This window comes from Scyliorhinus canicula, chromosome 17 (genome assembly GCF_902713615.1).
Source record: "Scyliorhinus canicula chromosome 17, sScyCan1.1, whole genome shotgun sequence".
Lineage (NCBI taxonomy): Eukaryota > Metazoa > Chordata > Chondrichthyes > Carcharhiniformes > Scyliorhinidae > Scyliorhinus > Scyliorhinus canicula.
Window position 1 is genome coordinate 61,784,779 of NC_052162.1, and position 288,358 is coordinate 62,073,136.

The following is a 288,358-nucleotide window of genomic DNA, read 5'->3' on the forward strand; positions in this document are numbered from 1 at the left end:
CATCTGCAAATTTGGAGATTTTGCCCTCAACACCCATCTCTAAATCATTTATATAAATCAGAAAAAACAAGGGGCGCAATTCTCCTAAGGGAGACAAACAGCTGACGCCGGAGTGAAACACTCCGGCGTCGGAGCCGCTCCTCGCCCTCTATTCTCCCCCCCAGGGGGCTAAGTGACGTCAGCCACGCATGCGCAGGTTGGTCGGTGCCAACCCGCGCATGCGCGGTTGCCGTCTTCCCCTCCGCCACCCCGCAATACATGGCAGCTTGATCTTGCGGGGCGGCGGAGGGAAAAGAGTGCGTCTTTTAGAGGCGCCGGCCCGACGATCGGTGGGCACCGATCGCGGGCCAGACACCTCCTGAGCATGCCCGTGGTGCTCGATCCTCCCTCCGCCTCCCACAGGCCCCACATGCAGCTGTCACGCGATGTTCACGCCGGCAGCGACCAGGTGTGGTTGGTGCCGGCGTGAACTGGTCGGGTTCAACAGGCCGCTCGGCCCATCCGGGCCGGAGAATCGCCGGTCGCCGTTAGAAACGGCGAGCAGAGATTCTCCAAGCGGCCTGTTGCAAAACGCGACACGCCATTTTGGGGGGGTGGGAGAATCGCGTGGGGGTGACAGTGCGGCGTGGCGTGATTCGCCTGGCCCACGATTCTCCCACCTGACGTGGGGGTCAGAGAATCGCGCCCAAGGGTCCCAACATTGAGTCCTGGGGAACACCACTTTCAGCTTGTCTCCAGTTTGAGAAATACCCATCTATACCTACCCTCCGTTTCCTATCTCTTATACAACTTCTAATCCGTGCTGTCAAGGACTCATCAATCCCAAGCATTTTTAATTTGATAACCAACCTGCCATGTGGAGGAATGAAGCTGGGGGTTCCCTTTGCATTCCGATCTAAGTTGAGAACAATACAAGGACATGATCAGAGATGGCCTTATCTTTGATTGGCACAGTAGTAGTGTATTTTGTTTTAGCAGTTTGGTGCAACTGAGTGCTTACAAGGCCATTTCAGAGTCAACCAAAAGTGCTGTGGGTCTGGAATCACATGAGCAGGTAGGGGTGGCAGATTTCCAAAAGGACATCTGTGAACCATAGGGATTTTAAAGGCAATCGATTCATGGCCATCATTAGACAAGGTGGGATTGAAACCCAGGTCCTTAGAACATTGCCCTGAGTCTCTGGATTACAGGTCCAGTGACAATACCATTACATCACAGGGTAGCCATATAAAAATAGTTTGGATACAAGAGCATATCAGAGGCTATGAATCCTACAGTGAATAAATCACCTCCTGGCTCCGCAGCACCTGTCCACTATCTACAAGTCAGGAGTGCAATGGAACAATCCCCACTTGCCTGAATGAGTACAGCTTCAGCAACACTCAAGAAAATCAATACCATCCAGGACAAAGCAGCTCGCTTGTTTGACACCCCTTCCACAAAGATTCACTCCCTCCACCATCAGCGCACTGTAGCAGCAGTATGTACCATCTACACGATGCACTGCAGGAACTCACCAACGCTCCTCAGGCAACACCTTCCAAATCCATATGATCACTTACCATCTCGAAGGACAAGGACAGCACATACATGGGAACACCACCATCTGGAAATTTCCTCCAAGACACTCACCACCCTGACTTGGAAATATATCGGCATTCCTTCATTGTTTACTTGGGGTAAAACCCTGGAACTTCCTCCCTAACATCACTGTACACCACATAGACTGCTGCGGTTCAAGATGGCAGCTCACCACCACCTTCTCAAGGCAATTAGGAATGGGCATTGAATGCTGGCCCAGTCAGTGAAGTCCATCCCATAAAAATGAATTGAAAAACAGGAGAGCTGAAGGGTTGGCTTGGGGACTTGGGAGGGCAGAGTACCTGAGAGAGGAGAAATGGAAGCAGGCATGATGACAGGTGAAAGGGATCCAAAAGGCATAAGAAGAACCGAAGTAAAAGCGAGGAGGGAACAATTGGAAATGTAAGTGATGGGTCCCTATCTAGAAGCAGGAACATAAATTAAGTAGGACACATGAAAAGGAACGATTTTTCACAGGATTAGCTGTGTGAAAGTTGCAGAGTTCCATGGCAAATAGCAAGTGAAGGTAAATTCAATGTCAGCTTGTAACTTATATAAACGATTTGAAGTGGAGAAATAGAAAGAAGGCTTGTTAAGGATGGCAGTTGTAGCTGAAATGTTACAACTGGCATCGGTCACAAACCAGATTGACTGGTCTTCGCATCGCTACCTACCCCTGCCTGGGGGAGACTGCCTCTGCAAGCTCTACACTGGCAAGAAGGGAGTTGCAGATTTTTCCACTCACTTCAAGGACACCTACAACACAGGCAGGGCACTGTCAGTGGTGGGCAAGCTCATCATTATCCTCAACTGTTCAGCTTCCAGCTCATTTCAGGCTAATGCGACTCCTATCAGCTAATGTGCTGATTATGTATGCATCAAACAGATGACTGATGCATCTGTCAGCCTGGTCAGCACTTTCATCTTTCTGATTCAAGAGCAACAAGGAGACAACTTCTTCACAATATTGCTGCAGTTGAGAAACTACAGGAAGCTATGCAGCCAATAGGTTCCTGATTCTCCTCCATAACCACTTGCCCGGTCTCGTCTGTTCTCCATGGTTCACCCAGTGCTACATCCCCAAAGTCACTGATGTAAGGGCCCTTCCTGTTGATTCTCTTACTTCCTTTTTCTTTTATTTTGTCTTTGTCATTTTTAGTCCATGGATCTTAATGGAGACATTCCTTTAAGTCGATCAGAGGAAGTAAGGAACTCACAATATCAAAATAGTACACTGCATTATGAAGTTTCGTGTTTTGGGCAGAAGAACCCAGACTTTACGGCACCCAAGAGATTGAAGAGGTTTGTCCCGATTGGTTTGCTGGATTAGCGAGGGACAGTATTCTGCCCAGCAGTCGACAGTGAATCGTTCCTGTCAGGTGAGGTTTTTCGGAAAAAACCCAAGAGAAGCACCTGGTCCCTCAAGGTGGAAGCATCTCTCTCCCTCAGGTGAATGAAGAGGTGGTTTCAATAGCACATATGTAGATAACGTCAATGATGCAAGATGATTCTTTGAATGCGAGTCGTTGCAGGTAATTAAGTATTTACAGGTCCAGACAGTGCAATTGGATTCAAAACAAACCTGTGGGACTTTAACCTGGTGTTGTAAGACTTCTGACTGTGCCCACCCCAGTCCAACATCGACATCTCCACATCATTACTTATTTACCACATGGTTTGTATTTTATGGCTAATTCAGTCTAAATGCGCCATTGTTTTTCAGAACCTGCTGCACAGCTACATTTATTACCTTTGTAACTTCTCACACATTCATGCGTTATCATTGCTTATCACAGTATTCATGCTATGCTTAAACATATCTTTTTAATTTCCAGGTTCATACAGTTCCTGATTTTTTTTCAGACAGTTTGGTTCATACACAGACAGACACACACACATATACATTTCCTGTTCCACCCACATCTTTACTTTTCAGAGGTGTGTATTTCACTTTGCTACTTTCACACATAAGTGTGTGTGTAATCACGATTGCTTTCCATCTTTGTGTATACAGTGTACTGTGATGTGGAATTGCTTTAAACAGGAGACAGAGAAGTGTGCGAATAGCCAATGAATTTGCAAAGTGACTGCAATTAAGGGTATGTAATCCCTAATCCTGACCTGTCTCCAACATTCTAAACATCCCCAGTCCTGAGGGCTACAATAAGGTAGTAGAAACAAAGTAGTTGATCATTATTTATAGAAAGTCTCTGCTCACCTTTTTAAAACTCTGCTTGTCTGTCATATTTTTGAGGGTTAAATGTACAAACATGATGAGTCTGTGAGAGCTGATATGGGAGGACTTTGTACTTTGAAGAGTTCACATATTGAAAAGCAGAACAAAGGCAATATGTGTCATAAATCCTGTGCCCAATTAGTCTGTATCAATATTTAATTGGCATTTTCTGTGCAGCCTTCCTCCCTGCTCAGTTCAGAATATTAAGTTTCACCTCTCAGATATATTGTTATGACATGTAATGACTACATAATGATATTGGTAATTAATTATTCAAACGCGGCTGAGCTAAAAGAAGGCTTGTTTCTCAGAGAGATGGGACTGTTTTAAACCCAACTTCCCTCCTGTCAGAGTGATGAGATTAATTTGGTTTCGGCACCTTGTTTTGTCTGACATGGCTAACGCTCCCACGAGGGTTTCAGAAAAACGGAATTCACGCTGATAATAATGACATCAATGCAGTGCCTCCAACAGCTAGGAGAATGCATCAGCTGTAAAGAGAAAATTCCTATAGGATCAGATCAACAATCTTCAAAGAGGGAAGGAAAAGTTTGCACGGATAGAATAATTGTGTACCTCTGACAGTACCTTATAATTATGTATTATAACTCATGAATATATTAGAGCTCGTTGAAACATATTAGTGAGAAACGCAAATTAGGTCGCACCGTATTCAAGGTGTGATGATATAAATGAAACTATAAACTCTGCCAGGCAGTTCATTCTGTTTAGCTGCACAATCTCCCCATTAAAATAAAAATTAGCAATTCCCTCCTCCAGTCAGGGATCCCCTTCCTGATATCACTGACTGGTACAGAAATGAGCATGTAATGATCAATTGCATTTGGTCCCCTGTTTCTAAGTACAACAGTTTGCAGTAGAGTTTAGATTTGAGCGCAGTTACTTTGGGCTAGTGACTATTAAACACATTAGGGAAATCCAGTAGCATAGCCTTCACATTCAAATGGTCACTGTGCACAGTCACCCAAACCAGCCTGGGAATTTGATATCCATGCATCATACAGGAGTGTCAAACCAATAACCAGGAAAAGACAGGCTGCTCCATCAAGCCTCTCCATGCAGTCATAATACAGTTAATCCCAGTGCCCCATACCCACTAGCAGCCAAGTAAGTCTTCTGGGGGAAGCGGATTCCGGAGAAAGCACACAAGACGATCAAGACAAATCCCAGGTGCCCACACTGACCATACCCCACTTGCTCATGTGATAGTAAAGATTTATAGGTGCTGTGGATCAGAATCTACATTAATAACAAGGGGGGAGTTTTAACTGACATTCCCATTCCCCTCCTCCAACCCCTGGAGGAACTAATTTATCTATTAGAGTCCTTGACTATACACCAGCCAGTTGACTGAGATGCTTAACAATGATCAAGAAATTCAATGTGTAATCCACTGCATTGATACTTGTCGATAACTGACTCACTCTTCCTCTTACCCTCTCAGAGAGTCCCACAGGCACGTGCCAGAGAATAATGTCTCCTGACATTGCTTAAGCAGCAAATGTCATTAGGACGCTGGGAGACTTTCTTCTTTGAATAGTTCCTTGAGATCTTTAGCATGGAGCCTTGGTTTAATGTCTCACCTGAATGACCACTCCTCTGAAAATGCACTGCCCCCTCAATTCTGCACTGAACAATCAACGTAGATTTTGGCACTAAAGTCCTGGGGTCTGACTTAAACTCACAATCTCCTGACCTAGAGGCAAGAATTCTGTCAGCTGACTAAGGATGACATGTCAGTGATGGTACTGTTCGCGGGTAATTGGGCTAATGATGAATTGTGTAAACGAATGGTCTGCCTATGAATATTCTGTCACTGAATGGTCATGGATGAATAATGCAGAGTGCAAGGCTAGATTAATATATTTTTTGCTTTATTGCCTTTGGGGTTGAGGAAGAAATCTGAAATCATTAACTTTGGTAGTTTTGTCATGGATTAAGAAAATCTACAAATTTTATGTTGGGAGGACATGTACTTGATGGATCAAATGGTGCTATCCACTTAATTCAGGTGTGATTTTGGCAACATTTGGCAAATGCAGTTTCGAATTTGGATGTATTTCTGATATACCTTAGAAAAATAATTGCAGTACAATGTATGCAAGATACGATTTGGATTAAGTCATTATTTGAAGCGATGAAGATGTAAAATTGAACCACAATTCAACTTGGTTATAATTTACAAAAAGATGTATGGTTTTCAGAACAACTTGCATAGTGAATATAGTTTGAGAATAATACATGCAATTTGGATACAATTCTTATTGATTAGACCATAAGGGCAGCACGGTGGTGCAGTGGTTAGCACTGCTACCTCACGATGCCGAAGTCCCAGGTTCGATCCCGGCTCTGGGTCACTGTCATGTGGACTTTGCACATTCTCCCCCTGTTTGCGTGGGTTTCGTCCCCACAACCCAAAGATGTGCAGGGTAGGTGGATTGGCCTCGCTAAATTGCCCCTTAATTGGAAAAACAAATGAATTGGGTACTCTAAAAATTTTTATTTAATTGATTAGGCCATATTTGGAGTTCTGTGAACAGTTCTGGCCCCTATTTTATAAAAATAATTATAGGTGCTGGAGAAGGTGAAAAAATGATTTATTAAAATTATAACAGAACTGAAAGCTTACATCTATCATAAAAAATTAAATAGGCTTCTCCAGAAAAGAGAGGACTGAGGAGTGACAGGATTGAGATCTTTAAGATTAGGAAAAGGTTAGATAGGGTAGACATAAAGAAGATGTTTCCATTTGCAGGTTAGAGGAGAACCAGGAGCCAAAAGTATATGATAATCACTAATAAATCCAACAGGCAATTAAAAGAAACTTCACAATGCAGAGATTGTTTAGAATGTGGAATTTGCGACGGCAAGGAGCAGTTGAGGTAACTAGCACAGATATGTTCCAGGAGACATCAAATAAACACATAAGGGTGAAAGGAATAGAAAGATATTTTGATGGAATAGATGAAGTAAGGAGGGAGGAGGCTCGTGTGGAGCATTACCACCATTGGGTCAACTGGCCTGTTTGTGTGGTGGAATTGCCATGTAATACGTATGTTAGACACTCCACGTTCCAGCTGCAATGTTTGAGTGTTTTTTTTCAGATCTTCCAATATTTGATTCAGAATGTTAGAAACCTTAAAATTCTAGGGGTGCCCAATGGTTCTCACAGAATTGAATGGCATAAAAGGAGGCCATTTGGCCCATTGTGTCTGTACCAACTCTCCAAAATGAGCATCATGACTTAGTGTCACTCCCCTGTCTTTACCCCTTACTCCTGCACCTTGTTTCTATTCAAGTAATCATCCAATGCCCTCTTGAATACCTTGATTGACCCTACACTTCCAGACAGTGCATTGTGGACACAAAGTACTCATTATGTGATTTTTTTTTCCCATAGAATAGAAATCATAGAATCCCTACAGTGCAGAAGGAGGCCATTTGGCCCATCGACCCGGCACCACCCTTGCTCCAATGGAGCAGCCTACCTAGGCCCAATACACCTGCCCCTATCCCCACAACCCCACCTAACCTTTCCGCAATATTATCAGGGTCAATTCACCTAACCTCACATCACATTTGCTTCTTTTGCCTTAAATGTGTGCCCTCTCATTCTTGATCCTTTTACGAATGGGAATAGTTTCGCCATATCTATTATGTCCAGTCCATTCATGATTTTGAAAATCTGTATCAAATCGCCTCTAAGTCTTCTTCTCTCCAAGGAGATCAGTCCCAACCTCTGCAATCTATCCTCATAACTGAAGTTTCTCATCCCTGGAGCCATTCTTGTAAACCTGCTCTGAACTCTCTCCAATGCATTCATATCCTTCCCATAGTGCAGCAACAAATAGTTTCTATTTAACCCATTTGCATCAAATTGTATTTGAAGTTTAATCCAAACTAGTTCAGCCCTTGTATTAACAGTCTGTGGGAGATCTTTAACTTTCGCACAATCAACCCATCTGCATTCATGTCATTCCGGTTACTTAAATTCCAGTGGGAATTTCCGCAGAGCTGCTTGTCCCACCACTGCCACACCTTTATAATCTTTATTATTGTCACAAGTAGGCTTACATTAACACTGCAATGAAGTTACTGTGGAAAGCCCCTAGTCGCCACATTTCAGCGCTTTTTCGGGTACACTGAGGGAGAATTCAGAATGTCCAAATTACCTAACAGCACGTCTTTTTGGGACTTGTCGAAGGAAACAGGAGCACTCGGAGGAATCTCACGCAGACATGGGGAGAACATGCAGACTCCACACAGACATTGACCTAAGCCGGGAATCGAACCTGGGACCCTGGCGCTGTGAAGCCACAGTGCTAACTACTGTGCCACTGTGCCGCCCACTTCTGGGAAGTTGAAATAGCAGCGCAGGAGAAGCTTTGAAGACATTTTCAACATTTCCCTTTAAGAGCAGCGTCTTTGAAAGAGGTGTTGCCCTGAAAAGTGCTTGGTGTGGGGAAGTATGTAACAGAATGGCTAACAAATAAAAGGATATTGATGTCTTGGACTGCCTGGAGGCGCTGTTAATGCATTCATAGCAGATCAATGGACATTAACACAAGCCTTAAGAACATTCTTTATTATTTAATTATTTGGACATAAAATAAAGCCCCTGGATGTTTATTGCAATTCCTAATGGGCCTCCTGCATCCTGACATTGAGCAGTAATGACCATCTCTTTAGGAAATGCTTCCACAATGTTATCTTATTAGTTGCTATAATATTGTTATTTGGGACTAAGGGCTCTTGGACCTTCTGAATAAACTTTGGACGTGAAGGTATTTCTATCTTAATATCTGTTCAAAGCATAAATGTTGATGTATTTAACCTTATTAAAATCCAAAATCAATGCAATATTGCCCTCTCCACACCTGGTACTCATGCAACAGAATAACTGATGCCCTTTTTGCAGCCAGTGTGATGCTGTTTTCTTCACACTAGGATCAATGGTGCTCTTTACATATTACATTTTTCAACAGGGACGCTCATCCCCTGGTAATTAGCTACCCTGGGGCGCTCGATCACTGGCCGCAGCCCAGTGTCCCGATGCTAATGAGGCTTGACCCTCAAAATGGAATGCACCTCCCGCTGGGACTATTGGGCTGCCTGTCAACACATTTTGCCAGCCAAGTCCTTTTGGAGAGGAAAGAGAAAGTTAATCCCCCCCTTATTAGTCAAATGTTTGTTTGAACCTTTATTCCCCCCCCCCCTCCTATGCTGCTCACTTTGGTTTGAAATTTTAAATTCCCAATGCTCTGCCCTCTGCAATTGAAAAGTATTTATGTATTTTTGGACCCAGAGAAGATTGGGGACAATGGCCAGATGTTTTCAATTGTTGAGAAAATCAGAGATTGTCACTAATAAATCCAATGGGGAATTCGGTAGAAACTTGTTTCCCTAGAAAGTAGTGAGAACATGGTACCCTCTCAGTGCCGGGTTTACACGTAAGCTAAGTAAACTAGAGCTTAGGGCTCCATATTATGAGGGGCCTCTAAATATGAAATCAAAAAAAGACGAGGGGCGGCGACGCTGAATTCGTGTTCGGCGATGGGCCGGAGAATCCATTTTTACGCCAAAATCGGGGGTGGGGGTGGGGGGGGGGGGGGGGGGGGGGCGTTTTATGTTGCCCCGCCTGCTCAAAAACGGTGTCATCGAGGAGTACGCCGTTGGGACTGCCTCAGGTCGTCGCCTGAGGCCCTCCCCTGATGTTCCGCCCCCGGTGACCCGACTTCCCGACGGCGTCGGTCACGTGTCCTCTCAATTTTCATCAACCTGGCATGGCGGCTGCGGATTGTGCCCAGCGCTGCCACAGTCAGGGGGGGGGGGCATGGCCGCAGAGTCAGAGAATCCAGCCCAACATTTCAAGTTTTACATAATCACTTGAAAAATAAAGGAAACAGTGAAAAAGTCCTCTAAAATGAAATTTCTGTTCGGATATGACAAAAATATGCTTATATAGCTACACAAATATTTGTCATATTGCCCTTAGAAATCTGTGGAGAAAGAACTATAATTTATATCTGTGGTGCTGCCCTTTCACCTGATCTTCAAAAGTCTCATGATCATTTAAAAATGCCTGACATGCCATTTTCAAGACAATAATAAATATAAAAGTATTTTTAAAATTTTAAAATGCCTTAATTTTAAAAAAGTCTAAAAAGCTAACGAAGTGTGAAAAACACTTGTGATGCTGTCAAAATCCATGATACAATTTTCTTCAGAACATTTTGCGCAGCGACATCAATTGTGTCTGGTCCAAGTGGCACCGTGTTCTCCCTTCTCTCCCCGACACCAGGTAAATATACATATTATTGAAATACAGGTGTTGTATTTTTTACTTCTACTTTACTCGTAAACATAAAGGATTGGGTTCAAAGAATTTGTCTAAGGTTTAATTGTCTCATTATTATTGAGAGGCCTGTTAAAAATTTAAAAAACTTTTGAAAGTGGGCGTCAGAAAAGGAAAAAGAAGCAGCAGCTTGAAGGGCGGATCAAACAATTGCCGAAAGTTGAGAGTTATTCCAGTGCATAAAAAGGAGGGGCCTCGTATTCAAAAGGGTCAGCTGGCCCACAGCAACCATAAGCATCCTACTAAGGTAGATCATACAGAAGTGAATGTGACTGTTCTGAGACTGTTACAGAGCCTGCTGAACGAAACAGATACACAAAGTCCAGTTATTTAGTTCTCTGGCGTCTTCCTTGAGGATAATATTTCATTCTGGTCGCAGAACTCTGCTGGAATTCAAAATCATGAGAATTTTGAGGATCATAGAAAAGCTTTTCTTACATATCTGACGAGGCAACGTGGGTTAATCTTGGATTCACACCCGATTTAACAGATGAAAATGGAGCAAGAGAGGCATGTACTTGAACGTGTTATTGCAGTTGTGTGCACATTAGCAAAACGTGGACTAGCTTTTAGGGGACAATGAAAAGTTTGGCTCACCGCATAATAGGAACATTCTTGGCTTGATAAAACTTACTGCTAAGTTTGATCCATTTCTTGCCAGCCATTTAAAATGTTTTGGAAGAAGGTGATCTGGGAAGGCTCCATACTTGTCTTAAAATATGTGATGAACTCATCCAGTTTAAGGCTGAAAATGTAAGAGGATCTCTTTTGAGTGACTTGACAAAAGCTGGATACTTTAGTTTGTCTGTTAGCTCCACACCAGGGCCATGATTCTCCGTCAGCCGACGGCAAAATCGGGAAGGGCGATTAGGCGGAGAATCGGTTTTGATGCCAAACTCGGGGCGGACGCTGGGTTCTTGCCAAATCGCAATTCTCCGGTGCCTCAACAGCGGCATCAATGTGTTCCACTCTGCGTGTAGAGTAAGCGCCATTTGCATATCATTAGCGGGCCGGACCCAGTATTCTCCGGGCCTCTGCGATTCTCTGCCTCTAACGGAGGAATTCTCGATGGCGAGGTTCACTTGTGCTTTCGAAAGTTGTGAAACAGGCACCGTCGCTACTGAGGGGGACTGAGGGGGGTATGGAAATTGTCCAACATCGCCATAGTGTGCTGACAATTGTGCCGCAGGCTGGGGGCTTCTTCCAGGGCTGGGGGGAGTAACGGGTAATGGCCAGGAGGTGGGCTGTAGGATCAGTGTGGACGGGCACGGAACACCACTGCCGCAGCCTGCAAGGCAGCCATGCAGCTGCTAATGTAACTGTCAACTTAGTGCCACCGGTCGTATGGGTGACCCACAGGCCACCCCCGCTAGGTGCCCTCTGGCCCAAGCCAACCCATCAATGGGATGGGTCCAGCGCAACCAGTGCCATCTTGTTGGCTGGGATGGGTGTGTGCGGGGACTGTAATGTATATATGTGGCTGCAGCTTGTCAGCCTCCTGAGTGTCAATCACGGGCCCGGCGAATCAGACACCGTTTTTCATTGGAACTGGAGCTAGACCCTCAATGGTCGTTGAATCGGTCCAGGTGCGGCGCCAGTTTTTCTGTCGTAGAAGTCCATGAATCCTCCCCCGGCGTCAACATATAGGGGCGCGATTCTCTGCTTGCCGACACCGATTTCATAATCGGCAATTGGGCGGAGAATCTCTTTCTACCACTAAATTGGGGGCGATGCCTGTTTTCGGATGCTCTGGCCCTTCCAAAACGGCGTCATCGGGGAGTATGCCACACGCCGTTTGGATGGCCTCAGGACCTTACCTGAAGGCCCTCCCGCAATGCTCCGTCCCCAATGGGCCAAGTTCATGACGGCGCCGTTCACCTGTGCTCTGAATTTTTGTGAACCTGGCATGGCGGCTTCGGACTGCGTCCAGCACTGCCACAGTCGGAGAGGAGCTGTGCTGCAGGCTGGGGGGGGGGGCATTGGCGAGGGCTGGGGGGACTGGTGGGGGGTGGTTCGGGGCTGGTGAGAGGGGGCACTATCTAGCAGGTCAGGTCCGCATGCGGCTGGCAGCATGCTGTTCGGTGGGACAGCTGCAGGTCATCGCCGTGCGCACGCACGGCCACGGCCCAGCAATTGTCTGGCCGTTTATTTTGTGAAGGCCGTGTGTTTTACGTGGTGCGGCAGCTAGTCCCTCACCAGTCGGAGGATCGGTGCAGGGGCCTTGTTGATTTTTTCAAATTTGAGACACACAGCCTCAAATTCAGAAAATCCAGCCCCTAGTCTCAGTAACGGAGAATCCCAGGGGGGCTGATTCTCCGTTCCACAGACCAAGTGCCCGCGCCGTTGTGAATGCCGTCGCGTTCCACGATGGCACGAACAGGGCCTGGGCACAACCTATTCTGGCTCCCACAGGAGGCCAGCACGGCGCTGGAGCAGTTCACGCCACTCCAGCGCCCTTACGCAGCGCCAAATGGGTGCCGTGCCAACCCGCGCATGCGCAGTTGGGGCAGCTCAATCCTGCGCATGTGCAGTTGGGCCGCGCCATCCTGCGCATGTGCAAGGATGCAGTAATTATGTTTTGTTGTGTGAAACAAATATAGACAAGTGTCTCTGTCTCTATAAAACACTGGGCATAATTTCTGTGTCCTGATTCCACTGTACCAAACCGTCTCTCTGACACTAGGTGGGAAATATGTGCAAAGGCTCCTTCAGCCACAGCTGAGAGTTATGATTCAATTATTGATGCCCTTACTCATCTTCACACAGATGACAATGAAAAAGGCGATACAAGGTAAGAGGCTGGCATTCTGCAAGAGAAAATGGAAGAATTAGAGTTTGAGTTCTTTGAAATCTTTTGAAAATCTTTGAAAATGTTCTGTGAACTTTGAAATCCTTTGTTAGATCGATTCCACGAGTTGAGGGACTGACGTGGATCAGAGTTGCATTCTCAAAATGTTTCTTGGGTGAGGCTGGCTAATCTTGCGCATGCTACTCAGCCAGTCCCACTCACCTGCCCTTTCCCCAGAGCTCTGCAAAATCTTTTCCTTTTGGTTAATTATTCAATTCCCTTTGAAAGCCAAAATTGAATCTCTCCCCCTCCCCCCCCCCCCCCCCCCCCACCCCCCACCCCCCCCACCACACTCCCAGTCCCTAACCACTCCCTGTGCATCAAACCTTTTTCTCATGTTGTTGTTTGTTCTTTTGGCAATCACTTTTGACAAATGTTGTGTCCTCTGGTTCTCGACCGTTCTGCCAATGTGAACAGTTCATCTCGTCTGTCGAGACCCCTCATGATCTTGAACACTTTCATCAAATCTCTTCTCAACATTTTCTTCTTTGAAAAAAAAAATCCCAGCTTTTCCACCTCCCCACAAAACATAAGTGCGAAAAATCTGGAACCGTTCTCACAAATCTTTTCTGCAATTCTAATTAAATATAAATTTAGCTGCACAATAATTTGGGAAAGCATAATGCATGTCGGGATCTTGGGTCCCATGTCCCTATTAAAACTTAGTGAAATGCAAAGACCACTGAGCTATTCCACTCAGGAACTGTTGAACACTAAGGCTGAGATTTTCTCAGATATTGGCCAAGGCCGATGTCGGGCAGGAGAAGCGGCGTTGAAGCCGATGATGCCAATATGGCTTTCTCAGCCAATCAGTGTGGAACTTGGAAAGAAAGCTTCAAGTTATGGGTCCCATGGCATATCGCTGGCAGGGTGGCCTTTGACTCACCCACTCTTCTAGAAATGTTGACACTCAATGATCCGGGGTACCCCCATGCACAATGAACAAACCAGTTCACCCATGTGCATCCTGGCACCCTACTAGCACCCACCTTGGTGCTACCCGGGCACTATCCTAGCAATTACTCTTGCACCCCTGGCACCCCGGAACTACCCTGGCACCTCATGTCATCACTCTGGTATTACCTGGGCACTACCAAGGAATCAATTTGGCCCTACTCAGGCACTAACTGGGCATGACCCTCTCCCCAAAGCGCTGCACTCACTTGAGTTTCCCTGGGAGTATTACTTGCCAGGTGCATGCCCAAGGAGACCAGTTGGACTTTACACCATTCTGCTATCAAGCCGCGGTTAATGGACTTTTTGGCGGGGGCATATGGGCCTGATAATGATAATCAACATCACGGGATTGTCATAATATGCACCCATGCACATCATGAGGTAAAAGCATGCAGTGACAGACACCCAGGTTAGCCAATCAACACACAGGACAGAACACAACCAATCATCAGACAGAACACCAGAGGGGGGCTTCCAACTATAAAACACACGAGGCATCAGCACTCAGCCCCTTTTCCACTAGTGACAACTGTAGTGACAGTCAGGGTGTACATACCAGTCAGCACCTACTACACATGGATCAGAGCTAGCCTGGTCTAGATAGTTAGAGTTAGTTTACTTAGAGCAGTAGAGAGTCAACCCACAGCCAGCTGTGTGCATTGTTACAGAAATTCGTATTGAACCAACGCCTACATTTGGTGTATGCTTTATAGTCTACCTGCATTGTGTTGCAGTCTGTGTTACCCCAGGGTGAATAACACGACAGGGATATCTGGATGGTGATCAGGGATCAGAACCATTTATCTTTCTCTTCCAACTGTGGAAACATGGACGAGGATTTTCGACAGGAGCTGGGATCTGGTGAGTGTGGCCATTGATAATTGGGATTCCAGAAGTCATCGCAATATCCTGCCATCTCCTGAATCGTTTTGAGTTTTCAAAGGGATGGTAGAGTGGGGAAGAAACCCAATGTCAATTACTGCCTCTTAATCTCCTTTTTTGACCGGCTGACGTGGACCAGAATTGAATTCTCAAAATGTTTCCTGGGTGAGGCTGACTAGTCTTATCCACAGTTGTTGCATTTGCTGCGATGCCCAAATCACTTCATTTCCAATGGTATTTTTAACAAATATCTGGTGTTAACCAACACCAGCACGAATGTTCACCCTACATTGCAGTACAAGGTTGCTGCTCACCTTCTTCTACATCCGGGGAGTAGCATTCTCAAATTAGCAAGGCAGCCCCCAACATGGCTGCCATTTGCCTTTGCCACTGGCACCAGGCAGGCAGCCCCTGTATCTCAGTGTCTGTAAGTAGATACAAAATGCATCCACTGGCTAATTAGACAATTTATGTTAAAAAATCACCTTGCGATAGCAAAGCAGCTCTGCCACAGAGTCAGCACCTGAAATTCATCCAAATCCCTACGCTGCATTGAAAATCTGCCTCATGGAAACCAACTGTTTTTTCCTAACCTCTGCCCTAATGGAGATAATACAACATAGAGCATTAATAAAATCTTTACCTACCTAGAATGTCAGAGTAGCCATGAAGAACGTGAGAGGCTCCCTTTAATAAGAGGATTTTACAGCATTATCCCCTAATGAAAGTCCTTGTGAAGATTCTGGAGTGCATGTTCAGCTGTTATGAATTTAGAAACCCCTTTAATTCGGATTGGATGACATACTTTGGGTATCAAGGGGCTTTTTGGTCATATCACTTTAACTTTGTATTCTCAAATATGGATTTAACACAGTTGTAAATCCTTACAGCTATAAATTAAAAATGCAAATTTAGGGAATTATCAGGATCAAGCACATTAAGTTTAACTAATTTACTATTTCCTGGTGCACTAAATCTTTTACCCGATGAGTATTCTAAGTCACAATCCACCCAGACTTTATTACTGTTCAGAGACTTAAACTAATAGGTTTTATTTTTAAAAAATTATAGCAGGATTTGCAATATAAAATAAATGTTTAATCCCTTCTGAAGCATTATTTTTCATCATCAACTAATACAAATGATCTCTTCTAGTGTTGTTATGTAGTCAAATGTGTGTAGTAAACCTGTTTGCATACATTATATGATTGTAGTGTTCTGAATACAGAATTAGGCAAAGTTAGCAGTTGCAGTTTTTAAAATAAAAATAAGTTAAATTGTCACAAGCCAAGGTACTTAAATGCTGTTTGGATTAATTAACAATAGCAGGATCCAGAGGACAAAAGAGAGAGACATGCACATTATATGCAAATTATATGCACAAGGGTGAAGGTTTTTAACCGTGTCAGAAAAATATTAATGGACAGCCTGCATGGAGGAGACAGAGGCATCTGACAGAGGTGTGATTAAAAAAAGTTTGGTGCAAATTGTTGCCCCTCTGTGCCCAGGTTTTCATCACGGGGAGTGTTGTTTTAATCCTAAATGATCTAAGAATGTTAGAAATAGGAACATGAGTAAACCAATGGTGGGATTCTCCGGTCGCTGACGCTGAAATTGCGTTTGGCCGGAGAATACCCGTTTCCGACCAAATCGGGGGCGGCGATGCTATTGCGGTGTTCCGCCCCTCCGAAGCGCATACTCGCAGAGAACGGCACGCGCTGTACCGATGGCCTCAGGACGTTGTTTGAGGCCCACCCACCCGATGCCATGCCCCGGACCGGACGGGTTCCCGACGGCGTCGGTCGCATGTGCTAACATCCGTTGGGAACACGACATGTCGGCTGCGGACTGAGTCCAGCACTGCCACACTCAGCGGAGGGCCGGTCCACGGGCATGGGGGCCTTTGTCAGGGGCTGGGGGCACTGTTGAGGGCTGGTCCGGGGCTCACGAGCCCGGCCAAAGTGGGGGCACTATTTCACAGGCCGGGTCCGCGAGTGTCCGGTGCCATGTTGCACAGCGGCCGCTGCCGGCCGTGCGCATGCGCGGCCACGGACCTGGCAATTCTCCGGGCCTTATCGGCAGCTAGAGCCAGGTGCTCTCCGCTGTTCGGCTGCTAACCCCCAGCCAAAGAGAAGATCGGTGGCCGTTTTATGCCAAATTTAGTCGTACCCGTTCCCACGCCTCAGAATCGGAGAATCCAGTCCCACGTGTTCCATCGAGCCTGCTCTAGCATTAATTTTTTTAATGTATTTTTATCCCATCCTTAAAGTTACAAAGCCAATGCGCACGGTGGACAGGGCAAACTATTAATCAATTGTATTGCTTGCTCCAAAAAAATAATTTAAACTCAAATTGAAGCCAATTCATGGTCTCCACAAGAGAGACAAAGAAGTTCCAAGCTGACAAGAAAAGACATTGCACCACATCTTGGGTTTGATCTGACACTTGATCTTAGCCAAAAGGCCATGAAGCAACCTACTCCAGCATTCATAGGATCACGGCTGACCTTGGGCTTCAACGCCCTTTTCCTCCCCCCCTCCCCATATCCCTTAATTCCCTGAGAGATCAAACACCTGTCTATCGCAGCCTCAAATACATTCTACAATACAAGTGCAAAATGCAACAACCAGTCCCAGGGTGAGATCTCCCAATTTGTTATGATTCCAGGTGGGATATCTTCAAGTTGTTATTCCTCCAGGTGAGGGGGGGTGATCAGGTTCTCCCTCTTTATTCAACCCCCTTGGTTTCTCGCAACAAGTTCTATTTAAAAATGATCCCTTTTCTGATGGATCCCTTTTGGAATCTGAAAGAAGAAATCCTGCCAACCTCAGGGATGCCGTCATTGACACCATCTTCAAGAAAGGAGAGAAGGTGGACTGTGGGAGCAACCGAGGAATCTTCCTATTCCCTATCATCGGGAAGATCATCGCCTGAATCCTCGCGATCAGTCTCTGAAGAAATCCTTCCGGAACACCTGTGTGACATCCGACCAAACTGTGGAACAATGGACATAATTTTCATCGCTCGAAGACTTCACGGAAAAGCCAGGAGCAGCAGGCTGACATGGTGGCACAGTGGTTCGCATTGCTGCCTCACAATGCCAGGGACCCGGGTGCGATTCTGACCTTGGGTGACTGTGTGGATTTTGTACGTTCTTCCCATGTCTGCGTGGGTTTCCGTTGGATTCTCCTGACTCCTCCCTCAGTCCAAACATGTCCAGGTTATGTGCATTGTCCATGCTAAATCGTCCCTTAGTGTTCAAAGTTCGAAGGTTAGGCGGGGTTACCGAGATAGGGTGGGGGGGTGGGCTTGGTGGGAGATCTTTCAGAGAGTTGGTGCAGATGTTATGAGCTAAATGGTCTCCTTCAGCACTGTAGGGAATCTGTGAATATCAACCACTCTACGTGGCCTTCATCGATCTGACAAAGGCTTTTGACTCAGTCAATCGGGAAGTGCTGTTGAAGATCCTGGGCTAACTTCTCTGCCTCACGCCACAGGTTAAGGACTTCCTGGTTAGGCGGCAAATCCAGGGTTGGGGAGGAAATGAGATCAAAGCCAGGCGCTGACTCGTTTCTGATGCTCCAGCCCCCACTGGCCTTATTAAGATCTATTTACATCTTCCCGCTGGCGTGCGGGCACGGACCTCGATCCTGATGCCAGAGGGGATGAGACCCCCGAAATAAAAGGAACCCCCATAGATACCCTAGAAAAGAGACCACTGTCAGGAAGCTAGAGAGCAATCCAGAAGGAGCCAGTGAAAAACATTACTGTTGTAACACACACCTGGGCAATACACCTGCAGGCTCAGATACCAGGAAGCACCACGTGTCAATTCCTGGAAAGAGAAACCAGCCAACTGTGTTTAAACCCCTCAGATCCTTGAGCTGCAAGCCATTCATTAATTTCCCTTACTAGGCTGTGATTGGCAGCTTCTACACATACACAACTGTCAGCTTTGCTTCAATCATCTTCCTTCAAGGTTGAGTAACTCTGAAGTGTTCTAACCACGATGTTTCTAAACATCAAACACTTAAAACAGAGTTAAGTGCTTTCAATTTCCAGCTTTAAAATCCTTCAAGTGTGAAGGGAGGTGATTGAAAAGCAATTAATTCTATTTGAAGTGGCCCAGTGAGGGCAAGAGTAAAGGTTATGGTGCTCTGGTGGATAAAGTGGAGCTGAGTCCGCAAAAGATTAGCCATGATGTCATTGAATGGCAGAGCAGGCTCGAAGGGCCAGATGGCCTACTCCTGCTCCTAGTTCCTCTGTTCTTATGATCCAGATGCGACATCTTGCGAGATTCTATTGCATCTTGCGAGACTTTTCTGGTGTTGCAAATCTCGCAAAAGTCGGATGCAGGAAGGCCATTGAATCGCGTCCTATGTTCTCCTGCTGGAGCTCAATTGCACTTGATTTGCGCTCACCCTGGGGGCACAAATTGGGAAACGATTCCCAATCCTTAGCCATGCAAATTTTAGCATGGCAAGGAATGCAAGGGATTCCCGAAAGAATCTCGCTATCAGGCTACCATTCCGAGCGGACGGCCCGACAGCAAGGCCAGCGGCTAGGCCTCAACCCCCCCCCCCCCCCCCCCCCCCCCCGTCCCCGCCCGCAACGCAATTCAGACCCTCCAAGGATTTTGCGTCTGTGAGGCCTTCAAGCAATCTTTAAATATAACAGGAGCAACCACAGCTGTAGCCTGTCTGTCCTACCAAACCTCTCAGGACAGAGCCCGCTGCAACATCTCTCATGAAAATCAATTTCACCCCCTTTGACTGTGTAGCAGCCTCTAGCTTCACAGCTCAAGATAATTGCTAATAAGGAATTGGCCTTGTGAGAGCACTTCACAGCTGCAGGTTGTTTCTGCTCCTTGCTCCTGCTGATAGCTGCAAATGTCTGGAGTCTGCTTCTGCTGTTTCCTTCCTTTTCTGTAGCCGGAAATAATTTTTTCTAAGATACCTGCGTCCAGACGGAAATCCGGTTTGAAGCAAGAGGACGCTGCGGCATGTGGTGTGTGACATGGATACAAATGGGCCACCTGATGCTACTGTTGAAGAAATGCTTCCGCAAATTGCTGATCCTTTTTTTTGCTGGTGTGGTGAGTGCTGCATGTAACTGGCAAGTCACCCCGGGTTAAACACGCTGGAAGTCGAGGATGTTCAACTGCACCCTGAGCGGCACTGTAATATGTGGATGCCAGGATTTGGTCCCGGTGAATTTGGGCCGTGTGGGAGGGTCTGTGCAGCTGCGGCTCCTGGATGGAGAATGGCACTGAAACATGGAACAAGTAACACATTGATAGACAGATCATTTCTATGACAAAGCTTCTGGACATGATAACACATTTTCTGGTTTATCCTCCATTGCTGTTGAGGAATCTGTGAGGGGTAATACCTTGTGTTTTTTTCTTTGGGAAAATGAGCTGATACAGCTTTGTATTGGTACCAATAAGGAACGGTGATGTTTCCTTGTCGTTTAATTCTTCGTGTGATATGTGGAATGTTACATTGTTGATTTTCAAAACTTTGTTATAAACAAAGTATTCTCAATTCTCAAATGTCTCCTCAAAGGCACAGGTGCCATGTTTCAGAGGATGATTAGTGCAGTGCATCTCCAGCAAGCTTGGATGCCTGAGCAGTGTGCCTGAGCTCTAGGAGCATCATAGACGCAGCTGCCAATAATCAAACAGTAAAGAGCTGGGTTTCATGACTGACGATCCTCTCGTGACCAAAGTGCGAGGGCAGCTCAGTGTGGCCTCCCAAATGTTCCCGACAGAGGTCTGGGGTCTCAGGTTTAGGGACTCCTGATCTGGCCGGGGGTGAGTGTGCAGGGTGAGGTTTTCAAGCACCACTGGCTCGCTGGATGGTCCCAGGATGGAAGCCCCAATGGATTGTTGGTCCCGCTGCTCCAATTCCTGCCAGATATATCTATGTTTGCTGGTGTCAATCCCGCGGAAGCCGCCCTCGCTGTGCTTGTGGCAGCTGAGGCGGGCATATGCTGTAGAAGGCAGCAGCAACAACATAGGCTGGAGGTAGCAAACCATATGCCAGGGGTTGCCGCACACCTTGAAGACCTGGTCACTGATCAGGCTGAGGAGGGAGCCTGAAGGGGAGGCACCGCAGCCCTCAGCTTATGTGTCACCGGGTAATTCCAGGGCTCGAGTGGGGACGAGTCTGGCATATCCCAATCTTCCACACACAGGTGCGTCTGAGAGGTGGCGGATGCTCTGTATTCGTGGGCATCAGACTATATCACCTGGACTATTCAACCTGGACTAGTCCCAACAAGGGCTGCAGGATTTGCCATTATCTCATGGATCCCCTAGGTCCAGGTAGCGATTGATGGCATGCATGTTATCCAGCGAACACTGAGGCATCAGGGAGTGCCCTATATTATCAGGAAGGGATTCCACTCCCGAATATTCAGATCATGTGTGCCGCCCATCTCAGGATCATGCATGTATGTGCCCACTACCCTGGGAGCATGCATAACAGCTACAACCTGGGTCACTCAGAGATCCACGGTGTCTTCGAGGACCACCCCATGGTGACAAATTGGCTCGTGGGGGACAAGGGAAACCTGTTGAGGAATAGCTGATGGTACCATTGCGCAGGCATGAGAATGAGGCGGAGACCCATTATAATGAGGCCCACATTGCCATCCGTGCTATCATTGGGCGGTGCATTGGGCTGCTGAAACTGCGGTTTCGACACTTTGACCACTCGGTGGTGCCCTGCATTACACCACCCCAGAGAGTCTCCCATTTTATGATGGTCTGCTGTGCCCACCACAATCTGGCACACTAGTAGAGTTACATGCTGGAGGAGGAGGGACCTGTGGCCTTGTCTGAGGAAGGAGGCGGACCAGGAAGGGCTGGAGGATGTGCCTGAGGAAGAGAAAGAGGATTGAGGACAGGCTGCAGTTGGGGTCTGACATGCAAGGAGGACCAAGGAGGGCCCTTATCATCTCCAGATTCTCCCAGGATGAGGCTGTGTCTGTCATCCCAACACCCCCCACCCTCCCATTTCCTTCAACTCCCTCTTCCCCCTCATTCCCCTCCCTGGCTTACCCTCATTTCCCTCAGCTGTCTCCTCCCATCTCCCCCACCCCCCTTCACACCACCCTCTCCCCAACCACCCTGGTACCCCCTTCCTATGTTTCTGTGTAACATCACTCCAGGTTGATGGGCCTTTGTTCCCACTTTGTTCCCGTACCAGCCTCCCCGAACAGGCGCCGGAATGTGGCGACTAGGGGCTTGTCACAGCAACTTCATTTGAAGCCTACTTGTGACAATAAGCTGTTTTCATTTTCATTTTTTAAAAATTTCACTCTCAGTGATGATAACTCGCTGTGAGGAAAGCTCTGGAGTTCCTCAGTTTCCGCTAAAGTCTGACACTTATCTTTCTGCTGACAGTGCGCTCACACCCATCCTCTGAATGGGGTCTGCATCGGGGGCTTTTGATCTTGGACTACTGTGTCCGAGAGGCGGAGGGGAACAGAGAGTAGAATGCTGGTTGCAACATGAAGGCGGCTGGAACAAAGAAAGCAATGGTGGCTATCTTGGATGGCCCCAAAATTTTCCTGGCGGAGAGAGTGCAGATGATCAAGATGAACGTGCTGCCCAACTCCTGTTCCTATTCAGACCCCTCCCGATCTTCATCCCCAAGTCGTTCTTCACAAAATGAGACAACCTAATCATGGTGTTCGTATTGTGGGCAGGGGGCTGCTAGTAGTGGAATGGTTGAAGATGGAGGAGAGAACATCCCTCTGGTCACTGGCCATGATCCCATTCCCATTCCCCCCAGTGAAATATTCAAAGAGCCCAGTGGTAGTGGCCATGCTGAAAATGAGCAACCAGCTCAGTTACCACTTCGGATTGAAAGCAATATCCACCATGGCCCCCATCTGCAAGAACCATGAATTATCCCCAGCGACACTAGACGCCACCTTTAAACAGTGGAGACAGGACGAGGCTCACTGACGGTCGGAGACCTATACATAGACAACAGTTTAGAGACCCTGGGGGAACTGGCGGCCACACTTCAGATCCGAAAGAAAACGAGTTGCAATACATGCAGCTAAGGAACTTCCTCCGCAAGGAAACAAATACATTCACCCGACTACCAGGATACTGCCTACTGGACAGACTCCTGACTGCGGGTGAACTAGCAGAAAGCAACAGCGCAGATATGTACAGACAACTACTGGAAGAAGTATGGTCACCCCTTAACGAGACATGGGAGAAATGTGTGGAAGGGTTAGGCAGAGAGGTTGGAGGAGGACCCTGGAGCGAGGTGTTGCATAGGGCAAACTTCACCTCCTCATGCACAGGACTGAGCCTAACGCAGCTGAAGATAAAGCACAGGGTGCGATTGATGAGAACACGCAATGAGTGAGTTCTTTCCAGAGGTGGAGGATAAACATGAATGGTGCCAAGGAGGCCCAGCAAACCACACCGACAGGTTCTGGTCCTGACCCAGACTGAGCGGGTACTAGACCGCCTTCTAGGCTATATCCAGGGTTGTCAGGGTGAATATCCCCCGTGACGCAATGCAAATAAGGCAAGGAACTGGAGGGAACAAAACGCAGCAAAATATGTAGGTATGTCTCGCTAGACATACTCAGGTAGGAACTAAAGACCCCCCGGGGGGTCGGAGAATTGACCGGGGCCGGCGTCAATCCCGCCCCCGCCGTGGCCTGAATTCTCCGCCACCCGGGAATCGGCGGGGGCGGGAATCGCGCCGCACCGGTCGGCGGCCCCCCACAGCGATTCTCCGGCCCGCGATGGGCCGAAGTCCCGCCTATGAAAGGCCGTTCCAGCCGGCTGGAATCAAAGCACGTCTGGTGCCGGCGGGATTGGCGGTGCGGTCGGGCGGCAGGGTCCTGGGGGGGGCGGGGCGATCTGGCCCTTGGGGGTGCCCCCACGGTGGCCTGGCCCACGATCGGGGCCCACCGATCGGTGGGCAGGCCTGTGCCGTGGGGGCACTCTTTTTCTTCCGCCTTGCCATGGCCTTCAGCATGGTGGGGCCGAAGAGAACCCCCTCCGCTGCGCATGCGCCGGTATGACGTCAGCAGCCGCTGACGCACCGGCGCATGCGCGGACTTCCGCCGGCTGGCGAAGGCCTTTCGGCTCCGGCTGGCGGGGCACCAAAGGCCGTTCGCGCCGGTCGGCGGAGCGGGAGCCACTCTAAAGGTGCGGAGAATTACGCACCTTTGGGGAGGCCTGACGCCGGAGTGGTTCACGCCACTCCATCCCGCCGGGACCCCCTGCCACGCCGGGTAGGGGAGAATCCCGGCCAAGGTGTCCCTGGTATGTTCTAATGCTGGGAGGTGATGCGCACAACACAGGAATGACACAGAGCGAGTGGCCGAGGTCAGTGCTCCCAAAACCAGAGCCCCAAATAATAATACCTTTGCACCCACTGTTTTGTGCCCCTCCAAGACTTGTACATAGGTATCACATTCTCTTCCTGTACATACATAAATAAATACACAGTTTGTCAAGGCTTCAATGTTACTGCTTTAACAACCTCTGCAATGTAACCATAAAATGCAAACCAATAAAACGATATTTTTTTAAAGTTTAAAAATGATAAATCAGAAATTCAAATGTAGATATTCCCACTTATTGTAAAACTGGCTTCACACCTGGAAATCTCAAAATGAAACCCCATGGATATTAGAAAAAGCTAAAAAAACACATTCATAAATATGTAAAATATTATTTATCCTTTAATGAAATGCATTTAAATTGAACTCTCTTGGAAACGCACTGTCGCTTGGAGAGCTCCAGATTGTGACATTTCCAAGTAATTGAAATTTTGTGTACTTTCATTATATGTACTTTGGCTGCACGAAAAGTCTAAGAAAGTATACCCTACACATGATGTCAGACTGCTGGTCTGTACGATGGGATTCTGCTGCATTCTGTATGATTGGATTATTTATAGAATCCCTACAGTGCAAAAGGAGACCATTTAGTCCATCGTGTCTGCACCGACCCTCTGAAAGTGCACCCCACCAGCACACCTTTGGACCCAAGGCCAGAATTGAATCTGAGTGCCTGGCACACAGAGGCGACAGTGCTAACCACTGTGACACTGCACAACCTGGCACTGGTGGTACAATGATGGGTTATGGGATTTCACTGGGTGCAATGTCATGGTCTTTTACTGGGTGCTTTGTAACAAGCTTTTACTGGGTGCTAGGCGATGGGATTTTACTGGGTGCTAGGCAATGGGATTTTACTGGGTGCTAGGCGATGGGATTTTACTGGTTGCTGTGTGATAGGATTTTACTGGTTGCTGTGTGATAGGATTTTACTGGTTGCTGTGTGATAGGATTTTACTGGGTGCATTGTGATGCCATTTTACTGGGTGCTGTGTGATGGGATTGATGCAACCATCAATTCACGCGAAACAGAGAGTAGATGTAAACTGTGGCTTTAATCGACTAGAACAGAGCCTGCCTGCGACTGCCCTGCTATTGAGAGTCGCCTACAGGGCTACTGCTCTTTATACCTCCGCTCAGGGGGAGGAGCCAGGGGCGGAGCCCACAAGGGCACCAACATAATACATCCTATGTAATATCGTACAATGGTCCATAGGTGGAGCCCACATGGGCAACAGCGTGATACAGTAACATACATGGTGAATGGTTAATACCATACGTTCACCACATTCACCCCCTGTTAAAAAATTGAAGTCCGGCGGGGTTGAAGGGTTCACAGATTCAGCCTGTCCGGCGCCCGGATCGTGTGCTGTGATTGCCGAAGCTTTGGTATCGCAGCTGGCCCGGGTGTCGAACTCATCCATGCGGGCCTTGGTGGTGAACGTGCCGGTGCGGGCACAGACGTGGACTCCGGGAGCGTGTCTTCTGGATCTTCGTTCTTGTGGGGCGGTGAAGGGGGGAGGGGGCAGGAGGGGGTGAAAGTGCCATGTAGAGGCGGGGGCGCTAGTCAGTGTAGGTTGGGCGGGGTAAGTTGGGGTGGCAGTGGGAGTGGAGCCTGATGGTACCAGGTCCTGGAGGGAAATCGTATCCTGTCGGCCGTCGGGGTGTTCTATGTATGCAGACTGGGGGTTGGTGTGAAGGAGCTGGACCCTCTCGACCAGGGGGTCGGACATATGGCTCCTGACGTGTTTGCAGAGTAGGACGGGCCCCGGTGACTTCAGCCAGGACGGAAGTGATGCCCCGGAGGTGGATGTCCTGGGGAAAACAAACAGGCGGTCATGAGGGGTCTTGTTTGTGGCCGTGCAAAGGAGGGACCTAATAGAGTGGAGTGCGTCGGGGAGGACCTCCTGCCAGTGGGAAACTGGGAGATTCCTAGACCGTAGGGCCAGGAGGACGGCCTTCCAGACCGTCGTGTTCTCCCTCTCCACCTGCCCGTTTCCCCGGGGGTTATAACTGGTAGTCCTGCTCGAGGCGATGCCCTTACTGAGCAGGCACTGACGCAGTTCGTCGCTCATAAACGAGGAACCCCGGTCACTGTGGACGCACGTGGGGAAACCAAACAGGGTGAAGACACACTGTAGGGCTTTAATGACGGTGGCCGCGGTCATTCCGGCGCAGGGGATTGCAAAGGGGAAGTGGGAGAATTCGTCAACGACGTTGAGGAAATACGTGTTGCGGTTGATAGAGGGGACGGGCCCTTTGAAGTCAATACTGAGGCGCACAAAGGGCCGGGCGCCTTTACCAGGTGGGCCTTATCCAGTCGATAGAAGTGCGGCTTACACTCCGCTGGTCATGGCTCTGACCTCCTCGGTGTAGGGCAGGTTGCGGGCCTTGATGTAGTGGAGAAGCTGGGTGATCCCAGGTGGCAGAGGTCATCGTGGATAGCCCGGAGTCGGTCATTCTGCGCGCTGGTGCATGTGCCGCGGGACAGGGCATCTGGGAGCTCATTTAGCTTCTCAGACGATATACTATATCGTAATTATAGGTGGAGAGTTCGATCCTCCACCTCAAGATTTTATCATTCTTGATCTTGCCCCGCTGCGTATTATCGAACATGAAGGCTACTGATCGTTGGTCGGTGACGAGGGTAAACCTCCTACCAGCGAGGTAGTGCCTCCAGTGTCGCACAGCTTCCACGATGGCTTGGGCTTCTTTTCGACCAATGAGTGTCGAATTCTGGAGGCGTTGAGGGGCGTGAAGAAAATGCTACTGGCCTGCCCGCCTGGTTAAGGGGTAGCGGTGAGGGCAACCTCTGAAGCGTCGCTCTCCACCTGGAAGGGGACGGACTCGTCCACCACGCGCATTGCGGCTTTGGCAATATCTGCCTTGATGCAGCTGAAGGTCTGGCGGGCCTCAGCCGCCAATGGGAAGATGGTGGCTTTGATTAGTGGGCGGGCTTTGTCCGCGTAGTTGGGGACCCACTGGGCGTTATAGGAAAAGAACCCGAGGCACCTTTTCAGGGCCTTGGGGCAGTGGGGAAGGGGGAGTTGCAGGAGGGGGCGCATATGGTCGGGGTTGGGTCCGAGAACCCCGTTTTCCACGACGTAGCCGAGGATGGCAAGGCTGGTTGTGCGGAAAACTCATTCCTCCTTGTTATAAGTGAGGTTAAGGGTTTGGGCAGTTTGGAGAAATCTCTGGAGGTTGGCATCGTGGTCCTGCTGGTCGTGGCCGCAGATGGTAACGTTGTCCAAGTACGGAAATGTGGCCCGCAGCCCGTACCGGTCCACCGTTCGGTCCATCGTTCTTTGGAAGACTGAGACCCCGTTTGTGACGCCGAAGGGGACCCAGAGGAAGTGGAAGAGGCGACCGTCTGCCTCAAAGGCCGTGTAGTCAAAGGCCGTGTAGTGACGGTCCTCTGGGCAGATTGGGAGCTGGTGGTACGCAGACTTCAGATCCACCGTGGAGAACACCCGGTAGTGTACGATCTGGTTAACCATGTCTGCGATCTGGGGAAGGGGGTACGTAGTGAGGTGCGTGTACCGGTTTATGGTCTGGCTGTAATCTACAACCATCCGGTTCTTTTTCCCGGTCCTGCTGACCACCACCTGAGCTTCCAGGGGCTATGTTGGCCTCGATGATCCCCTCCCGCAAGAGTCTCTGAATCTCGGACCTGATGAAAGTCCTGTCCTGGATGCTGTACCGCCTGCTTCTGGTGGCGACTGGCTTACAGTCGGCGGTGAGATTTGCGAAGAGCGGGGGGGGGGGGGGGTCGACCTTCAGGGTCGCGAGGCTACATATGGTGAGTAGGGGTTGGGGCCCGCCGAACTTCAGGGTTAGGCTCCTGAGGTTGCACTGGAAGTCCAGTCCCAACAGGAGAGGAGCGCAGAGGTGGGGGAGTACATATAACTTAAATCGGCGTACTCGGCACCCTGTATTGCAAGGGTTGCGTTAGTGCAACCCCAGATCTGCACCGAGTGCAACCCAGATGATGTGGTTTGATGGGCAGGGAAGATTGGGAGCGAGCAGCGCCTTACCATGTCTGGATGAATGAAGCTCTCCGTGCTCCCGGAGTCGAACAGGCAAGGCATTTCGTGTCCATTGACCCGGACTGTCATCAACGAGCTCCGGAGGTGTTTGGGTCGCGACTGGTCAAGGGTGACCGCGCTGAGTTGCGGTTAGCCGGCGTGGACGGAGGTGCCCCCAGCTGATGGCTGCCCCCGTCGGTCACACGTGTCAGGCGGCGAGGAAGATGGCGGCTCCCATGAGTCGCACGTGGCGAAGCGTGTGGGCGACGATGGCCGTGATGGCGGCCCCCGTGAATCGCACATGTGTGGGCTTGAAGATGGCTGCCCCCACGGACAACACGAGGCCGGTGATGCGTCCGGGTGGGAGGGGGGGGGGGGGGGGGGGGTGGGCGAGCGGGCAGGCACGCAGCCATATTGCGGACCTGTGAGTCTGAGAGTCGGGCCTGTGATTTTGAGGATTTGGACCCGGCCAGGCAAACATTAGCGAAATGTCCCTTTTTACCGCAGTCACTGCAATTCGCGTTCCAAGCTGGGCAGCGCTGCCTGGGGTGCTGATGCTGGCCACAGAAATAGCAGGATAGCCCCCCCGTGTTGGGCGGGCAGCTGCGCGGCACAAGCCTGGGGTACTCTCTAGTCGGGGGTCCACGAGTGGGTCGCGTGATCAGACGGGAACGCGTTGAGGCTTTGCAACGCTACTTCGAGGGAGGAGGCTAGCTTTACCGTCTCTTCCAGGTTGAGGGTGCCTTTCACGAGTAGGCGCTGTCTCACGTAGCTTGACCTGGCTCCAACCATGTAAGCGTCTCGGACGGCGAGGTCCATATGTTGAGTGGCCGTAATGGCCTGGTAGTTGCAACTTTGCGCAATGACTTTGTGGTCGCGTCGGTACTCCTCCAACAATTCCCCGGGGCGTTGGCGGCGAGTATTGAGGAGATGCCGTGCGAACACCCCATTCACTGGTCTTACGTATCGGCGCTTCAGGGCGTCTGCGTAAGTGGAGGTTCCTCCACGGCTTGTGGGTCGAGTTCCAGACGGTCAGGTTTGAGGGCTGATTCCATTGTGGTGTTGTAGTCGATTAAATTGATGCGACCATCAATTCACGTGAAACAGAGAGTAGATGTAAACTGTGGCTTTAATCGATTAGAACAGTGCCTGCCTGCGACTGCTCTGCTCGTGAGAGCCGGCTACAGGGCTACTGCTCTTTATACCTCCCCTCAAGGGGCGGAGCCCACAAGAGCACCAACCTGATACATTCCATGTAATATTGTACAATGGTCCATAGGTGGAGCCCACATGGGCAACAGCGTGATACAGTAACATACACGGTGAATGGTTAATACAATACGTTCACCTCAGGGATTTTACTGGGTGCTGTGTGACGGGATTGTACTGGGTGCTGTGTGATGGGATTGTACTGGGTGCTGTGTGATGGGAGTGTACTGGGTGCTGTGTGATGGGATTTTACTGGGTGCTGGGAAATGGGATTTTACTGGGTGCTGTGTGATGGGATTTTACTGGGTGCTATGTGATGGGATTGTACTGGGTGCTGTGTGATGGGATTGTACTGGGTGCTGTGTGATGGGATTGTACTGGGTGCTGTGTGATGGGATTTTACTGGGTGCTGTGTGATGGGATTGTACTGGGTGCTGTGTGATGGGATTTTACTGGGTGCTGTGTGATGGGATTGTACTGGGTGCTATGCAATGGGATTGTACTGGGTGCTGTGTGATGAGATTGTATTGGGTGCTGGGTGATGGGATTTTACTAGGTGCTGGGAAATGGGATTTTACTGGGTGCTGTGAAATGGGATTTTACTGGGTGCTGTGTGATGGGATTTTACTGGGTGCTGGGAAATGGGATTTTACTGGGTGCTGTGTGATGGGATTGTACTGGGTGCTGGGAAATGGGATTTTACTGGGTGCTGTGTGATGGGATTGTACTGGGTGCAGTGTGATGGGATTGTATTGGGTGCTGGGCAATGGGATTTTACTGGGTGCTGGGAAATGGGATTTTACTGGGTGCTGTGCGATGGGACTTTACTGGGTGCTGTGTGATGGGATTGTACTGGGTGCTGGGAAATGGGAATTTACTGGGTGCTATGTGATGGGATTTTACTGGGTGCTGGGAAATGGTATTTTACTGGGTGCTGGGAAATGGGAATTTACTGGGTGCTGTGTGATGGGATTTTACTGGGTGCTGTGCGATAGGATTTTTCTGTGTGCTGTGTGATGGAATTGTACCGGGTTCAGGTGATGGGATTTTACTGGGTGCTGTGTGATGGGATTTTACTGGGTGCTGGGATATAAGATTTTACTGGGTGCTGTGTGATGGGCTTTTACTGGGTGCTGAGATTTTACTGGGTGCTGGGAAATGGGATTTTACTGGGTGATGGGATTTTACTGGGTGCTGTGATTTTACTGGGTGCTGGGAAATGGGATTTTACTGGGTGCTGGGAAATGGGATTTTACTGGGTGATGGGATTTTACTGGCTGCTGTGTGATGGGATTGCACTGGGTGCAGTGTGATGGGGTTTTACTGGGTGCTGTGTGATGGGATTTTACTGGGTGCTGGGAAATGGGATTTTACTGGGTGCTGTGTGATGGGATTGTACTGGGTGCTGGGAAATGGGATTTTACTGGGTGCTGTGTGATGGGATTTTACTGGGTGCTGGGAAATGGGATTTTACTGGGTGCTGTGTGATGGGATTGTACTGGGTGCTGGGAAATGGGATTTTACTGGGTGCTGTGTGATGGGATTGTACTGGGTTCAGTGTGATGGGATTGTATTGGGTGCTGGGCGATGGGATTTTACTGGGTGCTGGGAAATGGGATTTTACTGGGTGCTGTGCGATGGGACTTTACTGGGTGCTGTGTGATGGGATTGTACTGGGTGCTGGGAAATGGGATTTTACTGGGTGTTGTGTGATGGGATTTAACTAGGTGCTGGGAAATGGGAATTTACTGGGTGCTGTGTGATGGGATTTTGCTGGGTGCTGTGCGTTGGGATTTAACTAGGTGCTGGGAAATGGGATTTTACTGGGTGCTGTGTGATGGGGTTTTACTGGGTGCTGTGTGATGGGTTTTTACTGGGTGCTGAGATTTTCTGGGTGCTGGGAAATGGGATTTTACTGGGTGATGGGATTTTACTGGGTGCTGTGATTTTACTGGGTGCTGGGAAATGGTATTTTACTGGGTGCTGGGAAATGGGATTTAACTGGGTGCTGGGATTTTACTGGCTGTTGTGTGATGTGATTTTACTGGCTGTTGTGTGATGTGATTTTACTGGGTGCTGTGTGGTGGGATTTTACTGGGTGCTGGGAAATGGGATTTTACTGGGTGCTGTGTGGTGGGATTGTACTGGGTGCTGGGAAATGGTATTTTACTGGGTGCTGGGAAATGGGATTTAACTGGGTGCTGTGTGGTGGGATTTTACTGGGTGCTGTGTGATGGGATTTAACTGGGTGCTGGGAAATGGGATTTTACTGGGTGCTGTGTGATGGGATTTTACTGGGTGCTCGATGGTGGGATTTTACTGGGTGCTGTGTGATGGAATTTTATTGGGTGCTGGGAAATGGTATTTTACTGGGTGCTGGGAAATGGGATTTAACTGGGTGATGGGAAATGGGATTTTACTGGGTGCTGTGTGATGGGAGTTTACTGGGTGCTGTGTGATGGGATTGTACTGGGTGCTGTATGATGGGATTTTACTGGATGCTGTGTAATGGGATTGTACTGGGTGCTGTGTGATGGGATTGTACTGGGTGCTGGGTGATGGGATTGTACTGGGTGCTGGGCGATGGGACTTTACAGGGTGCTGTATGCTGGTATTTCACTGGGTGCTGGTTGGTGGGATTCTACTGGGTGCTGGAATTTTACTTGGTGCTGGGTGATGGGATTTTATTGGGTACTGTTTTTTACTGGGTGCTGGGAATTTACTGGGTGATGGGATCTTACTGGGTGATGGGATCTTACTGGGTGCTGGGATTTTATTGGGTGATGGGATTTCACTGGGTGCTGGGATTTTACTGGGTGCTGGGATTTTACTGGGTGATGGGATTTTACTGGGTGATGGAATTTAACAGGGTGCTGGGTGACAGGAATTTACTGGGTAATGGGATTTTATTGCGTGGTGGATGATAGATTTTATTGGGTTCTGTTATTGTACTGGGTGCTGAGATTTTACTTGGTGCTGGAATTTTACTGGGTGCTGGGATTTTACTGGGTGCTGGGATTTTACTGGGTGATGGGATTTTACTGGGTGATGGGATTTAACAGGGTGCTGGGTGACAGGAATTTACTGGGTAATGGGATTTTATTGCGTGGTGGATGATAGATTTTATTGGGTTCTGTTATTGTACTGGGTGCTGAGATTTTACTGGGTGCTGGGATTTTACTGGGTGCAGGGATTTTACTGGGTGATGGGATTTTACTGGGTTCTGGGATTTTACTGGGTGCTGGGATTTTACTGGGTGCTGGGATTTTACTGGGTGATGGGATTTTACTGGGTGATGGGATTTTACTGGGTGCTGGGATTTTACTGGGTGATGGGATTTTACTAGGTGATGGGATTTTACTGGGTGATGGGATTTTACTAGGTGATGGGATTTTACTGGGTGATGGGATTTTACTAGGTGATGGGATTTAACAGGGTGCTAGGTGACAGGAATTTACTGGGTGATGGGATTTTATTGCGTGGTGGATGATAGATTTTATTGGGTTCTGTTATTGTACTGGGGGCTGGAATTTTACTGGGTGCTGGGATTTTACTGGGGGCTGGGATTTTACTGGGTGATGGGATTTTACTGGGTGCTGGGATTTAACTGGGTGATGGGATTTTACTGGGTGCTGGGATTTAACTGGTGATGGGATTTTACTGGGTGGTAGGATTTAATACGGTGCTGTTTACTCACCTTGCCCGCCCTGCGGAGGTTGTGCAGCTTCTTTCTGCACAGCTGTACTGGCAATGGGACACACGGTATTCATGGGCCGGGATTCTCCCCTAACCGGCCTAACCCGGGGGGGGGGGGGGGGGGGGGGGTCGTGTGTCGGAGTGGCATGACCCACTCCGCACCTTTAGGGGCCAAGCCCTCACATTGGGGGGCTAGGCCCGCGCCGGAGTGGTTCCCACTCCGCCGGCTGGCGTGAACGGCCTTTGGCGCCACACAGCCGGGGCCGAAAGCACTTCGCCGTCCGGCGTAAGTCCGCGCATGCGCTGGAGCGTCAGCTGCTGCTGACGTCATACCGTGGCATGCGCAGGGGAGGGGGTCTCTTCCGCTTTTGCCATGGTGAAGGCTATGGCAGAGGCTGAAGAAAAAGAGTGCCCCCACGGCACAGGCCCGCCCGCCGATCGATGATCCCCGATCGCGGGCCAGGCCACCGTGGGGGCACCCCCCGGGGTCAGATCGCCCTGCGTCCCCCCCCAGGACCCCAGAGCCCACCCGCGCCGCCAATCCCGCCAATCAGGTAGGTGGTTTAAACCACGCCGGCGGGAGAGGCCTGTCAGCGGCGGGACTTTGGCCCATCGCGGGCCGGAGAATCGCCGCCGGTTGCCCGCCAACCGGCACGGGGGGCCCGCCGACTGGCGGGCATGGCGCGATTCCCACCCCCGCCGAATCTCGGGGGGCGGAGAATCCGGGACTCGGCATGGGTGGGATTGATGCCAGCCCCAGGAGTTTCTCCGACTCCCCCGAGGTGGGCATAAAAGGTGCCATGGCAAGAGTTTGAAGACCAGGGGATTTATCCCTGATATCATGACCAATATTTATCCTCAACCAACATCACATAAATTGATTATCTAGTCATTATTACATTGCTTTGTGTGGGGACTTGCTGTGCGTAAATTGGCCATATTTTCTATATTACAACAGTGACGACGCTTCAAAGGTATGCCATTGGCTGTGATGAGGTAGTGAAAGGAACTACATTAACTCTACTTGTTTTTTCTTCTTCCTCAAGAACGCTGCTCCTTCTCCAATATCGAACTGAAAACTGGTGTTGCCCTTAACTGACTGAAGCCTTTTAGACGCTGCACCAGAACTGCACTTTCCTCCCTTCAATGGCAGTAAGCTAGTGATAGCTGGTTTTCTGGCCTTCAAACTGACCCGGTTGGCTAATCAGGGATTCGATAGGAAACTGTGGTAGGTTAGTTGTTGTTCACAATGGCAGGCATGTGAGCCACACTGGCACAAAACTATCCACTGGGAGGAAATTCCAAAGCTCTGTATCTAAATAATTCCACTTTGCCGTGTTCGACCTTCTCCTTTTCGTTAGCTTTCTAGTTCTTTCTAACAAGGATGTCTACCATAAAAAATTCCATGTAACATGTAACACACCTCAACAATGTTTAAATGCTTTGTCAGAACACTCAAAGTAGAGGCAATACACAAAAATGAATAATTACAAATAAAATATTCATAAGCACCTACATTTACAAAATTTTGCATGATAAATATTTAATTTAAAAATTCACTGGAACCAATGCATCCAGAATGAATCCTGATGCACTAATTAATAAGGATTCAGACGCTGGGCTATTTATCAAGATTGACTGTTCAGCTGATTTCGGTCAAGGTGCATTGCGATTGATGACTGCTCTGTCCTACCACATAGTGAGCTGTGTTGAAAAGAGATATATCAGAATGATGTCAGTCCACGGCACAAATTTTTTTATTAAACACTAATTCATTTGTAACATGCTTGGAAAATGCAAACACATGGAGTGATTCTGAAAGCAATAAACCGATTGTACCACTGCAGGCATAAGCTCAAGGGAGCCTGCCTTAGTTTCACTTTGAAAGGGTTTTATCATGGAGGACTTTTTTTTTTGCCTTGCCAAGCAGATTTTATGTCAAGTGGGAGCATTTGTGCTATCTTCAGTGTTGACAGGCTGTTAGGAGACAGCTTGTGGCATGTGGGAATGAATTAGAGAGGTTGGAGGTTGGGATGAATTACAGCTAGGACTTGAGTCCCCACTCAGGAATTTGGAACAAACATAGTTTGGATCTCAGCAATCAGTATCGTCAAGGTAAAGTCCAGTAACATGTTCGGCATGATGGACCACAAAGAATCTTTGGCTGTACGATTTCTGTATTTAGTTTTCCAGTAGTGTACATCAAACTGGCATTTCACAATATGTCCTACTGTCACAGCATTTGACTATTTAATATTAAATATGACACGCACTATTTTATATTCTTTTAAAACAAGCTAAACCAGAATACTAGAAGTTGGTCTTCTGATGCCATTCTGCAATGTTGAGAGTGACTGATTTCTCACCAAACTGGCTTAGTCTGTAAAATTCGTTTGCATGACAAATGTGAGTAAGCCAACGATTGACCTCGATTATTACTAACATTGTTGTTCCCTTACAGTTTGACATTTTAATCTAGAATTGACCATGAACAACATTATCATATGCATTTATATCAAATTCACCTCTGAATTATTTCAATAGAGCTATTTACTCAATTATTTTAATTAATCAAAATAGAGGGAAATGTTGATATGAGTCCGTTAAGCATTTATATAATAATCACACAGTAATTTCCAGCTTTTTGCCTCTTTTCTAGAAAATTGTTAACTTGCTGTTTGCAGAAATGTTCTGGCACAGTTGTTCCCATGAGATTCAAAGCCAACCTACTGTGTGAATTTTAGAAACAGGAAAGAGCGGATCCTGGGCCAACCTGCTCTGAATGGTAGCAACAGGGAATGATATACTTTAGACCAGCAATTTAGGTGAATCACTGATACCCAGAAGAAGAGATTCTTTGCCCAACCTCTGTGTGAAATATAGGCACATGGTGAAGCAGATCCTCAAGCTGGTTGTAAAATGAAATTATTATCCTTCCTGATCTTTCAAAAGTAAACAGACACAGGTAAAGCAGAACATCTGTTAAAAACTGTGCTGGCAGATATGCGGCAAATGTTTTGAAGTTGAGAATGAGCGTTTCTTTATTTGACTTCATTCTATGAGCCTTAAGATTGTTTTGTTTAAAACCTATTCATTTTGATCATTCTGACATACCTAATACCCTGTTCTTTCAGTATTCTTTATTTGTTATTTCAATAAATAATGGCCGGAAGTTTCCACCTGTTGTGATTCACCATTCCCGCCGGCAGCGCACCCCTATACACGGGTTTCCTGGGGCTGTCGAGTGGCTTCAATGGGACATCCCATTGACAAGGGGCGGGAAGTCAGAATCCCGCCACCAGCGAATGGCGCGCCATCGAGAAACACATGGCTTGGGAATCGGAGAATCCAACCCAATGTATTTCCTCAAAGGTAGTTTTAGTAGATGCCAGTGAAAGTATCAAGCACTAACATTATTAGTATACAAGTACTACAAGTTTATTGAATTAAGCCGCCTGAGTGGTAGAGATGAGAGGAACTGTTTGGAACAGCCTTCAAAAGTAACTTCATTTGTTTCATGGTGATTTTATTGTGAGAAGAACTAGCAAGGGGTAACCTGCCATGGTTAATTATCACAAAAGTAACAATTATGATTTATTGCTCATCGTTCTTTGCATCTAGAAAAAATTTAGGCGGTTGGATTCTCCATTGGCGGGATCCTCCGTTTCGAGGCAGTGCACTCACGCCCCTGGATTTTCCGACAGCGTGGGGGTGCCCATAATGGGAACCCCATTGCCAGCTGCCGGACGGAGAATCCTGCTGCTGGCGGGGGCGTGCCGCACCAGAAAGTGGATGCGGCAGGATGAAGGATCACGCCCAGGATATACTATAACTTTTTAAATATAAATTTAGAGTACTGATCGAAATCAGATTTTGTGGTTAGCTATAGATAAGATAGATAAAAGGTTTAATGAATAAATCCTGGTTGGAAAACATCCTTTAATCCTTAAGAGTAATTACCTAAACCAAAATATATTAATCATGAGAGTGGGGAAAAAGCTGACTAGCCGTGAACTGATCAGATAAGATACAACTTTTTCACAGTTTGTAAATTGTTTGAACACTGCTAGCGAGTGCAAGGCCAAATAGCAGAAAAGACCCTTTGTGTTATGGAAAACTGGGCTGACATCCCAGTTCCGTTTCGATGGTCAGCCCATAGTGATAATTTCTTGTGGGAAAGGTGTTTCGCTCCGACCATCATGGAAAATTACCGCAAATCGTTTATCTCTTAAATTTGACAGACAGACACTTTGGTCGATTTAAGTCAATTATAAATTAGTTAAAACCAATCACAGCTGTCAAGAAGGTGGTCCTTTAAGGATAGTAATCGCCTTAAAAGTTCAGTTGTCGGGATGAGAAAACACCCTTTTTCTATTCTGGAATCAATCTATCACTTTCTGAAAACTATTCTGCTTGCTTGTGCAAAATCGCCAGTTTTCTTTTGTTTAAATCACTCAGTCAGCGGCGGGACTTCGGCCCATCGCGGGCCGGAGAATCACTGTGGGGGGCCCGCCGACCGGGCGGGGGAGGCCGGCGAACGGCACGCCGTGATTCCGGCCCCCACTGAATCTCGGGAGGCGGATAATTCGGGACACGGCGGGGGCGCGATTGACGCCGGCCCCGGGCGATTCCCAGGGGGGGGGGGGGTCGGAGAAGCCCAACCAAAGTTTCAAATAACTTTACCAAGAAGCCCAGTCTGGAATCTCTGTTATTTGGGAACTAAGAAGGGATAAGGCATATCCAGGGTTCCGAATAGACACAGGGATCCATCAAGTACCCAATTTTTTTTTTCCAATTAAGGAGCAACTTAGTGTGGCCAATCAACCCAATCTGCATGTCTTTGGGTTGTGGGGGTGAAACACACGCAGACATGGGGAGAATGTGCAAACTCCACATCCATGGCCAGGATTGAACCCGAGTCCACAGCACCATAGAACAAAGAACAAAGAAAAGTACAGATAAGGAACAGGCCCTTCGGCCCTCCAAGCCTGCGCCAACCACGCTGGCCATCTAAACTAAAATCTTCTACACTTCCGGGGTCCGTATCCCCCTATTCCCACCCTCTTCATGTATTTGTCAAGCTGCACCTTAAATGTCATTATCATCCCTGCTTCCACCACTTCCTCCGGCAGCGTGTTCCAGGCACCCAGTACCCACTGTGTAAAAAACTTTCCTCGTACATCTCCCCTAAACCTTGCCCCCTGCACCTTAAACCTATGCCCCCTAGTAATTGAACCCTCTACCCTGGGGAAAAGCCTCTGTCTATCCACTCTGTCCATGCCTCTCATAATTTTGTAGACCTCTATCAGGTCGCTCCTCAACCTCCGTCATTCCAGCGAGAACAAACCAAGTTTATTCAACCTCTCCTCATAGCTAACGCCCTCCATACCAGGCAACCCTCTCCAAATGTGGAGGCTTGGTAAAGCCACCACATCCTTCTGGTAGTGTGACGACCAGAATTGAACACTATACTCCAAGTGTGGCCTAACTAAGGTTCTATACAGCTGCAACATGACTTGCCAATTTTTATACTCAATGCCCCGGTCAATGAAGGCAAGTATGCCATATGCCTTCTTGACTACCTTCTCCACCCGTGTTGCCACTTTCAGTGACCTGTGGACCTGTACAACTAGATTCTCTGACTGTCAATACTCTTGAGGGTTCTACCATTCACAATATATTCCCTACCTGTATTAGACCTTCCAAAATGCATTACCTCACATTTGTCCAGGTTAAGCTCCATCTGCCATCTCTCCGCCCAAGCCTCCAAACAATCTAAATCCTGCTGTATCCTCCAACAGTCCTGATCGCTATCCGCAATTCCACCAACCTTCATGTCGTCCGCAAATTTACTGATCAGACCAGTTATATTTTCCTCCAAATCATTTATATATACTACGAACAGCAAAGGTCTCAGCACTGATCCCTGCGGAACAGCACTAGTTACAGCTCTCCAATCAGAAAAGCCACTCTCTGCCTTCTATGACATAGCCAGTCCTGTATCCATCTTGCCAGCTCACCTCTGATCCTGTGTGACTTCACCTTTTGTACCAATCTGCCATGAGGGACCTTGTCAAAGGCCTTACTGAAAATAGGCAGCAGTGCTAACCACTGCACCACCATGCCAGCCTAGGATATACCATTACATGTCTTTCTATTTAGTGTGTGCATCATATAACATTTAATGAGGGAAAAAAGTAATGAATGTACACTCTGAATGGAAAGACATTGTGAGACAGAGGCTGGTTTAGCACACTGGGCTAAATCGTTGGCTTTTGAAGCAGACCAAGGAAGGCCAGCAGCACAGTTCAATTCCCGTCCCAGCCTCCCCGAACAGGCACCGGAATGTGGCGACTAGGGGCTTTTCACAGTAACTTCATTGAAGCCTACTCGTGACGATAAGCGATTTTCATTTTCATTCAGGTGCAGGTGAACAGAGCAATCTCAGGGTTGCTAAAACAATCCTTGAAAATAAAAATGCAAGTGAATAGCTCATTTTTATTTATGGTTTTATAAAAAATGGACATAGAGTACAATAGCAAAGAGATTATGACAAATCTGTACAGGCAAAGTCTGACCACAAATAAAGTTCTGAACGTAGTTTTGGTACTCCATGAAATCAGGAACTTTACTGTCAAAGAAATATACAGTATAGAACCATGGAAATTATAGTAGGAATAAGAAGCAATGGTAATGGTTGGCGCACATTTGAGACCGTGGACTATTACCAGTGGAGCAGGAAAGATTAAAATTAAGTTTAATAAATATTATAATCTATGAATACATTCTAAGATTAATAGCACACGTCTATTTCCTCCAGTCATTAAGAGGAGAGAGGTTTGGGAAAATTTCTTCATACAAAGGGTTGTTGGAGCATGGGATGATTTGCTACAGAGAATGGTACAAGCAGATACATTGGGCGCGATTCTCCGCACCCGCGGAAAATCGCGAAGTCGGCCTTCAAAACGGCCGACTTTTGCGACGGCCCGACACGGCCCAGTTCCCGACGTATTCATGTCCGGGAAATGGGCTAGGAACGGGGCCGCGTCAATCACGTGCGCGATGACGCTGGAACGCAGCGACGATACGAACACGCCCACGTGACGCCGCCCGACGCTGTAAAAAGGCGCGGGCGAGCACAGAAACTAGGCCAGGATGTCGGAGCTCAGGAGAGCAGCCCCGCGATTCGTTGAGGCTGACGTGGAGACGCTGCTCGAATCAATCGAGCAGAGGAGGGGCATCATCTGCCCGCGTAGAGGGCATCGCCACCCTGCCAGCGCGGTGCGCCAGGCCTGGTGTGAGGTGGCTGCTGCCGTCAGTGCTGTGGGGCAGACCCCTCGCTCTGCAGAGCAATGTCGGAAGAAGATGCACGACCTCACCAGGGCTGCCAGGGTAAGTGACAAGAGGGTGCCCCCGGGTCACAAAACCATCCCTCCCCCCTTTACTTAATCACCCCCCCCCCACCCGCCCCCCCCCCCCCCACCCCCTGCCCCCCCCCTCCCCCGGAACGGGGGGTGGAGGGGGATTGGGGCAGAGTGAGTTAGGGTGGTTCACAAAGTAGTCACAGACTCGCGCTCTGGCCCCTGTGGAGAGATGCAATGGTCTTATTACAACTTGACCCCCAAACTGTGCCAGTATCTGAACGGCCCTGCTGATACCTGCCGTATTGTATGATCTACCTATGCCCCCTCCCCAAGACAGGACAAGACCGCTCACAACACTCGTGAGCGGAACAAGACTGGAGGGGGTTCGCCCATCCTGCACCCCCTCACCGCGTTTGAGCAGAGGGCACTGGACCTTGTTGGGGATCTGCCACCCGGGAGATCGCGCAATGCGAGGTTGGCGGAGCTGCAACAAGTGAGACAACCCTGTATGACAAACACCCCCCCCTCCCCCATCCTCTGTCCCTTCACACTCTGCCCACTGGGACACCTCCCCCATCCCCTGTCCCTTCACACCCTGCCCACTGGATACCTCCCCCATCCTCTGTCCCTTCACACCCTGCCCACTGGGACACCTCCCCCATCCTCTGTCCCTTCACACACTGCCCACTGGGACACCCCCCCCCATCCTCTGTCCCTTCAACACCCTGCCCACTGGCCACCTCCCCATCCTCTGTCCTTCACACCACCCTGCCCACGTGGACACCTCCCCCATCTCTGTCCACCTCACACTCTGCCCACTGGAACACCTCCCCATCCTCTGTCCCTTCACACCCTGCCCACTGGACCAGTCCAGCCGCCCGCCGAGCGAATCTAATAACCCGTTCATTTCTTCCCTAGGACGTGATGCCGAACGACCAGGGCCGTCTGCCTCCAGGCGGAAACAGGCATCTGCCCCCACCTCACCCAGGGCCGCACAACAGAGGGTGCCCGATCAGCGGGGAGTCCCATCCTCCCCAGCCGAATCTGTGAAGCAGGACGCCCAGAGGGCGGCGAGAGAGCACGAGAGAGAAATGGCCCGCGAACGCCCTGTGGCCTCTCAGCGGGCCGATGACTTAGAGGAGGCATCAACCCAAGACGACCCCGAGCTTGCGGCACAGCTATCTCCCACACCATCCACCATCCCAGAGACACCCCGGTTGGCCTATTTAGTGATGAGGCTCCTGGGTCACAGTCTGGGTCGCACATCACAGCTGAGCAGGTACAGCAGGTGGAGGTCGGAGCAGCCGAGGGCCCGGAATGGCAGAGGCCAGGCCAGGCCCAGCATGCAGCTGGCTCCCAGACGTTTTCCGAGTTCCTGGACTTTCTCAACCCACCCGCACAGCCGATGCATCAAGAAACCCAGGGACACAATGACGGGATGAGGGCTGTCTTCCAGACTCTGCAGACGCTGTTAGAGGAGTCGAACCGCGTCCACGAGCAGGGAGTAGTGCCGCTCATGACAGCCACCCAGGCCGACACCGCATGGGTGGCATCCGCGGTGGAGGCAATGGGTCAGGTTGTGCAAGGCGTTGGGCTTAATGTGCACGCGTCATCCTCGGCCCTGGACAGGGTTGCCCTCTCACAGGCAGCAATGCGCCAGAGCCAACATGACATTGCCGGCGCGCTGCGGGCCTTGGCCGAGTCTCAGCAGGTCATGGCCCAGTCGCAGCACGCCATGGCAAAATCACAGCAATCGATGGCACAGTCCCAGCAGTCGATGGCACAGTCCCAGCAGTCAGTCGCGGAGAGCATCAACCGCCTGACACATGTGCTGGATGGCGTCGTGCACTCACAGGTTGAGATCGCACAGTCCCTGGGGGGGAATGTCTAACTCCCTGGACTCCGTCTCTGCAAACCTTTGGATCCTGGTGGATACCATGCAGGCCTCCAGGACTGGCAGCGCCAGGTGTCGGTGGCGCGACGGGGCACCTCCCCGCTCGCAACTCTGTCCCAAAGTGAGGCCCGGGGGCCACCGGGCTCCCCGAGGGAGGAGGAGGTTTCGGGGCCCGTCCCATTAACTCCATCACGGGACGTCCCGGAATTCTCGGCCTCCCCCCCGTCCCATCCCTGGTGCATCGGGTGGGCAGCAGGCAGAGCAGGGTGGCACAACGTCACCCAAGACGCCCGCAGAGCAGCCTGGCCCATCAAGGCCGGGTCGCCCCAGGAAACGCTTGCCGATGGAGAAACAAGCCGAAGAGGGCGATTCGCAGCAATCCTCCTCCACTCCTGCTGTATCATCTGGGGAATCACTTAGATGTAGTGGTAGGTAAGGCAACAAAGAGAGACACAGAGTAAGTTGGCATGGGTGAAGGGCACAGTTTAGTTGTAGGGGCTAGGGCACCTGTAAATGTTTGTTCACATTAAACGCACTGTTCCACCTCACTTGTAATACCGTGTGATTGTTCCACAGCCACAGGAATCGTGATGGTAACCGAGTGTCGCTGGGGTTGACGAGCGGTGAAACTTCGGTGCCGGGTGTGCAGTCCCTTCCCCCCCACCGCCTCCCACAGCTAGCCCACGCGGGCACGTGATGGAGTGTCAGTGACGATCTCAGCGGCCACCAAGGTGGATGGTTCAGCTATTGCCATGGGTCAGACTCTCTCTAATGATTCTGAGCTCACAGCTCTTCGCAGAGCGGGCTGTCATCATTCCACATGGCACTGATCACACCCGCTGACACAGCCATCAATGTTGTGCCATACCGTCTGGACCCAGTGTTAAGGGTGATGTCGAAGTGGAGCAGTGTACACTGAGAGGGGGGGGGGGGGGGGGGGGGGGGGGGGGGGGGGCTGCGGTGGTAGCAGTTGTGTGTTGACCCTCTGCACGACTAGCGATGCAGGTGGTGGTTTGGTGTTCAGCGGGGACATCGCATACGACGCGTGAACCGTGCTGCCACCAAGGCATTGCGTGCCCGCCGTCCTCGCCGGGTCCGTCGTGCCGCCTCCTGGGCATCACCAGCACCTGGGTCGTGTCTGCATGCTGCGCCCGCCACTCCGCCAGCCTCCTCCTCCTCCTCCCTCTCCTCCTCCTCCTCTGTGCTGGCACCACTGCCACTGGCTTCTCCCTCTGCCTCCTGCAGCAGGTCATCTCCCCTCTGCATCGCGATGTTGTGCAGCGCACAGCAGACCACAACAATGCGAGCGACCCTGTCGGGCTGGTACTGCAGGGCCCCTCCGGAGCGGTCCAGGCACCTGAATCTCATCTTCAGGAGGCCAAGGCAGCGCTCCACCACACCCCTGGTTGATGCATGGACCTCGTTGTATCGTGTTTCCTCATTCGTCTGAGGCCTCCGTATAGGCGTCATCAGCCAAGACCTCAGCGAATAACCCCTGTCGCCTAGCAACCAGCCCCTCAGCCGGGGGGGACGTCCCTCAAACATCGCAGGAATGTACGACTGAGCCAGTATGTAGGAGTCATGCACACTCCCTGGGAACCTTGCACAGACGTTCATGAACGTCATGTGGGGTCGCATACCACCTGGATATTCATAGAGTATGTCCCCCTCCTGTTTGTGAACACCTCCCTGTCCCCTGCAGGCGGGCGCATGGGGACGTGAACACAATCGATTGCCCCCTGCACCATCGGTATCCCGGCCACGCTGGCAAATCCACGAGCTCGTGAGTCTTGAGTTGCTCGGTCCTCGGGAAAGGAGATGTAGCGATCGGCGATGGCATAGAGGGCGTCGGTCACATCCCGGATGCACCTGTGGACCGATGACTGGGAGATCCCGGAGAGGTCCCCGCTCGGAGACTGGAAGGAGCCGGTCGCATAGAAGTTAAGAGCGACCGTCACCTTGATGGCAACCGGGATCGCGTGTCCTCCCCCCGTTCTACATGGGGCGAGGTGACCCACGAGGTGACAGATAAGTATCACCGCCCGCCTACTCAGCCGGAGTCTCCTCCTGCAGGTGATGTCCGTCATTGTTAGGAAAGAGATCCGGACACGGTACACCCTCGGCCTTGGTCGTCGCCTCTGGCGCTGTGGCTGCACCCTCACTCTCTCCTCCTCCCCCCTCCTCCTCCCCCCATGCTGCTCGACGACTGGCAACTCCTCGGCCCTTCCCTCTGCTGCTGCAGCTGGCCCTGCATCCACTGCGGGTTGTGGCTGTGGATGCTGCTGCATCTCCAAATGCAGTGCAGCGGCCCCAACCACTGCGCAGAACATAGCCGTTCTGTTCGCAAACATTGTGCTAACCTACAGAAGGGTGGTGGGGGGCAGAGAAACGGGACATTTTAGACGAACAATAGTCGACACATCGGCAGCCGCCTGCCACGGGATACCTGTGTGTCCCGGTGGCCTGGTCGCGCTGCTGACACGCGGGCAGCCTAACCCCAGGTCACTTTCTGCATCCAACGGGCAGTTAACTACGTCCTCTTCACCGGTGCGTCAGTGGCCTGTGGCCGTAAGCCACAGAGCAACCAGCGGCCGTGTCCTCGTGACCAGCACGCCATGGCATGGTGGCAGACATTTTGTAACCGGGGTTGGACGGGTCACTCGCTCACTCTCTCCCTACCCCCCCCCCACTCCCACTCCCCCCTCCGTCTCACCCACTCCCCCCTCCATTTCCCCCACTCCCCCCTCAGTCTCCCCCACTCCCCCACTCCCCCCTCCGTCTCCCCCACTCCCCCCCCAGGTCTCCCCCACTCCCCCCTCCGTCTCCCCCACTCCCCCCTCAGTATCCCCCCACTCCCTCCTCCGTCTTCCCCACTCCCACCTCAGTCTCCCCCACTCCCCCCCTCAGTCTCCCCCACTCCCCCCTCCGGCTCCCCCATTCCCCTCAGTCACCCCCACTCCCCCCTCAGTCTCCCCACTCCCCCCCTCAGTCTCCCCCACTCCCCCCTCAGTCTCCCCCACTCCCCCTCCGTCTCCCCCCACTCCCCCCTCAGTCTCCCCCACTCCCCCCTCAGTCTCCCCCACTCCCCCCTCCGTTTCCCCCACTGCCCCCCTCTGTCCTCCCCCACTCCACCCCTCAGTCTCCCCACTCCCCCCTCAGTCTCCCCCACTCCCCCCTCCATCTCCCCCACTCCCCCCTCATCTCCCCCACTCCCCCCTCAGTCTCCCCTACTCCCCACTCCCCCTCCGTCTCCCCTACTCCCCCCTCAGTCTCCCCCACTCCCCCCCTCTGTATCCCCCCCTCCCCCCTCCGTCTCCCCCACTCCCCCCTCAGTCTCCCCCACTCCCCCCTCAGTCTCCCCCACTCCACCCCTCCGTTTCCCCCACTCCCCCCTCTGTCTCCCCACTCCGCCCCTCAGTCTCCTCCCCCACTCCCCCCTCAGTCGTCCCCCACTCCCCCTCCGTCTCCCCCACTTCCCCCCCTCAGTCTCCCCCACTCCCCCTCAGTCTCCCACTCCCCCCTCCCCCCTCCGTCTCCCCCACTCCCCCCTCCGTCTCCCCACTCCCCCTCAGTCTCCCCCACTCCCCCCCTCCGTCTCCCCCACTACCCCCTCCGTCTCCCCACTCCCCCCTCCGTCTCCCCACTCCCCCCTCAGTCTCCCCCACTCCCCCCTCCGTTTCCCCCACTCCCCCCTCCATTTTCCCCACTCCCCCCTCCGTCTCCCCCACTCCCCCCTCAGTCTCCCCCACTCCCCCCTCAGTCTCCCCTACTCCCCCACTCCCCCCTCTGTCTCCCCCACTCCCCCCTCAGTCTCCCCACTCCCCCCTCCGTCTCCCCCACTCCCCCCTCAGTCTCCCCCACTCCCCCCTCAGTCTCCCCCACTCCCCCCTCCGTCTCCCCCACTCCCCCCCTCAGTCTCCCCCACTCCCCCCCTCAATCTCCCCCACTCCCCCCCTCAGTCTCCCCCACTCCCCCCTCCGTCTCCCACACTCCCCCCCGCTCTGGACCCCCCTCCCGTTCTCGGGGATGCCTTCCCCGTTGTGGCCAGACTCCAGCAGTGCGCTGAGCGGTGCGCTGAGCGGTGCGCTCACCTAATCGAAGCTCTCGTCAGCCAGCACGACTGGTTGACGAACGTGAAAAGCAGGTGTGTTGGCCGGCGTGAAAACATTGCGTGATGACGTCGGGACTTCGGCCCGTCCGGGCTGGAGAATAGCGGGGGGCCAATAAGTTGCGATTCTGGTCGTGTCGGGGGGCTTTCGAGGCCTTTGCCGGGAATGCCGACGTGTAGTTTGTGCGGGGTTCGGAGAATAGCGGGAGGGCGTCGGACCAGCGTTGCCGTGAAAATATGCGCGGCTCGCTATTCTCCGAACCGGCGTGAGTGCGGAGAATCGCGCCCATTGCATTTTTTAGAAGAAAACTGGATAATCATTTGAAGCAGGAGAATTTATGCATTCAGGACATGGGGCGGGATTCTCCGACTCCCCGCCGCGTCGGAGACTTGCCCGGGGCCGGCGTCAATCCCGCCCCCGCCCTGTCCCGAATTCTCCGCCACCCGAGAATCGGCGGGGGTGGGAATCGCGCCACGCCGGTCGGCGGGCCCCTCGCGGCGATTCTCTGGCCGTGATGGGTCGAAGTCCCGCCGCTGACAAGCCTCTCCTGCTGGCGTGGATTAAACCACCTCTCTTACCGGCAGGATTGGCGGCGCGGGCGGGCGCTGGGGTCCTGGGGGGGGGCGCGGGGCGATCTGACCCCGGGGGTTGCCCCCACGGTGGCCTGGCCCGCGATCGGGCCCCACTCTTTTTCTTCCGCCTTCGCCATGGTCTTCACCATGGCGAAGGCGGAAGAGACCCCCTCCCCTGCGCATGTGCCGGAATGACGTCAGCAGCCCGTTGACGCTCCGGCGCATGCACGGACTTACGCCGGCCGGCGAAGTCCTTTCAGCCCCGGCTGGCGTGGCGCCAAAGGCCATTCACGCCAGCCGGCTGAGTGGGAACCACTCCAGTGTGGGCCTAGCCCCTCAATGTGAGGGCTTGGCCCCTAAAAGTGCGGAGACCTCCGCACCTTTGGGGCGGCCCGACGCCGGAGTGGTTCACGCCACTCCAACACGCTGGGACCCCCCCGCCCCGCCGGGTAGGGGAGAATCCCGGCCATGGTATTGAGATTTGTTTAGGATTGTTCTAGCGAAGGGATGGTACAATCAAAATGGACTGACGCGGTTTCTTTCCCACTGTAAACCTCCAAAGTTCTGAATGAGGGGAACAGGCAAAATGTAATGGTGGTGTTGTATTGAGGATTAGTACAGTCCTGGACTAGAGTTAATTATGCGAGCTTGACACATTAGTAACATTCTCACCTCTGCGTCAGAAGCTTGTGAGGGAGTATAAAAGTAGTCAATGACAAGAGACTGTGCAAAAGACAACGGACTTTGAGCAAATAGAGAGTCAACAATGGATAAAGATGGTGAAAGATTTTGGAGACAAGAATCAGTAAATCCTTGTTAACAATTGGTTGCCATCAAGAGAACGGACCATCAATAACAGATATGACCAAATTTTAGGCGGGATTGTTTGAGAAATCAGTCAGAAATTGATAGTTAGCACAATGGAGGTTCAACTACAATTTGAGATCAGGAATGAAGCAAAGCCAATTAAGGGGCGAGAGCAAGACCAGAATAAAGTACAAACCCCAACTAGTCAAAATCAGTGACACTAGCATTGCAGAGTACCCTTTACAATCACCATACAGGACTTCAGGTGACCTGTGATATAAAATGTTGTATAAATAGAGATTTTGAGGACCGGTGCCTCCAGGCACCTTAAATGCTTGGCTAAATGGTTAAATAAATGTTATATAAACAGACTCACTGTTCCCATTGGGACCCTATTTTAATTCATTAGGGAAATATCAGAGCCTGGAAATTAGTAAATGAAGGAAATTCGTAGTCTGTGCTGCAGCATTTTTCAAAAGCCAAGTAGTAGAGGGAGCAGGGAGAGACGCAGTTTGCAAATACACCAACCAAACTGCCTGTCCTTTTCCTAGCAGCCTTTTCCTTCACTTCCCAGATGTTTTCTCTCCTATCAAGACTTTATTAGCCTTGGTCTAGTGAAAACCACCCGAGGAATAACAGAGTTTACAGTCAAGGCAAACTCCAGAATCATCTTAGAAACTTTCTGTGATACAATCAAAATAGCTCCCAGCAATTACAAATAGCTTTAGAGTGGTTCTGGTGCCTCCAGCGATCTCAGTTACTTTAACGTCCTTTAACTCACATGATATTTATTGATAGCACCATTCATGTGATAAAATGTGCACCTCAGCACAATGTTTCCAATCACAATCAAAGGTTACAGCTTTAAGTCTCCATAGGAGCGAGCCATGGTGGCACAGTGGTTAGCACTGCTGCCTCACAGGGATCCGGGTTCAATTCTGGCCTCGGGTGTCTGCCTGGGTTTCCTCTGGGTGGTCCAGTTTCCTCCCACAGTCCAAACATGTGCAGGTTAGGTGGATTGGCCATTCTTAATTGCCCCTCAGTGTCCAGGGATGTGCAGGTTAAGTTACAGGAATAGGGCGGGGAGTGGACATAGGTAGGGTGTTCTTAAGGAGGATCGGTGCAGACTCGATGGGCCGAATGGTCTCCTTCTGCACTGTAGGGATTCTATGATTCAGCATAAACATGCAGGCATTCACAGAACGTACAGGGGCTGGTTTAGTACAGGGCTAAATAGCTGGCTTTTAAAGCAGACCAAGGCAGGCCAGCAGCACGGTTCAATTCCCGTACCAGCCTCCCCGAACAGGCGCCGGAATGTGGCGATTAGTGGCTTTTCACAGTAACTTCATTTGAAGCCTACTTGTGACAAGAAGCAATTTTCATTTCATTTCATTTTTCATTTAAAACATAGAAGACAATTTTAAAAACCAACAACACGTCATTCTGGGTTAAATCTTGAATAAAGTGTTCAATATAAGTTTTATTGAGTGATTCAAATCATTTCAGTCCATTCAGTCCTCAGCAGTAACTATGTTCCATTGCCCTTGTGCAGGTTACATAATTTCTTCTACCTTTATCAGTGCTCGATGTCTGGTTTACCTGGATTGATTTATTCTGTGTCTGTTTGCCTTCTGATTTATTCAAGGCCATGTTTTTCTCCCCCTCTTGGTAGATGAAGCGAACCTGTATAATCAATTAAGTCTTGCCTGTGATAGTTTTGTCAAAATCTCCCGTAGGTTCCAGGAATACAAGAAAAAAGTAGCTAACGCAACCGTCAATCACTGTGATGTATCCACACAGGCCTCCAAATGGGATCCTTAGATCTCTTTTTTGAATCAATAGCAATCTCTCGCTCTACAAACTTCAAAACTTTACTTTCAATGTGCTCGGGATTTGTCCCTGATCAATAACCAAGAGAAATGCAAGGGATAATTTGTTTTGCTTTATTTTAGGGAGATGTTTGTCAGGATGAAGGCTGATAGTGAGGAGAGGGGAGGGAAAAATGGCAGTATTGTTACATGCATTCATATTTGATATCATCTCCAAATTATCCCACAAATTATACCTTATCCTCTTAAATCAGTGACTGCCTGCGACTTAGCTACCCCAAAGTGCATTCTTTGGTTTTTGATAGTCTTTGGTCTGGGGTTTAGGTGGTAGTCAGGGTTTATTCTCATGTATGATTGTCTTGGGGGGGGGGACTAACATCCTGTCTGGAAATGGGCTGCCCTGGGTCCATTGTGTCAGTGGCGGTGGGAATTATACTTTTACTCTAGAGCAAACGGGAGTATTGGATGCAAGAAAAATGATTGTATGTCATAATTTTAAATGAAAAAGCCCTCATTGCACTTCAGTACACCAACAGGCTATGGACAGCTCATGACTGACTGGCATTCAATATCATCCGAATCTGGGACCCCTGAGTGAAGAATTGGTGTTTTTTTGAAGGAACTAAAGGGTTTGATATAATACCTTCCCTGGAGCAGGAATTCAGTTTTTAATTCTCTAATGGGAAGTGGGCATCACTGGCTAGGCCAGCACTCCCCCCCCCCCCCCCCCCCCATCCATAATTGTCCTTAAGAAGGTGGTGATGAGCCTCTTTCCTGAATCATTGCAGTCCATGTGGTATAGGTACACCTACAGTGCTGAATCACTGTCTTCTCATTGAAAAGGTTGCTGCAATGCTAATCCCATATACTGTACCCAATTACATATTTTTAATTTAAAACATGTGAAAGAGCCATGGTCCATAATGCATGACACTAACAAAGCTGAAAAGAATAGGAAATTGGAAAAGTTTCTGATTGGAAACTGATTGGTGTAGTTAAAAGACGCAAAGAGAGTGAAGTTGTCAGACATTTCATTGTTTCAAACTTCTGGGAGAAATTGAACTGGACAAGGTCTTGATTTCAACGCAGTGTGAATGGGGGGAAGGAGATGTGTAGCAGAACCAATATATTAGCCTACTCCTGCTCCTAATTCATGTGTTCACACACACGTTTGTATTTGGAGCTGAGGAGGAGAAGAAGTGTGTTCAGTGGAGAATAATATTCCTGAAACAGATGAAATAAAGATATAGCCAACAAGATAAAGCCCACATGTGCTTACATTGCCCCTAATGAAACCTATAAATTTTTCCTAAACATCTGGTTCTGCCGAGTGAGTGAGACTGCATTCCTTAGCTACAGTGTATGAATGTTACAAAGCGCAAAGGCTTGTTGGAGGTGTTGTGCTATCATTTATATTTTATAACTCACAGAGGTTTGAAAAGAGGATGTTGTGTGTTAGATTGTTGAAAACGGAATATTTGAGGAAGAGCAGGACCTACAAGGCAAAGGCAGACAAATGATGACTTTTTATTAGGGCTGCTTTGCGGGTCTATTCCTTTATTCACTGGTTAGTAAACATCACAGTAATAAGCTGCATGGAATCTAGCCTGAGGCAGAGTCAGATTACATGAGAGGCCACAGCAATATTTATCACCAAAACCTGACAGGACCATGAAATACAGATTTGCTTTGAAGGCTCCAATATGTTTACGGGGGATCAAATAAAAAAGATGGGTTCCCCTCTGCCTTGCTGTTGATTCCAATTACCAATTCCTTTTAACCATGTGTATTGCCAGTGTGGAGAGAAGCTACTAGCACTGTTAAACTGAATCGAAATAGATAATTCACCAATCTGATTATTGTGGTCACAGGTAAAAGATAAAGCAGATACTCTGTCAATAATCTACCAATTCTTGCATGAAGTCAAGCTAATGGCAGAGAACACAAGAAGAAAACTGCTGGAAACAGCCTGCAGGTCTGGTAACGTCTCTGAAGAGAATACAGGAGTTAACATTTTGTGTGTGGACCCTTTGTCAATATATTCTCTGCTGGTTCCTTATTCCATCACCCCTACCAACTACACTCATTCCCTGGCACTTTTCCATGTAAATTCCCAGAGGTGCAAAATCTTCCCATTCACCTTCTCCACACCATTGCCCAGGATCCCAAATTTACACCCAGGGAAGACAGTACTTCCTTGTAGTCTACGAAGTAATGGATATTTTTAAAAATCTACCACGGGATGTAAACATCATTGGCAAAGTCAACATTTGCAACTAAACCCTAATTGCCCCTGAGAAGGTAAGCTGACTTCTCAAATTGCTGCAGCCTATCTGGCAGAGATATACCCACACTGCAGCTAGGAAGGGAATGTATTCCCTGCTGGTGCCAGAGTTGAATTAAGAATACGTGGGTCCCTGAACACATGAACATTTGAAATACTTTTCACAGTCACTACCCATCACCACCCATCTCCCCCCATTTACAGTATCCAATCCATTAAAACACAGACTTGTATTAAATGCATGATGAAAAATGCCAGTCGGTTGTTTTACACATTACATTAATAATAAAGCAAATCAGATCACAATATATTACATTTAAACTAAACTGTGTTTTTTCATCAGGGCCCCCATGGTGTATCCTACCCTACGCTGGTGAAACCGAATACAGATTATGTGCTCATTTTGCTGAATATCTCCCTCACGATACTAGCCAATTTAATTGGGCAACTCACTTCCACTTCCACTGCTCTGCTTTGTTGCAATGAAGCTAAACACAAGGTTAAGGAACAGCATTATGTCTTTCCATAAGGCACTTTGCAGCCCTCTGGTGTTAATATTCACTTTAATAACTTCAAACCTTAACTATAGCTCCACTTACTCTTTGGCAATATGTGCTGTTAGTGACGTGAGATGGGCAGAACAAGGAGGGATTGTGTTGATGGTACCGATATTGACCCTTTGATGGAACATGTGCTGCCAAGTACACCTTTGCTGATGTAGTTTTTACTTCTGCCAGGCTCCTGGGTCAGGCAAGCCTGCTTCACTGAAGGTTTTCCAACCTTAGCTATCTACCAGTCTCATACCCCACCCTTTCGACTATTCACAATCTGTAAGACTGATATATGCTTTTTTTCCTCTCATGCCTCCGTCATTTCATGCCAATATTTTATGCTTTCCACAAGCACCTTACCTGTCATTCCATTTCTTTTTGCGATTTCTGTTTTGTTTCAGTTTTCCAGCATCCTTTCCAGCAGGGTTTTGTAATTCTTGTTTATACTGTCAAGTGTCTGTCTGGTATAGTGATTGCCTCCGTACAGAAATACTAGACGTGATCTTCCGGCCTCGCTTCACTCGCGCTCAAACGTAACGAGGGCGGTGAATAGCGGGTGAGGCCAAAATGTGAACCGCGCCAGGTGCCAAACAGTTTGCAATGTAACCGGCTGGCTCTCGTAGGCGAATTTGAAATCCTGCCGTAGCGTGGCGAGAAACCAATTATCACCACTTAAACCCAATTTCCATACAATTAACGAGAGTCACCCATCATCCAATGGCCTCCTGTCATTCACCAGCCTCCCCAGCAAGTGCTCACGTTGGCACCCATTCGTGCTCCTTTTGAAAGGCGTGAACCTGTGGGGACCGAGGAGGTGAGTAGCCATCTTTTCTCACAGGCAAAGAGACCGGGGGTGCTGGGCTTGCTGCCCCAGTGCTTGGTGGGGAAGGGAGACCCTCGGCTGGGGTTGGGGGGACCCTCCGCAAGAGGCTGGGGGGAGCGATGCAGAGGGACAACCGGGGGTCAACCGCTTGCTGCACCTCCATGCCAATCCCTGGTCCTATGTACCCGTTCCGGTGGCAACCCTTGCCACTGCCGGTCTGCCCCCGGACCACCCATAACCCCCACCGGCTTCTAAGGCCTCTGGCCGTGCAGCTGAAGTCTATTGCCAAGAGGGAATTGGCAATCGTGGTTAAGTGAGCACTTCACACAACCCAAGTGCATGCCCGTGGGTTGGCGAGCCATGTAGTATGCGGGAGTCATTGTCTGACATTCCAAACAGACCGTGATGCGTGGACAATGTACCTGAAAACTGCGGGAAGCAACACCACAAACGCAGCAGCCAACATCTGAACACCGAGGGGATGGGACACAGCTCCAGCGACATGTCCACGGCCGGAGGGTGGGTGAGTGCCACGGGGAGGGGGCCAGAATCCAGTCCAGGTGGTGTTATGAAGGGTTGTCTGGGGTACAGGGTCTGGGGCCCAGTGAGCGGGGCCTGCTGTGGCTGGGGGTACCTGGGGAGGACGTTCGGGTAGGGGGTGGGGGGGGATTCAGTGGTGGAATGGAGAGTGCCGGGATGGGAGCCACCGCTGTTTGTCGGTCTAACACCCTGTCCCAATGCCTATTGAACGCTATGGCAGGGATGTTGGATGCAGACGTTGCCCTAGTGGTGCTGGTGCTACACGATGCAGCCAGATGCTGGAGAAGGTGGCAGTAGCAGTGTTTGCAGATGCTCAAGGCAACGGCCCTACTGCCGGACCCCACCCCATACCCTAAGGACCCAACCATCCATCAGACCAGGGAGGGACCCAGAGGGGGAGTCCCCCGATGGCCCAGGGTAGACAGGCATCGATGGTCATTTGAACAGATGACAGACAGCGTGTGCTGCAGAAAGCTCCACCTCAACAAGGAGATGGTGCGACACCTGTGCTACATCCCCACAGACTTGGCACCACGTGGAGGAAGAGGACACCCACTCCCGGTGGCCTTCAAGGTCACTGCAGCCCTGACTTTTATGCCACGAGATCAACCCCGGGGTTCGAGCGGGGACCAGTGTGGTATCTCACAGGCCACTGCCCACAGGTGCAACTGGAAGGTTACGAATGCCCTGTGTGCTTGGGCAGAAGACTACATAGTTTTAAATATGAACCACGCTCAGCTGGATGCCTGGGCGCAGATTTCTCCGCCGTCGCTGGGATGCCCCAGATGCAGGGAATCATAGATGCCACATATGTTGCTCTGCGCTCACCGGGCCATCTGGGCATGCCCTCTGTTATCCGAAAGGGGTTCACACCTGAATATACAGCTCGTGTGCGACCACCAGTTGCAGATAATGCACGCGTATGCATGCTTCCCGGGGAGTGTGCACGACAGCTACATCCTGGGGCAGTCGCTCATCCCTGCTGTCTTTGAGGAGCACCCCAGGATGGATGGTTGGTCAATGGGGGACAAGGGATATCCGCTGAGTACCTGGCAAATGATACCATTATGGAGGCAGGGGACTGAAGTGGAGGTTCATGCATCGGACTACTCAAGATGCGGGCCGGGATTCTGCCCTACCCGGCGGGACGGGGAGTCCCGGCGTGTCGGAGTGGCGTGAACCACTCCGGCGTCGGGCCACCCCAAAGGTGCGGAGAATTGGTGACGAGGAACATGTGGCCACCTCGGTGGAGGGGGGGGGGGGGGGGGGAGGGGGAGGAGGTGGAGGAGGAGGGGGACATGGCCGAGGATGATGAGGAGGCGCTGGACCAGCAGAGGCTGGAGGACGAGGCCGTGGAGGAACCTGAGACCCAGCCGGAGGCTGCAGGACAGGCTGCGGCGGTGAGGGCCTGGCAAGCCCGGAAGGCCAGGGAGGCTATGATGCTCGCCCACTTCACGTAGGACATGGTCTGGTCCATCATTGCATTCGTACCCACCCACCACCCCCATTTCCCATCCTCCCAATGCATGTGTCACATCACTCCAGGGCGCTGGGACTGTGTTGGCACTGTCTGCGGGTCACTGGCGAGGACAGGGGGGTGATATTAACCCACAGAGAGCTGGATGCTGGTGCTCCTCAATCTATACATAGTCTGACCCCTGCCTGTCTGCTGAGTGCTCGCTCACACCCATCACCTGGACGCGGCAATGCATTGCAGAAGAAAGTGACAGAGGCTTCCTACTGGTTGTGTTTATTGTTCAATATATGCCCCCACTCTCCCGATTCCCGATGGTGCATCCACCCCACCCTTCCATCCCCACCCATCCCTTACCCCTTACCTACCCCTCCACCCCCCCCCCACCCCCCCCTCCCTGCCCGGTGCCCTCAGTGATCCGTGATGTGCTTTGCCCTCCTGGCTCTACCACTACATCTAGTTGTGTCCCCAAGATGCACATCAGAGGTGGAGGCAGCAGGCTGACTACTTTGTCCCAGGCAGCACTGGCTGCCTTGTGCCTCACCCTCCAGGACCCTCAGGGGAACAGGACACCTCTTCTTGCGTCCGGGAGCCTCCCCAGGTCAGCGTCCTCAAATCTTGGGGCCTGTCTCTTCAGCACCATTGTTGTGAGCTGGCTAGGGTTGGCCGAGCAAATGCAGCCTAAGTGCTGCTTGACGTTGTTAGTGGGGGGCGGGCGAGTGCGGTCCCGGCTAATCAGCTGGCGAGCTGGCATTCGGGATGGGAAACCGTAAGGCCTCGTTAAGTGGATCAATTAACGTTGAATAGCATTGCTGCCTCGCTGTGCCGAGCGCCGGTAAACACGAGGCAATTCCTGCTCGCGACAGCACTTGGGCATTTATCCGGAGAATCTCGCACACCTACCTACATTACCCATTCCATCTATAAAGGTAAATATATATATATATATGTAGATATATAAATATCTCCAAATAACATTGCTGCATAAATTTAATGTGTAATAATCCTCAGATAATTTCTAACACCAGTGAGACCAAGAAAGACAACAACATGAAAATAGCAGAAGCAGGCAAGGGAGTGGTTACTTTCTCAACTGCTATCGACAATGCCACAGATCAACTAGTGTTTAAAATATATTATTTGTTTTCCATTTTCTCCACACTTCCATTGAATGTATTAACTGAGATTGTGTTCCATGGATACTGACAGAAGACCTTTAACTGAGCAAAGTGCCCATTTATCATTCAGCACCCAGATATTTGTGTGTACAAACTATTTGACCTCGGAGGTGATGACGCCATAGACAATCTTGTTCTCACTTACTGTACACATAAGGCCATTTTTCAACAGGGTTCAGGAGTTGCAACATGAGCTAGTTTGTTGCTTCATAGCCCAGTGAAGCTGAGACCAATTATAAAGGCAGATCTAATTGAGATAACTAACTCAGACCAAGGACGAGGAATTAAACTTAGCATCTATTGAGTTGATGTGGCTAAGTCCCCACCAGACACCAGCGATTCTCCGCTCCCCAGGCCGGGTGGGGGAATCGCGGTAGGGCCGCTCTGGCACCCTCCGCGATTCTCCCACACCCCACAAAATGGCGTGTCGAGTTTTGCGACACGCCGCTCGGAGAATCGCGGGTCGCCGTTTTTCACGATGGGCCGAGCGGCCTGCCGTTCCCGACCTGTTCACGCCAGCGTCAACCACACCTGGTCGCTGCCGGTGTGAACACAGCTCGAAAGGTAAGTTTGGGGACTGTGGGGGGCGGAGAGGGGATCGAGCATCACGGCCGTGCTCGGGAGGGGACTGGCCCACGATTGGTGCCCACCGATCGTCGGGCCGGCGTCTCCAAGAGACACTCTCGTGCCAGCCTGAACAGCGCGCGAACGCTGTGGCAAGGCGTGGCGGCTTGATCTTGCGGGGCGGCGGAGGGGAAGACGGCAACCGCGCATGACGTCATTTAGCGCCGCCGGCCGCGTCATTATCGGCGCGCCGACTTGACGCCAGCGTCAAGGCCCGGCGGCCGAGTTTCACGAAACGCCACACCTAGCCCCCTGGGGGGGAGAATAGGGGGCGGGGAGCGGCCTCCGACGCCGGCGTGAAACACTTCGGATTTCACGACGGCGTCGGCCGTTGCGGAGAATTCCGCCCTAAGTGCCGACGCCGGAGTGAAAACCGGAGTGTTTCACTCTTCTGAAGGAGGCCGCTCCTCGCCCCCTATTCTCCCCCCCCCCAGGGGGCTAGGAGCGGCGCCGCGCCATTTTCGCGCGCCGGGCCTTGGCACCGCGTTAAAGCGGCGCTGCATAAATGACGCAGCCGGCGCCGCTTAAATGAACGCACCCGCGCATGCGCAGGTTGGCCGGCGCCAGCCTGCGCATGCGCGGTTGCCTCCCTACCCCGCGGGTGCCCCGCAAGACATGGAGGATTGATCTTGCGGGGAGGCGGAGGAAAAGGAGTGCGTCCTTTAGAGACGCCGGCCTGCCGATCGGTGGGCACCGATCGCGGGCCAGACCACTCCTGAGCACCCCCCTGGTGCTCGATCCTCCCTCCCACCCCCCACAGGTCGCACACGCAGCGTTCGCGCGCTGTTCAGGCTGGCAGCGACCAGGTGTGGTTGGCGCCGGCGTGAACCCGTCGGATTAGGCAGGCCGCTCGGCCCATTCGGGCCGGGGAATCGCTGCACGACCGTTAGAAACTCGGCATGCTGCTTTGCGGGGGGGGGGGGGGGGGGTTGGGAGAATCGCGAGCGGGTGCCAGGGCGGCGTGGCAGGAATCGCCCGACACTCCCGCGATTCTCCCACTCGGCGTGGGGGTCGGAGGATCGCGCCCTGTACCCACTGAGCCAATGAGCCGATATTTGGTTTTGTAATGTGAAAAGACTACCTAATAATGTCACATTCTCATTGTGCTGCTGTGCTGGCAGAAACTTCCTGGCTCTAAGTAAAATAAACTGCAGTAATTAGACTTTGTTTGCATATGCAAATTAGGCTAATTACATAATAAGCTTCCAAAACTTAAAAAGGCAATCGGGCTTACTTTTATTTAACTGGGAGGGTATATTTGTTAGGCTTAAAGGGACAACATATTAACAAAATCTACTAATTAGACCCAATTTACATATCAGTAGGTTGATTAGAGTGTAAATTTCCTCTATAACCCAAATCCCTTAAATGCTTATTATACCTTGGGATTTCTGTGTTTTTCACGGTAGTTTTCTGCTGTCTTTACAAGGCAGTGAGGTGGGTGCAAGGTGCAACGAATGGAGCACTATTTAACTTTTCAAATAATCACCTTGTTACATTGTATTAAAACTGACCATTTGAAGGGTTTTCAGCTAACCATCGTCAAGCTTATTTCACAGGTTTGGTTGTCTTCCTATCATTACTGGTTCATTGCATTATTATGTGTGACATAATGCATTAGATATTGTCCTTTGAGGTGACTCAGGCACCTTAGGGGCTTAAATCATCCCAAACTGAATGGATGAGCGCCTCTTTCAACAATAGAACTGTTTCATTTTGTCTCTGAAAATTCAGTATTAAACTCTGACCAGAGGTGATAATGAGATTCTTCCAATAACATGTTCAAGTGAAATGCGATTGGACTTTTAGTGCTCACCAAAATTCAGTGCTCTGCAATGACCCAGAATTGGAAACATCACATGAGGGGGATCTGAAATTGGGGATTTGGTGTGGCTGCATGAAAAAAGATGCCACAATACTGCATCTAACCCAAATCATATATATGATTTGGATAAGCTCTTATTAATGTTGTAATTGTAATCCCTCAACTCAATGTACTGAACTTACCAAAAAATATTCCTGACGTCAATTACACCACATTGTTTCCACACCCAAGCATCACAGTGACTTGTAATCACCAATTTCTGGTGAGGCAAACATTTGTTGCAAGATGGATGATTGACTAGTCAGTACTACAGGATGTGAAAAGACTTTATCTACAAAGTAAATCTAATACTATATATGTTGGACATGATAAAAAAAAAATACTGTAAAATGTCAAGTCAGACAAAGCATCTATGGAGAGAAGTGGAAAGTTAACATAAAAGGGGCATAATGGTTCATCAGAATGAGATGAACTACCAGCAGAGATCCACTTATTGAACGCTACACACTCTAAGCAGAATGTTTAGCCCATTGAGTGCTATGCAGTAGCAACAGAGATGAGCTCATTGAAGATAAAAGCAAATTACTGCAGATGCTAGAATCTGGAACGAAAACAGAAAATGCTGGAAAACCTCAGCAGGTCTGACAGCATCTGTGGAGAGAGGAGGGAGGTAACGTTTCTAGTCTGGATGAGTCTTTGTCAAAACCCTTTGTCCAGCTTTGACCAAGAGTCATCCAGACTCAAATCGTTAGCTCCCTTCTCTCTCCACAGATGCTGTCAGACTTTGCTGAGATTGTCCAATGTGTTCTGTTTTAACTCATTGAATGGTGTGCAATATTTGTAACTCATTGACGATGACTCACGATTTAAAAAAAGTATTTTGAACAACTTATTATCATACGCTATTATTAAGAATTGGGAAAAATTAAGATTAAAAAAGGAAATTGGGATAAAATAAAAAGGGAGTTGATAAGGGCATGTGTCTGAAGGGATTTTGATATGCGAATTAGAATATTAATGAGAAAAGCACAAATTTACCTACGTGACGAGGGGAAAACAACTGGGTATAGAAGATGTAAATTCAAAGTGGATATATCAGGAAATTGACACATATATACCACAGGGTGGATCCACAGGGTGACATCAAAGGGAAAGAATTATACATCCAAAGCACAATAACTGGAGAAAGAGACACAGTAGCAGCTACCATCACAGCCACACCCAACTGCAGAAGCTGTCTCCCCTAAGCAAGTTATTTCTAAAAGGACAGGTGGTTAAAATACAAAACTGGAAACAAGAAGATTTTGCCGTTCCTGAAACTGAAGACAGTTTTCCCAAGCATGGACTAATAACCTGCGTGTGGTAATTATTTGCTGGATTTAGCTCAGGGAGTTATACAATATTGGATAAAAGCAAGTTATTACGGATGCTGGAACATGAAATAAAAACAGAAAATGCTGGACAATCTCAGCAGGTCTTGTAATGTTATGTATATAGGTACACTAGTGAAGGGTACTTATTACATCTCAGTGTATTTCAAACACTAGAGGACACCACCAGTTCCCAGTATAAATGTCAGACCTCAGGGAATGTTGGGTAGTTAGCAAAGGAGAAGTATTGATCACAGCATCAGGAGTAGTTTAGTTTAGTGGAAGAGTTAACACAAGGTCATCATTAGCTAATACTAGATTATAGATTACTGTTTAACAGATTCAACCTTACTTTATTAGTAGTTATTGCTCTGTAGTGTGTGCAAACTTTATTTAATTAATCGCTAGTCAATAAATTAGTTTTGCTTCAATCTAAAGATTGGTGGTTTCTTTATCATCAACTCATCAGAACATTCTGGATTGAAAGGCAAAGAATAATGACATAGTGCCACAAGGTGTAATATAACATGGTACCAAGTGTGTCTACTGTAGCTAACTGGTATAGTTTAGTGAGGATCTAATACAGAAAACTAAGAAGCAATTTGAATCTGTGACTGCAGAACTTTGACGAATCCAGGACTGATGGACAAAGCTCAAGCTCCACGACAACTCCGGATCACCGGTAAACTTGATGTTCACTGGTGAGTGTTCAAGCAGCAGTTTCAAATTTATTTGGAGGCTTCAGATTTAAATAATGCGAATGATGCACATAAAATAGTTCTTCTATTAACTGTGGCTGGTCCACAAGCCATCAAAATCTCTAACTCTTTCCACTTTACGGCGGATCAAGATAAAACTAAATTTGAAGTTATCATTGCAAAGTTTGATCATCATTGCAAAATTCAAACAGATTAAACTTTTGAGCGTATTATTTTCAATAGAAGAATGCAAAACAAAGGTGAATCAATTGATTGCTTTGTAACTGCTCTTAGACTGCTAGCTCAATCTTGTAACTTCTCAGTCTTGAATGATTCAATGATCAGTGATCAAATAGTCTTCGGTATAATTGATGAAAAGCTCAGGGAACGCTTGCTGAGACAGAAGGATCTCACGCTTGAATATGCGATTGAAATGTGCCATTTACATTAGTTATTGAAAAGTAAGTATAATGATTTTTTTTCCCCGTGAAAAGGGCACAAAAACGAACCTCAAGGTAGAATGTGTTAAGGCAGTGTTGCAGATGAAGAAAATGTGTGTTTTGGGTGGTAGCAATCTTGTGCATGCGCACTCTAACCCTACACATGCACACTTTGTTAAAAGATGGGAGATGGACGAAGACCGTTCTGCGCATGCGCAAAGATGTTTAGTGCGTGATGATGTGTGGAAGGTGTGGAATTGCCCACTATCAAAAAAAAATGCCCTGCTCAAGGAAATTTCTGCTCACAATGTGATAAACAAAAGCACTTCGCTGCTCAGTGCAGACCAACACACACAGCGACTCTGGATATTTTGTCTGGATACAAAATATCAGCTACTACACTTCCCCCTCCGAGATCAGGAGTTCTGGTGCTTTTTCCCACCTTATGTATGAGGTGTGCAGCCTCTCAACACTTTGTCAGCACTTGGCATCCTCATCACTAGAAAAGAGTGGCAGACATGAGTGCCCTGACCGTTGCTGTTGTGGGGGAGGTTTACCTTCCACAGATGGGGGGTTTGGGGGGAGCTGAGGGGGCCCAGGCCAGCAGTGGCGCATCTTTACTGCTTCATCAGTGTGGGAGGGCAGAGAGACATAGTGTTGCCATTCTCACACTCCTCAGGTATGAAGTATCGAGCATGGGGGGTGCGCGGAGCATGGCGCCATGAAATGACAGCGTGGAGGACCTGTTTGTTTAAAAGTGATGTTTTCTTTTTGACTGATGTAATGTTCTGGGCCACGGTTGTGCTATTCAATGTAGTGATTTGCTGGTATTGTTTTACAATTTAACATAGTTTGGATTAGACCAGTTTTTTGGGGAATGGACCTATCTTAGCCGTCAGATCATTTGTTACTTCTTTTGAGAGAAACTGATCATTTTCAGAGACTGGTGGCATGTTATTAACCTGTGCCATATGTCACAGGGAGAGTGATAAGAGGGAACGTTTAACCCACACATATTCTCAGGAGTATATTCATTTCCTTGAAGATTAGGTAAATTAATGCCTAGTCTATTTGTGTCCTGTGCAAGCTTCTGCGATGCAAATTTTTCACTCATTAATAAAATAAAAACTGTGAAAGTGTCTTGAATCTTCTGAGCTAATCTTAACTTAGGGGTCGACAACCTGAGACTCCAGAGCCTTCTGTGACTCTTCAACGTCTCATTTGTGACTTCCAACCTCCTACTGTTGAATTGCATTAAAGAAAGAAAGACTTGCATTCATATTGTGCTTTTCATGGCATAACATGCAAAAAGCCGAAAGGCTGGGATTTTCCGGCCTCGCCATAATGGGGCCCACCATGGGTGGTGCAGGGGGCCAGCCACAGGTCCATTGACTTTCAGTGGGACAAGAAGATCTTGGCAGTGGGGAGGGGCTGAGAAAGCGCAGCCCTAAGCTAGAAATGTAAGAGTCATATTGTTATTGTGGAGATAAAAGGTTAATCATTATCCTGCACTTTACAGTTTCAAATTATTATTTTAACAAAAACCTTCTGGTACCCTCAATATACGTGTTCAGGTGGTATAGCTACACCAAGGCTATAGAGAATGCATTTGGTACAAGGAACAGGCTTCATGATTGCATTATTGTTTCCATTATAGCTGAGGTGAGAAATTCTTCTGAACTAAATTTTAGGAGCTTTTTTTACCATGATTTATTTTTTAAAATGTGGTGATTCAGTTAGGTTTATTTTAATTTGGATATTTATTCTATGATATATTAATTTAATACATGTATTTTTTAAATCGTATATGCAAGTTATGTCTCATACCAATGATAGAAACATAGAAAATAGGAGCAGGAGGAAGCCATTCGGCCCTTCAAGCCTGCTCTGCCATTCACTATGCTCATGGCTGACCATCCAACAATAGCCTAATCTTGCTTTCTCCCATATCCTTTGATCCCTTTCGCCCCAAGTGCAATATCTAACTGCTTCTTGAAAACATACAATGATTTGGCCTTAACCACTTTCTGTTGTAATGAATTCCACAGGCTCACCACTCTCTGGATGAAGAAATTTTACCTCATCTCTGTCCTAAATGGTTTACCCCATATCCCCAGACTGTGATCCCTAGTTTTGGACACCCCCACCATCGGGAACATTCTTCTTGCAACTACCCTGTCTAGTCCTATCAAAATTTCAAAGGTTTCAGTGAGATCCCCTTTATTCTTCTGAACTCCAGCGAGTACAATCCTAATCGACTTAACTTCTCCTCATACGTCAGTCCCGCCATCCCAGGAATCAGTCTGCTAAACCTTCGCTGCACTCCCTCAATAGCAAGAACATCCTTCCTCAGAGACCAATATTGCACATGATATTCCAGGTGTGGCCTCACCAAGGCCCTGTATCATTGCAGTAAGACATCCCTGCTCCTGTATTCGAATACTGTCACAAAGGCCAGCATACCATTTGCCTTCTTTACCTCATGCTATACCTGTATGTTTATCTTCACTGACTGGAGTACGAGGGCACCCAGGTCTCGTTGCACATTTCCCTCTCCTAATTTATGGCCATTCAAATAATAGTCTGTCTTCATGTTTTTGCTACCGAAGTGGATAACCTTGCATTTTTCCAAATTATACTGCATTTACCATTCATTTGCCCATTCACTCAACTTGTCCAAATCACACTGAAGGATCTCTGCATCCTCCTCACAGCTCCCCCTCTCACCTAACTTGGTGTCATTTGCAAATTTTGAGATGTTACATTTTGTTCCCACATCTAAATCATTAATACATATTGTGAATAGCTGGGGCCCTAGCACCGATCCCCACGGTACCCCACTAGTCACTAGCTGCCAATTTGAAAAAGACCCTTAATGCCTACTCTTTGTTTCCTGTCTGCCAACCAGTTTTCTATCCATCCCAATACACTAATCCCATGCGCTTTAATTTTTCATGCTAATCGCTGATGTGGGACTTTGTCAAGAGCCTTCTGAAAGTCCAAATATACCACATCCACTGGCTCGCCCTCATCAACTCTACTCGAAGAATTCCAGTAAATTTCTCAAGCATGAGTTCTCCTTCATAACCCTTGGTAATTTACCATGTATGCCATGTTAATCTGACACCCCATTCAAAAAGGGAGAGAGGCAAAAAGTAAGAAACTATAGACTGACGATAGACTGGTTAGTTTGACCTCGGTGGTGGGGAAGTTGCTGGAATCAATCAGTAAGGAGGAGATGACTGAACATTTCAAAAGACAAAGGTTAATCCACCATTGTCAGCATGGTTTTATGAAGGGTAAGTCATGCTTGACAAAGTTGCTTGAATTCTTTGAGGACATAACCAGCAAGGTGGATAATGGGGAACCTGTGGATCTGGTATATCTGGGCTTCCAGAAGGCATTTAACAGGTGCCACATAAAAGATTGATCCAGAAGGTGAGATCGCAGGGGATTGGGGGTAGTGTACTAGATTGGATTGAGGATTGGCTGACAGATAGAAAGGAGAGAGTCAGGATGAAGGGGTCCTTCTCTAGCTGGCAAACTGTAACTAGTGGGGTGATGCAGGGGTCAGTCCTCGGACCTCAACAGTTTACAATCTATATGAATGATCTGCAAACAGAGAGAGAGCGTAACATAACGTAATTTGCGGTTGATATTAAAATAGGTGGGAAAGCAGGTAGTGAAGAGAAGAAAGTGTTTGCAGATGGGCATAGATTGAGTAGGAGAATGGGCTGAAATTTGGCTGAGGGAGTTTGATGTGGATGAGTGTGAGTTATCCATTTTGGCTGGAAAAATAGAAAGACAAATGTTTATCTAAATGGAAAGTAGATTTAATACGCTTCTGGGTAGACATATTGAAATGAAAATCGCTTATTGTCAGGAGTAGGCTTCAATGAAGTTACTGTGAAAAGCTTCTAGTCGCCACATTCCAATTTTTTTCTAGCCATTGTTAAAAAATCTCTTCAAGTTAATTAAAGTTTTCTTAACATATGGTATTATCTCTATCATCTGAGCAAATAGTGCTTCTAAACTCAACAGATTACTACCAGTCTTTCCTATAGAAACTTTTGAAAATCAGTCTTTAAATATGATCCAACTTTTGACTCAAATTCTGAGAGCCCTGTGCCAATGATTCCAACACTGGAGGATGGTGAGCTGTAATACATTTAGCATTAACTAGTGTGGAATCCCAACACATTCTTTGAACTGTACCCCTATTCAGAATGATTCTCCAAGCTATATCTAAAAATACACACCTTTGTCTGTTTATAACCACTTGACATTTTGGTTACCTTGCTTTATAATCTCATGAAATGTAAACACAATTTACCATTTATTGAAATGATATGAATGCATTAAAGGCAAAACAGTTGTTTTTTTTCAGACTATTGGGTAATCTCTTCACCACTGTTATCATTGGTTAGAGTTGGTACTGTCAAAGGCTGCTTATTAAATCATATTGTAGGACGTATTTTCTGCTGGCCAATAATATTCAGCTTATGTCACCCATGCTAACAGCAAAATAAATCTTTCCAACTTTGCATGACTGATAACTATCAAACACATTTAACAAACTCAATAACTGACAGAAAAGCTTTTAATATGTGCTGTACAAAAGAAATGCCACAAAAACTTGAATTTATATATCACAGTTTTGTTATTATGTAAGATATATATACTACTGCCCTTGAGCACCAATACTATTCCCATAAATAGATGTGACATTCCCACTGGACCCAGAGTTTTACTTTAACTTACTAATATCTATCAAAATGTTGCAAGACACGAGAGTAAGCAGAAAACACTTGCCATTGTATTCTAGCTTTGAGGATTATGTTGCCACATGGCCTCATTTTCCTTTGTTGATGGATTTATCACTATGCCAGACCTAGGTTCAGCCTCAAATAGTGCAGAAGCACAAAGAGATAAATTAATTTAACATTAACTAGCTAAGTGAATGATATTCACTCCCAACAGTATATTTGTTTTAATTACAATCATTACTGATTCTGAAAAATTACATTTCTCTTGTGCTACTCTTCAATAAAACACTAAAAATAAGATCACATACTTCTTGTTTGATATAATGGGACAATATCTATCCCAATGTCATTACTGGTTTAAACTTTCTGACTGACTGTCAACTGAGATGAAGCCAACTGCAATCATACCATTCACACTTCTTTGAAAGTGGATCAAAATAAAATACATTAACTGCTGAATTGATCATAATTAAGTTAAATTGACCACCATCTTCAGTACTCAAAATAAAAACCAAACCTGGACTTTCTGTGGGTCAATAGTGTTGAATTGAGTCATTTAGCAATTTAAACACATTAACATAATTGAGGTACTATTAGAAGTTACCGCATTCAAATACAAATGGACCACTAAGCCTATTTGTACTGATAAAGGTGCCAAGTTGACAAAATTGAATAGACTGATACCTACAAACATAATAGGATCAAGAATGCTTCTGAGGAATAATGCAACATAAGCAACCCATTTTTCATCCCGAGATGTAATTTATATTTATGTACTTTGCAGAAACAGATAGAAGAAATCCATATTAATCCGAAATGTATGTTATGGCCAGCAATGGCCAGCATAGTTAAGGGCTATGGGGAGAGAGCGGGTAAATGGAGTTGAAATCAACCATGATTGAATGGTGGAGTGGACTCGATGGGCCGAATGGCCTTACTTCCACTCCTATGTCTTATGGTCTTAATCCAGGAAACAATAGATGAACCAATGTAGTCAAAATGGTTCACTTTTGGCATCCTCCAGCCTCCCCGAACAGGTGCCGGAATGTGGCGACTAGGGGCTTTTCACAGTAACTTCATTGAAGCCTACTTGTGACAATAAGTGATTATTATTATCATTATTTTTGTCACCAGTTTTGTTACATGTGCCTTATCAAGTCCTAAGCATGTGAAAAGCACTTTATGAATAACAAATTGCTTTTTGAAGTTCAGTTACCAATACAGGCAAGTACAGTGGACAGTTACAGAATCGAACATGATAAATTATATTAGACGAATGACCAGCTCATCACTTTTTGGTGGCCTCTGTTACTGTTGTTGTTGTTGACGTTCGTGTGGAAGATTGATCAGGAAGTTTCTATATTTCTTCAGTTCCTTTCATTTTTTGTTGGTCCACCTGTAGCATGGAGAAAGACCATGGTTTAACATCTAATTGAAGGAAAACATCTCTGACAATACAGCAATTAAGAATTCCATTTTACTGGTTAGTTAATGTGTATAAAAGTATGGGTTATTTACAGATGCAGCTTCCAAATACAATGTGCAAAATTAGGTGAATAGGCTCATTCAATGTAGAATCTTGCACCAACAAACTGCTGATTGCTTTGTGCAGATATAGTTCAGGAAATACTGTTCTATTTTCTTAGAGTACCCAATTCATTTTTTCCAATTAAGGGACAATTTAGTGTGGCCAATCCACCTAGCCTGCACGTCTTTGAGTTGCGTGGGCGAAACCCGCGCAAATACGGAGAGAATGTGCAAACTCCACATGGACAGTGACCCAGAGTCGGGATCGAAACTGGGACCTCGGCACCGTGAGACTGCAGTGCTAACACACTGGGCCACCGTGCTGCCGATGAAATGCTGTTCTGATTAAATTGGGAAGGCTAGCTAGTTATTACATTCTTGTATGGCTCATTTCTAATTAAAAGTGACAAAATGTGGCCATGTGCTAAATTGTAGATATAATGATGAACATATTACTGAATATAATGAAATGTAACTACAAGCCATGATTTTCAGTTTAGTCCTATTGTTATTATTCTGCTTGTTGTGGACCAGACTCAAACACAATGCGAAGTGTGAATAAGAAGTCCCAGCATCTCAGGAGGAGCCACATTTAGATTTGATAGCCTCCACTCAGCCATTAAAATATACATACCTTCATCTTGATCAATGACATTGTGATTGCAAGTACAGTGCGACATATATAGGCTTTTTCAGCAGAAGAGAGTGCCCCATTGCCAGGGAAGGCTAGGATGTATGTCAAATGGGTACAAACATGCCCATTGTAACTTTTACAGAGTACATCTACGAGTATATTAATAATAATCTTTATTAGTGTCACAAGTAGACTTACATTAATACTGCAATGAAGTTACTGTGAAAATCGTCTAGTCGCCATACTCCGGCGCATGTTTGGCTACACAGAGGGAAAATTCAGATTCGCCTAACAAGCATGTCTATCTGTACTTGTGGGAGGAAACTGGAGCATCCGGAGGAAACCCACACAGACACGGGGAGAACGTGCAGACTCCGCACAGACAGTGACCCAAAGCCGGGAATCGAACTTAAGAATCGTCTTACACCTTCTTTGGCAGTGCCCTAGTGTCTTCAAGACAATGATGCATTTTAACCCATCGTATCTTCAACTGGTAATGGTAAGATAGCAATGGTCAAAGGTGATCCACAGCAGTGTTCAACCATTAGGGAGGGAATTTAGAACATAGAACATTGAACAGTACAGCACAGTACAGGCCCTTCAGCCCACGATGTTGTGCCAACCATTTATCCTAATCTAAGATCAATCTAATCTTCACCCCTTCAATTTACTGTTGTCCATGTGCCTGTCTAAGAGTCGCTTAAATGTCCCTAATGACTCTGACTCCACCACCTCTGCTGGCAGTGCATTCCGCACACCCATCACTCTCTGCGTGAAGAACCTACCTCTGACATCTCCCCGATACCTTCCTCCAATCATCTTAAAATTATGTCCCCTCGTGGCAGCTATTTCCACCCTGGGGAAATGCCTCTGGCTCTCCACTCTATCCATGCCTCTCATCACCTTGTACACCTCTATCAAGTCACCTCTCTGCCTTCTTCTTTCCAGTGAGAAAAGCCCAAGCTCCCTCAACCTTTCTTCATAAGACATGCCCTCCAATCCAGGCAGAATCCTGGTAAATCACCTCTGTACCCTCTCCAAAGCATCCACATCCTTCATATAATGAGGCGACCAGAACTGGACACACTATTCCAAGTGTGGTCCAACTAGAGTTTTATAAAGCTGCAGCAAAACCTCACGGCTCTTAAACTCAATCCCCCTGTTAATGAAAACCAACACACCATACGCCTTCTTAACAACCTATCAACCTGGGTGGCAAATTTGAGGGATCTATGTATGTGGACCCCAAGATCCCTCTGTTCCTCCACACTTCCAAGAATCCTACCTTAGGCCAGTATTCAGCATTCAAATTTGACCTTCCAAAATGAATCATTTCACATTTATCACGGTTGAACTCCATCTGCCACTTCTCAGCCCAGCTCTGCATCCTGTCAATGTCCTGTTGAAACCTGCAACAACCCCTCAACACTATCTACAACTCCTCCAACCTTGCTGTCATCGGCAAACTTACTAACCCACCCTTCCACTTCCTCATCCAAGTCATTTATAAAAACCACAAAGAGCAGAGGCCCCAGAACAGATCCTTGCGGAACACCACTGGTCACCGACCTCCAGGCGGAATACTTTCCATCCACTACCACTCGCTGTCTTCTTTTGGCCAGCCAACTTTTTTGCACGGTAGCACAGTGGATAGCATTGTGGCTTCACAGCGCCAGGGTCCCAGGTTGGATTCCCCGCTGGGTCACTGTCTGTGTGGAGTCTGCACGTTCTCCCCGTGTGTGCGTGGGTTTCCTCCGGGTGCTCTGGTTTTCTCCCACAGTCCAAAGATGTGCATGTTTGGTGGTTTGGCCATGCTAAATTGCCCTTAGTATCCAAAAAAATTTAGGAGGGTTATTGGGTTATAGGGATAGGGTGGAAGTGAGGGCTTAAGTGGGTCGGTGCAGACTCGATGGGCTGAATGGCCTCCTTCTGCACTGTATGTTCTATGTAACTCTATGGGGAACCTTATCAAATGCCTTACTGAAATCCATATACACCACATCCACTGCCCGACCTTCATCAATGTGTCTCGTCACATCCTCAAAGAATTCAATGAGGCTTGTGAGGCATGAATTGCCCCTCACAAAGCCATGCTGACAATCTTTAATCAAACTATGTTTTTCTAAACAATCATAAATCCTATCTCTCAGAATCCTTTCTGATATTTTGCTCACCACAGACGTAAGACTGACTGGTCTGTAATTCCCAGGGATTTCCCTATTCCCTTTGAACAGAGGAATAACATTCGCCTCCCTCCAATCATCCGGTACTACTCCAGTGGAGAGTGAGGACGCAAATATCATCGCCAACGGCGCAGCAGTCTCCTCCCTTGCTTCTCATAGTAATCTTGGGTATATCCCGTCTGGCCCAGGGGACTTATCTATCCTGATGCTTTTCAAAATTTCCAGCACATTCTCCTTCTTAATATTCTTAATGTTCGAGTCTATTAACCTTGTTCACACTGTTCTCATGAGCAATAAGGTCCCTCTCTCTAGTGAATACTGAAGCAAAGTATTCATGTAGTAGGGCCTCCCCCATCTCCTCAGGCTTTCCTCAAGTTCCCACCACTACCCCTGATCGGCCCTACTCTCACTCTGATCATCCTCTTATTTCTCATTTAAGTGTAGAACACCTTGGGGTTTTCCCTAATCCTTCCCGCCAGGGCTTTTTCATGCCCCCTTCTAGCTCTCCTCAGTCCATTGTTGAGTTCCTTCCTGGCTACCTTGTAACCCTCTAGAGCCAAGTCAGATCCTTGCTTCCTCAACCTTAAGTAAGCTTCCTTCTTCCTCTTGACTAGAAGCTCCACTTCTCTTGTCATCCACGGCCCTTTCACCTTACCATTCCTTCCTCGTCTCAGTGGGACAAAAATATTCAGCACTCGCAGCAAGAGCTCCTTAAATAATCCCCACATTATTGTACATTTCGCTAAGAACAATTGTTTTCACTTTATGCTCCTCAGCTCCTGTCTAATAGCAGTATAATTTCCCCTCCCCCAATTAAATACCTTCCCATACTGTGTGTTCCTATCCCGCTTCATGACTATGGTAAAGGTCAAGGATGTTGTGGTTACTGTCACCGAAATGCTCTCCCACCGAAACATCGGACACCTGGCCTGGTTCGTTGCCGAGCACCAAATCCAATATGGCCTCCCCCCTAGTCGGCCTATCTATATATTAAGTCAGGAATCCTTCTTGTGCACATCTGATAAAATCTGCTCCATCCAAACCATTTGCACTAAGGAGGTTCCAGTCAATATTAGGGAAGTTGAAGTCACCCATGACAACAACTCTGTTACTTCTGCACTTTTCCAAGATCTGCCACCCAATCTGTTCCTCCATCTCTCTGCTGCTATTGGGGGGCTTATGGAAAACTCCCAATAAAGTGACTGCTCCTTTCTTGTTTCTGACTTCTACCCATACTGACTCAGTAGACAAACCCTCCTCAACTACCTCCTTTTCTGCAGCTGTGGTGCACTCCCTTTAACAATGTCACTCACCCTCCTCTTTTACCTCCCTCCCTATTCTTCTGAAAACATCTAAACCCCAGAACATCTAACAACCATTACTATCCCTGTGAAATCCATATCTTTGTAATGGCCACAACATCGTACCAAGTACTGATCCATGCTCTAAGTTCATCTCCCTTATTCCTGACACTCCTTGCATTGAAACCGACACACTTTAACCCATTCCACTGAGTGCAACTTTGCCCTATCAACTGTCTATCCTTCTTCACAGACTTGCTGCATACTATTTCTGCCTGTTCAACAGCTACCCTATCCTCTGATCCATAGCTCTGGTTCCCATCCCCCTGCCAAAATAGTTTAAACCCTCCTAAAGATCCCTAGCAAACCTCCCACTGAGGATATTGGTGTTCCTCCAGTTTAGGTGCAATTGTTCCTTTATGTACAGGTCCCACCTGTATCCACGTGTTCAGCTGCACTCGCTCTCTGTTCCTTGCCTCATTAGCACGTGGCACCAGTAGCAATCCTGAGATCACTACTCTGCTCGTTCTGCTCTTTAGCTTCCAACCTAACTCACTAAAATCACTTTTTAGGTCCTCATCCCTTTTCTTAGCTATGTTGTTGGTGCCTATGTGCACCACTACTTCTGGTTGCTCACCCTCCCCCTTAAGAATCCTGCAGACTCAATCTGAGACATCCCTGGCCCTGGCACCGGGGAAGCAACATACTTTCCGGGAGTCTCGCTCGCGACCACAGAATCTCCTATCCATTCCCTTAACCACTGAGTCTCCTATCACTAGTGCTTTTCTATTCTCCCCGTTTCCCTTCTGAGCCACAGAGGTTCTTGTCACATGCTGTTGCATTTATGTTCCCTGAGAATGGAGACTTCCATGAGCATTGAAAAGACACTTAACTCCATGGAGTATGGTTTTGAGCATGCCTCTCAATGCTAAGGGAACGGTAGGGTCCAGATATTTACTAATATAGTCACCTAACCTGAACTGAAGAGCAATATTTCTGCCATATGTGTTGGTATGTTGCATATTGCGTTCTCAATCTCTGAAACAACTGCAATGTATCAAATCTTAGTCCTTACAACACAGCTGCCCCAGATATTGGACATCAGAGTGCAACAAGCAATGAATCTAAAAGCGGGAATGTTTTGGCAAGGGAATGTAGACACTGCCGGGTTGCAAAGACCTCACGCAATAACAAATCTTGTAAAGAGGGACTGGATAGTTCCCTCCCAGCTCTGGGATGGATCATCAATAGTTTTTAGACATTCAGACAGCAGGATTTTATCCAGACATCGCATAAACTGATTAAGACATGGCTTCAGCTATGTAGCACATTTCTGTAGCTATCTCTGAATACAGTGACTTCTCCTTCAAGCTCCTATAGATATTTGAGGGCTGCAGCAATACATTGATTCACTCCTCATGCTCATATTTGAGGCATTAGGCAATCCCAATGCATGTGCAAAACATGCTAATTAAGTGATCCCAGAAATATGGACAAGTTCAGGATTCAGTTTAGTTTCAATAGGGCTTTATTGAATTTACACTGGACTGTAGATACTTTTCGATACAACTTTGCCTCTTAAAAGATAACATGAACTTAACCAGCCTATAGAATTGATAGAGTATGTTTCACGTGGGATATTTAAATCTCGATGGTGAAATAAGAGATGATGATAGCGATTAGGGAATCATGTCTGTGGTAACAGATAGTTTTAAAATCTTTCGTTTTCTCTCGATTATTTATCTTTTAACATTAAGTTTAGACAAATTAGTCACATCTAACTATTTTTCTCTCGACAAGTATCCTCTCCATTTCTAGAAATTGGAAAGAAAGGGCATGTTGAACACCAAAATGGACAGGGAGAAAATCATTGTCAGAGATTCAGAACTTCTAAGCGTAGCTAAGAGAAAATAAAGTAATAGCTGAGGGATAAGGGTCTAGAAATTTTGCGACGCCCATGTGGCGAGACTGTGAGCCTCCCTGATCACTGGACCTCAGGGCGTATCCCACTGAAGCCACTGATACCAAGATTCAGTTAAGGAAGAGGAAACCCAGACTTAGGCGCTGTTGGAAAACCAGTGATCCTGAGGTAAGTGAAGCTGGAAGGATTGGAGAGGAGGGCAGGAGGCAAGCGGGTACGACCTCGCTTTAATTCTTCCTGCGCCTTCCGGGCTCGACATTCAATGAAGTGAATTTAATAAACTAACTTTGTCGGCAGCAGTTGATTCCAAGGTTGGGTTTTGCTGAGTGTCAACTACCTCAGGTCAAACTAATCTTGAAGTGGGGGCTTCACACTGGTGTTAGGCCCTTAAAGCAGATACAGGCGGATTAATACCTGTCTCAAGTCACTTCATTTACTGGTTGTGCGGCTTTGCTGTGCGAACATTAGCTGTTATGTGTGACTGCAAAACACGAGTGACTACGCTTTAAAGTGAAGTGGTTTAGGGTATTGCAGGATGTAAAAAATTCTCCCCATTAAACATGGACCCCCCCCCCCCCCCTCCCCCCCAGCTGTTTTAAAATGACTCCATAGCTTGTGGCTTCTCACTCATGTGGCCTTTACTCGGGTGTCACTCTGCACATTCAGGTTTAGTAAGCGACAAATCATTACTGTTTATGTCCCTTATCATTAAAATCAACGAGAGCACATTTGCAGTGCTGTAGTTGACATCAACTCGCCCAGCACCTCAAGCCTGCCCAACCCCTGCTTCTGACGCCTCGGCCGCTGACTGGTTTAGTTATCGCAGCCATGGGTATGCCAATCTCTTTAGATGTAACGTATCCCAGGAAATCCAAAAAAAAACCAATCTGTGCTTGGGCAAATTTAGAAGAGGGCCTCTTCAAATGCTGACGGTACAGCAATGCTGGATGCTTCAACGCCTCGCTTTGTTTGAAGTTTTTAATTGTCTTACTGGGCCGTGCACTTGCGGTGTGTAAAAAAAAAATAATACAATGCAGCAATAACATAATAATGCATCCTTATGAATATTGATCCACAGCCTAAATCTGCCACTACATTAGGCGCTTCGTCTTGCAGACGTACAAAATAGAGACGTGAAAGATCACCGTGTCATTTGGGGTTCTGCTGAATTTCCAGATTCACTGTCTAATCACACACACACACACACACACACACAAATACTGCTGCCAAACTGGAGTTTTCAGCAGGTAAATAAAAAAAGTAACCCTCCTCGGTGCTATCATCCACGCCAGTGAATATTCCATTAAAATATAGAAATTGTAAATGAGAATTGCTCACTCGGCTTCCCTACAAGCGTAGCACAGGTTAGAAAAAAGGTTAATAATGGAATCAATGTTTTGGCGGCTTTTTAATTATTTCCCATCTGAGGAGTTGGATAGCACTGCAGCTTTGTGTGAGAGAGGTGGCAGATCCAGCCCTGCTCAAAAATCAGATGAACCGCTAGTTTAAACAATTGCCTTGATTCAGGTTTCTGTTTAGAACGTTTGAGATGACGGGGTGACTGGGAGGGAGGATGCGATATTGATCATCTTTTAATCTAGAGTCCTGGGGGCGGGGGGGGGGGGGGGGGGGGGCACGATAGGAGGGGATGCTTTGTGAGGCGTGTGTATATGTATATCTACTTCTCCAAAAGGAAAACTGAGGCCGCAGCATCGTTTAGTCGCACTCCACTTTGGCAATGGTAGAGCATCGATTTATTGAAATGTAATGATCGCGCCAGGAACCTGCACTTGGGAGAGGAAGAGTGCAGTTAAATGAGTGCTTCTTAGCTGTGGCGACCGCCTCTCCCGGCCGGGCAGGACAGGACTGACTGTGGAGTCCCGTAGCCTGCGGCAGACAGCCTGTCATCTTCCTGCAGCCCAGTATTTATCTTTCTAAATGGTGGATTTATTTAAGAAATGAGCATGCCAGAGGACCTGAAACTCGGCCATTAATTTTTTATGCTAAATCAACAAAATCTCAGACCGCATGAAAGTCAACAACTTTGGCTTCACCGCCGGAGATTGATGAGTAAATAAGATATTGAAATGACTGTGGATTTGGGGGATCTGCTGTGACATTTAATGCCTGACATTTTTTCCCATGATATTCATCGCCACTGAAGCAGAACGGCTTCTCTCAGTTAGAATTGCCCATTTCAGACAGTTGGCGAAAGCACATTAAAAGTCAGTATTAAATAACGTGCATGTTGTAGAAATCCACAGCATTAACACGAGGTCAAGTTGATCACATTTCCATATTAAAACAAGAGTGGCCGCGCCATACCAGATAGCCTGCTGAAATCCAATTTAGTTGGGTGCATATGTTTTATTAGTTTAAATCACTGCAAAATGTATGATAGAGATGTTATATGTGAGGCTGTTGCTCATTTCTATATATAAAAAACATGCAATGTTGCTGAAATAAAAATAAAGGCCCTGCACACTTTTCGTATTTGCAAATGGCATTCTTCAACTGACGTGGGGAACTTTCTGTCAAGCCCTTCGAAGCAACTGCTAATGAAATATCTTTTAATTTTCTGATTATTGCTTTGAATTGCACGTCAATGATTGGCACTTGGGGGTCAGACCTCTCCCTCTGAAATGAACTGTCCAACGTACTGAATCGAGCCGGCTTTCCGAAGGAACCAGGGCCACGATTGGAAGAGTAATTTTCCTCATTCAGCAGTGAGCTATCCTATGAAACGACAAGTGTGCTGTCCAAATCGCCTGGATTTGGGATATTGTGACACTTCCGGAACAGACTGCCGCCATGGGGGGGGGGGGGGGGGAGGGGGGTCCGTACCTGAAACTACTCTGCCTTTAGCAATGAGCTCTCCAAAGCACTGAACGGCTCGACTATGACCTGCTCTTATCAGTGACTGATTACCCAGGGCACCGCAATAGTGACACATGCTAATAACACCAATCTCAACGAACAATACAATTTGACAATTTATGAGGGAGGAGGGGGTGGATTTAGTAATTGCCACTTGCTAACTGTTGTGACATCCTTAATCTGCAAGAAAAATGTGCTAGTGACCAGAATTGGTGTAAAACAGTTTTCATTTAAAATAATCCCGCCTCCCCCCCCCCCCCCCCCCCCCCCGTTACTCAAATTAAAAGGACACATTTTCTGTGCCTAGAATGCAATGATGGCTGGAAATCACTTTGCCAGTGTTACGTGGGCTATATGCCAGATCCCTGTCTGAGTAACTTCTTTGTGCATTTTCATCCCCAGCAACACTATTTTGAGAAACCTTGAAAAGTGTGGTTTCTGGTCATTACTTTACACCCTTTACCTGGAGAAATAGATGTTTGCTGATTAAATGACCCTAGCGTTGGTCTCAGTACAAACTATGGTATAATACAGTAACACGACGTGTACGTTTTCTATGTGAATATGTGTACTATATATGTATATATGGCATGTGTGTATACTGTATTTTGTATATGTCCTATTGCTTTTGATTGTCTGTGACAACAACCAGGCGGCCAGTCACGTGTAAATTCATGAATTATTTCATCTGTGGTGGTGTAAGAGCCGTGCTTATATTGGAACAAATGAGCGATTAAAATCAAACCTGATCACAGGTTAAAGATGAAAACACATCGAATGTATAATAATAGAGGTTTTCCGGCAATTACAATGTTATAGGAATCATCGGTCGAAGGCTCCCAGATTAAATATAAATACAGGAATGAATAATGCATTAGACGAAGAGATGGGATCAGTATTTCGTTGTATAAATAGTGTTGAATTGTATTACTGTGTCGGCAATGGTTCTCGCGTTGGAAAGTTGCATGTAGAGAGAACGGTTACCAGACTGCACATCACACCAGGAATAAACTGGGACTTGGGACGCTTTGTCTTCATGTAGGGGTTGGCCAGAAAGTTGCTCATTTTGGAATCGCCCTGTTTTCTATAATTTACCTGAAGCTCAATTCACCGAAGTAGAGAATTTACCGTGGTTTGATTGATTGTTCAATTTCCCGATTTCCACAGCACAACATCGTTTATGGTTACACGGTTATACACCGAAATCTTCGACTGAAACAAATATGTACAAATATATCCCAGAGAGCGGGACTGAGAAAAGTTATGCTGCTGTAGCAGAGTACAGCTATCTGTGGTACCGTTCTCCCGAGTGTCAAAGGGGTTCGCTATCACTGGCAGGGTCACTACAATACAACAAGAAATAAATGGCCAACTTTCCTCTCCAAAGGAATCGTAATACTGAGCAAATGGAGCATTCCCTGCTCCAGGTGAACTCCCAATAAAGTGGAGAGATTGATGAGCCTTTACTCTCTGTTCCCATTTGAATCCATCCCTGTCAACCGGGGAAATTTGCCCAACAAATTTCCGAAACGGCAAAGGGACTTTACTGTCAGTTAACATTCCACTTTGCACCAAACTGCAACAAGTTAAATAACACAGGAAATAATGCTTGTTATGCCTTGCACTTCACAAGATAGGGGCCACCATCCTTTAATCGCAATTCCGATAGGCGAGCAGAGCGCGGGTTTTGTGTTTTTTGTGGTGTCTTTTATTCAACAGGCACAGAATACGTTCCACCGCCCCCGCCTTGAATAGTCTCCAGCGCACAGTTAATTTATTGCGTTTAATTTTGTTGCCAATTAAACTATTATCTTTGAATAATGTGCTAATTACATTGTTCTAGTCACACGAGATACTAAGATGCATAATTATAATATTCCTCTGCTAATTATTTCACGTTAAAAACGCTCAGGTTGAAGTAGCGAATAGCGTTTTAGTATGAAGCTAGAAAGAGCGCGGCAGCTTTGGAAAAGGAATGAAAGACAACTCTTCCTACCTTCGCGTCCTCGCTAAGGAGACACTAAACCGCTTTGGGAAAGCGGCCCTTTAAAGTAACTGGGAGAGCGGGGATTGCAAGTCTGCGCTCCCACTGTCTGCACAGGAAAATACAAGCTTAACTTATATTCACGCGGTTAATTAATATTGCATTGGGTGCGTTTAAAACTTTTAAAAGTAATGCGATGAGATGCTTTGTGTGCCTGTGTGTGTGTCTGGGTGAACAGATGGGGGATACATTATGACTAACTTTTCGTCATTTTTCCCCCTCTTCTTTTCCACAAATGTAGATTTGTTTTTTAAATTGCATCTTTCCTCGTCACGGAGTGCCGCTCGCTAGTTTGAGCTGCTTGCGCCTAATTCAGAGCTACAAAAGTGTCCAGTGCAGAGCTGTGGAGGAAGCAATGATAATGCAGTGGTTAAATTATTCTCCCATGGCCCCGAGGCTCCACTCAGGACTCAGAATTCATTAATTTTTTATAGTCATCACTTCACCAAGGTCTATTTATGAAAATGTGCTTTCCGCTTCATGGAAAGAAAAGAGTCAGCAGAAACGAAAGACAATGGAGGCTTTGGGCTTGTTTCTTTAACTGAAAGATGCTCTTGCTTTTTTAAAAACGCCTTCCATGAAAACTAACGTGAGTGAGAGTGCGAATCTACATAGGATGATGAGACGGTCACGCTGGCAAACTTAGTTTGTTTTGAGGATCTTCATTTGTATTGTTAAGTCTAAATAAGTGGGGGAGGGAGCTCTCAATTTCAAATAGGAAACAGCTACAAGATTGTGAATGTCACATGTACGATAGATGGGCATCTAAAGCGGGCAAAATTGAGCAGGATGTGTTGTCAAATTAATAGAGTGGGTCACCAGATTCACCCACACCTTGTATTGCGTTGTAAATTAACTATATCTAATTGCTCACTCAGGCAGATGTAGGGGATTGATATATATATATATATATGTTCCTTTAGAAAGACAGCTTAGGAGGTAACTCGTGTGAACAAGGTGGAATTTGATGCCATTTTATACAACTGAGCCCCTATGTATAATTTAAAGGCAGACAAAAGCATTAGTTGTATCTTCCTTGCCGTCAGATTTGCAAACATGTCCCTGGCTAGGCGGTCACGGCGGCCCGCCCAGCACTGGGGAACTGCACACACATTAGCGTAAAGTGCAATGAATGAGATCGCAACAATACTGAATTGGTATTCCCGCAGAGATTCCCTCTTTCAATCTCCTTCATGAATAGCCAAAATAATCCTAATTATATAAATCTAATTAGCCGCTTGTCATCTTCCGCTATGCAATCTATTAATTTCCAACATTTTACTCCCATTAATGATTTACAAAAAAAAATGGGCAGGGGTAAAACAATTTAGAATATTGTCGTGTTACAGATCGGCGGCGTGCTCCAGCTCCTTCGGTACCTTGTTAGTAATGCAAGATGGTAAAGCAGCAGGCAGCGAATAAGCTGATAACCGGAATCATTCTAGCGTTGAGACTCGGCAGCACAGCGGACGGTAGTAACTTCGGAATTGTAGATTGGCGCAGTTGTGTCGCACTTAAAGAAGGAGGGGGGGGGGGGGGGGGGGGGGTGAAATACAAGACCCGAATTATAGATCTATCTGGAATAGCCCGAAGAGATGATTACTCCTGAATATAATTGAGAAAGAGCTCACAGATTGCAATTGTTATTTCCCCTCCTACACACTGCCCAGAACTGTTTCTGTTTACAGTGCGGGTTAGTTTTGTATTCCTTTATTCGGGGAAACTATAGAGTGGAAAGCAACCCGTGCATTACGTGTCGCCAGCGGGTCTCCCGTGCGTTCCTGCTATTTTGTTGAATGAATGATTGACTTATATCGGAGCACAGGAGGAAATCAGAGAGCGGTGAAGGAGTACTGGACAAGTGAAATATCCCAACGAACCAAAAATATATTTCAGATCTAAAAACACCCCGAGAGGGCTGTTTTGGTCAGCCTTTAGTAAGTGTTTGGATGGTGTAGCATTGGTTCACATACGCTTTGGTTGTTGAGGTCAACTTTAGCACCTAACCATCACCTCATTAAATAGTGATGAAGGTATTGCTCCAGAATTATACAATGAATTGTTTCAATCCAAATGCCAAAAATGATCATCATAGGGGAGAGTGTGTTGTAAAATAACTCCACACGGGCGACGGTATTGCAGCGGTATCGGGAGAGGCTTGGGGGAGACAGTGAGGTCTTTCGTCAATGGACTGCTGAGCCTGGGCAGATTGCAAGAGTTCGGACAGCGCATATCAATATTGGTTTGCCTATTTAAATTGTATCAGTGGCGCGGGTCTGGACAGTTAGGTAGAAATATCGGGACAAAAAGATGTAAAAGCCCCACGCATCGACGAAGCTACAATCAGTGCAATTGTTAATTATTATTAATAATGAAAACAGGATGTGACCCAAACATGCAGCGAATGCTAAGTGTGTCTAAGGCCGCTGTCAAAACAAATCCAGGCAGACCCAACAAACTGAAAATAAAACCGACTGAAACATTGATGAAGAAGCGGAAAGTGGCGCTTTAACTAAAGCTTTGGGTTCATCCACAGTTATTTGATATGATGATCCACGAGGGGTTATTCTCTTTCAGCTTACCAAAAATCAATAGTATCATAACAGCCAGAATTCATTACTCATTCATGATAGGCTTTACAAGATGAAACCAACTAGCCAACAAATGTTTGTTGATAAATTGAGTTTAGCCCGATTAACAGCCTGGAAAAATGACACACTGCAGACAGTAACAAAAAATCCATTGCCTCACAAGCACCTTTAGCCCCTCCATACACAACGTGATAGAAGTTGTCTAAAGTGCCAATGGAGACTCGTTCCTGGATTCGCAACTAGTGTAAAGCCATATCCCTTTCTTAAAGTGTTGACACATACGGCGGCCATCGCTCATGAAGCTACCAAAACTTTCAGACCCGTTTTGAGGTTTAAAAAAACAATTCTTTCGAATCCTAAAAGTTGAACCACGTGGACGATCCGGGTGAAATTCGCTGTCAATTAATTCATTTGCTTTTACTTTGATTTTCCTTTCACAAAATACCATCACTTCCAGCGAAGGATGCATTTTGAACTAAAAACGGTGCCAGTTCCATTTGGAGATTAGTTTTAGTCTGTTGCCTATCTGCCCACTCGACCTGATCGCCTGGACTGACTGCCCGTCCACTCGAATCCCCAGCTCCCATTCCTTTTCGCTTCTCCTTGTCGTTAGTGGCTGGTTTCATCATTTAGAAGTTTACCTTCACTTGTTTCAGATGATTGTTTCCAGACTTCTCACTTTTGAAGTCGTAACTAAGCTTCCCTTTTTTCCCCTGTATTAAATAATTAGCTTAAATTGGCAACGGATGGGTTGACCTGTCATCGGGTTGTCTCGTGTCCCTTCAACACAGGGCAGATTCTTGAGGCCGGTACAGTAAAGTTAAAGTGAGCGGGAGAGCTGGGTGACACCGCAGTACACCGCAGTACAGGTGCTGAAAAGATTGACCCATATCACCCTTTAATGTTACAGAGCGGTGCCGCACTCTGGGCTCATAACTCCAATATGCTGGCCGATTCATTACCTTAATAGATCAATAGTTACTTAGTTATTGCTCTGTGTCTTGATGGCGCTCAATGATACTCTATCTCAAACATTCTCCAAACTAGTACAGGCAACATTCTCGATCTTCAGGAACAATTGCGTTGATCCCTATGTGTAGCTGGATGATCATTGCGGTTAAGGGGATGTTCAGTGCTGGCTATTTCTAGTGCAATAATATATCTGTTCAGAGGAGGAATTTAGGATAAATATGGTGAGCAGTCCCCTACCACGCCCCAACTCGTCCAAAGGCTGACATTCTTATGGGGCGGACTTGAGTTTCATTCTCATTTGGTATCAATCTGACCAATACCCTGAGCGTCCCTGTTTTAAACCCCGCATGCCCACTCAGTGTCATGTATTTAACAGGAAAACAGCGCTCCGCCTGGAAAATTGATCTCGCTGCCAGTTTCCACCTGCCTTTTGCCAAAAATACGGTGACCCAGTCGGGTCAGAGTATGGGAAACACAGACAATCCCTGAGCGATGGGCTGGCTGATTGCGGGCTTCCTTATCTATTTTGTTTCCAAGAGTTTCTGTGGGAGGAAGAGCAGTGAGGGAACTCGAATCGAATACATCGACGGTCCACATTCCAACGTTTCAATAGTGTCACTTTCTAAGATGATTTAACTCCGGGAAAAAGTACAACATTGTCGTGGCCACCCATACTTTAATAGAACTTCAACCAGTAGATTTTCACGTGACTGCAATTTGTATTCTCAAAGCAAGTGTTTGGATTGGATTCCTTTAATAAATATATTTGACGCAAGGTTCAGTTCAAGACCCCAATCGTTCGTTTTGCAACGTGCTTAGTTTTATTGAAAACTCTGCAGAGTCACATCTGATTAAAAATCACATATACAATCAGTAAAGTAAAATAAATAACCACACTTTGAGATCGGAGCCAATCGTTGGGAAAGTCAGCAGCAGAGAGAAGGTATCGGTGTACGAACAGGCGTACCTGTTGACCTGTTCACAAAGTGCACACACTGAGCCACCTTGATAGGGGCGGCCAATGGAGGAGACAAAGACCTGGATGCAACTGCTGTGGGCACCGGCCTCAACACGCTTCACACACACACACATACACACACACACACACACACAGGGAAATTGGTCCTCGCGATAACTGATAAGACTAGAAAATGAATTTTGCACAACAAATAACTGAAAGCATTGCCAGTTCGTGAACTGCGTTTAAAACTCACATTGTCTCTGGCCTCTCATTTCTAACTTTCCACATGTAATATTTCCCCATTGTTTACACACTAGTCTATTGTACCACGACATATTTTAAAGTAATTTTGATTGTCAATGCATTGTGAATCTCTTCCAGATTTAAAAAAAACAAAATTAAACTAATGATTGAGACAAATGGAGGGAAAATGAAAGTGCCGTGAAATCCCCCCCAGGGCGGATGAGGTAGGAAACCATTCGTAAACAGTTATTGCAAAACATTTTAAACTTATTTATTATTAATTTCATTTTTTTTTTGCTATTCATATCGTGATGGCGACATTCACTAAACTGAAATGATGTATAAACCATGCAGAGACAGACCTGTGGACTATACAAGAGGTACAATAGGATTAATATGACCCGTTCTTACATAGCTAATTGTTTTTGTGTCATTTTTCTAAATGAAATTGACAGGGGTGGAAGTGCCACCGCCTGGCCCCAGCACCGTGTCCATTTCAGCTGTAGTTAGACAACCCCGGATCAATGAATTCGATCAACTCGCACAAATAAATGATAGACGCAGAGAGTTCATTCACAGACTATGTACAGCCTATTACAATAGAAAAGCAAACATGATATTTTTTCACAAGAATGTGATTAAACATTATTCAAGTCTCGTTGAGATTATTTGTTACAATATGATTGCCAGATAAGTCAGCGAAGTCTCATCTAAACCAAGACAACAAAGCTTGCTTCTCTCAAACCCGTACAAAATATACACAATTAAAACTCCATTATTCAGACAGATCCTGCCGGCGTGATTCTCCCGTCCATTTGCTTCGCTTTGTCGGGCAAAACTTCACCAAGAAAACAAAAGTTATTATATCCTGGTCCGCATCGTCTCAATAGGACAGAACAGTGCACAGAACATCTTTAATGTGTGGCTGAAAACTTCATCCGTTTTTGTTTCTGTCTCTGATTGCAAAACCACACTCTGACCACATTCTTTTTCAGGTCCAATTTCTCTGCGATTGCCGCGATCTTCTCCGAGGAAGGGCGAGGCTGAACGGCGAAATAGGCCTCCAAGGATCGTTTCTCCGGCGCTGCGATGGAGGTGCGTTTGCGCTTCCTGTCCCCTCCATTGAAAAGCTCGGGTTTGGTCATTTTCTCCCGCTGCGCCCTCTCGGCTTCATCCAGCCAGGCCTCCAGGATGGGCTTGAGAGCAATCATGTTATTGTGGGAGAGGGTCAAGGACTCAAACCTGCAGATGGTGCTTTGACTTAAACAGCCCACGCCCGGGATCTTCAGGTTGGCCAAGGCCGACCCAACGTCGGCCTGTGTCACTCCAAGTTTGATCCTTCTCTGCTTGAACCTCTCTGCAAAGGACTCGAGCTCCCTGGGGTCTGCTTCCCCCTCATTCCCACCCAAGCCGATATGGGCTGACAGGGCGTGCGAATGGGAAATGTTCATAGGTTGATGGTGATGAGGGTGATGCGACATGTGGTTCATGCCAGGCATGTGGGCATGGGGATGTGACGGCGTGGCGCCCACTTCAGGTCCGGCCATCCCACTAAGGGACAGGCCAGAGTTCAGGTGCTCCAGGAGATCTCCTTCCAGGCTTTGGGCTGTCTGGTGATGGTGGTGGTGGTGGTGGTGATGGGGGTGGGAGGTGAGGACTGACGGGTGGGGGAGATGTACAGAAGAGGAGGTCGGGGTGCAGGACACGCTGGTCATGGTGTGGTAGGTGACATCTGGTTTGAAGGGGTGGTTTTTTTGCGATACCATATCCACAGCCGCCAGGGCTTCGGCTCGGGACAGTAACGTTTCATCAAATCCGGTAAAAATATTGCCTTGCAACTGCAAAGGAAAAACACAGCGTGTTACTGTCAGCATCCCGATCAACAGAGAGAGAGAAGAGCGCGGGACGAATCTTGTTGCAACCGGCCAGTCACTGGGACGCTTCGCTGGTAGCCTGATTGTTTTAATAAACATTATCCTTTCTGTCTCTACATAATCATCGTTGCGCTCTTGACAGTCTGCAGGCAATGGATTTCTGCAATCCAACGAGAGCAGCAACATTTCATCAGTTATGTAAATAAAACAGAATTGTTTTGGTAGGGTCCTGGCGCTGACACTCAGTGTCCAAATGAGGACATTTCTAATTCGTACAATCATGTTTTATTCAACTTGCAAAGCGGTGCAAGCAATGGAAGATTTTATAGACATTACAAAGGCCAGTACGCGTCCAGTGAACCCAACACAGGGTGGAACAGAGTATGCATATGGCACGGATTCAAAACACGTTTCTTGACAAATAACCACACCAGACACCTTCGATGTCTCTATGTGATACAATTTCATTACACATCCTGCCACAACAATATTTATATACCAAAGTCACAAACAGCCCAGCTGGAGTCCTCAAACCGCCCCCTCACATATTATTTAAATAATGAAGTTAAACAAAAACTTCAAATGCCCACGCAATTTGACAGAGCTCCAGGATTGAATTGTAATCAATTGAAATAACTCGTTCAACATTCGGCTATTTTGAGTAGTTTGCCTTGTAGGCGGTGAGTGAAGGATGGCTGAGTGCTGTGCAAGCTTTGTACTCGGTACTTACCGGAGGTGTGGGCAGACACGCTCTCCTGATGGCCTCGGTGCTCGAGTGCAGGGTGGTGTATTTGGGTTCGTGCAGGATGGGGTGCATGCCGAACGGCTGCTTGCTGTTCATGGACATCATGTTTGCATGTGGGTCATGTGCAGGTGAGCGCTGAACTGGCGCTGTCCCTATACCACTCCATCCGCATCTCACTGAGTTATACCCGCGCAGCCTGCAGGACACACCGCCCCTCGGCCCCGATCATTGGTACAGAACGGCCCGACCTGCAGGCGGTCCGCTGGATCCGCCCATCCACTCTCACCATTGGCTCAGGCTGCTTCAAACCGCTCCTTCCAGCGATTTCCAGATGAAATTGGATGGATGTCAGTTCTGACACAAGAAATACGACATGAACCTGCTTGCTGACTTTTGGGGGAATTTGTGGCAAATACTTCTCACTTATTTCAAACCCTCCATGTACACGTGCTTGTGTGGTGAACATTGATTCAGCATTTTCCAAACTACCATTTAACAGCGAGGCTTTAAAACAAACACATAATGGGACCCTCGTTTTCTGTTAAATAAAATGTCTCGATTCCGATAAAGCTCCTATAACGGGGAGAGAGACAGGCACTTGTCAGAGTCCTGACATCCGAGCATTGAGGTAAGATCATCAATTCGCATCCTCCCAATTTGAAAGACAGCTTCATGAGAGCGCTGTTCAGGACCGGCTCAGTTCGGTGGAGCTATTTAGGCTATTAATCGGATTTTTGTTTCAAATGGACAGAGATTGAGTTACATACTGTACTGATTGGGTCTCTGTCAAATAGAGAGATAGGGTTAGAATACTAATCGGGATTTTGGCAATTTAACAACATGCACTTATATAGTCCCCTAAAGTCCAAGGACACTTCCCAATGGAAGGAGACAGGGAGAGGGGTGCCACGCAGTGAGTGCAGAGACTAAGAGGACAACCAAACGCCTGGATGAAAAGATGGGTTGGGGAAGGAGAAAAGTGGGATACCAGAATGGTTAGAGAGGAAATGCCTGAATGTCTGCGAGTGATTGCCACTGTGATTGAAGGCTCTGTTGCCAACGGTAGCGAGAAGTGAGGAAATGCGCACCACAGTCAAACTCTAAAGAAATGGAGGGTACAGGTGAACATAAGGCTGGAACAGGTAATAAGTTGGAGTGGAGCAAAACAGTGGAGAGATTGGAAAAGGCACATGAAGAGTATATGTTAGTCAGGGAAATAAACAGTGGGACAAAACACACGACAATTTGGGAGTAGTTGCTCTGTGAACAAGTTGGATTTTGTGAAGGGCGGAGAATGGGATTCACAAGGGAGGAATTGGAATAATCTGAAACATCTGATTGTGGCAAAAACAACAGGACGGCGGTAGGCAATGTTGTGCAGGTAAGAATAGGCAATCTCAGTGGTGGGTAGGGAGCTCGGGATCAAAGTTTAACATGATCTGTTTCAGCCTCAACAATTGGCAGTGTGGGGGGCGGAGGGGTGTGTGTGTGTGGTGAGTCCAGCAACAAGTGAAAAGAGTTCATGAGGCAACGGGGGACACTACTTAATAGTATCTATCGAAAATTGCTGTTTTGGTGGATTTTCTGGTTATCAGAAAGAAGGATGTTAACTGTAGGCAACAGATGGTTGTGCCGCCCATTTTTGTTATCCACTGTTTGAAGCATGAAGCACTTAAATCAAATGTGCTAAGGCCCGTGTGCCAAAAAAGCTGATGTTTCGAATTGGATCAATATTTTGGTAAGGGAACCAATAGTACAGTGGGACTGTAGCAAAGTCAGAGTCTTAGGAGTTATTGCAGTTCTCAAAAATAGCAAACAAGTAATGTTCCATAATTTCTGTCTGAACGATACATACTAATGGTATTTATGAAATTATGTAAATAACGATTTAAACCCACAGTTATCATTGGGGCATGTTTGCACGCTTTTGTGCTCGTTGATTCATTTGCAAATGTCAAAGTTTTTTAATATCTTTCAATCTGTCACAAATTTATGACACTTCCACCATGCATCAGAAGATTGTAAATTCAAATCCAGGACTTGAAGACAAAATGGACACAAATATTTTAGTGCAGTATTGAAGGATTGCTGGTTTGCTAAAGGTTCCATTGGACTAGATGTAAAATCCAACCTGCTTGTTTTGGTGATTCCGTTGGGTGTTAGCAATCCTATGGTTCTATAGAAAAAGGAATGAATCTGGTATCTTGGCTAATGTTCCCAAAATCAATGCAAGCAAAGCAAATCAACTGTTCTTGTAGCACATTGCTTTTGGTAGGACACTGGTGTGTTTAAGACATAGCTGCTGTGTTCACTTACATAATAATAGTTATTTGTACTTTGAAATAATTCATTTTGATGAGGTGCTTTTGGATATTGCTGAGAAATGTGATCAGGTACTATATAAATGGAAGCTGTTTCTTTCTTTAATTGTGGCAGTATGTTTTCCAGAATGCTTTTTCCATGGACTCCCTAAAGCTCTGCAATACCCAATCTATTTTTAAATGCGTGAATCAATAATTATTTCATCTCTCTGTTAAAGCACTTAGAGCTAAAAGAAAACAACAGAACTATTTAACTGGTTCCCAGCAAGATGTAAATTATAACATCAAAACAGTAATTAATCATTTCCACATTTAATGTGGATGAAATAAGTACAGATTGTGACCTATTTGATTCTACAGTGACATATAATGGAATTATACTTCTGCAGCACACCCATGTTTGGTTATACTACCGAAAGTTTAAGATAACATGTTGATCTTTAAGCGTGGTCGAAGGCACATAGTGAGAGGTGACGCTTTTGCTATTTTCATCTGTGAGCGAAAGCAATAAGTACAAATATTCATGTTGAAATATACTTAATATAGAACTGCAATGTGGCACAATTGTAATAAGGAAGTCTGGCAGACCAGAGATCCTGGTCACATTGTGCCCAGAGGAAGACCTTTATTGATTGTCTTATAAGTTGATCAAGTAACTGTTGCCATAATAACTCACCAGAAAATCTAGGATTACCTCACCATCACATTTTTGTAATTTTGACACTTTGACCAAATATCTGATTTCTGATTTTAAGAAACATGTAGATGTGGATAGTATTGAAGTCCCAATACTCTGTTGCCTAGAATGATGTGATAAAGGTTCTCTCTTGCATTTGTTCTCATTTAAGTTTTGATCCACCTGTGGACCAACAAGTGAAAGCCAAAGCTTCAATGATTTGTGTGTCCTTGATGCAGTAATATAGAGACCATTAATTTGCATTTAGTCTCTGCTGTACTTGATCTGCAAGTGCTTGATGTGTTAATGTGGAGGGAGCTTAATTTGGTATTTAAATCATGTTGTACCCTATCTGAAAACACTTAAGCGACCAGTGTGTAGAGGATTTTGAAATTGTGTTCACATTGCTCCTCATGTACAAAATGAAGAAGTGTATGGGTAATTTTACTTTGATTCTAAGTAATGCTTTATGACACAGCAGTACTCAATGAGTATGAAACATTTAAATTTGAATCTTAGCATCTTCTCATAGAATTTTTTTTTAATAGTGCCAAAAATTAAAACTCATAAGAACAGAAAAGGTAACAGTTGGGAGAATGCTTGGTTTATTTTGGGTTACTGACTTTGTCAGTTCATTTTTGGTAAACAATCAATTTCTTTAGCGGTCACCACTTTGGCAAAAAACATTCAAAACGATTGCTAATTGTAGCTAATGGCAATGGATGAAAAGAAGTATCATTTTCACAATCACTTTGCATTCACAACACAAAACTGTAAAAAATATGGGAATTTCAAAATCTGTGAAAGGATATGAGCTTCCTTTGTTACCTTTGAGAAGGTAATAGTGAGCGTTCTTATTGAGTTGCTTTTTGCCACGTGGTGAAGCTGCTCCTACAATGCTGTTAGGTTCGGAAGTGACTGAATTTTAACCCAGCACTGATAAAGTAACAATGAAGCTACTGTGGACTAACAGTCACTAATTTTACAGAAAGCCAATCTCAGAAATGTGACCTCTAGTCAGCGAACATACTTCCAATCATGAAAGGAAATTTCTACTAATTCCTGCATTAGGAGTAGATCAACAAGACGTATCAGGATGCTATGGTTACATAACAGCCAAAGAGATGACAGTGGTCTGAATTTCAAATACTACTTGGAATACTTGAAGTGTAGTCAGAAAGTGTACAGTTGCATAATGCCAACACTACATACCATTGCCATAATGAATTGCCACAAGAATTGTGCACTTAACCAGGGAAAACCATAGCTACATCCATATTGCACTTGTGTCCAAATGTACTGTTAATTGCATATCAACTGGAGGTAATTGATTCAGGTGATGCATGTTAATTAGGACTTAACTGTGCTCATATATATATATATATATACATCTATATATATAGATATATATTTAGGAGCACACTGTAATTTTGGTTGTTGGTTGGAGATGCACAGTGTGTGATGAATGTCTTGCATGTGCAAAAGGACTGGGCTCCTGCTGGACCCACCAATGCCCGTCTATCCAAATGTTAAAGCCTTTCTCATAAACCACACATGGACTGGATGTCTGTAGTTATTATATCATACCGGACCATCAATATCCCCGTATCAATACCACACTCTTTCCGTAAGTATATCCACACCAGAATTATGAATGGTTTACAAGGGGAAAATATATGTTTACTCTCTCTGTGGGCCACACATTTACTGTTGCTTTTTAATTACTTTATTCCAACTGTTTCTCTAGTTGCTCCAATATATTCTCATGTACAGGAGGGCAGACATTTCCCTTCACCAGAAATAAAGTTATTTTCTGCTTTACCTATTTTTAACTCCCAATTAACATTCTATATATCTAATTTATTGACATCCATTTCTTAATCTCCACACATAAATACACAATACACATATGCCTACCCTCTTTATTAGTCAATTCTTCCCATATTCTGTAAGGATTAATTTAAAGTATACTATCTCATACTTATACCTGCACATATAATTTTTCGAACACCTATATACCATACTTTACTTATATCCATGATGGCACTGGTAACTTTATGTGGGCGCTTTATTTGTGCCCATTTAAAATTGCCTTTGGTGTTGTGAGTAACTTCTGTGTATTGCTGTAAAATGATGGGGAAAAGAGTTGGTTCAGTGAAAGATGGATTCTGATTTTTACTTTAGAGGATGCCTATCAATGATGCTATTCTTTAAAGTCTGTCATCCCTGAACTAGCAGTTCATAGGTATACTGTTGGAGTGTCTATAGATTTAGATCAGTGGTATGAATCAATGCTGACAATTTCAAAATGTTATGGCTGTGTCTTTGTAAACATTGCTCATCAATCACTATAAACTAACAGGATGAAACATAGTATGCAAGGCGAGTATATTGGAAAAAACAGTACCAATCTTTAACATAGCCAAAGCCTCACAGTTAAGAACAGTGGGAGGGTGGGAGAAACCTAATATAACTCTGAAGAGCAAGATAGCAATTGAAACTAAGCTGACACTGACTGGGAATGGCAAGAAATCCAACACAGCAATAACGATACAGACTAAGAATAACAAGAAAGACAAGAAGCTAATGCTGGCATTGATAGAGAACAATGTTAATGGACACTTTTCTAAGCTTTAAGGGACATGCTGAGGGTTTGTTCATGACCTGACTGACAGTCAGCATTTATTATGTTGGGGGACATGTCGTATGCACATCAGTATTCAAATATGGTTCAGCAGACGCTGCTGTGAAAATGTAGTGTCAACGGCCATGACAAATGGAGTTGTGAAAAGTGCATTCGAACAAGAAAGGTGGCTTCAGGCGACACAGAAAGTGTAAAAGGGCTGGGCAGCCTATAGTCCTGTCACTTGAAATATTGAAGTAGGTCTGGAAGAACAAGAGTTAAAGACATCCATTAAAAGGATGAGTAATAGATTAGTGAAAATGCTAGTGTTTTCTTATTCCTGGCAATTTGAAAGCTTCTCTGATTGCCAGCTGCATTTGCAGAAAAGTAAACCATTCTTTATTAGTCAATTCTTCCCATATTCTGTAAGGATTAGTTTAAAACAGCTGTGTTTCATCCACTACTGAGCTGGTTCCAGTAAAACTTCACATCTGATTTCACATTAAACTACCACTGTATCTTTCTGAATAGCAAGCACGTTCAGGCAAGTAGACCCTAGGTTTGCAATGTATTTTCCTCAGTAACAGCTTTCATAGAGCAATGAGAGGCTGGTGCTTTCTGTCTGTGTTGTCAGAACAGACAGACTTGTGTCCAATTTCATGAGTCTTTAGGTACATTGACAGATGACTGATTGTCTAAAAATACAGTACATTGAGTGTGCCACGACAAATCTTTATGGGAGTATTATATTTCCCGTAGACAAAGTGCTCACACTGTCATGCGGCGAGCTTTTGTTTTAGACTCTGATGTCATTGGACAAATCTAATTCTCTGAAGGACCTTGAATTAGGCACCAATCAGATTGTACCTCTTTGCATATCACTGAAATAATAATGAGTTTCATAAAGCTTTAATGAGTTCCTGTACAGGAGGGCTGTGTTATTTTACTAACTGATAGGGTGGCTCACTTCGATACAAAGAAGCATATTTTTATACAGTACAATTTCACATTTTTATTCTGATTCTTATTATAAAATGGGATAAATAAATTTATAAAATGGATATTCAAATCATTTTATGGCATACCATGACACTTTCTACATTCAAACTTACTTTCCAGTCACTCCTCCTCATCCACAGATAAGGTACCAGATTGAAGACACAAATATTATATTAATATTGTAGATCTAGAGAGCATGGATAGGTCATTCTGATAGACTCTATCTTAGTCTTTGTCTCGAGCAGTGATAATATAGTGCTGAGATTAGCGTTGAATGACTGACTTCTGCTCAGCACTTTCACAATCCTTTAAAATGTAGAATCTGAATGCCACGTCTATGTTTTGAACCTGCTGAGCTACACATTGTCTGCATATTATTTTTAGTGTCCAGTGTTGCTCGAATCTTCATGCATGAATCCGCATGCCTTTCAGAACGCAAAGCTTGCATTGGTAAGTCTAGGTGCACCCTGTAAGCACAATTCTCAATGTTTCAATGTATATAATCTGCTTACCCAGGTGATTTCTGCAGTCTGTGAGAGTTCACAATCTTTAGTTGAGTAGACTCATAGAATCCCTGAAGTGCAGAAGGAGGCCATTGGGCCCATCAAGTCTGCATCGACGCTCTGAAAGTGCACGCTGCCTAGGTCCATACCCCTGGCCTATTCTCATAACACCACCTAACCTTTGGACACTAAGGAGCAATTTAGCATGGCCAATCCACCTAACCTGCACATCTTTGGAATGTGGGAGAAAACCGGAGTACACGGGGGAAAGCCACACAGACATGGGGGGAATGTACAAACTTCACACAGTCACCCAAGGTCAGAATCGAATCCAGGTGCCTGGCACTGTGAGGCAGCAGTGCTAACAACTGTGCCACCATGCCATCTCAGCTTGTTTTATTTTCTGTGTAAATATTCTAACTGGTTGTGAAAGTTGGCCTATACGTGCAGTAAATACACATAGATTAAGGATTTTGTTTGTATATGTCAACTTCATTCCATTCCTCAGTAAGCACTTTACTTGTATAATCTGCATACACAAAAGCACATATGTTTGTCTTTCCAGTGCATTTGGATATATATGAATTGGTTGCAATGTCTGCTTGACCAATTTGTATAATGTCAATGTATACAGGTGTCATGTGGAATCTGAGGAACAGTGAACACATTTTTATGCTTATATGTTCTCTTTCGTTCTGCATAGCTTTATGTTGGATGAACAGTATGCATATTCAGATACCATGAGCCCAACATTTACAGGGCCACACATTTGGAGTTGGGGAAGGTGGGCACGGAGGTAAGTATGGTATATACCATTTAAATTTGTTTCCAGGTTCCCCTCTGACAATTAGCCTCAGTGCCCTGGTTGGCGACATGGGACAGACATGACATCCAGGATCAGATGGATGGAGTGGTGGAATAGGTAGCTTAATTTCTGGGGTGGGGGGAGGGGGGGGGGTCAAGGAAGGGGAAGAAAGTGGTGGTCACAGGGTTTAGAGCATGGCTGGGTTGGGGAGAAGATGGTTGTGGTGGGGAAGAGAGCACACAGTGGGAATTTAGAGAGTATGATCTTCTTGGTCCACAAGCAATATTTCAAAGGACATTTATTTTATGGATCCAGCCCTTCTCACCTCTGCACTTTCCAAATCCAGGGAAAACTTGCTGATGTGAGTTAAAAACGGAAAGCATGTTAAAATAATACCTTCTCTGTTTCAACACACATTTCCTCCGTTGACAAAAATCACCATTGTCTTATTAATTGCTTTTGGAGTCTTGCTGTGCATGCTGGCTGCAACAATGACAAGCATAACAGTCAGACAGTATAGAGAAAGGTGATTTGGATCATTGTGTCTGTGTCAGCCCTTTGAAAGAACTAGCCAATCAATCCACTCTCTCCTCTTGTAGTCCTGAAAATTCTCTTTTTTCCTAATTCCTTTTCAAAAGTTGTTGTTGAACCTGCTTCCACCATGCTCACAACGCCTTGCTGTTTAAATCTTTTCCTCATTTCCCACCAAGACTTTTTGGCAGATCATCTTAAATCTGAGTTCTCTGGTTATTGCTTCTTTCCTACTTTTCCATCAAAATGTGTCATAATTTTTAGCATCACCTCTATTAAACTCTTAACCTTCCCTGCTCTAAGAGAGCAATCCCAGATTCTCTAGTTTCTCCACACACACCACTAACTTGTCAAATCACTATGTGAAGCATCTTTGAATTATATCAATAATTTTCTTTCCTTCTTGCTCCTACACTGAAATACATTCCCATCTTTTGGTTTGGTCTCTCGTGAGATGTTGCGATATTCTGATTACGATTCTCCCCAATCATAGCAATATTTAAATCATTGGCACCAACCCACTTACATGCCACATGTTTGATACATGTGGGCATTGGCACTTGGCACTGCACCATAAACAATAATCTGAAAAATGTAACTAATCAAATTGTGCTTTCTACAATTGTGTAAGGGAGCTCAAAAACGTAACGTGAAAGTTCTTCAGTGCTCAGTTTTTTCATAGTGTGATATCCTCATCATTCTCATATTTCCATATGGTGATTATTTCTCTGTGAGATTCTTCATCCTCTATCAAGCTTGCAGTTCATCTCAGTAATACAATCATTAGTTTCATTGTTATAGCTGTTCACTTGAGCAGTTATTTTGGAAAGCAGGCAAATAACCAAGTGGATAACCAAGAGATGGCTGCAGGTGGTTTCAAAGCTTTAAGGATTTCCTGTTACCTTTGGAGTTCATGCCAGCCGCTCATAAACATGTGGGCTTCTCAAGAACTCATCATCACATAACCTATGATCATTGCATGTGCTGCAGAGAAGAATAATGACATATTCTTAACATACAACCATAGATGATTATAACATCAAAGAATGCCTTTCAATCCATCATCAGGTCTATGCATGTTCTATCCAAGAGCAATCCAAAATGATATGCTGTGACCATCTCCTCCTCATGGCCTAGTATATTTTTAAAGATGCAAAGATTCTGTCTCAACCAATCATTATGGCAAAGTATTTCATATTTCAACAAAGTACAACCTAAAGATATTTGCCTAACCCTTCCTTTCATTCACTTAATAATACATTTCGTAAACCCTCATCACCGGCTGCCCCCCCGAACAGAGAAAATTGTTTTGTCTTACATGAAACCTTTCCATAAACTTAAAAATCTCCACTTTGTTTTCATACCTTTATTCACTCCAATGGAAATTATGGTAGAATCTCAACTCTCTCTGCATTATTATAGTTTCCCAACTTTGAGAGCAACCTGGTGAATCTACATTATGCACTCTGAATATTTTAATGTCCTTTCTATAATGGGGTATCCAGAGCAGAAACCAAGGGCTGGATTTTCCACTGTAGGGATTCTCCGTTTCACGGCCAGCCTGGGGATTTCCCGATGGCGTGGGGCTGCCCACAATGGGAAATCCCATTGGCCGGCTGGCGAGATGGAGAATCCTGCCGCTGGCAGGTCGTGTCGCACCAGAAAACTGGTGCAGCGGGAGGGAGAATCCCACCTCCAGAATTGACTAGAATGATACCAGGGATGAGGGATTTCAATTATCTGGAGAGATTAGAGAAACTGCAAATCTTCTTCCTCGAGCAAAGTAGAATAAAAGGTGATTTAATAGAAGTGTTCAAAATCATGAGGGGCTCTGATGAATAAAGAAAAGCTGTTCCCAGTGGCAGGATGGAGTAACCAGAGGACACAGATTTAGGATAATTGTCAAAAGAACTACAGGTGAGATGAGAAGAATTTTGTTCACTTAGCGAGCTGCTGTGATCTGGAATGGACTGCCTGAAAGGATGGTGGAAGCAGATTCAATAGTAATGTTCTGAAGAGAATTAGATATTTATTTGAAAAGCCACTAAGTGGACAGCTTTGGTACTGACATGATCGGCAGAATGTGCTGTCAGACTCTGTAATTTTATAACTTCATGCATTATGTTCTAGCGAATGTTTTATACAAATGATCTATTACTTCTCTTCCCTTGTACTCTACACCCCATTTATAAAATCCCACTGTTGGCTTTCTTAATGGACTTATGCATTCACGTTTGCACTGTGGGAATCTATTTGAATTCCAAGGTCTATCCATTCATCTTCATCCTTCAGTCTTTCAACTAAGTGTACACTTTCATCCCTCACTTTTCCTCCCAAAATGTATGATGTTCTCACAAATATCCACATTAAATTGGATTTTACACTTACCTGCACATTCCATAAACCAGTTTATATATTCCCTAAATCCTCCTCTTTGTTTTTGAACCTTCAACTTACGCATCAGAAAAAAATTGGGTTGTTCAATCTATGCTCAAGCCTAAACTTTTGATATATTATAACATATAATGACCATCATCAAGAAGGAATACTCAAACCATCTCCCCTTTTCAGGTTACCAGTCGCTGAATCTGCTATCTTCAAGAACCTGGGGGGTGGGTGGAGGAAACTTGGTAACCGTGATTACAGCAGCAGTTCAGAGGCTGTGAATTATGCAATGAGTAACTCACCTCCTGATTCCCCAAATCTCTTCCATCACCTAGAAAGCACAGTTCAGGAGTGCGATAAAATACTCTTCACTTTTTTGGATGAGTACAGCTTCAACAATACTAAAGGAGATTGACACCATCCAGGACAAAGCAGCATGCTGGATTTGCACCCTATTTACCACCTTCAACATTCCCTAACTCAACCACCGGCACGCCTTGGCTGCAATGTATACCATCTCAAGCTGCCGTGCAGCAATTTGCCAAAGTTTAATTGACAGCATCTTCCAAATCTGTGACCTGTCCACTGAGAAGGACAAATGCAGCAGGCAGAGGGAACACAATCACCTGCAAATCCTCCTCCAAGAGATATAGAATCATGACTTGGAAATATATCGCCGTTCCTTCATTGTCACTGGGTCAAAATCCTAGAACTTCCTACATAACCTACATTACATGGACTGCAGTGCTTTAAGAAGGTGGCTTGGAACCCCACTCTCAATGGGCTATTACGGAGAGGCAACGTCCAATTCCCATGATAGAAAATTGTAAAAATCTTGGGAGGAGAAGTGGATTTAACTCTGACCTGAGGAGTAAATCACTTCCAACCCTCCAATAATCTGAGCAATGCCCATTTTATTAGTTCTTTGCCCTCGTTGCTCATCAACTAAAATTCTATACATGTTGCCTAAACCTTATGCCTGAATTCTTCTAAAATATTGGAAATAGTATGAACAATTATTATACTGAATTCAGTGTCATATTTGTAATATGAAAACATCAATCTTATAGGCCAATTATATAACACATATTGCATTAATCATTTCAGCTCCACATTGACACAATCTGTGCAATGTAATCCAGGTACAAATTCATCTGAATCTAATTTAAGGCACATTTACATTATAGAATTGCAAAAGATCACAGATCCTTGATTCTCTTGCTGTTGGCTACTCTTGCAGGAACCCACTTTTTCATTGGTCTGCCACTGAATTCACCATCTACACCTCTTGTTAACATCTAATGAAGAAGAATGGAAAGACATTCCATTGATAGACATCTATTGATACCAATAGATTGGCATGGTGCCGCTGCTCAGAAATTGTATTTCTGATGTTAGAAACTTGTAGTTGAGCAGTGTTAGATGATGAATGGAGTTGTTTACATGCTGATCTAGTTTTGTATTAGTTGCAATAAGACTGCAGTTTTTGCTAACTTTAGAAGCCTACTGACATTTGATATCAGTAAATCCCATTGTTCCTGGTTAAACCAATATGGATTCAGCCATAAATTCATATCTCATTGCTCTCCTCCATTTTAAGCAGATACGCAAGGTACTTGCAGCACGAGAATCTGATCATCTGTGAGAGAGATCTATAGGATTCACAAGGCGCAGCCTAAGTTATTTGGGTTCAACCGCATCAAGCTATCGATCCAAACCTGGCACCTCTTCAAGGCTTCCAGACAAAGTAACACTAAAGGCACACATCGAAAGGAGCATCTGACTTGGGAAGGACTTTAATGAAAAGAATAGAGGGACACTGGCCTGGCCCAGTGGAGTTGTCCACAAGGACAAAATATGAATTATGAGTGCAACAACCACTGATAAAAATGGCCTATTTAAGGTAAACTTGCATTAGATTACAATCTGTTATCATGACCAGTGATATAAATAGTGCCTGATGTGTTGGGCAGGCTGGGTCAACGTGGACTGCACTTAATGCAGTGTAGCGAGAAACAGACTTCTAACACTGGATAAGATGCAACACGATTTTATTTAACATCTTAACTAATATACATGTTCAACTGTGGGTTGACACTATACTGACTTCACTGGAGACCCAGTACTAGTCTGACCAGACTTACTAGCTACCGCGTGGTGTTTGCACTGGCTAGCTCACAAACTCTGACTGTCTCAGAGGCTGGATCCCGAGTGAGCGGGAAACCTAGTGCCCTCTGGCTTCATAGTGGTGGTGTCCTGTCTGGTGATTGGCTGCTCTGTTCTGTGTGCTTACTGGTCATCCTGTGTGTTAATCACTGCCTGTCTGCATTCCATTATATACATTGATGTATATTATGATATCTCCCCCCTTTTTTCAGATAATAAATATTAAGGTGCGTGTGCGTGTGGATATGTATATGTGCCTGACTATATACAGAATGTGTTAAAATGAACTTATATACTTAGGAAGGTGTCGCTAGTGCAGATGTAGGGCAGATGAAACGATAAAACGATATTTACAGAGGTCAAAATGATGAGGTAACAAGATGTACAAAAGTTCAGTTTATAAATGTAGTCTTTGTGGCGGGCGACAAATTCTTGTTGATCGCCGCAAGGGTGGATCAGGGGCCGCCTGCACTTGGATAGGCGGGACCGCTGCCAATGGGGTGGTCGCAGGGGCCGGCAGGATTGCTGGTAGATCGGTGGCCTCATGGTAGGGCACGTCCGGAGGAAGCATTGTGGGTGGTGGGGCATTTCGGTCAGGTGGCGGGCGTGGAACTCTGCGCAGCGCCCGTCTGTTGTGCCGTAGCAAGGAACCATCAGCCATGCGGACAAGGAACGATCTCGGGGCCACTTGCTTGACCACCACAGCTGTGGCTGACCAGCCTCCATCAGGCAACTGTACACAAACACGATCAGTTGGGACCAGCTCGGGTAGATCCGTGGTATGAGCATCATATGTGGAATTGTGTTGGGCCCGAGACTGCTGCATTTTTTGTACGACCGTGAGGTGGTCAAGGTCTGGAACATGGATGGCTGGAACCGTGGTCCTCAGAGTGCGATTCACGAGCATCTGCATTGGAGACAACTCAGTGAACAGCGGCGTTGCCCTTTATGCCAGCAGTACCAGGTTGAAGTCGGAGCCTGTGTCTGCAGCCTTGCATAGCAACCTCTTAACAATATGGACCCCTTTTTCGGCCTTCCCGTTTGACTGCGGGTTGTGGGGGCTGGAGGTTACGTGATGGAAGTTTTATGACCATGCATAATCAGACCATTCCTGGCTGTAAAAACAGGGACCGTTGTCACTTATCACCATGAACGGTATCCCATGCCTGGCGAACGTTTCTTTGCAGGCTTTGATCACTGCCTTCGACGTGAGGTCAGACAGTTTCACCACTTCTGGGTAACTGGAGAAGTAGTCACGCCCCTTGGCATGGAAAAGGTCGACACCGACTTTGGACCATGGGGAGGTCACTATCTCATGTTGCTGCAGAGTTTCTTTGGATTGAGCTGGCTGAAATTTCTGACATGTAGGGCAGTTGAGGACCATGTTGGCAATGTCCTGGCTGATGCCCGGCCAATAGACTGCCTCCCGATCTCTGCGTCGGCATGTCTCAATCCCCAGGTGACCCTCATGGAGTTGGCCGAGCACCATAGCTCGCATGCTCTGAGGAATCACGATCCTGTCGAGCTTCATGAGGATGCCGTCCACCACCGTCAGGTCGTCCTTGACGTTGTAGAACTGGGGGTATTGTCCCTTCTGCCAGCCATTGGCAAGGTGCTGCATCACGCACTGTAGCAGAGGATCCTTGGCTCTTTCCTCACGAATTTGGATCACCCTCTCATCAGAGGCCGGAAGGTTGGTGGCACACATTTGCACCTGCACGTCAATGTGGCAGATAAAGTTAGTTTGTTCACACATTGTGTTAATGGACCTGGAAAGGGCATCTGCAACAATGAGCTCTTTGCCTGGCGTGTAGACAAGTTCAAAGTCATAGCGACGTAGCTTAAGAAGTGTCGCTGTAACTGAGGTGTCATGTCATTTAAATCCTTCTGGATTATGTGACCTGTGGTCCGTCTCTGCCGCGAATTTTGGCAGGCCATAGACATAGTCGTGAAACTTGTCTATTCCCGTTATGAGACCCAGATATTCCTTCTCAATCTGAGCGTACTGTTGCTTAGTGGGCGTCATGGCTCTGGAGTCCAGGGGTCATCCCGTGGAGGAGCACCGCCCCAATGCCGTCCTGGCTTGCGTCAGTGGATATCTTGGTCTCCTTGGTTGGGTCGAAGAACGCCAGAACCGGGGCTGTGGTGAGCTTCGCCCTCAGCTCACGCCATTCCTTTTCATGCGTGGGCAGCCACTGGAATTCCGTCAACTTTTTGTCGAGATGGCGGAGGGCTGTGGTGTGGGACGCCATATTGGGATTGAATTTCCCAAGGATGTTGACCATCCCAAGAAAGCGGAGGACTGCCTTCATGGCGTTGATCGCTGAAACCTTGTCAGCATCTGGCCGCACGCCTTGCTGCGAGATGTGGTCATCAAGGAATTTGATGTCTGATTGACCGAACGAGCACTTGGCCCTGTTGAGCTGGAGACCATGCTCATGGATTCTCTGGAATACCTGCTTGAGGTGAGCGATGTGTTCTTGGGGAGTTGTGGACCAGATGATGACATCATCAACATACACTTGCACCCCCTCGATACCCTCCATCATCTGTTCCAGGATGCGATGAAATACTTCTGAGGCAGAGATGATGCCAAAGGGCATCCGGTTGTAGCAGTAGCAACCGAATGGGGTGTTGAATGTGCACAGCTTGCGACTGGATGCGTCCAGCTGTATTTGCCAGAATCCCTTGGAGGCATCCAGCTTAGTAAAGAATTTGGCATGAGCCATCTCACTGGTCAACTCTTCATGTTTTGGTATTGGGTAATGCTCCCGCATGATGTTGCGGTTTAGATCCTTGGGGTCGAAGCAGATCCGAAGCTCCCCTGACGGCTTCTTGACGCAGACCATGGAGCTGACCCAGTCTGTGGGTTCTGTGACCTTTGATACGATGCCCTGGTCCTGGAGGTCCCATAATTGCTGCTTGAGGCGGACCTTGAGGGGTGCAGGCACCCGATGTGGTGCACGAATTACAGGGGTGGTGTTCGGTTTGAGCAGGATTTTGTATCGGTATGGGGGTGTGCTCATTACGTCGAACACGCTATGGTACTGCGTGATGATGTCATCAATATCAGCCTGGAAGTTTTCATCAGGTGAGGCCATCGCCTGTGACGATGACATGGATTTGGACTCGCTGAAGCAGGTTCAGGAGCTTGAAGGCCCGAGCACCAAGCAGGGATGCTCTGTCAGGTCCGACAATCTCAAACTCCAGCGTTGCTTTAATTGACTTATTGGACACACCGAGTTGGTACGAGCCACTGGCAGCTATGGCATTGCCATTGTAGTCAAGGAGCTGGCAGGCCGGTGGAAGAATACTTGGTCTGACGCGGATGGTGTTGAGATCGGATTTCGAGATGAGGTTCGCCAATGCGCCGGTGTCCAGTTTGAACCGGATGTGAGCCTTGTTGACTGTGAGGACAGCACACCACTCGTCATCAGGATCCACGCTGAGGATCGAGAGGTGCTTCACTATCTTGGAGAAAGGCAGTGCATGCTTTGTAATGATGCCCACCCGGAATGGGGATTTGAGGCACTCAGCATCAGGATCTGTTGGGCTGTCGGGGGTCAGAGTCTGGCACGGCCTGCTGTATTGAACGGACACTTCTGCGCCGTGGCTGGGATCGCTGGCTGCTGGGCAGTGGAGCAGATCTGCAAAGGGCTGCGTAGTGGCCAAGCTTGCCACACTGTAGACATCGTCGTGCTTTTGCTCTCGTTCACCTCGATGTCACAGTGGCTGTCGAACTTCAGCAGGACTGTTTTAAATTTCGTCTTATCTTCGCCTTCAGCGAATGTAAGGGAGTTGTAGATGTTTGATGGTGTGGTCCCCGGCTGTGGAGAGGAATAGTGCGATCTTCCTGGTGTCCGATGCGGCCTCGAGGTCGGTGGCTTTGATGTATAGGAGGAACGTTTGTTTAAAGATCTTCCAATTTGCACTGAGGTTGCCGGCGATGCGGAGCTGCGGAGGAGGGCGGGAATTTTCCATGTCACCGGTTGGCTGCTTGCTGGTCAACGCTGATTCACTCAAGGTAGGTCCGTCAAATTGCAGTATCACTCACTGGTACCGTGATGTGTTAGGCAGGCTGGGACGACGTGGACTGCACTTGATGCAGTGTAGCGAGAGACAGACTTCTAACACTGGATAAGATGTAACACAATTTTATTTAATGTCTTAACTAATATACATGTTCAACTGTGGGTTGACACTATACTGACTTGACTGGAGACCCAGTACTAGCTTGACCAGACTTACTAGCTACCGCATGGTGTTTGCACTGGCTATGCTCACGAACTTTGACTGTCTCAGTGGCTGGGTCCAGAGAGGCGGGAAACCTAGTGCCCTCTGGCTTTATAGTGGTTGTGTCCTGTCTGGTGATTGGCTGCTGTATTATGTGTGCTTACTGGTCATCCTGTGTGTCAATCACTGCCTGTCTGCACTCCATTATATATATAGATGTATATTATGACAGTGCCTTGCTGTCATGACCAGCTATGTGAGGCGTTTGAGGATAATGAAGGGTCATATCGGCCTTTTAAAGATTTCTCAGGCCAGATTTTGTGGACTCAAGTTGATTTGGATCAGCTATTTCTGCTGATAGTAATACTGGATTGCGATACTAAATAATAAGGGGAGGAATTTTACCAAAAAGATAACTAAGTCACTTTGGGTGTAAAAATTGGCATGATCTTCCCACACTTTGTGTGTGATTTAACTAAATGGGAATAAAGTCTCATAGTGTGCACGTTTAGCCAGATGTTTCCCAGCACTTGCAGTGTTGAGAAACACAATGCTATCGAACGGCACTCGGGTAAGATAGGGGGCCTCAGTGGGGAACGTGGCCGAGGCTGCCCTTAGCCCCTGAGGCTGCCCTTAGCTCCTTTTTCTGCATTGAGGAGCTCCGCTCGCCAGAACCCCTTAATGTAGCAAGAGATCGGAACACGATTTAAAAATGGTATTGCTTCCCGATCTCTGAAGCCCCCAATGTGACTGCCAACAGACCCCCAAACCCAACTCACTATGAGGAGGTCCCTGAGACCCCCATACCCTCCAACAACACCCACGCAGGGCACCACCAGCCTGATCACCGCTGCTCCAACCTGGTATCCTGCCAGTGCCTGCCAGCTGGCAGTGCTATATGGGCACATTGGAAGTGACCCCCACGAGTGCTGTTCAAACTGGCCCCCGTACTAGTACCAAACAGTGCTCGTCCAAGGTCCCCGAGGTGAAGGGGATAGATGCCAATGCTTCGGGTGCCTCGGGAAACTGCATATTAAAGTGAGACTAGCTGTTTCACTCTAATATGCAGACTTGCCAAAAAACAAAAAAATGATCCAATACGCCACAGCATGGCCGGTCGATCAAGCCCCCTGTAATCTTTTTACAGGGCTGTGTGTTTTGCACCAGCACTAAGAGAGGTGGGGCCTAAACAGGCCAGTAGGCCTGGCTTGGATCTCAAAGTCAACTGATAAGACCCCTTCCTTTCCCTTCCCCCCAACAGTGAACGGGGGACCCCCACAAACAAGGCGAGCCTCCCAGGGGCAAGCCCAACCTCCCTTTCCCATCCTCACCAGCATCAGACCCCCCTGCATAATATCTGGTATCAGCCACCCCCTCATCCAAGTCAGAAACAATTCACTACTGGGTCACCAAAGCCACCCCCTCTTCAGCCCCCCTTTAGGTCCCATCACTTGGCAGTGTCAACTTGACATTGAGCCCTGGTAGTGCCACCCTGGAACATGGCAATGACAACCTGCCTGTCTGGCAGTACCAACCTGACAGTCCCAACAGGGCACTGCCACTTTGGCACTGCCAGTTTGACACTGTCAGGGTGCCAGGGGGCAATGCCAGGGCACAGCCCTAGCATGTGCCTGACCACCTAGGTGCTACTATTGTCTCCGGGTCCACCAGCATGGTCATCATGCCCGGTCTCCAATTGTGGAGAGCAGTAGTGATTCAGTGTTAAGCCGACTCTGTGTATTTAACTCCATGTAAATGGTTGGTAATCAGGTCCATGCCTGGTGTGAACCTAAATACATCTACTGGGAGAGCCCGGGAACATTGCAAACTATTTCCCCCCTGGTGTAAATTTCAGGGCTCTGCTGGGGCGGGATTCTCCGTTAGCCGATGCCAAAGTCGGGGTATGCAATTGGGCATCGACTAGCTTCTGACGCCAAAATCGTGGCAGGCACTGGTTTGAGACCAAATCACAATGCTCCATTACCTCGAAAACGGTGTCAATGCCATGCACACTGCGTGTACTTTAAACATCGTTTGCATGTCATTAGTGGGCCCACTCGCGATCCTCTGCCTCCGATAGGCCGGGTTCCCGAAGGCGCGGTCCACATGTGCTGTCGGAAATCGTGAACCTGGTGGGTTGGCTGCTGAGAGAGAGAGAGGGCGCACAGATAGTGTCCAACACCGTCATACTTTGCTGACAGTCGTGCTGCTGGCTGGGGAGGCATCTGCCAAGGCTGGCGGGCGTAGTGGTGGGTGGCCAGGAGGTGGGCTGTGGGGTCGGGGTGGACTGGTATGCAACAGCTTTACCAAAGCCGGCAAGGCAGCTATGCAGCTGCGCATGCTGCTGACAGCCCACTTTAAACCTGGTGCCCTGGGTCGTATAGGTGACCCTCTCCGGGGCACCACCCATGGGTGCCCTCTGGCCCCAGCCAACCAATCAGCTGTATGCGGGCTCCAGTACAACCTGTCCCATCTTTTCGGCTTCGATATGTGTGTGTGTGGTGAGTGTACCTTTATGTGTGGCTGCAGCTTGTCAGCCCTGTGTGTGTCCATCACTGATCTGGTGAATCCCACACCGTTTATCATGGGATTCGATGGTGTTCCACGCGGTGCCGGTGGGAGCCCCACACCGATAGTGGAATCGATGCAGGTGCGTCACCAATTTTCCTGTTGTAGAACTCCACGGATTCTCCGTTGGCGTCAACACTTAGTCGCAGAAACGGAAAATCCAGCCGGGGTTTGCGCCAGGTGCAACATGGCCTGTGCATTGCCCCCAAGATTGGCACCATAATTGAACATCGAGCCGATGATTTGAAAATGAATCAGGCTGCTGACCCTGATGGCATTCATTTGAAAATGTTCAGTGAAATTGAGGCTGTGTTTCCTGCAAATCAATTGTTCGTATATTTGACAGCTCACTGCAGCCTGGGATTGTTCCCACTGAATAGAAAGAGGTCCACCTGGTCAATATTGAAGAAGGGTAACAAGTCAAACTTGGAAATTACAGACTCATTAATTCAGCTTTGATTATAAGAAAATTGCTGGAAGGGATCATTAGTCACTGAATGATCACTTTAACTGAGAAGATATTATTAGAGAATCTCAAACACTGGAAAAGAAGAGGTGAATTCTCCGCTTCTCCAGCCAGATGTTCCATGGTGGCGTGCCATCGCCTGCAGAAGGATTCTCCATTCCCGCAGCCAACCAATGGGATTTCCCTTCCAGGGGCTGGATTCTCTGCCGTCGGGATGCTCCATTTAGCCGGCAGCATTCCGACGGCGTGGGGCTGCCCCACAATGAGAAACCACGTTGACCAGCCAGTGTAACGGAGCATCCCGCCGGCAGGGAGAAACAGAAATGTGGCGCGGCGGGGCAGAGAATCTAGCCCGTGGCCTCCCCATGTTGCCGGGAAGGCCACGGGTGGAGTGCGCTGCCAGCGGAATGGAGAATCCCCCTGGAGAAGAATTCACCCCACTGTCTCAGCAACCTGGACAATTTTGTTGAGACTTTGTGGCCGAGATCTTCTGTTCGCGGCCACCCTAAGGCCAAAAATTCCCATTTGTGTTCAACAGTACTTTAAATAGTCTGCCAAATTGTCCATCCCGCCTGCTATGAGTTCTGCAGTGGGTGGGATTGGTGGATGGGATTTTCCTGTGGCGCTCGGCCCCAAGACCAGAAATTCCCTCCCGAATTCAACGGACCTTTAAATGGTTCACCAAATTTTCCTTCCCACCCGCCAATTCCTGCAAAGGGGGGGGGGGGGGGGGGGGGGGGGGGGGGGAGGGAGGCAAGTTCAGAAAATTTACAGTGTATCTTGACTTTAAAATACCTTTGACAAGATGCTGGGCATAAAGGCTAGAATCATAGAATTACAGAATTTAGAGTGCAGAAGGAGACCATTCGGCCCATTGCTTCTGCCCCGGTCATTGGAAAGAGCACCCTACGTCTCCACCCTATCCCCTTAGCCCAGTAATCCCACTTGACCGTTTGGAAACTAAGGGGCAATTGATCATGGCCAATCCACCTAACCTGCACATCTTTGGACTGTGGAGGGAAACCGGAGCACCCGGAGGAGACCCACGCAGACACGGGAGGAAAGTGCAAACTCCACACAGTCACCCAAGGCCGGAATTGAACCTGGGACCCTGGGGCTGTGAGGCAAAACCTGCAGCTGGGCCAATATGGAAAAACAGGCAAGAGTTTGTCCGGGATTTGAACCGTGAACCTCTTGCAAACTCTCCTTTATAACACAAAAGCGAGAATCATACCCCTAGACCAACGAACCACCGGCTACTATATAAAGCTATGCCCTATGGGACTGGACGTAATTAATGGCAGTAGTCACCAATGGAATGCCTTAGGTCTGTTACCCATCACAACCGTTATCAATGATCTGGATGAAGACATTGTGTGAACTGCCCATAATCTCACAGATGAGGCAAAAGATATAGTAAACATAAAACAAAAATTATAATTGCTTCACTGTGTAAGACTATGGTCAGGCTCCATCTAAAATATTGCACCCTAGTTGATCTGTGTGTCATGTAGAAACTCTGAAAACATTTGAGAGGAGGGTCCTCAATTAACTAAGAGAGTTGGAGCATTTTACTTATAAAAAAAGTGTAGATACATGGACCGAATTAATTGACTATTTGTGTCAACCAAGCTAGAAAGATGCAAAGAACATGAGTGTAATATTTATAAGCAGAGAACAAGGTTAGATGCCAGAATACACTTTTAGCAGAGAGTTACCAACCCCTGGAATATGTTGACAACATGTCCCATGAGTGTGGAAAGATAGCAAGGGGCCCGTTCAAGAGTGGCCAAGATATCTAAATATAAAAGATCAGTGAATAAATGGAGGTTGTACCACTCAGGAGCTAATTTGGTTGCTTTCAAGGGTTAGTACCGATTTCTGAGTTTCCCCCAAATTGGCTCTTGTTTTTTTCTTCTCTAGTCTTAAGCCTCTCCCTGGAGATTGTGTGTTTTGGGCAGAGGGAGGGTGACAGTGTGCAGAGTTATTGCATGCCAGAAGACAGGCTTCAGGGAACAGCTGGTCCTAACCTGTCCTTTTTCATCTTGCTGTGTTCCAGCACTCTCCGTGCAATATAAGGTGGATGATTCACAGAATGAACGCTGAGTAAGTACATCAGTGAAAAGAGGCTCTGGAGGGTGCAACAGGAATGTTCACAAGTAGCTGAATACCTGCAGCCTGAGGCAGCAAATTGGCTGCCTTCCCCGTGCTGCCATTGTTTGAGTCGAAGAGGCACTACAGATGCATTATAAATGCTGTTTACAAACAGCATGTTGTCACTTTGTGCAACAGATGGGTGCAGTCTGTGTGTAATAAGGTTCCTGTTTCCTGCCTAGGGCAAGCTGGCCCACACACACATGACATCACATGGCCATTCAAATGTGCTGCTTGTTGTACTGTGAGGTCACTCTTTACAAGATGAAAACACTGGAAGTTAACCTGATCATTTCAACCCAATATAAATAAAGAATGCCAGCCTTCTGCACTGCTCAATATCACTGTAAACAGGTGCTGGTATAACGGCACAACATGCTGCTTGTTTGTAGAATAATCATACTTATTGAAGTGTCCTGGTCTGGTGAATGAAACATATTTGAACTGATTTGCAATGCTTTGAATGTGTTGTCTGCAAGAAACATGTTGGGCGCGATTCTCCGCCCCCCCACGACGGGTCGGAGAATAGTGGGAGGGCCTTCCCGACATTTTTCTCGACCTCCCGCTATTCTCCCCCCCCCCCCCACGGCCGCCCCACGACACGAATCGCTGCTCGCCGTTTTTTTACGGCGAGCAGCGATTCTCCCCTATCCGATGGGCCGATTTCCCAGGCCTTTACGGCCGTTTTCACGAACGCAAACACACCTGCTATCACAGTTCGGGAAAACGGTCGCAAAGTGCCGTTCTGGAGAATCATGCCACCGATTGGCACGGCCGCACCACGGCCGTGCCAAGGGTGGCATGGGCCCGCGATCGGTGCCCACCGATCGCGGGCAGCGGGTCCGAACCCCGCGCACGCTTTGTTCCTCCGCCGCCCCGCTGGATCAGTCCGCGGGGCGGCTGAGGGGCATAATGGCCCGCGCATGCGCGGGTTTCACGCATATGCGTGATGACGTCATCTGCGCATGCGCGGATTGGAGCCGTCCAATCTGCGCATGCGCGGCTGATGTCATTGTTTGTGTCAGCCGCCGTTAACCTTGGCGCGCGGGCTTAGCGAAGTTCGCTAAGCCTGCGATGCCGAGGTTCACGGGGCCCCGCTGCTAGCCCCGACCGGGGAGCAGAATCGGGTCCCGGGCGGGGGCGCGGACGCTGCCGTGAAACACGGCCAGTTTCACGGCAGCCTTCACGACTCTCCGCATTTGCGGAGAATCGCGGCCGTTGTATAATGCTGTGTGAAAACCATAATGCACTATTGCATGAAACAAGATGCTATAAAACATGGCAACATAACCTACCAAAGCACTCTAAGAATTAATTTTGATTGAAGAGCCACAGTCGGTGTCATACGAAAGATGTAACCACCACACACCTAACATACATTGACATGCTACAATACATTATAGTCGTTTGGTAGTACAGAACTTGGGCGTGATTCTCCGACCCCCCGCTGGGTCGGAGAATCGCTGGGGGCCGGCGTGAATCCCGCCCCCCCCCGTCTCCTGAAGTCTCCGGCACCTGAGATTCGGCGGGAGTGGGAATCACGGCGCGCCTGTCGGCGGGCCCCCCCCTCCCCCCAGCAATACTTCGGCCCGCGATGGGCCGAAGTCCCGACGCTGTCATGCCGGTCCCGCCGGCGCGAGTCAAATCACCTACGTTACCGGCGGGACCAGGCGGTGTGGGTGGGCTCCAGGGTCCTGGGGGGGGGGGGAAACGGGGCGATCTGGCCCCGGGGTGTGCCCCCACGGTGGCCTGGCCCGCGATCGGGGCCCACCGATCAGCAGGCGGGCCTGTGCCGTGGGGGCACTGTTTTCCTTCCGCGTTCCATAGTCTTCACGATGGCGGACGCAGAAGTGACCCCCTCCCCTGCGCAGGCGCGGGGATGACGTCAGCAGCCGCTGATGATCCGGCGCATGCGCGGATTTCCGCCGGCCGGCGAAGTCCCTTTGACCCCGGCTGGCGTGGCGCCAAAGGTCGTTCCCGCTGGACAGCGGGGCGCCAACCACTCTGGCGCGGGCCTAGCCCCTCAAGGTTAGGGCTTGGCCCCTAAAGGTGCGGAAGTCCGCACCTTTGGGGCGGCCCGACGCCAAAGTGGTTCACGCCACTCCATCCCGCCGGGACCCCCCCGCCCCGCCGTGTAGTAGAGAATCCCGCCCCTTGTGTATTGCTGAAAAAGAGACACATCCAAACTTTTTAATCTTGCACTCATCAGGACATTTCACAAGCAAACAAAGTGTAAGGTAATTGTTTTCCACTTATACAGATACTCTTGCAAAGTGTCCTAATAAGTGCAAGATGAAAAATTTTGATATGTCTATTTTTTCAACAGTAATCCATTATATTGCATCATAACATCCTCAAATATTGTGCAGTGCAACATACCTTAAATCAAGTCTTCCACAGCACTGCTCACAGTATACTTTGATGACCTGGACATGATTTTGCCAGGACCGTCAATACCCAGCAGGAAGGTACAACTTAATAATAATAATCTTTATTATTGTCACAAGTAGGCTTACATTAACACTGCAATGAAGTTACTGTGAAAAGTCCCTAGTTGCCACATTCCGGCGCCTGTTTGGGTACACAGAGGGAGAATTCAGAATGTCCAAATTACCTAACAGCACGTCTTTGGGGACTTGTGGGAGGAAACCGGTGGAAACCCACGTAGACATGGGGAGAATGTGCAGACTCAGCACAGAAAGCGACCCAAGCCGGGAATCGAACCTGGGAGCCCGGTGCTCTGAAGCAACTGTGCTAACCACTGTGCTACTGTGCCGCCCACTGACATGCCTTACCAATATGCCTGATAATACAGGAATATGTGCCAAAATCTCTTTAAATAGTGGGGGTAGCTGAGTTGTTGGAAAGAGTATTATATGCTTTATTAAGCACACAAGTGAACTTACAGGAGTTACATAAGCTTTATGAATCAACTGCTTCTCTGGAAGGCATACATCCAGGAGAGAGAGGAAGAAAACAAAGGGATCAACTGGGGCACATTTTGTGAAACGTTCTCTCTTGTGGAACCCATGTTTCTACCTGCAGCTCCAGGACCCTCGAGTCCTTAGGGAGTCTTTAGCATTGTCCCAAAATTTGCCTTTATCACACCTGAGGATCTGCTTGGCTTTCTTTGTCAAACACACATCCTGTCCTTTCACCACCCCAGTGACTTTGAGTTGTACCGCCACGATTTCAGATTCATGTGCCTTCAAAAGTGTCTCTTTGTCACCTTCATCAGCAATCCCAAATAGAAGTCAGTCACAGAGCATGTCTTCTCGTGTTATGGATTGGAATTTGCATTCTTTGAGTTTACACATTGCTACACGATACTGATCATTACGTTTCATGATGTGGAGATGCCGGCGTTGGACTGGGGTGAGCACAGTAGGAAGTCTTACAACACCAGGTTAAAGTCCTACAGGTTTGTTTCAAACACGAGCTTTCGGAGCGCAGCTCCTTCCTCAGGTGACCTCAGGACCTGAGGAAGGAGCTGCGCTCCGAAAGCTCATGTTTGAAACAAACCTGTTGGACTTTAACCTGGTGTTGTAAGACTTCTTACTATGTTTCATCAGTTTCTTACATTCTCCAGTTGAACACAGAGCACACAATAAACATTCTTGCATGGGTTGCAGCACTAAGAGAATATCAGCTGCATGAGCTGTATCTTTTCCTGTCTCCAATAATAACCTAGCCTGTCCACATGAAGCAAACTTCATTCGCTACTTCATTGATGTGTCATGATCTGACTTGTTCTCAATCCTGGTCCAGCTTCTTGACAAGAGCATAGTTTTCATAGACTGTGTAGAACCTTTTCTGCTTTTCTCAGTTCTTGCATTGTGAATTTTGTTGAGCACGTATCCCAACACTATTAGGCATGTGCTTTCGTCTTTCTGTAACTTTTAAAACCACATGGATTACGAATATGTTCACCAAAGCACAAGTGAAAATTGTTTAAACAGTCCCTGTTGTTATACTCCAGATTAGTGTCAAAAATGTGGAGATTATGTGGGGTTGTGGGGATAGGGTGGGGGATAGGGCATAGGTAGAGTGCTCTTTCAGAGGGTAGGTGCAAACTCGAGGGGTTGAATGGCCTCCTTCTGCACTGTAATGATTCTGTGGATTCTATGCAATGTCAGGTGATGGGAGCCAATCTTTACACACATTTATAAACATATATTTACAAAGATACACATTACTTACAAATACTCTCTCATCTGACAAACAGTTTCAACTTGTTCCTTTTTATAAAGATTCAAGTTAATGCCCACCATCTGCATGCAATGAATACAGTTATTGTGCAATTAACAGATTACCTTCTCTCCCCCTTCAAATAAAAATGAGAGCTAATGGGCGCGATTCTCCGGCCTCGTCACGCTCTCGCTCAAACGTAATGAGGCCAGTGAATAGCGAGAGAGGCCAAAAACTATATCTGCGCCAGGCGACAAACAGTTGGCGATGTAACCAGCCCGCTCCCTCAGCTGAAATCGGGATTGCGCTGTAGCATGACGAGAAACCAATTATCACCACTTAAGCCCTATTTCCATACAATTAACGAGAGTGGCACTATATCCAATAGCCTCCTGTCATTCAGCAGCCTCCACAGCAAGTGCTCATGCTGGTGCCGATTACTACTACTTTTGAAAAACGTGAACCTGGCGGAATGGCCTCTGTGGGGAGCTGAGGAGGTGAGTCGAATCATAGAATTTACAGTGCAGAAGGAGGCCATTCAGCCCATCGAGTCTGCACCGGTCCATGGAAAGAGCACCCTACGTAAGCCCCATGCCTCCACCCTATCCCCTTTATCCCCGTAACCCCACCTAAACTTTTTGGACACTAATGGCAATTTAGAATGGCCAATCCACCTAACCTGCACATCATTGGACTGTGGGAGGAAACCGGAGCAACTGGAGGAAACCCACGCGCACACGGGGAGAATGCAGATTTTGCACAGACAGTGACCAAAGCTGGGAATCGAACCTGGAACCCTGGAGCTGTGAAGCAGCTGTGCTAACCACTGTGCTACCGTGCTACCAGGCAAAGAGCCCAGGGGTGCTGGGTTTGCCACCGCAGTGCTTGGTGAGGGGTGAGGGACCCTCCACAGGGGTGGGCTACCATGGGGGGGGGTGGTTGAGGAGGTGGGCAGTGTCCGGGTGTCATCCCGCATTGCAGCAGGAACTGACAGAGGCATCATAACGATTTAACGAAAAGGTGTCTAATGTGCTGTACAAACCCCACTCTCGATGGTGCTGCCTCCGCAACCTCCAGCCCCACCAACCCCACCCCCCTCCCCAGCCCCTACCTACCCTCCCCCCTCTCCCAATGTCCTCAGTGATCCTCAAAGTGCTTGGGCCTCCTAGCTCTACCATTATATCTTGGTATTTCCCCAGAATGCACATCAGAGGTGGAGGCAGCCACCTTCTTACCTCATCCCGTGGCCTTCGATGCCCCTGGTGGGCATTCTCTGGGGCCCAAGAGTCCTGGCTCACTTGTCGGTGGCACATGCACAGCCATGCCGCCGTGTTGCCACTCCATGGGACCGGTCCGGGTTGGCACCTGGTGCCTCCTCGTCCCGCTCGGCGCCCACAGGGCCCTGGGGGTCACCTTGGTTTGAGCCCTCGCTGCCCCTGCATCATCTGGTTCTGCCAGCCCTGGCGGCTCCCCATGGTCTACACCATAGTGCCGACGCCCTCAGCCATGCCCACCAGTGACTGGGACAATTTCCGCAGCGCCTCGGCCTTGTGCAACTGAGAGCGGGACATGTCCTGCAGAACGTCATGAAGGTCAGCCTAGTACTGGGTGACATCCCCCAACGAGTCTGACATTCTGCCGAGACCCTCAGCCATGTCCGTCACCGACACCTTCACTCATGGTGCCAATGTCATGCACCAGGCTTTCCACTGCGGTCACCACCCTAGCTGTGTTAGTCTCGATCCCACACATTGCCGGTGACATCTCCTGTCCCCCTAGCCTCTGGGACTCCTCGCTGCTGTGGATGTGCTGGAGTGTCGCTGATATCTCCCTCTGAATAGCCAGATTGGTCCCGATCATCCCTATCAGCTCTGAGTAACTGTTCTACAGGCTCAGCATCAGGCTGGGACCCAGCTGGGTCCTGAGATACAGCAGACCTCCAACTGCTGTCTCGCCTGGGGGTTCCTGCCTCCACCTAATGTGCATCATCAGCGGTGTGGTGCTTACCAGATTGTGCCCCAGAAGCCTGTCCACTAACCTGTCCTACCGGGCTGTGTGTATCTGCACTAGTGGGGGGTGGGAATGATAGCTGTGCCGCAACCACAGTTGCATCCTCTGAGCTCTCCTCCGAGGTGTTCTCCTCAGACTCAGGAGAGAGTGCTGCCCAGTATGGACCAGCTCCAACAACTGGAGGGCCTGCAGGAGAATGGATATGTGGTCAGTGGGAGGGATGGGTCAGTCAGTCAGTAAGGCTACAACAACTCACGTTTGACAGGTCGTCTCGGTGGAGCCCGATGGTTCCTCACCTCTGCGGCTTCCGCCAGTCTCAGCATGGCTGATCGATCAATCCTCGGCCACACCGGTCACCTCCAGGGCCCGCTACTTGAACGAGGTGAGGATTGAGATCCTCTGGCACCCCTCCGCCAGTCTGGGCCCGCTCCCGACAATTATGGGAGAGCTTTTCCTGAGGAGACACAGAGAAGGCATCGTTAGCCACACGCATGGTTCACAGTGATGGGACAGGGGATGTGAAGCTGGGGTTGGGGGGGTTTGAGGGGGGAAGGGGGAGAGTTGGGAATGGCATGGGAGTTGGGGGTTGGGTGCTCCATTGTGGGGAGGGGACTGGGGAGTGTGTGGGGGGGTGGGGGTGGAGCTGGGGGCTGTTGGTGTCTACTCACTCGTGCTGCCCAGTGTAGGTATTTTACCTTCTTCCCGCACTGGCCACTCTCCCCGAGCTGACAGCTGCCACCACCTCATCCCAGGCAGCAATGGCTACCTAGAGGCTCACCTTCTGTAAACCTCAGGGGAACAGGGCACCCCTCCTGGCCTAGACTGTGTCTAGGAGCCTCTCCAGGTCAGAGTCCCCGAATATTGGGGCTGGACTCCTTGGCTCATTGTTGCGAGCTGGGTGGGTTGGCTGAGTAAGTGCAGTTTCAGTGCTGCTCGACCTTGTTAGCAAGGGGCTGACGAATCAGCTGGCGAGCCTTCATTTGTGGCGAAAAGTCTGTGAGGCCTCGTTGAGTGGACTAATTAAAGTTGAATTGCATTGCCGGCCTCGCTGGGCCGAGCACCAGGAAGCTCACGGTAATTCCCCCTTACTACCACACTTAGAAATTTTTCCGGAGAATTGCGCAGAATTTCAATACAACTTTCATCCTTGAACATATTGCATCCTAAGCATTACATTGCGGCACTCTTCTCCTCCACCAACCTAACAATTTCCTCAAACATGTTGGGCGCGATTCTCCGCAAATGCGAAGAGCCGTGAAGGCTGCCGTGAAACTGGCCGTGTTTCACGGCAGCCTCCGCGCCCCCTCCCGGAACCCGATTCTGCTCCCCGGTCGGGGCTAGCAGCGGGGCCCCGTGAACCTCGGCATCGCAGGCTTAGCGAACTTCGTTAACGGCGGCTGATGCAAACGATGACGTCAGCCACGCATGCGCGGATTGGATGGCTCCAATCCGCGCATGCGCGGATGATGTTATCACGTATAGGCGTGAAACCCGCGCATGCGCGGGCCGTTATGCCCCTCAGCCGCCCCGCGGACTGATCGGGGTGCCCACGATCGCGGGCCCATGGCACCCTTGGCACGGCCGTGGTGCGGCCGTGCCAATCGGTGGCATGATTCTCCAGAACGGCACTTTGCGGCTGTTTTCACGAACTGTGAGAGCAGGTGTGTTGGAGTTCGTGAAAACGGCCGTAAAGGCCTGGGAAATGGGCCCATCGGCTAGGGGAGAATCGCTGCTCGCCGTAAAAACCGGCGAGCAGCGATTCGTGTCGTGGGGTGGCCGGGGGGGGGGGGGGGGGGGGGGGGGGGGGGGGAGAATAGCGGGAGGTCCGGAAAAATGTCGGGAAGGCCCTCCCGCTATTCTCCGACCCGTCGTGGGGGGCGGAGAATCTCGCCCGTTCTTTTTAAAGAAAATCAGACAGTCAATGACTTGCATCTACCCGTTTCATTTTTGAGATTCTTTTTCTCTCCAGCATTTGTTTTTGAACATAGAACATAGAACGATACAGCGCAGTACAGGCCCTTAGGCCCTCAATGTTGCACCGACATGGAAAAAAACTAAAGGCCATCTAACCTACACTATGCCCTTATCATCCATATGCTTATCCAATAAACTTTTAAATGCCCTCAATGTTGGCGAGCTCACTACTGTTGCAGGTAGGGCATTCCACGGCCTCACCACTCTTTGCGTAAAAAACCCACCACTGACCTCTGTCCTATATCTATTACCCCTCAATTTAAGGCTATGTCCCCTCGTCCTAGCCACCTCCATCTGCGGGAGAAGGCTCTCGCTGTCCACCCTATCTAACCCTCTGATCATTTTGTATGCCTCTATTAGGTCACCTTTTAACCTTCTTCTCTCTAACAAAAACAACCTCAAGTCCATCAGCCTTTCCTCATAAGATTTTCCCTCCATACCAGGCAACATCCTGGTAAATCTCCTCTGCACCCGTTCCAAAGCTTCCACGTCCTTCCTATAATGAGGCGACCAGAACTGTACGTAATACTCCAAATGCGGCCGTACTAGAGTTTTGTACAACTGCAACATGACCTCATTGCTCCGGAACTCAATCCCTCTACCAATAAAGGCCATCACACCATAGATCTTCTTCACAACCCTATCAACCTGGGTGGCAACTTTCAGGGATTTATGTACATGGACACCGAGATCCCTCTGCTCATCCACACTACCAAGAATTTTACCATTAGCCAAATATTCCTCATTCCTGTTATTCTTTCCAAAGTGAATCACCTCACACTTCTCCACATTAAACTCTATTTGCCACCTCTCAGCCCAGCTCTGCAGCTTATCTATGTCCCTCTGTAACCTGCAACATCCTTCCGCACTGTCTACAACTCCACCGACTTTAGTGTCGTCTGCAAATTTACTCACCCATCCTTCTGCGCCCTCCTCTAGGTCATTTATAAAAATGACAAACAGCAACGGCCCCAGAACAGATCCTTGTGGTACGCCACTCGTAACTGAACTCCATTCTGAACATTTCCCATCAACCACCACTCTCTGTCTTCTTTCAACTAGCCAATTTCTGATCCACATCTCTAAATCATCCTCAATCCCCAGCCTCCGTATTTTCTGCAATAGCCGACCGTGGGGAACCTTATCAAACGCTTTACTGAAATCCATATACACCACATCAACTGCTCTACCCTCGTCCACCTGTTCAGTCACCTTCTCAAAGAACTCGATAAGGTTTGTGAGGCATGACCTACCCTTCACAAAACCATGCTGACTATCCCTAATCATATTATTCCTATCTAGATGATTATAAATCGTATCTTTTATAATCCTCTCCAAGACTTTACCCACCACAGATGTTAGGCTCACCGGCCTATAGTTACCGGGGTTATCTCTACTCCCCTTCTTGAACAAAGGGACCACATTTGCTATCCTCCAGTCCTCTGGCACTATTCCTGCAGCCAATGATGACCTAAAAATCAAAGCCAAAGGCTCAGCAATCTCTTCCTGGCTTCCCAGAGAATCCTAGGATAAATCCAATCAGGCCCCGGGGACTTATCTATTTTCACCTTGTCCAGAATTGCCAACACTTCTTCCCTACGCACCTCAATGCCATCTATTCTAATAGCCTGGATCTCAGCATTCTCCTCCACAATATTATCTTTTTCCTGAGTGAATACTGACGAAAAGTATTCATTTAGTATCTCGCTTATCTCCTCAGCCTCCACACACAACTTCCCACCACTGTCCTTGACTGGCCCTACTCTTACCCTAGTCATTCTTTTATTCCTGACATACCTATAGAAAGCTTTTGGGTTTTCCTTGATCCTACCTGCCAAAAACTTCTCATGTCCCTTCCTTGCTCGTCTTAGCTCTCTCTTTAGATCCTTCCTCGCTTCCCTGTAACTATCAAGCGCCCCAACTGAAACTTCACGCCTCATCTTCACATAGGCCTCCTTTTTCCTCTTAACAAGAGATTCCACTTCTTTGGTAAACCACGGTCCCCTCGCTCTACCCTTTCCTCCCTGTCTGACTGGTACGTACTGATCAAGAACACGCAATAGCTGTTCCTTGAACAAGCTCCACATATCCAGTGTGCCCAACCCTTGCAGCCTACTTCTCCAACTTACACATCCTAAGTCATGTCTAATGGCATCATAATTGCCCTTCCCCCAGCTATAACTCTTGCACTGCGGGGTATACTTATCCCTTTCCATCACTAATGTAAAGGTCACCGAATTGTGGTCACTGTCTCCAAAATGTTCACCTACCTCCAGATCTAACACCTGGCATGGTTCATTACCCAAAACCAAATCCAAAGTGGCCTCGCCTCTTGTTGGCCTGTCAACATATTGTGTCAGAAAACCCTCCTGCACACATTGTACAAAGAACGACCCATCCAATGTACTCGAACTATATCTTTTCCAGTCAATATTAGGAAAGTTAAAGTCTCCCATAACAACTCCCCTGTTACTTTCGCTCTTTTCCAGAATCATCTTCGCCATCCTTTCCTCTACATTTCTAGAACTATTAGGTGGCCTATAGAAAACTCCCAGCAGTGTGACCTCTCCTTTCCTGTTTCTAACCTCAGCCCATACTACCTCAGAAGAAGAGTCCCCATCTTGCATCCTTTCTGCCACTGTAATACTGTCCTTGACTAGCAGCGCCACACCTCCCCCTCTTTTGCCCCCTTCTCTGACCTTACTAAAACACCTAAACCCCGGAACCTGCAACAACCATTCCTGTCCCTGCTCTATCCATGTCTCTGAAATGGCCACAACATCGAAGTCCCAGGTACCAACCCATGCTGCCAGTTCCCCTACCTTATTTCGTATACTCCTGGCATTGAAATAGACACACTTCAAACCACCGACCTGAACACTGGCGCCCTCCTGCGAAGTCAAATCTGTGCTCCTGACCTCTCTACTCTCAATCTCCCGTACCCCAAAACTACAATCCAGGTTCCCATGCCCCTGCTGAATTAGTTTAAACCCCCCCAAAGAGTACTAACAAATCTCCCCCCCAGGATATTGGTGCCCCTTAGGTTCAGATGTAGACCATCCTGTCTATAGAGGTCCCACCTTCCCCAGAAAGAGCCCCAGTTATCCAGAAATCTGAATCCCTCCCGCCTGCACCATCCCTGTAGCCACGTGTTTAATTGCTCTCTCTCCCTATTCCTCGTCTCACTATCACGTGGCACGGGCAACAACCCAGAGATAACAACTCTGTTTGTTCTCACTCTGAGCTTCCATCCTAGCTCCCTAAAGGCCTGCCTGACATCCTTGTCCCCTTTCCTACCTATGTCATTAGTGCCAATGTCGACTACGACTTGGGGCTGCTCCCCTTCCCCCTTAAGGACCCGAAAAACACGATCCGAGACATCACTTACCCTTGCACCTGGGAGGCAACATACCAAACGTGAGTCTCTCTCGCTCCCACAAAATCTCCTATCTGTGCCCCTGACTATTGAGTCCCCAATTACTAATGCTCTGCTCCTCTCCCCCCTTCCCTTCTGAGCAACAGGGACAGACTCCGTGCTAGAGTCCCGTACCCCATGGCTTACCCCTGGTAAGTCGTCCCCCCCACAAGTATCCAAAACAGTATACTTGTTGCTCAGGGGAACAACCGCAGGGGGTCCCTGCACTGACTGCTTCTTCCCAGTCCCTCTTACAGTTACCCATCTATCTCCAGTCTTTGGTGTAACTACTTCCCTGAAGCTCCTGTCTATGACCACCTCTGCCTCCCGAATGATCCGAAGTTCATCCAACTCCAGCTCCAGTACCATAACTCGGTCTTGTAGGAGCTGGAGCTGGCTGCACTTCCTGCAGGTAAAATCAGCAGGGACACTAACGGCATCCCTCACCTCAAACATCCTGCAGGAGGAACATTGGACTACCTGCCCTGCCATCCCACTTAATTTCAACCAAGTTCTGGTAAACAAATATAAAACAAATAAAAAATAATAATATAATATAGCACTTACCTGCTCACACCAATGGGTCTTATTATTAGGTTAGAGGAGGAGGGCGGGTGGGAGACATTACACGTGTAGTGTCTCGGGTATCCCCTCCACCAGAATTTATTGGCTTGGAGAAAATCCTTCCCAGAAGTCCGCGGGTCGTACTTCCGGTTCCCGCCTTATATTATCTTTGCTCCCACTGGCACCCCGCCGCTCTCAATGTGTCCCCTCCCGCTCTTTCACTGACTCACTGCCGCTCTCCTCACGCTCTTTTATCCTGTCTTAAACTAGCAAGGCCAGTTTGTAAACTTTTCTCACTCACACTTTTCAATGAGTGTACATTTTCCCAGAATCAATTAATAATTATCTACATAACATCTTCGATAGTCCCTTTCTACAAAATCTCACTTAAAATACTCGACAAATAACATCCCATGAGCACTGCTTCCAAAAGAACCAGTCTTTCCACAGTTTTAACAGCTCTTTTTATTTTTGTTGCTGTCCAAGATAAAGGATAATGGGGTGGATTCTCTGATCGCTGTGGTGAATGTATATTAATTCACACTGTATATCACTGTGTCCCTGCGGACTCCATCTGTGAGCCGTTGCGCGGCTCTGCCCACAGGGGGAGATGAGGAGCATGTACAGGGCTCCGCCCTTGGCTCCGCCCATGACTCCACCCACAACCAGAAGTATAAATTGCTGCGGTCTTGCGAGCCTGTCTTCAGTTCGGCTAGTCGCAGGCAGGCTCAGTTGTAAGTCGATTAAAGCCAAAGTTTACTTCTACTCGTGCCTTTGAGTGAATTGATGGTCGCATCAATTTAATCGACTTTAAAAAACTACGATGGAATCAGCCCTCAAACCTGATCGACTGGAACCTGATCCACAGGCCGCAGAAGCGAAGGAGATATTTCTGCATTGGCTTCGGTGCTTCAAGGCCTACCTGGCTGCGTCGACTACCTCCGCTGTTACTGAAGAGCAGAAACTCAGTCTTCTACATGCACGGGTGAGCCACCGTATTTCAACTCAACTTGATAGTACCGACTTGTACACCGAGGCCCTCGCGATACTCGACCGCCTGTATGTGCGGCCCATAAATGAAGTTTACGCGCGGCATATTTTTACAACCCCACGCCAGCGCCCTGCGGAGTTGCTAGAAGACTACCTGCGCGACCTGAAAGCTCTAGCACGAGAATGTAACTTCCAGGCTGTGACAGCCTCCCAGCACATGGAACTCGCCGTCCGAGATGTGTATGCTGCAGGGGTCCGGTCCAATTATGTGCGCCACCGTCTCCTCGAAAAAGGGGCCCAGAACCTGGAAGACACGGTAACGCTAGCGGCCTCGTTAGAGGTTGCTTTTCAAAGCTTAAACTCGTTCCCAGTCAACCACGCGACCCCATCGTGGACCCCCGACCGGAGACTACCCCAGGCCTGCGCCGCGCAGCCACCAGCCCACCACGGAGGGCTATCGTGCCACTTTTGTGGCCAGCCCCAACACCCACGGCAGCACTGCCTGGCCCGGAATGCAACCTGAAACAGCTGCGGGCAGAAAGGACACTTTGCGAAGGTATGCCTGGCTAAAACAAAAAACTCCAACTCGAACGCTAACCAGAACAATCGCCCCTCCAACTCACAGGCCCGCAGACCCCACAATGTGGCACCGGTTCTGCCGCCTCTGCGTCTGCATGACATGTGCGACTCATGGGGGCCGTCACCTTGGCAATTCTCTCGCTTCCCATTTGCCATCCCTTGCCCCGATATGACCTCCCATACAGCCATCAGAGGCCTGCACAGTGTCTTCACCCTGTCCTCCTTCGGAAGCACGTCGGGACACATAAAACAGACCCGCTGGTAGAGAGGGTCCTACTCCTGCATTCAAACCCCCACTACGCATTTATCGAGGACCCCGACGGTCGACAGGACACCGTTTACCTCCGGCACCTGCAGGATCTACCACTACTACTACCACTACCGCCGAGGTACCCCTCACACCACACCCCACCCGACCCCCCACGCCGAGCACCCCGGCACCTACAGGTTTCCTGTGCCCCTTTCACCCATCACACCGGTCCGCAGGAACGAAGCTCTGGAAGGACCACCCCCGGATTCCACCCTCGGATTCACACTGAGCATCTGCACACAGCCATCCGAAGCGGCTGCAACTCCGGTGCTCCGCCGGTCCCAGCGAACGATTCGAGCACCGGACCGACTAAACTTATAGACCCATCCCCCCCGTCGGACTTGATTTTTTTAACAGGGGGTGAATGTGGTGAATGTATAATATTAATTCACACTGTATATCACTGTGTCCCTGTGGGCTCCATCTGTGAGCCGTTGTGCGGCTCTGCCCACAGGGGGAGATGAGGAGCATGTACAGGGCTCCGCCCTTGGTTCCGCCCATGGCTCTGCCCATGGCTCCTCCCACAACCGGAAGTATAAAGTGCGGCGGTCTTGCGAGCCTGCCTTCAGTTCAGCTAGTCACAGGCAGGCTCAGTTGTAAGTCGATTAAAGCCACAGTTTACTTCTACTCGTGTCTTTGAGTGAATTGATAGTCGCATCAATCGCCGATGCTGAAATTGCATTCGGCGATCGGCTGGAGAATCCATTTCTACGCTGCAATCGGGGGCAGTGCCGTTTTTCTGATGTTCCGCCCCTCAAAAATGAATATGCTGCATGCCATCGGGATGACCTCATAACGCCACCTGAGGCCAATCCCTGATAGGACGAGTCCCCGACGGCATGGGGTGCGCGTGCTCAAAGTTTTCAGGGACCTCGCATGGCGGTTGCGGACTGTGTCCAGCGCCGCCACAGTTGGGGAGGGGGGTGGGGAGCCATTCTGCTGTTAGGGAGGCTTTGATGGGGGCTGGGGGGACTAGTGGGGAGTGGTCTTGGGGTGGCGAGGGGGACAGTGTTTGGCAGGCAAGGTCCTTGTGCGGCCGGCACCATGTTGTATAGCACGGCTGCCGCAGGAAGCCGCCGTGCGCATGTGCGGCCCTGGACCCGGTCATTCTGCGGCCGTAGCGGAGGTAAAGCCGGGGTTTTACGCTAGCCTCCCACCAGGCGGAGGTCGCCTCTGACGTAAGACCAGATGGATCCTGCGGTCATAGCTGCAGAATCGGTGAATCCAGCCCCACATCTCCCATTCTCACCCATCAGAAGTATTATGAAACCAACTGCATTAAAATACCCATCAGAAAGATTAGCATGTTCAGCATCACTAAAATGACCAGCTTCATGTTCTTCGGTGAATTTTTCAAAAAATTACATGTTTGAAGAAATTGTTAGGGACCCTGCAGGAACGGTGTGTCACAATGTAATGCTTTGTATACAATATGGATATCTTTGGTTGAATTTTTTCTGAGGATGGGAACTTAACCATATTTAACTTGCTTAATGTTTTATTTGCCCTGTAATATTTTCTAGTTTAGGGTGTTTCATTGTAGCACTTTATTCCAACACATCACAGCCAACATCAGTTCTCGTGTGAATGCACAACCAGTTAATCTGCCCAATCAAGCTTCATAATTGCTCTCTCTCCTTTAGGCAACATCGTCTAATTAACTCTCTCAATAGTATTGATGATTTGAAGTCATTCCAGACTGACTTTGTTTAATGTCTAAACCCATATTTTAAACACCTACAAGCTTTATAAGCCCCATCCACAAGGACGGTTTCACTTCAAAGCCACCTCTGTGACAAAGCTAGTGACCTGTGCCTGAGACCTCACAATAAACTCTAAACTCTCTCCAACTATCTAATTCCTTTTATTTTGATTCTCTTGTGAGTTTATGCGCACGTTTGCTGGCTGATACCAAATTTATTCAAACTACAGCTCTACATCCACTTTATATCTGCCTGGGCTAAAAGTGTGAGACTTCCCTCTTGTACTATCAGGGACACTTTCTCAAATATGTGATAACTTTCTGATGCAAGAATCCTTCCTGAATGCACTATCAGTGCTTGCCCTGTGTCTTCTTACTCTGTACTCTTTCACCCAATTCTGGCAACCATAGAGCTTTTACTTAACAGCATAAGATTCAGCTCTGATAAAGTGGCGTGCTCAACTATTTAGCACTCATCCAGGAAAGTGGGGAGCATTTCATCACACTCCTAACTATCATAGAATTTACAGTGCAGAAGGAGGCCATTCAGCCCAACGAGTCTGCACCAGCTCTTGGAAAGAGCACCCTACCCAAGGTAACTTGTGCCTTGCAGACTGTAGACAGGTTCGGGGGGTCAGGAGGTGAGTTAATAGGATTCCTAGCTTGTGACCTGGTCTTGCAGTAACAATATTTTTATGGTTAGTCCTGTTCAGTTTCTGGTCAATGGTAACCCGCAGGATGTTGATAAATTGGTGCCATTATACTTGGAGGACAAGAAAATAAGGAAGTGTGGTAGGGACGGTGGTGGGTGGCGTGGAGGTTATGCTGCAGCTTTGATTAGAGCACACTGGGAGCCGTTCTGGGAAGGGTATGCTACCTAGACTCTAAAGGATACGTTACAAGAGGAGATTAAACCAAGGCTGTATTCCCTGATTGTAGCAAATTGGAAGAGGTGATCTGATCGAAATTCTCTACTCCCACCACTTGTGGCGATGGAATCTGATTCATCCAGACCACCTTCAGGCTGAATGCTTCAATTACTGGGAGCTCCATTTAAGCCTCCCCAGCACCTGTTCCATGTCCAAAGTAGAGGAGGCTGACAGGGAGGCTGAAGTTTTCAGACCAGAACTTGGCCAGAATGCTGGACGTGGTGGGGGCGAGTGTCCCCTCCTTTACCGTCGATGGAGAGGCAGCCCTCCCAGCAAAGTCACCAACCCAGCATGAGCAGTAGTGGCAGTTCTGATAAGGACCAACTCTCTGCACAGGAGGCTGAGTGGACCAGTGCAGGAGGATGATGAATGATCTCCTCCGCTCAGCTAGGGTAAGTCACTGTTCTCATCAACATCTGTTCACCCACTTACACATCTGCCACCTGGCCTGTTTACACTCTCCCCATTGTTGTTGTCCTCGACTGGATTCACTGGACGAAACAGCCAAATCAATCATGATGTGCATTATACTCAAAACAAACTTTGTTTGATCCAACTTTATTTAACTCATTAAGACTTCAGCTAGGTGCTTATTTGAACAGTTACATAAGTTTCAAGACTCATGTCTTGAACTCAAAATACTACCCGATAGAGAGAACTGGCCAAGCTGGCGCTCGAGTGTGTGTTCTGCTCTGAGTTTCCAAACTCAGGAGGCTGGATTCTCTGCCCCGCCGCGTCACATTTCTGTTTCACCCCGCCGGCGGGATGCTCCATTACGCCGGCAGGTCAATGGGATTTCTAATTGCAGACAGCCCCAGGCTGCCAGCAAAGCGGAGAATCCTTTTTTTCTTCTTTTTTCCCCCTTTTTCCCCCCTTTTCTTTCCCCCTTTTTTGTTTGTTTATTCCTTCCCTTTTTCTTTCCCCCTCCCTTCTCTCCTTTACCACTTTATTTTTCCTCTTTTATAAAATTCTTTTCAGGAGAACCTGTTTTGGGTGAGAAAAAAAAAAGTGCACAAAGAATTCTTTTTTTTCCCCCCCCGCGTCTCTTTAAAAGTTTTGTTTTTGCAGAAGTTCCTTTTTTTCCTTTCTTTTCTCTCACTCACCCAGGGTCGAGAGAGAGGGAGAGGCTTCTGGTCAGGAGTCCCTTTGTTCCTGCCTCGTGGTGGTCGCTGCTGGGGGGGGGGTCGGTCGGTCGGTCCCCGCTGCTGTCTCCGCTGCTTGGTCCGGGCCGCCGCTCGTTGCACCCTGCGCTCTCCTGCTGGGGGTGGGGGTGTTCCCTCCTCTCTGCAGGTTCGGCCGCCGCTTCGGTCCGGGCCGCCGCTTGTCCTGCCCTGAGCTCTGCTGCCATGCGTGGAGGGGGGTTGCCGCCGGATCTCTCCGCTTCCGAGGGCCCTGCTCTCGATTTCGCAGGACTTACATTTTTTTTACGGGGACCCCCTGAAAAAGCCCTGACTTCGTGGACCTGTGGGAGCCTTTTTCGCCGGCGGAGAATCCCACTCGGGTCTCTTCTTTGTTGATCTCAGGGTTATCGCTACTGAAATATAGGAAACTTTATAAAGTTTTAATTTTTAGTTTATTCTTCCAAACAATCCTTCAGTACATAGGCATCAGTTGACCTTGAGAAGGTCATGTTTCCGCTGTTTTAACATAAAGTGCTGTCAGTGAAAAGTCCAGATGCAAAATGTTGTTCTGTCTTTTCCCACGGAATTCATTTTGCTGAGTTGCAGTTTTCACACACACAGGTCTGTTAGCCTGTTTTACCATCATTCCTCAATGTTAGCCTCTTTTACCATCATGCCTCACGGCACCATGTTAGCCATTTATCTACTCAGCAGCGCTAGCATGAAAAGCAGGCTCACAATTGCTGGGAGAGAATGCAGTCACCAGAGGGATGGCCAAGTTGAAACTGCTGACAGTGTTTGAGGGGAGAGCCACGCTGCTTGCCAAGGAAGAACAGGGTCACTCCTACGTCAATGGGAAGGTGGATTTGAGGGATGAAACTGAGGACCCAGAACCCGAACGTTCACGTCGCGAAACCTACGGGAGTTCCATCTCTTATATCCTTATGCCACTTCCATGCACTCATGCCATCTCCCTTCTCTTGCAGGCACAGCAAGGGAGCCGCCAGAGCCCCCTCCATGCTGGATGGAAGGGAGCAAACAGGGACAGCAACTCTGATGAATTCTGAGTCACTCAGCTTGACAAATGTCACAGCTTTCAGCCACACCCTCCACCAACGCCGAGACACATATCTCGGTGGGGCTTCCTAGTAGAGAGGCTCCGGGTTCACAATCTGGTGAGCATCACGCTTTTTCTGATCCACAGCAGGCAGAATCAGGGACACCCCAAGGATCCTCATGGGCTGCTCATGGGCAGCATGGTAGCATGGTGGTTAGCATCAATGCTTCACAGCTCCAGGGTCCCAGGTTCGATTCCCGGCTGGGTCACTGTCTGTGTGGAGTCTGCACGTCCTCCCCGTGTGTGCGTGGGTTTCCTCCGGGTGCTCCGGTTTCCTCCCACAGTCCAAAGATGTGCGGGTTAGGTGGATTGGCCATGCTAAATTGCCCGTAGTGTCCTAATAGTAAGGTTAAGGGGGGGAGTTGTTGGGTTACGGGTATAGGGTGTAGGGTGGATATGTGGATTTGAGTAGGGTGAACATTGCTCGGCACAACATCGAGGGCCGAAGGGCCTGTTCTGTGCTGTACTGTTCTATGTTCTATGTTCTATGATCCGCTACTCGCAGGACAGCTGGATGTTGGACTCTGATGAGCCCCAGTCAGGTGACATGCCTCTGGACTCAATCTTCGTCCAGTTGCTGGAGCTCCAAAGGGAACATCAGAAAGGGCTGACCGCATCACTCCTCGGATTGCAAGGCCAACTGGAGGAGTCTCAGTGCCTTCTATCTGAGGAGGTCGTGCTGGCACTCTGAGGCAGCTGGGTCAAACATAAAAGTGCACCAGAAAATATGGTCAGAATATGGAAAATGCCTTTAAACTAGCAGAGGGGAAGGTGTGATCAGGTGGAGAGAGATTTATAAATCCAAGGATAAGAATTGAGGCAATATATAAGTGTAAAGGCAAGTTGAATGCGACAAGAAGGAACAGAGAGCTTAAAAGTAACAGAGCAAGAATTCCAAGCAGGGAATAAAAGTAACAAAATTAAATTGAAGTCAGTTATCTAAAAGCACGTAGCACTCACAATACGATAGAGGAACTAGTGGCATAAGTAGAGATAAATGGGTTACCATCACAGAGACATGTTTACAAGATGAGCAAGGTTGGGAAATAAATATTCCAGGGTACACAGGGCGCGATTCTCCCAAAACGGGAGAAATCGTAAGGCTGGCGTTAAACCCGGGCGGGTTTGACGCCAGCGCGCCCCTTCCCGACCGGGAACCGATTCTGGTCCCCGGTCGGGGCTAGCAGCCCGACGCCATAAGCTCCGGCATCACGGGCTTAACGAATTTCGTTAAGCCCGCTTGCCGGAGTTAGCGCCGGCTGACGCGTCATATGACGTCAGCTGCGCATGCGCGGATTGGAAGACTCCAACCCGCGCATGCGCGGATGACGTCATCGCGTATTTGCGCGAAACCCGCGCATGCGCGGGCCGGGATGCCCCTCAGCCGCCCCGCGAATGGATACTGCGGGGCGGCGGAAGGAGAAATAGTGCACGGGCATCGGGCCCGCTGCCCGCGATCGGTGCCCACCGATCGCGGGCCCATGGCACCCTTGGCACGGCCGTGGTACTGCCGTGCCAATCGGTGCCATGGTTATAAAAAGCGAGTTGTTCCCGCCATTTTTACAAACGGCCAGACCACGTCTGTTTGCCGTTCGTAAAAACAGCGTAAAGGGCTGGGACTTCGGCCCATCTATCAGCTGTGAATCGCTGCCGGCCGTAAAAAAACGGCGGCAGCGATTCGTGTCGGGAGTTGGGCGGCGGGGGGGTGGGGGGAGAATAGCGGGAGGGCGGGAAAAATGTCGGGAAGGCCCTCCCGCTATTCTCCGACCCGTCGTGGGGGGCGGAGAATCGCGCCCACAATATTTCAAAAGGGCAGGCATAATGGAAAAGGAGGTGGAAAGGCCCTAATAATAAAGGATGGCATAAAGACATCAGTGAAAAATAATCTTGGTTCAGAAAATCAGGAAGTAGAATCAGTATGGGTGGAGATTAGGAATAGCAATGGTCATAAAACACTTATCAGAGGCCCTCATACCATACTTATACCATTGGACAGAGCATTAAATAGGAAATTATTGACTCGTGTGATGTAGATAATAGTATAGTTATGGGGGACTTTAACCTTCATGTAGAGTGGATTAATCAAAATTGGCAAAAGTGGTCTGGAAGATGAGTTTGTAGAATGCTTTCATGAATTTCCTGGAGCAATATGTTGTGGAACCAATTAGAAACAAAACTATTTTGGACATAGTATTATTCAATGAGGCATTGTTAACTAATACTCTCACAGTAAAAGATCCACTGGAAAATAGTGATCATAATACAATTGAATTCAACCTTATGTTTGAAAATGACATCGTCCAACCACAAGTATGAACCTTCAATGTAAACAAAGCCGATTACATAGGTATGAGGGGAGAGCTGGCTAAGGTTAATTGGGTAAATAGATTAAAAGGTATGGCACAAAATAAACAAGGGGAAATATTTAAAGCAGCAATTCAAAATGTTGAACAAAAATACATTCCATAAAAAAATAAAAATTCAGCGAGAAAGATCTATCTTGGCTTACTAAAGAGGTTAAAGTTAGTATTAGATTAAAAGAAGAGGCATCTGATCTTGCAAGAAATAACAGTAAGTTGAGGGTTGGGACTGTTTTTAGAAACCAGCAAAAGGTCAATAAATCATTGATAAAAATGGCAAAAGATAGAATATAAGAATAAACTAGCCAGGAATTAAGAAACTCATTGTAAGGGCTTTTACAAATATATAAGAGGGAGGAGAGAGGATAAAGTAAACATTAGTCCCTTAAAAACAGAAACAGGAGAAATTATCATGGGAAATGAAGAAATGTTAGGGATACTGAAAAAATATTTTGTGAGTCTTTCAGTATAAGACACAAGTTAGATACCAGAAATAGAGAGTAACCTAGGGACCAATGAGAATGAAAAAAATGAGATACTTAATATCCACAGGAAAAAAAAGCACTGGAGAAACTCAAATCCCCAGGACCTGATGGATTACATCCTAGAGTTCTAAAAGAGGTAGCTACAGAAATAATGGATGCGTGGTTATGATTCTCCTAAAATTCCCTAGATTCTAGAACGGTCCCAGTAGATTGAAAGTTAGCAAAAGTAACATTGCTATTCAATAAAGGAAAGAGAAAGTAAACAGAGAATTTCAGGGCAGTTAGCCTGACATCAGTCATTGGGAAATGCTGCAATCTATTATTAAATAAGTTTTAACAATGTACTTAGTGTGCATAGAACATGTCAACATGGTTTAGGAAGGGAAAATCCTGTTCGACAAATTTATTTTTGAGGATGTAATTAGTAGGGTAGGTAAAGGGAACCAATAGATTTTGTACATTTGGATTTCCAAAAGGCATTCAATAAGCAGTCACACAAAATGTTAATCCACAAGATATGGACTCATGGAGCTGGTGGTAATATATTTGCATTGATAGATGATGGGTTAATGGACAACAAGCAGAGTAGAGATAAATGGGGCACTTTAAAGTTGGCAAGCTCTAGCTAGTGGAGTACTGTAAGGATCAGTGCTGGAACCTCAGCTTAATGACTTAGGTGAAAAGGCAAGTAGTAATGTATCCAAATTTGCTGATGATACAAAGCTAGGTGGGAATGCAAGCTATGGGGAGGACACAAAGGCTGAAAACAGATATATACAGGTCAAATGAGTGACAAACAAGGTGGTAGGTGGAGTATAATGTGAGGAAATGTGAGGCTATTCATTTTGGTTGTAAGAGCAGAGAAGCAGATCATATCTTTAATAGTGTGAAACTTGTAAATATCGATACTCAACAAGACTAAGGTGTGCTCATACAAGAAGCACAAAAAGTTAGCATGCAGGGAGCACAGCAAGCAATTAGGAAAGCAAATGGCATGTTGGCCTTTATTGCAAGGGGATTGCAGTACGAGAATAAAATGTCTTGCTACAATTGTACAGGGCTTTTATGTGACCTCAGCTGAAATGCTGTGTGAAATATTGGTTTCCTTGAGTGGGTTTCTTTTACCACTCTGGTGTGTTCTGCACTGGTAGGAGGCGACTCACTGGTCAGCTTTGGTGGGATCTTTTGGTCCCACCATTGTCAATATGGTTTTCCATTGAACGCACCCTCACCAGCGCGAAACCCGCAGTGAGGGTGCGCCACCGACAGAATCGTAAGGCCCAACCAGCATGAATGGCCAGAAAATCCTGGCCTATATTTAGGGAAGGATATAAGTGTACTTGAGGTAATACAGCAACAAATCACTCGATTGGTGTCTGGGATGAAAGGGTTATCCAATAATGAGACGCTGAGTAATTTGGGGCAATATTCTCAGCAGTTCTGAAGAATGAGAAGTGATCATATTCAAATAATCACGATTATGTAGGGGCTTGGCAGGGTAGAAACTATGAGGTTGTTTCCCCTGGCTGGGGAATACTGTGAGCACAGTAAGGAGTCTTACAACACCTTCTGAGACTTCTTACTGTGCTCACTCCAGTCCAACGCCGGCATCTCCACATCGGGGAATACTGAACAAGGGGCACAATTTCAGGATAAGGGGTCAATCATGTAGGACTGAGGATTTCTGCCTCTCCCCCCAATTCAGCCAGTGTGTTCCAGATCCCAAACAACTTCCAGCCTAAATCCACTTTCCTCCTCTGTTTGAATGGTCAGTGTAGAAGTATTGGGCTCCAATAACTGGTGACCAGGGAGTAACAACAGTATATATTTACTAAAAGTAACTGAGCAGCCCTTACATACTGTGTCTCTGCCTGCGCTCTGGGAGAACTCCTCCCATTCCCGACACGTGGCCCTTTATGTATCCGTGTCCTTCTAACATCCACGTAACCAACCGGCCTACATTTTCCACCTTTAAGTTGGATCAGCCAGTAGTACTTAAGTGTAACAATGTAGGAGTCACAAAGTATAAACTATTTACTCAGGGCTAACAATACATAACTATTTACAATGTGCAAAATACTAATTGGGCTGTTGCATATGAAGAAGTTGCAGGTAGGAAATCTATTAAGGCCAGTAAGAAACAGTATAACATTCACCAGCAAGCGAGATTGAGGTGGCACAGTGGCACAATGGTTCGCACTGCTGCCTCACAGCGCCAAGGACCCCAATTCGATCCTAGCCCCAGGTCACTGTCCGTGTGGAGTTTGTACATTCTCCCTGTGTCTGTAGGTCTCACCCCCACAATTGAAAGATGTGCAGAGTAGGTGGATTGGCCATGCTAAATTGCCCCTTAATTGGAAAAAAGTTTTGAAAGAAAAAAAACATTCACCAACAAGTGGTCAGGGAACTGAACGGAGGGCAGGAAGATGTGAACAAAAGGTAAAAAGAGTTGAGAGGAAAATCACAAGCAAAGCTCAAAACAGAGGTCCTAGCATGGAACTCAAGGGGAGCCAAGGAAATCACATGTGATGGATGCTGTCAGTTTTATGATAAGTGCGAGAACTGCTAGTTACAGAGTGAATGCATCAAGACGTTCATGTAGGACATCTGTATCATCGACTGCAAGGGTCAACATACTTTTGAAGCAGATATTAGAGCTGAGCTATTATTTGCCAGAGCCATTATTGGGAGTTCTTTAGAGATCCAATTGAATGATCAAAGTACCAGTTGTGTGGAAAATATAAAATGAGATTGAGAAATTGGCATTCTGCAGAGAGGCAGTGTTTGAGTGTGCTGAGGAGGACAGAGCAATGGACAAACCCAAAAAGAAAACACAACTATTGGGAACAAGTTAGCAATTCGGGAGAATTTCTAATACGTATAACAAGAAGGAAGAAATGTTGAATGTCAAAGTAGAGTTCGATGCAACTACAACAGAAGTGTCGTCTGGAAACATGCAAAGCAGGAGAAGGAAGAGATTGTCATCAAATGTTGTTCAGAGAAAATGTTGGAACCAACTTGGAAGAAACTCAGAAATGAATAGACTGAATGGATTGCAAAAGCAGATTCTTTTCAGCAAGGGAAAGTTATAATGGCAGAAAAAGGGCAACAGTGATTGAAGAAGAACTCTGATGTGTTCAGGAACAGAGTGTGAAGCTGACGAAAAATGTAAATGGGTTGGTGATTTCTCGCAAAGAGCTGGAAGTCAAGGTTGGAATGCCGATGGAGCAACTGTTAAATGAGACAAATGGACGAAGAGTAAAACCTGCGTGTACTGAGAAGGAGACTCAGAAACCAAGAAGAACAGCTTGATCATCTGATCCAGACATAGCAACTCTCAGTTGAGTGAGAGATTGGGAAGGCAACAGTTGTGAAATAAAGCTGAGTTGGAACACATTCAGAAACAGGTTGAAGACTGCAATCGCTGCAGAGAACTCTTTCAACAATGAGGGGCCACTTAAAATTGACAGTTCATCTAAGGGTCCATCAGATGAATATCAAAATAAAGAAGAATAAATAATTAATTTAAAAAAAACAACTGCAGGAGACGGAGCTGGAACGGAATCAGACTAAACTGCAACTGGTGGAGACAGAGTACCAAAAAACTTGGAGGTGAAGAGGAACCAGATGCATGGAATACAGAACTGCTCATTCCAAGCAGAAGGTTAGTCGATGCAGAAGACAAAAGGAAGAGTTTGGAAAATGAAGCCACTCAGCTGTGGAAGTTATGCCGGAGAGAACTAGACAAATCAGCAACACAGACAGAGAAGGAAACTTAGATTACATGCCAGAACAAGGGGTGGGATTCTCCGACCCCCCGCCGGGTCGGAGAATCGCCGTGGGCCGGCGTCAATCCCGCCCCTGCCGTGTCCCAAAGTCTCTGGCACCGGAGATTCGGTGGGGGCGGGAATCGCGCTGCGCCGGTTGCCGGGCCCCCTCCGGCGATTCTCTGGCCCGCGATGGGCCGAAGTCCTGCCGCTGTCATGCTGGTCCCGCCGGCGTGGATCAAACCACCTACCCTACCGGCGGGACCAGGCGGCGTGAGCTGGCTCCGGGGTCCTAGGGGGGGCACGGGGCGATCTGGCCCCGGGGGGTGCCCCCTCAGTGGCCTGGCCCGCGATTGGGACCCACCAATCGGCGGGCGGGCCTGTGCCGTGGGGGCATTCTTTTCCTTCCACCTTCGCCATTGTCTTCACGATGGCGGAGGCGGAAGTGGCTCCCTCCCCTACGCATGCGATGGTATGACGTCAGCAGCCGCTGACGCTCCGGCGCATGCTCGGACTTCCACCGGCTGGCTAAGTCCCTTCGGCCCCGGCTGGCGTGGTGCCAAAGGCCGTTCCCGCCAGTCAGAGGAGCGCCAACCACTCCGGCACTGGCCTAGCCCCTCAATGTTAGGGCTTGGCCCCTAAATGTGCGGAGACTTCCGCACCTTTGGGGCGGCCCGACACCGGACTGGTTCACGTCACTCCATCACGCTGGGACCCCCGCCCCGCCGGGTAGGGGAGAATCCTGGCCAAGATTGCTGAAATGGTCACGCTAATAGAAATGCATAAGAACTAATATTATAACAGGGTCAATGGAAAAGATGCTGAATAGAAATGCTTGAAGGAGAAGGAAATTTATGACGCTACCTAAGTACCAGAAACATAGCACCATGACCAACCCCATCACACATGACAGAATGAGTTTATCAATAATAATAATAAAAGTCATATTTATTGTCGCAAGTAGGCTGACATTAACACTGCAATGAGGTTACTGTGAAAAGCCCCTTGTCGCCACATTCTGGCACCTGTTCGGGTACACAGAGGGAGAATTCAGAATATCCAAACTACCTAACAGCACATCTTTCGGGACTTGTGGGAGGAAACCGGAGCACCCGGAGGAAACCCACATAGACACGGGGAGAACGTGCAACTCCGCACAGACAGTGACCCAAGCCGGAAATCGAACCTGGGACCCTGGGGCTATGAATCAACAGTGCTAACCACTATGCGGCCGTGCAGCCCGCCGAATGAGCAGTGTTGTATTGAGATGATAGGGTCTGCATGCATTGTAAAGTAAGGTACTTGATAGCTTAAAGGATCAAGGGAGGATTGGAAAATGACACCGTCCACAAAGTAAAGTATGTAGTCCTTGGACAGTGCAGAGTCTAGGACAGAACTCAGAAAGCAGCAAGTCTATATGGAAGAGGCCCATGTATTTGAAACTGCATTGTTGAAACTTATAGAATCCCTACAATGCAGAAGGAGGCCATTCAACCCATCGAGTCTGCACTGCTCCTTGGAAAGAGCACCCTATCTAAGCCCATGCCTCCACACTGTCCCCGTTACCCAGTAACCCTGCCTAACCTTTTGGTCACTCGGGCAATTTTAGCAAGGCCACTCCACCTAACCTGCACATCTTTAGATGTGGGAGGAAATCGGAGAACCCGGAGGAAATCACGCAGAGATGGAGAGAAAGTGCAAACTCCATAGACAGTTACTCGAGGCCGAAATTGAACCAAGATCCCTGGAGCGGTGAGGCAGTAGTGCTAACCACTGTGCCACATGCGCGATCCACTGGCCGTGTTGCGCCTGAAAGGCACTGCGATGCTGCTGGTTGATGCGGGGAGATCCCTCTTCCGGGATCGATCTGCCTCACCTTGCCTTGTGAGATCTAACACGATCTCACGAGACGTCGCGATGTGAATCCTGCCCATTGTGGACAGGATCAAGTTTTAGCAAATCTGCATATTAGAGTGAGACAGCTAGTCTCATGTAATATGCATTCCCATGATCTACCCAAGGCGCGGGATCTAAACCCCTCACCTTGGAGATCTTGGGTGAGCACCGTTCAGTGCTCCTGTCCACAAAGGGGGACCAGGCAGCCTGCGGGTTTCCTGGTGGCGCGGGGTGGCCACAATGGAAAATCCCATTGGCCAGCTGCGGGAATGGAGAATTCCCCTGCCGGCATGCCACAAAGGAACACGGCTGGGGAGGCGGAGAACTCGCCCCTATATATATGCTTCAAGAAAACAATGGGGCAATAGAGGTGATAACCTCAAAGTGGAGAGAGTAGGAACTGGACACATACGTGCCAAAAAGCCAACTCCAAAGTTGAATAATGTCAAATGGAAAGAAATAGTGGGTTGGATTCTCATGCAGAGAGCTGGCATGAACCTGATATGCTCACATGCTTCCTTTGTGCTGTTATGACTCAATGGCCTCTTCCTATACTTCATATACACGTGTTTTGTGGTGCTAGGGGAGCAAGAGCACATTTCAAGGCATTAGAAATGGTACAGTAGTGGGGAAGTGTTTTGTACAGACTGTATAAGCTTCAGCTTGATTTGCATGTTATCCACTGCAGGGATGCTCCAGGGTAGAGTGCACAAATACCTGCTTTAATGTAATTGCTTTGGAGACTTCATGTAATATTTAATATCCTGTCACCACAAATTAGGAGAACTTATTGTGTGAAAATACAAAGTTATCAAAATGTTTTCACGATAGATCTTCTCCGTCAAAGTGCAAAATTCTCACCAGTCATTCACCCCTCTTTCTGTAACTCTCAGCAAACGGGAAGGTGATTGATGGCTCAAAACAGAATATAAATTGTCAGTAAATATTTTTTAGATGTTAATCAGTAAAATTACTATTTAGGGTAGGTTTTCTGTGCTGGTTGCGAACTGAGCTGTGTTTCTGTGGAGCCAGATTTGTGGCCTTCCAAAGAAAAATGCCTGATCTGCTGAATTTTCACAGGTCAGGCCCATTTTAACAGCTTTAACAGTCTTTCTAAAGTGGGGGGTTGCTGCCAAATGAAATTGGATGGAGTAGTCAGCAGCCCTGGTAATAGAAAACATAAAAAAATACAGCACAGAACAGGCCCTTCGGCCCACGATGTTGTGCCGAACCTTTGTCCTAGATTAATCATAGATTATCATAGAATTTACAGTGCAGAAGGAGGCCATTCGGCCCATCGAGTCTGCACCAGCTCTTGGAAAGAGCACCCTTCCCAAGGTCAACACCTCCACCCTATCCCCATAACCCAGTAACCCCACCCAACACTAAGGGCAATTTTGGACACCAAGGGCAATTTATCATGGCAATCCACCTAACCTGCACATCTTTGGACTGTGGGAGGAAACCGGAGCACCTGGAGGAAACCCACACACACACGGGGAGGATGTGCAGACTCCGCACAGACAGTGACCCAAGCCGGAATCGAATCTGGGACCCTGGAACTGTGAAGCAATTGTGCTATCCACAATGCTACCGTGCTGCCCTTAAGAACAAATTAATCTACACTCCATTGTTCTCCGGTAATCCATGTACCTATCCAATAGCCGCTTGAAGTTCCCTAATGTTTCTGACTCAACTACTTCCACAAGCAGTGCATTCTATGCCCCAACTACTCTCTGGGTAAAGAACCTACCTCTGACATCCCCCTATATCTTCCACCATTCACCTTAAATTTATGTCCCCTTGTAATGGTTTGTTCCACCCGGGGAAAAAGTCTCTGACTGTCTACTCTATCTATTCCCCTGATCATCTGATAAACCTCTATCAAGTCGCCCCTCATCCTTCTCCGTTCTAATGAGAAAAGGGGCAGCACCCTCAACCTTTCCTCGTAAGACCTATTGTCCATTCCAGGCAACATCCTGGGAAATCTCCTTTGCACCTTTTCCAAAGCTTTCACATCTTTCCTAAAATGAGGCGACCAGAACTGCACACAGTACTCCAAATGTGGCCTTACCAAGGTTTTGTACAGCTACATCATCACCTCACGGCTCTTAAATTCAATCCCTCTGCTAATGAACACTAGCACACCATAGGCCTTCTTCACAGCTCTATCCACTTGAGTGGCAACTTTCAAAGATCTATGAACATAGACCCCAAGATCTCTCTGCTCCTCCACATTGCCAAGAACCCTACCGTTAACCCTGTATTCCGCATTCATATTTGTCCTTCCAAAATGGACAACCTCACACTTGTCAGGGTTAAACTCCATCTGCCACTTCTCAGCCCAGCTCTGTATCCTATCTTTGTCTCTTTGCAGCTGACAACAGCCCTCCTCACTATCCACAACTCCACCAATCTTTGTATCGTCTGCAAATTTACTGACCCACCCTTCAACTCCCTCATCCAAGTCGTTAATGAAAATCACAAACAGCAGAGGACCCAGAACTGATCCCTGCGGTACGCCACTGGTAACTGGGCTCCAGGCTGAATATTTGCCATCCATCACCACTCTCTGACTTCTATTGGTTAGCCAGTTTGTTATCCAACTGGCCAAATTTCCCACTATCCCATGCCTCCTTACTTTCTGCATAAGCCTACCATGGGGAACCTTATCAAATGCCTTACTAAAATCCATGTACACTACATCCACTGCTTTACCTTCATCCACATGCTTGGTCACCTCCTCAAAGAATTCAATAAGACTTGTAAGACAAGACCTACCCCTCACAAATCCGTGCTGACTATCCCTAATCAAGCAGTGTCTTTCCAGATGCTCTAAAATCCTATCCCTCAGTACCCTTTCCATTACATTGCCTACCACCGAAGTAAGACTAACTGGCCTGTAATTCCCAGGGTTATCCCGATTCCCTTTTTTGAACAAGGGCATGACATTCGCCACTCTCCAATCCCCTGGTACCACCCCTGTTGACAGTGAGGATGAAAAGATAATTGCCAACGGCTCTGCAATTTCATCTCTTGCTTCCCATAGAATCCTTGGATATATCCCGTCAGGCCCGGGGGACTTGTCTATCCTCAAGTTTTTCAAAATGCCCAACACATCTTCCTTCCTAAAAAGTATCTCCTCAAGCTTACCAGTCTGTTTCATACTGTCCTCTCCAACAATATGGCCCCTCTCATTTGTAAATACTGAAGAAAAGTACTGTTTCTAGACCTCTCCTATCTCTTCAGACTTAATACACAATCTCCTGCTACTGTCCTTGATCGGACCTACCCTCTCTCTAGTCATTCTCATATTTCTCACATATGTGTAAAAGGCCTTGGGGTTTTCCTTGATCCTACCCGCCAAAGATTTTTCATGCCCTCTCTTAGCTCTCCTAATCCCTTTCTTCAGTTCCCTCCTGGCTATCTTGTTCCCAGTAACTTCTGCGACACAACAGGCAGAAAACTATACCTACAAAAATGAGGCATGAAGAGCTATTGCTGGCCATCATGGTTTAAACTACCTCTCCATGTAACCAAAGTGTATCCAGATGTGGGATGTACAAAAAATTGATGGTGGACCTTGCATCTGGGACCTGCTCAGATTGGAGGGAATGAAAAGACCAATTTGCACTTCGACAAACAAATCAAAGCATCAGGGAATCTAACCCCACTGTCTGATCCACTGGGTGGTACGGTAGCACAGTGGTTAAAACTGTTGCTTCACTTTGCCAGGGACCCAGATTCAATTCCCGACTTGGGTCACTGCCTGTGCGGAGTCTGCATGTTCTCTCCGTGTCTGCGTGGGTTTCCCCCGGGTGCCCCAGTTTCCCCCCACAAGTCCCAAAAGACATGCTTGTTAGGTAAATTGGACATTCTGAATTCCCCCTCAGTGTACCCGAACAGGCACCATAGTGTGGCAACTAGGGGATTTTCACAGTAACTTCATTGCAGTGTTAAGCCTACTTGTGACACTAATAAAGATTATTATTATATTCTGGAGGTGGAACATATGCATATACATCCATGGTTCAGTGCCCATGTGAAAGTAATGCTGTTGGTGCCGAAAGTTCATACCTCCAGCTGATTAAGCTACCATTCCATGAGATGGTGTGTGTCCAAGCTATTGCCTAAAGGATGGGTGGAAATACACTCATACACTTTATGGTTAATTGTGCTGCTCACGCTGCCACTCATGAAGAGCTCTTAGTATCTAAACCCACACTTGTCACTTCTGAACAGCCAAACAGTGGTTATCCTTCTTGGTAGTGATTAGCAAGATCTTGTTGGATTCAAGGTGGCTCAATGACAACAAGGCTGTGGTGGAAAGTTAAAGCAGAGGCAGTCTTCTATTGAAGATTTGGTTATCTAATATCCGAACCAAGACTAATGTATCCATTAGGTAATGATTTGTCGGGTGACTTGGAGCCATGTGGACCCCTGCACTTCATATCGACGAGCCACCCATCAACAACATTTTGAACTATTGATGAATGCCCTGGTTTGGATATTCGATAACCAAATCTTCAATACAAAACTGCCTTGAGGTTTTCCTGTGGGATATTTGTGTTCAAATGCTTAATTTATATGAAATTGTATTGACTGCTATTTTGATGGAGATACCAAGCTTTTATTTCAGACAAGTACACCCCTTTGCTAAACTAAAAGAGAAAGTAATTTCAAATCAATGCATTGAGTGGTTCCCCTTTATTATCCTGCAGTGTGAATTCAAGTATTTAAAAAAAATAATTTTAGAGTATCCAATAATATTTTTTTTCCAATCAAGGGGCAATTTAGTATGGCCTATCCACCTAACCTGCACATCTTTTGGGTTGTGGGAGTGAAACCCACACAGACACAGGGAGAATGTGCAAACTCCACACGGACAGTGACCCAGGACCGGGATTCAAACCCGCATCTTCAGCGTCGTAGTCCCAGTGCTAACCACTGCGCCACCATGCTGCCCTTCAAGTATTTTTTTTAATGCAAATAGCCAACTCTGAGGAAAACGTGTAGAGAAACCTGACAACCACTTCTTGGTGCTTCATAGATTCAAGTTTTGGTTTTAGATTTCCACAGAAGTAGTAATGCAGTGCAATTACTGATAGGATAGAAATGTATCAGGGGTTTATCTGGGGGAGGGGGCAGTCTTACATGGATCGCTCTGTGTCTATTCCTACCTGTCATTTTTGCAAGCCTGTGTTTGATGCCCTGTAGTTTACAGATGCTCTAGTGCTAATGGATCTTCTGTGTATATAATTAAGCTTGGTGAAGTCCCTTGCAATGGGGCCTTCCTTCACACTGGTGAATTTTATCTACTCTCAGATGACAGTGCAGGGATTTGTTGATGAGGGACTCCTTCACAGGCATCACCTTCTGGCTATTCCACAAACCCCTTGGAGGTTTCCTCGCCCAATCAGTACTCTGTGACCAGATGTCTGACTCCCAATGGCCCTCCTGAGCCTGCCGCACCTCCTCACCCAGCCTCCCATAGGCTCAAAGATCAAAGGGATCAGCAGTGATAATATAAATTTATCATCTTTCTCTTTCTTCTCATATTTGTGCTCCCTGAAGCAATGCTAAACTCTGCTTTCTGCTTTACAGAGGGAATTACTGCCAGTGTCTGCCGTTTCATTCCAATTCCCCGCTGCTGCTCAGAGCTCAGACAACATCCCCAGCCTCCAGACCTGTACACACAGCTCACCATGTTCATTGATCACTAAAGCTCAGAATCCTGTGAGAATCCAAAGCATAAAGAAAAAGAATCACTTTATACCACAACCCTCCCAAAAAAAAACACAAGTACAAGAGGACGTAAACAACAAATCCAATTCTGGCAGAGAATTTAACTCTTTGAGAGCCAAATGCATATTGCTTCAGAAAGATTTAACTTAATTTAGTCTGCTGATTGCTAGATTTTATTGTGTACTAAAAATAATTTTTTTGTTCACGAATTCCCATTAAATGTGTCAAACAAGAAGTGAAAATAGAGTAAACGTTAACAATCTGGGGTCCCTCTGGGGGCTGTCTTTACACTTGGGTCAATTCAGGGCTATGTTGGTACTCGAATTACGCGGGCTGATTTTATATTACAATCATTCTGCAACTGCTTTCTAATGGGTCACTCGAGGGCTGTACATATCGTGTGTCACTCTGCAATTGTCTTTATGCAGAGGTTGCTCTTGTGTATTTATTCCACAAAGGTGGTTATATTAGTGATTTGATGATACTGGAGTAGCTGCAATAATACTGATGGGGCTTTAATGAAAGTGGAGGGATTGTAATGATATTGGAGGAGCTAAAAGATAAGAGACTGTTTACATTGGAACTATAATTATACTGAAGTGCTGTAACTATTCTGGAATAACTCTGTGGTTATAATGATATTGTACCTGTAATTATACTGGAGTAACTGCAGTTAAACTGGACTAACTTAATTGTGTTAACATTGTGGAGCCAAAACTTGCAAAGTCACAGAGCAGGTGATGTTCCTTTACAGTACTGAACAACACAGAAATGAGGAAGAATACTATTACGAATGGTGAGGACAGTGTCAGAATGCAATATTTCTTTCCCACATCTTGATTGATCAAAACGGAATGTTTTGTAATTTATAAGGATAAATGTATTAATTCACAGTCTGCACTTAACAATTTATGTAGCGATTTCAAAAAGCTGAGTCCAACGGGCTTTCTTGTATTTAAATACAAAGGGGTTTGCTTTTAATTGTTCTAAAAACCTATACAGATATTTGAAAAGGTAAACATATGTCCTAAACTTTGCAACTCACATAAGCATGCAAAATTACAGGTTATACCGTCCAGGAGGTTACTTTTTGACCAAACTAAGATTCAATGCTAAAAGGTTAAAAATTAAGTGTTCACTGTTTCTGAGTACTTCACTGTTGTTTATCGCTGAGGTGAGTTTTTCATGGTGGTTTTGAAATTCCAGTGGGGTTAAGCTTGATATAAACTACAGTTTCTGGAGACAGTCTCTTTTAAACACTAATCCATCTTTTCCAAAAGTTGATGATAATTTACCTGAGGTTCCTTGCAATTGAAATTCTCTATCTCCATGATGTGTTCCAAAATGTAACAGAGGTAGGAGTCTGAAGCTAAGAACAGGGGAGAGAACGATAATGTTCGTGCTCAATTAGGCTTCTTCTCCTAGAATGCCAAAAAGTAACCAGGCTGTTGCAATAAAAGACATTTCAAAATGGTTATTCTGGTTACATGGCCTCTTTCCCCATAATAAGTTCGGCATTCAACAGGTAATTAATCAGCTCATGCCTGGACACACCTTTGCTTTGTGTTATGGCCTAGATGATTTGTTCATTAATGTCTCAAGCCATAATCTTTGAATGGATCATTCCTCCCTGTGATGAGCTAGGGAAAACACCCATATAGCCATTGCTGCTATTGCAGAGACATGGTTAAAGGAGAGACAGAACTGGCAGCTTCACGTTCCGGGATGTCAAAGTTTTAGATGAGACAGAGGGGGTAGCAGAAAGTGTCAGACAGTTGCATGACAGTTTAGGAAACATATCACAGCTGTGATATGGGAGGACATCCTGGAGGGATCCTGCAGTGAGGCATTATGGGTAGAGCTCACAAATGGGAAGGGTGCAATCACAATGTTGGGGTTGTACTATACGCCTCCCAACAGCGAGAGAGATACAAAGGAACAAATATGTAGTCAGGTTCTGAAAAGATATGAAAATAGCAGAGTTGTTGTGTTGGGTGGTTTAATTTCCCCCATATTACTGGGACTTCCTTAGTGCCAGGGGTTTGGATTGAGAGCAATTTGTTAGGTGTGTCCAGGAGAGTTCCTTGAACTAGTACATTGATAGTCCAATCAGGGAGGCTGCCTTACTGTACCTGGTATAGGGGAATGAATCCAGCCAGGTGACAAAAGTTTCAGCAGGGGAACATTTTGACATTTTGGGAATAGTGATCATAATTTTCTCCGTTTTAGACTACCCATGGTTAAGGACAAGAGTGGTCCTCGAGTGCGGTTGCTAATTGGGGAAAAGCCAACTGCAACAGAATTTGGCAAGAGCTGGGGAATGGGAATTGGGAGTGGCTGTTTGAGGGTAAATCCACATTTAATATGTGGGAGTCTTTTAGAGACCAGTTGATTAGAGTGCAGGACATGCATGTCCCTGTGAAATGAAGGACAGAAATGGCAGGATTATGGAACCATGGATGGCAGGGAATATTGTGAGACTAGTCAAAAAGAATAAGGAAGCATACATAAGGTCCAAGCAACTAAAAACAGACAAAGCTTTTGAAGAACATAAGGAAAGTAGAAACAAACTCAAATGGGTAGAAAGGCTAAAAGAGGCCATGAAATGTAATTGGAAAGCAGCCCCAGGCCTTTTATACATATATATAAGGAGCAAGAGGGTAGCTAGGAAAAGAGTAGGCCCACTCCATGACAAAGGAGGGAAGTTATGCATGGAGTCAGCAGAAGTGGATGTGGTCCTTAATGAGTACTTTGCATTGGTATTCACCAACCAGAGGGACATGATGGATATTGAGGTTAGGATTGGGGGAGTGAATACTCTAGATCATGTCAGCATAATGAAGGATGAAGTGTTAGATATCTTAAAATGCATTAAGGTAGATAAGTCCCCTGGGATGGATGGGATATATGTTAGGTTACTGTAGGAGGCAAGAGAGGAAATAGCTGGGACCTTATCAGATATCTTTGTATCATGTTTGATCACAGGCAATGTTCCAGAGGACGGGTGAATGGCCAATGTGGTCTGTTTGTTTAAGAACGGAAGGAGGGATAATCCAGGTATTTACAGGCTGGTGAGCCCGACGTAAGTGGTGGAGAAGCTGTTAGAGAAGATACAGCGGATCAGATTCCAAATTCACATTTGGAAGCAAATGGACGTGTTAATGATAGGGAAGGTCATGTCTTACCAACTTGATAGAGGTTTTTGAGGAGGCGAGAAAATTAACTGATGAGGGAAAGGCTGTGGATGTGGTCTACATGGACTTTAGTAAGGTGTTTGAAAAGATTCCTCATGGAAGACTGGTACAATAAGTAAAGTAACATGGGATTTGGGAAGTGCTAACGAGATGGATAAACAACTGATTGGCAACAGGAGACAGAGAGTAGCCATGGGGGGAGGTTTTCCAGAATGGAGATCTGTAACTAGTTGTGTTCCACAGGGATCAGTGCTCGGCCCACTGTTGTTTGTAATATATATAAATCACCTGGAGGAAAATGTAGATGGTCTCATTACCAAGTTTACAGATGACACTAAGATAGGTGAAGTTGCAGATAGTGAAGGGGACTGTCAGAGAATACAGCAGAATATAGATAGATTGGAGAGTTGGGCAGAGAAGTAGCAGATGGAGTTCAAACTAGACAAATGCGAAGTGATGCATTTTCGAAGATCAAATTCAAGTGTGAATTATATCGTAAATGGCTGAATCCTTAGGAGCATTGACATACAGAGGGATCTGGGCGTTCAGGTCCATAGTTCCATGAAAGTGGCAATGCAGGTGGATACGGTGGTCAAGAAGGCATACGGCATGCTTGCCTTCATTGGCCGGAGCATTGAGTACAAGAGTTGGCAGGTCATGGTATAATTGTATACAACTTTGGTTAGGCCACATTTGGAATATTGCATGCAATTCTGGTCGCCACAGTACCAGAAGGATGTGGATGTTTTGGAGAGAGTGCAAAGAAGGTTTACCAGAATGTCGCACATCTGGAGGGTTTTAACCAAGAGGAGAGGTTGAATAAACTCGGATTGTTTTTGTTGGATAGACGAAGGTTGATGGGAGACCTGATTGAGGTCTACAAAATTCTGAGGGGTATAGACAGGGTGAATAGTCAGAAGCTTTTTCCCAGGGTGGAAGACTCAATTACAAGGGGGCACACTTTGAAGGCGAGAGGAGAAAGGTTTAGGAGAGGTGTGCGGGGTAAGTTTTTCACGCAGGGAGTGGTGGGTGCCTGGAACGCCTTGCCAGTGGAAGTGGTGGAGGCAGCCATGATAGCAATGTTTAAGATGTATCTTGATAGACACATGCATTGGCGGGGAATGGGGGGGGGATACAGATCATTTGGGCAATAAGTAGTAGGTCTAAATGAGCAATCTGGATTGGCGGAGGCTTGGTGCGTTGAAGGGCTTCTTCCTGTGCTGTAATGTTCTTTGTTCTTGACTCATTAGCCTTTCTGTCTATGACTCAAAGGTAGATTTTTAGAAATGCAAAAAGTGTGGTCCAGGTACAAATTTCAGTTAATATTTCAAGTCATTCTTGACATCAGTAGGTGTGAAATTCCATAGGAGTTTTGGTATCCTAATTGTAATCTACATCATAAACTTCAATAAAGTGACAAACGTGTAATACCATGGGCGGGATTCTCCGTTGCCCGTCGTAACGCGGGTTTCCGGCGAGAAAAATCGGTGTTAATCACTCCGGCGTCGGGGCCTTCTTTAAGGCCGCTATTCTCCGTTCCCGGAGGGGCTAGCAGCTGACTGACGCAATACGCGTCAGTTTCACCAGCTGCGGAAGTGGTGAGACCCGGCGTGTTTTGGAGGAGGAGGAGGAGAGAGACAGACCCGGCATTTGGGGGGGGGGGGGTGTGTTCCGGCATTTGGGGGGTGGGGGGGGTGTGTTCCGGCATTTGGGGGGTGGGGGGGGGTGTGTTCCGGCATTTGGGGGGTGGGGGGGGGGTGTGTTCCGGCATTTGGGGGGTGGGGGGGGTGTGTTCCGGCATTTGGGGGGGGGGGGGGGGGTGTGTTCCGGCATTTGGGGGGGGGGGGTGTGTTTCCGGCATTTGGGGGGGGTGTGGGGGGGGGGGGGGGGGGGGGGGGGGGGGGTGTGTTCCGGCATTTGGGGGGGTGGGGGGGGGTGTGTTCCGGCATTTGGGGGGGGGGGGGGGGGGTGTGTGTTCCGGCATTTGGGGGGGTGGGGGGGGGTGTGTTCCGGCATTTGGGGGGGGTGGAGGGGGTGTGTTCCGGCATTTTGGGGGGGGGTGTTGTTCCGGCATTTGGGGGGTGGGGGGGGTGTGTTCCGGCATGTGGGGGGGGTGGGTTCCGGCATTTGGGGTGGGTGGGGGGGGGTGTGTTCCGGCATTTGGGGGGGGTGGGGGGTGGGGGGGTGTGTGTTTCCGGCATTTGGGGGGGTGGGGGGGGGGGGTGTTCCGGCATTTGGGGGGGTGGGGGGGGGTGTTCCGGCATTTGGGGGGGGGGGGGGGGGTGTGTTCCGGCATTTGGGGGGGTGGGGGGGGGTGTTCCGGCATTTGGGGGGGTGGGGGGGGGTGTGTTCCGGCATTTGGGGGGTGTGGGGGGGTGTGTGTTCCGGCATTTGGGGGGGGTGTGTTCCGGCATTTGGGGGGGGGTGTGTGTTCCGGCATTGGGGGGGGGTGTGTTCCGGCATTTGGGGGGGGGGGTGTTCCGGCATTTGGGGAGGGGGGGGTGTTCCGGCATTTGGGGGGGGGGTGTGTTCCGGCATTTGGGGGGGGGGGGTGTGTTCCGGCATTTGGGGGGGGGGGTGTTCCGGCTTTTGGGGGGGGGGTGTTCCAGCATTTGGGGGGGGGTGTTTTTCCGGCATTTGGGGGGGGGGGGGTGTTCCGGCATTTGGGGGGGGGGGGTGTGTTCAGGCATTTGGGGGGGTGTGTGTTCCGGCATGGGGCGGGGGGTGTGTTCAGGCATTTGGGGGGGGTGTGTGTGTTCCGGCATTTGGTGGGGGGGGGGGTGTTCCGGCATTTGGGGGGGTGTTCCGGCATTTGGGGGGGGGGTGTTGTTCCGGCATTTGGGGGGGGGTGTTCCGGCATTTGGGGGGGGGGGGGTGTTCCGGCATTTGGTGGGGGGGGGGTTGTTCCGGCATTTGGGGGGGGTGTTCCGGCATTTGGGGGGGGGGTTCCGGCATTTGGGGGGGGGGTTTGGGGGCAGCGGCGGGCAGAGAGGGGGGGCGACGGATGCCGGGGCCAACGCACCGTCGCCCCCCCCCCTCTGTACGCCGCTGCCCCCTACCCCAACCCCCCCCTCACCACCCCTACCTCCCTCCCCACCAACCCTACCTCCCTCCCCACCAACCCCCCTCCAACGCCGCCCCCCATCTCTCGCAACGCCGCAGCCCCCCCCCCTCAACGCCGGGTCTCCCCCCCCTCAACGCCGGGTCTCCCCCCCCCCCCTCAACGCCGGGTCTCCCCCGCCCCTCAACGCCGGGTCTCCTCCCCCCTCAACGCGGGTCTCCCCCCCCCCCTCAATGCCGGGTCCCCCCCCCCCCCCACGCCGGGTCCCCCCCCCCTCAACGCCGGGTCCCCCCCCCCTCAACGCCGGGTCTCCCCCCCCCCCTCAACGCCGGTACCCACACCCCGTCCCCCTCCCTCTGAAGGCGGTACCCACACCCCCCCCTCAACGCCGGTACCCACACCCCCCCCTCAACGCCGGTACCCACACCCCCCCCCTCTCAACGCCGGTACCCACACCCCGTCCCCCTCCCTCTGAAGGCCGGTACCCACACCCCCCCCCTCTCTCCTCCTCCCCCCCTCTCTCCTCCTCCCCCCCTCTCTCCTCCTCCCCCCTCTCTCCTCCTCCCCCCTCTCTCCTCCTCCCCCCCTCTCTCCTCCTCCCCCCCTCTCTCCTCCTCCCCCCCTCTCTCCTCCTCCCCCCCTTCCTTCCTCCCCCCCTTCCTTCCTCTCCCCCCCTTCCTTCCTCTCCCCCCCTTCCTTCCTCCATTAGTGGGGGGGGGGGTGCGGCGTTGGAGGGGGTAGGGGTGGTGAAGGGGGTAGGGGTGGTGAGGGGAGGGAGTTGGGGTAGGGGCAGCGGCGTGCAGAGAGGGGGGCGACTGATGCCCGGGGCCAACGCACCGTCGCCCCCCCTCTGCACGCAGCTGCCCCTACCCCAACCCCCTCCCCTTACCACCCCTACCCCCTTCACCACCCCTACCCCACTCCAATGCCGCACCCCCCCCCACCCCCCACCCCCCACTAACGCCGCACCCCCCCCCACTAACGGAGGAAGGAAGGGGGGAGGAAGGAAGGGGGGGACGGAGGAAGGAAGGGGGGGGAGGAGGAAGGAAGGGGGGAGGAGGAAGGAGGGGGGGGAGGAGGAAGGAAGGGGGGAGGAGGAAGGAAGGGGGGGAGGAGGAGAGAGGGGGGTGTGGGTACCGGCCTTCAGAGGGAGGGGGACGGGGTGTGGGTCCCGGCGTTGAGGGGGGGGGGGACCCGGCATTGAGGGGGGGGGGACCCGGCGTTGAGGGGGGGGGGGGACCCGGCGTTGAGGGGGGGGGGAACCCGGCGTTGAGGGGGGGGGGACCGGCGTTGAGGGGGGGGACCCGGCGTTGAGGGGGGGGGGGGACCCGGCGTTAAGGGGGGGGCGTTGCGGCGTTGCGGGGGGGGGACCCGGCGTTAAGGGGGGGAGTTGCGGCGTTGCGAGAGATGGGGGGCGGCGTGGGAGGGGGGTAGGGGTGGTGGGGAGGGGGTAGGGGTGGTGAGGGGGGGTGGTTGGGGTAGGGGGCAGCGGCGTACAGAGGGGGGGGGCGACGGTGCGTTGGCCCAGGGCATCCATAGCCCCCCTCTCTGCACACCGCTGCCCCCAAACCCCCCCCGATGCCGCAACCCCACCCCCCCGATGCCGCAACCCACCCCCCCGATGCCGCAACCCACCCCCCCCGATTGCCGCAACCCACCCCCCCCGATGCCGCAACCCACTCCCCCCCCCGATGCCGCAACCCACCCCCCCCGATGCCGCAACCCACCCCCCCCCATGCCGCAACCCACCCCCCGACACTGAACGGCGTCAACCATCATCAATGGTTGACGCCGTTTTAAAGCAACTGTGATTTTCGCCGACGTGACCCGTGGCCACGTCGGCGGGGCTTTGGCCCATCCGGGCCGGAGATTTGTGGACTCTAAAAATATAATGAAATCCCGCCGGCGCCAGCTGTTTTCAGAGGCTGCCGGCGGGATTTGCACAACGCCGGTTTTTGGCCGGTGGGAGATTTAAAAACCCTGCGGGAGCGGAAATAACGCCGCTGCCAGCCGATTCTCCGACCCTGCGTGGGGTCGGAGAATCCCGCCCCATATATGTCAGGTGACCTGTGGCAGTCATACTTAAGTCAATGTCTTTGATTGTTTTAAGAATTCCCTTTAAAGGAGTTCAATATATATTTGACTCGCCGACTAAAGGATAGATGAATGTTTACATATGTAAGGATCCTTCTGTTTAAACACTGTTCATTCCCTATTTTCCCCTTTCTTTTCGTTTTGCTGTTACAATTTTTATCCACGGATGATTAATGAGCTTGTGACCTTAATGCAGACTTTGCCTTTAATGCAAGCTGGAGAGATCAGTGATGACTCAGTTTGACTGACTTAGCTGTCTGCCAGTGAATTGGCTCGGAATGCTGGGCTTTGCCAGTGGTGATTGGTTCTGGTTTCTCTAGAATGTTGTTCTCTCCCCAGTAAGGCTGGGTTGTTTTCTAGTTTTGAGTTTGGTTCAGAAACTGGATGGGGCATCTCTGATTTTCTCTCTCAGATATGAGGAAATGTCTCTGAAAGATCCAGTGTAAGAACACTTTTCTCTCTTCCAAGTAAGGCTGGATGTTATTTTATTGAAACTGCCAAGAACTGAGATAAAAATCCAGGCTGGAACCTGGGTTTTGTGCAAGACAAAGAGTCTTAAAAGTGAAGTCTTGGTAGGTGGATCTTTGAGTTGAAGGCTAAAGTGTCTCTCCAGAAGAAATCCTGCTGCCTTTGAGTACTGAATGAATGTTCCTGCAAGAAGACCATTACCAACTGTACACTGGTGGCTTCAATCATTCAGCATGCTGGGAAGACAGTCTGCTGCAAATAATTCAATGTCGAAAGCAAGGACTCTTATACTTTTTATCTCAATCCTTATTATTTTTACCCCTTTCAACCCCTCTGTGTTTGTCTGGCTTGTGTGTGTGGGTAGAGGGTTAAGTGGGGTATTAGGTTGGCTTCCATTGTAATTTCAGCATATTTAATCTTTACCGTTGTTATAAATAAACAGTGATTGTGTTTCAACTTACAAACCTGGTGACTAAATTATTGGGCAGCCAAGGGCCAAAGATTTCAGAACTTTTTACAGGAGTCATTGGTTAATTCACTTGTATTGGGACTCTGGGGCTGGTGGGGCTGCAATTGACCAGGCACTAGCCCAGGCTGTCGAAACATAGATTGGGGGCTCATTCAGGATCTTTGGAATGTTAGACGGCAAAGTTTGAGTTACAATGTTAAATAAAAAGAGACATCAGGTTTGTAGTGATATAGCAGGATGGCTTTGAAATCTGAAAAGTGTTTTCTGCAGGTGGGGGACTTACCTCAAGTTCATTTAAAAGAGCTTCACAAAGACACACTAGTCAAATTGATAAATTAATTAAAATAGATGGACCAGCTAGAGCTAGGAAGATGGAGGTATTTGATGTGATAGCTCAACATTTAACTTTGTAGGAGCTGCTAGGAACACAAGGGATTCCATGAGGTAGCACAGCATCAGGTACATTTTCTGTTGGGGAAATTGAGCTGGAGAGAGATCAGTTCAGTTAGAGCATGAAAGGGAATTGAAATGAATAGAAGTGGAGATGCCACAAAAGGAATGGAAGCTGAAGCAACAAGAAAGAGCAAAATAAATAGAGATGAAGCAAAAGTAATTGGAGATGAAACAAAAAGAAAGAGCAGAAGAATTGGGGATGCAGAAAAAAGAAAAAGAAAACAAAATGGAGTTAGAAGTGATGAGTTTGGAATGAGAGCGAGAGGAAAAAGGAAAAGAGAGTGAAAAAAGCAAAAGAGAGAAAGTTCCAGATGAAGGCATTAGAAATTAGTGGAAGCCTGCCAGAAGGCAGATGGGTGCTTAATTCTAGAATGGAACCCAGAAGCAATATGTTTAAATTTATACATGCACTCCTAAAATTTTATGAGAAGGAGGTAGAAACCATTTTTAGAGTTTTTGAGAAAATAGCAACCCAAATGGAGTGGCCAAGAGAAAAGTGGGTGTCATCAATGCAGATTAAACTGACTGGGTGAGCACAGGACGTCTATGGTTCCCTGTCAGAGCGGGAATCTAAGCATTATGAAGATAAGAAGGGCTATTCTGGATACATAGGAATCAGTTCCTGAAGCCTATAGGAAAAAGTTTCAGAATTTTAGGACAGCGGTACAAATTCATGTAAAATTTGAAAGGATTAAGCAGAACAATTTTAGAAGTTGGGTACCAGCATTGGGAGTTGAAACTGCCAGTGAGAATCTAAGAGAGGTTATTCTCTCAGAGGAAGTTAAGAATTCCCTACCTTCTATAACAAGAACCCATGTTGAAGACCAGAGGGTGAAAACTGCCAGACAAGCAGCAGTTATGGCTGATGATTATGAGCTAATCTACAAATTTAAACCTTTGCTCAATTGCCCCCATAATTTTGAAAAGATTAGGAAGTGGGAGGGTGAAAGGAAGGCAGGTAGCCAAGATGAAGAATGGATGGCTGGGAATGCTCTGAGATCCCCTCCTCAGACCAGGAGGAAGGTACTGAGGGTGGGGGAGGTGAGATTTGGAATCATTGTAATAGAATGTGACACATTTGTTCAGCATGTTTGAAGTAGCCAAGAAGGTCTATGGGACTTATAGGGGTTCATATGGAGGATTTGAAAAGGGAACAAAAGTGGAGAATACTACAGCACAAAATGTAGCTTTAACTGGTTTTAGGAGACCTGAGCTGAACTCTGCTATGGGAGCAAGTGTGACGTGTGAGGTAGGTGAGAGACATGCCGGGTTTTGTCGAAGGGGAAGATCACCCATTTTCCTCAAACCCATAACATTTTTAAAGGACAGTAAGAAGTCTTACAACACCAGGTTAAAGTCCAACAGGTTTGTTTCAAACACGAGCTTTCGGAGCACGGCTCCTTCTTCAGGTGAATTCACCTGAAGAAGGAGCCGTGCTCCGAAAGCTCGTGTTTGAAACAAACCTGTTGGACTTTAACTGGTGTTGTAAGACTTCTTACTGTGCTCACCCCAGTCCAACGCCGGCATCTCCACAACATTTTTAAAGGACACAGGGGCTACTAGAACTCATGTATTGAAGAAGGATTTGTTTTTTCCTCCAGCGACCTCAGAGAGAGCTGAGGTATTAGTGAATGGGATAAGTGGAAGTTGTATCCCAATTCCCTTGTATAAAGTGCAATTGGAGCGTGATTTAGTGTCAGGTCCAGTAGTTGTTGGTGTGGTTAAGGAATTCCTAGTGGAAGGAGTAGACGTACTTTTGAGATATGATTTAGCGGGAGTAAAGGTTGTAGCTGCATCCATGATTACAAAGAGCTCAGAGGAAGTACTGCAGATAGCACGAAGATGCCAACAGTAGGGCATGTGAGAGTTAGGAAAGCTCATTGGGCAGTAAATGACTCAGAGAAAGAAATCCTGACAGATGTTGATCACAAATCAGAGGATAGTGGTAGTGAACCAGATTCTGAGAATTATCAGGCTGAAGAGGACCATAAGAAAGAGGAGCTTGATTAATCGTGGCAGGCATGAAGAGTCAGATGAGAGTTTTGACTTTGATTTTCGTTCTGATTATGAAGTAATGATAAACAATTGTTACCGATCAGGCCTGACACTAATTGATCTTGAACAATTGGCAAATAATTATTCCAAAGCTAGTAAAGAAGACAGCAAACCGGAAGAAGAAAGTGACTTGGACTTTTCTATAAGTAACTTGTTAATGCCTTTTGCTGTAAACCCATTGTCATTCCCATCTGGTGAGAGAATTTCCAGTACAGGCTTGTTTTGAAGGAAAGTATACATGAAAGCACGGTAGCATGGTGGTTAGCATAAATGCTTCACAGCTCCAGGGTCCCAGGTTCGATTCCCGGCTGGGTCACTGTCTGTGCGGAGTCTGCACGTCCTCCCCGTGTGTGCGTGGGTTCCCTCCGGGTGCTCCGGTTTCCTCCCACAGCCCAAAGATGCGCGGGATAGGTGGATTGGCCATGCTAAATTGCCCGTAGTGTCCTAAAATGTAAGGTTAAGGGGGGGTTGTTAGGTTACGGGGTGGATGCATGGGTTTGAGCTGGGGTGATCATTGCTCGGCACAACATCGAGGGCCGAAGGGCCTGTTCTGTGCTGTACTGTTCTATGTTCTACAGCATTGCTTTGGTTAGTTAAGATGAGGACACTGAGAACTGTGAAATGATACCAAGAAAGCGGCTGATTAACCCATATCCTTTTGAAGTGCCTCTTCAAGGTAAAAGACGCAGTTAGCAAGGGAGTTGAAGTGATCAGGAATCAATTCTTTTTGAGAATTAAGGGGAAGGTAGATGGAGAATCCTGTAATAATAATAATAATCTTTATTGTCACACATAGGCTTACATTAATTCTGCAATGAAGTTACTGTGAAAATCCCCTAGTCGTCACATTCCGGCACCTGTTCGGGTACACAGAGGGAGAATTCAGAATGTCCAATTCACCAAACGGCACGTCTTTCAGGACTTGTGGGAGGAAACCGGAGCACCCGGAGGAAACCCACGCAAACACAGGGAGAAAGTGCAGACTCCACACAGAGAGTGACCCAAGCCGGGAATCAAACCTGGGACCGTGGAGCTGTGAAGCAACAGTGCTACCCACTGTGCTACTGTGCTGCCCCACATATGTGAGTAAAAGGCTAAATGTTTATAGAGCCAATAATGTCCCATCCTCTGATTGTGAAAGTAGAGAAGAACAAATTAAATCTGGAAAGCTCAAATAATGTCAGTGTATTCCTAATTATAGATCAGGGTTGTGATTACAAATACTCAGATGAGGAAGTAAAACTTGTGACACAAGGAATGGTGCATATACAACTAACCAACTGCGAGAGGATTGTGCTGCACTTGTAGCTGAAGGTGGCTGTGCGAAGACCAAGGGGGCATGTAAAGATGGAGGGATTGAAAAGAGTCTATTGGCTAAAAATGAACCAAATATTTCCCTCAGCATTGCCAAATTACTTATAGGTTTGGTTGTAGAAGATCCTCGAAATTTGGTTAACATTCATTGGACAATCAGAAAAGACAGGACTGCATTACATGTTAGACCAAATGAGTACAGCGGAGTTGCAGGGAAACACCAGGGTTACCTACTCAGGATGTAGACATTTGAAAATTGGAACCATTAAAGCCAATCCATCTTGACTGAAACCAAACTGGTGCTGGCTGCCCTGGACATATCCAGACCATAATCCACTTACGCTTATAGAAAAGTTTAAACCCGGAACCACAGAGGGCAGGATTCTCCATCTGAAGGCAGAGTGTTGACGCCGTCGTAAAATCTGGAGGGTTTAACGACGGTGTCATCGGACCGCTATGTGTAGCGATCCTCGGCCCAACAGGAGCCAGCACGGCACTGGAGTGACCCACGCCACTCCAGCTGCCAATACTTGAGTCAAATTGGCGCTGCGGGGCCGGAGGGGGTGAGGCGCTTCTTAGATGGGCTGACCTTCCCAAAAGTGAGCAGGAGGTTAGTCAGGGGGGGTGGGGCCCCCGATTAGAGCGGAAGAAATAATGGGGGGCTTGAAGGCCATGCAGTCGGGTAAAGCCCCGGGGCCTGGACGGTACCCAGTGGAGTTCTACAAAAGCTCTCGGGGATAGTGGGGCCGGTGCTGGTTAGGGTGTTTAACGAGGCGAGAGACAAAGGGTTTTACCCCCGACAATGCCGCAAGCCACTATCTCGTGATATTGAAACGGGATAAAGATCCGGAAGCATGTGGGTCCTATAGGCCAATCTTCCTGATTAATGTTGACGCTAAGCTACTGGCCAAGATCCTGGCGTTCAGAATTCGAAGACTGCGTACCGGAAGTGATTGTGGAGGACCAAACTGGGTTTATACAGGGCAGGCAGCTGGTAGCCAATCTAAGAAAACTGCTTAATGTGATATGATGCCCCCAGAGGGCAGAGAGGTGGAAAGTAGTGGTGGCAATAGATGCCGAAATGGCTTTTGACCGGGTTGAGTGGGACCATCTACGGGAGGTGATGGGACGGTTTTGGTTCTGGGGAAGACTTTGTGGACTGGGTTAGACTGCTATATCAGGCCCCGGAGGCTAGCGTAAGGACGAACAGGATGCCATCCAAATATTTTAGACTATCCCGCGGGACAAGACAGGGATGCCGCCTCTCACCATTGCTGTCTGCCTTGGCCATAAAACCGCTGGCAATTGCTCTGAGAGCTGCAAGCGGCTGGAAAGGAATGGTTGGGGAGGGTTAGAACACAAGGTCTCGTTCTACGCAGACGACCTGCTTTTATACGTGTCAGATCCAGCGGCAGGGATGGATGGGATTATGGAAATCTAAGGGAATTTTGCTGGTTTTCGGGGATAAATTGAACACTGGCAAAGATGCGAGTTGTTTGTCGTGCAGGCGAGAGGTCAGAAGAACTAGGCTGAGGGAGCTGCCGTTTAGGCTGGTGGGGACTTAGGGATACAAGTGGCGTGGGACTGGGGCAGGCTGCACAAGTTGAACTTGTCCAGGCTGGTGGAGCAAATGAGGAGTGAGTTTCGGAGATGGGACTGCGCTCCCACTGTCACTAGCGGGGAGAGTGCAGATGGTGGAAGATGACAATCCTCCCGAATTCCTGTTTATTTTTCAGTGTCTCCCTATTTCATTCCGTGGTCCTTCTTTAAAAGGACCAGTAAAATCATCCTGGGATTTGATTGGGCGGGGTAGTCCCCACGGCTAAAGAAGGGGATGCTTGAAAGGAACGTAGTGAGGGTGGGACTGGCGTTGCCGAACCTCAGCAACTACTACTGGGCGGCTAACATAGCCACGATAAGGAAAGGATGGGGGTACGGGGTCGGTTTGCGAGCGGATGGAGGCTGCTTCGTGCAGAGGCACCAGCTTGGCAGCCCTGGTCACGACCCCTCTGCCGCTCCTGCCAGGTACTCCACCAGCCCTATAGTGGTGGCGACTCTGCGGATTTGGGGCCAATGGAGGAAACATACGGGGGAAGTGGGAGCGTCGGTTTGGTCCCCAATATGTGACAACCACCGATTTGCCCCGGGGAAAATGGACGGCGGGTTCGAGTGTGGCGGAGGGCTGGTGTGGGATAGGTGACTTGTTTCTGGAAGGGAGCTTCTCGAGCATGGAGGAGAAATTGGGCTGGCAAGGGGAAATGTCTTTCGGTACTTGCAGGTGTGGGATTTCCTACGTAGACAGGTACCGTCCTTTCCACGCCTTCCACCGAGGGGGATCCAGAACAGGGTAGTTTTCAGGGGAGAGGTAGGAGAGGGGAGAGTCTCAGATATTTATAAAGAGCTTTTGGGAGCAGAGGACCACAGACTGAGGAACTGAACTCAAGTGGGAGGAGGAGCTTGGTGGGGAGTTGGAGGGAGGCGTATGGGCAGATGCTCTGAGGAGGGTAAACGCAACCACAAGATGTGCCAGGCTTGGCCTGATTCAGTTCAAGATCGTCCACTGGGCCCACATGACGGTGGCCCGGATGAGTAAATTCTTTGGGCTGGAGGACGTGTGCTAGATGTGCGGGAGGACCAGCGAACCATGTCCACATGTTCTGGGCATGTCCAAAACTCAGGAGGTACTGGCAGGGATTTGCGGACGTCATGTCCCAGGTACTGAAAACAAGGGTGGCAATGAGTCCAGAGGGGCGATTTTTGGGGTGTCGGAGGACCCGGGAGTCCAGGAGGGGATAGAGGCCGACGTTGTGGCCTTTGCTTCCCTGGTAGCCCGGCGACGAATACTGTTGGCCTGGAGGGACTCAAAGCCCCCAAGGACCGAAGTATGGCTGTCGGACATGTCGAGCTTTCTCGGCCTGGAAAAAATTAAGTTCGCCTTACGAGGATCACTATCGGGGTTCGCCCGGAGGTGGCAACCATTCATCGACTTCTTTGTGGAGAATTAATCATCAGTGGGTGGTGGGAGGGGGGGGGAGGGGGGGGGGGGGGGGGGGGTTAGAATAGTGTAGAGTAGGGGGGAAGAATTGGCAGGTATATTTGCGAGAGAGGAGTTGCTATTTGCACTATGTCTGTTTTTTTTATCGATATTTGCACACTACTGTATATTGTTGCTGTTTACAATGCCAACAATACCTCAATAAAATTGGTTGTTTAAAAAAAATTATATTTTCATATTGTCAATCTAGGGTTTTAGATTGTTGGGAGAAGGACTGAGAGGAGTTTTACAGACTTGGGCAAAGCATGTTAATGTAGGAGGTAGTGCCACGTTTCTTTATTTCAACATAGTTAGGGCACAGGAAGATGAAAGGACATCTTAGGAACAGGCAAGGAAAGTTCAGAATAATGGCCGGGATTCTCCCCTACCCGGCGGGGCGGGGGGGTCCCGGCATGATGGAGTGGCGTGAACCACTCCGGCGTCGGGCCGCCCCAAAGGTGCGGAAGTCTCTGCACCTTTAGGGGCCAAGCCCTAACGTTGAGGGGCTAGGCCCGCGCCAGAGTGGTTGGTGCTCCACCGGCTGGCATGGAAGGCCTTTGGCGCCACGCCAGCCGGGGCCGAAGGGACTTTGCTGGCCGGCGGAAGTCCACGCATGCGCCGGAGCATCAGCGGCTGCTAATGTCATCCCGGCGCATAGTAAAGACTATGGCGAAGACGGAAGGAAAAGAGTGCCCCCATGGTACAGGCCCGCCCGCCGATCGGTCGGCCCCAATCGCGGGCCAGGCCACCGTGGGGCGACCCCCCCGTGGCCAGCTCGCCCCGCGCCCCCCCCAGGACCCCGGAGCCCACCCGCGCCGCCTGCTCCCGCCGGTAAGGTAGGTGGTTTGATCCACGGCAGCGGGAGAAGCGTGACAGTGGCGGGACTTTGGCCCATCGCGGGTTGGAGAATCGCCCGGGGGGGGGGGGGGGGGGGGCATGCCGACCGGCCGCGATTCCTGCCCCCAGCCGAATCTCGGGTGTCAGAGAAATCGGGACACGGCGGGGGCGGGATTGACGCCAGCCCCCGGTGATTCTCCGACCTGGCCGGGGGGGGGGGTCGGAGAATCCCGCCCCACGTCAATACAGTACTGAGAAACAAGAAACAATGTGATAGAGATGGAATAGTTGAAGGTAAAAGATGATGGAGGAATTTCCAATCTTCTGACAAGTCTTTTCTTGTATCCTGTCCAGAGTTTTTGGTGAGATTTAAGAAGAGCCTCACTGTTACTGGAATAGTAAACATGTAATAATAGTAATAATATAATAATAATCTTTATTAGTGTCACAAGTAGGCTTACATTAACACTGCAATGAAGCTACTGTGAAAAGCCCCTAGTCAGCACATTCAGGCGCCTGTTCAGGTACACTGAGGGAGAATTCAGAATGTCCAAATGACCTAATAGCCGTCTTTCGGGACTTGTGGGAGGAAACTGGAGCACCCGGAGGAAACCCACGCAGGCACAAGGGGAACGTGCAGATTCTGCATAGACAGTGACCCAAGGCGGGAATCGCACCGGCAACCCTCAGACACTGGCACTGTGAAGGAATAGTACAAACCACTGTGCTACCGTGCCACCCATAACTGTCTTGGACAGTCCTGAGATTTACAGAAAAGCACGATGTGAAGGGGAACTGTTTGGCACAAAAAAATACAAGCCAAAGACTCTTGAAAACAAGTTTATCAATAAGCTGTGGGGTTCCATTTATGGTTAAAGGAGTTAGTGAAAGCACAAATGTCGCAGTTGAAGCAGGACTAAAAATGGAACCATCAAAGGTAAGAGGTAATAACTGTCATCCGCGCCTTTGAGATACAGGAACAACCTGTGCTGTAAGAATTAAATTGCCCCATCAAAGTTTATAGAAAAGATCAAGGTGCAGTGATTTAGCCATTGTACTGCAAGTGGAATAGTTGATGTGAGTACTGCGAATGTGTGGCATGAAGGAAGTTGATAAATGGAGAGTTGAATCAGCAACAAAAGAGTGAACAGGGCTGGATGGTCATCAGAGGAGGTTATTGATATGAAGAACTGTTAGAAGGGACAGAGCTCGAGGGAATAATTGAATAATGGGGAAAAAATCTAGAGGATGGGTCAGACCTACAGTATACAGCATGATTTGAGAGAAAACAGGATGGCCTATGGTTGGTAACAAATTGTTTTAGAAGCCAGACCCCTTCAAATGCTTTGGATTGTCTAGGGATAAAGTACATATGATCCATTGAAGTGCTCACGAGGAGAGTTCTGGAGGTATAAAATACAGGCTATAGGGCCATCAGTTGAATGGTCGGACTGAAAACAATAAAGACATTCACATATTGGTCAAACCATTCAAGCTGATGGTTATTTTCAGAATTAGCAGACACTTTAATAACTTTAGAAAGTACTGATATAAGGGCAAGGGAATAGTAGCTGGAAGAAAAAAGGCATCATATTTCTCTGGAATAGGAGGAACATAAGCAAAACATGTAAACAACCTTTTTAACATAAAAATGGCATCTTCAAATGTCACAAGTATGAAACTTATTTGAAAGTCAATTCACTTTTTACTTTTCTCTACAAAATGCTAACTTGTGCTCTACTTGTTCTGCGAGTGATTGATTAGACTGTGTAAAGAAAATCTTATTCCTTTCATAATCTGAGCTGCACCTGATTTACCAGCGCTTGATGGGAAAGTGTATTCCTCATTGGTACCTTTTAAATCTTTGCTATTACTATGTTGAGTTGCTGGCTAGAAGCACCCTAGAAGCAGTTATTTAGTGAAAAACTCCCTCTGGTGTAATTCCATGAAATTCATATTGATGTAGTGAATAGCACAGTAGGTCAGAGGCATTATTTCCCTTGATCAGATTTCAGCCTGTAATTCACTCCTATGTGTCCATTATTCTATAGACAAATCACCTGGGCCCTCAGTTAGATTACAGTCTATAATACACTCCCACACTTCCACTTAATTGCATACAGTTACGCAGATATTTTTGCCTTATACACCTTCATCCAATAACCGCTTGATAGTCTTAAGTGTGCCTTATCCTGAGGATTTTTCATGACTCAGGTTAAAGCGAACCTTCCACACACTGACTGTCTTATTTTTATTCTCTGTCTTTCATCAACCTTAAATGTTACTGTTTTTGGAGATTTTGTATTCATAGATCCTACAGCAGACTGTATCATATGAACAATTACAATGCAAAGTGAATTATATTGTGCAAACAATTATAAAACACTGTAGGAAAATGTGAGACATACCATACATGAAATATATGCTAGTTATCCTATATAAAAATTGCAAATGAAATTAACCTCAGTGATGATTTTTCCAAGTCTAATTTTGGTGATTTTATGCAGACTTATGTCAAACTACGTTGACACATGACAGCGTAACACTACAACCGCAATATTACAATGCACTACAGCACTTCATGGTACAATACAATACATTGAGGTACTCCCCAGCACTCAGCCGTGTGTCACTGTGCTCTGAATGAAATTAAGTGAAGGGATTGGAGTTGAAGTGAACGGACAAGTCAATACCTGATGAAATTCTCCAGAGTGAGTTTTCTTCATGCCTTGCCGTAAAACTGTGGGACAGTTTATTTCAAACATGATCTGCTTTGGAAGAATGGGTTGAATTTTCTCACTCCATTGGAGATGGGCCAGGAGGCGAAGGGGTTGGAATATTGGGTAGGAAGACACTAGGACAGAAGACTGATGTCTTCACACAGGATCTGGATATTGCAAAGAGTGGCTGGCATGGGGGGGGGGGGGGGGGGGGGGGCAATGGGGGGGAGGGGAATATTGCATTTCATGAGGCGGGCAGGGAATTAAACTTACTGAAAAGGCAATGAATACATTTTGTGAAAGTTTTTGGATTTTTCCAGGTGTCCCACAAACCTGGGGTTTCGAGCCTCGCCAGGTGTAAGGCGATGGTAAGTGGGAGGTCAGCCTGGTTGCAAACAGCAGCCATCATGAGAACAGGTGAGCCTTGGCAGAGTAAGGTGGACAATGTGGTCCATTCTGTTTACAGTGAGGAGAAGGGAGCAATGTGCCAGATCTGCGAGGGGCATACTACCAGAGCCGTACAATGATGCCAGCACTTCTGTAGGTGGACGAATTGGCTGGAAGAGGTAACAACTGATGCTCTTGGTGCCGAATGAAGGTGACTGTGGCACTTAACTTCGAGACCTCAAGATCATTCCATGGTGGAGTTTCCGGTATCTGGGAATACGGGTGGCACACAGCTGGCTCTATGCACAAGTCGAATTTGACCAACCTGGTAGAAGGGGTGAAGGAGCATTTAAACAAGTGGGATGTTCTCCCGTTATCACTGGCAGGGGGGTTCAAACCATGAAAATGATGATCTTCCACAATTTTTATATATTTTCCAGAATCTCCCAATTTCTCCTACCTAAATCTTTCTTTGGGAGGATTCATAGAATAATTTCAACCTTTGTGAGGGCAGGTAAGGTGCCTCGGATCCATACAGCCTTTTTGCAGAGGGACAGGCAGCCGGAGGGTTGGCACATCCAAATGTGATGAACTATTATTGGGTGGAAAATGTTGAGAAGGTTTGGAAAAGGGTCGTGGAGGGAGGGTTGGTTTGGGGGCGGATAGGGAAAGCTTCATGTAGAGGGTCAAGTCTGAGGGCACTGGTCATAGCTAAGCTTCCGTTCTTCCGGCCAAATACTCTACGAGTCCAGTAGTTGTTGCCTCACTAAGAGTTTGGAATCAGTTTAGGCAACATTTTAAGCTGGAGGGAATATCGCTGTGGGCACCGATATCATAGAATCATAGAATTTACTGTGCAGAAGGAGGCCATTCAGCCTATCGAGTCTGCACTGGCACTTGGAAAGAGCACCCTACTTAAGCCCACACCTCCACCCTATCCCCGTAACCCAGTAACCTGACCTAACCTCATGGCAATTTATCTAAGCCAATCCACCTAACATGCACATCTTTGGACTGTGGGAGGAAACCGGAGCACCCGGAGGAAACTCATGCAGACATGGGGAGAACGCACATACACTGACCCAAGCCGGGAATGGAACCTGGGACCTGGAGCTGTGAAGCAACTGTGCTAACCACTGTGCTACCGATATGTGGAAATCATAGATTTACTCCAGCAGGCTTGGGTTCTACATTCAGGGTTTGGGAATGGGATGGGATAGAGAGGTTAGAGATTTGTTTGTGGAGGGTAGATTTGCAGAGCTGGCGAAACTGGTAGAAACGTTTCAGCTGCCGAAGGGGAATGGGTTCCATTACTTCCAGGTTAGGAATTTTGTGACGAAGGGGCTGGCCACCTTTCCGCGGTTACTGTCCCTTTTGTTTCTGAATATGAGAAAGGAGAGGGTACGATCTCTGATATTTATGGGCAGTTGATGGAGAACTGCCTCGCTGGAGGAGATAAGAGGAAGTGGGAGGAGGAGTTGAGGTATTTGAGGGTGTATGTGTGGAGTGAGGCCTTAGGTAGGGTAAACTCGACCTCTTCATATGCGAGATTGAGCTTGATTCAATTTAAGGTGGTGCACAGTGTACATGTGACAAAGTCACGCATGAGCGGGTTCTTTCCAGAGGTGGAGACAGATGCGAGCGGTGTTGAAGGGAGCCAGTGAACGATACACATATGTTCAAAATTGGCTGGATTTTGCGAATCCTTTTTGGGGACAATGTGAAAGATTCTATGGATAAAGGTGGCCCCAAGCCCGCGAGTAGCACTATTTGGGGTATCGGATGCCCTGGAGTGCTCAGGATGCTAGGACCTCGCTCATGCAGGAATAATTCACATAACGGATCCATGAAATCCAATAAAGTGTCAGCACTTTGCAGCCCTGACGCTGCCTCATTTATTAACCTTACCATTTACTTGGTCCTAGATAGACTGAGATGCTGAGTCACTGGGAATGCCTTAAACAGGGTGCTCCCCAACATCAAAACATTTGATAGACCCAGGGGGCTCGTGAAGTCCAAATAATATTTTCAAGGCTTCTGGAATCCAAACAAGTAACTCTGGAATCACGAGTAAGGTTGGTGGCCTTCTTAAATCTCTGAGGATCTTTCTTCTGAGTCAGACGGTTGTCCCCAGCCCCTTCAGTTGGTTTCTCTTGTCTTTGATCTGTGTGAGAGAGAAGAATAACTCGGGGATAATGAGTGTTTCATCATGTCCCTCAGTCCATTCCTGGAGTGAAGCTCTACCTGACCAGTGATGGATCAAAGTGCACTATGCCTCATGCTCCCCAGAGGCTCCCTTGTTTCCATCCATTCAGTCACTCACTCTTGCATTTCTGTGCTCGCATCTCACCATCCACGATGGGAAAACAACCATCCTGTACTTCAAATACTAGTGCGTCTTCCTCACTGGGGTAAGCGGTAACAGATATGAGACATTTCTTCTGGTCTTCATCCTTTCCTGGACATTCCTGCAATCGCACAGATGACCATTGTCAGTTGCTCAACAAAGGCATGTGCATCACTTCTAATATATATGGGTGAAGACAGCATAATCCCGGATGACTATGGGCTGGTTCCACTTTGAGGGGGAGAGCTGATGGTGGTGATTTAACCTGAGGATCACCACACCTTAGGTGAGGGGCAAGGTGAGAAGGCTAGGACTACATGAATAACCTCAGGGAATTGAACCCACGCAGCTGAACTCGCTCTGCATCATGAACCAGCTGTCTAGCCAACTGAGGCTAATCCCAGCCCCCACTTATAATTACTGGTGCCTGACTATCCATGACAGTCTTATCAGTATTATTTCTGCATGCGGCCATTCAGAAGTGATAATTTAGGGGTTATCTGAGAAGGAATGGGGGCATTAACCAAGATGTTTAAAAGCTTACCACAACCAATGCTATTGCCTGGTCCAATTTCCAGAATCTGGTTTACTATTCCTTTTCTAAATATTCATGATCACGCCCTGCCACATATAAGCCCCTAAAATGAGCACATTGTGGTGCTCCTACCTTGACACATTTCATGAGCTCTTTCATTCTCCTGCCACATTGCAGCCATGCCCTCAGGGTGACCCCATGGCTGCTGAACTTCTCTACAATCTTTATTCAGCTTTCTTTTGTTGCAGGGAAGTCTCGTCCTCTCATTCCGGGGAAAGAAGACCTCTCGCCTTGCCCAAAACAGCCTGGAGGAGAACCAGCAGGGAGGCATTCCTAAATTGTGCGGCCATCCTTGATTGTGCTTCTGCTGTTGATGGAAACCGGTCTGCTTTCTGCTGCTGGAACAGAGTGCCAGCTGGCAGCCCTTTAAAGATGGTGCCAGCACTCCCAGCGGTGTGACCTCACACTACCACTAGTGTCCTAATTGACATCTCCTCTGCCTGCAGGCATTAATTGATCAGCTGTCAGATAATCTCTCTTCACATCCCAGACTGCTCAAACCACTGAGCAAACAGCAGCACCGATAAGTTCAGCCCAGTTATTTGAATTGTGGGACAGTCTGTATCGGACCGGAGCTGCCGATTTAATAAGAACTTGACCAAAATCAATAAACAGTTTCAACTGATATGAGTGGTGCTCAGAGAGAGCTATAAAAGGCTAGACACTAAGAACATTAAAGAGGTCAGTATTGACCAAGAGGTAAATATGTATCTATTACGCATTTAATAATCCATCTACTACTACATTGTGGGTACTAGGAAAGGAGGAATAACATTGTGGGAGCTCGAACTATTCACAATAAAAGCAAATTTTGACTCAATTCCAGAGGAATCTGTCAGACTTGTAGAAAATAGATGCAAAACACAAATTCATGGACGCAGATAACAAGGGTTGGCCCAGGGCCCAGGGATATCCCAGCAGGGTCTGGCACATGGCACAACCTTACAGAGACTGATATATCACATAGCACCTTGTAGGATCTGACATGCAATACAATGTAATAGGATCTGGTATGCAGCACACATTGACTGAGACAGGTATACAAACACAGCAAGGTTCACAAAGACTGACACATGCACAACCTCATCAAAATTAGCACAAAGTAAGATAGATGCACAACTGAATCTTAGATAGCCTAACACATGATGTAACCTTTGAGGGTTCAACACATTAACACACTCAGAAAGAGAGGGGCACTTGAGATAAAGTTACGTGGAAAATCACATGATACAACCTCACAGAGTCAGATACAGTACAAATTCACAGGGCCTTTATAATAACAATCTTTATTAGTGTCACAAGTAGGCTTCCATTAACACTGCAATTAAGTTACTGTGAAAATCGGGTACACTGAGGGAGAATTTACAATGTCCAATTCATCTAACAGCATGTCTTTCAGAACTTGTGCCCAGAAGAAGTCCGTGCAGACACGGGGCGGACATGCAGCCTCTGCACAGACAGTGACCGAAGCAGAGGATCGGACCTGGGACCATGCAGCTGTGAAACAACAGTGCTAACCACTGTGCTACCTTGCCACCCCTCCCCAAACACATACACAACTTTGCCTGCATTAACTCAAGACACAATATCACCAGGCTTGGCATATAATGCAATTACACGGGAACAGACAAACAGCACATACTCATATGCAGAGAGAACAAACCCATATGACCAGGCATCAATACATGCGACAGAACAAGTACAAATGCAGAAACATCAGGTTACAGTTGTCTTTTGGGTAAATATACACATAAAACTGATGCAAAACTGATGTATTGAATACTTCCTTTGTTTTTAAACTTGAATATAAAGTGGTGACTATATTTACTTCTGATCATCTCATTGTTATAGTACCTGTGAACAACTGTGCGGAGTCTGCACATCCTCTCCGTGTGTGCGTGGGTTTCCTCCGGGTACTCCGGTTTCCTCCCACAGTCCAAAGATGTGCAGGTTAGGTGGATTGGCCATGATAAATTGCCCTTAGTGTCCCTTAGTGTTGGGTGGGGTTACTGGGTTATGGGGATAGGGTGGAGGTGTTAACCTTGGGTAGGGTGCTCTTTCCAGGAGCCGGTGCAGACTCGATGGGCCGAATGGCCTCTTTCTGCACTGTAAATTCTATGATCTATGATCTAACCCTCCTTCTGTAAGGGGAACAACATCTTGTTAGCACCAAAACATTAAAGCAAACTTTTCAGGATACAATCCCAGCCAGGTGATTGTTATTAATGAGTACAACCAGGAATTACAATGAATAAAAAAGATCACAGATGTGTTTCAGCATTTAGCCCCAGGCCAATATTATTCATTAAGATCATATCATAAAGAACATAATCAAGGCTACTACTGCAGTGGAGATGAAATACATTGTGACTTTATGAAGTTGTCTGTTTGTTTGGCATGACTCATGCTGAATGCGGGACAGGTCGAATTCAACTGGGATATGTACCCTGTCTGTAATAACTGTCCAGGGCAGCAGTGCGTCTTGTCTTTTTGTAACAAACTATGTGATGCAGGATAAATATACACTTTGTTTGTCACTGCTATGGCACTGAGCAGCAAGCTGCTAATAGTATAGCTACTGCTTTAACATGCAAACATGCCTTTTTGAATGAGTTCTGCCAAAGCTACTGTCTTTCTTTGCTAATGTGCAGTGTAAGTTGAACAATTATTTTGACAGATTTACGATTTGGGTCTGGTAGCCAATAGTCAACCTGCTTCCTCCCTGTTGATTGAGAAGTGCTCACGAGAAATGGGTCCCTCCCCCCTCCTGTTGATGGGAACCTGGGTCCCATTTAGGAAGCACAGTTTAGCCTGAGGGCAAGAAGCCGCTGCTAAAAGGAAAGTGAGTGCCCCTTTAAGGCTGCAGTCATCTGAATAACTACTTCATCTGGGAGAGTAGGGCTTTTAATGTCAGCCTGATCCCCAGCACCCAGTCCACAGCTGGTGTAGCAGCAGGCTTCCCTACCAGACCATATGCTGTATGTACTGCTACAATTAACCTCCCAGTAAAAACCTGCACTTGCAAGTCTGTTGGCTCTAGTTTCACTGAGGTGAAAGGAATGAGCTGCCACTATTCGTTGGCATTGTTACCATAACAAAAAGTACGAAGACTGAGGAGTTTAACCTCTGTGTAATGTGGCAGCCTGCAACTCTTTCTTTATTGACAGCTGCCTGGGCAGCTATCATTTAATAGATTAGTGCAAGCTATATTAACCCATGAGATTCCAGATCTGACAAGTGTGACACTGAACATCAGGCCTAGCTCCCTCACACTCCAGATGATTGTATTATGACAGCTAACTGAGAGGCGAACCCCTGACCCTATTTCAGAAAAGAGCTGGGCGTTATTCCTGGTACCCTGGCCAATACGCATCCCTCAGCAGTACGGTGGCACAGTGGTTAGCACTGCTGCCTGATAACGCCAGGGACCAAAGTTCAATTCCGGCTTTAGGTGACTGCTTGTGTGGAGTTTGCACTTTCAGCATGGATTTCCTGCGGGTGTTCCGGTTTCCTCCCACAGTCCAAAGATATGCAAGCTAGGTGGATTGGCCATGCTAATTTGCCCCTTGATTCACAAAGATGCGTGCGGGTTAGGTGGGGTAATAGGATACGGGGTAGGGAGGGGGAGTGGGCCTAGGTGGGATGTTCTTTCAGAGGATCAGTGCAGACTCGATGGGCCGGATGGCTTCCTTCTGCTCTGTAGGAATTCTATCCTATCACAAAAAACAGATTATCAGGCCATTATCACTGCTCCTGCTTGTGGATACCACCATTACACGTGAGAACACCACCCACTAGGTACGCGGTACATACACGTGCGACTCGGCCAACGTTGTCTACCTCATACGCAGCAGGAAAGAATGTCCTGAAGCGTGGTAGATTGGCAAGACCATGCAGACGCTGCGACAACGAATGAACGGGCATCGTGCGACAATCACCAGGCAGGAATGTTCCCTTCCAGTCGGGGAACACTTCAGCAGACAAGGGCATTCAGCCTCTGATCTCCGGGTAAGCGTTCTCCAAGGTGGTCTTCAGGATGCGCGACAACGCAGAATCGCCGAGCAGAAATTATAGCTAAGTTCCGCACACATGAGTGCGGCCTCAACCGGGACCTGGGATTCATGTTGCATTACATTCATCCCTCACCATCTGGCCTGGGCTTGCAAAATCCTACCAACTGTCCTGGCTTGAGACAATTCACACCTCTTTAACCTGGGGTTACCCCTATCTCTGGATCTGTAAAGGCTTAATCACCTGCTAATGCTCGCATTCTAAGCATTGTCTGGCATCTTTGAATTTGTCTATATATATGTTTCTGGAACATACCTCTTCATTCACCTGAGGAAGGAGCAGTGCTCTGAAAGCTAGTGTTTGAAACAAACATGTTGGACTTTAACCTGGTGTTGTAAGACTTCTCGCTGTGCTCACTCCAGTCCAACGCCGGCATCTCCACATCATGTCTGCTTGTGGAGGTTTTCATGCAACTTGGCTGTTGCGTTTCCTACATTTCAAGTATAGGGCCTATACTTCAAAAGTGCTCGATTGGCTGTAAAGTGCTTTGAGACGTCTGGTGGTTGCGAAAAGTGCGAAATAAATGCAAGTCTTTTTTTCACAGAAACATGGATAAAACTTTGCATGTAATTTAACTGACTGTCCTACAGAACATCTCTGTGGTACAGCTCCTGCCACTTAACTCCTGTTGTTTGAGTTGCACAGCCTGAATTTCTGCAACTTTCTGTTGGCCTCCTGTCCAGAATGGATTTAAAATAAGCATTGGAGTCATAATACCCTCGGCTTCATTTTTGGCATAGTTGCTGAGTTTCCCCTATGCCTTTTTACAGCATGCCCCGAGTCTGATTATGTGGTGTAGGTCAATTGTGAGTGCATCACAGGGCATTTGTTCAAATTTGAGCTATGTTATTCTTCTTCTCTAAAAAGATGTTCCTCACGCAAGCTGACCTTTGCTCCTGGAAGCTCCAATCACTGTATGGAGAATCAATTACTACACCTCAGCAATGCATTGTGATTAAATCCAAAATGTTTCAACAGTCGGACGTTTTCCTTTGCAATCCTAACGCATGTAGCCATGTAGCAGATTTCCCAATCTGCAAAGTCTGAGGGTTTTCATCACATGCCATTCATAATGACAGAAAACAACAGAATTTTAAAGAATGGAAAACTATTGGGGATGAAATAGTTTGCCCCAGAAACCGTGTAGTGTGCAACCAAGACATGCCAGAATGGAAAGTCCCTCAAACCATCCTAAATTGTTCATCGGGTCTCATAAGGTCATAAACTCATAGAATGAGATAGCATGGAAAGTGTCCATGGCCCATCTTGTGTCCCTGTTCCATGCACCTGAATAATTTGATGCCTGCCTGATGTTTGAAGAGGTGGTTTCCTAAATTCCCCTCCTCATACCCAAGCCATGTTCCTTTCAGATTTTAGGACAAAAGGCACAACCACCAGACGTCTCAAAGCACTTTTGAGCTTCCACTTGCCCGCCCTGTAATTAATAGCCGCCTCTACTTTGGTGGGTCCACATGCCCTTCTAAGGACTTGGATGTCTAATATCAATGGGAATTCTGGCCTCTAGTAGTAGGGTGGATCCCAGATTAACTGAGAAATGGGAAATTGCCTGCATCTGGTTATCCAACTGATCTGCGGATAGTAAGTTCGGACTAATACATGTGTAAAACTGATTTGTCTTGTGGACAGTGAGTGTTGACATGCATGATCAGGTTTGGTGTGTACAGTGAGAACCTGCTCATGGAACATCAGACTGGGGAGTGACAGATAGCTCATACTAATGTGAAATAAGGACAGTGACTCCATGGTTATGTGATAGAGTACTGAACTCACTAAGTAATGGTGAGTAGAGGCATGTATGAGTGTGAGACTGAGTTCATTTTGCGGGTTGCACCGACTTGTACGAAGGTGACTCTGTGCACATTTGCATGGGCGCTGAATCCAGGCTTGTATGAGTGTGAATGGATATATTAGTGCAGACAGGTACAGCATAAACGTGCAATTCAATTCACCATGTGGATATTAAATGTAAACTCTTGTAAGGTCGAGTTGGAGTTCGAAAGTGAATCCTTTGTCAATTTCTGAAAAGGAGTGAAACTTACATGACTCTGTGTGTATGTGCCCCTCGGCCTGTACCAGGCTGCGTGCTCAAACACTTCTTTTGGTTCAGCTCTGCTAAGGTTTCTGGTCCCTGAGGTATGACAGAGGATGAAAGTCATCCCAGCAGCAGAAACAGTTGTTATTTATTAAGAGTAAACCCTGGAGATCTTGAAAACTGTCAGCATTGAAAATAGATGCACAAAATCACAAATATTCTTTCCATGTGATGCAAAATGAATAGGAACATAGGAATTAGCAGCAGAAGTAGGCAATTCAGCCTTTTGAGCCTGCTCTACCATTCAGTCAGGTCATGGCTGATCTCTTCCTGGTCTCAAATCCACATCCCTACCTGTTCCCCATATCCCTTTAACCCTTTTTAAAATCAGAAGTATATCTATCTTCTCCTTGAAACCATTTACTGATTCAGAATCCACTTCACTATAGGACAGCGAGTTCCACAAATTCACCACCCTTTACGAGAAGTAGTTCCTCCTCATCTCAGTTTTAAACCTACCACCTCTCAACCTGTAACTGTGACCACTCATTCTAGATTGCCCCACAAGGGGAAACATTTGGTCTATGTTTACTTTATCAATCCCTTTTAGTATTTTATATAGCTCGATCAGATCCTCTCTCATTATTCTAAACACCAGCAAGTATAAGACCAAACTGTTTAATCTCTCCTCATACGTCTATTTATTCAGGCCAAAATGGATCACCTCACACTTATCCACATTAAACTTCATCTGCCAGATGTTGGCCCATTCTCCTACCCAATCTATATCCGTTTGTGAACTCTTTATTTTCTTTTCACTGCCTGCTTTCATCCCCGGAATAAATTTATTAGATGCTGTACCTACATAACGACTTTCTGCTATTCATGAATAAAGACACCCAGATCCCTCTGTCCAGACACTTTTTGAATCTGCTTTCCATTTAAATAATAATTTGCCTTTCTATTTATTCAGGCCAAAATGGATAACCTCACACTTACCCACATTAAATTTCATCTGCCAGATTTTGGCCCATTCTCCTACCCAATCTATATCCGTCTGTAACTCTTTGGGCTGGATTCTCCCGCTCATCCACCGCAAAAACGCCATGGGCGAGACGCCGAGAATGGAAAAATCCTTTGACCTCGGGCGGGATTCTCCAGTAGCTGGGCGAATACGGTCGGAGAATCCCGCCTTTTATTTTCATTTCAATCATTTATATAGATTGCAAACAGTTGAGGTCTGACTCCTACAGCACCCCGCTAGTTACAGTTTCGTCAGCCAGAGAATGACCATTTATCCCTACTCTCTGCTTTCAGCCAATCCTCAATCCAATCTAGTACTCTACCCAAAAGTCTCTGCGATTTTACCTTCTGGATCAGTCTTTTATGCAACACCTTGTCAAGTGCCTTCTGGAAGTCTAGATATACCACATCCACAGGTTCCCCATTATCCACCTTGCTGGTTATGTCCTCAATGAACTCAAGCAAGTTTGTCAAGCATGACTTACCCTTAATAAAACAATGCTGACAATGGTGGATTGAGCTTTGTCTTTCCAAATGTTTAGTCATCTCCTCCTTAATGATTGATTCCAGCAACTTACCCACCACAGAGGTCAAGTTAACCGATCTATATTTTCCTACTTTTTGCTTCTCAACCCTTTCTAAATGGGCATGTCACATTTCCGTGTTTCCAATCCACCAGGACATTTCCAGAATCTAGGGAATGTTGAAATATCATAACTAATGCATCCACTATCTCTGCTGCTACCTCATTTAATATCCTAGGGTGCAGGCCATCAGGTCCTGGAGACTTACCTTCCTTTAATCCCATTAGTTTAGTCAATACCTTCTCCCTAGTGATGGTTCTTGGATGAAGTTCCTCTGCATCAACTGTAGTTTTTGGAAAATTTTATTATCCTCTACCATGAAGACAGTGGCAAAATATTAGTTCCGTGCCTCCGCAATCTCTGTGCTCCCCACTATTACCTCAGCAGTATCTTCCTCTAAAGGGCCAACATTTACTTTTGTTATTCTCTTCCTCTTAATATACTTATAGAAGCTTTTAATATCAGTGTTTATGCAACTTCAATGAGCAACAATCAGGTGCTTTACAGCCTTCCAACTGCAACATTGATCTCAATTGCTTTAGATCATAACCTCTATTCCAATTAGCTCAGGCAGCAGGTTGTAATCATAGAAACTGTTTCTTTTCATAATCATAGATTTTTCAGTGCAGAAGGAGGCCATTCGTGTCTGCACCGGCTCTTGGAAAGAGCATCCCACTTAAGCTCACACCTCCAGTCTATCCCTATAAACCAGTAACTCCACCTAACTAAGGGCAACAGATCATGGCCAATCCACCTAACCTGCACATCTTTGGACTGTGGGAGGAAACTGGAGCACCCGGAGGAAACCCACGCAGACACGGGGAGAACGAGCAGACTCCGCACAGGCAGTGAGCCAAGCTGGGAATCGAACCTGGGACCCTGGAGCTGTGAAGCAACTGAGCGAACCACTGTGCTACCCCCCCCCCCCCCCCCCCCCCCCCCCCCCCCCCCACATAATGGTTTTACCATAACCATTTACACTTCCTCTGGACCGATCTTCTGTTTCTTTACCTGTCTCATTGACACTCTCTTTTTCCTTGCACAATCCTCCCTTTTGCTTTTAATCATATCTGCCATCCCTCTATCACAGAACTTCCGCTTTATCCTTTCCTCCCACTGACTCACCCACAACCTTTCTTCTGGCTCTCCACTTGCTTGAAAATATCTCCAAATCTGATCCTTTTCAAGACTACCAGTACATTCAGACATGTGAATTAGGAGCAGGATTAGGCTTCTTGGTATCTTGAGCCTGCTCCACCAGTTCATTAAATCATGGCTGACCTGATTTTGACCTCAGCTCTCCTGTCTACCCCTTATACCCTTTCACCTCCTTGTCAGTCAAGGATCTATCTAACGCAGCCTTAAAAATATAAAATTGCCCTGCTCTCGGGGAAGAGAATTGAAAAGTCAATTGACCCGTGAGACGAAAAAAAATTCTCATCTCCATCTTGAATGGGAGGCCCCTTATTTTTAAATTGTGCCCCTGGTTCAGGTCTTTCCCACAAGAGGAAACATCCTTTCAGCATCTACCCTGCCAAGTCCCCTCAGGGTCTTATACTGATATCATCTCACATTCTCCTTGTGGTAGTATGACTAGGGGTATTACGGTACCTGGGAGTGTGAGCTGCCATTGGTGCAGAAGGCTCACTGCCCATTGGCCCAGGTATCGTGTTCTCCGTATTCCTATTGGCTAAGAGGAAGGTAGCTCCGCCTACGAGGCGGGGTATAAGAACCCATGTCCCCCAGCAGCCAGGCCATTTCTGTACGTCTGCTGCCGGGCTCACTTCTTGCTGATTGGGGGCAGCATGGTAGCATGGTGGTTAGCATAAATGCTTCACAGCTCCAGGGTCCCAGGTTCGATTCCCGGCTGGGTCACTGTCTGTGTGGAGTCTGCACGTCCTCCCCCTGTGTGCGTGGGTTTCCTCCGGGTTCTCCGGTTTCCTCCCACAGTCCAAAGATGTGCGGGTTAGGTGGATTGGCCATGCTAAATTGCCCGTAGTGTCCTAATAAAAGTAAGGTTAAGGGGGGGGTTGTTGGGTTACGGGTATAGGGTGGATACGTGGGTTTGAGTAGGGTGATCATGGCTCGGCACAACATTGAGGGCCGAAGGGCCTGTTCTGTGCTGTACTGTTCTATGTTCTATGTTCTAAAGCCTTTCGTTTCGGACTTCACCTATGTTTCGTGTCCATTGATTGTGCATCACTCCAAAAATTTAATTCAACCTGCCCAACGGTTCCTCATATGACAATCCCTTCATTCCGTGAATCAATTGAATGAATCTTCTCTGGACAGCTTCCAATGCAACAATATGTTTTCTAAACAAGGAGACCAAAACTGTACACTGTACTCCAAATGCGATCTCAACAATACCCTGTACAACAGTAGCAAAACATCCCTATTTTTATATCCCATTCCCCTTGTAACAAACAACAACATTCAATTTGCTTTTCTAATCATTTGTTGTAACTTTTTTGAAATTCATTTATGAGATGTGGCTGGAGCTATATTTATTGCCGATCCCTAATTGCCCTTATGAAGGTGGTGTGAGCTGCCTTCATGAGCCGCTGCAGTCCATGCAGTGTATGTACAGCCACAGTGATGCTAGGGAGGGAGTTCCAAGATTTTGACCCTGCGACAGTGAAGGAACAGTAAATGACTTGGAGGGGAAGTTCCGGATTATGGTATTCCCATGTAGCTGCTCCCCCTGTCCATCTAAATGGTGGAGGGGGTGGGTTTTTGAAGGTGCTGCCTCAGGGGCCTTGGTGAGTTTCTACAGTGCATCTTGGAAATGGTACACAATGCTGCACTGTTCATTGGTGGTGGAGTGAGTGAGTGTTTGTGGAAGGGATGCCAATCAAGTGGGTTGATTTGTCCTGGATGTTGTCACGCTTCTTGAGTGTTGTTGGAGCTGCACTCATTCAAGAAAGTGTAAATCTATTCCATCACACTCCTGACTTGTGCCTTGTAGATGATGGACAGGCTTTGGGGAGTCAGAGTATGGATTACTCACCTCTGATTTGCTCTTGTAGCCACAGCATTTATATGGCTTGTCCAGTTCAGTCTCTGGTCATACCAATTGTTATTCATGTACTAGGACACCCAGATCCCTCAGGAACATAGAGTTCTGAAATCTCTCTTACTTTAAATAATATGCTGCTTTTCTATTTTTCCTGCTGAAGTGGACAACTTCACATTTTCCCATCTGCCGCATTTTTGCCCACTCACTTAATCTATCTATATCCTTTTGTAAACCCCTTGAGCGGAATTCTCCGCCAGCGGGATTCTCCGTTGTGCAAATGCCCGGCGGTTTCTCGACGGCATGGGGCTGCCCCACAATGGGAAACCCCATTGACCAGCCGGTGTAACGGAGAATCCCGCTGGCTGGTCAGGGCAGAAATGTGGCGCGGCGGAGCGGAGAATATAGCCCCTTAGGTCCTCGTCGCAACTTACTTTCTTAACTACCTTTGTGTCATCAGCAAATTTAGCAATCATACTTTACTTTCAGTCACTTTATCCAATTCATTGATATGGATTGTAAATAGTTGTGGCCCCAGCACTGATCCCTATGGCGCATCACTTATTATATTATTGGGGGCAGCAGGGTAGCATGGTGGTTAGCATAAATGCTTCACAGCACCAGGGTCCCAGGTTCGATTCCCGGCTGGGTCATTGTCTGTGTTTGGGGCCTCACGGTAGCATGGTGGTTAGCATAAATGCTTCACAGCACCAGGGTCCCAGGTTCGATTCCCGGCTGGGTCACTGTCTGTGTGGAGTCTGCACGGCCTCCCCCTGTGTGCGTGGGTTTCCTCCGGGTCCTCCGGTTTCCCCCCACAGTCCAAAGATGTGCGGGTTAGGTGGATTGGCCATGCTAAATTGCCCGTAGTGTACTAATAAAAGTAAGGTTAAGGGGGGGTTGTTGGGTTACGGGTATAGGGTGGATACGTGGGTTTGAGTAGGGTGATCATGGCACGGCACAACATTGAGGGCCGAAGGGCCTGTTCTGTGCTGTACTGTTCTATGTTCTATGTTCTATATCTTGCAAACCTGAAAATGTTCCATTTATCCATATTCTCTGCTTCCTGTTAGCTAACCAATCCTCTCTCCATGCTATTACGTTACCCCCTGCATCATAATCTTTCTTTGATGTGGTACCTTGTCAAATGTCTTCTAGAAACCCAAGTATATCACATCTGCAGGTTCCCCTTTATCCATGCCGCCTGTTACTTCCTCAAAGAACTCGAATAAATTAAGCAAACATAATTTTAATGTCACAAAACCGTGTTGATTGCATTAAGTGTCCAACTATCATCTCTTTAAGAATAGATGGTGCATTTTCACTATGACAGATGTCAGGTTAACTGGCCTATAGGGTTCTACTTTCTGTCTCCCTCCTTTCTTGAATAAACAGGTTATATTAGCAATTTTCAAATCTGATGAGATGAAAATTAAGACCATCTACTATAAGTATACAGAACCAATCTTTTAGTGAGAAGACTGCAAGTTAATAACTTGGTGACCTGCTGAAAATCTATTTCGTCGAGGGAATCCTGCAACAATTCTTATATGCAACTCTGGCTATTGAATCCAGGTAGATTACCCTGCAGGAGTAAAAATGCCATCATCACCAAGCCTGCAATGCTCAAGACAAACCAAACACACAAATTCTGAACTGTTCTTTTCCTTTTGACTTGTAAAAATGCACTATTCTCTTTAACTGTATTTTTCCTCAAGAGTGTTTGTGTGAGCGCTGAGTGAGTGACAGAGCATTAGACTTTAGGGGTAAATGCATGAATAAATAATACTCTTTCCTTAAACCCATGAAAGCTTGCCACTAATTATTTACACACACTCAAAGGTTGAGAAACACACACATTTTCAGTTCCAAAAAGGCACTGATTATGGATAGTAAGGGAAGGGAACAAAGGGTTTCAGTTTCTTTTTCACCCCTGTTTGCAACAGAGGTAAACACCGACTGAACAAGAGACTTGTCTTTCCTGTATGAGAGCCATGGGTCCCTTTTGGGCGAGGTGGACGTTTCCAGTGTGGGAGGTTTGAGTCTTCTGTAAGAGAGCTGCACTTCCCTAGGAAGTGCAAATCTTGCGAATGAGAAATGTGAGAAACAATGATCTCATGTGGCAGATGGACCAATGGCTCATCTAAATATCCTGATCTGGATCTCGCGCAGTGAGGGTGAGATCTAGATCTAGATCGTACCAGGCAGAGTGAGTAACGTGACTGGTAATCTGCCTGGCTCCCTGCGCTGAGCCCGATTTCGGGCTCTCCCAGGATTCACGCTGCCTGCCCAGATCTGCGCTGGTCGGGCACCAGCCTCACTTACATGACTTACAGATTTATCGTTGTTTTGAAGTTTATGCTGCAAATATCACGCAGAATGTGGCAAAAGTTATGGCATTTTTTAAAAAACAGCCACTTTTCTTGACAAGTGTAACAACGTTTTGACCATCCATTCAGCTGCCAACCATAATAATCTCCGATTAACCAGCCATCACCCTGTGTGTGTAGTTCTAGTTCTGATCTCCAATCAGCCCTTGACCTTTTCTAAGTGTGTGCTAATAGATGTTAACTTCCTGTTAATTTCTGATTTGAGGCTTTAATTGACGTTCACTATAGGCTCTTCATGAATTTTTAACAAGTGTTTATTCTTTGTCTGCCAATAATTAATGCATAATTAATATTTAAACATTGCCTATTTTGTAAAAGTGAACATCTGATTTATTTAATTTCACAGTTCCATGTGCGTGGATCTGAGTTATTAGAAAGACACCCAAACAGCTCGAAATTCTAAACATTTTTTAAAAATGGAATGAGTATAAGGGGTGATCTCTGAATATTGGGGCGCTTGTCCTGAAACCCCCCCCACCCTATGCAGCCCCCTTGCCTTTAGGGGTTGGTGGGGTGTAGGGGGTGGAGGGCTGATTACACTAAGCAATGAATGTGGACTTAAGTAGCACTTTCTGTCAATACTTTACTATTAACCTCCTTGGTTCTATATATCATTGTATGACTGGTGTGGATGCTTTTTCTGCCACACACAGATTTGCTGTGATTTAGTGCAGGTCCTGGGTTAATGAGCTGTGGAGGACAGCCAAGACCCTAGGGGAAGCACTCATCCAAAAACAAGTTTGGGCAGGAGCAAGTGATAATCCATAGCACGACATAAAAAGCTGGCACATCCAGCCGCTGCTTGTCAAGATTGTTCTGTGCCTTGAACAGCTCTCCTTATACCACCTGACATCCGGAGAACATTTTACACTAAGACCACCTCTCAGAGCAAACACTTCCAGGAACTTTGAAGCCACATCAACCATGCTGGGAATGATGAGCAATCAAAGAAGTTTAAATGCCCCCAATCTGATCTCCCAATGGCACTACATAGTATCAACATTTGTAGCAAGAGATTAAAAAGTATGATAACTGTGAGATTATCGCCACCAGGAAAGGACTGAAAGGCTGCGAGTTTTTTCTTTTGAAAAGGCAAAATCGACAGGCGACCCAATACTTCTTTAAAATTATAAAATGTTTGACGGAGTACCCCAGCAGGGGTCAAAACTTCTGAACCTCAGAGCCACATACGATAATCTTCAGACATTTAAAGGCGCAAGACATGGACAACCTTTACAGTCACCTTTTTATGGGTATTGCTTTAAATAGGATGATACCTGTTGTTATCAGCACCATCGGAGGTAGAGGCCATGTGAGTCTCCATCCTGGAGACAGATCTTTGAGAATCCAGCTGATATGTTGTCAAGCGGTACACTGGAGCTCAGTCAGGTGTTGATTTGTAAGGACTGCACAATGTTTCGATTTTATGAATTTCACCACTGTGTACACCGATTCACCACAGTAAGTTGTGCCAAACATTTTTTTTAAGTTGCACACTAGTCACCTTGAGTTGAGGATATTGAGGCTTCTGGCACTTGCTTGCAGAGCTCTATTGGGATTTACCCACCATCGTTAAACCCTGGGCCTCCTTAACTCCAAAAGTTTCATTTCCACAGTAGCTGTTTCTGTCACCAAGCCTTTGAGAATTAGAAAACGGTCGCTGATCGAATCAACCGGGAATGGGTTTACAAGAAAAGCAAAGTGGGATCTCAGCATCTGCAAGTCATCAAACCTGGACCAACAGCCACCAGGTAGTCCTTGCAATTTCTATTTGTATTCTTCCAGTTTGTAACATTTTACTACAATTTCAAGAAATGTGTTTACTCTACTCTTAGGATGGGGAAAGTGGCTGAAGTTTTGTGAGAGCTGGTCTCTCTGCAGAAGCTTTACTTTATTCAGAAAGCTGAATACTGTCTGAGTAATGTCAGAAATAATCTTATACTTCCTCTGGAATGCCAAGTTGAGAGTTTGGAGGTGTGACATTATATCAGTAAAATAAATCAGATCCTGCACCCATTTGTCATCTTCTACTTGTGAATCTGGGGCGGGATTTTCTGATCCTGGGGCTAAGCGTTGACGCTGTTGTAAATGCCGGAGCATTTTACGACGGCGCCTCACACACCTCCAGCTGCCGATACGGGCGCCAGCACGAGTTTGTGCATGCGCGCTACGGCCGGCGCATGTTTGCAACATGGCGGAGCCCTACAGGGGCCCGGCGCGGAGGAACATAGGCCCCCCCCCACCCCCAGGATAAGCCCGCCCACCGATCGGTAGGCCCCAATCATGCGCCAAGCCACCATGGAGGCCCCCCCCCGGAGTCGGATCCCCCTTCCCCCATACCAGGACGGCCCCCGCAGCATGAACGGCGAGTTCCCGCTGGGTAGGACCACACGCGAATGGCGCCGGCGGAACTCGGCGGAACTCGGCGGGCATTCGGCACGTCGAGCGCGGAGAGTCGCTGGGAGGGGGGGCTGCATTCAGTGGCCCACGACCGGCGCCGCACGACCGGCGCCGCACCAACCGGCTGGCGCCATTGGCGCTGATTCTGCTTGCTTGCTAAGTATCTCAAAATGCAGTAGAAAAAAGCACTGTTAGGTATGCTGTCAAGATCCTGTTCTTCAATGAAATTTCTGAGCTGTCAGTGTGTTTTCCCATTTGAACAGATAAAATTGACAATTTCTAGGACAGTTTTCATCTCATTTATGTTCTTGAAGTACTTGCTTATGTTACGACATCCTGGGCAAGTGCAGTGTGACGAGAGGAAGATGTTAGGAAAATTGGATTAGTGGGCAATTTAAAGATTAAAAGCCTGGGGTTAAAATGTGATTGTTTAAAAATCATTCTATTCTGCAGGGCCTGGGTGGGTTTAGCAGCCAGTAGATTAATTGACAAAAGAATGTGGGCGGGATTCTGTGATCCTGAAGCTAAGTGTTGACGCCGTGGGTAAACGCTGTCACGTTTCTCGACAGCATCAACATGCCCTCAGGAGCAAAAGTTCTGACCCCTACAGGGGGCCAGCATGGCACTGGAGCGACACACACGGCTCCAGCTGCTGATCCCAGGCGTCAGACGGGCACCGGTGCCAACGCGCGCATGCACAGTGGCTCCCTTCTCCGCGTTGGCCCCGTGCAACATGGCGTAGGGCTACAGGGCCGGCGCGGAACAAAAGAGGGCTCCTAGCCCGAGAGGCCGGCCCACCGATCGGTAGGCCCCGATCGTGGGCCAGGCCACAGCGGAGGCCCCCCCTGGGGTCGGATCTCCCTCTCACACCCCCCCCCCCCACCAGTCCCACCAGGCCACCCCCAGATGCATCCACGCCGAGGTCCCGCCGGGTAAGAGCAGGTGTGGTGGCGGCGGCAGGACTCGGCTTTTTTGACGTGGCCGCTCGGCCTATCCTGGGCCGAGAATCACCGAGGGGGCCCCACAGAGCGGCCCACGATGGCGCCGTGCCGACCGCGCAGCACCAATGTCACTGATTCTCCGCTCTCCGGTGAATCAGCGGACCGGCGTCAGGGCGGCGTTGCTCGATTCGCGCCGGTCCCGGCAATTCTCTGGCCCGGGCCCGGGGTGAGAGAATCCCGCCCTGTGGTTTTCAGTCAGGGCTGATGCATAGTGGTTTGCTTGGTAAAGTCCTTGGGGAGTTAATGTGCTTTGCAGCATGCAGAGATAGGCTGGAATCGCCCAAAATGGGACTATGTCCCCATGCCGGCGTAAAAATGCTGGCGTTTCACTCTGGAGTTTCCTATGAAAAAGATCAGCCAATTCACTCACCTGGAGGGGGCTCACAGAGACCCAGAGTGATTCATGCAGCTTTCGCTGTGGATATGGGCCACCGAACTTCGGGTTTTGAGTCTGCGCATGCACATGGTGGCGGCTGCCAGCCCAGCAATATGGTAGACTCGGAGCGCGGAGTCAGATGAGAAATGTAGGCCCCCTCATCTGCCACGCGCCTGAAGTTCCGACCGCCCTGATCCGCTCCCCGGCTGCCCATAAGGCGCCCCCCCCCCCCCCTCCCCCCGGGAGCATGCCGATTCTCGGGTCCCGGAGAATCGTCGGTCCGGCGCCAGGACCGATTTCGGCATGAAATTGGATTCTCCGCCCTCGCGCCAAACGCGATTTCGCCGCGGGGCTGCGGAGAATCCAACCCAAGTTATTTTTCAGCTGAGGGGATGAGGTCATTGCTGGGCGGAGCCAAGGAAGGTAGACATTTTGAAAGCTTTAGAGAGGGAGTTTTGGAGAAAGTTTGGATTCTGATCTGCTTGATGCTGAGTCCACAATTCTCCCACAGTAAGATAGATTGTGATCTGTATTTTTGTTGTTTAATGGGAAATTGTACAGTTGTGTTCAGGTGTAAATTGTAAGATGCTCTTTTTAAGTGTGAAGTTAAATAATTTAATATTGTAGTTATAATAAAGTTTTGTTATAAAAAATAACCAAGTCCTATTTCTTCATGCAATCATTCCTGGAGGGACTCATTCTTTCTGCACAGTCTTTCAAATAAACTAAAATATTATGGTTTTGGTCCAGTATCCTGACCACTATTGGGGTCTGATCTGGGATCGGAGAAGCGGTCAATTCCAGCCCCAAGTGCCCCGGAGTCACAACACAAGTGTATTAACCAACAATTCTTCGAAAAATTCTCGAAGTCTTTGGCCCTTGGCTGCCCAATAATTACAGTAACCAGGTTTGTAAGTAGAAACACAATTACCGTTTATTTCCAACAGGAATAATGATGAAATATCTTAACTCTTAGCAACTTTTACAGATGCACCATTGAAAGCATCCTATCTGGCTGCATCACAGCCTGGTATGGAAACTGCTCGGCCCAAGACCGCAAGAATCTTCAGAGAGTCGTGAATAGAACCCATCATACGAACCTGCCTCCCATCCATTGACTCCATCTACACCTCCCACTGCCTGGGGAAAGCGGGCAGCATAATCAAAGACCTCCCCCACCAGGCTTACTCACTTTTCCAACTTCTTCCATCGGGCAGAAGATTCAAAAGTCTGAGAACACGCACGAACAGACTCAAAAACAGCTTCTTCCCTGCTGTTACCAGATTCCTAAATACCTCGTTATGGACTGACCTGATTTACACTACACCCCTGAATGCTTCACCCAATGCCGGTGTTTATATAGTTACATTGTATACCGTGTGTTTCCCTATTATGTATTTTCTTTCATTTTCTTTTCATGCACTTAATGATCTGTTGAGCGACTCGCAGAAAAATACTTCACACTGTACCTCGGTACACGTGACAATATATAAAATTCAAATCCAATAACAAGTAAGCCAAAATATTGCCCCTTTAACTGTCCCACCCTCTACCTCCACATACAAGATAGACAAACATAGAGGAGGGGGAAGGGGTAAAAATAATAAGGATGAAAGTCAAAAGATAAGAGTCTTTGCTTCCAATGGCAGTCCTGTAGCAGACTTTCCTCACAGCACACTGGCTGATCAATGATCTTGGTTTGCAGCCCATAACAATATTTACTGTAGTTTAGAAATTAATCATTTGCAGCTTTTCCTGGAGAGACCCCTTGGCTTCACATCAAGCTCTGTTTTTAATTTGTGGTTTACTTTCAGGCCTCTGCCTTTTCCAGAGCGAACGTCGGTTGATTTACATCAGCATTTTCTGCAGAATTGGTCGGTTCTCCCCTGCTTGTAGCCTGTAATGGTTCTCCTGTACATAGATTCATCCAGGCTCACTGCTGGTTCATAAACAAAGCCTTTTTGGAGAAAGCTGAGAGGGGAGAGAAAACACCTGTCCCTCCTCAGATCTGCAAGCAGTCAAACTGAAACCAAAACTCAACCCTTAAAGCTCTGTAACATCCCAGAGGCAATCAGATTCAATCACCACCTGATACCAGGCAGAGCATAGCCTTTTGAGCCAATTCACTGGCTACCAGCCAAATCAATCAAACCGAGTCAGCACAGATGCCAGCCACTTTGCAATCACCAGTCTAAAACAGCACAGCCTTCTGGAATCTGCTTGTTTGAATTAAAGGTACAGGCTCCTTTGCCTTAAAGTCACAGGTGCATTAAACACCCATCGAAGGGGTGGCATGTGGCGCAGTGGATAGCATTAGGACTGCGGCGCTGAGGTCCTGGGTTCGAATCCCAGCCCTGGGTCACTGTCCGTGTGGAGTTTGCACATTCTCCCCATGTCTGCGTCGGTTTCACCCCCACAATCCAAAGATATGCAGGTTAGGTGGATTGGCCACGCTATATTGCCCCAAAATTGGAAAATTAAACAAAATAAAAAATAATAATTGTGTACTCCAAAAAATAATAATAAAAAAAAAATCCATGGATCAAAATGCAATGTCGTAAGTAAAAGAAAGTGGAAATACGGGAATAAACAGGAACAAACAGGAAGGACACTTACATTTACTATTTGATCATGATGAATGTTGCAATGAAGATGGAGAAACTCTGGAAATTTCGAATCACTTTTAAAGAGTCTTAAGTTTAAAGTCCTAAATTTTTTCACCATGGCAGGGTCTCCATCCATTGCAACACACACAAGTACTTTCACAGTAACATCAGCATTTGTCAATGCTTTATCAAGTATTTTTGTTATGTCAACACTACAAGTGGTTTGTTTTAGTGATACGAAGTTCAACATTTCTTCGTTAACAGTTGCTCCACAGAAAGCATCCTGTCTGGCTGCATCACAGCCTGGTATGGCAAGTGCTCTGCCCAAGGCCGTAAGAAACTACAAAGAATCATGAATACAGCCCAGTCCATCACGTGAGCCCTGATGTGTTATCTGTGCTGGTCTAACATTGACTGCAACTGGGTGCAGTAAAACGAGAAACAGGCTTCCGACACAGGATATGGTCCAACACGGTTTTATTGAACCTGTTGATTGCTGTACATAATCTGCTGTAGGTTGACACTCTATTAACCTAACTGATAACCTCCTACTGGCTTGACCAGAGTAGCTCTCTACCACATGGTGATGATGATGTCCATTGGCCTGTACACTGTGACTATCTCCCTAGCTGTGTCCTGTGAGAGAGGGAGAGCCTTAATGCCCTGTGAGCTTTATAGTGGTGGTGTCCTGTCTGGTGATTGGTTGTTCTGTATCGTGTGTGTTCATTGGTTATCCTGTGTGTCAATCACTGCCTGTCTGTATCTCATGATAGGCATGAGTAGATATTATGACAAGCCCGCCTTTCACCCATTGACTCTGTCTACACCTCTCGCTGCCTTGGGAAAGCGGGCAGCAAAAGACCCTCCCCACCCGGCTTACTCACTCTTCCAACTTTGGGCAGGAGATACAGAAGTCTGAAAACACCTACTAACGGATTCAAAAACAGCTTCTTCCCCGCTGTTCCCAGACTCCTGAATGACTCTCGAATGGACTGATGTGATCTCCACACATCTTCTTTACTGAGTGGTACTGCACTCCGTCTGCTTCACCCAAAGCCAATGTCTATGTATTTACATTGTGTATTTATGTATGACCTATGTTTTTTTCATGTATGGAATGATCTGTCTGGACTGTACACAGAACAATACTTTTCACTGTACCTCAGTACACGTGACAATAAAACAAATCCAATCCAATCCAGTTATATCCACAGCAACATGATGAGCAAACATTCCGAGCTGTGGGTTATCTTGTATATCTGTAGATTCATCAAAAGCTGAACTGAATGCTAGAGAATTCTTCAGATATTTTTGCATCTTGCTTGCAACATCAGCATCGATCTACCTCCCGTAGTGTTCAGTTATATTGGAAGTCCCCCTAGTATTGCCTCAAACCACTACATTGGCGGAGAGTGTAAACTGGATCGATCGCAAGTTCGAAGTAGTTTAGAATTCAAGGGGAACAGAGGTGCCTCAAAATAAATAGAGAAATTGAAAAACATTGACAGCGTCGTAAAACAGTGAGTGTAAAATGCCCATGATTGGGATTCAACCAGGTGCCGAAGACTGAAGCCAGCATATTGACTAGCTCCATTTCTTTTTTACAGCAAACAAAATAATAGGGGGAGGATAAACAGAGGACTGGATGCACTGCCACCTGCTGCTGGTAGCGGAGCTCCCCATGCGGCGGAGAATCCAGCATCAGCCAACAAACAGGATTGGCGCCCCACTCCGATGCTTCGGTCCCCTGCTGGCAGTGGCATCGAGGGTCAGGACCCACGCAAGGGGAAGAATGAAAATGGGTCAACTTATTAAGGGGCTGGGTACCGGATTCTCCAAGCCCATGTGATTCTCCGGTCCTCTGGCTGGGATTTACGTGGGCGAGAATTGGTGCAGTGGATTCCCAGCGTGGCCCCGGTGCGGTGCACCTCACAGTGGGCCAAGGGCTAACTCTTTTAGTGAGTCGCTCCCAACGTCCATCAGGAAGCCACCCTCCCCCGACAATGTAAACCCTGCCCACCCCACCCCCACCAGATTCCCCCCATCAGAGACACCCCCCATAAGAGATACACCCCCCCCCATCAGAGAGACCCCTCCCTGGAAGCCCCCCAAAAGAGAGATCCTTTCCTGGATGCCCTCCATTACAGTGAGCCCTGCCTGGAAGCTTCTCATCACAGCTCAAAACGGAAGCCCAATAGCAGAATTTGCAATCCACACCTTGCATACATTTGAATGCCAAGGAATAGTGAATTGCCGCTGATATGTGCTCCCAGAGCGAGCGGAAATCAAAGGCGATTCATCTCTGGCGGGAAAACATAGGGCTGGATTTGCCGAAATCGTGAAACGCAATTAGGTGCAGAATAGGTTCTGACTCCAAAATCACGGTAGGCGCTGGTTTGATGTCAAATCGGGATGCTCCATCACCCAAAAATGGCGTAAATGCGTCACTCACTGCGCGAGGTAAAAGTAGAGTACGCATATCATTTGCAGGCCTGACACCCTATTCTCCGGGGCCCCCCGAGTTTCACTGCCTCCAATGGGCCGAGTTCAAGTCGTGAACCTGGCGTTGTGGCTGCTGAGCGAGAGAGAAGGAGGAGGTAGGAAATGGCGTGGAGTGACTGCGGGCTGCCGGCCCGGACACCGGCCATACTGGCTGAGGCGGGGAGCGGCCCTGTCAGGGCTGGCTGAGGGGAGGGAGAGGGACGGGGCCGAGCAGTAGGGTGCCCTACCACAGGACTGGTGGCGTGCCTGGGCCATCTTGCTACGCACCCACTGATCACCCACCTCGGCCCCTGGTTCTACACAGCGACACCGGCAGTTTGGGTTATCCCACCCCCGCACCCCATCTCTCGCCATATTGCGCCAACCCCCCTCCCCCAAACACCCCGCTCAACCGGCCGCCGGGTGACCACCCAGGGCAACACCCATGGCAACCCCCAGTGGGGGTAGTGCCAGCCAGCGGTACCCCTGGCAGCAGGGACAGAGGGCACCGACGGTGCCGGATACCAATGGGGCAGGGGTGTGGGGGTGGGGGGATCGACAAGTGCGCGCAGGGCCCGCAGTGCCAACCGGGGCCACTATGTAGCCTGTGGAACCTGGCCGGGCATGGGAGTATGCGCCATCCTAACATGTTGGCCTTCCACTCCCTGCGGACAATGGAGTTTGGCGTTCAACCAGTCACCGTGGCGATAGTCGCAGCTCTGTGAGATACACTGCAGCCGCGTGAGCAGGGTCTGCTCGGAGAGGAGGGGGAAGCTCCAGCAGCAGAGCGGGCAGTAGCGGAACGGCCAGCAGAGGACTGGGCTGTAGATGAACGGGCTGCAGAGGAATGGGCTTGTGAGGGGCAGGTGGCGGCCGCACAGGCTGGAGGGCCGACCGTCCAACAGGCCGAGGAGGAGGAAGTGCCAAGGAAGAGCCGCATAAGGCCTCGTGTATACTGGCACCGCCTGTCATTCGAGGACCTGTCGGACCGGGCATGCCGTTGGAGAATACGGATGAACAGAGAGACAGTGCGATATATCTGCCAGATGATGGCACGCCTGGCACCGTGGGGTATGGGAGAGGACACCCGCTCCCGATGACCATCAAGGTGACAGTTGCCCTGAACCTCTATGCGATGGGGTCCTTCCAGTTGAGTGGGGACCTGTCCGGGATCCAACAGGACTCGGTGCACAGGTGCATCCGCGCTGTCATGGCTGCCCTCTATGCCCAGGCGCCTCAATACGTCCAGTTCTATGAGCCCACCAGGATGCCTGGGCAGTGGGGTTTGCTGCCATCGGCGGGATGCCCCGGGCCCAGGGGGCGATAGACGGAAGTATATTGCCCGACGGGCACGTGCGGATAACAAGTCGCTCTACACTAACTCAATGAACATCCATCTGGTCTGTGACCATCAATTGTGCATCGTGGATAGAGTTCCCCCTCAGAATAGAGTCCCCCTCGTTCTCACATTTCATCCCACCAGCGTCCAAATGCAAAGCATAATCCTTCGCCATTTTCGCCAACTCCAGCGTGATGCCACCACCAAACACATCTTCCCTTCACTCCCTCTGTCAGCATTCTGCAGAGACCGTTCCCTCCGAGACAATCTAGTCCACTCCTCCACCATACCCAGTACCTCGCCCATCACCCATGGCACCTTCCCATGCAATCGCAGAAGGTGTAACACCTGCCCCTTTACCTCTTCCATGCTTAACATTCCAGGCCCAAAACACTCATTCCAGGTTAAGCAGCGTTTCACTTGCATCTCTTCCAATTTGGTCAACTGCATTCGCTGCTCCCAATGTGGTGGTCTCTATATCGGAGAGACCAAACGCAGACTGGGTGATCGCTTTGCTGACCATCTTCAGTCTGTGCGCATTCAGGACCCTGACCTTCCCTGTTGCTTGCCATTTTAACAAACGGCTCTGCTCCCATGCTCACGTGCCTGTTCTTGGCCTGCTGCAATGTTCCAGTGAAGCTCAATGCAAACTGGAGGAACAACATCTCATCTTCCGGTTAGGCACAGCCTTCCGGCCTGAACATCGAATTCAACAACTTCAGATGATCAACTCTATCCCACCACAACCCATTTATATTCATCCCATTTCAATTTAACTGTCTTTTACCATTTCTTTCTTTCTGAATATATATTTAACCCACCCCCCCCCACAATCTTATCCACCTTTCCTTCACCTTTCTCCTTATTGCTTCCCCCTTCCCCTCCCCCCACATCTACAGTTCATCCTCTGATGTTAGCTTCTCTGCTGTTTGACCTTTCACATCTTTTGTTCCCTCTGGGGACTGCCATGAGCACTCTTTCCCCTTGGTTTCTGTGGCCATTAGCACCCGGTTTCCCTGGGTTTCTGTGGCTATGACTCATCTTTCATTCTCACTCCACGGTATAAATATTTCCCACTTTCCCTGTCTGTTAGCTTTGACAAAGAGTCATCGGACTCAAAACGTTAGCTCGTTTCTCTCCCTACAGATGCTACCAGACCTGCTGAGATTTTCCGGCATTTTCTCTTTTGTTTCAGATTCCAGCACCCGCAGTAATTTGCTTTTATTTTACCTGTGCATCGTGCACCTCTGTGCCCGATACCCGGGCAGTGTCCACGACTCCTTCATCCTGGCACACTCGGTGATGCCTGACGTGTTTGAGGGGCACTCCTTCGGCTGAGAGGTTAGCTCCTGAGCGACAGGGGTTACCCGCTGCGGCCGTGGCTGACAACACGTATCCGGAGGCCACAGACTGACGCGAGACCCGCTACAAGGAAGCCCACACAACGACAAGGAATGTGATCGAGCGGTGCTTTGGCATCCTGAAGGTGTACTTCACACGCCTGGGCCACTCTAAAGGGGTTCTCCAGTATGAGGCTGAGAGGATTGACCGCATCATAGTGGCTTGCGGCATCCTTCACAACATTGCGCAACAGAGGGACGATGTGCTGGAGGAGGAAGATGATAAGGAAGGGCAGGCCTCGTCCGATGAGAAGGATGTGAAAGAGGGGGACAGTGATCAGGACATGGGGCCCGGGCAGGCATGGGAGGCTGCACAACAGCATCGCCAGGGCCAACAGGCACGGGACGCTCTGATTGCCTCCAGGTTCACCGACTAGGAGGGAGGGGTTGGAGGGGAGTGGGGGGGGAACTGGCCAGGGGCACGGACATCACATCCCAGATCCACACACCCTTACTCCCCACACCGGCAAACAGCCCGCTTGCACACCCATCCGTTGTACAAATCTGCAGTGCTACGAACTGGGGGTCACCGCCACGGGTCACATCTCCTCCTCCCTCGGGGTGCCCGATGGTCTCCGGGCTACTCCATTGGACGGGGTTGCGAACTGAGCCATCCCCTGAGGCCCCCCACCACCTGGCGCTGCCAGTCCTCGAGACGTGCTCCGGTCTCGACCTGGGTCTGCAGCCATGGAGCACAGGGAGGGGACCATCGCCATCTGGGACTGCACCACATCACATTGCGACTCTGCCACCGCCCTGTGGTGCTGTGCCACATCAGCCAGTGATTGGGCCACCTCCCTCTGGGTCTGGGCCACCACCCTCGAGGTCTGCGCCACCTCCCGCTGGGTCTGGGCCCCTCAGCTGCTCCTACATCCACCTGCTGTACAGGATGCGATGTGTGGTGCACACCAGATAGTGTCCCAGAAACCTCTTCACTAATGTGCCCAACCTAGGTGATAGTCTCTGGGATGGTGGAGGGTATAGGAGACAGCTGTGATAGAAAGGCAGTGTCATCTATAGACCCAAGCTCCGGGGTGTCCCAGGTCGCGGATGGGGGGCTGGTGTTTGGTTGCTATCCTAATCAGTGCTCGGCTGTCTGGGGAGCACCGGCTCTGGCACTGGCTGGGGCGGGGGGGCTCGAGATGGTCCGGCCCCATTACCGGCAGATCCCGTAAGACACAAGACGACATGATTAGTCAGCGGGCCGGGTGGGGGTGAGGGGTGGGAGTGGGGGGGGCCAGGGTTGGTCGGGGTGGGGGGGGGGTGTGGGGTGAGGGATGATGGGGGTGTGGGGTGAGGGATGATGGGGGTGTGGGGTGAGAGGGGTGGGGATGTGTGGGGTGAGGGGTGTGGGGGGGTGAGGGTTGATGGGGATGTGAGGTGAGGGGGTGGGGGTCGTGGGATGAGGGTGGTGGGGATGTGTGGGGCGTGGGGGCCACACATACGTCATGGGGGTCTGCAAATAAGCTGTGTCTCACTTCCTCGCCCGCCGCCTACCTCCGCCTCGGCGACCTCCCTTTCCTCCAGGCCGCCAACCACGTCCAGTGCCCTCTTCCCGGGCATGGCCGCAGTTCTGGTGGTCCCCCTCCCGTCTTCTCCCACTCTCGGCAGTTGTGTGCGGCCTTCTCCTAGAGGGGGGTGGGGTTGGAAAACACAAACAGCACAACCGTTAGACATTCTGATGAATGCAGGGTTGGGTAGATGGTGGCCTCAGTGGCCAGGGCACTTGGCCATGGCGACTGGCATGAGTGCTGGCATGTGGGGCAGGGTGGAGTTTGGCTGTCCCCTGGTGGGAAGGGGCTGGGTTCCGGGTGTGCGGGGGGCACAGGATTAGTGCCAGGGGCACGGAGCGGCCAACTCACACTGGCCGCCCTGAGGAGGTCGTGGAGTTTATTCCTGCACTGCATGCCAGTCCGGGCGCCATTGCCCACAGTGCTGACCAGCTCTGCCACCTGCATCCAGGCACGGTGGATGGCGGTGCCTGGCGACCTTCCTCCCGGTCCGGGGTACAGGGTCATCTGCCTCTCCTCCACGGCGTCCATGAGGGTGTCCAACTCAGCGTCCCTAAACCGTGGCGCTGTTCTCCTTCCGGCCAGCTTGCTGACTGGGACGGTGTGTGTGGGCGAATGGATCATGTAAGTGCGGCTGCTGAGTGTGAGCCTCATATGCGCCAATCACGGACCCGGCGAATCCGGCATCGTTTTGCATGGGATTGATTGTGTTGCACATGGCGATGGTGCTTGCCAATTTGAAGTTGCTGAATTGATGCAGCTGATGCGCCGTTTTGTTCTGTTGTAATGGCACTGTTTCCACGCCGACGTTGGCACAGTCTCAAAATCGGAGAATCCCGCCCATAGTCTCCCAGACAGAGAATTCCAGGCAGAACTTTATCCTATTAATGGTTTGTGGGCCAATAATTTACAACCTTATAAGAAATTTGACGGTCCCGGGGGACCCTGACACAAAGTCATTTGACCAGTTGGTGAAGTTGGTCTGGGAGCATTTCAACCTCAGACCCTCAATCATACCACAACGAGACAAGCCAAATTCTGCTATCAAGGACTGATGAGAGACAATTGTCGCCTTCATTGCCAGACTCCATCAAATGGCCGTAAATTGTGAGTTCGGCACAGCACTCGGTGACATGATGCATGATCGTTTAGTCTGCGGTATTAACAACATAAATGTGCAAAAGGAGCTTCTGGCTGAAACAATGATTACCCTAGTCAGGGCGATTGAGATTGTTCAGGTAACTGCATACACTGAGCGGGACGCGTAAGCATTTCAAAGCATGTAAGAGGGCAAGATGAACTAGTTGTGGGGTGGTATTGCCGCAGTGCACACAGCCAGGTTGACAGAAAGTGGAAATTCAGCCACGATCCCAGGAACAGGATCGTAGTCAGCGACCCGAATGAAAATGGGTCATCAGCCCAGAAGTCAAGATGACTGATCCGGAGTGGTGGAGACTTCTCCCAAGAATCATGCCACTGCAGCTAAGTTATTTGTTTTAGGTGCAACATGAAGGGCCATATCTAGGCACATTGCCGCACCCTTCAAAATGCATCAATTAAAAAAAAACAAGTCATGACTTCAGTGAACAAAGTGGAGAGAAATTCAGATGAAGATCCCGAATTTTGTTTACTCAACATGGTAAAAGTGAGCAGAACAGCCACAATTAAGATATTCCTCATGGAAAGTGGAAGACCACTAAAGATGGTGGTTGGCACCGGGGTGTTGGCAATGGTCATGGGTGAACAAACATTTAAATATGTTCGAGGAAGCGCTCAGTCTTTGAACTTGAGTAGCACAATAGCCAAGTTGGCAACATATAAGGGAAGCCTTGAACGATTTGGTGACAACCATGGCGCCAGTGTCGTATCAGTAACATCGATCAAGCCTGATTGGGCTTTAATAAGGACATGGGGAGTGCACACTGAGTAAAGTAAGAACAAAGTTTTATTTACACAAACGATATGTATACTACCCGATAGATCCCTGCTGGACGACCTTATATACAGTGGTTCCCGCCCCTAGCAGGGGAGCCCGTACTTCGCAAGGAGCATCAGGAAGACAAGCATTCCACCCGTAGGTCCCATCCGGGATATTACAGGGGTGAAATTGGTTGCACCAAATCAAGTTGAACTGGTTGGAAATCTTCAAAATCTCAGCCAATGTTTTCCAGGAAGTCTTATGTAAATATAATGACGTGTTCCAGAACGAGTTGGGTTGAATAGAGTGAGTAAAGGCCAAGGTTTAAGTCAGCTGAGACTCAACCCCAAAGTTTTTCAGAGCAAGACCGGTCCCTTACGCCTTGCACCAAAAGCTGGAAGCCGAACTTAAACGCCTGGAAGAACTGGAAATTTTCAGACCTGTGCAGTTTTCTGAATGGTGGGCCCCATCGTTCCTGTGTCAAAACCATACCACTCAGTTTAAATATGTGGAGATTATAAGCTTATAATAAGCCAGGTAACCCAAGTAGACAAATACCAAATTTCACGAATTGAAGACCTTTATGTGAAGTTGGCGAGTGGCCCCACCTACGCCACACCGACCTCAGTTATGCCTATATGAACTGAATGAAGGTTCCCAAAGGTTTGAGATAATTAATATGCATGAAGGCCTGTTTCAATAAATGAGATGACCCTTTGGCATCTCCTCGGCCTGTGTGATACTCCAGCGCACAATGGAGAATCTGCTCCAGGGCATCCCGGAAGTAGTGGTCTACCTGGATGACATTCCAGTAACAGGAACATCACATGAGGAGTGCCTGACAAGCTTTGAACATGTATTACGAAGATTCAGGGATGCGGAAACCAGCTGAAAAATGAGAAGTACACTTTCCAAGCTAGTGAGGTTGCTTACCTAGGGTTCAACATGGACTCAAAGAGAAGGTGAGGGCTTTAAGAGAGGACCTGGAACATAAGAACGTGGCAGAATTACAGTCCTTCTTGGGGATGGTGAAGCACTGTGGTCATTTCACCAGTATGTCTATGGGCGACATTTCAAAATAATAATAGACCACACGCCTCTGGGGAGGCTGCTTCGTGAAGGCTAGCTGATGCATCCAATCACGTCCATCAAGGTACAGTGGTGGGCCTTGTTCATAGAATTTACAGTGAAGAAGGCGGCCATTCGGCCCATTGAGTCTGCACTGGCCCTTGGAAAGAGCACCCCACTTAAGCCCTATTCACCAACCTATCCCCGTAAGCCCACCTCACCTGTTGCTGCTGGCCTATGATTACATCTTTAAGCATAGGCCAAGCAAACAAATTCAAACCTTGATGCGCTGAGCCGGCTCCCACTTCCAAAGAACCTGGCATCTCCACTGGAACCTCAAGACATTGTCCTGGGCACTTCGCCAGTGTCATCAGGTCATATAAAGAATTGGACGTAATGTGACCCAGTCCTGCCCAAATCTTAATGTATGATCTTAACCAGGTGGCACAAAGATAAATCTGACCAGTTAAGACCTTACCTTACTTTATGATTTGATTTGATTAGATTTATTATTGTCACATGTATTAGTATACAGTGAAAAGTATTGTTTCTTGCATGCTGTACAAACAATGCATACCGTACATAAGGAAGGAAGGAGAGACTGCAGAATATAATGTTACAGTCATAGCAAGGTGTAGAGAAAAGATCAACTTAATATGAGGACGAACTCAGTTGTGAGAAGAGAGTAATACACTGGGTTTCCTGAGTGGCAGCACCATCCCTCGCCAGAGAGTCGCTGCTGCAAGAATTGCACAGTGCCCAACCAGACCAAACAAAACAGAAAATGCGAGCTCGATGATATATTTGGTGGCCCGGCATAGATAAGGATATTGAACACATGATGCGCCAGTGCAACCCCTGCCAGACACAGCAGGCGTTGCCACCCACAGCCAACCTCCACCCTTGGGAGTGGCCTGTGAACCCATGGATGAGGGTACATGTGGACCTTGCTGGCCCTTTCTTGGGCAGAATGCTCCTTGTTTTGGTCGACACCCATTTAAAGTGGTTGGAGGTTCAAGAGATGGGAATGACAACCTAAGTGGCAATAATAAATGCCCTGCAGCGAATGCTTGCTACCCATGACCTTCCTGAAATAATAGTATCTGACCACGGCACTCCGTTCATTGGAGGAGACTTTCAGCACTTTGAACAAATGACATTCGCTATATGAGAACAGCCCCCTATCATGGTGTGCAAACGTTCAAGGCAGCCATGAAGCAGCAGTCCAGCAGAGCACTATGTCTTAGGCTTGCCAACTTTATTCTATCCTATAATTTTCTTTTTATTAATTTTTTTAAAATTTAGAATACCCAATTCATTTTTTCCAATTAAAGGGCAATTTAGCATGGCCAATCCACCTACTTTGCACATCTTTAGGTTGCGGGGGCGAAACCCACGCAAACACGGGGAGAATGTGCAAACTGCACATTGACAGTGACCCAGAGCCGGGATCGAACCTGGGACCTCGGCGCCGTGAGACTGCAGTGCTACCACTGCGCCACCGTGCTGCCCTATCTATCCTATAATATGACCTTCCCCCACCCATGCCACGGCACCGGACAAATTACTAATGGGCTGTCATCTCCAAATCCAATTGGACTTGATTTCCCAAATTTATTGGGGAGGGTGGAGGAAAGGCAAGTCTCCCAGAGGAAACAGCTTGTTTCGTACGAAAAAGACAGGTCATGCCAAGTGGGCAACCTGGCCATCGTCAGGAACTTTGCCTCAGGCCCACTATGGCTACCAGGCAGATGTGTATCAAAGTCAGGCCCAATCTGGTACATGGTGCATTTGAATGGTAGGAAACATGTTGGCCTCGTAAGAATCCGGGGTCCACAACCCCAATCTTGTTGGAGTAGGCAGGCAGCACCAAGGTTCCTGTGGTGGAGCCAAACAGAGGGCATCTCAGAGTTTTGAGGCGGCCCCGTCGATGACCCATGAGGGAGGTTGAGAGGTGAATGACCCTACTGTGATGGTAGAATCTCAGAGTCAATATTCCACATTGCTACCTCAGTCGCGAGGGACAATGGACAAAGCGGCAGGAGACGGGCCCGATGGCACGTGGAAATTCAGAAGGACCAACAAAAGCACGACAGTTAATACATGCTCGGGCCACACTGGGAAATACAGTTGAGGCAGATCGGCCAAAGGGGGACCACAGCCACAGTTATACAATGTAATTTAACTTTCAAACTGAAATGTGTAACATAAAATGTGAAAACCGATAAAACCATTTAAAAAAAACAACATTGTTACCTCAGAGATGGAGGAGCCAGTTGGAGGACTACGGTGGTCTACGAGACCTACAAAGACCTCTGACAGATTTACGTTGTAATTAACGATTATAGACTCTCTCCCCTTGTGTTTCTCAGCCTATTTATTCTATAAAGTTACTACACACAATCTGTTTTGCAAAAATGTTAATGGGGGAGGGACTTGGGAGTGTGGCCTCTTTAAGGGGCGAGCCCTCGAAATCCACATGACCCGCTCTGGGCCTATCGCACAGGAACGTGAGAATCCTGATCAAAGGGGAAATCATGCGGGGCCCTGGGTGCGGGATCCAGGGCAGAATGGACCCTGGAGCCAGAGAGTGAAGATCTGGTTAGTGACTTTTGGGGCCTGTTTAGTTCTTTGGCTAGACAGTTGGTTTGTGATGCAGAGCAAGGCCAGCAGCGTGGGTTCAATATTCATGAAGGCCCACCTTCTCAACCTTGCCCCTCGCCTGAAGTACGGTGATCCTCAGGTTAAATTACCACCAGTCAGCTCTCCCCCTGAAAGGGGAAAGCAGCCTATGGTCATCTGAGATTATGGCGACTTTACCTTTACCGAGTTACTCTGTGCCTGTGTATAGTTTACCTTTATTTGTTTTGTGAGGGCCACGAAGAATTCCGGCACAAGTTTGTAGAATCGAAAGAAATAACTTTATTTACAATTACATATATACAATAGCAGCAGTACTCCACCACTGCACTCTCCTCTCTAGCTGGTTCTACACTGGCCAGCTCTATTTATGCAGGTGACTCTGCTAATGATTTATCTGCCCTCCTCATTGGGGGAGCTCATACTCACTAAGGATTGTGGGATAGGCAATAGTCCCCAGCCAGTAGTAATCAGGCAGGTTATAACAATTTGTCACTAAACCCCTTTTCCGTTATACTGGAAGTTTCCACAGTATTGCCTCGAGCCACCACAGGAAGGATCGAAGGAGGCTCAAATGAAATGGAATTGCTGGCATGGATGGTTGGGCCAAATGGTCTGTTCCCCCACGCCATATTCTATGTAATTCTATAGGATTTTCAAAGCACTGGTGTGAACCTTCAGACTGTCAGCCTGGGTCCCACAGGAAGTGCGTGTGGAATTTTCAATGGAGTGAAGCTGCTTTTAGCCATACATAGTGTATTAAATTGGCATTTTTAAAAACTCATTTTCTTACAGTTACAGGAATATGTGACTTCATACAGTCCTCTTTCTGGAAGCCAGGCGGCATTAAAAGTAATGCACAGCTGTCTGCTCAATCCAAAAGCAACTGCAAAATTGTTGCTCAACAGCTGGCGCACCTTCCAGATGTGGAGTGTGGAATGGAAGGGCAGATTTGCTAGCTTGCAGCTCATGGACAACAATGAGAATTCTATAAGGTGTAAGAAAGGCACCTCAAAAACTACCAGCAATACGGTCTACCTGGCAGGAACAATTAAAGTCAGCCTCTTAGAGTTTACATGGAGGAGATCAAGTGCTTTCGGTTGAATTTTAACACCCAAAATGTGTGGGTATTTGGTGAGTCAGATGTACAAATTTAAAAGCAAGTCAATCCCAACCCCACACACCCTTGTGTGGTTTACTGTGTACATTAAGGGTGGCAGCCAACCCATCTCCTGGGAGCAGACTGGCGAGTTAAATATTTTAATGAAGTGAGCAGCCTCTGATTAAACCTGTTTTTGTTTAGGTAACTTTGGTGGCCAGTTTCTGCTGGCTTCAGGAAACCTGTCAGCTGAAGAGAAGCAAGGAGAGCCTCAGGGCCATGGTAAGTGCCTTTGTGGGACAGCTTGTGGGCCGAGAGAATCAGACCTGCTTTCCCCTGCCCCCCTGAGCTTCCTATCATTACAGCCTATCTATACCCCGAACCAGAGGGTCATCATTCGGGTGCCTCCCCCCTCCCCGCCTGGGGTCATGGATTGTTTCATATGCACCCTACTCCGGAGTCCTCCCCACACAACTGGAAGGCAAGATTGTCAATTATCCAGTTGGGGAAGTTGTCAATTGCTCTACATTGTGCCATTAAAATTCCACGGTTAAAACTCCACAGCATGCAAGCAAAAAAAATATATCCAGGCTTTCTTGCTGAAACGCCACCTTACCCTGCCTACATAATGCATCCCATGTTATTATCCAGGCCAGTTAGTCTTCACAATGCTGCAACTGGGTCTATTACTTATGACAGACCTGGAAAGAGAACAGAGGGACAAGGTGGTGACAAGGGCACGTGGAAACAAATGAGTGGCAACTCAAATTAACACCACTTGTCAGGCACACTGTGTCAGGGTAAGCTCAGTGAGAAGAGAAAAGAATGCTAACATGCCAAACACCCGCCAATGTTTAACCCTTCTTCTGCCACCTATGACCAATCTTTCCAGGTGATAACACTTGACATTCTCTTCCCCTGTGTTCTGGAAAGAACAGGTCCCTCCTTCTCTGCCACAAAGACCTCTGGAGCACTGCATGATCATTTATGTCACTTTGTCAAACTTTTCCTCACCATTAACTTCACTTCACAGTGTCACCACTACAACCCCATTATCAACAGCCCCATGAATGCTAGTCCAATGTAATTGATTGTAGTTTAGTGTAGCCTCTTTGCTGATAGTTTAGAACTTACACAATATTGTGACCTATGTGTCAAATAATGTTTATCGTTACAGGTCAATAATTTAATTTGGTGGATGGCAGTACGGTGGCGCAGTGGTTAGCATGGCAGCCTCACGGCACTGAGGTCCCAGGTTCAATCCCTGCCCCAGGTCACTGTCCGTGTGGAGTTTGCACATTCTCCCCGTGTTTGCGTGGGTTTCACCCCCACAACCCATAGATGTGTAAATTAGGTGGATTAGCCAGAATTGGGTAGTCTAAATTTATTTATTTTTTTAATTTAATCTGGCATCAGCCTGACATGAGTACTAGGCATGTTAGATGAGTGTTGTATCAATTTCATTTTGCGAGGAGAGAACGAAGTATAACGGAACATAAAAATAGTTCAAGAGCAGGAATTTAGTGGATTTAACTTCAGTTTATAAAATGATGACAAGTATGAACTTGTCACATAAACACAAGCAGAAGCCCTAGACCTTTCTTATTTCACTAGTCAATCATGAAATCTTGCCTCACTGCGGGATAATATGGTTGACAACACAAGGGAAGGGATTAATACCAGAGAGGAGCACCCAGTATCATAATCTTATAGAGCTATTTAACATAGTTAATGGAATGGAAAAGGTATCTTGGCTTCCCCCAATTGCAAGCTATTTCACGTTGCCAGGTTGTGCAACATACAACAAGCTGAGATGATGTGAATGTATCCGTATTGCTCTGAGTCCCTGTCCGAATAAGGCGTCTGAACCTTTGCTTCAATAGTCCAACAGTGCGTTCTATGATGGGCCTGATAGCCAATGGCTGCTATTGTACCTGAGCTGTTGAGGTATGGTGGGATTACAACAGCATGCCATCAGCCAGGTGTGCACGAGTCAACTCTTATCCTCAAGGAGTCATCTCCAGATGTTGTTGAAAGGGAGAAGTGAAGGAGAATGAATGAGCGTTGAAGAATGAAGTCATCATGGCAACTGTTCTAATACTGATAGAAATTTGTATGATTCTTCTGCAGCGAATGCATATTAGTTTGATGTTAACAGAATGAAAACCTTTCCTCTCAGAGTAGCTACTAACTGACCTTTATGTCTCCATGAATGTAGTCTGTTCTGGTAGGAATATAAAGGAAGCCAGCAACTGCTACAAATCCTTGTTCTGAGTGTTCTCTTCAGGGGCAGGATGATATATTGATTGGCCCAGGCAAATAGGGCATTGGTGACTTTGAGCTAACTTCAGATTGCGAGCAGCCTGGAAGGAGCCCCCGGGGAAAAACAGGAAGGGCAGTGGATCTACAATGGTCAGAGAACGGGTTCTATTGTAAGAGGTTGCATAGGTCAATAGCAGCCTGTCTGATGAAGTACAGATTCCTGGTGTAGTGCTCTTGAGTCATATCAGGAATGTGACTCAACCATAGTGACTTGGCGAATAGACTTCCTCGCTAGGTGTCAGGCTCATCTGATGGTTAATATAGTGATGGGGTTCTATCTGCTGATTTTCATGCCTTCACAAGAGGCAGCCACCATCTGGCATGTATGTCATTCAGCTAAATTAAGTCAAGAGTTAAAATGACTGCCAATGTGATTGCAGTGAGATTGGGCTAGAAGTCAAATGGTTTGCATTTTATGTATTTCCCACTTCGCCTGCCCACCCATTTTCTAACAGGTTAAAATTGATCCTTTGCTCTGTTACTCTAAGAGAGTGAGAATAGGACCTCTTGGAGGTGATGTGATATACCTGAGGGCCATTGTAGACTCATTACAGTCAGTTCCCACACTGTCAACAAATGGTGCCAAACAATTAGTGTACATGATTATCACTGCTGTAACAGCACAAAAATCCCATTCATTCATTCCCATTTTTACTGTGCGCTGGTAAACATATTAACGTTCTTAATTTCCCAGAGTGTTAAATAAATAATTGTTATTTCATTTGCTAGTGAATAATTTACCTTGGACTCCCCATTCTACCCAACTCAAGATGCATCAGTAGAAATAGGGAACCAGAATGAAAGCACGTGGGACTAGGGACGAACCTGGGAAAACCCATAGGCAAGTCTGATGAATAAGTCATCAGGTTATCTATTATATATTGCTGGAGCCATTAGGAATTCAGATAATTAAGAACTGCCCCTTCTCCAGTTCTGAGTGTGATACCTAATCTCTAGGTGTGATTAGTTCTATCATTTGGCAATTTGGAAAATTACTCCCCTTTCTTGTGTTCAAAATGCTTTGCAAACCTAGATTGCTTGAGTACCACAAGCAAGAATAGAACCATAAAACTCCTACAGTGCAAAAGGAGGCCATTCGGCCTATCCAGTCTGCGCCTACTCTCTGAAAGAGCATCCAATCCAGGCCCACGCCCCCAATCTATCCGTGCAAGCCTGTAACCCCAGTTAACCGTGACATCGTCGGACACTAAGGGGCAATTTAATGTGGCCAGTCCACCTAACCTGCACATCTTTGGACTGCAGGAGGGAACCGGAGCACCTGGAGGAAACCCATGCAGACAAGGGAAGAACATGTAAACTCCACATATACAGTCATCCAAGGCTGGAATTGAACCCAAGTCCTTGGTGTTGTGAGGCAGCAGTGATAAATCTATGAGTCATACATACCAGGCAGAGTAATTAACCTGTCCCACAATACTGCCCCAATCTCTAGGCTTCCAGACCCCCCAATGCCACAATTTACCATTTAGGGGGTCCTCGGGCTCGTGTCGCGTCTTTTCGTCCGACGTCACTTCGTCCAACGACACTTCGTCCACGTCTTTTGGTCCAACGTCTTTTTGTCCGCCCGTCTTTTGGTCCAACGTCACTTCGTCCAATTATCCAATTACAAATTAACTCCGTATAAAACCATTTAATTGATAAAATGCAAGTACAATACAGCAAGTGAATTTAATTGCTAAAATTCAAGTAATTGATAAAATGCAAGTAAAATGCAAGTTGAAAAATGCAGTTAAAAAGTTAAAAAATCTAAAAATGCAGTTAAAAAATCTAAAAGTTTACTAATTACTTAAAATTCCCGAAATTACTTAAAATTGATGTAAATTGTAAATTCCCGAAATTCCCTAAAAGTTAGATTTCCAGAACTGTACCCGAGAGAGAATAATGGGGAGAGGACAAGATGATTTGATATTCTACAATTCCGACAGACAGGGAGTCTAATTGGATTTAGACAATGAGTGCAGTTCTGAAAGAAGCAGGTTTAAACTCGATTTTCGTCGCGTGATTAAAACCTCTGGTTGGCAGTGGGTTCTGACATTACAGGTCTGAAATGATCAAATATTCCATCAGATACAATGGCTCTCATCACGCTGGAGCATACATGGGTGAATATCCTGCAGCTTATTTTAATAATGTCTGGAGATCAAGCAGCACAAATGCAGAACTCAACCTCAAGAGGCAAAATAGGTGGAGAGGATCCTTGAGCAGTAACATTGAAAAACTAAATTAAACTATTTGTAATTGGATAATTGGACGAAGTGACGTTGGACCAAAAGACGGGCGGACAAAAAGACGTTGGACCAAAAGACGTGGACGAAGTGTCGTTGGACGAAATGACGTCGGACGAAAAGACATAGCACCCTCGGGCTGCCCGCACCCCATCTCATAAGGGCAGGGCACCCCCGGACCCAATCCCTGGCTCGGACAAGATGCCAGTTGGGCACCTTAGCACTGCCAGCCTGGCAGCGCCTGTGCCACATGGGTGCCCGGGTGGCACGTGGAAGGCACTGCTCGAGTGCCTGGGTGCCACTGCCAGGATACCATCCTGCCCAGATATCCAGGGGCCACTGATTGCCAGGAAGACCCCCCCAAAGTGCCAGTACGCATGGCCCACATTTGTGGAAACCAGTGCAAAACGGTGACCATTTAGCATCTCCGAGGCGAGGCTGTTAGATGCAAGGGCTGGGTTGTTCCACCGTAGACATATTCAAGTAAGACTGACTGCTCACTTGATCATGCAAATCTGGATTCCGCCCTCAATGAGCGGTATCGAGATCGTGATGTCTCGTGGGAGTCCACTCGTGAGATTTACTGGCCGAGTGGGATGTGACGAGGTCGATAGATCACGTCCGCAGTCCTAATTACAGACAAGCAGGTTTCATGCAGTTTTTGAAAAGTTCTCATAAATACATCTTTTACAACATTTACAATAATTTAGTACAAAATTAATTGTCGCTTTGGCAAATATGTGTTAATTTAGTGCAGATTTGCTCAGGGAAAATCATGTTTAACTAACTTGCTTGGGTTGTTGGATGAGGTAACAGAGAAAGTTGCTGAGGGCCATGTTGCTGATGTGGTGCACAGGGACATCCAAAAGACATTCGATACAGTGCCGCTCAACAGACTTGTGACAAAATATAGAGCTCATGGAATAAAATGGACAATAGCAAAGTGGATACCAAATTGGCTGAGTGACATAAAACAAAGAGGTGAACGGTTGTTTGTTTCGGTCTGGAGGAAGATTTATGATGGAATTCCCCAGGGATCGGTGTTAGGTCCGCTGCTCTTCCTCATAGATATTAATGATCTTGGCCTTGGGGTATAGGGCACAACTTCAAAATTTGTGAATAATATGAAATTTAGGATTATTGTAACCATGAGGAGGATATTGTAGAACTTCAAAAGGACATGGACAGGTGGTAGAATGGGTGGCCAAAAGGCTGACGAAATTGAATGCAGGGAAGGGTGAAGCAGTTCACTTCGGTAGAAAGATGTAGAGAGACAATATAAAACAAAGAGTACAATCCTAAAGGAGGTGCAGAAGCAAAGGCACCTAGGTGCATTAGTGCAGAAATCATTGAAGATGGTAGATTAGATTGAGAGAATGTTTAATAAAGAATATGGCATCCTGGTATTAATAGGGGCATAGAGTACAAAAGACCTGTAAAAAGTATTGATTCGGCCTCAATGGAACTATTGCATCCAGTTCTGGGCACCATACTTTAGGAAGGATGTGACAGCATCATAGAAATGAAATAAAAATGAAATGAAATGAAAATCGCTTATTGTCACAAGTAGGCTTCAAATGAAGTTACTGTCAAAAGCCCCTAGTCGCCACATTCCGGAGCCTGTTCGGGGAGGCTGTTACGGGAATCGAACCGTGCTGCTGGCCTGCTTGGTCTGCTTTCAAAGCCAGCGAATTAGCCCTGTGCTAAACAACCCCTGTTTGCAGATCAGATTTACAACAAAGATTCCAGGATCTCCGGGATGTGGGACAAAAATTGTTCCCACTAGGGGAAGGATTGGGAACAAGCAGGCATCAATTTAAGATAATTGACAAAAGAAGCAATGCCGAAATGAGGAAAAACGCTTTCAAGGAGTGAGTGGCTGGGATCTGGAATGCATCACTTGAGAGTGTGGAGGAGGCAGGATGACACAGCGAGTGGTTAGGGTCTGGAATGTACTGTCTGAGAGTGTGGTGGAGGCAGGGTCACACAGGGGGTGGTTAGGGTCTGGAATGTACTGTCTGAGAGTGTGGTGGAGGCAGGGTCACACAGCGAGTGGTTAGCATCTGGAATGCACAGACTGAGAGTGTGGTGGAGGCAGGGTCACACAGCGAGTGGTTAGCATTTGGAATGTACTGTCTGAGAGTGTGGTGGTGGCAGGGTCACACAGTGAGTGGTTAGGGTCTGGAATGTACCACCTGAGAGTGTGGTGGAGGCAGGGTCACACAGCGAGTGGTTAGCATTTGGAATGTACTGTCTGAGAGTGTGGTGGTGGCAGGGTCACACAGTGAGTGGTTAGGGTCTGGAATGTACTGTCTGAGAGTGTGGTGGAGGCAGGGTCACACAGCGAGTGGTTAGGGTCTGGAATGTACCACCTGAGAGTGTGGTGGAGGCAGGGTCAGACAGTGAGTGGTTAGGGTCTGGAATGTACTGTCTGAGAGTGTGGTGGAGGCAGGGTCACATTGTGAGTGGTTAGGATCTGGAATGTACTGTCTGAGAGTGTGGTGGAGGCAGGGTCACACAGCGAGTGGTTAGCATCTGGAATGTACTGTCTGAGAGTGTGGTGGAGGCAGGGTCACACAGCGAGTGGTTAGCATCTGGAATGCACAGACTGAGAGTGTGGTGGAGGCAGGGTCACACAGTGAGTGGTTAGCATCTGGAATGCACAGACTGAGAGTGTGGTGGAGGCAGGGTCATACAGTGAGTGGTTAGCATCTGGAATGTACTGTCTGAGAGTGTGGTGGAGGCAGGGTCATACAGTGAGTGGTTAGCATCTGGAATGCACAGACTGAGAGTGTGGTGGAGGCAGGGTCACACAGTGAGTGGTTAGCATCTGGAATGTACTGTCTGAGAGTGTGGTTAGTATCTGGAATGCACAGACTGAGAGTGTGGTGGAGGCAGGGTCAGACAGTGAGTGGTTAGCATCTGGAATGTACTACCTGAGAGTGTGGTTAGTATCTGGAATGCACAGACTGAGAGTGTGGTGGAGGCAGGGTGACACAGGGGGTGGTTAGGGTCTGGAATGTACTGTCTGAGAGTGTGGTGGAGGCAGGGTCACACAGTGAGTGGTTAGCATCTGGAATGTACTGTCTGAGAGTGTGGTGGAGGCAGGGTCACACAGTGAGTGGTTAGCATCTGGAATGTACTGTCTGAGAGTGTGGTTAGTATCTGGAATGCACAGACTGAGAGTGTGGAGGAGGCAGGGTCACACAGCGAGTGGTTAGTATCTGGAATGTACTGTCTGAGAGTGTGGTTAGTATCTGGAATGCACAGACTGAGAGTGTGGAGGAGGCAGGGTCACATTGTGAGTGGTTAGGATCTGGAATGTACTGTCGGATAGTGTGGTGGAGGCAGGGTCACACAGCGAGTGGCTGGGATCTGGAATGTACTGTCTGAGAGTGTGGTGGAGGCAGGGTCACACAGCGCGTGGTTAGGGTCTGGAATGTACTGTCTGAGAGTGTGGTGGAGGCAGGGTCAGACAGTGAGTGGTTAGGATCTGGAATGTACTGTCTGAGAGTGTGGTTAGTATCTGGAATGCACAGACTGAGAGTGTGGTGGAGGCAGGGTGACACAGGGGGTGGTTAGGGTCTGGAATGTACTGTCTGAGAGTGTGGTGGAGGCAGGGTCAGACAGTGAGTGGTTAGGGTCTGGAATGTACCACCTGAGAGTGTGGTGGAGGCAGGGTCACACAGCGAGTGGTTAGGATCTGGAATGTACTGTCTGAGAGTGTGGTGGTGCCAGGGTGACACAGGGGGTGGTTAGGATCTGGAATACACTGTCTGAGAGTGTGGTGGAGGCAGGGTCACACAGCGAGTGGTTAGTATCTGGAATGCACAGACTGAGAGTGTGGTGGAGGCAGGGTCAGACAGCGAGTGGTTAGTATCTGGAATGCACAGACTGAGAGTGTGGTGGAGGCAGGGTCAGACAGTGAGTGGTTAGGATCTGGAATGTACTGTCTGAGAGTGTGGTGGAGGCAGGGTCACATTGTGAGTGGTTAGGATCTGGAATGTACTGTCTGAGAGTGTGGTGGAGGCGGGGTCACACAGCGAGTGGCTGGGATCTGGAATGTACTGTCTGAGAGTGTGGTGGAGGCAGGGTCAGACAGTGAGTGGTTAGCATCTGGAATGTACTACCTGAGAGTGTGGTGGTGGCAGGGTCACACAACGAGTGGTTAGGGTCTGGAATGCACTTCCTGAAAATGTGATGGAAGCAGGGTCACTTTAAGCTTTCAGCCAGGAATTAGATCACTATCTGAAAATAAATAATGTGCAAAGCTATGGGGACAAGACAGGAGAGTGGCTCGAGATGAATTACACCTTCAGTGGGCCAGTACAGAGATGGTCCAAATGGTCTCCTTCCAGCTGTTAGCATTTTCTCATTCCATGAATGTCAGTGCCAATGTAACTGGTTCAGAATAAACATTTGGTTCAAGGCATTAAAGAGCAAGTCCACAATTAACCATCGAGTAACTCGCCTCTTTGCCAACATTGATCATTTATTCAAAAGCTTAATGAGCTGCTCCACGTTTATTTGTTTTCTGAATCAGAGACTGGTACACCTGGCGGTCTGCCACAATACCACTTTGACCTGCAAATCTTTTGGGAAGCCATCACCTTCAGGAAATGTACCACAATTAGTGGCTGTAGTCAGCAGCAAAGTATTGGAATTTACTTCACTGCAGTGTTAGCTCTTATTTGTTAGCACTATTTAAAACTTGCTTTGATGAATGTATCACCACCTTTCTTGTCTCATCTTGGCCGTTTCCTGTGCTGTACATTATTAATTTATTACCATTATCTTGACACACATTTGAAACCTATTTTTGGTTCCGAATAAATTAATAATTCATTCTTATCTCCCATTATTCTTTCCATGTTGTTTTGTGTTGTTTAGCGAGAACAATCAGTGCTGCTACAGAGGAAAGAGAGGAAAAGAAAGAACGAGAGAGATAAAAAGAAACAAGGAAACGAAAAAGTTAAAAAGGCAAGAAGGAGAAAAAGAAACACCTCCATTCCTGAAAATGTTGCTGAAAAAGACAATATTATTGACCAGTCAGCTGAACAGTGAACAATATATGGATTTTCTACTCACCCACCCACCAGCACTGCCCCCTTAAAGCACCAAATCCAATCCATGATGTGCCCAATCCACATTCATTCCTATAAATAAATGAGCCATCACACTTTTCTCTTTGAATTAATTATGTAGAATTACAATAAACAAAGCAGTGTGTGCGTGTGTGTGTCTGCAGACATTGTTCCTCCACATGAGTCTCCTCCCATCCCATCTACATCCAACCACTTGGTATAATGGGCTCGGGTTTTTTTGGTGTGCGCTCGTTTTTCGGATGCAAATAGGTCCCTCAGCATCCAATTTGGCAGCTGGTGAACAGCATCCTCTTCCTGCGCTGAAGTTCCCTGCAGCCCAACATGCGTATTTTCACTTGGTGCACAGCCATCTCAACAATCCTGAATGTAATTTGCTGCAAGTACTACATCAGAACACTGTACACCGGTGTGTCCACCGTCACACCAGTATTACACATACACTCGGAGGCAAAATTAGAGTATTGGCAAAGATCAAGCGTGGAATCCAACGTGAGATCAGGTGTACGGCCTGTTCTTGACAGCTTGGATCTAGTATGTCTTTTTCGTGGAGAACGTGAATTGGATTCGATCTGAACTTGACTTGGTTTTTGGAGCAAGCTAGGAGAAGGATTAAGGGCTTGCCCTATCCTATGTTATTCTCTAAATCTGAATAACGATTGTAGACTTCCAGTTAACACAAATACTTTATTCAATGGGTTCGTTCTGTTTCCAGAGCTTAACTAGATATAATACAGTCACGAGGTATGACCAGTGAAGCTAAGGTAAGCTGCCTATGCTGAGCTGTCTCTGTCTGCTGCTGCTCACTAGCCCTGTGCTTCTGAAAGAGGCGGATCCTCCCTTGGGCTGGACCCTTTATACCCGTCTCTGATGCTGCCCTCTAGTGATGCTGTGGCTATTACATCTGTTTGTAGTCCCTGTATGTGTATGTGCAGATGTATGTAGAGATGTACAGATCACTACTCCCCCCCCCCCCCCCCCTTTTCCTGTGTTTGTGGTATTGATTCTGTATGTCATCGTTCGTGAAAGCTGTTTTGCTTGTTTGTTCTGGAGCAGATGTGAATTTGTGAGATTCTTTATCATGCCATGGCATGTTTGTAGTCTTGTCTTTGTTTTGCAGTGTGCTGTGGCATTGTCCTTCACGTGCAGAGTTGTACCATGTTGTACAGGTCGTTGTTTCATTGTTGTTGTTTCTGTCTTTGTTGTTTTCGTTGTCGTTCTTGTTGTTTTCGTCATTTCTGTCTTGGTTGTTTTCATTGGCGTTCCTGTTGTTGTCGTTCTTGTTGTTCTTTTTATCACGCTTGTTGATTCTGTTTTCGTTGTTTTTGTTTTTATTCTTGTTCTTTTTCTTGTCATGCTTGCTGTTTCTAGGATGCTTCTTGTTGCTTTTGTCATTCTTGTTGCGCTGCATGTTGTTTTTGTTGTTGCTGTTGTTCTTGTTTCTGCTGTGCTTCTTGTGGTTTTTGTTGTTCTTGCTGCGCTCAATGAGTGTGCCATGTGGATCATTTGAGTCATTGTCACAGTTATTGGTGTCAGTGTCCTTTGTGGTATCTGCTACATTGAGCGTATCTTCTAGAGAATTGTGAGAATGATCTGATGTTGCATTGATGTTGGTGACATCAGTCATTTGTGGTGGATTCGATTCCTCTTCTTTGCTTACTTGGGACTCCTCTTCTAGAGTCATTTATGGTTCACTTGAATCCTCATTGATTTCTTGGTGCTCCTCTTCTGGAGTCATTTCAGGTTCATTTGAATCATCTCTGATCTCTTTGTGCTCCTTTTCTGGAGTCAAAATCTTCACGATTTCATTTTGTTTTTGGGTCGTAGTGCTCCTTTTCTGGAGTCAAAATCTTCAAGATTTCTATTGACGTGGTCTCTCTGGACTCTTGGTGCTCCTCTTCTGGAGTCAAAATCTTCAGGATTTCTATTGACATGGGCTCTCTGGACTCTTGGTGCTCCTGTTCTGGAGTCAAAATCTTCAAGATTTCAATTGACATGGTCTCTCTGGACTCATGGGTGGCTGTCCTCTGATTATTGAGTGCTTCTGTGCAGATGAGCTGAGATATGTCAGTCTCACTGTGATCCTGCACATCCTGTATGGGAATTGTGATTTCTTCATCACTTGTCTCACATACAGTGGGTAGACATTCAGTGTCTTCTTCTGGTGGCTCAAATAAGCTTTGATAGATCTTCATGGTCTTGTACATGCATGGCTTTCACTATGGAGTATTTGCTTGCTTCCATTTTTGAGTCTGTCACCAAGCTGTCTGTGTAGGCTTGCTTCACTCTCTTTGTGGAGGCTTGCATTGCTCTCTTTGTGGAGCCCTTCATCGCTCTCTCTGTGGAATCCTTCATCGCTCTCTCTGTGGAGTTTGTCATCGCTCTCTCTGTGGAGTCTGTCATTGCTCTCTCTGTGGAGTCTGTCATCGCTCTCTCTGTGGAATCTGTCATCGCTCTCTTTGTGGAGTCGTGCAGTGTTCTCGCTGTAGAGTCAATCTGTGCTCTCTCAACGGAGTCATTCTGTGCTCTGTATGGTGTCGTCTTCGTCTTGGGTATTACTGTCATCCAATGCACCAACGATCTGCCATGGCACCATGGTATTGGATTCATCTAACATGAGAAGAGTCGTTTTGAGCTTTTCAACTGTGTTGCTGTCGCTGTGATCAGGATCTCCTAATAACTAAGCCATGTCTGAGCAGTATTGTGTGTATTGTTCATTGGACAAATCATCGCTTTTTGTTTCGCAGTTGTGATCGTTCTCTTCATGTTCAATGAACAAATCATCTTCTTGTGTGGAGGCTGGGACCCTCCATGGTGCGTGGACCACTCTCTGTTTCTTGGCGTCAGGCCGCAGCATAATCCTGCACACAAGAGTCGGGATGTCATCTATGCTGGGCTGAAGATTTCCCCATTCCGAAGAACTCATCGTTGGGGTCTTCACGGTACAACACCTCTAGTTGCGGTTCGGATTTGGCCCGAGGGTAGCCATCTTCCAAGATTAAATCTTCGTCTGAATCATAGTCTACAAGGACCATATCATCTTCCAGGACGGTGCTAACTGCTTGTTCCAGGGTGTTGTGAAAGTTATTTTCAACTGCTGGTGTAAGTTCGGGCATTGTTCTGTCTTTTGAGGCAAGAAAATTGGGTTTTGCAGCTTTAAATTTCTTTTTGTTCATTTTCGTGCATTTCCCTTTTAAGTGGGCGTGGTCCTGGTCCTCTGACGTCATGACACTCGTGACATCATGCGTAGGACTCGATTGCCCATGCGCACACCGAGTTTCCTGTACTGTGCCTTCTTTTCGCAACTGAGCATATGCAGTTCCTTTCCCAAGATGGCTGCCGCTCAGAACCTCCATCTTTCTCCGACTCAACCCTGCCTCCGCTTCGTGGTGAGTGTTCACGCCATTTTTACCGATTTTGTTTTCTAAATGATGATTCTGTGTTTGTAGAGACTCAAAGTACTGATTTTGTTTTTGTTCATAAGCAAGGTATTTTTGTATAGCGATTTCTAGAGTTAGATACTTATTTTGTAAAAGTCCTTCCCTCAAATTTTTATCAGATAGTCCAGAAATTAATTGATGCATTATCACAGTGTCTCTGAAAACAGCATAATTACAGCCTTGTGGTATTAACTTGAGATTTGTAATAAAATCAGAGATGGGCCCTCCGTTTCTCTGACAAGAGTTAAATCTTTTGAGCATCTCACCGGATTTTTTAACACCTTAACATTTGTGTCGTGGGGTGGGGGCATCAAAGAGGATCTCCAGGAGCTGGTTTCCACTGACTCCCCACTGGGCCTACAGTTTGATTTTTAAAATATATTTAGAGTACCCAATTATTTTTTTTTCCAATTAAGGGGCACTTTAGTGTGTTCAATGCACCTAATCTGCACATCTTTGGGATGTGGAGGTGAGTCACACGCAGACACGGGGAGAATGCGGGTCCACAGTTAGTAGAGGGTCTGGTTTAGCTCACTGAGCTAAATCGCTGGCTTTTAAAGCAGACCAAGCAGGCCAGCAGCACGGTTCGATTCCCGTACCAGCCTCCCCGGACAGTTGCCGGAATGTGGCGACTAGGGGCTTTTCACAGTAACTTCATTGAAGCCTACTCGTGACAATAAACGATTTTCATTTTTCATATTGAATGTCAAGGGACAATTGGAGTTGGTGGTTTCCTGGCACTTCTGTGGTCTGAATGCTGCTCGCCACTTGTCTGCGTGTATAAAGCACAGATCTTCCTGCATTTGGACATGGACTGCTTCAATGTCTGAGGAGTCGTGAATGGTGCAGTCATCAATGAACATCCTCACTTCAACCTTATTGGAAGGAAGGTCATTGATGAACAGGCTGAAGATAGAACTGAGATGATTGATCTACAGCAATCTGCTTTTGTGTGAGGCATGAATTCAACCAACAAAGAATTTTCCTCTGATTCCCAATGACTTCAGTTTTCCTCAGGTTCCTTGATACCACACTCGAGAAAGTGGTGCCTTGATGTCAAAGGCAGTTGTTATATTACTTGCTGTAATATATGTTACTCATTTGTTTTTTACCAAGATGCTCTTAAACCCAATGTTAACTAACACTTGTAGTCTTCCAATGAAAGCAAATAATTTATTGAGGAACTTAAACAAATAAACCGTGAGTTTGTTTTCTCCAATACTTTTACTAGGTATTAAATAAACAAGATTGAATAGGCATAATTTGTGGGCGGCACGGTAACGTAGTGGTTAGCACAAATGCTTCACAGCTCCAGGGTCCCAAGTTCAATTCCCGGCTTGGATCACTGTCTGTGCGGAGTCTGCATGTTCTCCCCGTGTCTGCGTGGGTTTCCTCCGGGTGCTCCAGTTTCCTCCCACAGTCCAAAGATGTGCAGGTTAGGTGGATTGGCCATGCTAAATTGCCCTTAGTGTCCAAAATTGCCCTTAGTGTTGAGTGGGATTACTGGATTATGGGGATAGGGTGGAGGGGTGGGCTTGGGTAGGGTGCTCTTTCCAAGAGCTGGTGCAGACTCGATGGGCTGAATGGCCTCCTCCTGCACTGTAAATTCTATGAATAACTATGATTAACTACATTTGCACTCTGAACTCCCTCTGGTCACTAGTCACAGTACACACAAAGAGGCGGGAACACGGATTGAGTCTGTCCTATATAGCCCTTGTTAGTGCTGCCACCTAGTGATTACTTAGCTGTAATGACTATACTTTAACCCGTTGTGTATATACAGATATGCAGATCACTACAGCAGTCGCTGTGACTTCACTCTAGTGAGTCCTTCAGAGCTGCCCAGTGGAAACATTAGAATCCAATACCTATTGAATAGTTACAACACAGAAGAAAGTCATTTAGCTTGTGAGCCCATGCCAGCTCTCAACAAGAGCAAAATAACTAGTCCCACTCCCCTGTCCATATCCCATAGACCAGGCAACATTTTTCCTTCCATGTGCTTATTGGATTCCCTTTTGAAAGTCTCAATTGATTCTGCTTCCACTATCTTTTTAGGCAACGCAGTCCAAATGATAACCGCTTACTGTGTAAAAAAGGGTTTCTGTCATGTTCCCTTTGATTATTTTGCAAAATGTTTGACTTTGTACTCCTTTGAGTTAAGTTTCATCGGCCATGTGTCGTTAAGCACATCAATGATCCCCTGATGACATTTTGTGTGTTGGCATCGCTTTATTATTTGCATACTAGCCACATGCGTGCAGTTTGAGTGTTAGAATCATGAGTTAAGTGGCCAGTGATAGCCCTTGGAGCTTTAAAGTTGAAAATGACCCTTCTGGCATCAAACGAGCGTCACAGGCTGGCTGCCGTCAAAATCTGCTTACTTGGCACACTGCTAATGCCCTTACCAAAATGGCACCACTCCCAGCCAGCACCGGAAATGTGCACAAGCATGGCCTCCATTTTGGACTTAAATGGAACCCATAGTGCCAGAAGTATGGGCAACACACAACCAAATTCTGCACCCCCTAATTCTGTAATGCAACCCAAAAGCACTTCAATATTGTAAAGTGCACCATGAGCACACAAAGAAGACTGTAATCCAGGCATATCATGAACAAATAACTGTACTAGATTACAAAATTAGAATATACACACTGGTATCTATAATATTACTGGATACAATATTTACCAAGGACTGCAATACTGTATTTCAAATATATATTATATATATAGGCTATGGATTTGCACTGGATTTTGCAGTCAGCAAAAATGTGACAGCACTCACCATTGACCTTGAAAGGAGCTGCCCACAAAGATCTCTGGTAATTCCTGTCATTTCTACTTTTCGTATGTCAGTTTGAAACTGGCAGCAACTCAAGGTGTAGGTGGCCGGGCTGTGGGAATCTTTTTACACTCCTCCTGATTTAAAGGGCTGCACTCCTGAGCAAGTTTTACACCTGCTTGGATCAACCCTAAATAAATCATCACAAATGTTGAAGTAGGTATTGACCAACCAACCCAGGGTTACAAGCTGACAGGTCCCAGCAGGACCATCAATGTGGAGCCTTTTAGGCAACCTGCAACTTTTGGATTGGAGCATAAATAGCTGCCCCGAAGTTACGGTTCCATTCTGGCTCTCAAAAGCAGTGAATCTCTCAGAATTCACCACTATGGGGGCCATTTCTGGACCAATAATGTTGCACTGAATAGGAATGCATGTAACAAGACTATAAAGTACAAAAAAACAGTACAGCACAGGAACAGGCCCTTGCCAACCATGATTCCTGTCTAAACTAAAACCTTCTGCACTTCCAGTGTCCGTACCCCTCTATTCCCATCCTATTCCTGTATTCGTCAAGATGTCTTTTAAACGCCACAATCGTATCTGCGTCCACCACCTCCCCCAGTAGCGTGTTTCAGGCACTCACCACCCTCTGTGTAAAAACAATTGCCTTGCGCATCCCCTCTAAACTTTTCGCCTTGCACCTTCAACCTATGTCCCTTAGTAATTGACATTTCCACCCTGGAAAAAGCATCTGACTATCCACTCTATCCATTCCACTCATAATTTTGTAAACCTCTATCAGGTCGTCCCTCAACTTGTGTTCCAGTGAAAGCAGTTATTAATACTAAACAAAGTATGAACATACACACGCATGACATGTTTAGACCATGGGTACATGCACCACAAGTGTAATCCTCCCCATATTAGTTGTATATACTTTAAGTATATACAGCAGGACTGAAATACTATGGTATTTTAGTATGAAAATGTAGATCAGGGCTTCCATACTGTAATACACACATTTGTGAACTTCCTCCCTCCATAAACCTAAACTCACACAATATTCCCTTGGCCATATCCTAACTTGCACCAAGTCCTGTACACCCATCAATCCATGCTCACTGATCTATATTGGCTCTCTTTGAACAAGTAAGGTATTGATTTTAACATTTCCATCTGTGTTTAAATCTCTCCATGGCTGTGCTGCTCATCATCTCTGTAGCCTGCTCCAGGACTGCAACCCTCCCAGTACCTTTGCTTCTCCGACTCTAACCTCATGAACATCCAGTTTTAATTGGTGGTCATGCTTCTGCCATGGAGTCCCCAGGCTCTGGAATTCTCTCCCTAAACCTTTCTCTCTATTTCTCTGTTCCCCTTTTCACAAACTTCTTTGAGCGAGCTTTTGGCCACCAGTCTTAATATCTACTTAGATGGCTCAGTGACAAGTTCTGTTTGATAACACAAGTGTGAAGCACCTTGGGATGTTAAGATAGAGAAATACAGCACAGAACAGGCCCTTCGGCCCACGATGTTGTGCCAAACTTTTGTCCTAGGTTAATCATAGATCATAGAATTTTGGACACTAAGGGCAATTTATCATGGCCAATCCACCCAACCTGCACATCTTTGGACTGTGGGAGGAAACCAGAGCACCCGGAGGAAACCCACGCACACATGGGGAGGATGTGCAGACTCCACACAGACAGTGACCCAAGCCGAAATCGAACCTGGGACCCTGGAGCTGTGAAGCAATTGTGCTATCCACAATGCTACCATGCTGCCCTTAAGAACAAATGAATCTACACTCCATTATTCTACCCTAATCCATGTACCTATCCAATATCCGCTTGAGGGTCCCTAACGTTTCCGATTCAACTACTTCCACAGGCAGTGCATTCCATGCCCCCACTACTCTCTGGGTAAAGAACCTACCTCTGACATCACCCCTATATCTTCCACCATTTACTTTAAATTTATGCCCCCTTGTAATGATTTGTTCCACCCGGGGAAAAAGTCTCTGACTGTCTACTCTATCTATTCCCCTGATCATCTTATAAACCTCTATCAAGTTGCCCCTCATCCTTCTCCGTTCCAATGAGAAAAGGCCTAGCACCCTCAACCTTTCCTCGTAAGACCTACTCTCCATTCCAGGCAACATCCTGGTAAATCTCCTTTGCACCTTTTCCAAAGCTTCCACATCCTTCCTAAAATGAGGTGACCAGAACTGCACACAGTACTCCAAATGTGGCCTGACCAAGGTTTTGTACAGCTGCATCATCACCTCACAGCTCTTAAATTCAATCCCTCTGCTAATGAACGCTAGCACACCATAGGCCTTCTTCACAGCTCTATCCACTTGAGTGGCAACTTTCAAAGATCTATGAACATAGACCCCAAGATTTCTCTGCTCCTCTACATTGCCAAGAACCCTACCGTTAACCCTGTATTCCGCATTCATATTTGTCCTTCCAAAATGGACAACCTCACACTTGTCAGGGTTAAACTCCATCTGCCACTTCTCAGCCCAGCTCTGCATCCTATCTATGTCTCTTTGCAGCCGACAACAGCCCTCCTCACTATCCACAACTCCACCAATCTTCGTATCATCTGCAAATTTACTGACCCACCCTTCAACTCCCTCATCCAAATCGTTAATGAAAATCACAAACAGCAGAGGACCCAAAACTGATCCCCGCGGTACGCCACTGGTAACTGGGTTCCGGGCTGAATATTTGCCATCCACCATCACTCTCTGACTTCTATCGGTTAGCCAGTTCATTAACCAACTGGCCAAATTTCCCACTATCCCATGCCTCCTTACTTTCTGCATAAGCCTACCATGGGGAACTTTATCAAATGCCTTACTAAAATCCATGTACACTACATCCACTGCTTTACCTTCATCCACATGCTTGGTCACCTCCTCAAAGAAGTCAATAAGACTTGTAAGGCAAGACCTACCCCTCACAAATCCGTGCTGACTATCCCTAATCAAGCAGTGTCTTTCCATAAGCTCAGAAATCCTATCCCTCAGTACCCTTTCCATTACTTTGCCTACCACCGAAGTAAGACTAACTGGCCTGTAATTCCCAGGGTTATCCCTATTCCCTTTTTTGAACAGGGGCACGACATTCGCCACTCTCCAATCCCCTGGTACCACCCCTGTTGACAGCGAGGACGAAAAGATCATTGCCAACGGCTCTGAAATTTCATTTCTTGCTTCCCATAGAATCCTTGGATATATCCCGTCAGGCCCGGGGGACTTGTCTATCCTCAAGTTTTTCAAAACGCCCAACACATCTTCCTTCCTAACAAGTATCTCCTCGAGCTTACCAGTCTGTTTCACACTGTCCTCTCCAACAATATGGCCCCTCTTGTTTGTAAATACTGAAGAAAAGTACTTGTTCAAGACCTCTCCTATCTCTTCAGACTCAATACACAATCTCCCACTACTGTCCTTGATCAGACCTACCCTCGCTCTAGTCATTCGCATATTTCTCACATATGTGTAAAAGGCCTTGGGGTTTTCCTTTATCCTACCTGCCAAAGATTTTTCACGCCCTCTCTTAGCTCTCCTAATCCCTTTCTTCAGTTCCCTCCTGGCTATCTTGTATCCCTCCAGCGCCGTCTGAACCTTGTTTCCTCAGCCTTACATAAGTCTCCTTCTTCCTCTTAACAAGACATTCAACCTCTCTTGTCAACCATGGTTCCCTCACTCGACCATCTCTTCCCTGCCTGACAGGGACATACATATCAAAGACACGCAGAACCTGTTCCTTGAACAAGTTCCACATTTCACTTGTGTCCTCCCCTGACAGCCTATGTTCCCAACTTATGCTCTTCAATTCTTGTCTGACAGCATTGTATTTACCCTTCCCCCAATTGTAAACCTTGCCCTGTTGCACGCATCTATCCCTCTCCATTACTAAAGTGAAAGTCACAGTATTGTGGCCACTACATCCAAAATGCTCCCCCACTAACAAATCTATCACCTGCCCTGGTTCATTACCAAGTACCAAATCCAATATGGCCTCTCCTCTGGTCGGACAATCTACATACTGTGTTAGAAAAGCTTCCTGGACACACTGCACAAACACCACCCCATCCAAACTATTTGATCTAAAGAGTTTCCACTCAATGTTTGGGAAGTTGAAGTCACCCATGACTACTACCCTGTGACTTCTGCACCTTTCCAAAATCTGTTTCCCAATCTGTTCCTCCACCTCTCTGCTGCTATTGGGGGGCCTATAGAAACTCCCAACAAGGTGACTGCTCCTTTCCTATTTCTGACTTCAACCCATACTACCTCAGTGGGCAGATCCTCCTCAAACTGCCTTTCTGCAGCTGTTATACTATCTCTAATTAATAATGCAACCCCCCCAACTCTTTTACCACCCTTCCTAATCTTATTGAAACATCTATAACCAGGGACCTCCAACAAACATTTCTGCCCCTCTTCTATCCAAGTTTCTGTGATGGCCACCACATCGTAATCCCAAGTACCAATCCATGCCTTAAGTTCACCCCCACTTAGTCCTGATGCTTCTTGCGTTGAAGTATACACACTTCAACCCATCTCCTTGCCTGAAAGGTGCTATAGAAATGCAAGTTATTGAATACGTACCAGGACTCTAGAAGTGACATAGGACAGAATTTAATGAGGCTTACTGGAGAATTAGACAATATGAGTGGTGATGGGGGCGGTGGTGGGGGGGGGGGGGGGGGGGGGGGGGAGAGAGAGAGAGAGAGAGAGATTTAATTAGACAGGAACAGAAATCTTGATTTCCCAGTGTGATAAATTGTCAGTGACTGAGCGGGCATCACGCTATCTGGTGGCAGGAACCTGTTTACTATGGACTGCATACCGTGACTCAGCAGCAAAGTGGGGGGCAGGAAGAGCTGGACAATCTAGTAGCCGCAAAGACAGGGCTGGGACAAAGTACAGTGGTTGGGTCCTCAAATGGTGCAGTGGTTTGGCTGGCAAGAGGGTAGTGATGGTCAGGGCCTAAAATAGAGCAGCACAGCAAGGAACTTGCATGTGTGGAGGTGGTGGTGGGGCAAGGGGAGGGGGACACAGGCACTGTTAGGGGTGTTGTGGTACAAGGGAACCAAGCTCTGGTCCATAGGGCTTGGCCTATTGTTGCAGTGGTCAAGTCCTGTGTGTCCAAGGGAGGCAGCTGTACCACACATAGCAAGTGGGGAAGGAAGATCAAGCTTGATAGAGGAATATAAGGAAATAGTCCCTGAGGGAGGATGGAGGGGTACCAATGGCTTATGAAGAATAATGGAGGAAGACTCGAGGATGATAATAGGAAGTTCAGGATAGTGGGGTAGGGAATGCAAGGGTGAGAGATGGAAGTTCGAGGGTCACTCGTGGCCCAGAATAAGGGTGATTGTGGACTCCAATGGTCAAGAAACACCCAAAGGATAAAAAGAAAGAGATTTATTAAGATACACTACTGAACACCCATGCCCTGAAGGGTCACCCTCCATGACCTGCACCCAGGCCAGGGTTTTTATACTGTGGAGCCTTCCCTGTTAAGGTGGTTGCTCTGCCCTCAATTACCAGGGAGCTTATACTCATTTTGAGTTAATGGGAATCAGATGGTGCACACTCCCTTACTTCCCGGGGGGCCATAATAGTGATGATTGAAGTTTCCAGGATATTTGGGGGAAGGAGCAGCGTGAGGTGAGGAGGGTCAAGGAATATGTGAGGAAGCTTGAGTGTGACAGAGGGAGGGCAGAGGTGGGTGACCTACAATTGATGGGTCATAGTGTGCACGTTCATTGACATGGCAGCTAAGAAAGTTTGAGCTGGCAGGAGGTCAGGTTGTTCTGGGGGGGGTGCCATTGTGAGATGGGAAGAGTTCCCGTTCCATCGGAGGATAGTGCATTCCTATTGGTCAAGACCTCTTGTATTGAAGGCCATGTGACAGAGGTGTTGGTATCTTGCCTGTCTTCTTAACTTAGTTCCCTTCACATTACGTCTCATACACCCAATATCCTTGTGCAGTGAAGGAGAGGATTCACTGGAGGACGGCTGTAGTTTCAGAACAACATAGACCAAAGGGCCATCAGCTGGGTCCAGCTGAGGGGAAGAGAGGTCAGAAAGAACCCAGCCAGGGCCGTCTTCATCACTGAATATCAGTGGAACATCAACGTCTGTTCAAAATGTTCACCAATAACTTCCAGTTGTCTGAGAGGCAATGCCAGAGATGGCTAAAACTTTCTCAGGTTGTCGTAACTGACCCTTGAGCACTTCTACAAGTTATGCAGCCTCATGGCTTTGGAACGAACCCCATGCCAGTCACCCTTAAGGAAACTGCAGCCCTCAATTTCCAAGCCAGCATCTCATTTCAGAACTCCATGGAAGCCAGGTGTGGCATTTCCCAGAAATGCAGTAGGTGACAAATGCCCTGTTCAGAACGGCCAAGAAATTCATCAGATTCTCAATAGATGCTGATAGAACAACAAAGAAAATTACAGCACAGGAACAGGCCCTTCGGCCCTCCCAGCCTGCGCCGATCCAGATCCTTTATCTAAACCCGTTGCCTATTTTCCAAGGTCTATTTCTCTCTGTTCCCCACCCGTTCATATATCTGCCCAGATGCATCTTAAATGATGCTATCATGCCCGCCTCTACCACCTCCGCTGGCAAAGCATTCCAGGCACCCACCACCCTCTGCGTAAAAAACTTTCCACGTACATCTCCCTTAAACTTTTCCCCTCTCACCTTGAAATCGTGACCCCTTGTAATTGACACCCCCACTCTTGGAAAAAGCTTGTTGCTGTCCACCCTGTCCATACCTCTCATCATTTTGTAGACCTCAATCAGGTCTCCCCATAACCTCCGTCTTTCCAATGAAAACAATCCTAATCTACTCAACCTTTCTTCATAGCTAGCACGCTCCATACCAGGCAACATCCTGGTGAACCTCCTCTGCACCCTCTCTAAAGCATCCACATCCTTCTGGTAATGTGGCGACCAGGACTGCAAGCAGTACTCCAAATGTGGCCTAATAAAAGTCCTATACAACTGTAACATGACCTGCCGACTCTTGTACTCAATACCCCGTCCGATGAAGGCAAGCATGCTGTATGCCTTCTTGACCACTCTATCAACCTGCGTTGCCACCTTCAGGGTACAATGGACCTGAACTCCCAGATCTCTCTGCATCAATTTTCCCCAGGACTCTTCCATTGACCATATAGTCTGCTCTTGAGTTTGATCTTCCAAAATGCATCACCTCGCATTTGCCTGGATTGAACTCCATCTGCCATTTCTCTGCCCAACTCTCCAATCTATCTATATTTTGCTGTATTCTCTGACAGTCCGCCTCGCTATCTACAACTCCACCAATCTTAGTATCATCTGCAAACTTGCTCATCAAACCACTTATACCTTCGTCCAGATCATTTATGTATATCACAAACAACAGTGGTCCGAGCACGGATCCCCATTTTGAGACACTCCCTTCCACCACTACTCTCTGTCTCCTGTTGCCCAGCCAGTTCTTTATCCATCTAGCTCAGGGGTGGGCAAACTTTTCTGTGCAAGGGCCACATTCAGAAATTCACAATTTTAAAGGGCCGCATAGTATATTAAGTAAAATAATTACTTCACCCGGTTATGATTCTGGGCGCCTCATATAGGACATAGAACAGTACAGCACAGAACAGGCCCTTCGGCCCTCGATGTTGTGCCGAGCAATGATCACCCTACTCAAGTCAACGTATCCACCCCATACCAGTAAGTAACCCAACAGTGCCCCCCATTAACCTTAAAAAAAAATTTTTTTTTTTTTTTTAATGACTTGGTGGGCCGCATAAAGACCTTTGGCGGGCCACATGCGGCCCTCGTGCCGTAGTTTGCCCACCCCTGATCTAGCTAGTACACCCTGAACCCCATACGACTTCACTTTTTCCATCAACCTGCCATGGGAAACTTTATCAAATGATCTCCAGTCCATGAGAGCAGTTGGCTTTGGAGCCATCACAGTATTCCCAGAGATACGGGGTGCAATTCACTGAAAACACAGGGCAATTAGAGCTCCCTGGGAAGTAAACTGCATCTATAAATCGGGGGGGGGGGATTTCACTCCCTCAAGGTCAAGTTGTCTCCGACCACAGGAAAATAATTATTCAGTTGTGTGCTTGTTTCCCAGGGAGCTTTCAGACCACAAACAATCTTAAGGAACTCCCAGATGCTACCCAAGTTCAAGGTTGAATCCGTTCAGAATGTGGCTCATGACACCAGTGCATCATCCCCACAGATCGAGGGAGGAGTGTCACAATGCAGCACACAGATCGAGCAGAGCAATCATAGAGCTGAAACGGGTTCCTGAAAATGTGGTTCTGTTGCATTGACCAGTCTGGCGGAGTACTGCAATGCACACCAAAGAGGGTGACCAGGGCGTTTGCAGTCTGCTGTGCATTGCACAACTTTGCAATGAGAATTTCCATGCAATGACCTGCTCACCTCCTCAGATGATGCTAATGGAGAGGAATGAGGAGGGCATCAGAGATATCACGATACTTCTCCAAAATGCTAGGACCTTGGAGAGACATGCTGGAGCTTCCAGAGACAGCCTCACCTTCAATTGCTTTACCTAGGAATGGTTGTTTCCAGCTGCCATGGAGTTCCAACATGGCGTTACTGAATGCAGACCCTCTCTCATATGGATGCACAATGTCGGCAGGATGAGTGGAGGTGTCCAAGGCGTGGCTCAGTCAGTGAGCGCATCAGATATGGAGGTCCTGGGTGTCTGCTACTCCCCCTTTCTCCCCCAGCACCCTCCCCATTCTCCATTGCTCCCCCTAGCCCTGATTCCCCCTTGCTCCCCATCCCCCCATTATCCCCCCCCCCAGACATCCCCTGCCATCTGACACGCCCTGCACACATGCCCCCAGTCGCAACTAGGGCCCCTGCATACCAGACCCTACACCCTGCACCCTGACACCTGCATATAACATTACCTGGTCGGATGCTGGTTTCCTCCCCAGTGCATACGCCCACCCTCTGGTTATTGAAATGTCCCCAGTGCTGGGGCCAAGCCCCTGAGTGCTCGGATATTGGCTGCTACATCCGTGATGTTGCCTCCCGCAGTCTTCAGGCACACTGTCCAGGCATCATGGTCTGATCGAGATGCTGGGCAATAGCTCCCACATGCACATCTACCCAAAGGGATCCACTTGGGAGGTATGAAGTGCTCACTTAGCTACGATTGCTAATTCCCAAATAGCAATAGCCTTCAGCTGTGTGGCCAGAGACCTCCGCGGTCAGTGGGAGTTATGGGTGGTCAGTGGGGCAGGCGGGCTGGCGTTGTCCCAGGAATGGGAACACATGATCCAGGGGGTGGCATGGCGGAGCGTGGATGCTGAGACACCCATCTCTGAGACCCCCCATTAATGAGGATCATTATTTCATGGTGACTAAAATGAGTTGCATTTTATTTTTATACATACAATCCTACCATTTGGAATAGATATCTGTCTATTTTCGTAAGATAGTAGCTTATACCATGGGGGCAGCACGGTAGCACAGTGGGTAGCACTGTTGCTTCAGAGCTCCAGGGTCCCAGGTTCGATTCCCGGCTTTGGTCATTGATTGTGCGGAGTCTGCACATTCTCCCGTGTCTGCGTGGGTTTCCTCCGGGTGCTCCAGTTTCCTCCCACACGTCCCGAAGGATGTGCCCTTAGGTAATTTAGTCATTCTGAATTGTTCCTCTGTGTATCTGAACAGGTGCCGGAATATGGTGACTAGGGGCTTTTCACAGTAACTTCATTGCAGCGTTAATGTAAGCCTACTTGTGACAATAAAGATTAATATTATAGTATACAAAATGAAGAATGCTCACTGGCTGATGCTTTCCTGTCTGTGTGATGAAAGCCAGGGGAAAACAAAACTTACCTTCGTCAAGGGTTTGGGACTTGGTGGGCCTCGTGCCTTCTGCACATGCACCGGCCAGAAAAGGGCCACTCATGTGGAATTGGTGTCTTTCACACCTTCAGGCCTGGAAGAAGGCCTGTGTGTCTGTGCAGAAGAAAAAGGTGAAGCATTGTGAAACTGGAGGTCAGGTGACCTGAAAAGGAGTGCCATTTTAGAGAAAGGATCCCAGGGAGGAGGACATGGGGAGGGGGACAGGGAAAAGCTTTCAACTAAAGGAATAGGGACAGAAATAAGCCCCAGACAATAATCCCAGGTAAGGGACAAAGTTAGAGATCAGAAACAGATCATGTTAGGTAAAGCTGAGAGAACGGAGCAGAGAAATAGGTTCCAAAATAAAGAAAGAGAGCTAGAGGGTGCATACTTGCAGCAAAATGGGCTTGAGAGAACCCCTGGAGGTCTGAGAGCACAGCGGAAGGTTGTTGACTCTGTGCTATAAAGGTAAAGGTACTCTTTCGGTTCCTCTTGGCATGGCTGAAGATCTGGTGTGCTTGGAAGGTGAAGCATGAATGTACACAGAGATCCAGGGGAAAGGAATCTCAGAAAGCAAGACTACGAGCCTGAAGCTTGGTTTTAGCTGTGTGGTGATCCACCACTGCATATATATATGTGTTCCTGTATTAGGGGATGTACAACAGTATCTGCTATTACAGGTTTGCTGGTAAGCCCCTGCTGGCTAGCTCCGCCCACAGGGAGCAGTATAAATATTCATGAGCTCTTCTGAGCTGCCATTCTACAGCTGCAGTCGAGCGAATAACATCTTACAGTAATAAAGCCTCTCTTGTACCGATTCGTGTCTTTGTGTGCAATTGTTAGCGCATCAATTTATTACCGTGAGATTTCCCACATCATGGACATCAGAATTAAACCTAACCGCCTGCAGCTGGATCCACAATCGCTGAATGCCAGGAAAGACTTTAACCACTGGCTGGCTGTCTTCGAGGCCTACGTCAGCTCAGCGGACCCTACACCATCGGAAGCACAGAAAGTTCAACTACTTTACTCAAGGTTGAGCTCCAGCATGTTCCCACTGATACAGGACGCATCAACCTACGCCCGTGTTATGGAACTGCTCAAAGAAAATTATGTCCAGTCGACGAACACTCTGTTTGCGAGGCATGTACTCTCCACTCGCGTCCAGCAACCGGGTGAGTCGAGTCTGGCGGGCCCTTATCCCTCGGAACATTCCAACCTCCTCATGTGAGATGCTTTTGTGACGGGTATTGCATCGGACCCCATCCGGCAATGACTGCTGGAAGGGGCCGCGCTCGATCTAGCGGCGACAAAGACTTTAGCGCTCTCTATGACGGTCGTTTCCCGTAACGTGCAATCCTACCCCGCCCACTCATCCTACCGCGCGGCCCACCCATCCTATCCCTCATGGACCCTGCAAACGATCCCCCACCCCGACTGGGGCCGCTCCTGCGCACCCTGGGGGTCCCCGCTGCTACCCCTGCCAGCGCTGCCTGGCCCGCGCCGCGACCTGCAAATCCTGTGGCAAGAAAGGCTACTTTGCAGCGGTGTGTCAGGCCTGCGCAGTTGCCGGTATCGTGCCCGACCTCGCCCCCTCTCCCCAGCTGATAGCACAATGGACCCCGCCGTCCGCTTCATCAGGTCCGAAGTCCAGCGGCTGCTTCGGGAGGGTATTATCGAGGCCAGCAATAGTCCCTGGAGAGCCCAAGTGGTGGTGGTTAAAACTGGGGAGAAACACAGGATGGTCGTGGACTACAGCCAGACCATCAACAGGTACACACAGCTCGATGTGTACCCACTCCCACACATATCTGATATGGTCAATCAGATTGCACAGTACCAGGTCTTCTCAACAATTGATCTGAAATCCGCCTACCACCAGCTCCCCATCCGTAAATCGGACTGTCCCTACACTGCCTTCGAGGCAGACGGTCGCCTCTGTCAATTCCTTAGGGTTCCCTTCGGCGTCACTAACAGGGTCACGGAATTTCAACGAGAAATGGACCGAATGGTTGACCGGTACGGACTGCGGGCCACGTTTCCGTACTTAGACAATGCCACCATCTGCGGCCATGACCAGCAGGACCATGACGCCAACCTTGCCAAATTTCTCCACACCGCATCTCTCCTCAACCTCACTTATAACAAGGAGAAGTGAAATGAAATGAAATGAAAATCGCTTATTGTCACGAGTAGGCTTCAATGAAGTTACTGTGAAAAGCCCCTAGTCGCCACATTCCGGCGCCTGTCCGGGGAGGCTGGTACGGGAATCGAACCATGCTGCTGGCCTGCTTGGTCTGCTTGAAAAGCCAGCGATTTAGCTGAGTGAGCTAAACCAGCCGTTGGTGGAGGGGAGGGGCGTATTCAGCACAGATCGCTTAGCCATCCTCGGCTACGTAGTCCAAAACGGACTACTGGGGCCCGATCCCGACCGCATGCGCCCCCTCATGGAGCTTCCCCCACTGCCCCAAGGCTCTCAAATGATGCCTAGGGTTCTTTACTTACTACGCCCAGTGGGTCCCACAATACGCGGACAAGGCCCGCCCATTGATCCAGTCCACGCAATTTCCCCTCACAGCCGAGGCACAACAGGCCTTCGCCCTTATTCGCTCAGACATAGCCAGGCCGGTATGCACGCAGTAGATGAGACACTGCCCTTCCAAGTAGAGAGCGACACTTCAGATGTCGCCCTTGCCGCCACTCTAAGCCAGGCAGGCAGACCCATGGCATTCTTTTCCCGCACCCTCCATGCCTCCGAAATTCGACATTCCTCTGTTGAAAAGGAGGCCCAGGCAATCGTTGAAGCTGTGCGGCACTGGAGGCATTACCTGGCCGGCAGGAGGTTCACCCTCCTTACTGAACAACGGTCGGTAGCCTTCATGTTCAACAACACGCAGCGGGGCAATATCAAACACGACAAAATCTTGTGGTGGAGAATCGAGCTCTCCACCTATAATTATGAGATCTTGTATCGCCCCGGCAAGCTCAACGAGCCCCCAGACGCCCTCTCCCGAGGTACATGCGTCAGTGCACAAGTGAACCAGCTCCGTGCCTTGCATGAGAGCCTTTGCCTTCCGGGGGTCACTCGGTTGTACCACCTAATCAAAGCCCGTAATCTGCACTACTCCGTCGAGGAAGTACGGACAGTCACCAGAGACTGCCAGGTCTGTGCTGAGTGCACGCCTAGTGAAAGCGTCCTGCCCCTTTGAACGCCTCAGCGTGGATTTCACAGGGCGCTTCCCCTCCACCAACCGCAACACCTACATCCTTAGTGTGGTCGATGAATTCTCTGGGTTCCCCTTCGCCATCCCATGCCCGGATATGACGTCTGCCACCGTCATCAAGGCCCTCGATTCCATATTCGCTCTGTTCGGTTTCCCCGACTACATCCACAGTGACGGGATCCTCATTCATAAGCGATGAGCTGCGTCAGTTCCTGCTCAGCAGGGGTATCGCCTCCAGCAGGACGACCAGCTACAACCCCTGGGGAAACGGGCAGGTAGAGAGGGAGAACAGGACGGTGTGGAGGGCCGTCCAGCTGGCCCTACGGTCCAGGAACCTCCCAGCCGCTCGCTGGCAACAGGTCCTCCCTGATGCACTCCACTCCATTCGGTTACTGCTGTGCACCGCGACTAACAAAACACCCCATGAACGTGTTTTTACCTTCCCTAGAAGTCTACATCCGGGGTGTCGCTCCCGACATGGCTCGCAGCTCCAGGGCCGGTTAGGGTAAGCCTGCCCCACGCGAACCCCCAATATGCCTACGTGGAGTTCCCCGACGGCCGCCAGGATACAATCTCGCTCAGGGACTTGGCTCCCTCGGGTGCCGATCCCACGCCCACACACCTCCCCACCCACGCGCCACCATCCTTTTCCCCGGCGCCCCCAACATCAGCCCCACCAGGTCCATCCCTCGTTCCCCTGCCCACACTAGAGGACATGGAAGATTTCGGCACATTCCCGGAGTCGTCCAGCCACTGGCCAGCACCAACACCGCCAGCACCAATGCCGTCGATGCCAATACTACCTGTGCAGACGTCGCCACCACTGCTGCGTCGCTCTCAACGAACCGTCAGACCGCCGGTCAGACTCAACCTATGACGGGCACCGAGTTGCAAGATGGGCACTTGATTTTTTTCCCCTCCCCCTCTGTAAATAAATCACTGCTTATGTATAATAGTTTCATTTCACCCCTGCCGGACTCATTCTTAACAGGGGGTGAATGTGGTGATCCACCACTGTATATATATGTGTTTGCCTGTATTAGGGGATGTACAACAGTACCGGCTATTACAGGTTTGCTGGTAAGCCCTTGCCGGCTAGCTCCGCCCACAGGGAGCAGTATAAATATTGATGAGCTCTCCTGAGCTGCCATTCTACAGCTGCAGTCGAGGGAATAACATCTCACGGTAATAAAGCTTCTCTTGTACCGATTCGTGTCTTTGTGTGCAATTGTTAGCGCATCATGCTGAAGCTCTCCGAGTGGGAGGGGCTTTTGGAGAGGATTCCAAAGTGAGTTCTTTGAACTTGGAGATTGGAAATCCATGTGAGGGACTGGTTGACTCCCGATGCAAAAAGGATCTGATGGGTTGCTGATAAATCTGTAGAATCTGCTTTGGTCGCAGCTGTAATTTACTTTGGACTGTGGTATGTCTGACCACAGTTCACCAGTTGGTTCACATGTACTGCTTACTTACCCTGATTATTAGAGTATAAAATAGATATGGTAAATTGTTTTGTCTTTTGAATTTGTATGTGTCAGTAAAGATACTGGGCAGGATTCTCCCGTACCCGGCGGGGTAGGGGGCCTTGGCGGGACGGAGTGGCGTCGGGCCGCCCCAAAGGTATGGAATCCTCTGCACCTTCAGGGGCTAGGCCGGCGCCGGAGTAGTTTGCGCCCCTCCGGCGAGCGTGGAAGGCCTTTGGCGCCACGCCAGCCGGGGCCGAAGGGATTCCGCTGGCCGGCGAGAGTCCGCGATTGTGCGAGTCCCTCAGCGGCTGCTGACGTCATCCCCGTGCATGCGCAGGGCGGGGGTCACCTACCCATCGGCCATCGCCGAGGCTGACACGGCCGACACATAGGAAAGGAGTACCCCCACGGCACAGGCCCGCCCGCCGATCGGTGGGTCCCGATCATGGTGTCATAATATATACCAATATATCATGGTGCAGGCACACACTGATGGACACACACAGGGACCAATCAACATGTACAAACACCGCAGCCAATCACCAGTTAGAATACACACACTATAAATGCAGAGGGCACCACGGTTCCCGCTCATTCTGGGTGCTGCCTCTGAGTGTAACAGGAACTTATTCAGTCCAGCACGGACTCACAACACGTGCTGAGAGAACCAACTGGTTCGGACAAGGCTTAGGTCTCTAGTTCAAGTTAGCATTATTTAGACCCACAGTCATTGTGTGTTAGTTAGTTAGAAGTAGTTAATAAAATTGAGTTGAACCTTCATCTGTGTTGGAAGTGTCTGTTCATCTCTCAAGCCTACACAAGCCAACACATCACGCGGGCCAAGCCACTGTGGGGGCACCCCCTGGGGCCAGCTAGCCCTGCGCCCCCCAGGACCCCGGAGCCCGCCCACGCCGCCAGGTCCCACCGGTAAGGGACCTAGTCTGATCCACGCTGGCGGGACCGGCAAAAAACCAGCGGGACTTCGGCCCATCGCCGGCCGGAGACTTCGGGCAGCCCCGGGGCCTCGCCGACTTTTGGAGGGCCGGAGTATTCGGCGGCCGGCGGGGGCGGGATTTACGCCGACCCCTGCCGATTCTCTGACCCGGCGGGGGGTCGGAGAATCCCGCCCATTGCTGGGGTGAAGGAAAAGTGAATATTTGAATTATTTTCTTGTGTTTATATTGAGATGTGCCCAACCTTTTTTGACTGGTGCAATTTTTCATTTTTTGCCTGGTTCATTTTTTGCCGGGTTCATTTTTCTTATTTAATAAATGTTTTATTCCTTGTGTTAAAATGTTCATTAGTGGACTCCTATGAATTTGTTCAGTAATTTTCTTTCAGGTATCTTGAAAAGAAATTAGGATCTGCCAAGCTAGGTTTCACTCTGGGATCTGACTTGTCCAGTATTAACATCAGCTGGGATCACAACAATTAAGTATTTTTCATTACCTCTCTGTCTAAGCAGGAAACTGTAGCTCATCTTCCCATCTGGTGTGCTGCTGTAGGCTCAGATCACCTGTAGGCCACATACGTGCTGCCATATTGAAGGTAAGCTGTTTGTCCTGAAGGGCTTGTAGTTAATTAGTATGTATAACTATTCACACGCCAGCACCAACAGCAGGCAGCTGGATTTCTATAGGGACCCTTTTCATTCCACTTTGCTGGTGACTAGCTCAAGGCAACGACACAACAGATGAAGGGCGACTGGTTCAGACAACCCTTGGACCCCTCCAGGTCATGTGAGTCAGCGTCAGCTGTGAGGCAGCTATGCCTTGCAGAGGTTGAAACCAAATTATTTAATTATTTTCTCTTCATTTAACCCAGTAGGCAGGATAGGAAAGAAATAGCCAACCAGCCAGCAGCTCTTCTTAGGAAGCTGAAACAACATGTCCACCAAGAACATTACATAGAACATTACACCTCACTATAAACTGATCAAATGCTTGAGTGTTAAATCATTGTAATTTATCTTGTGAAGTCTTATGTAACTGATTACATTTAGTAATATTCAATGAAAGAGTTTTCTATCACATCACTTCACATATTCACATTTCTCTCCAATATTTGTGGTAGTTAGATTTTACAGAAGCTAACATGGTGGCAGTAAGATTTAACAAATAATGTTGTGTACTACATTTTTTATTTATTTATATCAGAGGGTTATCCACCTTTTGCTCCATTATAATTAAGTCTTGTTATTTATTATAAAATACTCTACGGCAAAATTTACATAGAAAAATTCTGTACAAACCTCCTGTTTTAATGAACTGCATTACAATCCCCTTATTATGACATCCTCTATTACAACGCATGTTTGTAAGAAATTGGCACAGAGCCACCCTTAGTCAAGTGGGCTCTGGGCAGAGTGAGTAGATTGGAAGAACTAAAGTTCAAATATCCAGCGTGCGTGTCCTGCTGAAACTCATCTGCTAGGACAGCATGCACTGTGATGTGTCTGCCACTTCAGCAGCAGAGCTTCTGAGTGTCGAATAATGGTGTAGTCACAGCCTATAACCTCTAGACAGGATGATGCACTGTTTCCTTATACAGCTCCAGGGAGTCAAGATCAACAGTTTCCCCACAGCTCCTTCTCTAGCCCAGAAGGAACTGTGCGTTGTTTTTCTGCAACCACAGCCCATTTCCCTAATTTTTGTCCCAGTTACTGCTAATATTCAGGACTACCAGGTGGAAGGTGGTGGTAGGTCCAGGATAAAAGGTCTCATCCCATCCCATAGAAACCCTCCCCCTATATTCACCTTTCTGCTCAAACCTCAGTCTCTGCAGAGGCCTAGATAAGGCTGCAACCCCCCCATTATGTTCGGGGCTCTACTGGCCCTTTAAATGGCAGTTTACATTTGCCGATGAAGAACCCTGGTAGACCGCAACACATCACGGAAGTGGATTGAGGTTGGAACAGAGTCGGAGGTGTCGGTAAAATGACGAAGGGTGGAGCACACTGCAGTTCACTAAACTTACGAAAATGACCAGCAACATAGCTAGTTTCTCACGGCCGCTGCAGTTTGTGAACAGATCCCAAGAGCAGACAACGCTGTTCAGCTGATGTTAGTGGGGAATGGCAAGTTACAAGTAGCACTGTCCTCACGTAGAGGCGGCAGAATCAGAGCAAAACACTCACTCTATGGTGTTGCCATTGCAACTGGAATGAATATGGTATAATTGTCCAATGAGGAACTGAATCATATACACCAAGAAAGTTCTAAATCGAATTCCCAATTATTGTGGGGTTAGCATAAACTTAGCCAGGAGGCTATTGGCAACCTCGGTGTCCCATGGCGCGGGAGAAGAAATTAGACATGGTTAGTACTGCTGACTGCTGTTGAGTACCTCTTGATGTGGGAACGCTCATTTTAAAACAAGTGAAGATAGAATTTACCTAGACTGTGGTGCCCATTTAGGTCGAATAGCCTTCCAAACCCAATATTTAATTTTGCAAATGAAGAATGCCCTTATTGCTAATATATAAGAGGGAAGTTGGCACCTATAGAACTGTGTCCCCATAGATACAGGGATATGAAATGAAAGTGGGTAAATGGAGTTGAGGTAGAGATCCCTAATCTAAATGAAAGGCGTAAAAGACTCGATGGACTGAATGGCACTGTTCTGATCCTTTGTTAATTTGAAAGGAGGACAGAAGAATAACTGAAAAATAAATGTGGTCCTAGTGGACATGTCCCCTATAAAACAGATACTGTACATCATTTATTTGAGATTAGCTGTTAGCACACATATGCTTGAGCAAAGGGGACAAACATTTCTACCTTGCTCAGTTCAACAGAGCTCTCCCATTTCTCAGCAGATTGAAGTGGAAAGCAGAAAGGGGTTTGACAGCACAGGGCACTCTCTGGAACAGAATGCACACACGGGTGAGGTTCCATAATGGATTTCACTCTTACCAAGCAAGCTCTCATTTATTATTTACAGATCCCTCAGATGCTGTTAAACAAGCTGGGGGATGGTGTCAGGCTCTAGCATTTAGAATTGGAGCTGTTCTTTCAAAGCCTGACATGGCCAAGTCATGCAATTGCTAAAAAGAAAAGAGACGGTCTCTCCTGATATCGAAGCTCCGGTGCCAAGTCCTCCTCCCTCCGACCTGCTTCGGCATCCCATCACTGGACGGAAAAGACCTTTGACCTCATCCCCCATGTCGCCCTTCCATGACCTGTCAACATATACAATTATTAAATGCCATTCCAGTTTAATTTCACTGACTGTGGAATAATCAAATATAAAATTGGAATCCTCAGTGCCGAATTCCATTTTCACTGCAATATTGCTGCTCTTCATTGTCATGCCATGTCTGAACAGGGGGGGGAAGTGGTTAGGCAGAAGTTTGTGTAACGTAAGAGTACAAATGGAACTTGATAATCAGGATTCTGAGCTGGAAGGGGGAGGGTCACATGTTCACTTCAGCCTTATGTTAACTAGTTTGGTTGCTGTCACAGAGCTGCCTGTCACTCTAAACTGTCGGTAGTCCTGGGACTTGAAGTACCCTGCTATTTTAGGGCTGCTTTTTTCTTAAATCGTCCTTATAACCTGCTAATTTTAGGACCGACTTGTCACTCTATACTACCTGCTATCAAGGAATTCTCTGGTATTCTAATCTTCCTAATTTCTCACTGATTGCCTGTTTTTCTAAATTCCAAAAGATATGAAAAATGGTCTCACTGAATTCATCGATTGATTCCACTCACCTCTACCCCAGTGCTAATTGTCACTCTTAACCTCCCCTCTCTATCCAAGGACAGACCATCACATTTATCTTTTCCCTCTGTCCCATGATTAATCATCAATACAAACTTTGCATTCAATCCCAGGATCAAGCGGCGCTCTGAACGTCTCCCTCTGTTTGGGACTAAATGCCACCCCCCTGTGGTGATATGCACCACTGTAAATACACAAGAGGTTAATGTAAATACACATAGACTAGCTAGACACTAGAGGGAGCACCAGAGACATGACACACAGACATTCAACCAATAGGTCAGTAAGATAGGACACGACCAATGGGCATTCACAACACACACAGAGGTGACACTACCACAGGGGGCATTACACCAACCCATATAAAAGGACGCAGCACACATGATCTTCCTCTTTCCAGTGGAGACACTTAGTGAGCACACAGGGTTGATTTGAAACACATCATACCCACCACGTGGATTGTAGCAGACTGGTTAGTCTGAGTAGCTATAGCAGGATTAACAGGAGAGTCGAATCCAAGTAGGAGAATTGTTAACAGTTTAATAAATGTGTTAAAGCTATCTCCAAGTCTGAACCTTCCTTTGTCAGAGTGCACATCAAGGAAGCAGCTTATGCTACGTCAAGAGATTAACAAAACATGGTACCCAGGAGTGACCTGTTTAAATCCATATAGTTATAACTCAGCAAACAGTGACAACCAGCAACAGCAGCCAGGCAAGATGATGTTCAAGATTCCGGTTCCGCAGCAGCTCAGGTACCAAGGCAATCTTAGTGAAAACTGGCGTGCGTTCAGGCAGAGATTCGAGATCTACCTGGTAGCGTCCGACCTGGATGGCATGGTGGATGCAGAGAAAATAAAGCTTCTACTTACCATCATGGGTCCAGAAGCAGCTGAAATCTTCCAGACCTTCAAATACTCAAAGGGGCAAAACAAGAGCGACTTCCAGGCAGTCCTGGACAAATTCTAAGAATTCTGCGAGGAACATACAAGAAATAACAGTAAAAGAGGCACCAAAACTCACCACGAGAAAAGTAGGTTTTCCATTGAAGAAAACGGCAGTTTTGAATTGCAGCCATCTTGGAAAAGGTGCTGCATATGCGCAGTTGCGTGAAGAGTGCACAAAACGTGAAGGTCCGTTTGCGCATGCGCGAGAAGCCTCGCATGCGCAATTGCGAAAAAGGCCCCAAGTAAAGGAACAGCGATATGCGCATGCGCAATCGCTTCTTACGCACTACGTCACACGCTTCGTGACGTCAGAGGCCCCGGACCACGCCCACTTAAAGGAGAAATGTCCCAAAACAAGAAAAAAAAATGTAAAGCCTCAAAATCAGATTCTTTCACCCTGAAACAAGCAGTTAGCACCACCCAAAGAGATGACACAGTCCTTGCAGACTATGACTCAGACCTTGAATTCTTCTTTGGCCATCGCGAGCCCACTGCCAGCTCCGACACAAAACGTGATGATATGGTCTTGGAAGACAACGACTCAGACAAAGATGTCACCTTGGGAGGTGGCTACCCCAGTACCAAATCTGAACCGCAACTAGACATGTTGTACATTGAAGACCCCGACGATGAGTTCTTCGGTTTGGGGAATCTTCAGCCCAGCATATATGACATCCCGACTCATGAGTGCGGGATTATGCTGCGGCCTGATGCCAAGAGACAGAGAGCGGTACAAGCCCACAGAAAGTGGCCTGCTGCCACACAGAGAGTGGTACACACACCGCGAAGGGGCCCGACTCCACACAGAGAGTGATCGACGCACCACAAAGTGTCCCAGCCTCCACATAGAAAGCGATGACAGACTCCACAGCAAGACAACTGCACGTCTCCACACAGAAAGTGACTCCAGTGACACAAGCCTCCACAGCGAGCTCGTGGACAGACTCCACGATAGAAGCAACGCAAGACTCCAGAGCGCAGTCTTTGCATGAATAAGAAGTGATGACAGTCTCCACAGCGAGACCAATGCACGATTCCACACAAGGAACGCTGGAAGACTCCACAGGGGGAGTGACACAAGCCTCCACAGCGAGCTTGTGGATGGACTCCACGATGAAAGGAACACAAGACTCCAGTGCGCAGTCCTTGCATGAACAGGACCATGAGGGTCTAGCAACCTCCTCTGAGCAACCAGCAGCAAACAATGCAAGTCTGCCACGCTCAAGTGAACAACAGAAAGACTATGACAGTCTGCCATGCTCAAGTGCACAGCAAGAAGACTATGACAGTCTACAACGCTCCAGTGAACAAGAAGAAGACTCTGACAGCTACTCATCTCAAGTGAAAGTCAAGAAGACACTGAGGCTCTACCCACTGTATGTGCGACAAGTGACGATGGCATCCCACTTCCCATACCAGATCTGCAACATGACAGACCTCAGCTAGTGTGTACAGGGGCACTCGACAATCACAGTGAGACTACTGATGACTCCGGTGACACCACGTTACTTCAAACCTCATTTGCTCGAGCCTTTCCACAAGCAAATGCATTCCTGAACGTTTTGACTCCGGATGTGGAGCATCAAGAAACCTCAGAAGATGCAAGTGAACCTGCAATGACTCCGGACGTGGAGCATCAAGAAACCAAAGCTGATTCAGGTGAACCAGAAAGGGCTCCAGACAGGGAGCATCGACAAGCAAACACTGACTCAGGTGAAACAGACCAGACTCCAGACAGGGAGCATCGACAAGCAAACACTGACTCAGGTGAAACAGACCAGACTCCAGACAGGGAGCATCGACAAGCGAACACTGACTCAGGTGAAACAGACCAGACTCCAGACAGGGAGCATCGACATGCGAACACTGACTCAGGTAAAACAGACCAGACTCCAGACGGGGAGAATCGACAAGCGAACACTGACTCAGGTGAAACAGACCAGACTCCAGACGGGGAGAATCGACAAGCCAAAGCTGATTCAAAGCTGACTCCAGACGGGGAGCGCCGCAAACTCAGTGACAGCACGCTCAAGGTAACAGCAGATGCCGCAAAGGACGCTGACACGAGTAACTGTGTGAAGGACTCGTATTATCCACAGAGTGTGGTCCTTGAGCGCAGCCAACGTGATAACAAAACCAACCAACACAATAACAACATCAAAGACAACATGCAGAAGCATACTAAAGGCAACAACATCGACAACAAGCACAACCGAAACGACACCAATGGAACAACGACTGGTATGACATGGTACAACTCTGCCCATGCGGGACACTGTTACTGCTCAGCTCAGTACAATGACATACCATGGCGGGATGACACAGATTGCATACATCGCTACCACAAGCATCGGAAGAAAGAAAGAGTCCACATCAGACAACAAAGTGATTTGACTGCTTCTTGGTTCCTTACACACAGGGACACTGACGGCGTTTACAAAGCAATGCCACCATCAACATCACCACCTCACCAACCAAACAAGAAAGACACTCGACCATAATAATTAATGAATTTTGGACACAGACATATGATTTGGACTTATTGTTTAATGATCACTGTTATCGGGCACGGTGGCCTAGTGGTTAGCACAACCGCCTCACGGCGCTGAGGTCCCAGGTCCGATCCCGGCTCTGGGTCACTGTCCGTGTGGAGTTTGCACATTCTCCCCGTGTCTGCGTGGCTTTCACCCCCACAACCCAAAAAATTGCCCCTTAATTGGAAAAAATAATTGGGTAATCTAAATTTTTAAAAAAATAAATAAATTAAAAAAATTAAAAAAAGATCACTGTTATCATGATTTGTTCTTTTCATCACTTATCTACCTAGTTTGTTCAATTTTCTTTAACACTGTACAGAAAATATATAACATGGAAAAAGGGGGGATGTGGTGATATGCATCACTGTAAATACACAAGGGGTTAATGTAAATACACGTAGACTAGCTAGACACTAGAGGGAGCACCAGAGACATGACACACAGACATTCAACCAATAGGTCAGTCAGATAGGACACGACCAATGGGCAGTCACGACACACACAGAGGTGACACTACCACAGGAGGCAGTAGCTATAGCAGGATTAACAGGAGAGTCGAATCCAAGTAGGAGAATCGTTAACAGTTTAATGAATGTGTTAAAGCTATCTCCAAGTCTGAACCTTCCTTTGTCAAAGTGCACATCAAGGAAGCAGCTTATGCTACGTCAAGAGCATAAAAAAACACTTCCCACTTTGTTCTTTATTCCTAAACTAATTGTCCATCTGATTTTTGTGATAAATTTGAAGTCCACGTGGGCTGTATGGCAAATAGTTTGAAGCTAACACCTTGGGCAGGATTTTTTGCCTTTGGGTTCAGGATTCAGATATCATCATTTGTGGGTCCCGTCCCTGCCCTGGGTGGGGTTGGGGGAGGGGGGCCAATGGTGGGGGTTGGGGGGGGGGGGGGGGGGGGGGGGGGGTAGGGGTGGTTGGAGCGTGGTAATAATTAGTTCACAATTTTCACAGAGGCGAGTTTCTGATTGGCTGGAATGCAATTAGGTAGCGAGTTAATGACTGTAGGTGTGGATTGGAGGTGGGCTCCACTTAAAGACACCATTGCAACCATTACTGAGGCAGCTATTTGAAAGAAGGAGTGCAAGAACAAGGGCTCAAGAGGAAAGATAGACGGCATGGCTGCCCCCATTTCTGAAATGCAGATTTCAAGCTCCACCCAGAGGCTGTGAATGAGAGGAGAGAGGTCCTCCTTGTAGAAGGTAGAATGAAAAGTTCAACCAGCCAAACAAAGCAGGCATGGTGGCACTGGTTCTCATTCACCTCAAGGTAGCTCTGCCTTCAGCACTAAACCCTATGCTGTGGATATGGCCCCCATTGCCATCCTGTCCCTCATCCCCTCCTTCGATCTCCTTATCCAAAGATGTGCTGGCTAGGTGGGGTTAAAGGGGTAGGGGCCCAGGTAGGATTTCTTTCAGAGTGTTGGTGCAGACTCAATGGGCAGAATGGCCTCATTCTGCGCTGTAGGGATTCAATAGAAGTGTGACAATTAGATCAGGTAAGAGCTAGCCTAAACATAGTGGATTCATTTGAATAGCCAGTGTACCCCTTTGAGAGAGGCAGGATGTTCCTCTGAACATGGTCCCGGGACACCTTTTGAATAAGGTAAGGCAGTCTTTTGGGATTGTTAAAATCGAGTTTAAAAAGTGTGTCATCTAATTGGAACTGTCAAAGCTGTCAAAGAAAGTGTCAAACCATCAAAGAAGGGTCAAAGAACAATCAAAGCTGTCAAAGAACTCTAACATCTGTCAAAGACTACTAGAGAGTTGGTGTGGAGGGGGTAAGAGCAATAAGTGGTGGGTGGGGGAATGGGTCGGCAGACTTTAGGGATGTGGTGGGACACATGTGGTATTGGGAGCCATGTTAGCTGAGTAGAGGGGCATGGATTGGCACAAGAGGTCTGAAAGGCCATGGGGTGTGGGTGTCGGGGCATGAAGTGACATAGTGACATGGAGAGTGCGGGCGGTGGGGGAGGGATGGCGAGGGCTGCTCTTCATTTGATTCATTTTTTTATTCAACCTTGATGACGTTTTAGTCAATGGAACTAATCCTGAAGAGCTCATTTCTAGCTTGGAGGTGCTGCTGAAAAGGTTCTGGGATGCAGGGGTCCGCCTAAAAATTGAAAAAAGTACATTCCAGGCCTCACAAGTGACATGTTCAGGAGGCCCCGTCCCATTGGTTGGGGGACTGGGGCATACTGGTACTGGGCATGACACTGTTTTTGGAAGTCTTGGACAGAAGTCCAACTGGAGTATTGTGTCCAATCCTGGGGAACTACACTTTAGGAAGGATGTGAAGGCATTGGAGAGGGTGCAGAGTAAATTCATAAGAATGGTTGTCGGGATGAAGAACTTCAGTTACATAGAACGATTGGAGAAGATTTGACTGTTTTCCTTGGAGAAGACAAGGTTGAGAGGAAATTTGATAGAGGCTTTCAAAATCATGTGGGCTCTGGACAGATTAAACAGGGAGGAACTGTTCCCTTCAATGGAAGATGGAAGATCGAGAATCAGAGGGTAAACATTTAAGGTAACTGGCAAAAAAAGCAATGGTGACATGAGCAAAACCTTTTATTTAATTGCAGCAAGTGGTTAGGATCTGGAAGCTTTAGCTTTGAGTGTGGTGGAAGCAGTGTCAATCAAGACTTTCAAAAGGAAATTGGATTATTATTTGAAAAAAAGAGGGGTATGAGAGGCTATGGTGAGACGGTGGGCGGGTGGCACGAGGTGAATTGTTGCTTCAGTGAGTCAGCACAGTCACCAAAAACCAAATGACTTATGATAAATATCATTTCTATGAAGTAAAAGCACAGGAAATGAAGTAATAGGTGAAAGAGGGAGAGTGAGGGAGGGCTCCCAGATTTTAGGGCAATGCTCTGGTGACCCGGGTTTAAATCCCACCATGGCAGATGGTGAAATTTGAATTCAATAAAAATCTGCAATGAAAAGTTTAATGGTGACCATAAAACCATTGTCGGTTGTCATAAAAACCCATCTGGTCCGTTAGTGCCCTTTAGGGAAGGAAATCTGTCGTCCTTACCTGGTCTGGACTACATGTGACTCCAGACCCACAACAATGTGGCTGGCTCTGAAATACCTTCGGAAATGGCCTAGCAAGCCACTCATTTGAAGGGCAATTAGGGATGGGCAATCAATGCTGGCCCAGCCAGCGATGCCCACATCCCACAATAAAATTTATAAAAAGTGAGGAGAAGAAGCAATGTTTCCACGGAATATGTGTAGAAGGAAACTCAATTCATGAAGGCTGATCACAATCACATAGCAGCAATGCTGCATGAGGTTTGATGACCTCACACAGTCATTGAATGCATTTTCAAAGGACATCTCCTAATCACCGCACCACCAAGCCCTGACACTGCTCAATGCAATATGCTTCCTTAACTCATTCATTAACAGTCTCTGCAGCTCAGGCCTAACATTCACACATTCAGCCTCACCCGTACACACCTGCCAATGCTAGCAACCCCATAACCACTTCCCAATGCTTTGACATGCCTCCAGCTAATCAGCTGTGGCAAGCACATCACTCAAACACATCAACAATCTTCCCTCTCTATTGCAGGAAAAGGTGGCCCATAATAGGAGGAAGCAGAGCAGAAAGGGAGCGGGACAGGTATGCCTGCATTGCCAAACCTATTGGAGGAGAGGTTGATCCACATCATGAGACAGAGCTATTGTATCTGGAATCATCATTCAGAATGACTGTAGGCTCCCTTCGTTCACCCCAACATTTCCCATCTGCATTTCTGCCTTCAGGTACCCAAGAGATGCCGCCTGGCCAATCGCTGCAACCTCATGAGGAATGGCGAAAGCAACACCGTCCCTCTGAGGAAAAAGCACGGTCATTTGAGCTGACAGCTCAGCCATTGGCACTGCAAATATCGTAGAGGTTGGTATCAAGATGGGCTCTATGGTGAGATGTGGTGAGTCACTCAGCAGTGGCGGGTTGCTGCCATGCCAGGGGGAAAAGATGGTCGAGTGCAAGCTCACAGGCAAGTTCAGCTGCATGGTACTCAGATGAGGACAGGAGTAGTCTACAGAAGAATGCTGAGTGAATGTGGCTGGCCTGCCAGACAGCCTCCAGCCACTGCCAAGGAGCATGGAGGGGTCCATCTCCAACATGGCACAGGATTTCATGCAGAACCTGGAGGCAATCATTGGAAGTGATTGGAAGTGGTAGCCAACAGTTCCAGATGCTGTGTAGCATCTGGTAGCCAATGTCTCAATTCCCAGCGCAGCACAGATGAAGGCCCCCTAACCTCTGAGTGTTCCAGTTAAAGCTCAGAATGAGATTATGAGATCCCTGCTCGGTGCCTCACAAGTTGATTACTGCCACCATTGCTGTGGATTCAAAGGGGTTTGGAGGTCGTATGATAAAAGGGCAGGAATATGCCATTTGTCCCATTGAGCCTGTTCCACCATTCATTAAGATCATGACTGATCTAGTTGTGGCCCTCATGTCTCCTCTCTGCCTGTCTTCCATAACCCTCGACACTTGTCAATCAAAAACTCAGCCTTAAATATATTTAATGACTGAGCCTCCTCTCTTCATTGGGGGGGGGGGGGGGGGGGGGGGGAGAATTCCAAACATTAATGACTCTTTGAGAGAAGAGATTCCTACTCACCTCTGTCTTTTATGGAAGACTCTCTTATTTTCAAACTGTGCCCCTAATTCTACATTCCCCCCCTCACCGCAGTCTAGCAATCTGTCCTTAAGTAGATTACTAACTGAGGTGTCAGGCCGGAGGAATGCTCAGAGCTCCAAGGTGCACTAATCTGCTATCCTCTCTCAGAAAACCAGCATTTGTGAACCCACCACTGCCACTCTGCCGGTATCCTTACTGTTGCCTTTCAGTACAGCCCAGCTGATCCCAGACTACTGCCCCCTGTGCTGAGATGGTGCCGCCTGACAATGGCCCTTCGAGGCTCAGAGCTGCGTAAGGTCATCCCTGCAACACCATCTCCAGTCAACCCTCATGAAAGTCAGCAGCAATGCTGCAGCCATTAAGGTGGTACTGTTTCGGAGCACCAGGACAGACACTGAATGCACCAGGGTGAATAGTTCAGTTCTGTCTATAGTATAGTGGAAGTGTTGTTGGTAAGTTTGTTATGGAATTTTTTTTATTGGTGTCTTTTATTTCAGGACATTGGCCTTGAGGCTGCTGTGATGGTTCGTAACAGGTGGATTGAAAGATGTGCAATTGCAGAGCAATTGAGGTGTAGTAACGATATATTAGAAGAACTGAGGTCTGAGCGTAGGCTTACGGACAGCTCGATCAGAGTGAAGGACTACTGGAAACTTCCTCCTCTTCCTCCTCCACCCTATGTGCACTGGTTGCCTCTCTGCTGCCTCTGTTCCTTTTCTAAATCATGCTACAGCCTAAGAGGAACTGCAGGTACGGCCCCAATACTGAAGCAGACTTTCTTCTGACAGGCCAACCAACTCCTCTGATCTCCTGGTCAAGATCTAGCACCAGATCGTTGAAAATCCAAAAAATATGCAAAACTCCTCCAATACAAATCAACACGGGTGTTATGTATCGGAGAATACATCCCTGCTGGTGAAACGTCACATGACCTGTATTGTATGATGCTGCATCTCCTAATAAAACCTCTCATCGTGTTTGTAAGAGATTCAAGAGTGTGGCACCTCCATACCTTTTCTCAGATATAACAACGGTACTTCCGCTAACTCCGCACCAGCAACTGTAAGTTAAAAGCACCTCATTACATGTTGGATGGTTGGCCCTTTACAGAGTGCTAGTTGGGAGGGTTGCATGTATTTTCATCATGACTGTTGTCAGGATATCTGGCATTCACTTGCATCACGTTCTGAGCATAGTCTCACACCAACTGCACATTCAGGAAAAGGAAACCATTTGTAATTACAGTACTTCTCTGCATTAGGTGCAGAGTCCGCAAAGTGATGTGTGTGTGTGCAGTCAGCAGCACCCAACACATGAGAAAAATACCATGTGCAAGCTCTGCTTCTCTCTGGAAAGAGAATGCTATGTGTCTCTTGTATAGAGGACATCAGTGACCTTCCGTGAGGTATTCCCTACTCCAGCCATAAGATCCCAGCACAGAGAAGTTGATGGTCATCGTCATCTAGACCCCAACTAGTAGTGCCATCCTTGTCCTGCTCTGAGGAGACATTGAACACATTGATCTTTGTTGAGGATAAGGTAACTTTAATACTCCATGTAAACCCTGAGCGGATACGGAACTGGATTCTCCATCGGCGGGATCCTCCATTTCGCTGGCAGGGCACTCACACCGACGGTGTGGGTATACCATGTATATGATGGAGTGCAGACAGGCAGTGATTGGCACACAGGATGACCAGTGAGCACACAGAATACAGCAGCCAATCACCAGACAGGACACGACCACTATAAAGCCAGAGGGCACCAGTGTTCCTGCTCTCTTGGGATCCAGCCTCTGAGACAGTCAGAGCTCGTGAGCAGCAGCTAGTGCAAACACCATGTGGTAGTCAGTTAGTCTGGTTAGGCTAGCCTCAGGTCTCCAGTCAAGTCAGCATAGTGTCAACTCACAGTTAAGCATGTAATATAGTTAGATGTTAAATAAAATCGTGTTGCATCTCATCAAGTGTCGGAAGCCTGTCTCTCTCTACACTGCTTCAAACGCAGTCCACATAGACCCAGCTCACCCAACACATCAGTTCCCTCTGGAGGTTCAAGTGGGAGAATTTTTCTTGAATACACTGGGTGCTCATGAACTCTTGCTGAGATCCTTTGTCCCCTTCCTCCTTTTTTGTTTTCTAGTAACTTGACCTGCTGACTATCTTTTACTCATTTTCCCAGTCATGCTGTTTTCCATGGGGAATGTCTACTGCTACACCCATGTCCGTGAGCAAGTGGCCTTTGCAGAAGCTTTGAAATCAGGAAAATATTCAGCAGCACAGGCTGCACCATTTTTCCTCGACTTTCGAAACTTGAAAACACTTGTTATAGCAACGACCAGTAAAAAATAAATAAACAACAAGTCTGAAAGTCGTTGATTGGCCCTTTAAAAAAACCCTGACGTGTGTTGAGCTGGGCAAGGTTAGGCTGGGCAATTGTCTGGAGAGCGGATCGTCAAAACTGCAGCAGTGGCATCAAGTCAGCATTGGATCATGAAGCAGCGAAAATCATGATCTGCCCACTTTTCCCACTTCTGGCCAATATTAGCTGCGCGTGTGCTAAGATGGTGAAAAGCGCAGCAGCCGTGTGCTTGTCCGCATCAGACATTATTTCAGACCTCAAAAGGCAGCTGTTCTGCCCCACCCAATTTCCCAGCCACTGCCTGCTCACACTGCAGAAACAAGGCAGCCAGCACAACATTCACAGTGTGTGGCTGCACTAGCGCCAAGTATACCTGAAAGGTGCAGGTCTGATGTTAACTGATATTGTTAGGATGGGGGACCAGACCCCAATCTTTGGAGGAGGAACACCAAACAATTTGCAATTCGTAAAAGTGTGAGGAAAGGATAATTCACCCCAGCAGTGATGACTCTGACCAGTAGGTGTCATTTATGTTAAAACAAACTTTAATTTAAACACAAAATTATCCACATTAATATCAAAGAAATAGCTTTACAATTAACAGTTAATCAATTCTTAAATAAAAGGAAAATCTTTAACTCACTATCTATACCTGCCACTATCTATATTCCAACAAAGCAACCCAATATAGTTCAAAATCTACTCATAAATAAAGTTAGCAATGAGGGTTACTTGCTGTTCTCTGTGCAGACATCTGAAGAGACCCTTTCAGGAACAACCTGAAAATTCTTCTGTCTTGTCAGACTTAAATCTTGTAGTAAAACTGCCAAACCCACAGGCAGACCTGGCTCCCCCCATGAATTACAACATCTGTATCCCACTGAGATTTCATATGACCTGCTTTGCTAGGACTACACCCCATCCCTCACTTATTATCTACACCCCAGAGAACCACCTTTCTGTAAAGAATATTCCACTAGCCATCTATATTTGAACAAGTGAATGGTTAAAAAACAATGATGATCGGGCAGCACGGTGGTGTAGTGGGTTAGTATTGTTGCCTCACGGCGCTGAGGTCTCAGGTTCAATCCCGGCTCTGGGTCACTGTCCGTGTGGAGTTTGCACATTCTCCCCGCGTTTGCGTGGGTTTCACTCCCACAACCCAAAGATGTGCAAGCTAGGTGGATTAGCCACACTACATTGACCCTTAATTGGAAAAAAAATGAATTCGATACTTTAAATTTAAAAAAAAACAATGATGATCCCATTTTTGTGGCCCCTTAATTACAGCTTTAGCAAAATATTGCCTGTATGTATTTGAACCCAGCATTTTTAATACCAAAATATAAAGCATAACATATAATAATTTCTTTCATTCATCACAATAACAGGCATCAGCAAGGCTGGTGCTGTCACAGTACACTGTTCTTACCCTTTCTCCCTGACAGACACCCAGCTAGTTGCTCTTTCTGAAAGTTGCACTTTAATGCAGCATCCCTATACTGTTTTGAAGTTGTGGTTGTTTCTGATCTCAGAGATAGATGCATATGCATGCATCATGCAGCCAAACATAGTCACTCAAACATACCTCATGCATGGACATAATCATATGCACCCAAATACAATGCGGATGGTTTTCGGGCCATGTTGCGCCCTGCACATGTTCCGCTATATCAGGAAAATTCCAGGAGAAGCCTGAAACGGGATTTGCACCGGATGCAAAATATTTAGGAAGTTCCCGGGCCCTCTCAGAGAAGACATAAACCTGATTACCATTCATTTAATTATGTTTTAACATTCAAAAAAATTGGGCAGCACGGTGGCACAGTGGTTAGCATTGCTGCCTACAGCGCTGAGGACCTGGGTTCAAATCCTGGCCCTGGGTCACTGTCCGTGAGGAGTTTGCACATTCTCCCCGTCTCTGCGTGGGTTTCACTCCCACAACCCAAAGATGTGCAGGATAAGTGGATTGGTCATGCTAAATTGCCCCTTAATTGGATAAAATAATTGGGTACTCTAAATTAAACAAAAAAAAACATTCAAAAAATTGGCTTACCTCCAAATCTCCTGGGAATGTGTTATGCTCCCTCCAGCTGACATAATGCGGTGCTGGCAGGAATCAGGTTGGCACTGCCAGGGGCAGGATCTGAAGGTGGTTGCACATACAGGGCCCCGATGCCGGCAATTTGTGTTCAGGGTGAGGGGGTCGGAAAAATGGCATCAGTGAGAGGTGGGGGGGGGCGGGGGGCTGTCCCGATGTCTGTGGAGAGAGATTCTTTAATTTCACTTTGGAGTTGCCGGTGCATTTAGGACCCGCCCTTACAACAAAAGCGCAAAACACGCCGCCCCCTCACCCCCCCTTCAAACAAATGGCAAAGTGTGGGTAGCTCTCGATGGGAAACATGCTGGTTTCTCTGGGGAGAAACACACTGGTTTTCTGACTGAACCTGACACTGTCATTTTTGCGGAAAATTCTGCCAGCCACTCACATATGCCAGCAGCCAGACAAACAAACAGGAACATACTCATGCACACATCACAGTCGAAGATTGGCAAGATTTACTGAAAGAATTTTTTCCAAGCTCCTCGTGACCCTGCTCAGCTGTAAAGTTCATGACTAAAAAACCTAGTGAGAAGAGCGAAGCCACTTTCAATACCGAATGAACACGGGGAGAATAAATCCTTCAGAAGTCGAAAAGAAAGAAAAAAAAAACTATCAAGCAGAGGGTTCAGAAAAAAAATCCATTTCAGAGGTTAAAGTTCAACAAGTGCTCTCTTCAGTCTCCCAGATCTGATCAATAAGGCCTCTGAAAAAAAGGTATTTGGAAATATTGTGAAGCAGGGGAATGAAGACAAGGTAACGAGGACTATTTTTTTTTCCCTGAGGGAATGCTATTGATGTTGTTCTGCTTTTAAAAGACTAAAGTTGTGTAATTTTTTTTTGAGCAAGCTGTGGTTCCAGCCTTGTGTGTGTATGAAACAAAGGCTGCTGCAGCTACTGGAAATGTCACAGTAAATAAATTCTGCCACCACAGTCACCTTTCACCTTTGAAGGAGGAGGATTCACTCTCCAATTGTCAGTAAATGTGAGGCCAACCTGATGGAAATGATTCGTGCCTCTTGCACTCCCATCTCCTGCCTAGAATAAACACAATTAACAAGAAGTCAAGACTTCACAACCAATGTTTTATTGCACTGTAGTGTGTCCATGCGACATGCTTCTTAAAACAGGACTGATGCGGGGTGCTTGCCAGTAAAACTGCAGCAGCAGGACGAGCCCAAGCGCAGGGAAATCAACTTAAAGGGATATTCCAGTCATTCTGTTAAATTATTTGTTTGATTTCACTATAATAATACAGATCCTTTTGCCAGTCGTGACAGAATAACAAATCTGCTATTTTGATGTCAGACCATTGCTGGATCACTGGAAGATTTCAGTGACCTGTGGCACAGCCTGACCTTAACTAGTTATTCTGCCCAACCTCTGAGTTACCTCTTTTCTAAATTTCACCGTTGACTATTTCTCTCCAATCATCTCCCAAGAAGAACCAGGATTCTCCATATCTAATTGATGCTCCGTAATTCCAATGGGAAAGTATGGGTGTGGTTGTCAGGCAATATTGTGCCCAAAAGTTTTTTTTCATTCGTCCATTTGATTTGATTTGATTTGATTTATTATTGTCACATGTATTAGTATACAGTGAAAAGTATTGTTTCTTGCATGCTGTACAAACAATGCATACCGTACATAGGGAAGGAAGGAGAGACTGCAGAATATAATGTTACAGTTATAGCAAGGTGCAGAGAAAAGATCAACTTAATACGAGGTAGGTCCATTCAAAAGTCTGATGACAGTAGGGAAAAAGCTGTTCTTGAGTCGGTTGGTACGTGACCTCAAACTTTGGTATCTTTTACCTGACAAAAAGAGGTGGAAAAGAGTATGTCCGGGGTGCGTGGGGTCCTTAATTATGCTGACTGCCTTTCTGAGGCAGCGAGAATTATAGATAGAGTCAATGGATGGGAGGCTGGTTTGCATGATGGACTGGGCTACATTCACAACCTTTTGTAGTTTCCTGCGGTCTTGGGCAGAGCAGGACCCATACCAAGCTGTGATACAGCCAGAAAGAACGCTTTCTATGGTGCATCTGTAGAAGTTGGTGAGGGTCGTAGCTGACATGCCAAATTTCCTCAGTCTTCTGAGAAAGTAGAGTCGTTGGTGGGCTTTCTTAACTATAGTGTCGGCACGGGGGGACCAGGACAGGCTGTTGGTGATCTGTACACCTAAAAACTTGAAGCTCTCGACCATGGGACGTGGGCAGCGCTAGCTGGGCCAACATTTATTGCCCATCCCTGAGGGCATTCAAGGGTTAACCACGTTGTTGTGGATCTGGAGTCACATGTGGGCCAGACCAGGTCAGGATGACAGATTTCCTGCCCTATCATTCGACTTTTAATTCCAGATTTTTCTTGAACTCAAATGTTACCATCTGCCATGGTGGGATTCGAACCCGGGTCCCCAGAGCATTATTACCATGCGTGTCTGGATTACTAGTCCAGCAATTCATGGTGAAGCAGCCTACCAGCAGTCACTGTCGCAGGCTGGCAAGTTGCATCTGATCATATTCAAATTCATTTTATTGTCATTGTTCTGTTGAATCACCGTGTACTATTTTGGTAAATGCATGTTACAATATTCCTTCCTAATAGGAAGTATTTGCCGATTGTGCTAAGAAGCTAGATTCTATCAATCTCACCAAAATCAACCAATCAAAGAGTTACTTTGCATCATGGGTGGAAGAAAGGAACTGATGGGAGGAGTGGAAGTTGGAACTATTCACCAGTTCGCAATTTACCATGGCTCGCAAAGATAGCTGTGGTTTATCTTTTAAAACACCACTCCTCTCTGGCACAGATACAAAACCAATCTCTCTGGTCAGTTTTACAAAATTACAGCCAAATGACTGAGGCTGTTTAAAAACTAAGAATAACCCCGCAAGATGCACTTGGAAAAACATACAACTGATTATTTTTCAGCCCTGGCTGCGATTCTGCCTTGGGCGCACAAGACAGGATTTTGGGGTTTTGCTTTGAGATCCCAACATCAGGGTCAAATGGGGATCCCGACCCCTCATTGGGTTGGGGGCAGTCAGCCAGCTGTGATTTTCCTTGAATTGGTGATTAGACATGCTCGCTCTCCCTAAGGAAACTCTCAAAGCTGGAGGCCGAATAGGGGTATGGAAGGAGATACAGCTACCAGTGTAAATAGGCGGAAAGGCCAGCTTTACATTGAGGCAGCCTCTCAGCATCTTTCAAACATTTGGAAATAAAAGAATGGCTACAACTGCTGAGCCACCATTGTAAAGGGGGAACCTCTCCACAGGGTGGTCTGTGTCCTCAGCTTTACTCAGGTGTGTGGGGAAGAACTCAAAGCCTGACTGGAGTGCTGGGCCCCTGGTTTGCCACCAGGAGGTCACCATCAGGCAGCTGGCCTGTTCCTGACACCACTTCGAGGCCTGCAGACTGACTGGGAAATTCCATTTGATCTCTGATAATTGGACATAAACCTACCTTCCTTGGCCCTGCCACCTGTGGACTTGCAGTCTTTCTACATCCAATCCCGCCTCTGGGAAAATAGTCCGATGGGTAGAAAAGTGCCGATGATGTAGCATTCCGGCTGCTGGTGCGAGTTCACAGACATACCCATCTTCGATCCAAACCCCCATTCCTCCTCCCCCACATACGCCCCATGTGGGACAGAGGAATATTCTTCCCAAAGTGGCCACTCACCAGCCGCAATCTATTAAGTTGCCCACAACACTAAATAAGACAGCAGTGTAGCTCCACCTGCAACTAGCTAGCATTTGCCTAGTTCTGTAATGTCATACTGTATGAACCTTCTATTATTTTCGATATTTTCTGAAGGAAATTGAACAATGAGTTACAAGAATAAAAAAAGATCCGCAACAGAAATGCAACGGAGCTTCACTCTAACCATGTCCAATAAACAAAGCATTGTCCAAATATCCCTGTTTGGCTGTGTGATCGTACGCCTATATCCAACCTTCCTTGTAACTTTGGTCTCTGATATCCTCCATCACAGAAAGGGGATTCAGCACAGGACAGAGATTGGCAGAGATTACACCACTCATTTTTATAATGTTTATTTCCAACAAGCCCATACAACTTATACAATATTAATGTATCTCTCTAATGCAGTGCTTATAGTATGTTATACACACTATATACCATGTTATACAAAATGCTGCATGTTTTGATGGCATTGAGAAAGGACAATAGGGGCCAGACGGCCTGTATTCTTACAGGTATCTTTGGAAATGGTGGATGAAATTGATCATGCCTTGGCACTGATCCTCAGGGAATAGCTACAGTCAGGAGTTATACAAAAACAATGGACAGAAGGGAACATGATATCCATCTTTTTTTAAAAATGGCAAGAGGGATGTTCTAGAATTGAAAGGCAAATGAGCCAGGAAAGGATTGAATTATTTCTCAAATAACAGTATCGTAAACGACCGAGGTGAGCGCGATCACAAGGGCAAGATATGTTTTCAAGAGGATGGGGGGAAGATAGTGCACAAAAAACTCAGAATTATTTGAGAAGATATCAGAGCTTGTGAATAAGATGAACCCCATGGACATTATCAATCTAGATTTCAGCAAGATAGGAAGATAGAGATCAGCACAGATAGGCAGACAGAATACAGATTGAGCAGTTATTGAACTGAATTGGTGACTGGGTGCATTGAAGGGAGACAGAGTTTGTTTTGGTACAGTAATATTTCTGAGAGTCAGGAAGTGAACAGTGAAGCTCCCTGAGATTGTTGCTGTCTGCATTGTGTACCAAGAATGGGCCTAAGACATTTGAACAGAAGACATAGACAGATTGGTGGAGTGGGCGGACACATAGTGGATGAAATTTGGCACAGGAAAGTGTGAAGTGGTACTATTTGGTAATAATAATGAGGAAAGGCAAAATAAAATAAAGGGTCAATTCTAAAGGTGGTGCAGAAGCAGAGGGGACAGGGTATTAAGTGGTTAATAAAACAGATATGGGGTTTGACAAACAGAAGCATAGAGTTCAAAAGCAAATAAGTTATTATTTATTTATTGAATGCCAAGCATTTTCTCTGGTCCTGCTGTTTTGAGTGTCGATGGCCTCTACTGATTTTGAGGATTCGACAGGCACATAGGGGGCTGGCACTAATGCCCCATCTGTGGAGGTTGTCCAAGCAGGAGCTGTGTCCTGAACCTGTTAAAGATGAACCATTCTTTCCTTAGAAGGTTGAAACCGGGCAGCTGTGGGGTTTGGGACCAGGTACGTTATCGAATCAGTACAGTGCAGAAGGAAGCCATTCACAGCTCATCATGTCTGCACCGACCTTCTGAAAGAGAATTCTACCCAGGTCCACTCCACCCTATCCTCATAACCTCACCTGTACATCCCTGGATACTAAGGGGCAATTGAAAATGGTCAATCCACCTGGCCCATGATGTGCTATCTGTGCTGGTCTGACATCGACTGCAACTGGATGCGGTAAAATGAAAAACAGGCTTCCGACACAGGTGATGGTGCAATACTATTTAATTGAACCTGTTGATTGCTGTACATAATCTGCTGTGGGTTGACACTCTATTAACCTAACTGATAACCTCCTACTGGCTTGACCAGACTAGCTCTCTACCACATGGTGATGATGTTCATTGGCCTGTACACGGCGAGTATCTCCCTAGCTGTGTCCTGTGAGAGAGAGAGAGAGGGCCTTAATACCCTGTGGGCTTTATAGTGGTGGTGCTCTGTCCGGTGATTGGTTGTTCTGTGTTGTGTGTTCATTGGTTATCCTGTGTGTCAATCACTGCCTGTCTGCATCTCATGATATACATGAGTGGATATTATGACAGCTCCCCCTTTTAAAATAAATTTTGGAACATGGCTGTATATGCATGCATAACTATGTACAAGTGGGGAATGAATGAACATATGTACATGGGAAGGTATCTATCGTGCAGATACAGAGCAAACTGAACAACATTTACAAGAGTTAAGTCTATAGATTCAGTCTTTGTGGTGGGCGACGAATTGTCGTCGATCGCCGCAAAGGTGGAGGGGGGGACGCCGGCAACTGGACAGGCGGGATGGCTGCCATCGCGGTGGCCTTGTGGAAAGGTGGGATTGCTGCCAGATCGGTGGCCTCGTGGTGCAAGACGTCCAGAGGAGGCATGATGACATGCAGAGAGGTGTGGTCGGGTGATGGGCAGGGACCTTTATGCAGCGCCGTAAAATGGAGCCATCAGCCATTTGGACAATGAAAGACCTGGGTGCAGCCTGTCAGACGACAACAGCTGGGGCTGACCAACCTCCCTCAGGCAGCCGAATGCGAACAACATCGTCTGGAGCCAGCGCAGGCAGGTCCTTGGCATGAGCATCATATGTGATCTTTTGCTGGTCCCTGGATCGCTGCATCTTCTGCAGCACCGCAAGGTGGTCAAGGTCTGGAACTTGGATGGCTGGAACAGTCGTCCTCAGGTTGCGGTTCATGAGCAACAGCGCCGGAGACAAACCAGTCGACAGAGGGGTTACCCTATATGCCAATAGCGCCAGGTTGAAATCCGAGGCTGAGTCTGCAGCCTTGCACAGCAACCGCTTGACAATATGGACCCCTTTCTCTGACTTCCCGTTTGATTGCAGGTAAGGGGAACTGGATGTGATATGGCTAAAGTGGTAGGATCGTGCAAAGTTGGACCACTCTTGGCTGTATAAATATGGACCATTGTCACTCATTACCGTGAGTGGTATCCCATGCCTGGAAAACGTCTCTTTGCAGGCTTTGATGACGGACTTGGACGTGAGGTCCGACAGTTTCACCACTTCCGGGTAGCTGGAGAAGTAGTCGACCAGGAGCACGTAATCACGCCCATTGGCGTGAAAGAGGTCTATCCCCACCTTGGACCACGGAGAGGTCATGATCTCGTGCTGTTGCAGCGTTTCCTTGGGCTGAGCTGGTTGAAACTTCTGGCATGTTGTGCAGTTGAGGACTGTGTTGGCAATGTCCTGGCTGATGCCAGGCCAGTAAACTGCCTGCCGAGCTCTGCGTCGACATTTCCCGACCCCCAGGTGACCCTCATAGATCTGCCTGAGCACCATGTTTTGTATGCTTTGGGGAATGATGATTCTATCTAGTTTAAGAAAGATCCCCTCAACAACCATCAGCTCGTCCTTAACGTTGAAGAACTAGGGGCACTGGCCCTTTTGCCAGCCATGGGCGAGGTGCTTCATCACGCGCAGCAGTAGGGGATCTTTGGCAGTTCCTTCGCTTATTTGTATAACTCATTCATCAGTGGCTGGGAGGTTGCTGGCACACAACTGCACCTGTGCCTCAATGTGGCGAATGTAGTCGCCCTGTTCACATGCCATGGTGACGGATCGGGATAGGGCATCCGCAACGATCAGCTCCTTACCTGGTATGTAGACGAGTTCGAAGTCATATCGGCGGAGACGAAGAAGAATTCGCTGCAGGCGAGGTGTCATGTCATTTAAATCCTTTTGGGTTACGTGGACAAAAGGCCTGTGGTCTGTTTCCACCGTGAACTTTGGCAGGCCGCATAGATAGTCATGAAACTTGACTATTCCTGTCAGGAGACCCAAGCACTCCTTTTCAATCTGGGCGTACCCTTGTTCGGTCGGAGTCATGGCCCTGGAGGCGTATGCCACTGGAGCCCAGTTCGAGGAGTCGTCTCGCTGGAGGAGCACCGCCCCAAAGCCGTCCTAGCTTGCGTCTGTGGATATCTTGGTATCCTTGGTTGGGTCAAAGAATGCCAGTACTGGGGCTGTGGTGAGCTTTGCCTTCAGCTCAAGCCACTCCGCTTGATGTGCGGGAAGCCAGTGGAACACTGTTGACTTTTTAACGGGATGCCGGAGGGCTGTGGTGTGGGATGCTATGTTGGGAATGAATTTCCCGAGAAAATTCACCATCCGGAGGAAACGGAGGACCGCCTTTTTGTCCTCTGGGGTCTTCATGGCATTGACTGCCAGCACCTTGTCAGCGTCAGGTTGCTGTGAAATGTGGTCACCCAGAAACTTGATAGCGGACCTCCCAAATTTGGCCGTGTTGAGCTGGAGGCCGTTTTCATAAATCCATTGGGAAACTTGTTTGAGGAAAGCGATGTAATACTCAGGCGTCGTGGACCAGATGATCACGTCCTCGCACCCCCTCGATGCCCTCCATCATTTGCTCCATTATGCGATGAAATACTTCGGAAGCTGATAGGATACCAAAAGGCATGAGGTTGTAGCAATACCTGCTGAACGGAGTGTTAAACGTGCATAGCTTCCGAATGAACTCGTCCAGCTGTATCTGCCAGAACCCATGGGAGGCGTCCAGCTTGGTAAAGAATTTGGCATGAGCCATCTCACAGGTTAACTCTTCATGCTTTGGGATTGGTAGTGTTCGCGCATGATGTTGCGATTCAGGTCTTTGGGATCAATGCAAATGCAGAGTTCACCAGAGGGCTTCTTGACGCAGATCATGGAGCTGACCCAGTCTGTTGGTTCCGTGACCTTTGAGATGAAACCCTGACCTTGGAGCTCTCGTAGCTGCGTTTTCAGACGATCCTTGAGAGGAGCCAGCACCCGGCACGGTGCATGGATGACTGGGATGGCATTCGGTTTGAGCAATATCTTGTAACGATATGGGAGCGTGCCCACTCCATCAAACACGTTGTGGTATTGCGTGAGAATGTCATCTATCTCAGCCTGGAGATTTACATTGGGCGAGGCAGTCACCGGTGTCGAGGACATGGAATCGACGCGCTGGACCAGATTTAGGAGTTTGCATGCGCGAGCACCGATGCGGGATGCCTTGTCAGGCCGGACGATCTTGAATCATACCGTCGCTTTGATTGCCTTGTGAGATAAACCTAGCTGACATGATCCACCGGCGGACACTGTCAGGATCAAGATACTGGATGGTGGCTGGTCTGCTCCATGTTTGAGATATCCTGGCTAATACCGGGCCAGTAGACAGCCTGCCTGGCTCTACGTCTGCACTTCTCGACGCTCAGGTGTCCCTCATGGATTTGGCTGAGCACCAAGCTCTGGAGTCTGAGTGGAATGACAATCCGGTTGTTCGACAGGTTGCGCCCTGCTCGTATATTGTCTGTATGGCTGATGGTTCTGTTGTGCGACGCAACATTTGGGCACTGCGCAAGGTTGCCTGCCCGCAACCGCTTTCTTCTCCGTTTCGTTCGTTATTTTGCCACCTCCTGATACCTCGAACTATGAGGTCACCAGTCAGGCCTCCATCCTGCATGTCAAGGCGCCTTCATCCCCACCACCACCTCTCCGGCGGCTGACAAGGATCAGACACAAGCCCCAGAGACTGGACTTATGAACACTTGTGTTGTTTGTTATGTTCTGTTTTCTCACATTAGACAGCTGTCTTCACATGTAAATACGTTCACATATGCCACCCTTTGTAAATAAATTAGTCTATGACACCATTTGTATGTACATTTCCACATGCCAATAGAACATACAAAAAAAAGGGAGATGTCATGATAAGCAAACATGCACATGATATACAGGCAGGCAGCTAATGAACACAGAGAACAGGACATGACCAATGATCAGGCAGGACACTCAGGGATGGTATCTCACTATAAAAGGCATGAGGCATTCACACTCCACCTCTTTCCACTGATGAACATCTACAGAGTGAGTCAGGGTTCAGAAGTCTGAGGAGATTCAAGTCTCTGAGGAGATTCAGAAGTCTGAGAACACGCACAAACAGACTCAAAAACAGCTTCTTCCCCACTGTCACCAGACTCCTAAATGACCCTCTTATGGACTGACACCCATGTATGCTTCATCCGATGCCAATGCTTATGTAGTTACATTGTATATATTGTGTTGCCCTATTATGTATTCTCATGTATTTTCTTGAATTCTGTTTAATTCCCTTTTCTTCCCATGTACTGAATGATCTGTTGAGCTGCTTGCAGAAAAATACTTTTCACTGTACCTCGGTACACGTGACAATAAACAAATCCAATCCAATCCAATCCAGGGTGTATGTACAGTATCACACCTCCAGCACGTGGCTAAGAGCTAGTCTGGTTCAGTCAGATGGAGAAAAGACACTTAGGTTAGCAGAGAGTCTAACTCATAGAGAACTGTGCTAACTGTGCTAAAGAACAAAGTACAAAGAAAAGTACAGCACAGGAACAGGCCCTTCGGCCCTCCAGGCCTGTGCCGATCATGCAGCCCGCCTACACTAAAATCTTCTACACTTCCTAGGTCCGTTTCCCTCTATTCCCATCCTATTCATGTATTTGTCAAGATGCCCCTTAAATGTCACTATCTTCCCTGCTTCCACCATCTCCTCCGGCAGCGAGTTCCAGGCACCCACTACCCTCTGTGTAAAAAACCTGCCTCATACATCTCCTCTAAACCTTGCCCCTCGCATCTTAAACCTATGCCCCCTAGTAATTGACCCCTCTACCCTGGGGAAAAGCCTCAGACTATCCACTCTGTCTATGCCCCTCATAATTTTGTAGACCTCTGTCAGGTCGCCCCGCAACCTCCGCCGTTCCAGTGAGAACAAACCGAGTTTATTCAACCGCTCCTCTTAGCTAATGCCCTCCATACCAGGCGACATCCTGGTAAATCTCTTCTGCGCCCTCTCTAACGCTTCCACATCCTTCTGGTAGTGTGGCAACCAGAATTGAACTCCAAGTTGGCCGAACTAAGGTTCTGTACAGCTGCAACATGACTTTTACTCAATGCCCGGCCAATGAAGGCAAGCATGCCATATGCTTTCTTGACTACCTTCTCCACCTGTGTTGCCCCTTTCAGTGACCTGTGGACCTGTACACCTAGATCTCTCTGACTTTCAATACTCTTGAGGATTCTACCATTCACTGTATATTTCCTACCTGCATTAGACCTTCCAAAAATGCATTACCTCACATTTGTCCAGGTTAAACTCCATCTGCCATCTCTCCGCCCAAGTCTCCAAACGATTTAAATCCTGCTGTATCCTCTGGCAGTCCTCATCGCTATCTGCAATTCTACCAACCTTTGTGTCGTCTGCAAACTTACTAATCAAACCAGTTACATTTTCCTCCAAATCATTTATATATACTACGAACAGCAAAGGTCCCAGCACTGATCCCTGCGGAACACCACTAGTCACAGCCTTCCAATTAGAAAAGCACCCTTCCATTGCTACTCTCTGCCTTCTATGACCTAGCCAATTCTGTATCCGTCTTGCCAGCTCACTCCTGACCTTTTGTACCAGTCTGGCATGAGGGACCTTGTCAAAGGCCTTACTGAAGTCCATATAGACAACATCCACTGCCCTACCTGCATCAATCATCTTTGGGACCTCTTTGAAAAACTCTATCAAGTTAGTGAGACATGACCTCCCGTTCACAAAACTGTGCTGCCTCTTGCTAATATGTCCAGTTGCTTCCAAATGGGAGTAGATCCTGTCTCGAAGAATTCTCTCCAGTAATTGCATTACCACTGACGTCAGGCTCACCGGCCTATAATTCCCTGGATTATCCTTGCAACCCTACTTAAACAAACAAACAACATTGGCTATTCTCCAGTCCTCCAGGGCATCACCTGAAGACAGTGAGGATCTCAACATCCACCAATTCCTCCTCTTTGGTGAATACTGATGCAAAGTATTCATTTAGTACCTCGCTCATTTCCTCTGGCTCCACACATAGATTCCCTTGCCTGTCCTTCAGTGGGTCAACCCTTTCCCTGGCTACCCTCTTGCTTTTTATGTACGTGTAAAAAGTCTTGGGATTTTCCTTAACCCTATTTGCCAATGATTTTTTGTGACTCCTTTTAGCCCTCCTGACTCCTTGCTTAAGTTCCTTCCTACTTTCCTTATATTCCACACAGACTTCGTCTGTTCCCAGCCTTCTAGTTCAATAAATCAGATTGAACTAACTTCAAGGTCTGGAGTATCTTTTGGTCAAAGCTGCATCCAGTTGCAGCCTGTGGTATCCCAGAGCACATAACATATCAATTATTACTAACCTTACTTTCTTATCTCACCTTGCAGGTTTGAACATTCTTCGAGGCCCATGGAGACCTTTTGCTTCCCTGCTGTTACCAGACTCCTAAACGACCCTCTTATGGACTGACCTGATTAACACTACACCCCTGTATGCTTCACCCGATGCCGATGTTACGTAGTTACATTGTGTACCTTGTGTTGCCCTATTATGTATCTTCTTTTCTTTTCATGTACTTAATGATCTGTTGAGCTGGTCGCAGAAAAAGAGTGCAAATCATCATCATCCTAAGCCCTCAGTGATTGTCCAACGTTTTAAAGTTCCATTGACATTTCTGTAAGCCAACATAGTCAGTAATTTTCTTTGTGGCTGAATTGCATCAGCTCTTGGAGCATTGTGAGTTTGGGGCAGTATTAGGGGGCATGGTCCAGGACCGATTAGTCTCTGACTTTAATGAAGACAGCATACAGCGTTGTTTTTTGGGAGAAGTCACATTGACCTTGAGGCTCTAGAGGTTTCTCAGGGACTGGAAATGGCTGACAAGAAAGCAAAAGATATTCAAAAGGCTAATTGTGGGGATCGGGTGCAATACATCAAGAAAGAAAATAACCAAAAGGAAAGCAGTGGAATTCTTCAGTAGTGAAGGCACACACTATGCGAATCATTTCAAATTCATGAATGCTGTCTGTCACAATTGCCACAAAAAGGGAAATTTGGCTAAAAAGTGCAGGAGTACTAAGATCAAGTCAAAGGCAAGGCAGGGAAATACAAATTCAAAGAAGCTGCAGTCTGCCAAGCATCACCTGGAAAGCATAGAGCAGGATGAAGAGTCCTCCTACAACATGTTTAATGTGAGTGAGGTGCTCTTGGAGATCATGTTACAGTGGAGGTCGATGGACGGAACAAGTGGAGGTCGATGGATGGAACATTAAGGAGAAGGTGGACACAGCTGCCCCTGTATATCTACAGAAAGAATTGGATCTCCAAGCAGACGCAGGCCCTTACTCCGGTAGGGACCAACCTACGGATGTACACCAGTCAGACTATACCATTGTCTGTAGCGTTAGAAATGGACATTGCATGTAACAGCCAAGAAGCAAGAACACGGCTTCTAGTAGTAAAAGGGCATGGGCCTGGTCTACTCGAGTGTTACTGTCAAGAAGATTTAGTTGAATTGGGGTAAGATAAAGCACACAAAAATGACAGAGGGTGTCATTCAGGAATATTCTGAGCTTCTCAAAGATGAACTGGGTACATTGCGTGGTGCTACAGGTACGTTATTTGTAGATCCTTGAGCTACTCCTCACTTTTTCAAGCCCCTACGCCATAAAAGGCAAAGAGGAGGAGGTGTTAGTTAATTGTATAAGGTGTTAGTGCGGCCACACCTGGAGTATTGTGTTCAGTTTTGGTCTCCTTACTTGAGAAAGGACGTACTGGCACTGGAGGGTGTGCAGAGGAGATTCACTAGGTTAATCCCAGACCTGAAGGGGTTGGATTATGAGGAGAGGTTGAGTAGACTGGGACTGTACTCGTTGGAATTTAGAAGGATGAGGGGGGATCTTATAGAAACATTTAAAATTATGAAGGGAATAGATAGGATAGATGCGGGCAGGTTGTTTCCACTGGCGGGTGACAGCAGAACTAGGGGGCATAGCCTCAAAATAAGGGGAAGTAGATTTAGGACTGAGTTTAGGAGGAACTTCTTCACCCAAAGGGTTGTGAATCTATGGAATTCCTTGCCCAGTGAAGCAGTTGAGGCTCCTTCATTACATGTTTTTAAGGTAAAGATAGATAGTTTTTTGAAGAATAAAGGGATTAAGGGTTATGGTGTTCGGGCCGGAAAGTGGAGCTGAGTCCACAAAAGATCAGCCATGATCTAATTGAATGGCGGAGCAGGCTCGAGGGGCCAGATGGCCTACTCCTGCTCCTAGTTCTTATGTTCTTATGTTCTTATGTTAGAGCGGCTGCAGAGGCTAAGATTGACTGAGCCCATTCAGTTTTCACGTTGGGCAGCTCCAATTGTATCAGTTCTGAAAGTGATGGTACTGTGCACATATCCGGGGATTACAAACTTACCATTGATCAGCTTTCCAAGCTGGACGCTTACCCAATGGCTCGGTTTTCAACACTTGCAGGAGGCAAGACTTTTCCAAACTTGACACGAGTCAAGTCTATCAGCCGCTCTTGTTAGAGGAGGATTCAAAACAGTATTTCACAATCAACATCCACAAGAGTCTGTACGAATAGAACGGGTGGGTTCCTCTATCAGCCAACGCAGAAATCGGGAAAGGCAATTGGGCGGATAATCGGTTTTGGCGCCAGAATTGTGGCGGGTGCTAGGTTCACGCCAAATCACAATTCTCAAGTGCCTCGATAGTGGCGTCAATGCGTTCCATTCGTAGCTGCACAGGGAAGGTCTAGCCATTGTTTTTGCAGTGAAACGGATTCATCTGTTCCTCTATTGACATTCATTCACCATATGTGCAGACCACACACCGTAGATGAGTCTTTTTGGTGAATTCAGGTGCATTCCTCCCCTGGCCTCGGCAAAATTATAACGATGTGCTCACCCATTGTCAGCCCACCAGTGCAACATCGTGCATAGGGCAGGGAAGTGTTTTGTTATGCTCTTGACGTTGCATAAGCTGCTTCCTTGATGTGCACTCTGACAATGGAAGGTTCAGACTTGGAGATAGCTTTAACACATTTATTTAAACTGTTAACAATTCTCCTACTTGGATTCGACTCTCTTGTTAATCCTGCTATAGCTACAATCCAGGTGGTGGGTATGATGTGTTTCAAATCAACCCTGTACACACTGCGCGTCTCCACTGGAAAGAGGAAGATCATATGTGCTGTGTCCTTTTATATGGGTTGGTTTAATGCCCCCACTGTGGTAGTGTCACCTCTGTGTGTATCGTGAATACCCATTGGCCGTGTCCTATCTTACTGCCCTATTGGTTGAATGTCTGTGTGTCATGTCTCTGGTGCTCCCTCTAGTGTCTATCTAGTCTACGTGTATTTACATTAACCCCTTGTGTATCTACAGGAAGGACAACGCAAACGCAGATGCGCTGAATCGTCCTCCCTTGCCAGACATGATGACCAAATCAGTATTTCCTCCTGAGACAATTAATCTTGCTGAAGAGACTTTCAAATGCCAAACAGATTAAACAATGGATGGAGAGGGATCGTTTCCTGTCCCGAGCGCAAAGATTCCTAATGCAGGATGGTCTACTATTGTAGAGGATGATGAAGGCCATTTGTAAAATGCAAAGGTGAGCTGAGTGTGTAGGATGGTTGCATTCTTTGGCGTTCTAGCATGGTCATCCCACCCCCTGATCATTTGCAAGGCGGATGAAGTACATGAGGCTCACCAGGGCACCTCCTGAATGAAAGGTTCAGCAAGATCGTATGTTTGATGGTTTAATATGGATCAGGACTTGAGAACAATGTGAAATCCTGTTCTGCATGTCAGATAAACCAAAAGATGGTGCCACCAGCATCACTCCATCCTTGGGAGTGGTCTGACCATCCCTGGTCTAGACTTCAAATGGGCTTTGCAGGGCCTTTTATGGATCATATGTTATTCGTCATCATGGATGTGCATCCTAAGTGGTGAGAATAACATTGCAAATACGATAGAGGAGCTACACCAAGTATTCGCAATTCATGGATTACCGGATTCTCTTGTTTCTGGTAACAGGACAATGTTTACAATTGATTTGTTCCAAGAGTTTATGCAAAGAAATGGAATACGCAATGTGCATACTGTCCCTTTTCATCCAGCGTTGAATGGTTTAGCAGAGCAAGCTGTACAGACACTGAAAGAAGGACTGAAGAGAATGATTGGCGGAAATTTCGCAACTAAGCTCTCACAGTTCTTATTCCAATATCGTACCATGTCACACACGACAACAGGATTCTCACCGGCTGAGATTGTATTGGGTAGGAAGCCAAAGTCTCACCTAGATCTGCTACACTCAGCTGTCAAAACGAGAGTGGGAAGGAGACAGGAAAGGCAGGAGAGGCATGACTGCCATGCTAAAGAGAGGCATTTCAATCCAGATGATTGTGTCTATGTAAGGAATTTCGGCAGTAACCAATGATGGCTGCCTGGAGTTACTCTTAACCAAAGTGGTCCAGTATCTATAGTTGCAAAATTAACTAATGGCAAAGTTATTCGGGTCAGGTTTGTCTGCGCCAAGGCTCTGAGACAGCTATGTTTCCGGATCACACGACAGAAGGAAATTCGACAGTAAGCGGTTCCTGTTGTCAGGGACATCCAATGGACTCTACTCTGGGAGAGGTTGTGGGACATTTATTCACAAACACCAAATCTACTCCTGTGCCCGTAAGTCCAGCTCAAGTGAGCCAAACTTCACCAGAGTCTATTGGGTCATCAGTGGCTCTGTGTAGATCTCAGTGGAGTCGCAAACCTCCTGAAAAACTGACTTATAATTGAGACATGTGTCATTATGTTTCTTTCCTTAAGGGGGTTTGAAATTTAAGTGGGGGGGGGGGGAAGAAAAAGTGTTATAGAGAGTGTTATAGTAAGCATCTTCATATTTGATTGTATGTATGGATGTCTTTAGCCAATGGGAGCATGCGCGGGTGAATTCACCAGTAGCATGGGCTTGGGTGGGTTTCAGTATTCGCTACAGGAGCTAGTGTGTAGTTGTGCAAAACTAATGCTAGTTTCTGAATCCATGCTGTCATGTTATTTGAATATTTTTAGAAGTAAAGAAGATTGAATTTTCACAATGCATTCAACTAACTGTGGTCAAGCTACAACATCCTCCAAACCCCACAGAAATGCTGTATAGATGCAACACCTCCCCATACTTTGATTTCTTGGCTTCACCATAACCACTGGCCCCAAGCCTCATGATACAGAGCCCAGACATCCACTATTCTGTTGAATCAGTTGCATACTAGGGAAAACATAGTTTGATAGATCTATTCTGTCAATTGCACAATTTTATGAATAAAAGATCAAAATGTTAAGTACTTGCACTTTCTGTTATTGACACTTTAAAGCAACCAGATGATTGACACTTTATAGGGCTGGAGGGAAAACAAATTCCTTTTAAGAATATAGAAAGTTATCTTTTAGTGACTTTTAAAATGTTTTTTTACATATCCTAGTTGTTACTATAGAGCTCATTGATTCTGCGCAAAGTGTATGGTGGATAAATGGGCACAGAGGTGCTAATGCTTGGCATAGAGGGTATCAGTGCCAAATGGAGGATGGGGAAGCACATAGCTTGGCATAGATACATGGGTAAGAACTTTTGTTCGAACTTACCTTTCAAGAGGTTCCCTCATCCAGACTATGGGGCGGGATTCTCTGACACCCGGCTGGGTGGGAGAATCGCCCGGGGCCGGCGTCAATCTCGCCCCCGCCGTCTCCCGAATTCTCTGCCCCCCGAGATTCGGCGGGGGCGGGAATCGCGCCGCGCCGGTCGACCGGCCCCCTGCAGCAATTCTCTGGCCCGCGATGGGTGGAAGTCCCGCCGCTGACAAGCCTTTCCCGCCGGCGTGGATTAAACCACGTACCTGACCGGCGGGAGTGGTGGCGCGGGTGGGCGCCGGGGTCCTGGGGGGGGCGCGGGGCGATCTGACCCCGGGGGGTGCCCCCACGGTGGCCTGGCCCGCGATCGGGGCCCACCAATCAGCGGGCGGGCCTGTGCTGTGGGGGCACTCTTTTTCTTCCGCCTTCGCCATGGTCTTCACCATGGCGGAGGCGGAAGAGACCCCCTCCCATGCACATGCGCCGGCATGACATCAGCAGCCGCTGATCCTCCGACGCATGCACAGACCTACGCCGGCCAGCAATGTCCTTTCGGCCCCGGCTGGCGTGGCGCCAAAGGCCGTACACACCAGCCGGCGGAGCGCCAACCACTCCGGCGTGGGCCTAGCCCCTCAATGTGAGGGTTTGGCCCCTAAAGGTGCGGAGTGGCCATACGCCGGATTGGTTCACGCTACTCCAACACGCCAGGACCCCCCGCCCCGCCAGGTATGGGAGAATCCCGGCCATGGTTCACAATACCTTGCCATGCACCAGGAGTCCTATAAAAGATGGTCCAATTCAAAATTGTGGATGACTAGGACATGCATATCCCTGCAGGGGAGCCGGTCAGGTAGGGAGCACAGGGTGCAGATCTTAACCTGCACTGGTGAAAATGTGGGGATACTGGGAATGGGGTCAGGAATCCCAGAATTTGGACCCAGCTGCCATTTTTAAAGGTTCATGGAGTATCCCTAATTCTGTGAATATCAAACTGATAGAGAGCAAAGCAAAGCACAGGAACAGGCCCTTCGGCTCTCCAAGCCTGAGCTGATCTTGATGCCTTCCTAAACAAAAACCTTCTGCATTTCCGGGGTCCATACCCCGCAATTCCCATCCTTTTCATGTATTCGGCAAGATGCATCTTAACGTCGCTATTGTATCTGCAGAGAGTGGTGAATACTTGGAGTGGATTACCCAAGGGGGTGGCCATGATTGATAACAACAATAACTTTTTAAAAGATGCACAGTCATTTGGCAAGTAACTCAATTGAAGGCTAGAGATAGTAAACATTTTGTATTCTGTTTAAACTGTGGCTTCCATCAGATAAACTACAAATTTCTTTTCCATCTCTGCTTGTCCAGTTAAATAGACAGATATTAGAATTTAAGTTGTTTTGTGGAAGAGTGGGTCCCTCCATGTCTGTAGGAACACTCCACCTGCCAATAAATAAATAAATAAATAAAAATACAGTAAGAAATGCCAATGTTTGTCTCTGTTGCAAAACAATATATTGTTTGGACTGTGGCTTGAGGTATTCCCACATCTCACACGTTGGCTCACTTAATATGTAATACATTGTCTGTTACTCTGAATATAATATTGTTGGTGTTTCAGAATCAGGGTCATTGTTACTGTTTATTCTATCCTGAGTCTACTGCCATAGTCATTATACTATTAATAGGATTGAAACCATTACTGACATATTTACATCTCCAGTCTGCCTCCTGGTGGCTACATTCTGAAAATGCTGTTCACTATTTAATTAGCAAACATCTTTTAATTTTCCACTTGGAGAAAGCTTCTATCTCAGAATGGGACTGAGTGAGTAAATTCTATACACCTAATTTATCTGTAGTGACATTCAATACCCTGTAATCCCATTCTGCTGAGTGCCTTTGGTGTGACGAGTTTTGGAGTATGTGTAGAGTGCTTTGCAACTGGGAAAGAAAAGAGGGCACAACTCCACACTCACAGGCCAATTGAATGCCAGGAAATCTTCACACAAAGGCATCAGCATAATAATAATCTTTATTAGTGTCACAAGTGGGCTTACATTAACACTGCAATGAAGTTACTGTTAAAACTGTCGCCACATTCCGGCGCCTGTTCGGGTTCACAGTGGGGGAATTCAGAATGTCTAAACCGTAGATCAGAAATAGCTGGATGGTGTGGATTGTTAGCACCTTCTGGATAATTAAACTAAGATACATCTGGTAGCCTTCACCATCCATGTTGAGATTTTCTAGAACACTCCACGCTTAACATTTTCCTCATCTTCTTTTGAGTATTCAATGAACTGGATTCTCAACTTTAAAAATGTAATGCGCACTTTATTAGCCTTAAAAACTCCGCCCTTCTTACAGTGACTGTCGATTCTTGCAGCATTTGTAACATCTTTTTTCTATTGGTAAACACATATTCAGCAAATATTTCTCCTCATTCACACCAGACAGCATGACAGCAGGGTGTAATGACCAAATTCCCACAATAACAGCCAGGTCCAAGCAGTGATATTTCTAGATTCAAATGCTGGGCTGCATGGCACAATTTTCTTGATTGAGGCCTGTCAATATTTTTTTTAAAAACGCGAGTTCAGACTGGAAACTCACAGATGGTATTGTACATATAAAAAAGGATTAACTCTCACTCCAGGATAATATCATTCTCTGTATTTAGCAGTCAGGGTGATCCGAATTGAAGTATTCTGCTATTATATAAAGAGAGTGTTTGTCGCTCTGTCACAAGACAAACAATGTTGACTGGTGCAAATGTTCTTTACTACACAAAGCAAAGAGAAAATGGGAGAAAGAGGCTGGTAGATTGGCTGTTACAACTTACTCTTCAGTCTCTGAAAATAGGTTGAGCTTGGAGTGGGAGGGAGGAGTGGGAGAAGATCTGGCAGAGATTAAAGCGTCAGGTAATAAGGTGAAAGGATGGGGGATGTTAGAAAGAGGCAAGAACAAGGTGTGAACCTCAGCTACACCGTCGAAGAATCGTCTCGTACATTCACTCTCCTACAGGTGTCACAAAGAGCAGGGGAACCATCAATTTTTCAAAGTTTCCAAAATGTACAGAATTAAATAAATTGTAAAAGCCGTAACTGGAAACCAATATTTCCTCCCAGTTTCAAGTTGATGCATCAATCCTTTCACACACACCAAATGAGCCAGAAATTAACCCATGCTTCTGAGCAAAAGATTTGAATGAAACCCAAGTGATTCTGGCACCCCATTACCATTGAACGAAGATTTTGCTGCATTCCACCACTATCTCCCATCTGTTCCAGAGGAGCTCAGGATTCATCCGCTGCCATCCACCTGGATCCTTCATCACCAGTCAGCCTGTCTCCAGGGACAGCAGCAAGCGGCTGCGATAGCCAGACCAACTGATATTCATCACTGACATCTGATACCAACCATTCCAAGCATGTGGCAGACCTGCCTGCTTGATGTTTTGAGGAAACCCCCAATGAACTGCAAAGGGTTTCCCTATGGGGGTCGGATGACTTGCCCCTTTAATCGGAGAGCTGGGTATTCCTCTTACATCCGAACACAATGCAATACAATCCCATAGGTTTCATGCTTTTATCTTTGAGTCAGCACACATCCAGCTGTCGTCTCAATTCCCATTCTTTGTTTTATCCGTGTGTTTTGAGGTTTTGTTACAAAGACTTTTTAAAAGTCTTAAATTTTCTGCTTTGCCCACCCCAGCTGATGGTTCAAGTGCTGATTAGATAGGAATACTTCAGGCCTGAGCCGCCGCAGTATGGGACACAGTGGCTTGCTGCTGTCCCCCATCATTCTTACTCTACCGAACACCTGCGCCAAGTGCAGCAGTAAATCCTGAGTGGTGCTGCTGCCATTGATGATTTTCTGTTGCAGTGCTGTAGCAGAATTTGCATTGTGGTGTGGGTGGCATAGTGGCACTGTAGCGCACCATGCCAGTGTGCTCTTTCTGCCCAGTGAGGAATCGTGTCCTCAACATAAAGGACGTTGTTGTCTTTGTGTCAGATGAAAAAGCAGTTAGGACAATTTGCAATTTCTTTTTACGACTGTATTGTCCACCACACAATCACAGATGCTACCAGCAGATGTTAAAGGCACCCAATCAGTTACTTATTTCAGATCACCACCTCAGCCACTAGTTACAAGTCTCCCTAATAGCACAGTTAAAAATTGCACTGCTTGTTTGATATTGAGCCATGCAGTTTGGAAGATGCAAGCTTTAACCTTGCCCAGTTTTTGCTGTGTTAGCTAATTTTATCTGGAACGGTAATTCGACAATGACATTTAAACATATGAAATAAGAGCAGAAGTACGCCATTCAGCCCCTCGAGCCTACACAACCATTTAAGAAGGTCATGGCTGATTTGTTTGTTTCCACATTCCCATCTGCCCCCGATAATCTTTGATTCCGTTGCCCAACAAGAATCTATCAACTTCTATCTTAATAATATTCAATGACCCCGTATTCATTGCCTGCGGAGGCTGAGGGTTCCAAGGAGAAAAGGTTCTCCTCGTCTCTGCCATAGAGAGTTACAAACACTACAAATAACAACATGGGAAAGAGAGTCTGTCAAAAAGTCAATTGGTCTGGAGACCCCAGTGTCCTCCCAGACCTCCCCTGCCTTCCATTGGGCTCAGAATCCTTAGAGGCAGTCAAGTTGTCAGCAACTGGTGACACTTCAGGAGGCACCATCTCAATGACAGGAGAACTGGCTTCACCGCCTTCCACAGGTACAGCTGATTGAATGGATTTAGGGAGACCTTGGCTCCCCTTGGTCAGATATATTTGCAGGTGCACCGATAATACTGGCAGAACTTGTTAGCTACAAATTGGGGGCCGTCACCCCCCCGACTCCTCAAGTGGTCGATGGGCTTTTGATAGTCCTTCCATTTACATTGACCACGTGTGGCACAGGCCCCGACTGTGTCTCAATCTGTCCAGTTAGCCAAGGCGGCCCTGAGGCAAAGTTGTGAACCAATACCAGGTTTTCCCACCCAGAACGACCTGTTGCCCCACTCTGTAGCCCATTGACCTCACTGGGACACCCGACGTGCCTCCAGCCACTCCGCCAAATTATGAAACATGAGATCCAACAGGGTTCTGAGGCAACGGCCCATAAACAGCTCAGCGGGTGTGACCCCGTGATGATGTGTGGGGTTGAATTATGCAACAATTAAAACAATTGGCCAATTGCTGGAGCATTGGTTTGCCAAACTGTTTCCACATTGAATTTGAGAAGGTCTGAACGGCCCTCTCAGTCAAACCATCGGATGCTAGGTGGTACAGGGCCTTCCTAGTGTGTCGTATTCCATTGACTTAGATGAAAACCTGGAGGTTATCAATGTATAAGGGGTGTCATTGTCCGACGTGATGGTCGCCGGAAGTCCGTGAATAGTGAACACTCAGCACAAAGCATCCCCCGTGGCCGTAGTCTCCATCTCCTGCACAGATGGCCACTTAGAGTGGGCATCAAACATGAAAGGGCCCATTTAATCCATATGGACCCGGGTTAACGGGCAACCTGGCCATTCCCACGTGGCTGATGGAGGCAGGGATAGCCGTGTTTGAAAAGGGTGGCACTTTTATACCAATTCATCGATGCATTGTGCCTTGCCACCAGGTCTATCTGTGTGCCAGTATATTCATCTTGGTTTGCTGTGGGTGGCCACTATGCAGCTCCAATTGGAGGGGCTCACTGGCTGGAGGCGGAATGACAACTCATGATCCCCATACGATCACACCATCCTTGCAGGTCAACTCTTCTGACAGGTAAAATAGGGCCTTAATTACTCAAATTTCTCATTGTGCCACCTTTCATAGGCGGTACGGTAGCACAGTAGTTAGCACAATTGTTTCACAGCTCCAGGGTCCCAGGTTTGATTCGCGACTTGGGTCACTGTCTGCGGAGTCTACACATTCTCCCCGTGTCTACGTGGGTTTCCTCCGGGCACTCCGGTTTCCTCCCACAAATCCCGAAAGACGTGCTGTTAGGTAATTTGGACATTCTGAGTTCTCCCTCTGTGTACCCGAACAGGTGCCAGAACAGGGGCTTTTCACAGTGACTTCATTGGAGTGTCAATGTAAACCTATTTGTGACAATGAAGATTATTATATTTACTTTTAATAGTAGAGGGTCTCTCTAAGTCCAGTTACAAATGTGTTCAACTAACACGGGCAGGGTCTCTAGAAAGTTCAAATCCACTATGATCTCCTGAGGGATTGGTGGCAGTGGGACGCTCTTCGGCAGGGGAGTCAGCTCAATGTATTGGCAATCTGCGTGCTGGAAAGCATTATTGTAGGCCGCCAGCAACAAGGCCCAATGCTGCACCCTAGCCAAGGCTATGGTCAGTATAAGCTGGTCTTCGCTTAAAATCCCCAATAGAGGCGTATGGGTGCTGACTATGTAAATTCACTGTCTATACACATATTAGTGGAATTTCTTCATACCGTATATGTCTGCTAAGTCCTGCTTCTCGATCTGGGCATAGTTCCTTCCGCATCTGAAAGGGTCCTTGAGGCAAAGGCGAGAGGATGCACAGAACCATCTCCCATCATATGGTATAATACTGTCCCTACACTATAAGGGGAGGCATCACATGTGAACATGATCAGTTTCCCAGGGTCAAAATGAACCAAGGGGTTCAAGGACGGCAAAGCTTGTTTCACCACTCCAAAACGCTTTCCTTGGGGCTCCATCCATTACCACTGCTCATACTTCATTAGTAGCTATGTAATGGTGCCAGTGTTGTGGCTAAATTTGAAATGAATCTTCCAAGGATGGCATGGTGGCACAGCAGAAAGCTCTGCTGCCTCGGGTGCCAGCCTTGGGCGACTGTGTGGGGTTCGTACTTTCTCCCCATGTCTGCATGGGTTTCTTCCCAGTCCAAAGATATGTAGGTTAGGTGGGGTTATGGGGGTAGCGCATTCTTTCAGAGGGTTGGTGCAGACTCCATGGACCGAATGGCCTCCCTTTTACACTGTAGGGATTCTATAATAGTAATTTATGATGCTGAAGAAGGATTTGAGAGCACTGAAGTTTCTGGGTGCTGGGACTTCATGTATAGCCTTGACCTTCTCCAGGGGATGCAAGCCAGTCACAACAACACCAAATCCTAGATACGCTACGTTTGAGGCCGTAAAGTACATTTTCGCATTTGAGATGGACCTCCACATCCTGAAACCTCATCATTTCCTCCAGACTCCTCTTTGGGGATGATGCCGCAAACTAAAATGCCATTTAAATAGACCATCACCTTGTGAATTCCTCAGAGAATATTTTTCAGCTTGAATTTCTTGGAGAATATTTTCCATCGAGGGGGCCGGTTTAGCCCAGCTGGCTGGACATCGGGTTGGTGACCAGTGCGAGTTTTATTCCCGTACCGGCTGAGATTATTCATGAATTACTGCCTAACCTTGCCCCTCGCCTGAGGTGTGGTGATCCCCAGCTTAAATTACCAGCAGTCAGCTCTTCCCTTGAAAGGCAGAAGCAGCCCATGGTCATCTGGGACTATGGCGATGTTACCTGTTTTTATTGATGAAAGGCACAGGCAGATAGGTAACAAGCACTGAAATCAATATAACAGGTCTAGTCACTGCAGCTCTGGGGTCCACACTGTCTGGGGTCCTGCTCCCAGGGCCCACGCAAACTCCTTATTGTCCAGGGCTCACTTGCCCCAAGCCTGTCACATGGCCCCTCGATCCCACTCCCTTATTGTGCTACCACAACTTCTAGTGGCGCCTTCTTATAATAGGTATAATTGAGGACACCAATGAGCGCCCAGGGCCGGTGGATATGATGACTTCCAATGGTAAATAGTCTGCTGACACACACTGCTTAGACTCACATATGAAGAATAGCCACTTCAGCAAGATGCCAGAGGAACTGGTGCTGTGAATGTGTAAAGCAACCAATACCCACAGAGAAGTGGAGAAAATTGGGGTGTGGCAAAAAAACCTATGCTATCTCTTTAAATGAGATTAGCCACTTGGTCTGTGCGTTTTGTCTCTTTTCCATGCAGATGGCAAACAATAGAATATAGACACCAGGGCAAAACACACGGCAGAAACCAAAAATCTCCGTAATTACTCTAAAAAATCCTGCTGACCAATTCACTAGAAAGCTGTAGAATTACTAGGCATGAAAGAGAAATTTAAACCATGGTCGGCAAATAGTTGTTTAAATGTTCTTAAAATCACACATGCAATAAAGGACTGTCATCCAACTAAATATTACTTTCAATAAGAGAAAGGAAGTATACTGACATACAGAAAGGATGGATAGGAAAAGCATTGGACTATCAAACCTGCCCTCCACCCATGATGACTGGTGTATCATTATTAAGACACTTCCTATCTATCATCCCAACTCCCACACCAATGCAATCGCCTTGGAGAGGCCAAAAATAAATCTAGGGCCAAATAGTGGGGGAAGAAGACTGAAAAATTCCAATCCAATTCCACCAAATCGGATTGGCCGCCAGCTTTCCAGTCCTTCCAGGAACACCGCGTAAGTGACCAGGAGGCACTACGGCTAGCTGCCTGGAACTAAACGCCGGGAACCATAGGAAAGGTAAGTGGCAAGGGGTTGGTGACAGGGCAGGTTGGGGCGGATTGCGGGAGAGAGAAGTCCTCGAGCCCTAAGAGGTGGAGCCTCCAGTCAACTTTAGCACAACTCTACTTCACATTCCACCTTAATGCTCCTTAAAGTTCATCCCTATGATTATAGGAGACGGTGGCCTAGTTGCAATGTTACCACACGAACAAATTGGAGACACAGGTTCAAATCCCAATCAGGGCGGTTGGTGGAATTTAAATTCAATTAGCAAAATTCTGGAGTATGAAGCTAGTCTCGGTAATGGTGACCATCAAACTATTATCATCAATCATTTACCCATCTGATTCACTAATGTCCTTAAGGGAAGGGCTATCCTCACCTGGTCTGCTCTCCAGATACTCATAGATGAACGTCCATAAAGCTGCTGAAGACATTTTCGGAGAATTCCCCATTTGGCATTTTAGCTGTAATTATAAATAAATAGAATATGTGAAGAGTTCTTTTTTTTTAATTGATGGATTGTGGGTGTTTGCCCATCCCTAATTGCCCTTGAACTGAATAGCTTGCTTGACCATTTCAGATGGCAGTTAAAAGTCAACTACACTGCTGTGTGTGTGTGTGTGTGAGAGGGAGTGTGGGTGAGAGAGGGAGAGTGTGTGTGAGAGAGGGAGAGTGTGCCTGGAGTCACATGTAGGCCCGACTGATAAGGGTGGCAGATTTCCTTCCCTCAAAGATATTACTGAACCAGATGGATAAATTTAAACATTTCAAGTATGTTTATGGATGGAAATGCTATCTAGATTTACAGATCAATACATTTGCAGACCAGTACATTTGCAAATCAAAGAGTGCTATTAATCTAGATTGAAGACGTACTTCATGGTAAGTATATGTCACACAACATACAGTCCAGGAAATTCGCAGATTAAACCCTATTCTATACTTAAGTACCTTAACTAGTCTGGAACACTGATGTGGGTGGTTTACTTGGCCTCACTGACTCTTGGTTATTAGCAAGAGGCTTCTGTTGGTCAATAAACATTTGGGTGACCTTGTAATTGCCATCATTGTAATGTTCCCCATGATGGAATACACTCACATTTAAGTTTACCTCTTGTTATTTTAGTTCTGTTTCAGTCCCATTTCTTTAAACAGGTTCATGCTGATGTGGAATTCAAGCTAATCCAAAAATCTTAGGTATCACTGATTTGGCTCACAAATGATAAACAATCAGGATGAGCAGAGCGCTGTTATAATGAAGGGGAACTGCACTCCAGTTTGTGTTGAGAATGGGAGGAAGTCATTCCACTGAACAAAATTAGTGTGAGTGTAGAGGGGCAGGTGTGCTGTCTCCCTTGCATTTTCTGTGCAGGCAAGAGGCTGTGAAAACCGGCCTGGGCACTGGGCCCTGTGGTGGCTGTTGGGCGGGGGCCTGCCGGCTGGAGATTGTGGGTCTGTTGGATTTTTCTGCATTGAGATTGCTGAGTGGGTTTCAGTGGGCTCTCAGGGAAGAGAACGGATGGGCGGCTCTCAAAACTTTGGTTTTGGAGTTTGTCCCTCAATGGTTTGATTTTTTTTAAAAAACTTAACTTGTTTGGTATCACTGGAGTAAAGAGTCACTGAAATTGAATCTGTATTTGTTCAGTGTACTATTTCCTGTGTTCCATTAATATCCCTACACATTTGAAGTTAAAAGTTGCTTTGAATGTTCGCCAGCTTCCAGCTCTTTTTCGTTTAGTATCACAGTTCATTTATTCTTTTGAATAATTGGTTTGTTTCGATCATCTTTTTTTCTTCACTGGGATGGTCTTCCTTTTTATAAAAAAAGTGGCCGATCAGCCTCAACTTGACTTATGCATATTGAATAGTTTCTGTAATCATCTGGCCCATGTGGCCCCATTACACTGCGGACTCTGCCTTCATCTACATATTAATGTTGCATGAGGTTTAGCTTGCATCAATTCACACCCCTATTTTTAGCAACATGGAGATACAACTGATGGTTTTCGGTAGGGTTTGTAAAAAGCAGCTTCTGCCAGAATATCGAATAAATAAAAAAGATTGCTTTAACAATTTTGCACATGCCATATTCAGCATGAAATTTTTACACAAATTCAACATTTATATTGCAATTGGCAGGATTACTGTCCCATTTATAGAACAATAATAGCGTACGTTTATGTGGTGCTTTTAAACTAGCTAGAAAATAACATTAGTGTACTTCACAAAAGGTGCAGGGGGCAAACGAAATGGATGCAGAGCTCAAAGGAGATTTTTAAGAGGGGTCACCAAATAGGTTGGCGGGTTTTAAAGGAGAGGCTGATCGCTTTAGAAAAGGAATCCCAGAGTTTATCCAGGTGGACAAAGACACAGCAGCCAATGGCGAACAAAAGAGAAAGGGTTGTGCAAAACACCAGAGTCAGAGAAATGAAGAGCTTTATCAAATCATGCAGTGCAGAAAGATAGTGATGGCCGAGGCTAAACTGCCAGCTACACAGGTAAATACCAACCTCTATCTGAACATTCTTCCTTCAATGTGATCACTGGAGGTGTCCATCTAACCCACCTTCGTTCATCCATGTAGAGAGATGAGCTCCATGCTGCTTCATTCCTGCATTGCAATTTTAAAATGTAAATGGTCTAATTGGCCCAGAGGTGAGCTCGGCGCACTGTAGAGATACCGCGTGCTTCTAAGAGGTGGGAGCTGCCTGCCTCGACCCAGTGGGAAAGGCAAGTGGCAGCCATGTTTGTGGCTGCTTCTGCCTTGCTGATTGAAGCAGGCTCCTGGGTTGTCTGCTCCCTCTGTCCACAGCCCATTCAAAATTTGAAATTGTCACAGAGGGGTTGGGATCCCAAAGAAACCACTGGGACAAGGACTTTCCGCCGCCCGCACCGGATCTTAATTCTGTGGCTCTTTGAAAATCCTGCCCACCGTTCCCCTGCTGCTTTATGTTTACAACCTACAGACAAGATACATATCTGTGCCATTGTTACTGTACTGTGACGTTATTGTTTTGTTTCTCTTCCTGTGGTGAAGTGCCAGTTGTCAACCGTGACTCAGTGGTAACACTCTCACTTCCAAGTCAGAGTGTCAAGGGTTCAGGCCCCATTGCGGAGACTCAGGTACATAATCTAGACTGACGTATCAGTGCAGTGGCAGGTGAGCTGTGAAAATGTCATGTTTTAACCTTCTCAGCTGGACATAGAGATCCCATGGCACCAATGGTCCCCAACAGATTAAAGCAAAATACTGCTGAAAATCTGAACTAAAAGCAGAAAAAGCTGGATAAACCCAGCAGTTCTGGCAGCACCTGTGGAGAGCGAAAGAGTCAACGTCTTGAGTCCCAAATGAATCTTCTACAGAACTACCACTCTGAACAACGTGACAGTAGAAAGCTGAAAGGCCCCGCCCAGGCTACACACAAAGTCAGCTGTTGTGTCACTGTGTATGTGCAGCCACGAAAAATAACTACAAGAGACTGTTCACATAAACAAATCGCATATGTGCACCAAAGGAGGTTGTATTGCACGACCCAATTTCAAACTGGAGGTGTTTTCCTGATGCCCTGGCCAAGAACCGATATCATAAACAGCCTAGAATTATCGGATGGTGACTGCACAGAAGAGGTTGTTTGGCTGTTTCTACAAGGGCAACTCAGCTAGACCCACTTCCCGCCTCTTCACTGTAGCCCCGCAACTTTTTTTCTCTTCAGATAAATAACCCAATTCCATTTTGAAAGCCATAAGACATAGCCATAAGACACATAGGAGCAGAATTAGGCCACTCGGCCCATCGAGTCTGCTCCGCCATTCAATCATGGCTGATATTTTCTCATCCCCATGGGCCTTCTCCCCATAACCCCTGGGCCCCTTATTAATCAAGAACCTATCTATCTCTGTCTTAAAGACACTCAGTGATTTGGCCTCCACAGCCTTCTGTAGCAAAGAGTTCCACAGATTCACCACCCTCTGGCTGAAGAAATTCCTCCTCATCTCTGTTTTAAAGGATTGCCCCATCAGTCTGAGATGTTGTCCTCTTGTTCTAGTTTTTCCCTACAAGTGGAAACATCCTCTCCACGTCCACTCTATCCAGGCCTCTCAGTATCCTGTAAGTTTCAATAAGATCCCCCTCATCCTTCTAAACTCCAACGAGTACAGACCCAGAATCTTCGACTGTTCCTCGTACGACAAGTTCTTAATTCCAGGGATCATTCTTGTGAAACTCCTCTGGACCCTTTCCAAGGCCAACACATCCTTCCTTAGATACGGGGCCCAAAACATGTTGATTCTGCCTCCATTACACTATCAGGTGGTGCATTCCAAATCCTAAACACTCACAGTATAAAAATGTTTTTCCTCATGGGTTCTTTTGCAAATCAACCTAAATCAGTGTCCTCTGGTTCTCGAGCTTTTCTCCAATTTGAAAACAAATGCAATTATATAATACTTCTCAGAACCGCTGGACGTCTCAAAGTGCTTTACAGCTTGTGTAGTCACTGTTGTAATGCAAGAAACATGGCAGCCAATATCCTCTCAGCAAACTCACAAACACCAATGTGATAATGACCAGATGATTGGTAAATCAATGGAAACAAAGTTCTCCCCAACTATTCTGTCCACACCCCTTATGATTTTGAGCACTTCTATCAAATTTGCTCTCAACATTCCCTTGGAAGGAAACATGCTCTGCCTTCTCCATTCTATCCTCAGAACTGAAGCCTTTCACCCTGGAACCATACTCATAAATCCTTTCTGCACTCTCGATAATTCTTTCACATCCTGGCCCAACTCTGGACATCAGTCGAGGCTGACCGTGTTTTATAAAGGTTCACCATAACCTCCTTGCTTTTCTACTCTATGCCTCCATTTGTAAAGCTCAGTATCCCATCAGCCTTATTAACAGCTTTCTCAAGCTGCCCCGACACCTTCAACGATTTGTATACATAAACCCCCAAATCCCTCAGATCCTGCACTCTCTATGAAATTGCATCCTTTATTTTATATTGTCTCTCCTTGTTGAGGGAAAAAGTATACAGCTATTTGACTGTAGTGTACTTCACCTTCACTCTCATGAGGGACCAGACGAAGATTCTTGGGAATTAAAAACTAGTCTTTGTTTACAAGCTATAGCGGGGGCTCTCGGCATTCTAATTAGGACACTAAAAAGTCCAGATTCAAGAATGGTACAGAAATTATACTTTGAGATTCGATTACAAGAAATTGGCATTTACCAATCATTCGTTACTAGTTATCTATATCCAACCATGACTATCGATTAAGGTTACATCATGCATAGTATATGAGAATACTTAACCGATCATATTAAAGGCCCGCATGCTTAATTAAATTATCCAATCATTACAGAGGCACGAATGTTGTCTTGCAATTAGTGATTTTGGTGGGCTTGTAACTGGGGGTAACTCTTAAATCATCTCTCTTTTGCTTTCAGCAGACTTACTGGGGCCATCACAATGGTATCTTGTTACACGTTGTAGAATAGACCTTGAATTGTAACATGCAGTTTCTCTGCCTGAAAACTGGCTTCTCAGCGACACACTATGTCCTTGTAATATCTGTTAAACATGGCAATTCCATAGTCTGAAATTAAAGAATTCAACTTCTCCAGTAAAATGGTGGAACTGTAGGTTTTTCAGATGGTTGCAGTAGACTCTCCCCTATCTCAGGATGCCCAAATGGTCCTCTTTACTCCTTATTCTTCCAATCAAAAATGCACCACTTCACGCTTCCCTTCATTAAATGTCATTGGCCATGTGTCCATGCATTCCAGCAGTCTGCCAATGTCCTTTTGAAATCTATCACCATCCTCCTCACAGTGCACATGTTTTGTGTCATCTGTAAAGTTTTGAAATTGTGCCCCGTGCAACCAACTCAACATCATGAATATAGATTAAGAGGAGCAGTGATTCTGATACTGAACCCTGTGGAACCTTCCCCCAGTCTGAAAGACAACCGTTTAATTCTAATCTCTGTTTGCTGTCATTCAACCAACCTCATTTTCATGCTGCAATTGTCCCTTTATTCCATGAGTTTTAACTTTGCTGACTACCTGGCTATGTGGCACTTTATCAAGTGCCTTTTGGAAGTACATGTACATCAAACTAGCCACATTGCCCTCATTAACCCTCTCTGTTGTCTCCTGAGGGGAAAAAACCTCATATCAGTTAAACACAATTTACCTTAAAACAGTGTTGGCTTTCCTTAACTAAACCACATTTTTCCAAATGACTGTTAAATTTGTCCTGTATTATTGTTTCTCACAGCATTTCCAAGGTTAAATTAACTTGCCTGTGGGGGTTTATTCATGCACCATTTTTCTCCAGTCCACTGACACCATCCCTGTATCTAAAGAAGGGGGAAGATTATGGTGCCTCCTCCCTTACTTCCTTCACTATACCCGGGTGTACCTGATCTGGTCCAGCTAACTTCTCAACTTTAAGTAAAGCCAGCAATTCTAATTCCAATGTCAGCGCATTCAGGACTTCAGCTACTTCCTCTTTCACTCTGAATTTGGCAGCTTCTTTTCCTTTTCCTTTGGTAAAGACAGCTGTAAAGTACTCATTTAGTACAAAGCAAAATACTGCTGAGGCTGGAAATCTGAAATAAAAACAGGACCTGCTGGAAAATCTCTGTGGGTCTTGCAGCATCTATGGCGAGAGAACAGAGTTAATGATTAAAGCCCAATATTATTCTTCTTTGGAAATGGCACCTCCTGCAACTCTTTTTCTTGTAAATCAATGACTGTGTCAGTGCCGCCTCAAGCTCTCATTTGGACTTGGAAAATGAATGACTTTTGCTTCCAATCTTCACCCCTCTCTAACCTCACATGGTCCATCACTGACACTGCTTACCAATATTCACCACAAGCCCAGTGACTTCCACAGCTACCCACACCCTGCTTCCTGAAAGACTCCATTCCATCATATCTGTTCCAATAATGCCACCTTCCACAATGGCACTTCTGACAGGTCTTCCTTTTTCCTCAGTCGAGGATTCCCCCTCCCCCCCCCAACTCTGGTTGACAGGGCCTGACCAGTTTCCCGCACCTCTGCCCTCACCCCTTCCTCCCTGAACATAGATGCTCTTACCCCCCTCTGCCTTTATGCTATTACTACCCTGTCCATATTAGAATAATTATATTTCCTCATTATTCTATAATTCTAGCGTTTCTCTACTATTTCCTTGCAAGTCCCTTTCCCACGAGATGGTGGCCTATAGACTACACTCAATTGTATAATATGACACTTGTATTATTTCTTAGGTCTAACCAAATAGATTATCTGGTAACATCCCACTGCTGTTTGTATGATCTTGCTGGCTGCAAACTGACTCAACACTTTCAAATGTACATCTGACAGCAAAACAATTTGGAATGTCCTAAGATAGTTACATGTGCTAAATTCATGTTCTCCAAATACTGAGCGGGATTCTCCGGCCGCGTCCCCCTGGCGACCGAAGAATCACGCCCGAGATCAATGGATTTCTCCATGATCAGTGTCTTGCCCGTGGCGGTCTTGTGGCGGGAGGGACGGCAGAATCCACCCGATTGATTATTTACCAGATTTCACATGGAGGCCTATGTCACAACATGCCACTTGCAGCACGTTGCAAAACCTTAGCCAGTGTTACAGTCCCGTAGAAAACATTATTGAGTAGCACTGTTTAACAAACTGAAAGCACTGACAACCACACAATGTTACCAGGAAATTAGCAACCAGCAGGTGGTGGGGTAATACAACATCCTGAATAATCACAATTCACTGACCACCACAATGGGTAGTTTGTTAAAGTGCACAATGACAACTATTTTAGCGAAGATTTATTCTGTTAATCTTGCTTCTGAGAACATGTTGAAGCACTCCTGTAGAGCAATGCTTTCTAATGGCTGTGTTAATGAGTCAGAGAGCTAATAAAAGCAGCAAGGTCCCAGGGTAAAACTCTTCTTCGAAAACATATAATTCTCAAAGAGACAGAAAGTCTAATGTCTTGTGTGCACTCATGTTGATGTTACACAACATGATAAGAAAGAAAAAGTTGATTTGCCAACGCAAATCCTACATACACAAAATATTTAATTAAAGGTTTTGCTCACCAGTAACTTCAGTATAACCTATATAAATACTCTATCACACAACAATAAAGCAAGTGTTTGTTGTAAAAATATCCCGCTAATATTAGGACTTGCTAAGGCATGGTTGTCCCTCAAGGTTTGGCCTCACAGCACCAGGGACCTGAGTTCAATTCCAGCCGAGGGTCACTGTGTAGAGTTTGCATGTTCTCCCCATGACAGCGTGGGTTTCCTCCAGGTCCACCGGTTTCCTCCCACAGTCCAAAGACGTGTAGTTTAGATGGATTGAAGAGCTAAGTATGGACAACAGCAACTTACATTTACATAGCATCTTCAGCATTGAAAATTCAAACCCAATTGCCCTACAGCATATCTGCACTGTTCTAAATCTGTCTTTTTGTGTATCCCGAATTATAATTGCTCCATCATTTCTCATCCACACCGCAAGGTCTGCAGTACACTCACTACACCCCTATGTTGCTTGACCTTGCTTTCATCCCTTAAGACATTTTTTTAAAAACCTACTTCTTTGACCAAGCTTTTGATCATAGAATTCCTAAAGTACAGAAGGAGGCCATTTGGCCCATCAACCTTGTACCGAAAGAGCACCGAACTCTCCGAAAGAGCACACGAGCTGGGCACACTTCCCCACCCTATCCCCATAATCTCACCTAACCTGCGCATCTTTGGACACTAAAGGGAAATTTAGCGTGACCAATCCACCTAACCTGCACATCTTTGGACTGAGGGAGGAAACCGGAGCACCCCGAGGAAACCAACACCATCATGGGGAGAATATGCAAACTCCACACAGTCACCCTAGGCTGCAATAGAGCCCGGGTTCCTGGTACTGTGAGGCAGCAGTGCTAACCACTGTGCCACCCCAGGATATGTCACCTGACCTATGTGACTCGGTGACATATTTTATTTTACAATGTACCTGTGAAGCACTGTTCTTGTACGTTAAAAGGCCTTGTATAAATATAAATATTGAACAGAAGCAGAGTCTGACAGAAGTGGATACTGAGGTACAGAATGATATAATAGGAGGGGTGGTTTTATCAAAGATGTATCAAAGGGCTAGATTTTAAAACGGTCTTAAAAGGAAAAGAGAGTTGGAGAGGCTATGAGCAGTGAGCCCGAGATGGTGGCTGGAAAAGAATAGAATTGGTGACTAGGGTATGGATTTAAGAATAGACTTTAATTGAAGGTTATTGCAGTTTACAGCATAGACTTTGTGGCCAGCAAAAGCAGTATGACCATTAAAGAATGGGTTTGTCACAAACCTTGTATTGCGTATAGCAGCCTAGCCTTGCCCTGTACTGGAAAATTACTGTTGACTAATGGGATAGATTCTGTTAAGCCAGGATGTTTTGTACTGCTATACATTTTTCCTAAAATACTGAATAATCTTTGTGTAGTGTGTAACAGGGAACAGTACCTATGTCTATTAATAGGATGGTTTCCTGGTTCTTGTTAAAAGCAAGCTAATTTAGTATCAATGCAAAAGATGTAGCCATTGAACCAAAAGTGTTCCAAACCACATTTCTGTTTTCCAGATCAAGGCAAGAATCGTTTAGTCTGTTTGTATTGTGCAGCAATTAAATATTTTAGAATTTAGACCCTGTGAGCACATTGGTTTCTGCCCAAAGTAATTGATTGCACAAACAAGAACTATTGTCATCAACCAGCCAATTTAAAACTGGATGCAGGGTTGGCCAACACAGAGAATGTGAGATTGAGAGGGTAGTGGAGAGGTAGAGCTGGGCATCATTAGAACCATAGAAAAGGTCCCATGTCTTCAGATGATGTTGCTGTGAAGCAGCACAATTAGCAGAGACCGTACAGCTAAACTGATAACATGTCCTTCGCCCCTAAACACAAAGTTTGACATTAGCTTGGTCTACTATGTGACAAAGATCTGAGGATAGCCCAGCCAGACAAAGAGAACCCATGCTAATCCAGGAGACATCAAGATTTCAACAAAATCTCTCTGCGAGAGGTATAACAATCTGGAGTTAGAAACACTCTGCTAAGACATCAGAGGGGCTAGATGTTTTAGTTGTTCTAATAAGCTGAAAAAGTAGCCAGTGCTATGTAACTGGCAAGGTGGTGTAAAATGAAGACTTTGAACACACCAGGTTAATGAGGCAGCTGAGTTTATCCATTACTTAAGTATAGGTCCCACCCCTCCCTTTGCAAATTGGTAGACATTACATTATTCTGATAAAGATGCCTTACCTCCTGGTCATCCCAATCTCTTACCTCATGTGTTAAAAAGATTGATTTAAGAGTAAATCCACTTTCCACAAGTGAGGCCTTTGAAGAGGCTGCTGGCTGACACTTGTGCATAATTTGTATAAGTGTGGTGGTATGATTTGCATAGCTGTCTGCCATTGGTGCAGAACACCGGCTTACCATTGGCCCTGGTCGGTCATGTGCCTCTCGACCGATTGGTTGAGACCAGTCATGTGACGGCTCTCCGATTGGTCGAGAGGCTGAGTTAACCACGCCTCCATACCGAGGTATAAATAGTCGGAATGCCCGGCGGTCGCCCATTTTATTGTGGTCAACCGCAGGGCTAAGTTCTAGCTTATTAAAGCCTAACTTTTACATAGCAACTCGTCTCTCGTGCAGTTGATGGCTCATCAATAAGCCTTTCACTTCATGACATCTTCATTCGGAAGAACGCAAGATGGCAATTAGCTGTTAATTACAAAAAGTAGCTTTGCAATTCAAGCGCTTAATTTGATTTGATTTGATTTGATTTATTATTGTCACATATGTTAGTATGCAGTGAAAAGTATTGTTTCTTGCATGCTGTACAAACAATGCATACCATACATAGGGAAGAAAGGAGAGACTGCAGAATATAATGTTACAGTTATAGCAAGGTGTAGAGAAAAGATCAACTTAATACGAGGTAGGTCTATTCAAAAGTCTGATGGCAGTAGGGAAGAAGCTGTTCTTGAGTCGGTTGGTATGTGACCTCAAACTTTGGTATCTTTTTCCTGACGAAAGAAGGTGGAAGAGAGTATGTCCGGGGTGCGTGGGGTCCTTAATTATGCTGGTTGCCTTTCCGAGGCAGCGGGAATTATAGATAGAGTCAATGGATGGGAGGCTGGTTTGCGTGATGGACTGGGCTACATTCACGACCTTTTGTAGTTTCCTGCCGTCTTGGGCAGAGCAGGCTCCATACCAAGCTGTTATACAACCAGAAAGAATGCTTTCTATGGTGCATCTGTAGAAGTTGGTGAGGGTCGTAGCTGACATGCCCAATCTTCTGAGAAAGTAGAGTCGTTGGTGGGCTTTCTTAACTATAGTGTCAGCATGGGGCACCAGGACAGGCTGTTGGTGATCTGTACACCTAAAAGCTTGAAGCTCTCAACCCTTTCTACTTCGTTCCCACTGATGTAGACAGGGGCATGTTCTCCACTACCCTTCCTGAAGTCGATGACAATCTCCTTCGTTTTGTTGACATTGAGGGAGAGATTATTGTCGTTGCACCAGTTCACCAGATTCTCTATCTCATTCCTCTACTCTATCTCATCATTGTTTGAAATCCGACCCACTACGGTGGTGTCATCAGCAAATTTGAAAATCGAGTTGGAAGGGAATTTGGCCACACAGTCATAGGTGTATAAGGAGTATAGTAGGGGGCTGAGGACACAGCCTTGTGCGGTACCGGTGTTGAGGATGATCGTGGAGGAGGTGTTGTTGCCTATATTTACTGATGGTGGCCTGTGGGTTAGAAAGTTCAGCATCCAGTCGCAGAGGCAGAAGCCGTGGCCAAGGCCATGGAGTTTGGAGATGAGTTTTGTAGGAATGATGGTGTTGAAGGCTAAGCTGTTGTCGATAAATAGGAGTCTGACATAGGTGTCTTTGTTATCTAGGTGTTCCAGGGTAGAGTGCAGGGCCATGGAACTGGCATCTGCTGCGGGCCTGTTGCAGCGATAGGCGAACTGTAGTGGATCAAGGAAATCCGGGAGGCTGGAGTTGATTCATGCCATGACTAACCTTTCGAATCACTTCATGATGCTGGATGTCAGAGCCACTGGACGATAGTCATGAAGGCACTCTGCTTGACTTTTTTTAGTACAGGTCTTCTTGAAGCAGATAGGGACCTCATCTTGTTGTAAAGAGAGGTTGAAGATGACTGCGAGTATCCCCGCCAGCTGATCCGCGCAATATCTGAGTGCTCGTCCGGGTACCCCATCCGGGCCAGTGGCTTTCCGTGGGTTGACCTTCGAGAAGGCTGCTCTGACGTCTGCAGTGATGATCTCAGATACAAGTTCATCCGCGGCTTCTGGGGTGGAGGACTCGCTGACCTCTTGCTCAAAGTGAGCATATAATGCATTGAGCTCATCAGGGAAGGGTGCGTTGGAGCCAATGATTTTACATGCCTTCATCTTGTAGCCCGTTATGTCTTGCAGACCTTGCCATAGTCGGTTGGGGTCCATGTGGCTAGCCTGGGACTCGAGCTTGGTCCGGTACTGTCTTTTGGCATCTTTGATGGATTTCTTTAGATCATATCTGGCTTTCTTGCAGAGCTCAGTCGCCTGACTTGAACGCCTCAGACCTGGTCTTCAGTAAGCAGTGGATATCCCTGTTCATCCAGGGTTACCGGTTGGGAAACACGCGGATTTGCTTCTTTGGCACACAGTCTTCTTCACACTTACTAATGAAGTCAGTTACTGTAGTGGCGTACTCGTTCAGACTGGTCGCAGAGTTTTTAAATACTGACCAGTCCACTGACTCGAAGCAGTCCCTTAGGAGATCATCCGATTCCTCAGACCAACAATGCACGACTTTCTTTAACGGATTCTCCCGCTTCAATTTTTCTTACAGGCTGGGGCAGGAGCACAGCCTTGTGGTCAGATTTGCCAAAGTGTGGGCGGGCGATAGAGCGGGAGGCATGTTTGATATTTGTGTAGTAGTGGTCCAGGATGTTTGGGCCTCTGGTGGAACAGGTGACATGTTGGTGGTAACTTGGTAGTATGCTCTTGAGCTTGGCCTGATTGAAGTCCCTGGCCACGATAAACAAGGCCTCGAGATGTTTCGTTTCAAGGCTATTTGTGGTGGTGAATATTTCGTCCAGTGTGATTTACATGTTCGCATGGGCTGGGATGTAAACTGCCATCAGGATAACGGAGCTGAGCTCCCGCGGAAGGTAGTAGGGGCGGCATTTTGGCGTCAGGTATTCTAGGTCCGGGGAGCAGAAACTCGCCAGTGTTGCTACGCCTAGGCACCAGGAGATGTTGATTAGGAGGCAGACCCCACCTCCCCTAGCCTTGCCTGAGGCTGCCATACGGTCCATTCGGTGGATTGAGAAGCCCTCTGGTTGTAGGGCACAGTCCGGTGAAGCAGGAGTGAGCCATGTCTCCGTGAAACAGAGCACACAGCAGTCCCTTAGTTCTCTTTGAAAAGTGAGTCTGGCTTTAAGTTCGTCCAGCTTGTTTTGTAGAGATTGGACATTAGCTAGGAGAAAGCTAAGCAGAGGGGCTTTGGGGCCGCGTTGTTTCACTCTCACCAGAAGGCCTGCACGTTTCCCATGCTTCTTGGAGTGACTGCTTCTTTTCGAGCCTGGGAGACGGTGAGAGTATGCAGTGTTAAGGGAATAGTTGTGTCCAATGAGATTATTCACTCTGCTCGGTGTGTGGATGGAGAACTTGTTGCCTTGCTTGGGGTTCCTGCATCGGTAGGTGGGTCTGCGCGGTTGAGCGTTCCGGGTTGATGTTGGGCTGGGGTTTGTCTTCACAGGTTGGTGGATGTCCAGACCATGCTGCGGCGTGGATGGGGTGAAGGCCGGTAAGTGGATGACGTCTCTGGGATCACGGTTGCGGATGAGGTGATGGCCGGGTCCGTATGTTGGGATCCGCAGGGTCCTTTCCAGATCACAGTCTTCCTTCAGAGGATGGAGGATCTCCAGACCTGCAAGTAAATTTAACAATTAATGAAGTAGAGGAAGTAATTGAGCCAAATATGCTAACTCTGCTTCATCATGGATTGTTGATAACCTTTGTCTCATAACAGGCAATGAATTGTTGAAATTTCTCCATTTCGTTTGTTGAGGAATGACTGCCCATGGATCCAATATATCCATTACATCTCAAACATGGGCTACTCCACAGTCTGCATGTCTTTTCTTCACCCATTCTTACCAGGAAGGAGAGCTCCAACGACAAGCTCTGGATGGTGTTGGTCATATTTATCTTGATAGTTGAACGGCTTATTCTACATCAGTGACTAGAATCCATTGAATAATTTTTAATCCACAACTAATCTATCTACCAGATAAGGTTAATAGTTTTAACTGCTTACTTACTCTGTGAATAAATTACTTTCCTGTAAAGACTTTACTGTTTCCAGCCCAAATTCCACATTCTATGTCATTTTAGCATGTCATTTATTATTCCTACAACCTTTTGCATGTTGGAAGCTAATATAATAGCAATTAAGGGATGGGTTGGCTGAAGTGTTCAAGAGCAAGACCCTGTCTAACTTTTTTATTGCCTAACCTAAAGGCTGATGTAAAGTATTAATTACCACTACCAGTTAAGATCAATTAACTCAGCACGGTATTCATCGCTTCAAAATGTTTTTAAAATGTTTCAACTTACCCGAGGTCTACCATCCATGAACCATGCAGACAACACTTGACAATCTTGGACAAAGGATATTGTCAACCACAGAGGGAACTTTCTCCAACCTCAGGCAGAATGTCGACAGCACCGGGCAGATGTTAACCACTATAAAGGGGACAACAGGAAATTTAATAGAGCAGCCATCTGACCTGCATAAGGAAGTTTGGTAGCATGATGGACCAGCCTGGAGTCATGGGCTCAGATCATCTGAGAAAATGGCAATCATCGTCAGATTGCCGCACTGCTACACTGCTGAAACATTCCCCCGCTTCAAAGCTGCTCCATATTTCTTTATGGGTTATCTGAGCCCCACTTTCCCAGAAATGCGGAGAGTCAGGGAAAGTCAGGACACAGCATCATTTTTAAGGTGCTGGCTGCCGCATGGTAATTTTAAAGGACCATTGAATGGTTGACTAGGGTGGGTGAAGTGTCACGTGGGAGAACTGATAGCTGGGCCAAGTGGGTAGGTTGGCTCGTGGGTGAGGTGGTGGCTGGGTTAGAGTAGTTGGGTTGGGTTGGTGGGGGTAGTTGAGTATTGGGTTGATAGTCATGTCTGGTTGGAGGTTACTCACGTTGGCCGGGGTGTAGTGTGGTGTGGAGGGGTGGTTAGGTTGGGATTGGGGTGCTGAGGCATAGTCAAGGGGTGAAGGCAGGGGGGATAGCCAGGGACTCAGTGCGGATGATTGGGTGGCCAGTTGTGTAGTTACCCAAATATTAGACGAGGTTTTAATATGTTCAACATTTCCTAGATGACTATCTGTGGAACTGTGAGAAGTCTTTACTCTAACTTAGTGTCAGAGACATTTTTGGAGGGTTCCAGGGAGCAGAATTTCCCATCGGAAGTTCAAACCTCCGGGGCAAATCCCACAGAGTTCAACGCAGCAGGACTTTCTGCAGTGATGTGCAACTTTGGTTGTACATCCAAATGATGATTCGGAGACTGGAAGATCTGGGCCAATAATTCAAATCCCCTTATTGCAGCTGGGTAATTAAAATTCAATTAAATAAACCCTGGAATCAGAAGCTAGTCTCAGTAATAATCTTTTTTCATTATAAATTTAGCGTACCCAATTATTTTTTCCAATTAAGGGGCAATTTAGCGTGGCCAATCCACCTATCCTGCACATCTTTGGGTTTTGGGGGGGAAACCCACGCAAACACGGGGAGAATGTGCAAACTCCACACAGTCAGTGACCCGGGGTCGGGATCGAACCTGGGACCTCAGCGCCATAGGCAGCAGTGCTGACCACTGTGCCACCGTACTGCCGAATTCTCAGTAATAATAACCATGAAATTGTTGGATTGTCTTAAAACCCCTATGGTTCACTAATGTCCTTTAGGGTAGGAAATCTGCCATCTTTGCCCTCTCGGATCATAAGTGACTCCAGATCTATAACAATGTGGTTGGCTCTTAACTAACCTCTGAAATCGGTTTAGCTCAGTTGGCTAGACAACTGGTTTCATGGTACAGAGCAAGACCAGCAGCGCGGGTTCAATTACCATACCAGCTGAGGTTATTCATGAAGGCCCCGCCTTCTGAACCTTGCCCCTCGCCTGAGGTGTGGTAATCCTCAGGATAAATCATCACCAGTCAGCTCTTCGCCTTTGGTCACCTGGGAATATGGCGACTTTAGCCTCTGAAATGGCCTAGCAAGGCACTTGATTAAATTCAAGAAGGCAGCCAACCACTGCCTTCTCAAGAGCAATTAGAGTTTGGCAAAATGCAGGCCTTGCTAGTGATGTCCACATCCCAGAAAGGAATAAAACAAATGTTCTTGCCTCATCAAGGTGAATTGTGGCTGATCCTTGCACTATTCCATCAAACTAATTGAATATCTTCAGCCACAGAAAAACACAGAAGTACTAATAATGTGAAACTAGTCTAAGATCAAGAGCATGAAGTACCAAGAACAGGATGAAAAGTATGAGTTTACTTTCATGTAATGCCTTTTTCAACCTCAAGACAAAGTAAATGAAGTATATTTGAAGTGTATTCACTGTTGTAACATGATAGCCACATAGTGCATAGTAGGTCCAATAATTAGCATAAGGAGATAAATGACCAGGTAATCTGTTAGTTCAGAGATAAATATTGGTCAGTATATCAGGGGTTATTTTTGGAGTAATGCCATGTGGTCTTTTACACCCATTTGAAAGAGCTGATGAGTTTTTG

At 47.3% G+C, this 288,358-nt stretch overlaps 2 protein-coding genes across 3 annotated transcripts; one reads left to right on the forward strand and one right to left on the reverse strand.

Annotated features, from left to right (window-relative positions):
* Positions 1–83,193: 83,193 nt before the first annotated feature.
* Positions 83,194–86,415, reverse strand: zgc:158291 (uncharacterized protein LOC572084 homolog). The gene is made up of 2 exons (XM_038776163.1): positions 86,204–86,415; positions 83,194–85,437 (listed from the first exon to the last, which is right to left on the reverse strand). The coding sequence occupies exons 1-2, from the start codon at positions 86,321–86,323 to the stop codon at positions 84,514–84,516; spliced, it is 1,044 nt and encodes a 347-aa protein (XP_038632091.1). The 5' UTR covers positions 86,324–86,415; the 3' UTR covers positions 83,194–84,513.
* A 168-nt stretch (positions 86,416–86,583) lies between these two features.
* LOC119952087 (chromatin assembly factor 1 subunit A-like) lies at positions 86,584–207,535 on the forward strand. 2 transcript variants are annotated; one of them, XM_038775636.1, is made up of 4 exons: positions 86,584–86,846; positions 179,579–179,713; positions 198,006–198,083; positions 207,260–207,535. In XM_038775636.1, exons 2-4 carry the CDS (start codon positions 179,642–179,644, stop codon positions 207,431–207,433), a joined length of 324 nt encoding a protein of 107 aa, XP_038631564.1. In that variant the 5' UTR covers positions 86,584–86,846; positions 179,579–179,641; the 3' UTR covers positions 207,434–207,535. The 2 variants fall into 2 exon arrangements, with proteins under 2 accessions (XP_038631564.1, XP_038631563.1); XM_038775635.1 differs by having other exon boundaries at positions 179,582–179,713.
* The last annotated feature ends 80,823 nt before the right edge of the window (positions 207,536–288,358 follow it).

Excerpts from the sequence above, each read along its gene's own strand:
- zgc:158291 (XM_038776163.1), bottom strand. The coding sequence starts at position 86,323 with ATGATGTCCATGAACAGCAAGCAGCCGTTCGGCATGCACCCCATCCTG. Across the intron at positions 85,438-86,203 it reads CGTGTCTGCCCACACCTCCG|TTGCAAGGCAATATTTTTAC; the intron begins GTAAGTACCGAG and ends TTTCCTTTGCAG.
- LOC119952087 (XM_038775636.1), top strand. The coding sequence starts at position 179,642 with ATGGGTTTACAAGAAAAGCAAAGTGGGATCTCAGCATCTGCAAGTCAT. Across the intron at positions 179,714-198,005 it reads CCTGGACCAACAGCCACCAG|GTAACTTTGGTGGCCAGTTT; the intron begins GTAGTCCTTGCA and ends GTTTTTGTTTAG. Across the intron at positions 198,084-207,259 it reads AGGAGAGCCTCAGGGCCATG|CGAGAACAATCAGTGCTGCT; the intron begins GTAAGTGCCTTT and ends TGTGTTGTTTAG.